This window comes from Rhinolophus sinicus, linkage group LG06, assembly GCF_036562045.2.
Source record: "Rhinolophus sinicus isolate RSC01 linkage group LG06, ASM3656204v1, whole genome shotgun sequence".
Lineage (NCBI taxonomy): Eukaryota > Metazoa > Chordata > Mammalia > Chiroptera > Rhinolophidae > Rhinolophus > Rhinolophus sinicus.
Genome location: NC_133756.1, coordinates 40,452,008 through 40,740,365, shown reverse-complemented (window position 1 = coordinate 40,740,365; position 288,358 = coordinate 40,452,008). Strand labels below are relative to the sequence as shown.

General features: G+C 36.5%; 6 protein-coding genes, 1 long non-coding RNA gene, 3 other non-coding genes and 2 pseudogenes across 14 annotated transcripts in view; 5 read left to right on the top strand and 7 right to left on the bottom strand.

Moving 5' to 3' along the window:
* Positions 1 to 32,105: 32,105 nt before the first annotated feature.
* Positions 32,106 to 47,678, top strand: ASB17 (ankyrin repeat and SOCS box containing 17). Its single transcript, XM_019743762.2, has 3 exons — positions 32,106 to 32,503; positions 45,120 to 45,399; positions 47,472 to 47,678. The coding sequence occupies exons 1-3, from the start codon at positions 32,106 to 32,108 to the stop codon at positions 47,676 to 47,678; spliced, it is 885 nt and encodes a 294-aa protein (XP_019599321.1).
* A 7,456-nt stretch (positions 47,679 to 55,134) lies between these two features.
* Positions 55,135 to 138,228, bottom strand: MSH4 (mutS homolog 4). Its single transcript, XM_019743771.2, has 20 exons — positions 136,387 to 138,228; positions 131,230 to 131,412; positions 122,863 to 123,023; positions 120,736 to 120,846; positions 117,922 to 118,037; positions 116,858 to 117,031; positions 112,752 to 112,924; positions 108,889 to 108,956; positions 84,598 to 84,672; positions 82,168 to 82,232; positions 80,862 to 81,031; positions 79,222 to 79,358; positions 78,144 to 78,247; positions 77,194 to 77,318; positions 75,106 to 75,306; positions 71,918 to 72,036; positions 70,465 to 70,593; positions 60,812 to 60,986; positions 59,352 to 59,440; positions 55,135 to 55,326 (listed from the first exon to the last, which is right to left on the bottom strand). The coding sequence occupies exons 1-20, from the start codon at positions 136,781 to 136,783 to the stop codon at positions 55,135 to 55,137; spliced, it is 2,964 nt and encodes a 987-aa protein (XP_019599330.2). The 5' UTR covers positions 136,784 to 138,228.
* On the top strand, positions 99,307 to 100,439 carry LOC109453757 (DENN domain-containing protein 10; annotated as a pseudogene).
* Positions 101,200 to 103,022, top strand: LOC109453745 (neo-calmodulin; annotated as a pseudogene).
* A 147-nt stretch (positions 138,229 to 138,375) lies between the features above and the next one.
* Positions 138,376 to 146,444, bottom strand: RABGGTB (Rab geranylgeranyltransferase subunit beta). Of its 2 annotated transcripts, none has more exons than XM_074334962.1 (9): positions 146,357 to 146,444; positions 145,058 to 145,165; positions 143,449 to 143,646; positions 142,795 to 142,900; positions 141,927 to 141,979; positions 141,735 to 141,845; positions 140,882 to 141,007; positions 139,063 to 139,216; positions 138,376 to 138,680 (listed from the first exon to the last, which is right to left on the bottom strand). In XM_074334962.1, exons 1-9 carry the CDS (start codon positions 146,357 to 146,359, stop codon positions 138,544 to 138,546), a joined length of 996 nt encoding a protein of 331 aa, XP_074191063.1. In that variant the 5' UTR covers positions 146,360 to 146,444; the 3' UTR covers positions 138,376 to 138,543. The 2 variants fall into 2 exon arrangements, with proteins under 2 accessions (XP_074191063.1, XP_074191064.1); XM_074334963.1 differs by lacking the exon at positions 146,357 to 146,444 and adding an exon at positions 145,779 to 146,350.
* On the bottom strand, positions 143,255 to 143,326 carry LOC141572555 (small nucleolar RNA SNORD45). Its single transcript, XR_012497880.1, has one exon. It is a non-coding gene; the product is annotated as a small nucleolar RNA SNORD45 (small nucleolar RNA).
* On the bottom strand, positions 144,652 to 144,733 carry LOC141572553 (small nucleolar RNA SNORD45). The gene has a single exon (XR_012497878.1). It is a non-coding gene; the product is annotated as a small nucleolar RNA SNORD45 (small nucleolar RNA).
* LOC141572554 (small nucleolar RNA SNORD45) lies at positions 145,356 to 145,434 on the bottom strand. Its single transcript, XR_012497879.1, has one exon. It is a non-coding gene; the product is annotated as a small nucleolar RNA SNORD45 (small nucleolar RNA).
* Positions 146,445 to 146,549: 105 nt separating the features above from the next.
* On the top strand, positions 146,550 to 147,237 carry LOC141572120 (uncharacterized). Its single transcript, XR_012497283.1, has 2 exons — positions 146,550 to 146,708; positions 146,815 to 147,237. It is a non-coding gene; the product is annotated as an uncharacterized LOC141572120 (long non-coding RNA).
* A 7,605-nt stretch (positions 147,238 to 154,842) lies between these two features.
* ACADM (acyl-CoA dehydrogenase medium chain) lies at positions 154,843 to 185,255 on the bottom strand. Its single transcript, XM_019743769.2, has 12 exons — positions 184,813 to 185,255; positions 183,366 to 183,453; positions 181,053 to 181,150; positions 180,872 to 180,941; positions 180,041 to 180,141; positions 179,335 to 179,415; positions 176,362 to 176,492; positions 173,913 to 174,021; positions 170,535 to 170,675; positions 169,877 to 169,972; positions 156,990 to 157,238; positions 154,843 to 155,674 (listed from the first exon to the last, which is right to left on the bottom strand). The coding sequence occupies exons 1-12, from the start codon at positions 184,840 to 184,842 to the stop codon at positions 155,603 to 155,605; spliced, it is 1,266 nt and encodes a 421-aa protein (XP_019599328.2). The 5' UTR covers positions 184,843 to 185,255; the 3' UTR covers positions 154,843 to 155,602.
* Positions 185,256 to 233,017: 47,762 nt separating this feature from the next.
* On the bottom strand, positions 233,018 to 234,567 carry LOC141572119 (uncharacterized). The gene is made up of 2 exons (XM_074334961.1): positions 233,452 to 234,567; positions 233,018 to 233,351 (listed from the first exon to the last, which is right to left on the bottom strand). The coding sequence occupies exon 1, from the start codon at positions 234,565 to 234,567 to the stop codon at positions 233,797 to 233,799; it is 771 nt and encodes a 256-aa protein (XP_074191062.1). The 3' UTR covers positions 233,018 to 233,351; positions 233,452 to 233,796.
* Positions 234,568 to 234,616: 49 nt separating this feature from the next.
* SLC44A5 (solute carrier family 44 member 5) overlaps positions 234,617 to 288,358 on the top strand; it is a 309,598-nt gene continuing 255,856 nt past the window's right edge. For 3 of the 4 annotated variants that reach the window (XM_074334959.1, XM_074334957.1, XM_074334960.1), the window contains exon 1: positions 234,617 to 234,735. In XM_074334959.1, the coding sequence (XP_074191060.1) occupies positions 234,702 to 234,735 (34 nt within the window). In that variant the 5' untranslated portion in view covers positions 234,617 to 234,701. Of the gene's footprint in view, positions 234,736 to 235,501; positions 235,745 to 288,358 lie in introns of those variants that run through there. The other variant, XM_074334958.1, reaches the window with a different exon arrangement.

Genomic DNA, 288,358 nt, shown 5'->3' with positions numbered 1-288,358 from the left:
AACGACGATTAAATAAAAATGAGCCAGAACTTTCTGGTTTTGAAAATTCCCAACCTTTCCAGATGGCAAACTATCTAAAATTAAGAAAGATCCCTAGGTAGAGAAATAGATCCAGAAGACTATTAGAAAAATCTATAAAGATGAAGCTGAGGGAGTAGTTGTAAAATCCTTTGACTAGACCTCAGAAAATGTGTGTGTGTGTTGGGGCGGGGGGTGGGTTGCCTCAGAGAACTTTTCGTTAAAAAATAAGGCATCTAAGAAGCTTAGGATCTCTTCTCCCAGCAGTCTCAGCAGAAGCCTAAGTAGAGAAGGGCATATCTCAAAAAATATTCATAGGTGTGGCTTTTGTCTCATGGCATGAGCCCTCAATAAGAGTCATAGGAGATGCAAGTTTTAAAGACAATTGCATCGCAGAAATATCACCAACTTGGACTGAAAGGAACAATATAGTACAAAACAAAAAAAGATGTCTGGGTTCCCAAACTTCTACAAGAAGAATGCAGGCTTATAAGACTACTCAACCACAAGCACTGGCTGCCCTTCACGAAAAGGGAAGGATGACTCAGAAGGTGAAACCAAGAGACCAGGGTTCAGAGCTAAGAGGTATGGAGAGTTATTCCGAGGCCTTGATTCCCAGTCAAGGAACTGCCAACCAGCGCTCTGCTATATTATGGAATTTCCATGGACCTGTGTCTCTTGTAAGCTCCTGTGTTTACCCTTTTTGAATGGTAGTATCTATAACACTTATCCTATGCCTGTGCTACTATTGTGTTATGTATTTGTGGGGCAGACGACTTGTCCCTTTGGTTTATAGGTCTTCAGGTTCCTACTTAAAGAACACCATAGGAGCCTCAGCCACATCATGGTTTAATATAGCTGATGTGATCCTGGACTTTAAGCTGATGCTGTAAAGGATGAGACTTTGGGGGAGGGCCTCGGGAGTGACGAAGTATATGTTGCATGTGAGATGAATGTAAATAAGGTTGGCGAAAGGCCAGACTATGAGGGTTTGACAAACATGTCTGCAAATTCTTTACTACTCTTCTCTTCAAAACATAGAGACTGATTTCCCTCCCTTTGTACGTGGGCTAGACTTAGCGACTCAGTTCTCATCAACAGAATATGGCAGAAGAGATAAAGTATAACTTCCACTACATACTGGGGTAATTTGCTACGTAGCAATAGATAACAAATCTCCTTCCTAAGTAGTATCCTAATACTATTCCTAAATATCCCCTAAATAAAAATCAGAATCTGGTATAATTGAAAGCACCACATTTTACAATGATAGTCTCTCCCTTCATTTGAGACAACTCACATATGATCCCCTCTCTGTAAATTCTTCATTTCTTCACTCCATACCCACAATTTTAGTATTCAGATTGTTTCTATGTCTGCCATCCAGAGTAATATGAAGACTTTTTGAACCATTTCTACATAACCATTGTACTTTGCGTATAGTTGGTGATTAAAATTGTTTATTAGCCAAGAAAAACAAAATCCAGGACTGATAATACACATTATTAAAATTTAAATAAATAACAGAAGAATGACTTTTATGTAGTAGGTATGCCATAAATATTGTGTGATTGATGAAACATGATTTCAGCAAAAATGTTAAAAAGAAAAAAGAGTGTAAGGATAGAGAAGTTTGTTTAACTGGGTAAAGATAGCCCTAACTCCAGGAGCTGGATCAATGAAAAAAAATTAGCACGATATTATTGAACATTTCCAAAAAACACAATACCATAATGTAGAAGCAATAAGAGAAAATGAGTGAAATATGTGGCTGGAAAGAAATTCAAAGAAAAATGATTTCTCTTTTTTCTCTTCGTTTCTAATCTTACTGCTTAAAAAAGAAAAAATAAACAATCACATCTTCCTTTCCAGTTTAAAGGAAAAAAAGATAAATATTATATAATGAGTTAGAAGATTGAAAATTTTCCCTAAAAGAGGCTATTTATGTCCTCAAGATGAAAAATATAAATAATAATCCCTTACTTTTGGATAGTGCTTTATAAGTCACATGGGATTTTTTCATATTATCTAATTTATCTTTTGCAACAACCCTATGAAGTAGGCACAGTAGGATTTTTTTTTCATTTGCAGATAAGGTAATTGAAGTTAAGAGAGGTTAAAGGATTTGTTCAAGGTCATACATAAGGTAAGTGACAGAGCCAATACCTAAATTCTCGTTTCCTGACTCCAAATCCAGCATTTTCTCACTATATCACAATGAAAAATTGAGTTAAACACATAGGAAAGTCAATTCAGTTTACCAGTGAATGAATGATCTGCAAGCACAGCAGTATTTCCTAGCAAACCATAGCCATAAAAGCTCCATCTGGAACAAACTGCCCAATTCCAGAAATATAGGCCACATAAAAAACATACCTTACCTGAAATTAGAAGGGAAAATTCACAACACTGCTAAATGATAGCCTCATATCACAAGGTGTCTTCCTTGATTTTATAAAGAACAATACTTTCATTCATCATTATTATGATGACTCATTTTCTCATCTAATAGATGTTGGCTGTGGACATAAAGAGAAAAAAGTTCAACATTAAACAAGTTTATCACATGTTTAAAACTTTTTTCAACTTTTTCAATGACTGTAATTTTGAATCAACATAATCCCTATGTTGAAAAGCTATTCCAGTTGGGGAAAAAAAAATAAAACATTGCATTGAAAATTACAAAAGTATATGCCATAAATCATGTATGTGATCACTAAGAAAAACTGAATGAAAATGATTCGTGTGGGGTTGGATAAATCAGTACAGGGTGATAAACATAAGCCAGGGGGGATCTAAAGAGGGATTCCAGAGGAAGGCAGTAGGATATTGAAGGCAAGAGAATGATAAGATCCCATATAGGAGATAAAAATCAAATGAATTTACTTGGAACAGAAAGCAGAAAGGGGTTGCTGGGAGACTGTAAAATAAAAGGTGTTTTGGTACTACCAGGTTAAAGGATTTTAGCTACTATTAAGCAACTGGGAGTACTTGATCCAAGGAAATAATGAACCTGATCAGAAGATTTCTTGGGCAGCTATTGATGAGATGAATGTACATTTAGAAAATTCAAGAGTATAGTAATAAAAAGTCCTGGTAAAGGCTTTGAAAGTCAAAGAAATATAAAATTTAAGAGCAGGAAGAATAAAATAGAGTGATATGGTAGCCACCATCTTAACCAAGGATCAAACTTTGCATCAGTAATAGCAGGTCAATTTGACATACTGGACCTTCTGGTATGATGGAAACATATTCAGTATCACCTATGAGGAAATTTTGTCAACAATGTTTATACTGAATCTAATGATGTTAGATGATAGAAAATTTAAGATGATGAAGAAGATAAAGAAGTACGAGCAAACAGTTAGACAAATCCATAACGTGGGATATTCTTTAATCATCATGGAAATATTAATAGCATGAAAAAAGGAGTTGGAGAACTGTTCCAAAGTACAAAGAAACAAAAAATTAAATGCAATGTATGAATTTTTGCTGGATTCATATTTTAAAAAATGCTGTAAAAACATATCTTAGGACTTGGAGAAATTTGCATGTGGACTAGATGTAACATGATTTGGAGATGAGCTGGAGAAGAACTTAGAAATTATGAAGTATAATATATTCACTTTACAGAAGAGGAAACTAAGTTCCAGAGAGTTTACAAGTGACTTGCCCAAAATTATACATTTAATTAACCAGAGGTCAAGCTTAAACCCAGGTTTTCTCTTTCCTAATACAATGCTCTTTCCACTAATAGAGGCAGACACTATTTATATAAATCATGCTTATTGTGTGAGAAAACAAAAATAACTAACCATGTGGGAAATAAGGAAAGAAATACTGCATCTTAGATATCTTTTACCAGTGGGGTTTTGTTAATTTGCTGGTTGGGTATGTGAGGGCTAACTAGTTCTCCCCTCAGCGAAAAGTGTCCCCAGCCCCAATCATTTTGCATCCATGTACTGCTCACTGCCTTTTCAGTCCTTCAGAATTAAATGAAAAGACTTTTTCCCTACTGGTCTAACAATTAAAACCACAACTGAGAAACCACAGCGGAAAGCACAAAGGATTCTATCTTGTCCTTCTTAATTATAGAATTGTATGCTGCCACCCAGAGAAAACAAATATAATGAAATGCTGGAACAAGAACAAAGAAGTACAATAACCACAGCCTAAACTTTTGTCTTTCTGTCCCTGCACAGCTGATATTTAATTCTTTTAAATACTGAGAGAATGGTTATTTGTACATGAATACATACCCACAGTACGATAAACTTACCCACACACAGGTAGGCCAAAAAAAAGAAGAAGAGAAACAAACACATTAGAGAGCTGAGTAGAGTTCTAGATATGCTTGTTTGTTAGTTACTGGCTTGTATTTTTGTTTACTTGCTTGCTTGTTTTGAAAGAGAGAGAAAGCTTTTGTTCCTCCATTTGTTTACAAGACAATTGTTAGAAATACATACATGTGATCAATTCTCATTTATGCACTGAAATGACCAGAATTAACAAAATGCAGCAGTGATATTCCACAACAAAAGAAGCTTTTCATTTCAATATATTTTTTGACCAAATATTTTATTTTTAAAACAAAATTAATTTTAAGAAAGTATCCAAACATACTGGTTTATGTTCTCTGGTATATACTGCCTAGATAGTCGATAAATATTGGTATTTCTAAAAGGTGACATGGAGAAATAAAAAAGAGAAAACAAGAAACCTAAATAATATACAGGCCTTATAATCAACTTGAGGAAGGGTTAGTCATGGATCTGCAAATATTTAAACTTCCAACTTATCTCAGAAATCTGTCCTCTTATTTAGCCTCTCATACTGTGATTGAGTCCCCAGAATACACTAATTGAAATGCCACGTCAAATCATAGTTGTCCTCAGCTTTATCATTGGGATGAAAACATGTCAATTATCAAAGAGCCATACAGAAACACTGGGTGATAGAACTAAAATACAAGAAAGTCTCATTGTTTGGGAAGAAGAGAAAGCTTAGGTATAAAGTTTAAAGTTGGGTAGAGGCAACTTATTTGCCCAAAACCAATTTTTCATGAAGCAATAATGAAAAGGCTGTGGTGGTTTACGATCTGCTAGAAGCCAAGAAGAACTTTCATAAGCAAAATGCAGATGGAGTCTTGAGGCACAATAACTGAAGTAGCAAGACTACTGTAAAATAATTAGACCCACTTCCATTTTGTGTCCCTGTACAAAATGGCATCTTAGATGATGTAAAAGAAGGACTCTTTCTGTTCATCTCTCTACTTCCCTTCCCCAGAGTGAAAATCCAAAAGAGACCATATCAGGTTTATTCATTTTATTCCCAAAGCCTGGTACCGTGACAAATAACTGGCACTCAATACTTACTGACTGAACAAAAAATGAAGTGAATGCCACACTTAAGAAGATTCTTAATATCTAGAACAAAAGAAAATTCTAGAAAAAAATGAGATGTGATAGAGATGTCATTGAGACCAGAAATAAATTCATAGAAAAGTAACAATAGAAGGCTTATTTTTCTTAATTGACATGTGTCAGCAGATCTAAAAAGTTTACCAGGTACCTGGTAAAATTATTTTAAAAAGAAACATTTTAAAATTTAAATGATAAATAAGAAGTCATATAAATATTTAGAAAACTAAAATACAAAACAAACAAAAATGTGATCTAAACTATTTCCCCAAAAGTAATGTCAGAAGACAACTGGGCAGCATTCACTAAACTTTCAGAGAAAGATTATGCAATAAACAATCAAATTGTTGCTGTGTTTGAAGAGAAAGACATTTTTAGTTATACAAAGATTTAGAATATGTACCCCTAAAGTTACCTTCCTAAAATTACTTACTTAAAAGTTTATTTGAGGGGCTAAGAGGAAAATTAACATAAAGAAATCAAGATTGAGAAAATATGAAAAGGTTGGTGGAGAGCACTGAAACCAATTAAACATATCTTTTCTAAATAGTTGTTGAAAATATGATGGTAAAGCATAAAAAAGTCTAAAGTAATAAGGTAATGATTTAGAGAACACATGTAAAAATAAAATTCTTACATAACATTGATAATACAGACTAGAAATAATAATAATATTAACCTAAAACAGTACATTATAGCACCCAAGTCCGGAAATGAGTCAGTAGAATATTGCTTATATTGGTCAATAAGAGAACCTAAATACATTTCAAAACGCAAAAACTGAGTGAATCACATTCTCAGACAAGTATACTATAAATCCAAGAATATTTTTTTTAATTCAAAACACCTAGAAATAGTAAATACATCGCAAAGCAAAGGTCGTTCAATCATTAGGGATTTACTCAAATAATTTCCATACTAATACATCAAAGAAGAAAAACCATATAGTTGACAATGGGTCTCAGATGCTTTCTTCCTGTTACAGACATGCAACTGTCTGGCCCAGAAGAGGTCAGCCATGAGATCATGTGAAGTTACCTCTCACAGCAGGAGTCACTCTCCATTTCTCAGATCTGCTTCTCGATTGCCTATCCTCGAAACTATTAATAAAGCTTGACAGTGGGCAAGATCTCTGATTCATGTAAATCTAATTTGGCAAGCTGATCGTTTGTTATATCAGATTGTAGATTAGGATGTGATGCGAGAATGGCTGCATTTACGTAAAGTGGTAAAAGCTTTGAGGCAAATTACAGATGATAAATCTTATTGGTCAATATGGAAGAATTCAGAATTTGTAGGAAATAGACTTAGACCTGGAGGAAATGGCTAAGTAGTTTGTCAGAGGGTGTCAGGCAGAAAGGAAAAAGTAGCCACCAGAGCCAGTTTAAACCTGTTCAGTGGATCAATGCCAATATGCCTCAGTGAACATGCTTTTGCAAACCAACCAATCAGTAGGAACGGCTTGCTTCTGAAAGTCATCTACTCAGGAACAGGGTCCAATAAACCTTCTCCAAATGCCAAGCAATTAATAATCTCACCCAAGTACACATGCTTCTACAGATTATGTCAGCTCATTTATACTTCTGAAAGAACATCAAATCCTGAATTCCAAGCTTCCCCAAAAGCTTGCTATATAAAATCAGCAGTCTGTTTTACACAGAGTGACTCATGTGCTCTACTCAGAGCATCTGACCAGTATAGCTGTCACATAGTAAGCAGGAAATTCAGCTTTCTCTCTTTTATTCAGACTTTATTCGTGGCTTTCTCATCATTTAACATTACTGGAGGTTTCCTCAGGATCATTTTGAAGACCTTTGAAGACCTCCAAGGGAACCCTTGGGCCAAGTGCAATGCTCACTGGGCCCGTTTTGACCAAACTGTTTTGCCATTTGCTGCCAGGTAAGTCAACAATGATCTGAACTCTAATTTCATTAATTCTTATTACTGAATTTGTTCATTTAATGATTTGTAACCAGATTTGAATAAGGGAATTATGACTATGCCTTTCTACAAGGTAATTAGAGCTTTTGTGTAAAGCTATGTTATTTGATAAATATTTTAGTCATTCACCTGTGTATTTTTCCACTGCTTGTTTTTGTTTTTCTGTTTTATTTGTTTGTCTTGGGGTTTTCTTTTTGTGTTTGTCTATATGTACAGGGGTCTTGTTTCACCCTAGATGTTCTTGCTTCTGATAAGCATGTAATGGAGTGTTCAACAGGGAATAAGTAATCAAGCTGGCTACTAATGGATGGAGATTCAGAACCAATTGAAAAAATTGTGAGCCAGAGAAAAAGTTTAAAAATTACTAAAAATTTCAAGATAGCAACAGCAGAAACTTAAAGCAAGTGTGAGGTCCCTCTAAGCATGGGGGTATGTGGGACTGCCCAGATCACACCCACACAAGGCTCGTCTGGTGGAGATCCTTCAGATTAGCAATAAATTTGTGAAAAGATGAACAGTCACTAATATATTCTTTGGGTTCCTTTCAAAACTTGTCTTGTTCATCTGTGAAAGATTACTTTGTTTAGTCCATATTCTGGGGTCAATGATAGTTGACTTGTCAGTAGTTCAGCCTCCTTCTCGGCTTGGTTGAGGAATTGGAGACAACGTTCAAAAGTATACAATTGGACCAATAATAGTACCTTTTGTTCTTGTTTGTAATGGGTGTATCTGCATCAGTAGTTCTCCTGGGGTGGTTTTGCCCCCCAGAGAACATCTAGCAATGTCTGGAGACATTCTGATTGTCACACTGGGGACTGTATAGGTTGAGGCCAGGGATGCTGCTAAACATTCTGCAATGTACCGAAGAGCCCCACACAACGACGGATTATCTGGAGAACCAACAACAGTGGTAAAGCTCTGGACAATCCTTGTTGGTCTCTCCCACAGCTTTGGCGGAATAAAGACCAAAAAGAGGGGATTGAGAATAAAAAAGTGCCCATGCTCTGAGGAAAAGATTGATTGTTCTGTAGCAATGGTGGTATGTTGCCAATCAGAATAGCCCCTTGTTTTTTTAATTCAGCCAATGAGAAATAGATTCATTCCAATAACTCACCTCTGGGTTCCATTCAGTAAACAATCTTATCGAAGTTCCCAGGCTTCTACAGATGATATCAGTGTATTTACTCCTGAAAAAAATTCAACAAACCCTGAATTCCATGCTTCAAAAAACCCTATATAAGATCAGCAGTCAGTTCTACTCAGAGAAACTGTGTCTGACCAGTAAAGCTTTATTGTAGTAAAGCATCGATTCAGTTTTGTCTTCTTATTCCACATCTTGAATAATGCTCTCACCATCCTTTGACAATATGTATGTCCTCGTGGCATGATCCTTACAACCATTTGACTGAGGAGGAAAAAATTCAAGTCTGATTTTCAGATGATTCTACAAAACATGTTGGCGCTGACAAAAGCTGGACTTTTGCAGCAATATAAGCCCAACTGAGAATGTTCTGGAAATACAGTGATGAAGGGCAATTCTCCCAGTGAGGAAAAGCTTTAAGGAATATGCTTATTATCTACTTCATCTTGAGTAAGAAATTGCCATACACACAGATCTATAGTGATTCATAGGCAATAGCTAATTGTTTGGTTTTATTGTCAGGGACTTGGAAAGAATAGGATTGGAAGATTAATCATAAGGAAATCTGGGAAAGAAGTAAATGAATGGACCTTCAGTAATAGGAGCAGTGTAAAGGTGTTTGTGTCCTATGTGAATTCAGACCAAAGGGCATACACTATAGAGAAGGCTCTCAATAAACAGGTTGACAAAATAGCGTATTCTGTGTTAGTCTTTTCCCCAACTACCTTTGTGCTTGCTCAATGGGCCCATGAGCAAGTGGCTATAGAGAAAGAGATGGAGCTCAAAAATATATATTTTCCCCTCATTGAGGCTGACTTGGTGTGGCAGATTTCATTTTCCTAAAGATGACCACAATAATATATCACATCCCACATGCTCTTCTTACAATGTGACATTAACATTTTTTCCATCAAGTGATGGATCTATGTCTCCTCCCCTGGAACTTGGGAAGAGCTCTGTGACTGTTTTGACTAGCTAAGTACAACAAAAGTGATACAATTTGACTTCACAAGTTAAATCATAAAAACGACATGCACTTCCAACTTGTCCTGTTAGAATGCTCACCTGTGGAGCCCTATGCGGCCATGTAAGAAGACTGAGGTCACCGTTATGTGAGAAAACCCTGGCCATAAGGAGAGACCATGTGTAGGTTTGCCGGCCAACAGCCAGCATCATATCCTGGGCATGTGACAGAAGACACTCCCAGATGACTCCATCCCCCAGCCATCAAGACACACACAGGCTATAAGTCTTTCCAGATAAAATCCTAGACATTGAGGAGCAGAGAGGCTACATCCGCTATCTAAATATCAGTGATCTATTTAAGTTAGTGATATCAATATTTATAATAGATTACGATCTATCTAAATTCCAGATCGCCAGCATCTGTGAGTATAATAAAATGGTTGTTTTATACCATTGAGCTTGAGGGTGGTTTGTTAGGCAGTAATAGGTAACTGGAACAAAATGTGAAGCCTGGAAATGGAGATTTCCATCACACAAACCTAAAACATGGCACTGACTTTGGGATCAGGCAAGAGCTGGATGGCTTTAGGAGTGTTCGTGGAAGTCTAACCGGCTTAAAAGAGGCTTTTAATGAGTGCTCAGAGGATAGTTACTGGAATCTGGAAGGAAGGGACATCTTTTTATGTAGTGTTGGAAAGTTTAGTAGCATAAGAAAGGAAATGTATATAAAGAATTTAATAATATAACAAAGGAGATTTCCAAGTAGAATATTAAAAGTTCCACCTGGCCTCTTCTCACTAAGATAAAATATTAGAGAGCAATAATAAGCTCTTAAAGATAAAGGATCTAGGACTCACTAGGTTTGAAAATAAAACTCTCATGCCTTGTTTCCAGGCTAAGGTCAAACCCAGAGTAGGGCTGTATGATGTTTAAGACCTCACAAAAGCGCAAGGCCCTATCTCAGAATCTTTCAGAGAAAAAGCTTTTGAGGATCTTAAGAGTTTCCAAGAATCTGGCTTTTCCCATAACAGTCAAGAGCCCAAAGTAGAGAAGGGCTTATCTCAAAATGATCTGTATTTGTGGCATTTATCTAAAGAAGCAGATTATAAATTGATGCATGAAACTCCCACAATGATTTTAAAAGAATTTACTAGCTTTGATTGAAAGGGAAAGAGATAATGAGAAATAAAAAGGGATATTGCACTGCCATAAACTATTTCTTCTACAGATAATGTCACAAGTGTCCATTTATACCTGTGAAAGTCCACCAATCCCTGAACTCCATGCTTAAAAAATCAAAACAAAACAAAAACAAAAACAAACTATAAGATCAGCAGGTTCAGGCTGTTTACTCCGTTGAAAACACAGACAACTTCTCATTGAAACAGAAGGATGATTCAAAAGGCAGAGGGCGTGGAGCCATGACTCCAGGGGCAGAGCTAACATGAAAAACAACTTCCAGGAAGGAAGACAGAGACCTATTCAAGGAAAGGGCAACATGTGCCTGGCTGCATTTCAGAACTATGGACCAGTGACTACTGTGTGTCTTCTGCTTCCTTCCTTTACCTGTAAAGGGTTCTCCTATGTCTACCCCACCAGTGTATGTTGAATATGTTGGGAAGACAAATAATCTCATTCATTTACAGGTCTTCAGAGGGAACAGTATTCAAGGAACCACACCCAAGAAGCCTCATCTACACCTGGACCTGATTAGGTGGCAAGATCAATAATTTCGAGCTGATGCTGGAATGAGATAATAGTTGGGAGGAATCCTACAAAGCAGGCATTGCATCAGAATTAGCTACTTTAAAAGAGAATTACTAGTTTGAAGACGGGTTGCATAGCATGAAATTAGAGCAAAGAAAGGACTTATGCAGGGGACACAGTCTGATGAAATCTAATGAAAAGTTCCTGCCCCATAACAGAGAAAGACTCTAGAGACGTTGATGTTCATGCAATTCAGATTTAACGATACACTAGAAAATGCTGGATGCATATTGCTAACATACATTTCTATAAAGCCTGTTTTTATCTTTCAATACTATATCCTTTTAGTACACGTTTTAAAATATGTATTAATATCACTGATTAAGCAACAATCAAGTAAAGTAATTTTTCTCCAAGGACCTAAGAAATATTTTGTAGTACTCATAATGTGTTGGTTTGATTAGTTTAACTAAAAAAGTCAGCCTTATTTTCCTTACAGTTTTGCACCAAGTACAATCCATATTGACACTTTGTATTTTATGATTAATATTTAAGTAAAACAAATAAGTGAAATGAGAGTTACTGATATATATACACACACACACACACACACATACACATACATATATATATATATATAAACATATATACACATATATAATGACAAATCACTTATCTAAAACTTAAGCAATTCCACCATAAGCTCTTCCCAGAGACATCATCTGCAGACTTCCTTATCACTCCCTCTTATTAATGAAGATTTTGGAATTTTATTCATGTTCTTTATCTGCCCTAACTTTGGAATCTTCATACCAACATCAGCATGGACAATTCATAACAATGCTGGACTCTTAAATTGCAATAAACTTAACTCCATTCCCAGGCTCTGGTGTGCATTTTGTCTTCAATAGCATTTTTCCACATCATCATTAAACTTTAATACTATTGCACTCTCTGACTATTGCACAACTTCTTATTCTGCCAGATCTCTCACACCTTCACTCCTTTCATCTAGTCTTTGGTCATGGAGAAATTTAGTCCCATTTTCTCTCAGCCCAAACCTTTCCTGACCTTTTTTCCTTTCTAATTTGGCATAGACATGACTGTTGATTGTTTCAACCACAACTCTGTTTATATACCACAATATGACCAAAAAGTTACAATACTGATTTCAAAAATAAAATTTATTTGGTTTTCTTTCCTGGTTACAAAATAAATACATGTGTAATTGGGCAAATATTTAGAAAACACAATGATAAAGAAAATTAAAATTACTATAACTACATTAGAAACAGTATTGTTTCCTTAAAATCACGTGGTATGATTTTTAAAAATTCAAATGCTCCTCAATAGGTAATCAAAATTAAATTTTTACAAAACATCGTTTTTGAAAATATAACATTACAAATGCCTTTAATATAGAGATTTAAGTTACAACTGTTGTATAATTTATGTCGCAGAAATCTTTTACAAATGTTAGGACCAAACGTAAATCTCACATTAGTTCCCGTCATCCTTTAAATTTCTAGTTGTGATTATATTTCTCTCTTGATCAAATATTTCTATATGTAGAGGTCATCTCTTATTTTAAACACTATTTGGTAGTCAGAATGTGACAGAACTATAAATATAAAAGGACTGTGTTCTTTCATTTCAGTATCGCTGCTTTCTTTAAATAGAATATATCACCATAAGACTCTGTATACTAATTTTCATGGGTATATATTTTCTTTTCATTGTCACTACATTCCTATTTTAAAATACACATTACTATTTAAAAAAGAAAAGTCTCCACCCTAATAATTTCAAAGCGATTTCCCCCCACCTCATTTAAGTATGTAAAAAAATAAATTAATAAAACTAATTCAGAATAAGGAGAGGAAGGGAGAAATAAAAAAAAAATCTTACTTTGCAAGAGTTGGAAGTATAAACGGTAGAACATTTTAAGACACTGTTTTGTTTTTTGCTTTAAAGTTCAAGAGAACACTGGACCAAATAGTTTTCAAATATTTTTTAGCAGCATTCATTTTACAAAAGGAAATGTCGATACAAAACCAACATGTAAAACACATAAAATGAGATGCTTCAGTTCAAATCTGAGGGGGTAGATCCCAGACACACCCTGGTTGGCATCTGCCTCTCCCTGCAGTAGCCCTTGAACCACAAGTATAGACCCTCAGGGTTCTGGGGAGCAGGAATTGAATAAAAATTTATGATTAAACACTTCTCAAGTGACATGGTATCAGCAACAGATAAGTGTCAGAAGCTACTGCAGAATATGAGCACGTTTCAAATATAATTGTTCCTCTTTTATTTCTCAATGTTCAAAAATCACTATAGGGTAGTTCTACTTTTAATTTTTGAGGACCCTCCATACTGTTTTCCACAGTGACTGTACCATTCAACATTCCAACCAACAGTGTATGAGGGTTCCAATTTCTCCACATTCTTGCCAACATTTTTAAAAAATAATAGCCATCCTAATAGGTATGAGGTGATAGCTCATTGCAATTTTAATCCAGCTATACCACTCTGGGTTTACATCCAAAAGACTTGAAACCAGGATCTTGAAGAGGAATCTCCACCCCCAGGTTCACAGCATTCAAGATACGGAAGCAACCAAAATGTCCATCAACAATGAATGGATAAAGAAAATGTGGTCTATACATACAATGGAATATTATTCAGCCTTAAAAAATAAGGCAACCCTGCCATTTGTGACAACATGGATGAACCTAGGGAATACTATACTAAGTGAAGTAAGCCAGTCAAACACTGTACGATCCTATTATACAGGGTATCTAAAATAATCAAACACATAGAAGGAGAAAATAGAATGACGCTTGTGGGGGACTTGGGGAGAAGGAAATGGGAATTGTTTTTCAATGAATATAAAGTTTCTGTTATGCAAGATGAGTAAGTTCTAGAAACCTGCTATACGACATAGTACCTATAGTTAACGATATGTTATTGTGCACTTTAAAATATATTAAGAGGGTAGATCTCACGTAGTGTTCTTACAAAAAAAAAAAAGGATATTTTTGGAGGTGATAGACATGTTTAGTACCTTGGTTGTGGTGATGGTATCACGGGTGTACACATATGTATGAACTTATCAGATGTATACATTAAATGTGTGAAATTTTGCTCATCAGTTATATCTCAGTAAAGTTAAAAAATCCATATTAAGGCCTTTTGCAATACAATTTTGTTTTCATGTACACAAACGTGTGTTATTTCTATATTTTAGAAAAACTTTAACTTTAGAAAAAAGTTTTTAGATAGAAACTTTTCAACAAATAAATAGCTCAAAATTTATATAACCGTTTAAGCATTTCCTTTCACTCTCAAATGTTTCCTGCTCTGGGAAATAAACTTGCATTTTATGGTTAAGAAATCTGAAGTGTTGATACTATCAATTGACTTTTTATATAAGTCAAAATATTATTAATTGAAAAAACACTCTCTTTAAGGGTGCTGAAGTACCTGATAAGCTCAGAGTAAAAGCAAATTATACTAAGTGGAGGATATTGCCAATTCTAATTCTTACAATAAAATGTTGTGTTAATCCCAGTTCTCTGAGACATAGGTGCTGATATGGGATTAAATATGGAAGGCTTTCATTAAGGGAATACAGTGAGAGAGAATGGAAAGAGATCTGGAGAAGGCTGGGAGAACTGTCAGACTGCAATGGAAGTCTAACACCGAGTGAAGAAAAGAGGCAGGCAGGTTGAGTGGTAGAGACTTAGGCTGAAGTTGGAGAGCAACCAAGCACATCTCATGGCCTCCACACGTGTATAAATATTTCAGCCCACACATTTCTATAAGCACGATCTTTCTGTCCTCATTCAGAGTACCCTTCTACTATAATTGTCAAATAAGTCACCTATGATTCTTTCAATGTTTCACCAAATTTAGATGCTGCAAAACTGCCTTCTAAATTTTAATCACTCCAGACATAATATAAATTTATCCAGGTAAACTTTCCTACTGGTTGAATTTCACAAAGTGGAATTAGAGAATTAGTAACATTCAAAATATTAGCTGTTTCACCTTTGACATAATACATTCCCAAAAATACTTTACTCTGATTCCATGAATGGGATGAAAAATGGAATCATCATTGAAATCAACTGATTTTATATTTGAATCGTTTAGTGACATTAATATAACATTGTAAACATTTGACTATTTGTGAAGTTCTGCTAATGAAGCCAATATGTTCACATTCTTTAATAGTTTCTTACTTATCTGTCTCTACTACTATTTACCATGTTTCCCTGAAAATAAGACCTCGCCGGACAATCAGCTGCAATGCGTCTTCTGGAGCAAAATTTAATATAAGACCTGGTATTATATTATATTATATTATATTATATTATATTATATTATATTATATTATATTATATCATATCATATCACCTGGTATTAGATTAGATTAGATTAGATTAGATTAGATTAGATTAGATTAGATTATATCGCCTGGTATTATATTATATTATATTATATTATATTATATTATATTATATTATACTATACTATACTATACTATACTAATTATATTATATTATATTATATTATATAAGACCCAGTCTTATAGTAAAATAGGATCAGGTCTTATATTAATTTTTACTCCAAAAGATGCATTAGAGCTGATTATCTGGCTAGGTCTTATTTTCAGGGAAACACAGTATTCACTGATAATGTGAATTATTACTTTACTTTTCATACCTACACATGAGAAGTTTGAATAAAAACTGAGCAAAAAATTATTTTAGAAAAATTATTTTTTGATACAGAAAAAAATCATGCTTTCCAGGGAGATGTATAAATGCATATTCTGAAAGTGCATTTATGAAATCAACTTTGGATACAGTCCTCTATTCTGTTTTCTCACTACTTTGACTTAACTACTAACTTTTGAAATAGATGATACTTCTTCTAGAGCAGATTTGTGTCCTTGGTTTTCAAGTGACCAGATATGGCCCCTATGTGGGTTGCAATACTGACAAACATTTTGTGCAAAATACATTCTGTTCATCATCAATTTCTTGGAGAAATGGAAAGACTGTACTTAATGTTTTTATTAAATAAAGCATGGACTTATTTAGATTATTACTGCTAAAAAAAAAGGCACTGGAAAACACAATACTGTTAATCAAACTATAAATTTCATTTTACAATAAATGACAAAACAGTTGTAAAAAGAGCTTTCAATACATCCTATGCACGCTAGGACTGTTCAGATCTATTTCCTGCACGTATTTCATGCACACCCAACTAGTGATTTTCCGTATTTCCCACTGACTGACTATTAATGATCTAGTAGCCTTGGATATCTTCCATGTTGTAGCATAAGCCACATAACATATGGCTGCAATACCAGGTGTTGTCAGGGACATCATCATTAAAATACTCCTATCACCACCTGCAGCCAGAAGGATTGACCTCTTTCTAGGCTACAGGTAAATAGATTTAACCTACATGTTGAAATGCTTCATTTTATCAGTGAGCACCATTATATTATCTCTGAAAGGGAGGTATTGGTTTTTGTACCTGGGAAGGGTCAAGACACAGATTCAGGTGATCTCTGGTCATTTTTCAGATTTTGCCAAGTGTCAAAGTGAGAAATCTGTTAATTGCACATACATCTTATATACTACTCGATGAGATCATGGCAATACTTAGAAGTGAAAAGTGGAGACCTACTGTCACAGATCAGTTTCCCATAAAGCAGACTCAGAGATCAAGATGGACACACAGGAAGTTTATGGGAGTGTGTTCTTGGGATCAAAACATGGTAGAGGTTTGAAAAAAAGAAAAAAAGCAGATTTAGGCAGAGGGAGAACCAAGCAGCCGTGCAGTCACAACAAAGGCCTGGTTGACCCCATTGGGAGTTCAGGAGCTGGGATGGCTCTTATGATTGTCCAAAATTGGGAAAGAACAAGCCTTTAGACCCCTGCATTTATCAGTCATTGGATGTAGTATACAATGTGGGTTAACATTTATCACTCATAGGATGAGACAAAGCAGCTCTGAAGACAAATCTTGGAATTAACAGATTTCGTATTTAAGCATTTAGAGAAGAATTCCATTGAGAGCTGTCAGCTGTCAACCACTTCCAGGAGCTGGAGGAGTGCTTTGGTCTTTAGAGAAAACAAGGCAACATACCTTGGCATCTACTACTTTTCTAACTACATCCCAGTTTATCTTAATGCAACTATTCATAACAATGCCTCATTAAAAATGAAAAACCTGAAACAATGCTAACTGGACAGGAGTCAGAGAGCAGGCATCATCCGGCACTGTCCTAGACAAACTGGCATGCACGCATGAGCAAGTTCACTCTCTCCTGGTTGTCCTCTCTCTGGAGAAACTTTGACCACCTAGTGGTCTCTATCATCCAGTCTCTTCCTCTGCCTACCATTTAAATGTTTGTCTTCCCTCAAGGATCCAAAATTTGTCACCTTCTCTTATGCCTCTATATTCATGTCAATGTTATCCATATCTATGACTTCATTCATTCAAAAAATTTTTGAGTGAATTTTATTTGACAAACACTAATTTATGGAGATATTTAAAAAGATAAGATCTCATCTATGATGATACATAGAGGTAAAGACATGATACTATGGAAGTATATAAAAGATTCATCAAGGGGCATCCAGTCTGAATTATATGAAGGAATTTTAGATTATGGAAGACTTTTTGCCTTAAGAGACGTTAAGAGAAGAATAGGAATTAGTAAGTGAAGAGTACAAGGGAAGATTTTCCATGTAGAAGAAGTAGCACATTCAAGCACGTGAAAATATTTCTGCATGAATGAGGTTTACAGGAATGAAATAGGAAAGATGAGACTAAAGAAGGGACATATAGGAGTTTGGGAATTTATCTTAAAAACTATGATTGAGGCTTTAAAAGATTTTCAGTGGCATAGCATCATCAGATTGCATTTTAAATACTCAAATTGCAACAATATGGAAAATGGTTTGGACTGGACAAGTTGCAATAACTGAAAAATCCAGGAAGAAAATATGGGGGCTTAATCTAAATCAGTTCAAGTTGCATTGGAGAAAAGAGGACTAATTTGGAAGACATTACAAAGAGACTTAATAGATAGGAAAACTGGATATAAACTAAGAAAACCAGAGGAGTTACAGATGACTCTAAGGTTTCTCACTGGGGCGACTGGCTAGGTCATTCCACTCATTAAAAACAAAAATAATACAGAACAAGGAATAAGTTCAGGAGTAAGAGCTGGTGAGTCCAATTTTAACTTGTTGCATCTGAGGTTCTTGGTAGACATCCAAGAAATGATGTAATAACAGCATATATATACTACTGGAATTCAGAGAAGAAATATGGGCTGGAGATATACATTCTGGGAGGTCAGTACTATATATGTGATATAGAAGACATGCAAGGAGATAAGACTAACCAAGAAAAGTCTAGAGTGAGAAGAAAAAGATAAATATTAGGTTGGTGCAAAAGTAACTGTGGTTTTTACAATTACATTTAAGCTTTTAAACCGCAATTACTTTTGCACCAACCTAATACATCAGAGGAGGGGCATCAAAATTGATAGAATGAGTAGAGGAAGAAAAGTCTTCCAAGAAGGCTAAACATTTAGAGAGCCAGGAAACATCTGGAAACTGAAATACCATGGAAATTAAGGGATTTGATTTGAAGGGGTTGGTTTGAAAAAGATGGGAGTGATAAAAAGAAAATCTAATGAGGCATTAAGTTTTATAGTAGGAGAATTAAGAAGTGTCCATTGATTTAACAACAAAGGGAGCATTAAAAATCTTTACAAGATCAGTCTCAGTGGTGGGACAGAAGCCAAATTGCAGTAGATGGAGAATTAGTCAAAGAGGAGACAGTGTAAACATGAATATAGGGCCTGCCCAGTAGCTCAGGTGGTGCTCCTAACGCCGAGGTCGCGGGTTCGATTCCCATGTGGGCCAGTGAACTGCACCCTCTACAGCCAAGATTGTGAACAACAGTTCTCCCTGGAGCTGGGCTGCCGTGAGCAGCCAGAGGTTGGCATGAGCTGCCACAGGCTGCTGTGTGCTGTGAGTTGCTGTGAGCAGCCAACCTACCACTGGCGACCACTGCCTCAGCCGGGGGAGGGGGGGAGGGAGAGGGGGGAGGGAGCAGCGGGGGGTGTAAGCGCAAGGCTCATAATACCAGCATGGGCCAGGGAGGAGCTGTGCCCTACACAACTAGACTGAGAAACAACAGCTTGAACTTGAGTGGGGCTGGGGGAAGGCAGAAGAAGGGGAAAAAACAAACATGAAATATAAGACACATTTTCAGGGATGCAGAAAGGAGAAGAGATTGAAATAGGTAGGATCTGTTGCTGTTTTTGTGATGAAGGAGACTTGAATATGTTTGTATGCTGAGAAACAGACAGAAAAGAGATAAAGTTTGAAGACACAGGACAGAAAAATGATACTTGGGGCAAAGTCACTAAGAAGAAAAAAAGAGGACAAATTTGGGAGGACTATCCTTAAACAGAAAGGTTTTTGAGGAGGTTAAAAAAACAAACAGTAAGGGTAAACACTACCATGGGTCAAGTTGGGTCTCTAAAATTATATGTTCAAGTTCTAAAATCTGGTACCTGTGAATGTGTCCCTATTTGCAAATAGGGTTTTTACAAATGTAATCAAGTTAAAATGAGGTTATAATGAATTTGGGGGTGGGAGGGCCCTAATCCAATCACTGAGGTCCTTATCAAGTAGTGAAAATTTATACACCTACCCACAGACATCAAGGGAAGAAAGTCACGTGAACATGGAGATTATTTTAACAAAATATGTTTTGGTTTGGAACTAAGCTTAATAAAGAATTTTTATATTTGGGTGAGGTTGTGTAACGTGCAATACTTGTTTTCAAGTCTCTGTTCAACCAGTGATGCTGACCAACAGGATGACTGCTTGAGACCAAATGGCCAGGACTCACTAGCCTTACTTCTTTTACTCCCTGGCCTGGAAAACAAGAAAGAATTGTCATTCATAATGTGATTTGGGCATCATGTAACTGGTACTTACTTCTCAGGTATTGATAGTGATGGAAAAGTTTGTTCTAGTGAATAGTTTGATCTCCCCTGTAAAATCTTTCTAATTATCATTATAAATTATTTTGTCCAATGCCTTTCATTCCCTTTGTTTAGATGACCATATTTTCAAAAATAGGAGAGTTCAAATCAGTAATGTTTTACTTTAGTCTTTCTTCAATATTTTTTAGCCAATTGCTTCATTCCCTTCACATAATTTGTAATGCAAATGAAAGAATCTCAGAAGTCACAAATTGGATTCTGACCTCTTAAATTAACTTTATTTAAATAGCTCCAACAACAGAAAAGAACAGACCTTCTTGCTTTTGGGGTGAAAATAATCACAATTTAAAATGTCAGTTGCCTCAGGCAGGCACATCACATTGAGTTGAATTTAAACATAGCTTAAAGCTAGCTTCACAATGAATTATAATAAAGTCACTAAAGTCACCTCTTTTCATCTATAGTAGGAAAAGGAATTAAATTTTAGTATTACTTAACACAGGACAAATAGTTAATGTACATAATATCCGGTAGGTTTACCTTTATATAATGACAGTTTTTCTATGAAAAATCTAAAAATTCATGAAGTTATGCAATAATTGATCTAATGTGGAATAATCTCTCTCTCTCTCTCTCTCTCTCTCTCTCTCTCTCTCTCTCTATATATATATATATATATATATATATATATATGAATCAATGTGATAAAATATAGAGATAAAAAATTAGTTCAGTAACTATTTTGTTTGGTACCAATGAACATTTGTAGTTAATGATTATCTAAGGGGCCAAGACAAAAGCTTTTTGAAGTCTAGAAGTATACATCTGTGAAAACAAGTAAAGCCATGTAAGACAAAATAGTTTTAAGAGGAGGATCTCTCCTATTTTAAGCAGATCCAGTTAAAAGTTCCACAAAACATTGTCATGTTAGGCCAGTAATATATTTTCACCATAAATTCTTTATAACACATATAGTACCTTGACTTATTTGCCAAATATTTCCTAATCCAAACAAGGAACTCAAGACTACAAAAATAGACATTTTTAGAAAATATCATGAGTGCATTATATTAAAAATTATGATTGCAACCTGAGTGACACTCAAAGGAAAATGTATAACTTTAAATATTTTTAGTAAACTGAACATATCAAACCTAGGAGGCAGTACAGATTAATAGTCATATCATCTTGAAAGATGTTGGGATAAATGCTCTAAACTTAAAACAGTGAAATGCTGAATAGAACACTGACAGACTATACTTTAGAACATTTAAACATTTTTATATATCTCAAAAGATTTTTTACGTTAAAGAAACAAATAAAATTTCACATTATATAACAAAAAGTAGACATTTTTAGAAATGAATTTGAAAAATAAAAAGACAAACACCCCAACAGAAAAGGGGAAGGGTATGAGTAGGCATTTCACAAGGCAATACATTCAAATAGTCAATAAGCACATGAAAAATATTCAGTCTTATTAGGACTCAAATTGATGTCAAAAAACAAAAAAGGAATTTCATAGATAATATTTAATTTGTGAAATTTAAAAAAAATTTAATGCCCAGAGTGGGTTCAATTTCAGTGTGACGGGCACCTTCATGCACTGCTGACAGGAATACTTATTAGTGAAACCTTTTTGAAGATGTTGATAGACAGAATAATGGCCCTCCAAAATATCCATGTCTTAATCCCCAGACCTGTGAAAGTTATTTTACATGTCAAAAAGGATTTTGCAGGTGTGATTAAATCAAGCATTTTGAGATGGGGAGATTATCATGGATTATCCACAGCTGGCTCAATGTAATCAGAGTTCTTATAAGGGAAAGGTGGAGGCAGGAAAGTCAGAATCAGAGGAGATAGAATGACAGAGAAAGCAAGTCAGGGACAGAGAGATTTGAAGATGCTACACTGCTAGCTTTGAAGATGGAGGAAGGGACCACAAGCCAAAGAATGAAGGTGGCTACTAGAAGGTAGAAAATGCAAATTAATGATTCTCTCCTCTGCCTCCACAGAAATGAAGCCCTGCTGACACCTTGAATTTAGGACTTCTGACCTCCAGAACTATAAGATAACACATTTTTGTTGTTTTAAACCAAGTTTGCGGTCATTTGTACAGCAACAATAAAAAACTCATACGCACACAAATATAGTTGGGTAACTTTAAAATTATACTCATTCAAAGACAGCAATTCCACTTCTAGGAATTGATCCTAAACAAGTTATCAGAGAGAATACAAATAGAGAACTAAAAGTACATTCACTGCAACACTGCTTATACTAATTAACAACTGGAAGCTACCTAAGTGTTAAACCATAGGGGATGCATTAAATAAATTATTGTATATCCTCAGTGAAAAATTCAACATGACAGCCACAAATGAGCTGCTAGAAAAATATCTAGATAAGCGGCAAAATTGTCATAAGTTCACTTACAAGTAGTTTGCAAAGCTACACTGTTGCATGTTGGTCTCAGCCTATCAATAGTGACACGCTTGGCTAGGAATGCCTGGGAGCACTCCCCTGGACCTGTACTACTTGTAGGAGTCCTCATGAAGATTCCCCCAATGGGAGCAAATACTGTGTGGCTGGACCCGCCTTGTAGTTTTTATTATGATTGCAAGACGCATCTCAGCAACAACCATCAGGGAGCATTGAAAAGACAAGGTTTATTACTCACTGATCTTGGAGGGTATATGGCCTGAAGTTGTGGGTAGAGAGGGAGAAAGTGCTGAGCTGGGGTTCTGCCTTAAGTGATCAGGGTCACCCAAACGGTCAGTTACCTACCTCAATTGGGAATTTCTAAGAGGGAAACTTCATGGGTAGGAGCAGCCTGGTTCCTTAGCTAGATATTTTGCTAGTAGCTGTATCATAAAGCTGGCAGTAAGTTTATTTGAGATGGATGTCTTTGAAATGGATGCCTCAGCAATCAAAAGCTTAATGTCAGGCACTTACATTACAATAAAAAAAGTTTATTGTCAGGCACTTATACTACACACATATAGTATAATACCAATTTAAAAAAGATATGTATCTGATTATATTGAAAATGTTTATGCTTATCTCTGGGTGATGGAATCACAGGTGATTTTCCTTTATAGTTTGAGAGAGACTAATTTTATAATCAACCAGAGTTATACGGGTATAAAGTAAATAATTATATACATTCCTACTTGCCAAAAATGTCTATGCAACATAATTATATTCATAAATATCAGTATCAATTATTATACAGTGTAAAATAGCCTCAAGGCATAAGGTAATTGTGTTTTCCTCCATGGTAAACAATCCAAGCCTCTCTAACAATTGGACACTTGTTTAGATCAGCTCTACCTGTGTAAGCAGAACCTTCCAGTGGCACTCGCCTGGCACCACCTACTACCCCTTTCATGATTGATATGTTTCCCCAAATTTGAAATTAAATTAATTGTGAAAGTTACCTGAGAACAGCAAATAATTAAGTTTGTTAAGTCACTAGTCTTAACATTATATATATTAAGTTATATCTGGCCTTTGACTATTTTAAAGTACATCAGCTTTGTAAATGGCTTTTTTTTTTTTTTTTTTTTTGATGCTCAAAGACCTTTTCTCACTTCATGACTTCATGTTTGTAATTTGGGTAGGTCAGACTATCATCACATAAATAAGAAATACAGTTAACCCTGAAACAACATGGGTTTAAACTGTACAGGTCCACTTATATATGAATATTTTTCTAATAAATACTGTAAATGAATTTTCTCTATATCATTAATTTTTCCCTTAGATTTTTATCTCTTTTAAATATGAGCTGTCACTCGACCATTGGTTAAGATCCCTATTAGGTCATGTCTGAATTTTCAGAAAAGGATGATTATGATAAATACTTGGTATAAGACATAGAAACAGAAGGTGATGACAGCAAGACGGTAGAATAGAAAGCACCAGACTCTCTCACCCACACTGAGAAACCAAATTAACAACAATGCACACAACAATTCCCTTTGTGAGAAATCCAGAAACCAGCTAAGGGGCTCCTGCACCACACGCAAGTATGAAATCAGCTGCATTGAAGCCAATAGGAAAATTCATGGTACTCACTCTCCAGCGCACCTCCCCCAGCACAGCATGCTCAAGAGGAAATTCCCAACTCTTATCTTCCCCTGAGGGAGAGAGAAGTTAGAGCGTGTGTCCAACATTTGGGCTTTTCAGGGAGCTGCCCAAGGCACTGGTTTCTGTCTGGTCTGTTTCAGAGGGCGCACTTCCAATCTAATTTATGAGGCCGGCATGACCCTGATACCAAAGCCAAACAAAGACAACAAAATAAAACTACAGGCCAATATCCCTGATGAATATAGATGCAAAAATCCCCCATAAAATCCTAGCAAACTGAATCTAATAGCACATTAAAAGGATTAAACACCATGACCACGCAGGATTTATCCCTGGGGTGCAAGGATAGTTCAACATTCAAAAATCAATCAATGTAATTCACCAGATTAACAGAACAAAGGGTGAAAAAATCACATGATCATCTCAATAGATAAAGTATTTGACAAAATTCAATACCTTTTCATGACCAAAAACAAAACAAAACACTAAATACACTAGGAAAAGAAGTCAATTACCTCCACATACTAAAAGCCACTTATGATAAGTCCACAGTTAGCATCATACTCAATGATAAAAAACTGAATGCATTTCCTCTAAGATCAGGAAGAAGGCAAGAATGCCTGCTCTTGCCATTACTATTCAGCATGGCGCTGTGGTCTTACCTGGAGCAATTAGGAAAGAAAAATAAATAAGAGACATCAAAATTGGAGAGAAAGAGTAAAATTATCTCTGTGTAGAGATGACATGATCTGAATATGTACAAAACCCTAAAGATTCCACACAAACAAACTGTTAGAAATAATAAATAAATTCAGTAAAGTTGCAGGATACAAAAATCAGTTTTGTTTCCATGTGTTAACAATGAATAATCTGAAAAGAAAATTAAAAATAAAATTTAAATAGCATTAAAAAATACTTAGAAATAAACAACCAAGGAGGTGAAAGATTTGTACATTGAAAACTATAAAACATTGCTGAAAGAAAATTAAAATAATATAAATAAATTAAAAGAAATCCTGTGTTCATAGCTTGGAAGACCTAATATTGTTTAAATTCCCATACTAACAGAAGGGATCTACAGATTCAATGCAATCCCTATGAAAATACCAATGCTATTTTTTTTTTTTTTTTTTTACAGAAATACAAAAATCAATCCTAAAATTCACATGGAATCACAAAGGACCTTGAATATCTAAAATATCTTAACAAAGAAGGACAAAGCGGTAGGCCTAACACTTCCTGGCTTCAAAACATATTATAATGCTACAGCAATAAAAACAGTATGGTACTGGCATAAAATACATACAGATCAATGAAACAAAATATAGAGTCTGGAAATAAATTTACTCATATATGGTCCAATGATCTTCAACAAGGCTGCCATGACTACACACTGGAGAAAAGATAGTCTCTTCAACAACTGATGTTAAGAAGCTGGATATCCATATGCAAAAAATAAATAAATAAATAAAATTGGGCACTTATCTTACATCATACACAAAAATAAACTCAAAATGGATCAAAGACTCAAATGTATGACCTGAAACTAAAACACTCCTAGAAAAAATATAGGGGAAAATCTTTAAAACATTGTTCTTGACAAAGATGTCTTGGATTTGACACTGAAAGCACAGGCAACAGAAGCAAAAATAGTCAAATGGTACTACATCAAAATGAAAGCTTCTGCACAGCAAAGGAAACAATCAACAGAGTAAAAAGGTAGCCAATGGAATGGAGAAAATATTTTCAAACTATATATCTGATAAGAAGTTAACATCCAAAATATATAAGGTACCCCTACCACACAATTAAAAAACTAAAATAAAATAAACCTGATTTTAAAATGGGGCAAAGGACTTGAACAGTTATTTCTCTGAAGAAGGCATACAAATGGACAACATGCATATTAAAAGATGTTCAGCATCACTAATTATCAGGGAAATACAAGAAAAAAACACAATGAGATATAATCTCACACCTGTTAATATAACCATTATTGGAACTCTTTTGAGGTGAAGTGAGTGTAAAAAGTCACAATGATTATGGAAAGCAGTATGGAGGTTCCTCAAAATATTAAAAATAGTACTATCGTGATCTAGTAATCTCACTTCTGGGTATTTATCCAAAAGAACTGAAAACAGGATCTTGAAGAGATATTTACACTCTTACATTCATTGCTGCATTACCTACAACAGCCAATAGGTGAAAACAATCTAATTGTCCATTGGTACAAGAATAGATGAAGAAATTGGGTGGAAGATACAAATAAATGGAAAGATATCCTGTGTTCATAGATTGGAAGAATTAGTATTGTTAAAATGTCCATATTATCCAAAACAATCTACAGATTCAGTGCAATTCCTATCAAAATTCCAATAGCATTTTTCATAAAAACAGATAGAACAAACAATCTGAAAATTTGTATGGGCCAAAAAAAGTCCATACAAATTTGTATGGACCAAAAAGGCTCCGAACAGCCAAAGCAATCTTGAGAAAGAAGAACAAATCTAGAGGCACCATGTTCCCTGATTTCAAACTATACTACAAGGCTATAGTAAACAAAACAGGATAATACTGGCATAGAAACAGACACACAGATCAACAGAACAGAATAGAGCCCAGAAATAATATTTTTAGTATAAATTGGATTAGTCATCAGACTTTTATTTTTAAAGTGCCAAAAATTTCATATATATGCTTATTTTTATTCTATAAGTAATTGTATTTCTAGTATGCTTAACGTAAACCATCTGTATATTTATTTAAAATTTTTCATTGTAATACAGTCATGAGCTGCCTAATGACATTTGGGTCAATGACAGACCGTACATACGATAGTGGTTCCATACGATTACAATGGAGCTAAAAATTTCCTATCACCTAGCGATGTTGTAGTCATCATAATGTCGTAGCACAAAGGTTACAAAAATCAACAAGGCTGTGGCTGAGATGGCAACAAATTTTACCAGGGTGTGGGTGAGGATGCCATTGAAAGGCACCCAGAGGTGGTTCCTGAGACGTTGTTGGAACTGGAACAGGAACACATAGCTGAAGGAGAGACTAGAGAGAAGGAAACTGGAGGAGAAGAAAAAGAAAAGAACCCCAAGACAATTTACAGTGAAGCTTTGGCAGACCTCAACAATTTCCTTTAAAATTTTGAAAACATGACCCCAACACTGAATGGTTTTTCATTCATAGAGAAATATTCACGGTGCATTATCTGCTTACAAGCAAATCACTGATGAAAAATAGAAACAAACCAAGCAAACCAGCCTGGACACATTTCTGAAAAGAGTCCTCAAGAAGAGCCTCAGCAGGTCCTTCAGGAGCTCTTCCAGGGGAAGGCACTGGTATCCTAGGAGACAACAGCTCCATATGAGTTACTGCTCCTGAAGACCTCCCCTTGGGACAAGGTGTGCAGGTGGACGACAGTGCTATTGGTGATGCTGACCCTGTGTAGGCCAGCTCATGTGTGTTTGTGTCTTAGTTTCTAATAAGATCATTTAAAAAGTTAAAAAAAAAAAATTTAAGTAGAAAAAAGCTTATAGAATAAGGATATAACAAAATATTTTTTTATATCTGTACAATGTGTTTGTGTTTCAAGTTAAGCTGTTATTAGAAGAGTCGAAAAGTTTACAAAGTTTATAAAGTGAAAAAGCTACAGTAAGCTAAGGTTAATTTATTATTAAAGAAACATAATATTTTTTATGAATTTAGTGTAGCCTAAATGCACTGTATTTTAAAAGTCCACAGCAGTGTACAGTCATGTCCTAGCCTTCACGTTCACTCCCCACTCACTCTGACTCACCCAGAGCAACTTCCAGTCCTGCAAACTCCATTCATGGGAAGTGCCCTATGCAAGTGTACCATTTTTTATTTTTTATATCATATTTTTACTGTACCCTTTCTATGTTTAGATGTTTAGATCACAAATACTTATTGTTGTGTCACAATTGCCTACAGTGTCCAGTACAGTAACATGCTGTACAGGTTTGTAGCCGGGGAGCAATAGGCTACACCATACAGCCTAGGGGTGTAGTGGGCTCTACCATCTAGGTTTGTGCATTCTGTGATGTTCTCACAACAGAATCACCTAATGATGCATTTTCCAGAACATATATCCCATATAAGCTATGCATGACTGTACTAGATATTTAGTGGTGTCTGCCTCGCCTACTTACAACTGACTAGCCTGAGTGGAAGACATCGTCCCGAGGACACTCACATAAAAGTTGGCCAAGGATCTATGACTTAAAATAGCTTAGCTCAAACATTTGAGTTATAAACTGTAATTAAAAGTTGAGTTAGCAACTTGAGTGGGTGCCATGAGGTAGTGACAAGTCTGACCAACTGTAGTTCTGTATAAGCCAAAGTTCTGAGAGAGTCAGCATTATGAGGTGAAGTGTTTCTGGAGACTTGCCTCAATTCATGAACAGAAGAGTAAAAATTCAGTTTGCCATGTATTCTAAGATACCATTTAAAACTGACACAGAGCTATGAAATATACACTTAAGGCATCATATAACAACATGTACACACCTTCTTTTCATTCTACTTGTGGAAATATACACTGTTCCTACTCATATTTAAAAACAGGAATTCCTTCTTCTCTCAATTCTGATTTTACTTTTACCATCTTTTAAATATATGAATCAATATTAGAGATGAATAGTATTGAAAATGATAAATCTTGGCAGAAAAGTTAGTATAAGCTTTATAGAATAGATAGAACTTTTACAAACAATAACTTCATATAATTATGTAGGAACTGTATTACTGAATCCATCAAAAGGCCACTCTTATCTCCTGACACTTGTTTTCCAGTTTGCTGAGATGATGCAGACAGTTCCTCACCGATGACGGACGTACCCATATAGCACTCAACTCTGGTGAAACTGCTTAGCAGGCCAAGTTCGTCCTTGGCGTCTCCCCTCAGTCACTCTCAGTTGTCCAGTACTATCGGGCTACATCCTTTGTACTTTCCTGATCCTTAAGCCATTGCTCTAGGATTTTCCTGACATGCTTCCGCCCTTAACAAAATGTAGCTGTGCTGAGCCCAGCCAGATTATAGGCTTAGGCATCTAATAAAAATGAATTTACTTAAAGGATTAATGAGTGATAATGGTTTCAAGTGTAAGCCTTCCAGATAACACCTAGTCCTGAAATGCCCTAACCAAAAGGAACAACTTAGCAGGAATTTCAAAGAGGTTTAGGACCTCTAAGCTTTTTGGCTTACCCACAACAAATAGAGATCAACATGCAATCTATGGCTAGGTTATTCAATCTTAAATTCTGAAACACATTAAGACATTTAAACTCACGATTTTTCAATTATTTGTGTATAATATGTGGAACATTTTTGCTTTAAACCAGGACATTTATTAAAGCTGTTGAAGATATTTTCAGTGTCATTAGACTTCTAATGATTTTTACTAAGGGCTTTCCATGAACATAAGATGTATAAGCTACACTCTGGAGCAGATGTTACAGTTTTACCAAAGTCAGAAGGCAGCCGAGCCCAGAGACAAAGGACCCGAACTGTGAACTCAGCCTTGGTCCATATCACTGCTACTCACTAGATGTACGACCTCTGGCAAGTGTCTTAACCAATCTAAATTTCAGGTTCCTCAACCATAAAACAGAGATAACAGTATAGAACTATGAGGATTAAATGAGAAAATGCATACAAAGAATTTGTCTAATACCACCTAAGTACATAAGAACTCAATATGTTAGCTATTATTTTTAATCAGTAGATTATCTACTAAATATGTCTTTGATGTTTACCATTAGTGACTATAATTTAAAAAAATTTTTTTAAACTAAAGCAGCACCAATTTTGCCTTAATGTGTTCTGGTTATTATATTCAACCTGAAAGTTACTTGACTGTTTTTTTCTGATTACAAAGATACACACTCACTGACATTCATCATAAAGAAAATTATAAAGAAAAAAGGGAAAGAAATCACTCAAATTTATACATGCAGAGATACACATTGTTATTACTTTAATAATAACACATTTTTACAAAAACAGGATTAACCTACCGCCTGCTGATTTCTGGTTTTGAAACATAATTATAGAGCTCTTGCTTCATGACCTCTGTTCATAAACTAGCCATAAAAATAGGAAGGTACCTCACTCTTTTTGGAGAAGCAGAGAGAGCAGAGGTGAAGCCTCTAGCACCATTCTGCCTGGGTTCAAATCCCAGCTTTACCACTTACTAGACATAGCATCTTGGGCAAGTCACTTAGGGTCTGCATCTCAGCTTCCATATATGTCTGAAGTGAAGTTGTAAGGATTAAAGGAGTTGATACATAAAGTACTTAAATAGTGCCCAGTACAGAGTAAGTAGTACATAAAAACGTATTAGTATATAGTTCATACAAAGGTACCTATGATATATTGTTATATAAATAAAAAGCAGCTCATAAAAAAGCAGTTCTGCATACTATTATTCCATCTGTATAAAAAGAACAAAGTATATAATAATATATCTGTATATATCAGCATAAAAATATTTGAAAGGCTATACATAAAACTGCTAACATGATTATCACAGGGAGGGACTTTCCCTGGATCTGTATTCCAATTATGTATGGTATGATTAAGAAATCAATAAAAATAGTTCAATTTAAAAATGTATTTTTTGAGGTAAATAAAAAGAGAAAGAAAGTAGAGGAAAACAACACAACTCTTGGTTTTCAGAAAGAGGACAATAGTTATTTTGTTTTCATGCTAACCCGGGAAAAGAGAGGTTAGGGTTTACAGAACTAAACGCAATATTAGTGGAAGTATATAGTATAGTAAACCTAAAGTTATAATCTCCCTTTACTAAAGAGACATCAATTATGTGATTTAAAGAAAAAATATGCAAAAGGAAAAAGAAAACATTTCAGTACCTTTTAAATTGCTAATAAATACAACCAAGGTGTTAAATTTCATAGAAAGGTGGCTGAAGCATAAACTACTAAATGAGGATAAAACCAGCATAACATATTTCCCCTTTACTTTACTGGAGCAAGGATACCATATCAAACTTGAAGTACCTTTAGAGCCCAAACTGTGTATCTTCTGCCTGATTTATAGAGGAATAATCTCTATAAAATTTAAAATTCTAAAACAAAGTTCTCAAATTTTGTTTCATGTTGTATGCCATCTTTTCTCTCTCAGAATTCGTACAGTGCCTATTGGCAGGTTACATTACCTAGCTAAGCCTCAGTTTCCTCCACTATAATATGGGAAATACCCTCTGAGTGTTAAGTGAGAACATGCAGTATTCACACAGACCATGAGAACGACAGTACCTGGACTGTCTCACTCCAGTTATCATTATCTCTGTGTACATTATAGCCTAAAGGAATACTGAGTCTGATTACTAATATTATTTTGTCTAATGTACAGACTGTGCTGACAGCACTTGATAAACATACATACTAGCTTGAGCTGAGATCTTACAAAGTTAAGAATATTATATCTTCGTTTTCACACATGCCATGTCTGTCCCATATATATCTCTCAAATGTCACCAGTTGCATATAATATCCCAGATTTGTGACCTATGCTGATGACAGATCTCCATGTATTGTGATGTCATCCAGTACTTTATAGTAAGATGTCATATGATGTTTTTTCTGGCCACAGTTTAAAGGGCACTTCCTGTTTGTGGAATAAAGCCTACCACATTATCAAAATATGTAACTGAAAGATCACAGTATGATTTCCTATGATTTTGGTTCTATAGCGTTACCTTAAGCAGCAATGAGTAAAGCTTCTAAACCACGTCGTGAGATTTGTCCGAGAAGCAATATATTCTGCAATCTTGTTGACAAAATTGTTAAAAGACCATCCTTGCAGTTTTTGGGTCAGTGGGGCTATCACTGTTATGAACCTAGGATTTACAGAACACTGGCAAAAATCCTGAGGTATGTCGACTTGGATGGGTTTGACATACTACTCACAGATTATATTGCATTTGTGGAAAAATCAGGATACCGTTTTGAGCTAAATTTTAATCTTGAATTTACTGACATATGTGTGAATACAATTCTGTACTGGGTGTTTGCCAGAAAAGGTAATCCTGACTTTGTGGAATTGCTTCTCAAGAAGACAAAAGACTACGTTCAAGACAGAAGTTGTAACCTGGCACTGATATGGAGGTAATAATCTCATATGTTTTTACCATAAAAGGAGAAAATATCTCTTTAGGAGATTATACTACTTCTTTTTTCTAAAATGAATATGTAAAATGTTATAGATGGGTAAGGAATCCTGACTTGAAAGCTCATTCATTTGTTCACTCCTTCATTATTTATTCAATAGTTTTTTTCACCTGTATGTACATTATTATGTACCAATAAATCACTAGTGGTGTTGCTCTATAAAGCTTATATGTTAGTGCTGAAGGTAATGCAATGTTATACAACTTAGATTTCTCTAAGTAGACAAATACATTGTTTTGTGCAATGCTGTGACCTCTTCTTTTTGAGAATACTGAGAATGTCTATCTATATGTGCATATAAATTTATTTTCAAAGAATATGCAATACTTATTAAACATAATCATTCCCTTTTCGTATGTTAAACAATGATACATTTGACTCCCAATTCCCCAGAATTGAGCACATTAAAAGTCAAATACCTGCTTCAGTCCGTAATAGAACCAAACTTTCACAGTCTGAACATGTCCATCTAGCTAATGAATATTACCCAAAGTCTTGTGAAAATAAAATCTCCAATGTGAGCTCTTTGTAGAGTCCATAATACAGATTCTAAAGTTACTTAGTTTGCACTAACACCAATTTACTCTTTAGTTTTAGGTATTAGTTTGGTTAGATGCACATTTGTTCATCCCTTCAACAAAGTATTTCTTTCTCCATCACCTTGCTATGTGTGACACACTACACTGGGCACAATGACAAAAGCATGTATGCAACGAAAAACAAGACAGATAAGATCAGTTAAAGGCTAAACCAATTTAGATTCTGTCTGAAGCAGAGCTGTTTTCTTGATCATCACTGTGATATTGGAGAACCACTGGGTTGCTTTCCTTAATGCTCACCCAAGTACAGGAACTGATAGCTGTGGTCTGGGATAGCAATAAATAAAAAACCCCAAATAGCACTTTTTAGTTGTTTTAAGGACCATGATATTTGTAACAAAAGCAGAGATCAGCAGCTTCTAACACGGAGTGTCACTGGCTGGGTTAAGTACTGTGCATGTGTATCCCTGGTAGTCCCACTAAAAAGAAAAATGGAGTAAAACAGGAGAAGAGAGGATCAAAAAATAAGTAAAATGGAGGGCAAAACTGAAAAGAAGAAAAATGAAAGAGAAACACGCAGTATGACGTGACAGAGTACCACTGACATCTGTCTTGAGTGACAGTTTTAAAGTTAACAAATTTGGACTTAGACGCATCCATGAGGTAAAACATATTACAGGCCAATTCTACATACTGCAACATCACTTGGGTCTTTCAGAATCATAGAATTTTAGCTTCAGGTGGAACCTAAGAATTCCTCAGCAAACTTGCCCCAGGCAGCAACCCCATGTAAAGCATCCCTGGTTGCGGCCCATCTGGTCTCTACTTGAACAACCTCAGTAGAAGTGAGTTAACTGTTTCCTGAGATAAACCATTCTGTTGCCCAAGGACCTAGCCCTACACTTCCCCTCAAAGAGTTTACTCAGTCTCATGACTTTAAATATTACACATATGCCAGACTCCCAAATCTTTATCTCCAGCCCTGACCTCTCCCGAGCTCCAGATGCTTCCTTTAATAGGCTGCCTGCCTGACATTTCTACAGTGCCTCTCGAACTTAAGACAAATGGACAACTTGCCTAGACAACTGCGATAGACTCCTTTAAGAGTATTCCAGCTTCCACTCTCCCCTCTGAACCTCTATAATCAGTACTCAGAAGCTTGAGCAGTGACCTTATAAAAATGGAAACTAGGTCATATTACTCATGCTTAAAATCCTCCATAATTTTCTGACGTAATTTTCAATACCCATCTTTTAGAAGTCCTACGTGATCTGGCCCCTCACTACATCCCCCCAATTCAATCTCATGTCACTCTCCCCCTTGAACACTATACTCCAACCACATAGACCTTTCTGTTTCTCGACTATCAAGTTACTTCCTGCCTGAAGGCCTTCTCTTTGACTGAAAATCTCTTCACTTAGTTCTTCCATGACTAACTCCTTTTTATCAGCTGGATCAGAGTATAAATGTCATTTCAGAGAAGCCATCCCTGGTCACACCATCTAAGAAAGTCACTCCGTCATTACTATAGCACTCTATTTTAAATCTCTGTGCAGCACTGATCACTGTCTGTTTATTTGCTGCTGTTCTTTTTTTTTTTTCATTGTTTGTTCTCAATCTACTCTTGCTAAAAGTAAGGTCCATGAGAGGAGGCACCTTTACTTCTTCAACATTGAATCCTCAGTTCCCAGAACTACACAGATTCATAGCAAGTGCTCAATCAAGACTGTGCTGAATGAAAAGGCAAAATTTTATATAACATCATTATAGTCTTCTTCCTCATAGTGAATTTTGTATCCATTTCTCCAACTCTGCCCCCAGAGCTATAGAAAACAAAGTCTACTTATTCTGTCTCCTACACAAAAACCTCACAAATATTTGAACACAGCTATTATTACCCCATAATGAATACCTTAAGTTTCCTACCATACATTGTTCTTTATTTCTATAGCAGCACTATTCTTTGGTCACCCTCCCCTCTACACACTCATTTGATAATTTCCCGTTTTAAAAATGAGGTGTCTAAATAGGTCCCTGGAGGAGACAGAATTAATGAGGGAAAGGAACTTAAGTTTGTTCATTTTTACAACAAACCTGCAATAAACATCTAAATGACAATGTATGACAGACTTTAAGTGGTTAAACAAAGATGATATCTTTCGGATAAAATAACAAACATTTAATAAACATCTTCTAAGTGCCAGGCACTGTGTTATTTTTTGGAAATATGGAAACAAAATAGACATGTTTCCTCATTTTGGAGAGCTTACAAACTAGTAAGTGAGCCATAAAAAAATTATAATCACACTATAAGTTCAAAAATAGAAGCAAGTCCAGGTAGAGAGAACAGAGGACATTGTCAACACTATTGAAAAGGAGCAGGTATTCAGGAAAGCTCTCTGAAAAATGCAATGCCTTAAATTGATTTTTAAAAGATGAAAGGAGTTTTCCCAGTCTATACCTTGAAGAAATGCAATCTAGGCAGAAGGAAGATGAGGAAAGCCAAGGGAAAAACACACATGTTGCATCCAGTGGCTACAGGCAGTTCAGCAATTGCTAGAGTGAGATGGGAATCAGGGAGTAGTGAGAGATGAAGCTAGAAGCCAAACCTTAAAGGACTTTGTAGACCAAATATACTAAGGAATTTGCAACCTACACCATGCGTGATACCCAACCAGTGAAGGTCAGACTTGTAGTACGAAAAGATTTATCAGCTCCCATTTGAAGACTGGATTAGGGAGGTTAGGCCAGAGGCAGGGTAATCAGTTAGTGGACTGCACAAACACTCCAGGTACAATGGCAACTCCAGAATTTCTATATAAGAAGAGTAGGGGAAAGCACAAGATTGAAAAGGGGGATGTGGTTAGAGGATGTGCTTGAAGCTGAATTTGCATAGCAGGCACAATGTACTAACTTAAATTATATGTGTAATTATAATAGTTTTGGGGGAAGAACTAATCCCACCCCATCACTATTTCCCCTGACCCAAACCTCTAGCCATACTTTGATATCACAACAATCCAGGTAAATTATAAAGAGGACTTCAAAACAATAGCAGTAGGGGAACAGAGAGCTATTATTACATAGAATAACATGACATAGCGAGTAATTAGAAGTAGAGAAGTGAAGAGAGAGAAGAGTTAATCTTCAGATTTTTTAATTTTGAGGCTGATTGGTGGTTGTATTAGTTTCCTGTTGCTGCTATAACAAATTATCAAAAACGTAGTGGCTTAAAACAACACAAATTTATTATGTTATAGTTCTGAAGGTCAGAAGTCTGAAATGAGGCTACAGGGCTAAAATCAAGGTGTCAGCAGGGCTGATTTCTTCTGGAAGCTCTAGGAGAGAATATGTTTCCATGCCTTTGTCAGTTTCTAGAGGCCACCTAAATCCTTGGTTCATGGTCTCTTCCTTCATCTTCAAAGCCAACACTGTAAAGTCACATCTCCTTCACTGGCTATACTTCCTCATTCTCTGACACTTATTATAAAGATTCCTGTGATTACCTTGGGCCCATCTGGATAGTCTCCCATTTCAAGATCTGCAAAGTCTCTTTTGCCTTACTGAGACAGCATTATCCAGCCGACCACAATGGTCATGCCACAAACCTATCAAGATTAGTACAATAAGCCAGTTTTGGGCATATGAGTTTGCATTACCTAATGGCTATCCAGGTAGAAATATGCAGTAAGTGGCTAGATATGTAGTGTTATCCTTGCTGTCTCTCTTTCTCTCACATTTCACAACATATCTATCAGGATATATTTGTTCTACCCTCAAACAATATACAGGATATGACCATCTCCATTGTTATCATCCTCTACCAAGCTAAGTTATTTCCCTCCTTCTATCCCATAACAAATTCTCAACAGAGGTAAGGTCATGTTGCTTTTCTACTCAAAATCTCCAATGGCTCCTCCATTCCATTTAGAATAAAAGATGAAGTTCTTACAGTGATCAGCAAGGCTCTATATGATATGACAATGCATTACCTCTGTCCTCATTTCATACTATTCTCATCCTTTTCACTCTTTGAGACACTGGCTCCATTACTCTTCCTTCACCACTCCAGATACAATCTCCTGCCTTAGGGTCCTTATATATACAAATAGCTAACTTCTTTGTCTCCTTCTTCTTTATCCAAATGACACCTTTCAGTTATGCCCTCTCCTATCACCCTACTTAAAATTGGAAAATGCCTTCACTGCACCCTTTACCACTTCCATATTTCTTATCCTGTTCTACTTGTTTTTTCCCACAGCACTTATCAAACCACCTAACATAGTATAAAATTTGTTTTTTGGCTATGTTCATTCTCTATTGCCTGTTACCCCTCACTACTGTGTTTCCCTGAAAATAAGACCGGGTCTTAAAATAATTTTTGCTCCAAAAGATGCATTAGGGCTTATGTTCAGGAGATGTCATCCTGAAAAATCATACTAGGGCTTATTTTCCGGTTAGGTCTTATTTTCAGCGAATCACAGTACAATAAAATCAAAACAGGAAAAATCCTGGTTTTGTTAACCCATCTATCCCAAGTATCCAAAACAGTGCTGGCATACAGTATGCATTCAATAAGTATTTGTTGATTAAATTAATAGACAGTTGTTGAAGTTATGGCATAGATGAAATTGCCTGGGAACAATTAGTCAAATGAAAATTAGTCAAAAGGCCACATCTACTTTATTAGATGTTGAGGGCAGAAAAGAGGAACCAGTGACAGAGAGTTTAGAAGGAATAGTCAAGGAGATAGATGCATAACTTAGGGAGAATAATCTCACTGAGTCAAAAGAAAACATGATTTCAAGAAAGTCAACTATGATTTTTTCCAGTCAAGATGGCAAAGTAGGTAAATGCTGTGCTTGCTTCCTCTCATGACCACATCAAAATTATAACTAAACTACAGAACAACCATCATTGAGGATCATCTGAAGCCTAGCTGAACAGAAGTCATACAACTAAAAACATAACGCAAGAAGCCACCACAAGACTGATATGAGGGGCAGAGGTGAGGAATGAGCTGGTCCTACACCTAAGTGTGGCAGCTAAAAATCAGGAGGAATATCTCAGCTGTGGAGGGCCTCCGTTGAGGAGAGAGGGGTCTCCGCCCTCAAGGCTCCCCTGCCCAGTGCTGGGAAGAGAGGTTCCCACAACTTCTGGCTGTGAAAACCAGTGGAGATTGTGACTGGGTGAGACGGAGGGTGGCTGGAGTCCCAGGTGCTTCTCTTAAACAAGGTTGCACTTGGATTTACTCACTGGCAGACTAACTTGCTCAGAGCTCCAGCACTAGGGTAGCAGATTGAAAGGCACCAGGGACATATGGGGAGGAAATGGCTTCAGGGTGAGGGGTGGAGGGGCAACCATCCCCAGACAGAAGTGCTGACAGAAGCTATTGTTCTTTTGTTGAGCCCTCTCCTCTCCCAACAAGCTGACTTAGATGGGCACTATACACGAGTCTCCATCAACCTGGCTAACAGCATTCGCCCTGCCATGATGAGACCCTGAGTCCCAGCCCCACCCAATTTGTGGGCCCACTGAAGCAGCTTCCAGTGCCTTTTCCATACAAACAGCATGTCTTGGCTCTTGTTGAGGACTTTTCTAAAATCTCTCAAAGGCTCACAAACCCCAAACAAACAACATCTGGTCTCGGCATGCCCTGTACACCTTGCTAAGCAGCCCCAAGCCTGGCAGTAGCAGCAGAGCAGTAGGCCTCAGTTCACAACTTAGCCTCTCTCAGACACCTCCAAGCCCAGCATGGGTGTCAGCCATCTGCATATTTTTTTGTGGCTCACTCCAGGTGGCCCTATGCAGGGCAAAGCCTGCAGCTGAACTTGGCCTGTGGCAGGGCCCCTCCAAGGAAGCCCTAGGCTGATACAACCAGTGGCCTGCTTTGGACCGAGCTGAAGCACCACCCAGCTGTCCTCAGGATGAAACACCCAAAGGGCAGACTGGACAGAAACCAGAGACCTGCTGAAGTGAATTCTGCTCCATAGGGTCAGCCCTTGCATAACAGCTTCTCCACTGTAGTCATAGCCAGTCCTCACAAACAATCATCCCAAAGTCAAACCCTTCCATTGACAGCAACCAAGTCTCAACTACAACAGGAGGGCACATACAACCCACACAAGGGACACATCTGCAGCACCTGGCTCAGGTGACAAGACAGAATGCATCACTGGGCCCCACAGGACACAGATTATATAAGGCCATTCTACTAAGACTGGGAGACATAGCAGCTCCACATAACACGTAGAAACAAACACAGGGAGGCAGTTCCAAAATAATAAAACAAAGAAACATGTCCCAAATGAAAAAAAAACAAAACAGTACAAAGCTCCAGAAAAAGAACTAAACAAAATAAAGGCAGGGAATATACCAGATGCAGGTTATAAGGATGCAGGTTATAATACACTGGTTATAAGGATGCTGAATGATCTCAGGGAGAACTTCAACAAAGTAATAGGAAACAAAAATGGAGACAGAAAACATAAAAAAGAACCAACCAGTCAGAAGTGAAGAATACAGTAACTGAAATAAAGACTACATTAGAGGGAATCAACAGATTAGATGAAGTAGATGATCAAATCAGAGATTTGGAAGATAAGGTAAGAGAAAACAATCAAAACAGAAAAAAAAAATGAAGATAGTTTAGGGGCCTCTGGGACAAAATTAAGTGCACCAACATTCATATGATTGGGGTACCAGAAGAAGAAGAGAGCAAGGAATTGAAAACCCATTTGAAGAAATAATGATGGAAAATTTCCCTAACCTGGTGAAGGAAAGAGACATACAAGCCCAGGAAGTGCAGAGAGTCCCAAACAAGATGAAACCACAGAGGCCCACACCAAGACATACTGTAATTAAAATTCCAAAGGTTAAAGACAAAACAAAAAATCTTAAAAACAGCAAGAAAAGGGCAATTAGTTATCTACAAGGGAGCTTCCATAGACTGTTAGCTGATTTCTCAACACAAACTTTGCAGGCCAGAAGGGACTGGCACAAAATATTCAAAGTGATGAAAAGCAAGGTTCTACAACCAAGACTACTCTACCCAACAAAGCAATCATTTAGAATTAAAGGACAGATATCTTTCCAGACAGGAAAAAACTAAAGGACTTCATCACCACCAAAACAGTATTACAAGACATGTTCAAGGGACTTCTTGAAGAAGAAAAAGGAAAAAAAAATCGAAAACATGAATAGTAAAATGGCAATAACTACATATCTATCAACAATTACTTTCAATGTAAATGATTTAAACACTCCAAGGAAAAGACACAGGAGGGCTGAAGAGATAAGAAAACAAGACCCGTACATATGCTGCCTACAAGAGATTCACTTCAGATTGAAAGACATCCACAGACTGAAAGTAACAGTATGGAAAAAGATATTTCATGAAAATAGAAACAAACAAACAAAAAAGTTATGGTAGCAATACTTAGACCAGACAAAATAGATTTTAAAACAAAGGCTATAACAAGAGACAAAGAAGGACCCAGGAATCCCACTTCTGGGTATTTATCTGAAGAAACACAAAGCACTACTTCAAAGGGACATGTGCATCCATATGTTCAGTGCAGCATTATTTACAATGGCCAAGATACGAAGGCAGCTTCGGTACCCACCAGTGAATGAATGGATAAAGAAGACGTAGTACATATAAACAATGAAATATTACTCAGCCATAAAAAGAACAAAATCTTTCCATCTGGAACAACATGGATGGACCTAGAGGTATTGTGCTGAATGGAGTAAGTCAGAGAAAGATAAATGCCATACGATTTCACCTATATTGTGGAATCTAAAGAACAAAATAAATGAACAAAATACAAACAGACTCATAGATACAGACAACAAATTGATGGTTACTAGATGAGAGGGGATTTGGGGGGCTCAGTGAGAAGGGTAGGGGGATTAAGAGGTACAAATTGGTAGTTTCAAAATAGTCATGGGGATGCAAGGTATAGCATAAGGAATATAGTCAATAATATTGTAATAACTACATATAGTGTCAGATGGGTACTAGATTTATCAAGTGATTACCTTGTAAGTTATATAAATGTTTAATCACTATGTCATACATCTGAAACTAATATAATATTGTATGTTAACTATAATTGAACAATTTTTTAAATATATGTTTTAAAAAAAGAAAGTCGACTATGTTAAATATCAAAGATAAACTTATTATGGAGAAACATCTATTGAATTTAGCAGCTAGAAACCAAAGGAAACATACTAGAAAAATTGAGAATTATTATAGCTACAAAACTAAATCATTCTCTGCATGTCTATATGGAAATATTATGTCCCATTTCATAAGCATAAATGACAGGTTTTCAGATACAGAGGGTTCAGTTCATTAACCTCACATTTAAAAACTGATTCCTGCTTTGCTTGCCTCACTCCATCCATATAAGTACTGCTATAATTAACTGTCAGTACAAATTAAGCAAATTTTGGTTTACAGTAACATGCTCTTTAAACATGAGGATTAATCATATGTCATTTGGTTACAGATTAGACTTCGAAATCTCATTTTATACCTATGTGAGTTTTAGTTACGTTTTCAACATTTTTGGTTCAAAATATCTTCTAAAAGTAATGCCAATCTTAAAATCAACTATCTCTATATCTTAACAAGGGCCACTTGTGGTATTTTTTGTCCCCTAAGTCCCCTGAATTCCCATACTTACAAGATTCTTAAATATCATCTTTTGAACTAGTAAGATGAATAGATTGCTTCTGAAAAATTTAAATGATTGTACTTCACTAAAAATCTTATTAGTCCTGAAAGCTACAGAATAATTTTCAGGAATATATATATATATATATATATATATATATATATATATATATATATTCAAAATAATGGTAAAAAATCAATTAACAAATATGTGTCTACTATGGAACAAGCATTGTTCTGGGCATTCAGGAATATAACAGTGGACTAAACAGACAAAAGTTATTGCTCTTTTGAAGTAATATATATATATATATATTTTCCATTGGGGAACAGTGTGTTTCTCTAGGGCCCATCAGCTCCAAGTTGTAGTCCTTCAATCCAGTTGTGGAGGGCGCAGCTCAGCTCCAAGTCCAGTCGCCATTTTCAATCTTTAGTTGCAGGGGGCACAGCCCACCATCCCATGCGGGAAATGAACCGGAAACCTTGTTGAGAGCTCGTGCTTCTAACCAACTGAGCCACCCGGCTGCCCCTGAAGCTTAAATTTTTATAGTTCATCTTGGTTGACCATGTATTTTGAAGATGAGAAAATGAAAGATTATGATAAGGGCTTAATGGAGGTATGCACAAAGTACCATGAGAAGTAAGAGGAAGGTCAGGTAATGAAAGAAGACTTCACAAAAGAGTTTGTTAGACAAGGTCTTATATGATGAACAAGACTTGCCCCAGGATTGAAAAGGAGGAAAACAACATACACAAATACATTAATTGTGAAAGAGTTGAGTGTAGTGGTGTTTTGAGAAAGTGAATACCAAGTAGCAGGATAGAGAATGCAGAAAAAAGTATTTAGGGGTTCAATTTTGGATATGTTGGAAGTATCTGTGACAAATATGAGATGTCCAGTATAAATGATCTGGAGAAGATTTTAGGAGAGAGTGTACACAAGGATATGTATAGTACCACAGGCAGAATTATGACAAAAACCCACTTCTTAATTTCTAAAATGCAGCTCTGCACTATACCATCCTGTTATTTTTTTTTAAAATCACAAAATCTTGTCATTTCAGAGCTTGATGAAGATTTTGAGACAAAGTAGTTGGTCTAGTGATTTTCAAACTGTACTTTTTGAGCTTCTGACAAGGCAATCACCACAAGGGAGGTCTCTAGAACCCCCAAACACACTTCAACCAAAGGGCTTATCTAATGCAAAACATTAATTTTATAAAGCTAGTTCAGGAATAACAATCCTTCAGTGTCAGTCTATGTTTGTAAATGGAGCATTATTCCCAACATTTTTATTGGCAAACACCTACAAATCTTTCAAATCTTAGCTCCAGATAATCTATAGCAATGATTAGTCTAATAGAATTAAGTACCCCTCCTCAGTGCTTTTGGTGTACCCCAACCATGCTTCTATCATAGCAATCATAACATTGCATTGTATTTATTGAATTACTTGTCTGTTTCCCTTACTAGACAATAATAAGCATCTTAACATCAAGAACTAGATCTTTCATCTCTGCTTCTGTGGTACTTAGTATAGTCTGGACAAACACGTGTTAAATAAATTAGTTAATCAATGAATGAACAAATGAACACCTAAATGCATGAGGACACTGACGCTCAAAGAGTCTGACTTACCCAACAGAATACCAACTAGTTAGGAGATCCAAAACCTAGAACCCAGAACCCTTAAATCTCCATTGTTTATAGCATTACACCATATTGTTTCCAATCTTAATTAAGTATACGGAGCCTTAAAGTTTCTCTTTTTGAATAATGCTTTCCTTACTTTGTTATCCAAAACCAGTATTTACAGTTTGTATGCTGTTATTCAGATATATTAGTTTTTTATTAGACCAATCAAGAGAATTCTGGAGATAAGAATTCTCTTTTAGTCCTAAAAGCCATATTTACTTGGCTAAATCAGGGTTTGATAATATAAACTCCTCTGTGGTGGGTTCTACCATGTCCTATCTACATATAGAGACCAATTCAACAGCAAACATAAATGTCTATTAAATGAAACTATTGCAAGGACTACATAAAATTAGAAAAATAAAATTTTCATTTCTGTCATAAGGGAAGATACATTTTCAAGTCCAGCGTCACATAGCACACCAGGAAAAAAAAAGATTTCAGAGAACTCTCAAAACCTTCCTGAAGGGCGGGCCCGGTGGCTCAGGCGGTTAGAGCTCCATGCTCCTAACTCCGAAGGCTGCCGGTTCGATTAGTCTAATAGAATTAAGTACCCCTCCTCAGTGCTTTTGGTGTACCCCAACCATGCTTCTATCATAGCAATCATAATATTGCATTGTATTTATTGAATTACTTGTCTGTTTCCCTTACTAGACTATAATAAGCATCTTAACATCAAGAACTAGATCTTTCATCTCTGCTTCTCTGGTACTTAGTATAGTACCCACATGGGCCAGTGGGCTCTCAACCTCAAGGTTGCTGGTTCAACTCCTCCAGTCCCACAAGGGATGGTGGGCTGTGCCCCCTGCAACTAGAAAAAAGGCAACTGGACCTGGAGCTGAGCTGTGTCCTCCACAACTAAGACTGAAAGGACAAAAACTTGTCTTGGGGAAAAAAAAAAAAAGGCCTGGAACACTGTTCCCCAATAAAGTCCTGTTCCCCTTCCCCAATAAAATCTTAAAAAAAAAAAAAAAAAAAACCTCCCTGAAGCAAGAAAATGAAATTCTGCCCTTGACGGGCCTGAAATGGCCCTCATCATAAGTTCAATTTCTTAAATCTACAAATATCAATTCTAATTTTATTAAAGTGGAAAAATAGAATTAAAGTAGTAGCACTTATTCCTTTTCATCCAATATTCAAACTCAATTCAAGCTCACCTCTGATATATGATCAAGAACGAAAACAAAGATATATCAAAATGGTCATACAATTCTGTTCCATTAATAAAGTGAAATAAAAAAAACCTTTCTTCCTTTTCCATTTTAGATTTTCCAGCGCTACATCAGTTTTATAATATTTGTTCTAATCAGAATGGATTTCTCAAGTGAGAAACAGAATTGCTATTACTAAAAGTAAACACTTTCCACACATTGAAAAATCTTTTTTGTTTGTTCTTATAAGTATAAAGGGGGTTTAAATGTGTAGTAGTTTTCTTATTTTTTTTTTACCCTTCAGTTTGGTCTAGATTCACAAAGTGAAAAACTCTTTTTAAGACATATTATATATATAAAGGTAAAGTTACATTAAAAATTAAGAGAATACCATTATTTTCCTATTACTGCTAAGACAAAGTGCTTAATGCATTTCTTAATTGTATATTCAATGATGATCTGTTTATTTGTTTGATTCACAGAACTTTCACACCAGTATATTGTCCAAGCTCACTAAGTGGAATCACACCTCTACTTTACGTAGCTCAGACAAGGCAATCCAACATCTTAAAAATAATCCTGCAATATGGAATCTTAGAAAGAGAAAGAAACCCTATCAACATTGTGTTAACAATATTACTCTACCCTTCAAGAGTGAGAATAATGGTTGATCATGAATTGGTAGACATCCAGGAAGACGCCAAAACATGTTTAGTACTATGTTCCAGAGTGCTTTCTGTCATTTCAATCAGGGAAATAGAGGTAAGCAAACTATTGTTCTTTGGGTTTGGGCTCAAATATTGATAAAATTTAAGATAAAATTGTGAGGCAAGAATAAAGTTAACTTTTAATCTATGGATTATATCCATTGAAAAATTAATAATTGAGTATATGCTTATAAATTAAAAATAGACAAAATCCAAATTATCTCAAACATTAGTCCTTATTTCAAAATTTTATGTGTTCTAAATAAGAGAGAATTACAAAAGCTAGATTTATAGTTTATTTTAGTAGTTACTAAGTAGATCAATGTTATTATTATGTTCTAATTACATAATAACCTGTATTTATTAGGATTTCTATGTCTCTTAAAAACACATTAAAATTTTTAACAGACCTCTTTTCCAATAGAATATTTTTAAATGAGAGTTGCATTTCTTCTCACAAATACAATCACGCACCAAGACACAGATTTTTCTTTTTAAAATCTCAAAATAATCTAAAGCATAAAAATATAAATAAAGGCTTATTTGTTCAGTTAAAAATAGCTATCCCTCAGAAATGTGGAGAGCTTCTGCTTGATAAGATTTTTGGAATATACCAAGTTTAGAGAAAAAAAATCAACCATATGAATGGCATGTTTACCCTGTCAAAATGAACTGCAAGTTTCAGCATCAAATTGTATCATGTCTCGTAGCGGTAAGAAATAAGTCTGCTTAAGGGAATGAAAGCTACTCTTATAAATTTAAACCAGTCAAATTACCAAGGGTTCTAGCAGTTTCCCTTATCTTTAAATGTGTGACTTCAGAAACAAATTCCTTAAAGATGTAACTCTGCTTTGTCTTTTTAATTTATTTAAGTCTCAACAGTGCATATCAACCAACCATGCCTGGGACAACTGTTAGGAGAGCAAATTGGTCAAATTTTGGCGATCAATTTTTTTAAATAATAATAATAAAAATGTCTGCATCTTCAGTAACTTGCTTGTTCCTGTCCAATGTTAATCTTGCACAATGATTACAGAACATATCATTTCTTGACCAGTTCCATGAATGTTATTCCTGAGGCACAATGAGAATAGAAAAGTACTAGGATAGTAAGTTGATCAAAATCACCTGCCTGAGGGGCAAAAACTTTACAGCTAGGTTCTAATCAATTGCAGTTTAATAATCTAAAGTAAAGAAGCATTGAGCAATGGTAAAAGAAGGCATAAAAACTGGCTTAAAGAACTTTAAATGTCCCTCCTTTGCATTTCCACAGTTCTTAGTAGTTTCCCCCATTGCAACATATATATTTAATTGTAAACACATATTTGGATATCTTTACCTCTTGACCACAGTTCTGTCATCACAGACTATGTCTATTTTGTGTACTTGAGCAATTATCCCAAGCAGAGTTCAGTCTGAGTACATACTAAATATTCTTTAAGTAGCTGATTATTAAATAAATGAAAAATTATATATCATTTAAGGGAAAGTGTCATATAGTTTGTAGAGTATAGGCTCCACTAGAGAAATGCCTTTGTAATACAGCACTGTCTTTTATCACTAAGTTAACCTAATAACATTTGGCTTCTAGAATTAAATTTTTAAAAGGGTACCTTAATTGAAACTTTAAGAGTTATCTTTTCATATGGGTAGGCCTCCTGTGAGGTCTTCTCATGGCTTAGCAGTATATATTAACTTGTACTCTATAATGATTGGAATCGCCTGAGGAACTTTGTGGCTTTATGTTTTCTGTGCCCAACCTCAGACCAACTAAATCAGAATTTCTGAAGTAGAACCACGCCACTGACATATTGTAAAGTCGCCTAGATAATTTCAGTGTATATCCATATTGACAACACTACTCTAGAAGAAGCTGATGCAACATAAGTACATGATCCATCTAAAATTAAAAACATATAGATTCACAGTTGTAAAAAAATGTTTGTGTCCTTAGACATACTAAACTTTGTATCATTGTGAGAATAAGATGGGAATAAAAAGCACTTCCATGTGAGTGAAAAGAATATTATAAGTTATATAAATTTAAGATCTATTTCATGCCTTTTTAATAACTTGAACTAATCCAATGATTAACATTACAAAATTAAAATATTTCCTTTTCCTCAGACGCAGCTAAGTTTAGGAAGACGCCCAATAATTTCAAATTGGTTGGACTACATTCCTTCAACAAGATACAAAGATCCATGTGAACTATTACATCTTTGCAGAATAACCATCAGAGCTCAATTACTGACCAACAATGTGCTCCCAAACGGAATATTTTCACTTCCAATTCCTGTTCGTCTACAGAACTACCTGAATTTAGAAAGTTAATACATGTTTTTCCTGAGTTCTTTAAGGATGCTCACCATTGTATGGCTTAGAAGTTAATAAACTAACTTCATGCAAATATTTATTGCATTAAATATTCCATTAACAAATATATTTTCACATGACATCCTAAATGAATCCATTTTAAATCAACATATGGCTCTGCCAATTACCTTTCGATACAGTGGAAAAAATATATGCATGTTGTTTTTTATATTTACCCATTTAGTACATTCTTTAGTACTTTTGCCTTAGAGTATTCTTGTTACTTGCAGATATTTTGGTCATATTAATGTTCTGCACTCTGAAGCTCTTATTATTAGTATATTGTAAGCTAGGTAAACATTATTTTATGTTAATGCAGATATATTAACAAATATTTATTTACTGAGTTATTTTGCAAATAAAATATTGGGCTTGGTAGTAGGGAATAATCAAGGAAATTAAGATGTGATCCCCTCCTTGAGAAGAACTTATAATTCTGTAGCAGCCATGGTCGCAAACAATACAAGATGAATAGTTAGTCAACAAAAGGGTAGGGGTCCAGAGTAGGAGGACAGAAATGGATTATATTTAAAAATAACTAGCCTAAAGTTACAATATGGAGCTTTGGTGTTTTGGTATGTGATACCTCTAAACACTAGCCCAGTAGTATTTTTCTCAGATATGATTGGCATACAACATTGTATTAGTTCCTGGTGTACAGCATAATTATTCGAAAGGTTTGTATATATTGCAAAATGATTACCACAAATTGTATACATTGCAAAATGATCACCACAAAATGAAAGATGTATATAATGCAAAATGATTTTTAAGATCTACTCTCTTAACAACTTTCAAGTATACAATACAGTATTAACTGTAGTCACCATGCTGTACATTACATCCCCAGGACTTATTTTACAACTGGAAGTTTGTATCTTTTGACCACTTTCACCGACCCCCAAATTATATGCATTTTGATGCAAAGAAAGAAAAGAGTAAGTTTGATCCAACATTACATCAAAATGGAAATATTATCAGATAAATCTGTATGTTCTTTTGTTACAAAGAAACTTACCTTTTAAAAAAATTAGAATTTGTTCTACTACAGTTTTTTAGCTCTTTTCGTTTTGAATATGTAGGGTACTACTTTTCTCTATATAATTATGTGGTCAAACTGTTGCAACACAAATAAGAGAATTGGGAGACACTTCTCCATGGATCTCTCATGTTTCTGCCTGTCCTAAAGCAGAGGCACTGCCTGCCTTATTCGTGATGCCCTTTTTAAGGATGTTTGTATAGTGAACAGCCTTGAAAGATACAGTGTCCTCCTCTGAACAGAGGGCAGGTTTGCTCAATGTCTAGTATAATAAAGGTAATGTCTTCTTCTGGGGAAAAGGTCGAGCAGGTTTGCTTGAAGCTCATCATAAAAGACTGGAGTTTCTCAACTTGGGGTTCCTCAGCTGTAACACAAATCCACTGTGCATACATGTTTATGCGCTGCTCCATGTCTTAGAGAATAGTGGTGCATGGAACCAACACAAACCTGATGCTCATGGTGCATGTTATGCCATTAGTAATCAAGTCTTTTCTTTTGTTTCTGACCCAGGAGACATTTGTCTTCTGACAGCAAACATCAAACTGTGGTAAGCTAACCTGCTAGTCTGCAATTAAGGTAAAAATCTCAGACCCTTCACAGTCCTTTTTTTTTTTTTTTAATTGAGGTACAATTGACATACAACATTACAGCAGTCCCCTTATCTGCAGTTTCACTTTCCATGATTTCAGTTACCCGCAATTGAGGACCAAAAATATTAAATGAAAAAGTCCAGAAAAAAACAATTCATAAGTTTCAAAATTACTTGCCATTCTGAGTACTATGATGAAATCTCATGCTATCCTGCTCCATCCATCATGGGATGTGAATCGTCCCTTTGTCCAGTGTATCCATGATGTACGTGCCACCTGCCTGTTAGTCACATGGTAGCCATCTTAGTTATCAGATTGACTGTTGTGGTATCTCAGTGCTGTGTTCAAGTAATATTTATTTTACTTAATAATGAACCAAAGTGCAAGAGTAGTGATGCTGGTAATCTGGATATGCCGAAGAGAAGCCATAAAATGCTTCCTTTATGTGAAAAGATATGTATGTATAGGAAAAAGCATAGTATATATAGGAATCAACACTATCTGCAGTTTCAGGCATCCACTGGGGTCTTGGAACTTAACCCCTGTAGATAAGGGGGATTACTGTGGATATTTGCATATATTGCAAAATGATCACAGTAAGTCTAGTTAACATTTGTCACCATATACAGCTATACCTTCACAGTTCTTGACACTGAGAATCTGTTCCCTACCTCACCACTGTGTATTTTAGGATCCATTTTAGCAGATTATATCAGATAGTAGCCATTTTTATCATCTACTTGCAATCTGAGGACTATCAAAATTTTGACAGTTCACAGGAAAGGAGTATTCATTCTGATCTTATAGTAAGATAAACAACTGTGTGATTTAAGTTTCTAATCTACAGAATGGAAGTAGCAAAATGGCAATATAACCTCATCACTTGCTTTGCTTTCCTCCCAATTTCATTTCTATGAGGTACAAATGCATTATAGGATTGAATTTATACACTTAATTAAACTATATTTAATTATAATTGAGCATATTTTAGCTCATAAATAAGTATAGAAGAGTTCATACTATACATATAGCTATGTTTATGCTAATATATTCAGTGTATTAACATTTGAATATATTTTTAATAGTAGCATAAACATAGCTATATGTTTTGGTTGAAAATATACATTAATATGAAGAAAGTACAAAAATATACCCTTAGTCTAGCTCATAAAGAAACACTAGACTGCTGCTTTCCGGTGAAATGATTTGTCTGGGAAAATATTTCAGCAAATCTTTTTACGCTTATTCTCTAATTTCCATCTGTTTTCCTTCCTCTTCTTCTTACATCTTCAACACTCAGAGAGCTTAATGCGTTTGGTCTGGTCATCACTGTTACTGAACATGGCTCATACCTATGCTAGAGAGTGAGCAAGGAGCAGCACCTAAATTTCCGGAACTTCTTCCTATCGGAATTCTTATTATTTTCCTCAGCATGGTTGATGGCATCAGCACCCAGAATCATAGCTAACTCTTCCCTTCTATATTAGTTTGCTAGGGCTGCCATAACAAATAACACAAACTGGATGGCTTAAAACAACAGAAATTTATTGTCTCACAGTTGTGGAAACTAGAAGTCCAAAATCAAGGTGTCAGCAGAGCTCTGCTTCTTCTGAAACCTGTAGGGGAATCCTTCCTTGCCTCTTCTTAGCTTCCAGTAGTTTTCTTTGGTATTCCTTAGCTTATAAATGTATCACTGAAATCCTGTCTTCACATGGAATTCTCCCTGTGTGTCTGTTTTTACACGGCAATCTTCTTATAAGGACACCAGTCATAATGGACTAGGGGACCACGGGACTAATATGAGATCATCTTAACAAATTACATTTAACATGATCCTATTTCCTAATCAGGTCACATTCTGAAGTTTAGGGGGTTAGGACTTCACCTATCTTTTGTTGGGAGGGGGGCAATTCAACCAATAACACCTTCCTCAGTAAAAGCTTTGGATGATTCACTAATCTGGTTAATCAGTCACTAAATCTCCTTAGCATCTTGCAAATCGGTATCTTCTCTCCACCACCAGCCACTCTACCCTCTCCATTCTCCTCCTCTCCGCCCCCGACCCCCATACATCTGTTCCATTTGAATTGTTTCCACCTTTAATCATCAACTCTCTACTAGACCACTGAAATAGTCTCTTAAACACTCTGCCCTCCCTGAATATGGTTTCAATCACTTTTCCCCAAATCATTCATGCTATCACCTGGATGCTCTTTCTAAAATGCAAATCTAATCTTGTTATCCCTCCACTGCCACCACTATCACCTTCTCACACCTTCCAAGGACAAACACACCTTTAAACTCTTCGGTGGTCTACTGGAAAAATTGATTAAAGCACCTAGAGTCATCTTTTTACCACTCTCTCACATGCACTCCGTCCCCCAGCTAAACTAAACTGCTTACTGTTTCATATCTCTCTGACTTTACATATGCCGATCCTTCTATCTAAAATGTATTCCCTTCCTGAATACCAATTTTACTAACCTTTAAACTCCCTTCACCCACAAAGAACTGTACTTTTTTTTGGTGCCACTACCCATCTTAATATGTTCCTGCATTATCATACTTATCACATGGTGTTCCAACTCTAACCTATGCAGCTTTTCTTCTCTTTACTACACCTGGGAAGTCTACCTCAAGGTCAGACATCTTTTGCACACCTAGCACTTAGTATGTTGCCTGTTCCATAGTAAATATTATTGAATTAATTTTTTTGTTGTTGTTTTTAATAGTAAGACCTATTCTAAAAATTTGCTTTTAGGAAAAGAGTTAAAAATGTGTTACCAGAGGGGTTAAGCTAAAAAGTAACTAAAAAATAATTTAGGAAAAGAGAAAAGAAAATTCACTACTTACTAAAGAATGATCAGAATAGCTTTACACTTTTAAAAATGCATTACTCACTACATACCTATTAGAATGGCTAAAATTAGGGGGAAAAAACTGACAATACCAAGTACTAGAGAACATGCAGGACAATTAGAAATCTCATACATGACTGATGATAATACAAAATGGCAAAGCCATTCTGGAAAATAGTTCGGCAGCTTCTAATGAAGTTAAAGATACACTTATAATATGACAGAGCCATTCCACTCCTATTTAACCTAGGTAAATTAAAACTTAACACTCACACAAAAGTCTGTACATGAATATTTATAACAGGTTCATTGAGAATCACCAAAAACTGGAAACCCTAATGTCCATAAATGAGTGAATGGATAAACTGTGGTACCTACAAACAATGGAATACTAGTCAGCAATAAAAGGCACAACAACATGGATAAACTCTAAAATGCATTATGCTGAGTAAAAGAAGCCAGTCTCAAAAGGTTACATGCTATATGATTCCATTTTTTTGGATATTCTGGGGGAAAAAATTACTATAGGGAAGAAGTGCTTAACCATTCTGGTGATTTCTGGATTAAAGTTAGGGGTCAGGAAAGGATTTGATTATAAAGGGACAGTAAGAGAATTAATTTGGGGTTGCTAGAACTGTTGTATGTCCTGATTATGGTACTAGTTCCATGAATCCATAAACGTGCACCATGTAACTGAAACTGTACACCAAAAAATTTATTTTACTGTATGTAAATTCTGAAACAAACAAATGTATTCCTTCCTAGGCATGAGGATAAACTGCCCTTTTCCTCTACTCCCACATACTCTACCCCTAGACTTGAAAAAGGACAACTTCATGTGAGGAGAAATGGGGAATAGACTAAATGAATGGCTTTGAGGTGGAAATTATAGGAGTTTGCTACAATGTTATGGACATTTACCTTAAAAGGCTGGATTATCAGATAATGATCTATAAATTTAGAGAAAGGCAAAGGCAACAATGAGGTACTGAAGAGTAGAGCAAATAGACTTAAAATGTAAAAATTGGGGTGTCTTCCTAGTATTTACCTCTTTCTATAGCATCAAGACATAATAATTATATTTTCATTTGCTGTGCTTTTTCATGTTTCTGCTACGCAAAAAAAAAGATTAAAGAAAAAGTGATTTAATTTTAAGGAAATATAAAACTATTTTGATTTCAGCATTCCAAATCTAAAATAAATTAATCAGTTGGCTGCAGTTTTTACATCAAAAGCTCTAAGTGATTAAAAATTTCTTAAAAGTCTGAAGGAATCTAATATTGGGGTTAAATCTAAAGGAAAGTTAATACATTTGAGGAAACAACATTCACCATAGTTAATACTTTGTACTCATCTCTACTTGCCTGTTTTTTCCCCCATTGCTTTCTCCCCGTCTGCCTTTTATTGCTGCCTCCCTTTTCTTTCCTGCCCTCCCAAACAATCTGTCATGCCCTCTTCCTCCCCAGTGCCTTTTAGAAATTTTCCTTAAGTTTAAATTATCTAAATTATCTAACTGCTTTTAGGAATGATCACATAAAAATACTTCATTCAAAGACTGTGTATTAAAAAATGGTTAATGGTCAAATTCAAATACTGTGGTACTCTCTTCCTAAAACAGGACAATGAAGAATTTAGTAGTCTAATAGCACATTTAATATATATCAAATGTACTAACAGCAATTTACTAACACTAAAATACTATCATTAATTTACATTTACTTTTCCAAAAGTGTACATATGTCATTCAAATTATAACTTTTTCAATATATCTGGCTACTAATATGTACTTAGAATACTGACAAAATTTAATAAAGTAAAAAATATTAGCAATAAATTTGTAAGATAAAATATAGGCTCTAACCAGTCTGTGAATAATTTTTTGAGGCCAAATTACTATGAATTCTGAAGCTTATTGAATGTGTATCCTAAATTCCAAATACTCAGTTGTCCAAGAAAAGAAAAACTTCTCTATCTTAGGTCTTTGGCTAGATTATGTGAATGACACATCCACTGTGTTTGAGAAGACAACAGGTCTTTACAGTTACTGAACAACTGATGGTCATCCATTTTCTTTTGTCCATTTATAAAACAAGAATGACCTTTGGGTAAAATCTGAAATGGTGATGTAAGTCACATGCCTTTCAAAAAACAGTTCTATAAAATGTTCCCTGTGCACCACCAGGCAACGAATCAGTATTATCTTTCTGCTGCCTTGGTTACTCAACTGAAAAGGATGACCAAAAATGACAACTTGGAAAAGAGGTTGGTGAGTAGAAAATGGAATGTCTGGCTAAAGGGTCCAGGATGGTAACTCCCCCTTCCAGAAAACACTCTCTGCATTACAAAATATCTATTTGTTTACTTTCACCCTTTAGAACTATACTGAATGTCAAAAAAGAATAGTTTAAAATTCCCAATATCATTCTAACTAACTTCAGAAGCATCCAGTGTTAGAATTTGGGGGTCAGAGGGTATTCTTTAAAAATTTATTGAGTCATAGAGTATTATTGCTTCAGAATAGAGTAAAAAACTCACATAAGTTTCCAGACCTAAAAAGAAAGTTGCTTTTTCTTAACTAAGCTATTGACAATAAAATTTTAAACCATAACTTTTAAGTATAAATAAATTTAAGAGTTAATAACATAAATTTTCATAAAGGAAAAAAAGTGCCATATTATACTGACTTATTTTTAAAAATCAGTCCTTTAAATAGTTTTCATTAAGTTATAATAACAAATATTTTCTTATACAGACTATATAGATGATAATTCTGAGGTTAATATAATACAATCGTCAACTAAAATATAAAATTTATCAAATAGTATTCTCTTTTGCTCTTGGAAGAAATGAATTATAGGTTCCTCATATTAAGATATATTATTTAAAAAAAGATATATTATTTCATTAGTATAAGATGTAAATTGTTATTATTCTTCAGTATTTCCTGAAACTTGTTCAGCCCTGGAAAGATCTGCTTCGTACTTCTTTTTGAGATTACTTAAATATGTTCGTAAACTATCTGGATCCAACCGAGAGTTTCGAGCAGTTTGAACAAGCCTAGTAGCTAGATGGTACACAGCTCTCTGTCTTTCCATCTCAGGGTTACTCCTTTGGTTTTGCTGTTATTGAAAAAATATAGATAAAAATTAAAATATGACCACTGTGATTTTTATATTAAAATTTTGGTAGTTTTCTCTTTTAATAGAAATATAGAACTCAAAGGTTAACTAATCTCTTCAGATAAGTCAGTTCCATCCAACCAGCAAAGACTATACCATAAGAAATAAAGAAATACTATTTTTGAGAATAAAAGTTCTCATGCGTATTTATGACTTTAAGACAGATCCCTATGTCCTTGAAAATCACCTTTCAGAGAAAAAAAATCTGCTAACTAGGTCAAATGCTTCAACACAATACCAAAAAGTAATAGAAAATCCACCAGAGTTATGTTCTACTTATGTTCACTTTCTCATTAAAAAGGTATGAGAAAACAGCACTGCTCATTGCTATGCAGTATTCATAATTTTAAATGTCACCCAAGAGTACCACTCTACTATCTCCTATTTTAATTCCCCAGCAGATAAACTGGTGGAAAGAATGGGACATCAATAAACTGCTTGTCCCTCAAGAGAAATCATACATAGAAACTGCTAGAGCCTAAGAGAGGAAATATTGCCTGAGGGGTAAATTACAATTTAAAAATAAGCAACATAAATAGCTACTTGAAGTTATGCCTCGATTCTTAACAAACTATACTTAAAGATACCCAAGAAATAATGTTTAAAATGGGCATCTTCTAGTATTTTGGAAGACCGTTAGATATTTAGTCCTTGAATAGTACTTCAGGGTTGGGAGTTCAGCTGGAAAATTCTTCATTCACTTCTTTGCCTGAGCTAGACAAGGGGATCAGCATTTTCAATGTTAGGTAGCTGTTCATGGACAGTATTAATGAGTTTCCCTTCACCAAAGGAAATACAATCCCTTCAACTCAATAGCAAAACAATTCCAGATATTTTTTCTACTTTCACTATAGGAAAAATGAATATGATTTTATGAGGTAGAATAAGATTATCATATATTCACTCATTTATCTATTTAATACATTGATCAACTATCAGATTATTACTTAAATAACAGTTATTAAATATCTATTATCATCCATATTCTAGGGCCCATACTTTGTGTTTATATCTATGGGAGATATAAAAATGTCTACATGACATGATAATGGAACTCAAGATCAGTCTTACAATGCAAAAGACATGTGTATAAGCAACTGATTAAGGTAATTATGATAAGTCCCATAAAAGAAATACAAAATGCTCGAAGGAAGAAGTGCTCACTTTCAGCTCAAGTCAAGAAAAGCTTACATAGGATGGAGTATTTAGAATGAATCTTGATAGACAGAAGAGCCAAGAAGGGAGGGCATTCTGCATGAAGGAAAAGGCTAGAGCAGACACATTAAAAAGCATGGCATACAATCAGGTCAAAATGATGAAATGACAAGTAACGCAGTGTGGCAGAAATGTAGGTTATATAGTTAAACTGGGTAATACGTAAGGTTGGGGTAGTAAACATAAGGAGATTATAAAGTAGTCGCAAACAAACTTCAGTGTGTTTAAGAATCATCTGAAAACAAACAAACAAACAAACAAATAAATTCATAGACACAGACAACAGAACGGTGGTTACTAGAGGGGAAAAGGGTTGAGGGGAGGATGAAGAGGGTAAAGGGGTCAAATATATGGTGATAGAGGAAGATTAGACTTTGGGTGGAGAGCACAGATGATTATAAAATTCTACACTTAAAACATATGTAATGTTATTAACCAATGTCGCCTCAGTAAATTTCGTTTTAAAAAAGAATTATCTGAAGACTGGTTAAAAATGTGAATTCCTGAGCTACAGGAGACTCTTGAAAATCTAGGATGATACCCAGTATTTCAGGTGATTCTAATGTAGGTAATCCTAAAACTATATTTTGAGAAATTATCATAGAAGGCTTTTAAGATGAGGCTAAGAACTTTGACTTTTATTTGGTATGAAACAACAGAAAGTGTCTGAGCAGGGAAACATGATAAGAAGTATACATTAGGAGATGATCTGGTAGAAGTGTCCCGGATGGACTGGAATAGAGAGAACCCACTGCATATCCCTAATGAGAGGTGATTAGAAGACAGATTTATAGATGACTCTGATGGGTGACTGGGAGATCTGAAAATGAAGAGATGAGAAGATTTTTCACAAGATGATAAATTTAATTTTGGACCTATTAACAAGTGAAAACATAAATTAATGTTTCAAGACATGGAGAAAATATAATATAGATTCAAAGTCAAAAATAAAAATGGAAGCTGAGGAAAGGATGAGATCATCAAGAACATATAGTTTTAAACAAACAAGGGCAAAATCTTAGGAACACTTCTATTTAGTAAATGGAATGAAAAATCACCGGTGAAAAAAAGAAAGAAGGAATAATCAAAGAGGTAGGACAATGAAAACATCCAGAGAGGTCAATTCAGCAATTGCCAAGACAGGGAACAATTATGAAAGGGAAGAAGGATAGTGTCAAATGTCACAGAGAGACCAGGGCAAAAAAGTGGGGAAAGGTCCTAAGACTTTATGATTGATTACTTGGTATTTAAGAGGAAACCTTAAACGGAGTAGAGCAATGACAAGAAGATCCAGTTTGCAAGAGGAAAATCAAAGAAGCAAGTACAGATTACTCTTGAGAAGTTGGCAGTAACAAGAAGAGAAATATAGTTTGAGAAGTTAAAAAAAAAAAAGCATTTCTTGGAGAGAAAATCTAAGCATATTCATAGAAAAAGAAAAGCCAGTGGGGAAAAAAATCCCACTAAGGATCCAAAGAGAAGAAAAGAAACTGATGAAATAATATCTTAATGGAGTTGGAAAGAAGGTAGGAAAGTTAAATTTAAATAGGTTGAAAAGTAATCTCTTCTCAGATAGGAGGGAAGATAAATAGGTGAAAAATAGAAATTCCAAAATAGAATTTTGAAGCAGGGAAGGTTCAAGGACTCATCAAGATGACCTCAAGTCTCTCAAAAAGTATACAAGGTGAATTTTCTGTAGAAAATGAGATTATTGAAGGGCTTAGGAAGAGGAGAAATGTTTTTAAAGAGTTACTACAAAGAAACCATAAAGATCAATTTAAGAGAAGGAAAAAAAATCCAGTAAAATATTCAACTAAAGTTAGAAGACATGAATTTGCAGTGGATAAAATTATACTGTCTTGAGTATATTTTGAGCATCATTGGGAAAGCCAAAGCTTAAAAGGCTATTGAAGAAGTTGTTCATAATTGGAATTTGGTAAGATAAAATCTGAACAACTAGGTAATGAGAGGTTCTTCAGAAGTAGAGAACTGCCAAAATTACTGATAAAGGGATATGAATGGAGTAATTAGACAAGTAAAGTCATAAAGACAGTTTAGGAGCTCAAAAGACTGAAGGAATGCAATAAAAAATAGAAGGTAGGTTAGAAAAGGGTGAAAGAAAGACATAGGAAACTTAAATACTGAAGAAAATTTCATACTGTACCTAGCTTAGTTTACTGAACACACTGGATTCTTAAAACAATATAAAGAAACAAACACATTTCCAAATTTTGAGTCAACAGATGTGAACTCAGGGTTGGAACTACTGCTTCCTAGCAAATTGCCTAACCTCTGACCTCAGCAAAAAACAATACCTTTATTTTTTATCTTTTATTAGACAGACCTAACTGCTTCATGAAGAGTTATGAGGCTTGTATATAATAGAAAAAAGAACTCTGAAAACTATAAAAAAGACATGAAAATATTGTGCATAGTGATTTTTATTTTTAATACTTACTTTATATAGATTTATTTTCTCATCATAGTTTGTGTAGGAATAAATATTGTAGGGACTGAACTGTTAATTTTTGTCTCATATTTTATTAGTTGATTTACTGGGAGAGGCTACAATAGACCAAACCAAAAAAGTTTTGAGAAATAAAGGGGGTTTTCTTTATTTAGGAATTGGGTTTCTAATTTTTATTATTATTATTAATATATTTAAATGCAAGGCCATAATAAATATGTACACTGAAAGCACTTTCTTGAATATGCAAAACAATAAACAATTCTTATTGCTAAAAGTTTCTCACCAAAATTTGTCCTGTAATTTGAGTTGTGATTTCCCTGGCATCCAAGACAATTGATAGTGGGAGTGATGACACCTCTGCAGCTTTTAATCCTAAAATTATAAACAATGGGGCTTCAATATTTTTATTGCTGGTATTGTTATGTTTCTTCTAACAATTATTAATATTTTCTTCACAGATTTAAAGTTCCTATCTCAGGTATTTCTGAACTACTTAATAATTCTCAAAATTAAGTTTTCCAAAGTTCAACTCACCGATTATTATATTTAATTACTTGTCCAAGATATATTAGACAAATTAGATCAATTACCTCTCAAAATACCTCTGAGATAGCAGGACAATATGTTAGGGAAAGAAAAAGAAGTAACTAGAAAGTGAATAATAATGATAACATTGAAATTCCACTATTGTTGGTTAATAGAAGGTCAAAGAATAGATTGGTTTTGCAGGGTAGGAAAATGTTTAGTCACAGAGATAAACCTACAGTTGAATATTCCTCTGTCTAACAGATCAATGAGGAAAGAATTTCTCAGAAGCCATAATGGTAGAGGATTACTCTTCATGAAAATTAAAAGTACTAATACTCTCATGTTCTCAGAGCTTTACTGTATAAATGCATTTAGGCTTTCTACTGTGTGCTAATAATTTATCATATTTATTGCTTTAGAGGCAATAGAAGTTCCCTAACATTTACTTAGAAGTTACTAATTGCTATGCACTATACTAGGCAGTTCATATTTGACAATTCATTTAATCTTCACAAGTACACATATATGGAAAATTATCCCCATTTAATAGATGAAATTGAGGCTTATAAAGATTAAACATCTGATATAAATTAAGCTATCCATTTGATTTCCTATTTCAAATAGCAAAAAAAAGAAGTGTTTTTTACCCTCTCACAAGCATTGCATTTATAGATAAAATACTTTTTGAAACTTTATATGTATAGATCAATTGAAAATTCTCTGGATCTGTGAAATTTCACATGTCATATAATGATTTAGATAGAAAATATCTAATCAAGTTTAGAATATCATATGGTTTGGTAATACACCCCATTTTAAGACTTTAGATTTAATTATTGCATTCCCAGAATCTGGAGAACACAGAGAAAGAACCCTGTTACTGACAGGGTGCATAAGAAATACATCATTTTCAATTCATTATATAACTTACAAATATAAACTAAATCATATTTTTCTAAGGATAGAAAGTAATAATTCTGGGGCCTTCATGTGTTGTAATTCTACATAGTTATTGGTTACTTAAGTTTAAAAATAAGCTTAATATACCTAAAATATGAGTTTAACATAGAAAATACAGTCTTAGAGCATATAAGCACTCAAAAGAATGAAATAAAAAGTTGCTTAGGTTGACAGCCAAGGAAAGGGGAAAATAAAGCGTGTCTTATGAGAATATATAGTATTTCAGTGTATAGATATCATTTCTATGTGTAATACCATAATTTTTTTCTTCTGTGAGTCCCTTAGAAAGTTTGTAGGTATACAAGATTGCTTCTTTATTTCTTGAGGTGTTCTTTACATGTTGAACTTCAAAATGCATGTTTTCTACATTAGGATACAGGACATCTATACGGCAGAGTTCCAGAAAATGTGTGGCAAACAATGTAAATGCCTGGAATACATAATAATGAATATCAATTCTTTTTAAATGAACTAGAAAATTCTATTTTAACTATTTAAAGATAAAATTTAGTTTAGTTTTTCAAGTAGCTTGGCAGAAATGTAGGAATGAAACTGGTAACTTAGAGGCTAACATGGTCAATTCATTTTAAAATGTTTTAAAATTTTATATTCAATGAAGGCCATGTTTATTATGTTTATACATACACATTTATGTTACATTATGGGAAAGAGAACAAATCCAAAAATGAACTCCACAAAAATGTCTGAAGATATTGAAAAGATAAAGTTTATCAGATATAAAGCTATTAACTGAGGTAATCGTTTATTAGAGAAGTAATCCACAAAATCATAACGTTTCCCTCAACTTTTAAAAAACTACTTTAAAAGTAGCTTCCCTCCACATAAGTAGTTTTTGAAAAATGGAATCAATGGATTGTCTTAGGTATCTGAACTTGCAGAGGTTTTAAATTTGCACTGCATTTGGATTAGTTACTTACAGGGAAAAAAAGATTGAAAATTGTTTAGGACAATGATTCTCAAACTTTAGTAATCTGCTGGGGAGCTTGTTAAAGATGCAAATTCTTGATGCTTATCCCCCACAAATTCTCAATCGGTAGCCATAATATGGGTCCCAGGAACCTGTATTTTCCCTCTGTCCTTTAGGTGATTTTGATGAAGGTTGTTCAAGTGACTTATGACTGGCATATGGTTTCCAGCCCAGAGTTACCAGAGCAGATGGAAATTTGAATAATTGATTATGTTTTAAGATATTACCAGTAAGAAACTAAATAGGTGATTAGTAAAAAATTAAAATAGTAAGATTAAAAAGAATATATTTGATTGGCAAATGTCTATCAACTATGGAAGAGGGGTTGGCAAGGGAAAGAATAGTTTTGTGTATGACAGAAAAATGAAAAATTTCAACCAACTACTCAACAAATTAAAAGGGAGTATCAAACAAACCAAATTTATACAGCAACAGGAAAATATTTAGAAACCTAATAAACTGTTTAGAAGCTAGGGACCATGTTCACAATAAAATAATGTAAATAAGGTCTTCAACATTTATATATCAAAAACCAATCTATTATGGTAAACTGTAAACTCTATTTCAGCTTAATTCAATATAACAAATAATTATTCAGGGCCTATATATTGCAAGGATTTGTGCTAGGCACTAAAGATACTAGGTTAGAAAAATAACTAACTTTAAAGTCCTTAAAAGTAAGCGGCAATAATTATATTTTTATTAACTGATTTATAGTAGAAAAGGATATTGTTATGGACTGAATGTTGGTTTATAACATTCACACCCACCCCCAAGTTCAAATGTTGAAATCATAGCCCCCATGGAATTAGGAGGTGAGACCTTTGGGACGTGGGAGGTGATTAGGTCATGAGGATGGAACCTTCATGAACGGGATTGGTACTCTTATAAAAGAGACCCCAGAGAGCTCTTTTGCCTTCTCTGCTTTGTGAGGACACAATGAGAAATCAGCAGACTGCAACCTGGAAGGGGGTCCTCACCTGAACTAAATCACACTGGAACCCTGATCTTGAACTTTCAACCTTCAGAATTGTAAGAAATAAATTTCTGTTGTTTAGAATCCAGTCTGTGGTAGTGTATTATAGCAATGCAAAGTAAGACAGATATTCAAAAGTATTATTAAAAGCATGATTTTCAGCTATTTATTACAGAATACCACAGAAATGGATACTGTATTAGTCAGGGTTCTCCCATGAATATCCTATTATATATGTGTATACATGTATAAGTATACTCATACATAAAGATATAGAGTTATTGATTTATTGATTGATTGATTTCAAAGAACTGGTTCATGCAATCATGGAGGTTCACAAATTCCAAGACCTACAGTCAGCAAGCTAGAGACCCAGGAGAGCTAATGGTGTAGTCCCTGTCTAAAGGCTGGCAGGCTCAAGACCCAGAAAGAGCTGACATTTCAGTGCAAGTCTGAAGGCAGGAAAGAACCAAGTCCCAGTTCAAAGGAACATAGGCAGGAGTAATTCTCTCTTAACTCCAGGAGGTCAGCCCTTTTGTTCTTTTCAGGCCTTCAACTGACACTCAAAATTGATTGAGTGGGGCCCACCCACATTAAGGAGGGCAATCTGCTTTACTCATTCTACCAATTCAAATACTAATCTCATCCAGAAACATCCTCACAGATATACCCAGAATAATGTTTGACCAAATGTCTGGGAACCCCATGGCACAGTCAAGTTGACACATAAAATTAACCATCACAATAATATTGTCTGTCAACTGTAATTGAAAAATAAATTTTTAAAAAGAGAGAGAGAAAAGCAGAGGGGGAAATCTTTCACTTAAAGGATACTTAAAAGTCATATTAACCAATCACAATGTGCGAGTCTTGTCTAGATCTGATTCAAACAAAAAAATTATTAAAAAAATTACTAAACAATTAAAATTTGAACACCATCTGTATAATTGATGATAGTAAGGAAATAGTACTAATCCCTTCTTAGAGTGAAAAAGATTAACCATCACAAGATCAACCCTTGTCAATTTGGCACCCATACACACCTCTTAAAACTATACTTAATCTCCAAAATAAAGACAAGGTCATAACTGTGCCTGACATGATACAACTATCCTATATATAACCAACAAAGTACTAGTCCCTTTCCCAGAAGAGGATGTAAAATCCTGAGTGATGTTTACTCTTTTCCTTGATATCTTACAACTTCAATACTATCATATAAAACTAACAATACTTAAACTATAATATAAAGTCAATGCATGTTATATTACATGATAAGGAAATGAGAGAGGGAAGAAAACAAAGATACACACACACGCACACACACACACACACACACACATTACTCATGACAATTACAATCTGCATCTGTAACTGATCACATGGTCATAGTTGGTATTTGTAACTTTCTTCTTCCACTATCCATTTCATATTCCCTTGACTTCAGCAAGCACCTCAACTGGTCATGGTTCTTTACTCAGTGGGGTAGCCCAAAATTTCATTACTGAAGGTTCTGAGCCGTTAGTAGTCATGCCTGGATTGGGTTACTGTAGATAATTTGCAATGATCACAAGGCATGATAATACTAAGAGATACCTAAGGAATCTCCTGTGTTCCAGACATCCTCCTCACCTCCACTGTGCAGTAGCAGTACAATTTCCCCATATCAGCATCAATCACCACAGCCACCACAGTAACTCTCCTTCTTACCTGTTAATTCAGAGGGATGAGAAACCCAAAGTGGCCAGCAGGCACTATTAACTTCCACTTGAAAGGAATCATTGTTGTGTCTCTTGGTGGAGGCATTTCTCCCTTTTGAACTAAGATCTCTAGGCCAGCAGAGCATCAAGTCACAAGAATAGGAAGCAAACATTTTGCTAGTGGGTCTCTTGGGGTAATAGTGAGTGGTGCTACTCCCATTTCCACTTCTTGATTTCTAGGCCTACGATTCCTGGCTAGGGCAGAAAGAGCACCATATATTGGACACTGACTCAGAGCATACTAGGGTTTCTGGAGCACCTTGCTGCAGGCCTGCAAGATATTGCCACTTAGCTGGCACTGTAACTAAGTCTTCAAAATCCCATTCCACTATTCTATCAAGCCAGCTGCCTCAGGATGGTGGGGAACGTGATCATTGATCAGACTGCTGAATTCCATGAGCCCGGGACCATGGAATTTTCAGTTGCTGTGAATTCCTTGAATCAGGGCAATTCTATTGGAATACCACAATGGTAGATAAAGCATTCTATTAGGTTGGTGCAAAATAATTGCAGTTTTTGCAATTATTTTTAACTTTTTAAACCACAATTACCTTTGCATCGACCTAATATTAAGTTCACAGGTGGTATCTTTGGTAGAAGCGATATGTGCAAGGACGGCAAATCTGTACCCAGAATATATATCTAGTCCAATAAGAATAAATCACTGCCCCATTCATGATGGAAGTGGTCCAATATAATCAACTTGCCACCAGGCAGCTGGCTGATCACCCTGGGGAATGGTTCCATCTCAGAGGCTCAGTGTTGGTCTCTGCTGCTGGCAGACTGGGCACTTAGCGATCGCTGTAGCCAAACTAGCTATGGTGAGTAGAAATCTATGTTGCTGAGCCCATATAGAACCTCCATCCATGCCTCCACGGCCACTTTGTTCATGAGTCCATTGAGCTATGGCAGGGATGGCTGGGGAAAGAGGCTGACTGATATCCACAGAACAGCTCATCCTATCCACTTGATTCTAAAATCCTTGTCTGCTGAAGCCACACTTTGGTTGAGTATTCATATGGAACACAAACATCTTCACATTTTTTTTGCCTATTCAGAGAGATTTATCCACACACTTCTTTCCCAAACTTCTTTGTCACCAATTTTCCAATCATGTTCCTTCCAAGTCCTATCTGAGCCTGACCATGGCCATCAACCCATAAACCAGTATATAATCACACATCTGGCCATTTCTTGTTCCAAACAACCAGATACACTGCTTGAAGTTCTGCCCACTCAGACAACTTTCCTTCACCACTGTCCTTCAGGGATGTCCCAGAAAGGAGCTGCAGTTCTGCCACTGTCTACTTGCCAGTGGCATCTGAATATTGTGCAAAACCATCTGTAAACCAGGCAAGTCTTCTCTTCCTCTGTCAACTGATCATAGGGGACTCTCCATGAGGCCACAGGTGCAGGCTGAGAAAGTCGTGTAGCAGGAGTGGGGACCATGAACATTTGGGCCATTTCTTCATGCAACCTACTTGTACCTTCAGGGCCTGCTCATGCCTGAGCATGTGTATACCACTTCCACTTGATGATGGAGTGCTGCTGCATACACCCAACTCTATGGCTGGCAGGTCAGAGAACACCTAGTTCATGATGGGCAGCTCAGGTTGCATGATAACTTGGTAGCCCATGGTTAACCGTTCAGTCTCTACAAAGGCACAGTAGCAGCCCAAGACCTGTTCCTCAAAAGGAGAGGTTATCCACAGAGGATGGCAGGGCTTTACTCTGAAATCCTAATGCCCTGTGCTCTAAATCACCTACCAGGGCCTGCGCAAGGTTCCCAACAGCATCTCTATCTGCCACTGACCCTATTGGATCTGCTTGATCATGTGGCCTAAGTAACAGAGCAGCTTGCATGGCTGAATCTGTTGTGGAACCTTCTCTTGTTCTGGGCTCCATTCAAGACTAGAAGTTTTCAGATCACTTGGTGAATGGGCCAGAGTAACACATCCAAATGAGGACTACGCTGCCTCTAAAATCTAGAGGACTTCTGTGCCTTTTACCTTTTGGTTTTAGGAGGGGCCAAATGTAACAACTTATGCTTCACTTCCACATTTGGATATCTCCACACACCTCACAACACTGGATTCCTAGAAATTTCACTGAGGCAGAGGACCCTGTACTTTTGTCAGGTTTATTAGCCCCATCTGACAAAAAGTATCTTACCAATAAGTCTATAGTAGTGCTACTTCTTGCTTACTAGATCCAGTCACCATAATGTTATCAACATAATGACCCAGAGCAATATCTTGTGGAAGGTAAACTGATCGAGATCCTTACAAACTAAATTATGCCATAGAATTAGAGAGCTGATATACTCCAGAAGTTGGAGGTATACTGCTGACACTGCCAGTCAAAAGCAAACTGCTTCTGGTGGTCTTTATTGACAAGTATAGAGAAAAAAGCATTGGCTAGATCAATTAGCTGCATACCAGGATGTGTTACTTTGCTCAAGAATTGAAACTTCGTCTGGTACAGCAGCTGCAATTGCAGTCATCACTTGGTTAAGGTTACGCTGATTCATTGTCATTCTCCAAGATCAATCTGTTTTCTGCACAGGCCAAATAGGTGAGTCAAATGGGATTTGGTGGAAATCACCACTCCTGAGTTTTTCAAGTCCTTGATGATGGATGACATTACTCTCTGCAATCCCTCCAGGAACGCAGTATTGCTTCCGGTTTACTACATTCCTGGGTAGAAGCAATTCTAGTGGCTTCCATTTGGTCTTTCCTACCATAATAGTCCTCATTCCACAGGTCAGGGAACCAATGTGGGGATTCTGCCAGCTGTTGAGTTGAATCATCCCAATTATGCATTCTAGAACTGGAGAAATAACCACAGGATAGGCTGGGAACCTACTGGGTCCACTGTGAGACAGACCTAGCCAAAACCCCATTGATCACCTGACTTCCATAAAACCCTACTCTGAACTAACGGGTGAACCACAGTGATGTTTTTGGTCTCCTGGAATTAGAGTCAGTTCAGAGCCGGTCCTTGAAATGCCTGATTATTTCCTTTATCCCAATACACAGTTACCCTGGTACAAGGGTGTAGGTCCCCTTAGAAAAGGCTGGGAGAAAGATTAAGAGAATAGATTTTTGGCAATGTACCAGAGTCCTTCCGCAAAGGGACCTGGCATCCTCTTCATTTAAGAAGTTCTAAGTCTGTAACTATAAACTCAAGTCTAGAAATTGGTTGAGGGGCTGTGCCTCTGTTTTTATGATTCAGGCTAGATTTTTATTCACTTGACCCAAAACTTTTGTGCTTATGCAGATCAAGTGAAAATTCAATAAGCTTCCTGTCTATTTCATTTCTAGAGACACCATGATCAACGAGTTAAAGCCATAGGTAGGCCCTAGTTAAGATTATTCTGATTGCTGTTCTGATTGCTGTCTCTTTTGGTAACCACGCCCACCTTACTTTTGATGGTTGAGTGCCACCAACTGGCTCCTGCCACCCAAGATCCAAGTATCCCCATTGTATTTAGGTTTCCCAATTAGTGACTGCAGTTTCCACTGGAAGGTCTGGCCTACAGAGAACAGCAACCACAGAGCTCTTCAAGGATGCTTGGGGCTCTCCTCATGAATTTCTGTCTCACAGTCATGGCGAAAGGTATGTCTTCTGGACCAATCCAGAGCACGTGGGTAGGTCCTAAATGACAAATCCACAATAACGTTCAATCTTTTTAAGCCTTTGAGTCCTTTCCTCTACATTAAACCAATGCAGGTCCAACACTTGCAACTCACTCACCATGGCCTTTAGTTCACATTTCAGCCAGCCAACCAAACATCTCAAGCTGCAACATTAAATGCAAAATCTCTGCTTAGCAAGTCCATATCAATAAATTTGGTCTGATCTAACTTCATGTTCCTTCTATCATTATCCCATTTCCTTACTATCCAGTTCCCCAAACTTTTATCTGTATAAATTAGAAAACTCAAGTTGATTTTTGGAAATGTAGTGTACCTCCTCATGGGCCATACTTTGTAACTCAACCTAGGGGCCTGCTGGGGCTGAAGTCTCATTACAAGCCTAGAAGCAAGGTTTGCAACCGGTAGATACTTACAAAAATCAGCCTGGTCTTACAGGGCAACTGCATCAGGGAGGCCATTACAGCTTCCTCAGGCAATGCAGAGCTAACCGGCTCAGATAGGGTAGAGAAGCCACTCCCACTGAGGGTAGAGAGGCCTCTTCCACTGGCAAAGAAGACTCATCAGAATTTAGAGGCTCAATGTTCCCAGCTTCATTAGGATTTTCCCACATGACCCCATTCTAACTCTCAGGTTCCTATTTCTTCCTAATCAATACTTTCACTTTAATAAAAGAATTGCTAGCATGTGGCTGAGAGTTCAAGTGCATTGTAATTCAGCCAGTCACAGGATGAGATTCTGGCTTTGAGTTTCAATTACAGGAGGTATGAGTCTCCTTGAGGGCACACATAGATGCTTTCACGTTATTTATGCAGGGATTTATGCAGGCAGTTGAGTTCCTGAGCTCTTCCTTCTCTTTCACCACCTTGTCCAGCAATGTTAGCAGAAACCAACCCATCTCATTATATTCATTAGTTTGCCAAAATGTTTGAAAGTATCATATATACAGTCACCCACCTACTTAGAAGTGGTGATTAAAAGTATCCAATGGTGATATTTTGCATATTTCTATTTCCAGGTCATTCTATGGACTACCAGTACTTTCTTTACTACTGGAAATAGTCATTAGTATCTTATCTAATCATATTAGACAATCAATTCCAAAAGCCCTAGAACAAATTCAAAACACTCATCCTTAAATATCTGTTCCTCTAGAACTACTCTCAATACCAAAATCTGTATTAGACTTTTGGTAAATCTGAGAAATAGAATTAATAGGGTGTGTGTGTGTGTGTGTGTGTGTGTGTGTGTGTGTGTGTGTGGAGAGAGAGAGAGGGAGAGAGAGAGAGAGAGAGAAATTTATTATAACGAATTGGCTCACATGATTATGGGGACTGACAAGTCCCCAGCTCCGCAGTCAGCGAGATGGAGACCCAGGAGAGCTGATGGTGCAGCTCCAGTCTAAGTCCAGTGGCCAGAGAACCAGGAGAGCCAATGGTGTGGTTCCAGGCCATATGCTGGCAGGCTCAAGGCAGAAAGAGCTAATATTTCAGTTTGAGTCTGAAGACAGGAAAGAACTGATGTCCCAGATAAAAGGCAGGCAGGAAGAAGGAGTGTCCTCTTACTCCCAGGCCTATTCAGGCTTTCACTGGGCCCCACTCACTGACTGAATAGGGCCCACCCACAAGAGGGAGGGCAATCTGCTATACCCATTCTACCAATTCAAATATTAACCTCTTCCAGAAACACCCAGAATATTATTTGACCGAATGTCTGGATACTCCATAGCCTAGTTAACATAAAGTTAGCCATTACAGATACTAATTAGCTTTCAATCCTGTAATACATGCATTTTATATGAGAAATTCTGATCAACTGATACAGACTCAGAGTTACAAAAACTAATGTTATCCATTTATGTTACCTTTGATTCATCAGATACCTTTCTTTAAGTATAAAATAAGATTTTTCTCATTCTATATAATGAATCATTATGGACTCTCACTTAAGGTAACTAATCTCATCTTAGGGATATTTTAAAGTACTCTAAATATGGGAAAATATTTTTATTTGACTTTTTCATATCTGTATATATTTTGCCTGATGATCTAAAAGATATTTCACAAATTAATAATACAGCAAAAAATCATTGTTTTACATCATTTATGTGAAAAAAAAGTTTTCCTTAAAGGAATCAAATCTTAGGTAAGTAAAATAGACTTTCCATAAAGTGACTTCAGATGCCTAGTTTCACTTCATGTTGTGACACCCCAATCACTGTCATTATACATGAAGACTATTATGGAAATGTTTTCATGTTTTGCTATTTTATTTGGCTAAATTAAAGCTAACTGACTAGTTTCAATATTATTTGTATTTCTTGATTTCCTCCTTTCCTTGTCTATATCATAACTACCATATTAACCATTCCTACTTTCAATAGAAATGAAGTAACAAAAATATGAATGATAGTGTATGTTTTTATTACCTAAAATTGTTTAAAGAGCTATTTGTAGGTGCTTGGGAAATCCAATCATGATAAATATAAAAGATTTGAAATTAAGATGCTTAAAATAAATAGAGAATACCTTTAAGCTCAGCAGATATTCACAAACAGCATAACAAATGCCAATGCCTTCTTCTGTATTAGTACCTCTGCCAAGTTCATCAATTAATATAAGTGACTTGTCATTAGCATTATGAAGAATATATGCTATCTGAAAAATATAATTTTATTATTCATTATAACCAAACAGCTGTCACTATCATAGAAAAATGAGAAAATAAATCTAGTCTCTTTATTAGTTTATTTGAAATATATTTTTATAGAGAAATCCAGCTGAGCAGAAACTACCACATTATTTACCTTTCTAAAAATCTCATGACATAATTCCAATAGAATAGCTGATGTGTGCATAAAATAGACATAAGCACAAAAGAGTAAATAACCGTTATCTAAAATATTGATGCTTTCAATACAGTGAAACAAAGCAATGAATTAATGTTTAAAGAAAACATAAAGATGGTTATTTTCTTCTCCAGAAATGACTAATCAATTGTTGTCATAAAATACTCAAAACTATCCCTCATATTTATTTTAACTTCTCTATATCCAATAGCGATGGAAAGAAAAAAATAGGAAATATCATCCAAGTCCACTGATTCCTGATTAAACAAATAAACTTAAATCCACTCCGAACAAAGACCAAGAATTTAATTAACAGATATGCACTTCTCCACTGAAGACTATTAACCTCTTTCTCAAAAAATAGAATTCTACCTTTATTACGACACGATAGTAACTTCCATGGTTATTTTACCTTCTTATGGGACGAAGCTTCTTGAGAGCAAGGATTATTTAAAAATATTACTCAAGCACCTAGTATATTGCTATATTCTCCCATAGATATTTAATACATATTATATAATTATAAAAATGTCATATACCATGGGCAAATGATAACCTTGTTCTCCCTCTATCCACAGAAAATTGGCCAATTGTATAGTGATCCAATAATTCCTACTTATTAAAGATAGGCCAAGAGCTATACTGAATCCCTTTAGCCATTCAAGCCTACCTGACATTTGCTCAGATAAGAAATAGGTGATGATACATACTTTGTTACAGGAAGTGAAAACTCTATAACAGCACAGAATAGGATGATTTTTAAAAGCCTCTAACAGTAATCTTTTATTTTAAAACCAAGCTTAACAGGAACAATAGATACTATACAAAATGGTCCTGAACAGGTCTTTTTCTGACAAGTCCTTCATATATCCCATACAAAAACATGAAAGCATGTTTTTATCATTCAATAACACTAGCTTTTTCTTTGAAACTGTATTTTTCAATGAAACATTTGCTTCCATTTCCCCATAAGACAGAAAGTAGGAACCTGTCTTTGACTGCCCTCTGGCTCTTGCAGAGGAGTATAAGCACATCTGCATGCTTTAGTCTAAGAATACTTTCTTACATGATCATTGACCACTAGTGGGAGAATTTAATATGTTTTTAACATAAGAAAAGTTTAGTTTGGGCACCTCTTTCATTTCTTTCATAAATGTTGATGAATTTGTTTCAATATCATCATCAGTGCTGATTCTTGTAAAAATCTGTTCAGCAATTCTAAATGAAGAATATTCTGCTGGAACATATGATCCTGTAAAATATAAGATCAAAGTAAACTGAAATACTTTTATAAAATATAAGTAGTAATATTTTGCACTTTCCACCAACTCAGATTATTTACTAGCCTATCTAACAATTATGTGGTAGAAAGATCACTGGAATGGAGCTAGAAGACATGGCCCCAGCTATGTCATTTATTGTATCACCTTGGACAGCACTTCAATTCTCCCAGTCTCATCTTTCTCATAGATGACATGGAACACATGCCCTACCTATTGTACAAAGTTATTTGGAAGTTCAAATAAGATAGTATATACTCAAGCACATTAGAAAGATTTGTTATAAACTTGATAAAAATTTTGATAATACTTTAACCAGAAAAAAAACTAAAGATTAGTGCATGTTTAAAAAAGTTTTGTAATAATATAGATGATAAATAACATTTAAAGTGTGAAAATTTGAGAAAAATGCTTATGAAGCTAAAGTTGATAAAAATCACTATAGAAAAATATATTAGAAAAATCTGTTAATAGAAATGTACAGAAATAACAATCAAATGAAAGCAAGACATTTAATTTAAAAATGTGAATTTTCATCCATGAGACTGTTTCTGCCTGAGAAGTTATCAGGCTAACTAACCTAAAATATTCATCTTTTGAAAACAAATCTATCTGATTAATACAACTACCTCTATATAGAATGGCATATAAAAGACATTCTGAAATCATAAGAAAATAAAAATACACAAATAGTTGAATGGGAAAGTAGCAAGTATACAGAACTCTATATAGACAAATGGTGAAATAATGAGAGTAAAGAAACAAAGCCAAATTATTTCAGGATTTAAAATAAAGGTAAGGATGAAGAATAGGATCTACTTCCAAGGAATAAGGACTAACAGGAAAAGAAAGCAAAAGTCAGGACAACACTAATAAAAGTAAGAGTAATACTAGTAATAGTAATTATAATGATCCCACCTTAGAGAGCAGATTTCTTTAATATAATTTACAGGATTAGCAGAAGAATTAAATGGGAAAATAAATGTAAAAATATGAAGTAAAGAATATAGCATATATGATGTATGTTTATATTTTTTCCTGTCTTTTAACCACCAAAAATGCTCTCAACATTTTTTATCTAAATTATTACAAAAGCCTCCTGGTTGGTGTTTTGCTTCTGGTCTGGTTCTCATCTAACCATACATCAACCAGAGTGATCTATATCTAAAAGTCAAATCCAATCATGCTATTCTCTTGCTTAAATTTCAATAGCTCCAGAATATATTTCAATCCAGAAATATATATTTCTGGATGAAATTCAATCTCCTTCATTAAGTTACTAAGGCCCTTCATGATGTGACTCCTGCCCATCTCTCCAGTTCTATGACCTGCCACCACTCCCAGGCACTCTTTGTTCTACAAAGCAAAGGAACTGCAAAGTCTCTGGACTACTTATAGTTCCTTGGGAATACCATACTATTTTTTTGCTTCTGTGCTTTAGAAAATGTTCTTACCTCTGCCTGAAAAGTCTCCTTCTTTCTCACACCCTCCCCTTAAGTCCATATTATTTTATACACGTTATCTCATTTAATCTTTACAACTATTCTTAGAAGTAGGTACTATTGTAATTTTCACTTACAGATAGGAAAACAAAGGAGGTTAAATAATTTGCCGAAGATCGCATAGTTAGTAACTAGAGAAACTAAGCCTAGTTCCAAAGCTTATGTTCTTGACTTCCATGCCTTTAAAGTCCTACTGTTCCCTTTATGATCAGATCATATGAAATATTATAGAAAGAGGTTTAAGATGAACAGTGACAAGAGAAGTAGAATAATTTTCTTCAAATATTTGAAAGGCTATTATGAAAGACTAGGTCAATCTGTGATGTATAGAAAATAAGAATTGGACTAATGAGTAGAAGTTATAGAAAGTCAAATTTCAATTCTGTATAATGAATGCTCAAACAATTTGTGCTACCCAACAATTGGATAGCCTGTTTTTTAAAGGACAGAGCTCCTTATAACTATTCAAACAGAAGTAGGATTATGCATATGTCACATGTGAAGCTGTATACTTATAAGGAAAGGGAAGTTCACTAAGATGCTCCTTTAAATCCAATAAAACTATAAACTCAATAAACTATTTACCATTCATTCACTCTGGTTTTCTTTCGCAGTAGTGCCAATATCGTTACTGCTGTATTCCCTTTATAATCATTACATCACACCAGGATTTCTCAACCATAGCACTTACTAACATCTTGGGCTGGATACATCCTTCTTGTGTTTGTGTGGGGGTGGGAGGAGGGGAGCTGTCCTGTGCATTGTAGGATGTTTAGAGCATCCCCTCTGAGGGGACTCTACACTCCCCTCAGTGTGACTACCAAAAATGTCTTCAGCTATTGCCAAATTCCAGGGGGAAGGGGGCACCAAAATCATCCCTGGTTCAGAACTACTGCATTAGGACCAATCATCTCATCTCTGATTCATATAGTCCTCAAAGAAACCTAGTTTTCAGAGACAAGAGGTAAGTTGCCTCTACACTAAGAAATATGTGACAATGTTGGGCCATTGACAGCCATTTATATGCGTGTATATGCACATGTGTGTGTAATCTATCAATTGCTGGGCAAAAGTTATTGGTACCCCTTAAATTAAGTAAGGGAAATGTTTATCTACCCAATGTTGTAATTTTAGAAAAATCTTAGTATGGGTTATTAAATGCAGCAGCTTATCCTACTTATTTCACATTTTCTCACAACCAATTTTGCTTTTGATAATTAGATAATTCAGTTTAGTAATAATTGATACAACATTAATAATGATAGGAAGGAAGTCTCTAATTCTGCTATATTCTACAAAATTTTTAGTACAATCAGACCAAAATCAGAAGGAGCTAAATAAATACCAAATCGTAAAAGTTATGGTCTGCATACTAGACACTACTAAGTATCTAGTACTAAAAGTATAGTACACTACTATACTTTAAGGTAAGAAAATCTACTCCAAACGGTTCTTAATTAACCTGGATCTAAAAGATCAGGCACACAACATTTCAAACAGGGAGCAGAATTGGTAACTACTAAGTAAGCCATAACTTACCAATCTGGGCCATAATCTGACAAAGTGCAATCTGTTTTAAATATGTGGATTTCCCACTCATATTAGGTCCAGTTATGATCAAAAAATTACTCCCTTCTGTAATATAGGTATTGTTGGCAACAGGTTTTTCCACAGATATTTTTTCAAGAATGGGATGCCATCCCTGTTTGATTGCTAAAGTATCAGTAAACTCTGGCCGAACTAAAGGGAAAAAACAGAATGGTTTTGAAAGGTTAATATATTTATATTTAAAGATTTTTGTGGTGTGTACATACTATGTATACCTTAGTGATTTTACTAGGATCAATTTTGAACAACATTAAGGTATTATTTCATCCCTTATCCCTGCCTAAATACTTCTATATTATAATTGGCACACTCTGAATACCATCACTTTTATTCATTTCCAGGGAATGTCTAGGATTTAGTTCCCTGTCGTCTTAGGCTACAAAACAGTTCATAACATTTTCAGATTTGTATAGATTAAGAAGAATCAACTAGCCATTGATGATAGTTTTAAAATAACAATCAATTACAGATACCACAAAATTGCACATTACTTAATCCCCAACTTAAGCATTATTTCAAATTTAGCATACTTAGTTGTTCAAATGAGGTATGCATATAGAAAATCAAATATAAAAATAATTTTATATCCAAACCCTTATAGAACTTTTGTCTAAAATGAAATCTCAGAGAATAGAGAAAACAGACAAAAATTATATTGTTAATTTATAGAAATAAATGATGACCAGGTCTTTAGCATTATTCTTGAAGTGAAGGGAGAAGGAAGAGGGTGGGAGGACAAGTAAAAACGAAAATGCTGCATTCCTCTAGATCAGGGGTGTCCAAACTGCGGCCCGCGGGCCAACGATCCATTGTTAATTGGACTGCAGTAAATTCCAAAAATATATTTAGTTTATTTAAATAAACCAGGTGAGGCAATACGTACTTCACCTCGAGTGAGTGGCCCGGCTGTTTGTGTATTTTACTGCATATGGCCCTTGGTGAAAAACGTTGAAAAAAGTTTGTACACCCCTGCTATAGAGGAAACACGTTGATAAACTGGAAAGCGTTTGTTATAAAAGTAATATTGGTTAGAAAATAAATTTTTAATTATTTTAAAATCCTTTTTAACATCAAAAATTCATTATTTGTAGGTTGGGAGTTTCAGGATGGTCCCTCTCAAATTTAAATGGAGCAACATCAAATACTTAATAGTTAAGAAAACTGTTAAAATTAGCTGGACCCTAAGCTAAATTTTTGACCCCCAAAGGAAATGTAAAAGATTGGAAAGTTTGTACCTATAAAACACCAATTGAAAAAGTTGACATTTCCATAAGAAATGAGAAAATACGAAATATGAAAAAATCTTTATATTTATTTCCCATTGTAAAACTAAATTAACATAATATTTTGGAAATCTTACTGCTGGTTTTAACTAGAAACTTTAATGTTATTACGTCCACAATTATTCAACCTTAATTATCACATACTAGTTCTGAAATTTGCATACTAAAGTATGGTTATTACTGATAAGTCGAATAAGAAATTATAAGGGGCAAATTTGAAGTATCCATTTAACATTAGAAAATTACTTAACATTTATATTCAAGGCCTGTACAGTTGAGATACAAAAATAAATGATATAATTCCTGATCTTGGGATGCTCACATCTAAGGAGCTAGTTTAGCAAATGCTCACTTTGGGGATTCATTTCTCTCATGTCTATTAGTATTAGTCACACTGCTTCTAATGGGTCTTCAGATTGGAACTTTATAAATTTGCATCATTGTCATTTTCACCAAGGAGATAGCTCTGCAGTCTTTTTTATTTTGGAAACCTTTAAAATTTCTTGCAGTTTCTACTTTCTGATTTGTCAATTTCTCAGTAAATAATTTTCTGACTTTTAAAAGAAATTTCAGGGACAATTTCACTTTCTCTATTTTGAGTGTTAGTCTAGGACAATAGGCAAGAGACTATATTTCAGGTAAAAAATGTAAAACATTCATAATTGTTATATAACATTGCTTGAACAGAATACAAATTTCACTATGCAACATATTTATCCCAAAGAAAGTCACTTACCATAGTCAGAAAGAGTGCAGGCATGAGCGAACGACAGGAGCATATCCAGCATTGACACCGTGTCAGACAGTTTATATAAACAATGAATATGTTCATAAATTTCACTAAGCAGTTTGCACACTATCCTGAAAGTACATGTTTGGTAAGACAAGTAATTCTTTTTAAACAGGGACAGACAATGCAATTGTAAAACAGTATTAAATTCATTGCCTGAGGTAAAATAACATTCACATTTGAGTTGTATACTACAGGTAAAGTCTATTGTTCTATGCCTCATTGCAGAGATGAAACTGATGCTCATACTCAACGTCACAGCTACTTAGTAGCAAAGAATCCATCTTCTGCTGTGTTAGTACCATGTTTTAAAATGGCTGCTTTTATTAAATAGCAATGAAATACATTTTTATTAATAAAAATATTTTATATGTTAAAGCTCTCCCTATACTTCAAGAGATCCCTTCTGTTAATAATTTTATTTTTGCATATGTTAAATTCGACACAAAAGCTATCATGTATTTTCTCTCTCACCCATATACTCTCTCTCTTATCTCTCTGTCTCTCACACCCACACCCACACTTTAACAACATAATTATTTAAGCTTTTATGTGGCAGTTATCATCATTGTAACAATATAAAAGTTTTTCCCTTACAAGGAATATGTTGCCAGAATTTCCTGTGTCTTAATAATCTCTGTCGTCTATGCTCTCTCAATTGTTTTGAAAGCCCAACATTTTCCTTTTTCATCTCAGCTCACCAATTCTGAATGTTCTACTTCTTATTTCTAGCTGTATTGCTACAGTTTTAAGAATAGCAAATGTTCTTTCTTTGCTAAAATTCTTAATTTTACAATTTTCTGTAATCAGACAGAAAAGTCAATTAATGAAATGTATTATAGTGTCTCAAATTAAACCAATTTAATTCAATATTCAAAAACTTCAAATGTTCTTACATATAGGTCATGTGATAGATTTCTCTCAAAGACTCTTGGCATCTTTCATTCATTTTAATTAAATCTGTCGATGTAAAGCTATAAGAATTTTTCACTTTAGAAATCTGCAAGGAAATTAAAGAACAAATGTCAAGATACATGTACACTCCTATGAAATAAAACATACAGATTTTAAACAATATAGGTATTTGGATTAATCACTTCAATTTTTCATATATAGTTTCACAGAAAAAGTCCCAAATAATGTTTGTGAATGAGAAAAGGAAGATCACTTCGAAAGCTAAAGCAGGAGTTTTTAACTTAGTCTATCTAACATGAGTATTTTTACAGGTCTTAAAACAGCCGTACAGAAATGCTAAAACATTGCACCTTATTACCAAGTAATATATGCTGGATACAGATCAGTAATCCTCACTCCATCTCCGACAGGTTCTAGCCCTTGCCTCATATCTGAACTTCACTCATTCTCTAACTCTATTACTAAGTCTCAACCCACCCTTTACTTCATCCATCCCACATTAGTTGGGGATACAGTATATATTTTAAAACCCTGAAATTTGAATGGTTTGTTTTTGTCAAAAGGAACCCCATGGGAGCAGAGAAACCATGATTAAAGTGGGTTTCCCAAACTGGCATATTGTGGAGGAGTTAATATGCATATAGGAAAAAATATTTCCCTGGTCCAAAAGTTTGGCAATATTGGATAAAAAAAAGTTAAGTAGATGTCTCAACTTCAGGACTTTTAAACCTTTAATAGGCAAGTATGCATTGGAGAACTGCCGAAAATGAGATGTTACTGTCTTTTCCAAATTTCTTTGATTAAAAAATACCCTTTTGGACGGTGTTTCTTCACTTTCCTTTTTTACTCATACCACGCTCCCAGAATTGTGGGAAGCACGTGTTTGGTATTTCTCTTGGGGGAAAAAAAAAAAAAAGCTTCTAGGTGGGTAGGTAGGATATACAATATACAGAATATTCAGAAATTTGGCATGTAAAACTCAAGGAGTACCTGAAGATACGTAACTGTAATCCTATAAAATTAGAAACGATAATTGCCTAACCACACTCTAGCATGTACCTTAATAAACTCTGAAGGAAGCTGATCATTGGGGAGGGCTGTACAATCTATAGTCATCTGGATGAAAAATCCTCGAGCAGAGCTAAAACTTGTCCTTAAAGGAAGACTGTATTTTTCTGCAAGCTGTGATATCATTCCTAGTGACCACAAACAAGAAAAACAAAAACAAGACAAAGAAAATTTAATGAGAAAATTACTTATTCTGTTTAAAAATATTCCATGATTGTTTCTTTTTTGAAAAGGAATAGACACATACATTATTGCAATCATTAATTCACAGTAAGAAATTCCCTCTATAAAACATAGTTTACAAAACAAAATACTCCAAAAAAGAAATTGGTGATTCATCAAATAAAATTTCTAAAAAATCCAAATCTCCCTATCAACTTCAAACTCATCAGAGTTCTAAATTTATATTTTTAACATGATGACAATTAATGCTTTGAACACTACTTGAGAAAACTAACATCTTTATTGTAAAACAGTTACTCCAACAATTTTCTTGCTTTTCTCAGTGGCACCACCATTCTCAGGCAAGAAATCTCCACTGGAACCAATGGTTATATTTCCCTTTGCCATGGTCACACCTACTCAATTATTAACTCATCCAATTTTCCTTCAACCTTTGCATTTCTCTCCTCTCTTACATAGTTCTCATCCTAAATAATGCTTTGTTAATTTGTAATAGTTTAAAATGGTCTCCCTGTTTCCATTGTTCCACTCAAATTCATTCAACATATCGTCTTGATCAATGTCACTCCACAGAGCAAAAGTATGTCACTGTCTCTTCATTCTTGTTGGGGGGAAAATCCAAACTCTTGGCCTTCAAAGACTAAATTCTGGTCATCAGTCTACATTTCTGATCTTCTCTCTTACTAGTTCTATAAGAGAATACCCTATTCGACCCTAACAAATATCCTCACCATCCTTTCCAGATGCCTTTGTGCTTCAGTTTGTACCACTGCCAGTGAGCGGAATTCCTTTCTAGGCTACTCTGTGTACTAAAAACATTCCATTCTCTCTGCCTCCACACCCAGTCTCTCTCAGAACCCTCTAACCTGCTGCATTTTTCTTCATGTTGTATAGTCATACAAAATATGTAATATACTCGTATCAATACTGATACACACACACACACGTGTGTGTCTATTTTCTTTGTTGTCTGTCTCCCCTACTAGAACAGAAGCTCCATGAGGACAAGCACTTTGTCGTCTTCACTACATATTCCCAGACCCAGAACAGTGTCTACATTTCCTAGGAGCTCAATAACTATTTGTTAAATTAATTACTATACTGGTTCAAATGTTATCTCTTCTAGAAAAAATGGTATCTCTCCATTCACTGAAATGCTTTAGTACTGACAGCCTGCATTTTGTATGGTTTATACACAACGTTGTACGAAAGTAATTCTATATTTAACATTAGAGGAAAAAAATAGGCTTATCTTAACACTTTGAGATCTTTATTTTTAAAAAGTTTTCTTAAATGAGAATGTGTTAACTTTATTTGTTTTGATAACAAAAAAAATAAATTAAAAATATGCATGGCAGGTTATTACCAGCAAAAAAGCATAGCATGTCTTTAAAAAGTTTGTTTTATTTCTAAAAACACAGAAAAATATGCTCACATAATTAAATTACCTGCTATATCATCTACAATCTCTGTATATGTCCTTCTAGCTATGTCAAGAAATTCATTTATGTTACACCTCACTGCATAACACTTTTGAGTCCTCATGTTCAGGCATCCTTTCATATATCTTGCATCATCATTAATTACTGTTTTAATCTTTTCAAGTATGATACCAAACCTAAACAAGAGCATTATAGGCAAAGTCAAATAGTTATTTTAATTTATAATTTGAGTCACAGTTAATGATAGCAAATACAACCTTTTCTTAAATTATTGTTGAAAATTATTTTGAAAATAAATAATTAAGCAATACATATAGATTTAAATTTACATAAGTTAGAACTACCCTGTTTCCCCAAAAATAAGACCTAGCCAGACCATCAGCTCTAATGTGTCTTTTGGAGCAAAAATTAATATAAGACCGGGTATTATATTATAGTATATTAGACTCAGTCTCATGGTAAAATAAGACCGGGTCTTATATTAATGACCATTCCAGAAAAAGAGTTCCAAAATTGCTTTGAAGGGTGGATTAAGCACTGGCCTCGGTGCATAGCTTCCCAAAGGGAATACTTCAAAGGTGACTGTAGTGATAGTCAGTAATGAATTATGTAGCACTTTTTCTAGGATGAGTTCGCAAACTTAATTGTTAGATCTCTATGGTCCTTGCATTCAATTGAGGCAAGGGAGACTAAACATCTGGGAGTATTGTGAGACAATGTAGCAGTGACTAAGTGCAGTGATAATGTAATACCTGTTTTCCTAATCTTTTGCTTTAATCTGTTCTGTATTTTATTTGTAATTAATTCAGTTTTATTATTAACCTCAATTTGTGGCCTCACACAAGATGTAAATCATGAATCAATGAAATAACAGCTCTTAAGTATCACGAGTCTTTTTGGTCAAGAACAATGATGCTAAAAACTGTTTACATCTTATTCAGTATTCATGTCTACTGTTTTTGTTTGTTTGTTTGTTTTTTGGTTACACTAGGTCCTTCATGACATAACAAAAGACAAAAATGTTTTTTTTTTAAAAAATATTTGCAAGTCTTTCCATAGAGAATGGCTAAACAGTATTAAAATTGTATATGACTTCAATTTTTAATGCTTTTTGAATTGTCCACTAAGACAAATACTCAACACTATTCATTGTTATTTATAAGCTGAAATGTCTAGTTTTGATGAATAGTTTAAAGGTTCTATTAACCAAAGCTCAAGTAACTGTTCTACAGAATATAGAGTCCTTAAAATCAGTTACAATCAGAAAGTAAGGAAACATCTGATAGTTTATTAACAGTTGAGTGACCAAGACCTCTTATCTTCCAAGCAACCATAGTAAGCTCTTAGCAAAGGTGTGTTACAGTTCTTCAGAGCGATCTAGTAAAGAATAAAATAAAGATAGTTAAGAATAATAAGTTATGACATTATTCAAACATAGCATTTTACATTTGTTTAATACTTTACAGCTTGCAAAGTGCTTTTTTGTTTCATTTTCGTATTTATGTATTCATAAAATATATTTGAGGTAAGTAGGTGAGGACAGATGGTATCTTTCCTGTTTTCCAGACAAACAGCACAGGGCTAATAAGCGGCCTCCACTGCTTCACTATTATGACTTATTTTTCTTGTCTTCCAACTAATTGTTAACATCCAACTACTTAGAGGTACTTACAGAGATATCATTGTATATTTGGAGTACTCTACGTATAATTCCAAAATTTGGGTTAAATTTACATTAAACTGAAAAAATGTTTTTTATATTAAAAAATAGAGCAATTTCTCCCATCTCATATGGTAAAAGTAGGGATTTTAATTTGCTGAATGGGAACTATAAATGGTCACTGTTCAAATAAACAGAAAAGAGGAGGAGAAAACATAAACTGATTTTTTAGTTTGCTGTGATACAATGGTGGTAACATTTTTTGCTTATGAATAAAAAATAATATTTACATACTAGTAAAATCTAGAAAATTCATGAAAGCATAAAAACATTTAAATTACTCATAATTCTAACACCCTTTCAAAGACAAATACTCTAAATATTATGGTATATTTCCTGTCACTTATGTAAATCAAAAATTTTATATCACTGCATGTTCCTTTTCTCCCCCACCTAATACTATATCATGGGCATTAGAAACTTTTTATAGAAAACTTTTAAAATAATTCCAAATATATATTCCACCCTGAGGCAAGCAGATAGTCTCTTCTTCTAATTATTGGAGTTCTATGCTACTTATAATTTCTCACTAATATAAATAATGCTGCAATGACCATCACTGGGCATAAATCTTTGTCAACATTTCTTAATAGATCTTCCAGACAGATTTCTACAAGTAGCATTATAAAATCAAGATATATGTTTCGAAACTGTCCTGTGAAGTATGTACAATTTGTACTCAATTTGTACCAGCGATCTAAGAAGTTACCTGTCTCATATTATCTCATCAGCAGGAAGTTGTATCCAGTAAGAAAAAAAGAATCTTTGTTTCTTTGATAGATTAAAAACCATGGTATTAATTTTCATTTCTTTGACTAATAGTGAAATTAAACCTTTCTGGTACCAAATAGTACTTTGATTTCCTTTTTGGGGTCATTTTCCTTATTTCCACTGGCATTCTAGTATTTTCTTATGAAATTACATGAGTTTTATGATGACAGAAATTAACATTTTTGTCTGTAATTTGCTACAAATTTTTCCTAAATTTATTTGGCTTTTACTTTGCCTTTGACATAACAAAGTTTGAAACGTGTGTTTCATCAATTTGGCTGTGGGGGAATTTATTACTATACTTATTTCATTCTAAGAAAGATGACACTACTTTTGAAATCAATTATTCCATATTTTTCATTATTTTTTTCTTTTAGAAAGCAGATGTTATTGCCCTTTAATTTTAAAAATGTTTTGCACAGGATAGTATTCAAAAATTGATGAGAAAAATTGCCATTTTGTGACTATCAGAGTAACAATTACTTCAGGTAAGAGTTGTCAATAAACACTAAATCAATGAAAGTTTAATGAGAAACAGGATACTTATACTTACAGTCTCAAAGCATTTCTCCATAGATTACTTATAACTTTAAAGAGAGGAACCTGATCAGAGTTAATATCACCAAGCATAAAAAAATGACATCCTGAGAAAGATACAACATTGCTCATAGAATATTACTGCCAAATATGCATAAGCTGAATTTAACCACAAGGAAGCGATCACACAAATTGAAGACTATCCTATAAAAAACACTGACCATTATTCTTCAAAATGTCAATACAATGACAGACAAAAGCTGAGATACTTTTCAGTTTAAAAAAGTATAGAGAAACATGACAATCCATCATGCTGGACTAGACCCTGTGGAGGCGGGGGGAGAATCCAGAAAGAATATTATTAGGACAGTAAGAAGAATGTGAATATGGGCCACACATGATATAACAATATTGTATCAATGCTAAGTAGCCTGAATTTTATAATGATATTGTGGTTATGTAAGAGAACACCCTTGTTTGTAGGAGATATACACTTTGGTATTTAGGTACTACGACTTAGTCTCAAATGGTTCAATAAGAATAATAGTAAGGGTAATAATATGTCTGTGTGTGCTGTGCATGTAAAGAGAGAGAATATGGGAAATAATTATACAATTCTTGTAAATGTCTCTAAGTTTGAATTTTTTTCAAAACAAAAAATTAAAAAAACTGATGCTAGTCCTGTTTTGTACAATATGCACACATATAAATTACCTTTAAAGGATCCACAAGTTCCAAGGTATGTTTTAGGTATATCAAATTTGTTATCTTTGATTCAGCTGCATTAACCTATTAACATAAAAATCCAAATATGGATACCATAAATATTTAATACAAAAATGGGTTTTCCTCTTAAACATTCTACACTTATCATATTCCATACATTTTTATGTATCAACCTAGCCAGGATGCCAGTCTATAAACATTGTTTAGAAATTACTGACCCATCATAATAAGACTAGCACACTAGTCTCCTGAAAGTCTGACAATCAAAAGAGTTCACCGCATTATACCCAACTTGCATTTCTGTTTCAGCCTCTTGGGTCCACCTTAACCCACAGTAGCAATAGAAGATACAGTTCAATCCTGAGCAGCACTAAGAGACTAGGGTTAATTGGAAAAGGCACAAAGGGTATTTGTGGATAGATGATATTTGAAAAGCTGAATCCAAACCCCCCAGATAATTATATAACAACACAAATGTCCCTCATTAGGTCCTCTTTGTGCAAGTAAAACAATTTTGATAATTTCAGTTGTCCAAATCAATGATATTTTTTTCAAAATAAAGCAACACCAGCATTCTAAATTTTATAAATAAACTTTTTATCAATTAAATTGTAGTACTGTCTTTAAGCCGAGCAATGCTACTAAACCTGGGAAAATGAAGATGTTCTTGTAGATGGACTAATTTATCAATATTGACAATAAGTGTTAGGATATTTCTGTTAAGACATAATAGTAATTGATGTGGCACTCTTTTTTTTTTTTTTTTTTTGAAGCCTCTTGACCTTTATCCCCATTGCACATACAATACCTGAACTCTTCTGTGACTATATGGGTCAATTTAGAAGCAATACCAAAATGAATGTTTTTAGCCCTAAAACAAGTTATCTCATGCTCTCTTACAATGGATCTCTGAAACTAACTGGAAAATTTCAAAATAAATAAAATTCACCAAACAGAAGACAACTATCACTAATTACCAAAGGAGAACAGCTTCCAAAAATAGCCAAGATACTCTTGTATAAGAACAAGGTGGAAGGACTAACTCCAACAAATGTCAATTTATAATAAAGTTAGAGTAACTAAGAAACTGTGGTATCAGCACAAGGATAGATAGAAAGATCAATGGAATAGAGTAAAGAATCTAGAAACAGACCCAATTATATGAGTACTTGATTTATGACAAAGGTTGACTGCAGAACTTGAGAAAAGCACAGTCTTTTCCATAAATGGTGCCAATTATGAGAGAGAAAAAAAAAAAGAAACGTGGTCCCTTCCTCACACCACATACAAAAATCAATTCCAGGCGGACTGTAGATCTAAATGTAAAAATTGAAACAGTAAAACATCTGGAATATCTTCAGTACCTTGGGTGCTCTAACTAGTTTTTATAAATTTCATAATTAATGACTTGGCATCCATTAATCATAGGACCAAACTAATGGCTAAAGTTGTTTACATCTCTCACATGGTCTGGCTTTTGTGGGTGCACAAAAAACATGTTACAAGCCCTCCAACCACAAACGCCAACATCTGTGCTGTGCTTCCTACCCATAGGGGACATTTCCATCTAACAACTTTGTTCTGCCTTAATAATAAAGGCTTTTGCAATGTTCTCCCTTCATTCCTTTTGACTCCTGACCACTCCTAGTACTTTCCCATGTGACCCTGTGTGGCATGCTCCCTCCTCTCAGGAATTGCAAGTAATAAAAATCTTTGAATGGTATTAGCCTCTCTATGTCATCACTCAGTCACCTCCACAAATTAAAATTCCATGGGTACAATAGAGACATTGGGGTAGATAAAGACTTCTTAACAGGATACAACAAACACTAACTACAAAGGAAAAATCATAAACTAGATTACACTGAAATTATTAGGTTGGTGCAAAAGCAATTGCGGTTTTTGCAATTATTTTTAAACTTTTAAACTGCAATTACTTTTGCACCAATCTAATAAGACGTGCCATTCGTCAAAAGACACCACTGATCCAGGAGCAGTTCTCCAAAAGCAAACTTTGAGAAACTATAATTTAAGGGCAAATAATTTATTTGAAAAATAATTCCAGTAAGTATAGGCAAGGGAGTGGGGAAGTAAGAAGGGAAAGAAAGGACAGTAATACAGGATGCATTAAGGATCTGCACTGGATACCACTGCATGTCATTATGGCTTAGTCCTGCTGGAGACCTGTCAGAGATGGTGTAGAGTAAGCGTCAGAAGCTATCACCATAGGTTAAAAAAAAAATGGGGTACTTATTCATCTACTTCTATTCGGTATTGGCGGAGCAACAACTCTAGTCTCTCCTGCGGCCAGAGAAAGTCCTCAGGCAGTGAGTTTCAGCTGCTTACAGTAAGAAGCCCTCCTTGTATAAAAGTGAATGCCAAGGGGATGTGGGTAGTACCCAACAGCATCTACTCCACAATACTGAGCAAAAAACACACCAAAAAGTGGGAAAAGCTATTTGCAACACATAGAACCAATGAAGGGCTCCTATCTAAAATATAAAAAGAAGCTCTACAAATCACAAAAGAAGATAAACAACCCAACAGAAAAATGATCAAGAGACTTGAACAAGACTTTCACAAACGAAGGTATTCAAATGGTCTATGTACATATGAAAGGGTGTTCATCCTCATTAAAATGAAAATGGAAATTAAAACCACAACGAAATACTACAATTATTTATCAACCACAATGGTTAAAATTTTAAAACTGATAATATCAGGTTTGGGGAAGAACAATGGGAATTCTCATACACTGTCGATGAGAATGTAAATTGGTTCAATGATTGTGAAAACATTTTGTCATTATCTACTAAAGTTGAAGATATGCATACTCCATGACCCAGAAATTCCACTCCTAACCATGTATCCAATAACAAATGTGTACACAATCATATTAAGAAAGAGGTACAAGGGGCCTGCCCGGTGGCTCAGGCGGTTAGAGCTCCATGCTCCTAACTCCGAAGGCTGCCGGTTCGATTTCCACATGGGCCAGTGGGCTCTCAACCACAAGGTTGCCGGTTCTAAGTCCCGCAAGGGATGGTGGTCTCTGCCCCCTGCAACTAAGATTGAACATGGCACCTTGAACTGAGCTGCCTCCTAGATGGCTCAGTTGGTTGGAGTGCTGGCTCTCAACCACAAGGTTGCCGGTTTGACTCCTGCACCGTTGCCCTCTGCAACTAGAAACGGCAACTGGACCTGGAGCTGAGCTGCGCCCTCCACAACTAAGACTGAAAGGACAACAACTTGAAGCTGAACAGCACCCTCCACAACTAAGATTGAAAGGACAACTTGACTTGGAAAAAAGGCCTGGAAGTACACACTGTTCCCCAATAAAGTCCTGTTGCCCTTCCCTCCCCCCCAAAAAAAGAAAGAGGTACAAGACTTGTTTACCAGCATTATTTCTAATTGCCAAAAACTGTCAACAACTCAAAAGTCAAATGACAGGGAAATGAATAATAGCATATTCATACAGTGCTGTATTATATAGCAATGGAAATAAATGAGCTATATACAACAACATGATGAAATCCGACAAACATAATATTGACTAAAAGAATCCAGATATAAAAAATATAAACTGAATAATTCTTTGTATGTAAAGATTTAAAAAGAACATGTAAAATTAAATTACAAAGAAAAAACAAGAACATGATGAGCAAAAAGTGGGGGTTTTTTTGGAGGGTGGTAGAGAATGACGACAGGAGGAACAGAAGGGGAGTTTCTGAAGCAATGGCAATCCCAATTTCTTTACCTGAGTGGTTGTTACATAGATGGTCACTATATAATAAATCAGTGAGCACTACATTTTTGTTTTGTGCAGTTTTCTGGGTTTTTATTTCTCATGACTTTTTAAAGAGGTCTAAAAGATGGTAACACATAGAAAGATAAAAAGAAAACAAGGAAAGAGTACTCTTCTGGAAGGCAAATGAAGAAAACATTTCAAGGAAAAAAATGTGTTCCACTGTGTCCAATTTTGCTGCTACGTCAAATATACTGGGCACTGCACTGCTAGTAACCATTGGCTTTAGAAATGCAGAGACATCCGGGGCCTTGACAAGAGCAGTTTTAGTAAAGAAGTGAGGGTCAAAACCAGATTGCAATGGGTTCAGGAGAGAAAAAGAGAGTTAACTAGAGATATCAATTACAGATAATTCTTTCAAGGAATTTTGCTGTAAAGAGAAAGAGAAATAGGAAGAAAGTAAGAAGGGGAAGTAAAATAATGCAATTTTTTATTTTATTTTAATGAGTGGTAATAGCATGTTTGTATGCTGATGGAAAAAAATAGTAAAAAGGGGTAAATTGACAGATGCAAGACAGGGAAAATTCTGAAGTACTGTCCCATGAAGAGGTAAAAAGTCATGGAATTTAAGGCACAAGTAAAAGGGCTGGCGTATGGACAGGCAGTTTATCCATAGTAATGACAGATGACACAATGTACATTGGTAAGTGGAGATCAATGCAGTCATCTGAGCTTAGGGCAGTTCTCTTCTTCACTTTGCTTAGTGAAGAAGGAAGCAAGATCATTATCAGCTAAGAATAGGGTGGGGAAAGGGACTGATAGTAAGGCAAATAACACCAACTCCAATAACATACTCCCCCAATCTGAAAGACTTAATATAACAATATCTTTTTTATCAATAAAAAATATTTTAACAATATTTTTTATTCCGCATCCAATGTGGCTCCGATGTAGGTAGAAGGGCAACCTTTCACATTGTCATTTAAAGACCCAGGTTCCTTCTATCTTGTAGTTTCACCACTCCTCTGCTGGATCCTTTGCAGCTATCTAGAAGAGGCAGAAAGAGCAAATTCTCTGTGGATAAGGCCTAAGGTGACCTTTATCACGTCTACTCACATTCCATTCGATGAAACTCAGTCACTTCTTCTGGAAGGGAGTCTGAGAAACATAGTCTAGCTGTATACCCAAAAGGTAAAGGAAGCAGATATTGCAGTCACTTTCAGAGAGATGCTGAAGATTGAAGGAGAAGATGGATTGAAATAGTTTCTCTGTACATGCAAAAGCAAGTGGACAAGGAAAATACAGAATGACTGCTGGGCAGCCTTAAGGGCCATCTGACTGTATGAAAATCAACACTGGTGATTATTAGGGTGGATAATCTGAGTGGCAGTAAGGAGCATACAACCGCTAAACTCCTCAGTAGGAGGAATGTGAAGAGTACAACCACCACTTAGGAGGTCTGCAAAACAGCAGTCATGACAGAAGATACAGGTTTCAGTCTGAAGGAGAAGGTAAACAATAAAGGAGATTTTGCCCGTAACTGACCTTGTGGGTCAGAGGGGAAAATGAAAGGGTGTCATAGGATGGATAAGGGTAAAATAAAGACAGAAAATCTAATGTGCAGAGACATTTGGGAACTAGAGTCCTAAATAGGGAATAATTTAAGAGAACTAGGCTTCTTGTGGTGATTTACATGAATAGGAATAGGGTTGAGATATTACTTCTGATGGTTCAAAAGCAAATAATGAACAAGTGTTCATACAAAAGTTGGTTCACACAAACATTGAAAGTAAAAGTTGGTGGGAGAATGGTCTTTATAGAAGCAGAGAAAATCCCAAGGCTCCAACGGACTCTTACTGATAGAAATATGGAGTTTTGGAAAGAAATGGTCTTACTCTGAGGACACATGAACAATCACTTGACCTCCATCCATTAAAGTCTGTATAGCAATGGTTCTCCACTGAAGGAAATTTCCCTATCAGGGGATATCTGGCAATGCCTGAAGACATTTTTGGTTGTTACAACTGGGGAGATGCTACTGGCATCTAGTGGGTAGAACCCAATGATGTTGCAAAACATCCTCCAATGCCCAGGACAGCAAAAGAATTTTCTAGCGCAAAATGTCAACTGTGCCAAGGTTGAGAAATCCGGCTGTAGAGAAATTGTCTTAGCACACAGGCACTTTCTTAAACTCTTATAGCGCTGGTGATTTCCTCCCCATTGTTCTTTCTCTGTCTCCCTCTCCAACCGTTCCCTACCTTGCTAGCTTTGAAGAAGAAATAAGCTGCTATGAATCCTACAGCTGCAAGGAACTAAATGTTGCCACCACCGCATGAGCGGTGCTGAGCGCTCCAGGTGGGTATCCAACCCTGATTAACACCTTCACTGCAGCTGCTGAGATCCTTAGCAGAGGACCAAGCTATGATGTGCATAGACTCCAGAACTGACAGAAACTATGAGATAATAAATATGCGTAGTTTTAAGCTGCTATGGTCGTGGGTAATTTGTTACACAGCAGTGAAAAAAGAAAAATGAAAAAAAACACACCAAAAAAAACCAAATAGAGTCTATTTGCAGCTTGCTTCTTCAAAGCCCATAGAGAGAGGTTCTCTCCATGAAGAACAGGGAGACAATTCTTTACTGGCCTTTTGCATTTCCGCATATCTTGTGAGCAGAGGTACTGATTGCTTTTGTTCCGGACAGTCTTTTCAAGGACATTTGTGTAATGAATAGCCTTGAAAAATACCTCCTTCTAGAGCAAAGGGTAGGTTTGTTTATAGTCTTGGAAGATAAAAATAGTCTTCCTTCAGAATAGCAGCAAGTATGCTTACTTCCCATTAGACACGATTCTGTTCCCTAAGCTCAGCAGTTCTCCTTGCAACATACTCCATGAGCAAATGTCAGTCATCAGGCCCTCTTCACATTGCTCTGTGGAAAATGGAGTTTGGGGAACCAGGCAGGAAAATGCTGATACTCTGGCTACTACTATTGCTATGAGGACGTACTAAAGTCCATTCTCTCTGATCCAGGAGACTCATATCTTCTTAGCATCTATGAAACTGTGTCAGGCTAACTTGTTCATTTGAAAGTAGGGTAGAATATCAGATCTCTGATAGTTCTTGAAAATACTATGCTGTAACTGCTTTTTTTTTTTTAAATCTAAATCTCCCATTGGTTTATAAATTCCTTTGGCTTAGAGATTTACTTCTTATAATATCCCTAGCACTTATGATGCTTGGTAAAATAAATCATTTGTTGAATGAATAAAAAAAAAAAAGCCACGTATTACAAATATTCTACATGGCAGTCTGAAATCAATTGAAAAAAGTTAAGTTATTCAAAATGAAGCAAAGAAATGTGGGTAAAAACTTGAAAAACTTTGTTTAATATCGACATTTTCAAATGTCAGAGGAAAAATTTTGTACATTTATAATGAAAAACACACACATTCTTATTACAATACATTAAATAGTAAGGTCATAAGTATTGTATAGAAAGAAAAGACATTTGGGCTAATTTAAACAAGAAATTTAAGCATTAGTCTTAGCAAATATTTATTATCAGAAAACTGTACTTTCTAAAATCAATATTCTTAAAGGGGAATAAAACCCTCATCTTAGGCAAGCAATTCCATACTGGAAATTTTCAGACAACATTTAGTTATTTCAGAAGTTTAAGATAATCATATAATTCAGCCAACAGAACATTTAGTTCATTAAGGAGTTTTAGTAAATCATGCAATTTAATCAGCACAGGTCTGAACTAATTTAGTAAATATTGTGTTTAATTAAAATATATATGCTTATATTAAATGAAGAAAAGAGCCTCATTTAAAATATACCTCCAGGGGGCCGGCCCGGTGGCTCAGGCGGTTAGAGCTCCGTGTTCCTAACTCGGAAGGCTGCTGGTTCGATTCCCACATGGGCCAGTGGGCTCTCAACCACAAGGTTGCCAGTTCAATTCCTCGACTCCCGCAAGGGATGGTGCGCTCCACCCCCTGCAGCTAAGATTGAAGATGGCACCTTGAGCTGAGCTGCGCGGAGCGTGTCCTCTCAAACACAAGGTTGCCAGTTCGACTCCCGCAAGGGACGGTGGGCTGTGCCCTGTGCAACTAGCAATGGCAACTGGACCTGGAGCTGAGCTGCGCCCTCCACAACTAAGACTGAAAGAACAACAACTTGAAGCTGAACAGAACCCTCCACAACTAAGATTGAAAGGACAACAACTTGACTTGGAAAAAAGTCATATATATATATATATATATAAAGTCCTGTTCCCCTTCCCCAATAAAATCTTATTTAAAAAAAAAAAAAAAAATATATATATATATATATATATATATATATATATATATATATATATCTCCAGATGATTAAAAAAAACTGACTTTTTTTTTTTACCCTCATCTACCATTCCCGCCCTCCCTAATGGTGATGGAAGGAAAACTGACTCTGGGTGGTGAACACACAATGCAATAAATAGATGATGTATTATAGAATTGTACACTTGAAACTTATATAATTTTACTAACCAATGTCACCCCAATAAATTTAATTTAAAAAATAAAAATAGAAGAACAGAAGTGATTAGGAAAAAACTTACAACTATGACTGATCCTGCCCAAACTAAAAAGGATGGAACATAACACTGACCCTTAAAAACCTTATGGAGCTAGTTATAGATTGCCTTTTCTGAACAGGAAAGATTCTAGATTCTCAGTTTATAGAATTACCTTTCAGCTAGCCTAGAGGACTTTTCTAAAATCTGACAGTCAAATTAATTATAGAAGCTGGCTAGCTAAACACATATATTTCTCTAAGAGCTAGTTGGCCAAATGGATATTCCTTTAATATAACTGGAAATGGTTTAATGCAAAAATATGTATATTACTAATTCCTATACCTAGTACACTAAAATACAAAGCTGTATGACCGTATAATACTACATATTACATAAGTTGACAACAAAGAGACTGTTCTCAGGTATAATTTGATTAATTCTTCCCTGTAATAAAATTGAAACAAAGTTTTTGCTTACATACTGTTAAGGATTGATATGTGTTTCCCCAAAAAGATATGTGTAAGTCTATAAACACTCAGTCCCTCAAAATGTGATATTTGGAAACAGGGCCATTGCAAAGGGAATTGGTTAAGATGATGTCATACTGTCGTAGAGTGGGGTCCTAATTCAATATGACTAGTGTTATATAAAAGACAGCCATGTGAAGACACAGACGCACAGGGAGATTACCATGTGACAAGGAAGGCATAGACTGAAGTTATGCAGCTGCAAGCCAAGGAACACCAAAAATTGTCAACAAACCACCAAAAGCTAGGAATGGACAAAAAGGATTCCCCTACAGGTTTCGAGGGAGCATGGCCCTGTCAGTATCTTGATTTCTGACTTCTAGCCTCTAAAATGAAATAACACATTTCTGTTGTTTTAAGCCCTGTAGTAGGTAGCATTTTGTCTCAGCAGCCCTTAGGGAACTAATAAACATACTAACTACCAGAGTAGCCATTTCCTGCTCCTAGACTGCACTGCATTTTTCTGTGTAAAACATTTGATTCATGAGTAAAACTGTTCCTTAAATTATTTATTTCTCATTTGAAAATATCATTCAAAGCAGTGGCATTTGGCAAAAGGTCATAAAGACTAGCAGTAGTGCTTTGTGTGCTTATATTCATAACTGATCCAAGTCTCTGAAAGTCCTAAAACATTTCATGGCTCTAAAAACACTGCTAAACAAATACAAAGTGAAAAAAAGGTCAATAACACATGCTAGCAAGAGCATATCCAAAAGTAAAGAACCCTTCATATATATTAAGAAATAATTTTAATATAAACCGTGATTTACTATTAGCTGTCAGGGTCCAAAGAGGAAAATGAGTGCATCCCTGGTGTAGGGGAAGCACAGCCAGAAGAGGGAGAGGACGGAGAGGTGCACAGCACAGGTGGACATGGAGGGACCCATACTGGAGGACTGCCCAGCACAGAGTGCATGGGCCTGGATAGGGTCAGGAGGGCAGCCAGGCAAGGAGGGGACAGGGGCAGCCTGGCATAGGCTTTGGATCCCAAGTAGGCTGAGGAAAGTCTCTGCATAGAAGGGCAGCTTAATGCAGGGTTATCAGTGCAGGGTCATCTGAGCCTGAGAGAGCTGAGAAAGATGTCTGCATAGGAGGGTGGTTTGGAAGGGAGTACTGGAGCACAGGCAGAGTGAGGATGGCATCTGCACAAGGGAAGGAGTGGCAGTAGTCAGAGATGGGTCACACACAGGGGGATGGGTCAAATATGTTAGTATATTAAGGATAATGGGATTCAAGTTTGTCATTGTCAGAGAAGGGAGTTATAATGATAGAAAGGGGAAAAACTAGTATAAACCCTGGGATACTGGATTGAAATTGGAGGTATTGGTGTAAACTCATAGTTTTCAATTGAATAGACAGATATAGAAATATAGAGGTAAATGTGTGTATTTATGCATTCAAGCCCTCAGAGGGTTTGAGAACAGTGATAGCCCAATAGCAAAGAGTAAACCTAGTACCCAGATCTTGATTTCTAGATACCATACCCCACTAAAACAAAACAGGACTTTTGGGTGAAATAGCTAATTCAAAGGCTGGAGGAGAGAATGTATTAGTTTGGTGCAAAAGTAATTGCAGTTTAAAAGGTTAAAAATAATTGCAAAAACCACAATTACTTTGCACCGAACTAATAAAAGCCTGGTTCATTTTCTTGAACCAGAAAATGATAAAGTGCTCAAAGAATGATGGGTGCCTTTCCAAAGGAAATAGAGACCAAATTAAATGGGGCTTGCACTACCCAAATCTAAGAGAATTTGAGAATAAAAATAAATATTGACAGTAAAGGATTATAACCAATTGAATAAAATATGAAATCATGAGTCTACAGAGATTAAATAAATTGAAAGTTTGATAAGGAACAGGGTATTTACATGGTTTCAAAGTACTTCCACACAGAATACTTATTAATTACATAGACAAAAATATTAATAGTAATTTTACAGTGGGGAAGCCTGGTGGACACCACCTCCTCAAGGACACAAAGTTAACATCATTATAATGAGATATTCAAAATCATGTGCCATCTGATAAGGTGCAATGGAAAGAACACACCCTCACTTTTATGATATTCCTGCCAAAGTTACCTGAATCTAATGATGAGGAAACATCAGACAAACACAAACTGCAGGAAAATAACAGACCCATAATTTTCAAGTGTCAAGGTCACTGAAGACTAAATAGATACAAAAACTGAAGGCAATGACTGACTCTTAACAGAATCTTTTTTCAATAAAAGACATTATCGGCACAATTAGAAAAACTTGAATAAGGTCTGAGGATTAAATGATATTAATCTATCACTGGTAGTTTCCTTCTTTTGAAGGTTGATTGAGAACATCCTTGTTTGTAAGACATACTAAAGTATTTGGGAGTGATAGAGCACCTTTTCAACAATATAGTCCTTATAATTTCAGGAAAATAGGTTATTTGTAATGCACTTACAAATTTTCTGAAGCCTTGAGAGTTTATTTAACTTTTATTTTCACATTTTTAAAATGTTCAAGCCAAAAGTCTTACATGCTTCCAGAGAATGGAGGGGGGAAAAGTATGTCATATCCAAAATTCAAGAATCGCAATGTTTTCAACTTCTCAGTAGGAACACTAGGAGCTACAAGATGGTGGAGAAATGCCTGCCAAATTCTGAAGAAAAACTATTTCCTGACTAGAATTCTATTTTTCAACTAAACTATCAATCAATTATGGGGGAATAAGAAAACATTTCAGACATGCAAAGTATCACTTTTTCTCAGAAATGCACTGCAGAAAGTGCTCCATGACAAGGAGAAAGTAAGCCAAAACAGAGGAACACTTGGAACACAAAAAACAAGAGATCCAAAATAGGACAGACAGAGAGAATGATGCTGAAAAAAGAACCTGGGATCACAGCTACATAGAGAAAGGTGAAACCAGTCCACATTGGAACAGGTCAAAAGTCTATGGAAGAGACAACTTCAAGAGGTTGAAATTGATTATCAAATGTAAATGAATATAACTGACAGGATAGTTAAAATATATTGAGAGGATATTTAAATAATTGGTGGAAATATCTATGCCTGAATTAATGAAAGTATACTGTAAACCAAACAAAACGTTTTTAATTCTGAGGGGAAAACACACAAAAAGTGGGGGAACAGAGTTGGGAGTAATGGGAAGTGATTGCTAATGGGTACAGGAGTGCTTTTGGGGTAATGAACATGCGCTACAATTAACTGTAGTAATTGTTATACAAGTCTGTGAATATACTAAAAAACGACTGGAGTTTATACTTTAAATAGGTGAACTGTATGCTTTGTGAATTCTATCTTGATAAAGCTATTATATTAAAAAGCAATAAACCATGGGATATATGTACTCACATACAAGCAAAATGGATGACAACAATAGCAGAATGGAAGGGTAGGAGGAAAAGCAGCATACTACTGGAAAGATCTTTTAATTTCAGTTTTATAATTGACATAAAATTGTAATATATTTAAAGTGCAAATATTTATCTTTTGGTGAGAATATTTAAGTTCTACTCTCAGCAAATTTGAATTATACAATACAGTGTTATCAACTATAGTCACCATGTTTTACATTAGATCCTCAAATCTTATTCATCTTATAGTTGAAAGGTCATACCCTTTTACCAACCTCTCCCTATTTCCCCCACACCCCCCATCCCCTAGCAACCACTTTTCTACTGTTTCTACGAATTTGCTTTTTTTTTTTTTTTTTTAACATTTCACACATAAGTGATACCATGCAGTGAACATGGAAGTGCAGCTATCTCTTCGAGATTTTGTTTGCATTAAATTGGATACATACCCAGAAATTGGACTGCTAGATCATGTGATTGTCCTATTTTTAGTTTTTTGAGGAATCTCCATACTGTTTTCCATAGTGACTGCATCAATTTACATTCTCACTAACAATTCACAAGGGTCCCCTTTTCTCCACATTCTCACTGACACTTATCTCTGGCCTTTCTGGTAGACTAGAGCCATCCTAACAGATATGAAGCGCTATCTCATTGTGGTTATGGTTTGCATTTCCCTGATGGTTAATGATGTTGAGCATCTTTTTATGTACTGTTGTCCATCTTTATGTCTTCTTTGGAAAAATATCTATTCAGTTTATCTGTCCATTTTTTAATTGGATTGTTTGTTTTTTTGCTATTGAGTTGTATGATTCTTCATATATTTTAGTAATATATTAATAAATATAGATTATTTATTAGGATATCTTATATCAGATATAGGATATTAATTCCTTATCAGATATATGACTTGAAAACATTTCCTCCAATTCCATAGTTGCCTTTTCATTTTGGTGATTATTTCTTTTGCTATGCAGGAGCGTTTTAGCTCGGTGTAGCCCCACTAACTATTTTTTCTTTTGGTGCCACTACTATAAGGTTCTTATACCATATGTGAAGTGATGTAATATTATATGAAGGTGGGCAGAATTTAAAGATGCAACCATTAAAAATAAAGCAACCATTAAAATAACAAAACAATGGGATCATAAAAATATACTCAGTCTAAAAGAAGGCAGAAAGAAGAGGGGGAAAAGATGAGATCAATAGAAAAAAAAAGTACCATGACAGATTTAAATGGAAACATATCAATATCATTAAGTGTAAATGGAATAAACCCTCTAATTAAAAGTAAGATATTCTCTGATTACATGCAAAACAGCAAGATCCAAATATATGTTGTGTATAAGAAACCCACATTAAATATAAAAACACAAATAAGTTAAAAGCATAAGGATGGTAAAGATATACCACGCTAACACTTATCAAAAGAAAGTTGGAGTGGCTACATTAATATTAAATACAACAGATTTTAGAGAAAAAAAATATTACTAGGGAAAAAGAGAGTGATTTATAATGATAAAGGATTATAAATCATCAATTCATCAAGAACACATAATAATCTTAAATAACAACAGAGCTCCAAAATACATTAGATAAAAACTGACAGAACTTCAAAGAAAAATAGACAAAACCACAATTATAGCTGAAGATAACAACATTCCTCTCACAATAACTGATATAACAAATAGACCAAGAAAATCAATAAGGATATGGAAAACTCCAAGAACACTATCAATCAACTTGAACCAACTGACATTTATGGAACACGCTACCCAACAACAACAAAAAACACATTGTTTTTAAATACACGTGGAACATTTACCAAGACAGATCATATTCTGGGCCATAAAAACAAGCATCAATAAAGTTAAAAGGATCCATATTATACAACATATTTTCTCTGATCATTATGGAATCAAATTGGAAATAAATAATAAAAAGATCTCAAATGTTGCAAATAATTGAAAGTTCTCAAATGTTGCAAACTAAATAACACAGCTCTAAACAATCCATATGTCAAAGAAGACATCAAAAAAAATTAGCCAAGTATGTTTTTAACTTTTTTGAACAAAAAATACAACATATCAAAAATTGTGAAATATAGGAGCTGGCCCAGTGACTCGGGTGGTTAGAGATCCATGCTCCTAACTCCGAAGGCTGCCAGTTCGATTCCCACATGGGCCAGTGGGCTCTCAACTACAAGGTTGCCAGTTCAATTCCTCGAGTCCCACAATGGATGGTGGGCTACGCCCCCTGCAAATAGCAACGGCAACTGGACCTGGAGCTGAGCTGCGCCCTCCACAACTAAGATTGGAAGGACAACAACTTGACTTGGGAAAAAAAAAAGTCCTGGAAGTACACACTGTTCCCCAATAAAGTCCTGTACCCCTTCCCCAATAAAAGCTTTTTTAAAAAATTGTGAAATATAGCTAAAGCATTACTCAGAGAGAAATTTATAGTATGAAATGCCTATATTAAACAAGAAAAGGCGAGCTGCGGCTGCGGCGGAAGATGGCTGCGGATGAGGCGGCAGACACTCAGCTGATGCTCGGAGTAGGGCTGATCGAAAAGGACACAAATGGAGAAGTTCTGGGGGTGTGGTGTTATCCTTTCACAACAGCTACTTTAAGGAATCTGCTGCTGAGAAAATGCTGCCTTACAGATGAAAACAAACTTCTCCATCCCTTCGTCTTTGGTCAGTACAGAAGAACGTGGTTTTATATCACAACAGTTGAAGTGTCAGATTCTTCCGTTTTGAAAAAGGTGACTCATATTGTTCTGACTGCCAAAGATTTTAATTCAGAGAAATATGCTGCCTTCACTAGGATATTGTGTAGAATGTACCTGAAACATGGGAGCCCAGTTAAGATGATGGAGAGTTATATTGCAGTTCTCACGAAGGGGATATGCCAGAGTGAAGAAAATGGCTCTTTCCTTAGCAAGGACTTTGATGTCTGAAAGGCATACCTTGCAGGCTCTGTCAAAGACATTGGATCTCAATTTGGAATGGAAACTGTTATCTTACACACAGCATTGGTGCTAAAGAAAAGAATTGTCATCTATCACCCCAAAACAGAAGCTGTCCAGGAGTTTACCAGGACTCTGCCTTCCCTGGTGTGGCATTGACAGGACTGGACCATACTTCACTCATACTTGCATCTCAGTGCCGATGAGCTGGAAGCCCTGCAGATGTGCCCAGGTTACGTCACCAGATTTATAGACTTGGAGGTAAGCAATAGGTCAGACCTTTACAACGTCTTTGTGAATCTGGCAGACACTGAGATTACCATTGCTCCACTCGCAAAAGAGGCCATGACAATGGGCAAACTGCACAAAGAACTTGGTCAGCTAATTGTTCAGTCTGCAGAAGATCCAGAGAAATCAGACAGCCAAGTTATCCAGGATATTTCCCTAAAAACAAAATAAATCTTCACCAACCTGGCACCATTTTCAGAAGTTTCAGGTGATGGAGGAAAGCTAGTTCTCAATTTTGAGGCACTAAAGCAAAGACGATTTCCACCAGCAACAGAAAACTTCCTTTACCATCTAGCAGCTGCTGAACAAATGCTGAAAATCTGAACATGTGATCGAGTGTATCACTGATGACTGATATAAAGCTCTTTGACCATGATTATCCATTAACTATGTAAAATACTGAAAATAACAAAGAAAATGCTGTTTTAATGATTTGGAAGTATTAAGATTTGATCTGAAAAGCACTGAAACACATATGAAAACACTTCTGACTTTCTCCTATCTGATTAGTTTTATGACTACTATCGATGTTGGACAAAGTGCTGTAACTACCATAGATAACGTTATAAAATGGCCCGATGTCCTGGCGTTAGAGAAAAAAGCTGTCAAGTTCTCTGTCAAGTTCTTGTGCAAATCACAGCAAATCCGAAAGCCTTCATTATTATAAGTTCCAGTTTGTCTCAGTATGTAGCCACAAATTAATGGTTTATTTTCAGAAAGCTGCCTGAAATCTTGCTTTGTATTCTTCCAGGAAGAACTTTAATTCCTCATGAGTTCTACTTTCTGAGCTACAAAGTTTTCTGCAGAACTGTCTCGAAGGTCATTTAAAAGACCCTGCAGTCGCACTTTCTTGTAAAAGAAATTTTTTTCTTGGCCTTTGAACATTTTGCCTATATGAGGGTTTTGCATAAATTTTGTACTTGAGTAGACAACTTTAATAATCCATATTTATACTTGGCAAACTTAAGTCACCAGTACTCTTCAATTAACCCTGTTGCTAGCAATATTACTTTGAAAAAGATGCCAGTGCTTATATGGCAGAGTAAAATAAGCAGCCCACTTTGAATATAAATGTGACTGAAACAGCAACTTTATATAATTGGTAAGGAGTGTGAGAATTAACTTCTTGCAAGGGCCAAAACCAGAGAATGTCTTCCAACAGCTTAAGTAAAAGTAACCTGGCCACATATGAAGGTAACTGTTCCTGTTTAGTTATGTATCTTTCCCATAATTGGAGACCTAAAACTTGCAAAATAAGCATGGAGGTCTAAATTACATACTTGTTATTTTATATATATTCATGTTAATTATGAAAGATTATTTTATACTCAGTACTGTTGTCCTTAGAAATCTTACCCAGAAAAAGGTGTGCAGAAAAATCTTGGCTTTATTGGATCTTTCATTTATTCTTGTAAAAATTAAAAATAGCCTTTTCCTTCCCTCCTTGGGGAGGGGTGCATCTGAAATGAGAGCTTTACTAAGACAAACAACTTAAAATTAAATCTGCACTTTATGAAAATGAATACTAACATCTTTTTTCCCTTGTTTTTGTATTACTACTATATTAGCTAATGATCAAAGTTGTTAAAATTACAAATTTATGATGCAGAAATAAAATGGAAATATTTTGATACTCAAAAAAAAAGGTCTCAAATCAATGACCTCAGCTTTTACCTTCATAATCTCAAGAAAGAAGAGTAAACCAAGCATACAGCAAACAGAGGAAAGAAAAAACTGATAATGAAATGGAGAACAGGAAAAAAAGAGAGCGAGAACTCAATAAGATCAAAAGCTGGTTTCTTAAGTAGACCAATAAAATTAATAACCCCTCGCTAGACTAAGAAAAAAGAAAGAGAATACTCCAGTTACCAACATCAAAAATGAGAGAAGCACATCACTGCAAACTTTACAAATTTAAAAAGGATAATAAGGAGGTCATTATGAACAATACCATGCCAATAAATTCAACAGGTTGGGTAAAATGACAAATTCTTTGAAAAACACAATCTATCAAAGCTCATTCAGAACAAACAGGTAACCTGAATAGCATCAATTGAAGAAGGTGAACTTTAGTCAAAAAGCTTCCTACAAAGGAAATTCGAGGTTCTAATGGCTTCATTTGTTAATTCTATTAAAATAATACCAGATCTATACAAAATCTACTAGAAAATTAAAGAGAAGGAAATAATTCCAAACTCATTCTTTGAAACCAACTAATTTTATTTCAGACATTAGTTGTTTTAGGTTACCTCCCATTTGTATATATTGAATTATAAGGTGTTTCAATAATTTAAAGCAACTTCCAGTTCTCTGCCTGCCCAACAGGCAAACTTTTTCTATCTAACGTTTTTATTATAAATGAACCTTAAGAATGTTATCACTGCATTTGGGCGGTGGTGCAAGTGCGGTGGAGGCGGCAAAGCGCTCAGCGCACACGGCACCTTGGCGTCGGTGGGGGCCCCTACAGTCACAGCCCCCGAGTTGGTGAGGTCACTGTCGAGACCTCTGCTCTTCCACCTTTTGCTCGCACCAGGGGTGATCAGCTGACCAATGAACCGACTGCTGAACTCAAAGAAGTTTCTCTCTATTTGACAAAGATGGCAATGGCACTATCACAACAAAGGACACTGACAGTGTCGTGAGGTAACGGGGTCAGAACCCAGCAGAAGCTGAATTGCAAGATATGATCAAGGAAGTGGATTCTGACGGCAATGGCACCAATGACTTCCCAGAATTTTTCACTATGATGGCTAGAAAAATGAAAGATACAGACAGTGAAGAAGAAATGCCAAGTCTTTGACAAGGCTAGCAATGGTCCCAGCAGTGCAGCAGAACCATGCCACAGTCATCACAAACTTAAGAGGAAAAACTAATAGATGAAGAAGGAGATGAAATCATCAGAGAAGCAGATATTAATGGAGCTGGACAAGTCAACTATGAAGAATTTGTACCGATGATGACTGCAAAATGAAGACCTACTTTCAACTCTTTCCCTGCTAGAAGAATCAAATTGAATCTTTTATTCTCTTCTTGCAAAAAAAAAAAAAAATCATTTACTCATTGTTTCTTTATAGCAACACTGAATGTCAAAAGCAACTTCTGCATTTGCAACAACATGGATGGACCTAGAGAACATTATGTTAAGTGAAATAAGTCAGACAGAGAAAGACAAATACCATATGATCTCACTTATAGGTGGAATCTAAAGAAAAGAGTAAGTGAATGAACTAATCAGAAACAGTTTTGGAGACATAGAGGAAAAACTGAGGGTTGCTACATGGGTGGGGATAAGGGGGAAGGTGAGGGGATTAGAAAACAGTCAGTAACCACAAGATGGCCACCGGGTTTTGAAAATTAATTTGGGGAATGTGATCAATAATGTTGTAAAGATTTTGTAGTGTATCCGATGGACACTTGTCTCATTAGGGAGACCACCTCAGGGATGATGTAGATGCCTGATCACTGCATTGTACACCTGAAGCTGAAGCTGAACAATAATGAATGTCAACTACAGGTGTGTGTGTGTGTGTGTATATATATACACATATATATACATATATACATATATATACATATATATACATATATATACATATATACATATATATACACATATATATACACATATATATACACATATATACATATATATATATATATATACATATATATACATATATATATATATATATGCCAAAGGCGGTCTGCAGCGGAGTTACCCTGGTCATCTAGTTGTAGAAAATTGAGGACGAACAGGGCGTGATTTAGAATATTACGAGGAGAACCTTTAGTGGGGTAGGAAGTGGATGTTTTGAGTTTATTTAAGGTGTTTTTTAAGGTTTGATGAGCTCGTTCAACAATTCCTTGTCCCTGGGGATTGTACGGGATACCAGTGATGCCCGCACACTCCGCCTCATGTTCAAAATCACTAGGGATCAGGCCAGAGAAATAGTCAAGAGCTGCCCTGGATGTGTTACTCTTCTCCCAACACCCCACTTTGGGGTCAACCCTCGGGGAATTCTCGCCAATGAAATCTGGCAAATGGATGTTACCCATATCCCAGAGTTCGGGTCCCTCAAATATGCTCATGTCACCATCGATACTTACAGTGGGTTTATCTTCTCCAGCCTCCATACAGGAGAAGCTACAAAAAATGTTATTGCCCATGTCCTCCAGTGTCTAACTGTACTCGGAAAGCCCCAAAAGATAAAAACTGATAATGGCCCTGGGTACACTTCCCAGGCCTTTAAACAGTTTTGCAGCCAATTTCAGATTCAACATGTCACTGGTATCCCGTACAATCCCCAGGGACAAGGAATTGTTGAACGAGCTCATCAAACCTTAAAAAACACCTTAAATAAACTCAAAACATCCACTTCCTACCCCACTAAAGGTTCTCCTCGTAATATTCTAAATCACGCCCTGTTCGTCCTCAATTTTCTACAACTAGATGACCAGGGTAACTCCGCTGCAGACCGCCTTTGGCGTCAAAAAACAAAACATCAATACGCCAAGGTCATGTGGAGAGATCCCCTCACGGCAAAATGGAACGGGCCTGACCCAGTTCTCATCTGGGCGCGAGGATCTGCCTGCGTATATGATACTCAAGAAAACAATCCCCGTTGGTTACCCGCTCGTCTGGTCAAACCCATTAACCCCCCTATCACTAATCCACCACCACCAGGGACTTAATCCCTGAGATATTTCCTTTTTTTTCTTTTCTCCACAGATGTTACACCCAACCATTCTCGTTGGATATCTACTCCTGGTGACTTCTTGCGTTTTGGCTGGCTTCGGACCTCCTCCCCCCAAAGATCAACTTTACCTGACCCTATATGGCAAACCGTGCGTTTGTCCAGGCGGCTCCACACCCCATCTGTCCTCTTCCGACAGGAGCCTCTCCACGGTAGACTGTGGTACACAAACGGCCCACTTGGTCAATTCTAAGTCCTCAATAGGGGGCTCTCAAGGAAAACCCAAGTGGCTATGTATTACAAAACCCACCCATATCCCCACTGTTAACAGCCGCCCTGGCCCCTGCCCAGCAGCCTGTAATAAGTCTACCTACCAAATCATTCACAGCTCCTGTTATGAAAATTCACAGTCTTGCCTTCTCGGCGACTTCCCCTATTTTACAGCCATTACAACCCGGAGCTGGGCAGGCTCCTTTGGGGGAGAAAGTGACCTCAGTTATTCTACTGGGGTCCTCAAGATCGGCCAAGCCGGCTGCGGTTCAGCCAAAATAGGGACCGCGGTCTGCTGGCCTCAAACTCCCCCTATACACCTTTCTGACGGAGGAGGCCCCTCTGACCAGATAAAACAAAGACAGGTCAGACAACGCTTAGAGGTCCTTGCTGCTGCCCAAAACACATTCCTCTCCCATCACCCTTTAATTCGCCAAAAACATAAACCCACTGATCTAGACCATAACACCATGTCCCTCATGGAGTCCACGCTAAAGACCTTAAACATCACCAATCCTGCCTTGGCCAAGGATTGCTGGCTCTGCATGGCTCTAGGTAAGCCCATGCCCCTTGCCCTCCCCGCTAACCTATCTCAACCCTTATACAACTCCTCCAATTGTTCTATTGCACCCCCTTTTTATACCCAGCCTATGGGTTATACCTACAGTTACTGCTTATTCTCCAACATTACAAGCCCCCCCCCCAATGCCCTTGATGTAGGCTTCTTCCCCTTAAACTGCACCGCTATTGTTAATTCCACTGCTCCTGCCTGCCCCGCTCCTAATCATGTTTTCATCTGCGGCAGCGGCCTGGCCTTCACGGCCCTCCCCACCAACTGGACTGGCCTCTGTGCACTGGCTTTCCTCTTATCAGATATAGATATTCTACCCGGAGATCAGTCACTTCCTATACCAGCCCTTGATCTTTTCCCTGGGTGACAAAAACGGGCCCTCGCGTTCATTCCCCTTATGGCAGGATTAGGCATAACCACAGCCATGGCCACGGGCGCTGCCGTAAATACTTATCATCAGCTCTCTCTCCAGCTTATTGATGATGTTACCACACTGTCAGACACTATTAATGACCTTCAAGACCAGGTTGATTCCCTAGCAGAAGTAGTGCTCCAAAATAGGCGAGGGCTTGATCTTCTAACAGCGGAACAAGGGGGAGTCTGTTTAGCTTTACAGGAACGATGCTGCTTCTATGCCAACAAATCCGGCATAGTGTGAGACAAGGTCAAAAGGCTCCAAGAAGACCTTCTTCAATGCAAAAAACAACTCCTTGACAACCCCTTTCTAACCAGTTTTCATGGTCTTCTGCCTGTCCTCCTCCCCATCCTTGGTCCCATTCTAGGGTTACTCCTACTTGTCTCCCTCGGACCTTGGGCATTTAATAAACTGACAGGGTTTATCAAACAACAAATAGACAATATTCTAGCCAAACCCATCCATATCCATTACCACCGATTAGCAATGACAGATACTGAAGAACAAGGCTTACCCAAGCCGGGTCCCCGATATATAGATATATGACGGGCATGTAGGCTGAAGACATGCCGACCTTAAGGTCTGGGCACCGAAGCGGCTGCAGCTATAAAGTACTGCAAGGGAGGGTCCCTTTTGACCCCTCTTCAGGCCTCCCTGAAAACATACCTAGTTTGCATGGAGGTTGGTATCTACCAAAAATCTCTGCCCTGCCTCTCCTCCCACAAAAGATACCAAGGGCATCAAAGGTCTCTGACCCTACTGAACCCCTGGGAGGAACCAGGCCACTGTTTTCCCGCTCGGTAAAGGCCCACCCTCTAAAACACAGAGGGAGGAGATGCTAGGACCCAGGCAAAGGAACCTTGCCTTCACAGAAGAATCCTGCATAGCAGGAAGTCAGACCGTTGGTCTGAAGCCAAAAATAGATCCTGGTGGTAACAATTCTGGTTTGCCTAGCCATATAAGGTCATAACTCACAGCACCTCCTCGTGACGTGTACCACTTCCCCTTTCTACACTCACATATATCTATCCCCATTACAATAAAAATTTGAGGCTTGATCGGAATTCTGTCTTGCCTCCATTTCTTCGCGCCTCCTATTTTCTCTTTTCAGGGTGTCTCACTTCGGTCCCTGTTGAATGGCCCGTTGGTCGGGGCATATATGTATATATGTGTATATATATATATATATATATATGTATGTATGTATGTATGTATGTATGTATATATATATGTATATGTATATACTTACAAGAAGTGGAGTATAGCATTAGGAATAGAGACAGTGGAAATGTAAGGGCTCTGTGCAACGTCAGAGGGATAGTGGATGGAGGGAGGGGGATTCACACAGTGTGAGGGATATAAATGATAAACGTCTAAGTATTACTTTGTCTTGTGCACCTGAAACTAATAAAAAAATAAAAAAGGTAACTTCTGTTCACACACAAAAAAAATCTGCATGTATTGGTTGGTGGTCCTGTCCCCTAAAGATCAAGCTACACATCAGTTTTACAATATAAGTATTTGTACTGCCTTAATGATAAGGAAGCACTTAGTAGGCTCTTCGCAGTTCCATTTGCTAATGATTAATACGCTATTGGGGCTGGCCACTTTTTCATGTATGCAGCTTGACAACTGAACATAGTCAGGCATTTATATTAAAATGAAAATACAAATTCAAAACCTATTCAAATGGGTTCTATTGGGTTGGTACAAAAGTAATTGTGGTTTAAAAGGTTAAAAATAATTGCAAAAACTGCAATTATTTTCACACCAATCTAATAATTCAGTTTGTTAGTATATGTGTAAATCATCATAACTGGTTTACTGAAAGCAAACATTTAAAATTGGTTTACGTGAGGATGTGTGTAGGAAAATGGATGAAGGATAATCTGTCCAGACATAGCCCCACTAACAGGATGGGTCCCCTATACTCCCATGGGCCCTGACCATGGTGACGGTGACACCCTGGTGGCATGCCCACATGTGTTGGTTTAGCGTTGTCTGCATTGTACTAGAGGGAAATGGGTGTCAGGCTGTCACCGGTCACACAAATTTTTAAAGAAACTTTTACCAAGGGAGCATCATTGGACTCTCTGTTTTGAAAACCTTCTGACCCATGACTTGGAGCCAGCAGAGGTAGGCTGTGGCTGTGGACTTCAGCACAACCACCAATATTGCTGTTCAAGAAATTACAATTTACATCCATCCCAGGTTGTAAATGCTAGTCTTTTTGTTTTTTTCCCAATAAAAAGACCATTGGCTTAAAAAAAAAAAAGGAGTGGAGGTGTTATCACTACAATATGGAAAGACTTCCAAAACATAGATCAGCCTTCAATGGCTTTGCAAAGTAATCAAATTTTAAATCACATTTTATTGATGTACAAGACTTCTTTCCTTTTTAAGCTTATGAGCAAAAATATACGTCTTTCATTAAAGTATTTTTCGATTAAGTGGAAGAATTAAAACCATCTATTACTTTCTTTAAAAGATGTGCCTGTAAGCACTAAATATTTAAATTAGAAAAATATCCAAAGATGTTTCATTCTTAAAGGTTAAACATATTTAAACACTAATCACACATCACATAATGCTCACTTTTAAGAAGCACCTATAACCTTTGGATCTATCATAATTTTTATCTAATTATATATTAAGCAAATGTTACTGCAGTCTAAGTTTTTTGAAAATTATTTATATATAAACTCTTTAAATAAATATTTGGTTAATGAAAATATGCCAATTCCTCAACTGAGAAAATTTTAACTTAGATATTAATAATGAAGTACTTTTCCAAAACATTTTGATATTTTCCAATTGTTACATCACATTAAGACAAGTTATATCACATAATGTACAATAATATAACATAATGTATACATAAACATACCGTGTCTTGCTTTGGAATTTGGACTAAAACAGAAAGAAGCTGCTCTGTATCAAGAAATCTTGATATAACTAAAACAAACAAAAAATATGAGCATTTAAACTTTGTTACAGTTAAAATACAGATTATGCAAAATATCCTCAAATAATAAAACAGAACAGTTCCACCTGCAAATACTACTTGTTTTCATTGTCTTTATCTGTCTTACATGTGCCAGGAATAAAACAATATAGCCTATTGGTCTTTTCTTAATTTTGACTATTCACAATATGCATTCAAAATTTAACACTGTTAATTACCCCTTCCTTCTTGAAAGTCTACTTCTCTGGCTTTCAGATATTGCTTACCATAATTTCCTTCCCACTTTTTTGATCTCTAACTTTTCTTCCTGATTCTTAAAAAAGATTAGCTTAAGAGCATAGTTCAACCACTAACCATGTAACCTTCTAACAGTTATGTAACTTCTCTGAACTTTAGCTGTTCTTATCTTTTAAATGCAGATAATGACATCTATCTCCTAGGGTTGTTGTTGTGAGAATTAAGTGAGATAATATGTGTAAAGTAACTTGCACATAGCAGAACTCAAAACTGTTATTTTATTCTTCTTAACTCATTTTCCACCTTAGTCTATAAAAGTAAATTTACAGATAATTATAATCTATCCCTTTTAAATATCCCTAGGCTGTTTTTTTTTTTTTTTACCTTAACCATTTCATATGCATGTCTTTTAAGAACGCACTCTCTTCAAATGGCTATCATCAAGACAAATAATAACAAGTGTTGGAGAGGCTGTGGAGAAAAAGGAACCCTCATACACTGTTGGTGGGAATGCAGATTGGTGCAGCTGCTATGGAAGGGAGGTTCCTCAAAAAATTAAGAATAGAATTACCATATGACCCAGCAATCCCTCTCCTGGTTATCTACTGAAAAAATCTGAAAACATTTATCCATAAAGATATATGTGCTCCGATGTTCATTGCTTTATTTACGGTGACTAAGACATGGAAAATGTCCCATCGATAAGTGACTCGATAAAGATGAAAACAATGGAATACTATTCTGCCATAAGAAAAGATGAAATAGTGCCATTTGTGACAACATGGATGGAGCTTGCGGTTATTATGCTAAGCGAAATAAGTCAGAGAGAAAAAGTCAAGAACTGTATGATATCACTGATATGTAGGATATAAAACTGAAAACAAAAAAAAGAACAAGACAAACAAATGAAGAAACAAAAACCCAGAGACACAGACAATAGTTTAGTGGTTACCAGAGGGTAATGGGGGAGGAGGGTGGTAGATGAGGGTAAAAGGGATCAAATATATGGTGATGGAAGGAGAACTGACTCTGGGTGGTGAACACACAATGTGATATATAGATGATGTATTACAGAATTGTACACCTAAAATCTATGTAACTTTACTAACAATTATCACCCCAATAAACTTTAATTTAAAAAAAAGAATGTACTCTTTTCCCCATACTTAAAATATACAGATAACTATTTTTTAATGACTCATGGCTATTATCATCATTATAACGTGTGACCTCAAAAGTTTCTGTGTAGACATTGATACTTTACAAAGTGGTCCCAACCTGTTATCCTTTAAAAAAATTTTTATGTCACTTGCTTCCTGTTCAAACTGCTCAATATTTTTTGCTAGCTTTCAGTTTGCCTACCTCTGGAACTGTGCCCTTTTATAATTTGCTGCTTCTGTGGTAAATTATGTTAAAACAGTTTTAACAATTAGAGTAAATAGGCTGAGTATACTACTATTATACTATTCAATATGACATAACACTAATATGACATTTTACATGTGATTCCACTAGTCAGAATATCTTAAAGCCCTCACTTAGATTGACCTTTCTCTTTTTCAGTCTCTTCCTTCTTCCTTTCTCCAAATCTCTCATAACAACTAGAATGTTTTTAAAATAAGAATTTCATCATATTACTCACTTGGTTTAGAATTGTCAGGTCCCTATTTCCTATTGGATAAAATCCAAATTACTTAGTATTACATAAAGGCCCTTCAAAAGCTAGCCCCACTCAAATAAACTCCTATAAACTTGGAAAAAAAAAAAAAAAAAAAAAAGAATGCTCCAACATGGATGAACTATGAAAATACTATGCTGAGTGAAAGCCTGTCACAGAAGGCCATATACATATGACTTGAGTTATATGTAATGTCCAAAATAGGCATCCACAGACAGAATCTATAGGGACAGAAAGCAGATTCGTGGATGTCTTAAGGCTATGAGGTTGGTGAGAATGGGGGGAGTGACTGCTAATAGGTATGGGTTTCTTTTGGGAGATTAAACCGTTCTAAAATTGAAAAAATAAAAAAAGCTAGCCTCAATGTTCATTTCCTGTCATTCCCCAAGGCTTCCATCATAAATAACTACTGGTCATGCCTTAAATGCAGCAAGCTCTATTATAACAACATAAGTATAACTGCAGAAGCTTATGTTAACTCTACCTTTCCCAACATCCCAGAAAAACAAGTGTACCCTAAAAAGTGATGATTGTTCAACCTCACAGCCAACAGCACTTACAGCTGATCTTTATTACAGCCACCACAACTAAAAAATATTTTTGTTATCAGTGTGCATCAACATACCTTGCACAGGTATGTTCCCTTTGTCTTGAATATCACTTCTAGGATTATTCTCGTTGTCAAAATCCTACTCATTCCCTTAAGAAAGACTGCAATATTGTCTTCGTGAATACCACGTGGATTATATCTTTATCCCAGCTCCCATCTCTGCGTTTCCATAAATACTCAATTATTAAAGCATTTACCACACTGTTTCGTATATTTAGAGTTCTGTTTCTCTAACATGAATGTAAGATCCTTGAGGACAGAAACTTATAGCTTCATCTTCCTTATCTTTTTATCCCTAATACCTGTAACATGCCGACTACAATAAAGAAATTACTGGGCTTTTTTTTTTTTTTTTTTAAAAAGGTTCAGATTCTCATATTTTAATAAATTATAAAAATTACCCTCCCACCCTGTTCTATGCTCATACTCCCCTACTTTTTACATGCTAAGATAAATTACAAACTTATCTATGTTTTCAACATATAGAAAACATAGAAATGGCTGGTGCTTGACTAACATTATATGATGAAATAACTTTTAATATACCTGGCACTTATGTATTACACAGAATGCCAGGTAAAGGTAGACCAACAAGATATTGCTGTGAACAAGAAAAGGGTTACCAGTCAAAAATGGCCTCCTTGTGCCTTTCCAAAAGTCTCATTAAATACACTGGAATATATAGAAAAAAGTGAATATATTAAAAACATTGGAAATGCAGAGTCACAGTCAATATAATGCCAGAATTCAACAGGAATTATACTAGTTAAAAGGTATTTGGAATTGGACTGAGGAAAAACTGTTCAGGCTGTAAATGCCTTCCAGACTGTCGTGTACCACTTCAGTTTACACTACCGGAACACCAGGAGGGGTGGTTGGCGGATGGGGGTATGGAAGACAGAAAAAACTGCTAGAAACCAGGAAATGGACTAAGAACAATGCATATAAATTGTCTTTCCACCTGTAGGTTTAAGAAGAAAATTGCACTGCCATGCCAGTGAAGAAATAGAAAGGTGCCAAGGGCAATCTTCTTACCTCATGTTATGGGTTGGACTACATCCTCCAATAAGATATTTTGAAGTCCTAAACTGCGGTACCTGTGAATGTGACCTTATTTGGAAATTGGACCTTTGCAGATATAATCAAGTTAAGATGTAACATTGGGGTAGGCCTTAATCTAATATGACTGGTGTTCTTAAAAGAAGACAACGTATTTTTTCTAATTGTTTGTATATACTAAATTAGATGATATTCATTTACCTGACTGAAGTCCGAAAAAGAGTTCCTCATCTTGAAGTAGTTCTTGAACACAATCTAATCTCATGTTAATGGTTTCAATATCAACTAGAGGCTCTAATATATTAGAACGAAGTCTTCTGCTCCCTCCAGGTGTCTTAGTATAATTTAGAACACCAAAGAGAGTGTGATTATTCCTTTGGAAACACAAGTAAGAAAAATTGCACTAAATATACAAAGGAAAAATTCAAGATAATTGCAATTTAACGTCATAATTAAATAATCCTACAATCTACAGTAGTGATTCTCAAACTTTAATGTGCATACAAACTACATGGATATTCTGATTCGGTAGGTTTAGGATGAGGCCTGAGATTCTACACTTTAAATAAGCTCCCAAGCATGCTGTCAGTCAATGAATCACACTTTGATTAACAAGGATCAACACTATCTTCTTATACTTACCAATTTTTTTCATAGATCATTTACAATATTCAAACAAATACAAAATGTTCTAGTTCATGCTATTCTACCAATAACAGCAAAATATCAATAATTGATATAATATGGATATAATTTTTCCTGTGTGAAAAAATATGAAAACATAATAATAATAAATTTATCCTAAAGGGGAAAAGAACTTCTATTTGACAAAAATGAGTATTTAATGTAACCACTTTGTTCTAATTTAAGAAGTTAGAGAATTGTAAGTGAAAGAGAAAGGAAGAAAATAATTTCAGGCACAGAAACTGTTAAAAAAACAAACAAACTGGAATGTATAGAGAATGACCAAGTGGATTGCTTATGTTAGATTGGTTGATAAAGACCAGTCTGTCTTTTTGGCAGTTAAGAAGACCCATGCAAAGATGATGAAGAGATGGGGATGATGACAATGATGATGGTGAGAATAGCTAACATATATTGAACACTTAGTACGTACCACACATTGTTCTAATCACTTTACATATATTAACTTATTTAATTCCAACACCCATGATATGAGGTGGATACTATTATTAAGCACGTTACAATGGAAGGAACTGAAGCACAAATAAGTTAAATAACTTGCCCAAGGTTTCCAAATAAGTAGCAAAGTAGCAATTTCTGGCTCCAGAATGAGAAAGAAGATCAAGATTGGTGGAACTTTACAAGTAAGGGTGAAAATGGAGGGAGATGAATGAGAAGTTGATAGAGGCCAGGACACAGAAGTCCCTGTAGACCACAGTAAAGAGTCTGGATTCTATTCTACAAGTGATGGGAGCCATTGAAAGGTTGTCAGCTGGAGTGTTGCAAGATCTGGTTTCTGGTTTAAAAGGATCAAACTCTAGTCAGTAGGTCGATAATAGACTAATTTTAGGAGGGTAAGAAGAATGCAGACAGACAAGTTAGGGGCTACTACAGTAGTCCAGGCTAAAATGATGAAAGTATGGATTAGGGTTGTAGCCTTGGAAACGGTAAGAAGTGATCCAGAATTGGTAGGTACTCTGAAGGTTGAGTCAAAATGATTTTCTGATTTTTGAATCTGGATTGAGAAAAGAGAGGAGACAAGAAATACTCTTAAGTTTTAGTCATCAGAGATCCAGAATTTTGCTATATTGATTTAAACAAATTTTTAGGGAACTACGCAAATCAAGTCCTGGCTCGGCAGTCTGTCACGGCCCGCGTGACCAGGAGGGCTCTGCCTGAGGGGAAAGGGTGAGGAGATTGAGAAAAGACACAGAGACAGGAAAGCTGGGATCCGGAGGTCCACCATCCACAGATGGTGGAACAGTGACACAGTTTTTATTATTTACACAGCTTTATACTGTCTTAGAACAATAGTCTACGCAAGTAAGTATTAGCAGAACAAGTATCAGTAGAACATTCCATTGTGTACATTGGTGAGTTTGTATGTCTGTGACTGCATTAGTGTTATCTTATTCTTCTTAGGAAGATTGCTGAGGCAAGGCTTCCCACGAGAATGACCTTGCAGATGCAAGGCCCTTGTCAGCTCATAGCCGCTCCCCACATATGCCCCTTCTCTTTTTGCTTTCAACAGTGGCCTATGAGTCTCATATATATAACCAGAAAAATAGAATTAAACCAAATCACCCTAGTCTGATAAAAGAGTCATGAATGTAATAGTAATTGTTGTATGTACCTCTCCAGGGGACAGAACCTTATGTTGAAACTTATAATAGATGGAGAACTGATGTTAAACTCAAATCCCTGAATACAGCCAATTAGATGACCCCTATGCGACTGTGTCTGTCTTAGGTTGTTCCTTCCTTGAGGAATCTTACCCGTCATTGACTAACCAGCCATCTCTTTGGGGTCAAGTTCTCCAGACGGCCCCTATGCGGCTGTGTCTGGCTTAGGTTATTTTTACCCGTCATTGACTAACCAGCCATCTTTTTGGGGTCAAGTTCTCCAAATGGCCCCTATGTGGCTGTGTCTGGCTTAGGTTGTTCCTCCCTTGAGGAATCTTACCCGTCATTGACTAGCCAGCCATCTTTTGGGGCCAAACAGGGAGACACCAGGTGTAAGCACAAAGGTGAGGTAAAGTCCCTGAAAGGATCAGTCTCTCAGACTCTTTTGTTATCTAAATTTTTTCTGGGGTGAGATGTTGGGCGAGGCTTCAGTCCTGAGGCCTCAGGCACCTGTCAGCCTACAACCTGCTCTCTACATCTTCCCTTACTCTTTTTGCTTTAAGCTGTAGCTGGTGTTGATTAAGAAGGAGGTCTACAAGTCGGTGTTGAATGACTCGATAGCCGACTGAAAAGATACAAAGCAGAGTAAATACCAGAACAAAGATACTACATAAAAACCAGAATGAATGTTAAATGGGTTAAACCCCTTGAGCAGGGAAGGTTAAATGGGTTAAACACCTTGAGCTGGGTAAGCAATTGTTGAGCTAAATTGGCTGGGTTGAGAATGGGATTGTGTGCATGTTGAATGTTAAAAATAGTGCCTGTGATGAGAGGCTGCTGTGGGGAGCGGGCTGTGAGCTCCCCACAGCAGCCTCTCATCACAGGCACTATTTATTCATTCATTCATTCATTCATTTTTTACTTTTTGAGAATTTGGCTTCTGCAGGAACAAAGGAAGTGAGGAGCATACCCAACCTGCCATTTGCTATAGAAATTAACATGTGAAACAAGGAACTGAACAGGTGACAAGTCTTCAGAAGCATTAGAGCTAGTCCGATAGTTCAGTGAGTAGAATATCCATCTTTTAACCTAATATTCTTTAAGTCTGTAAAGACTTCTCAATTTCTCCTTTGCAACTGTAATACAACCTCCTGAAAGTCAGATATCCTATCCTTTATTTATAGCAGGGACTCAAGCAATGTTTGACAATAATAACGATAAACAATGATGACCCATGAAATGTGACAAACTAAAACTAAGTACAAAATATTTTGTAGTAATCATCAGGCTTTGTCGTTGACTTTCTAGGTTGCCCTATGTTATTATAAGTCAAAAACTGTAAGAAACAATAAAAAATGCAGTAAAGATGCAAGATACAGAATCAATGTACAAAAATTCGTTGCACTCCTATATGCTAACAATGAAATTTCAGAAAAATAAATTAAAAAAACAATTCCTTTTGCAGTCACAACAAGAAGAATAAAATACCTAGGAATAAACTTAACAAAAGATGGGAAGGACCTATACACTGAAAACTAAGACTTCAAAAGAAATTGAAGAAGACACAAAAGAAATTGAAGAAGACACAAAGAAATGGAAAGAATCATGGATTTTTTCATGGATTGGAAGAATCAACATAGTTGAAATGGTCATATTACCCAAAGCAACATACAGATTTAGTGCAATCTCCATCAAAATCCTAATGGCATTTTTTTAAAGAAATAGAAAAAAAATCATCAGATTTGTATGGAATCACAAAAGACCCCAAATAGCCAAAGCAATCCTGAGAAAAAAGAACAAGGCCAGAGGTATCACACTCCCTGACTTCAAATTATACTACAAAGCAGCTGAACAGTTCAGCAACAATGATACAGTGATTAGAAATACATATTTATTCACGCATTCCCTATCAAACAATTTAAAGAAGTGTAAAGTAACTACTCATAAAAATAATAAAATACACTTGTATATTTTGTAAGGGAAAAAAATGGATGATCTTACCTACAGTCTTGATTATTAATTAGTAATTCAAGGTTTTGGGCTGATGATGAATCTATCATGGCTGTCTGTTCACTACCCTGGAAACAAATCTTCAGCGATTTTGGTGCATAAACTGAATTTTGAATAAATTCAACATATTTTAATAAAGCTGCAACAGCTGCAAGGCAGTAATACCTACAAGGTGACCAATGATGTATCACTATGAATCTTTAGAATAAAGAAATTATTACTATAAAAAGAAACATGTATTTCACCTTAATATTAGGAAAATTATAAATGTTTGCATAGCAGTCCTTAAATTCAAAGAAAAAAAGTATACCGAGTATTCCTGATTTTTGAAAATGATGTAAATTACCTCTAAAACATAAAAGTTGATGAAAATAGACAATTTTCTGAAGTATGATGCTTAAGGGATAGTAGATTCCAATAAATCAAGTGTTAGAAGTCAACATTTAATGCTAATTTGTGTCAATTTTTGATGTACCAGTCTAAGTACTCAAATATTGTTGAAAGAGTGTGAGCTTTCAGGGAGGAGTCGGGAGGTCTCAGTATATAGGCAAGTCCGTTACGATTGCCATCAGGGTGGTCATTATGATGAACTGAGTAAACAAGGGACCCAACCTGGCTCAAAGAAAGCATCTATTTAGCCCGTTCTAAGAAATATCCGTTTCAAAAATATCCTTCCCTGTCTCATGCCCAATCTTTTAGAAGTAAAAGTATGAAGTAACAGGAACACAACTTAAACTGTTTCACATCTGTGTCCCCACATTTCTAGCTTACTGTGGCTACTTGAGCTTTTCTCTCCAAAGTAAACTGAGCAGCAATCACCAGGGCAGTAGATTATGACTAATTTGGAGAAATTCTATATAAATTAAGTTAGCAAGATACACCTCACATGTGAATTTTAGTTAACTATATTACTATTTCAATAATTACTCTGTTGTATCGTGAGCCAGGCACTTTTCTAGGAGGTAGGAATATAGCAAACAACAAAATAGAGAAAAGACCTGGCCCTTGTAGAATTCACACTAAACATTTATTACTTCTCTTAAGTCATAACTTACTTTGACTGAACCTCCATTAGTACAGTGCTGAATTCTGCTATGCATAACTGTTCAATGTACTCTAATCCTTTTGTTTCATTGAAGTATTTCCTCTGGACAGTAGTGAAATTAACGGACTGAAAAAAAGTTTAAATTTCAAAATAAATTTTAAGTTCCATGCACTTGCCCAAAACTACTTTCTTAAACACATGTCTGTAGATGGGACTTAAATATTACATAAAGTTAAATATTACATAGTTTATTTTTTAATGTTTCCCAGAATTTAATAAAAAGTTTTCATAGTTATTTAGAAAAAAAGAATGATTGTCTTGTTAAGTGAATTATAGGACAGTCTGTAGTTCTTATGAGAGCATGCCCACATAAAATTTAATTGAATATGTTAGAAACAATAAAAAAAAAATAAACATAAGAGTCTCTGCCTTCTAGTAATTTTATTCTACAGCAACAACAACACACAGGTTTTACAATCAGCCTTACATACTCTTATCGTAATTGAGAAAGAGTAGATCTTTATAATGTGTTAGTTGGGGAAGATGAAAACATCAATTCTACCTCTGAAATCTATGAAGTGATATCTACATGAAGTGAATTTATTTAAAATAAAGGCAATAATGGAATTTTTTTAAAAGAGAGAAAAGCACGAAGTTATAGAATAAAAGGTATAACTACTTTGAATAAAAGTAATAGGTAAGAAAGGTAATATAATAACACTGGACTGTGATAAAGCTGTTAAGATTGAAAAAATCATAAACAGGCAGATAATTTGTTATAAGCCAAGACTGTTTTTAACAGTTATGTCACTTAATCTTCACAATAACCCTGTGATGTAAATCTTATTAACTACAATTTCCCTATAAGTAAAATTCTGAGAAGTCAAGTTACCTTTATAATATCATACAGTTGATACGTGCCAGAGCTAAGACTTGAATTTAGAATCTTTGACTTACAAAGTCCATGTTCCTTTCACTTCATATTGCTTCTGATTTAATGATGGTCTTTTTATGTTAAGTGTGGTAATAATGACAATAATAATATTGATTTTTTTCCCCCTCTGCTTATAATATTTTTACCCCAAATACTTCCATGGCTTGCTCTTCACTCTGTTCAGGATCTTGCCTACATGTAACCTTTCTGATGAGGTCATTTATGATTGCCCTCCATAAAATATCAATTCCCTATGAGATAGATGCTATTAAGGTCCCTATTTTACCGATGAAAAAAATAAGCTCAAAGAGGTTAAGTAAGGTAACTTGCACAAGGTCACTGAGAATCAAGATTTACAACCAGAACAGTCCAACTCCTCTATTCATAAGCATTATACTAATACTGCCTTACGTCTCAAGTGTAGTGAATATATTGTTTTCGCTTTTGGAGGACGCATCTATCCCACATTCTACATGGTTCTGTTAAGACTGTCAATTACAGTACTCTGTACCCCACAGCCAAAACCACATGATCTGGAGTTAATCAATCACAGTGTCTCTATCCACAGAAATAGTGATTAATTAGCCTAACATGTGGGAACATGAACAAAGCAGAACTAGTCAGGGTCCTTCCCTGGAATTCATATATGAACACTAGAAGAAAGCAGATCTGTTTTCTCTGAGTTGGGTTAGCTGAGATGACATTAGCCTGGAGCCATCAGCAATCATCTTCTTAAACCTCACAAAGGTAACATACTGGCAGTAGGAAAAAAAGATGGTGGTGGGGATGAGAGTAGGGATAGCATCTATCCAACCATTTACATAAGCAAATAAATTTCCTTTTTCACTTAAGCTAGTTTCATTTGAATTTCTGTTATTTGCTACCAAAAACTTAGAATGTTTAATCAGAACGAAATAACAGAAGTTAGAGAGGTATACATCAATAAGGGTGATGAAACAAGTTAGAAATAACGTAGGAAAGAAACAACAGATAAAGAGACTTGTCTAATAGAGACAACAGCTTTACAAGAGGGACTATTTTCTGGCAATGAGTCAAAGACAGCCGAGCTACACAGGATCTCTCAGAGCACCACAACAAATTTTACATGACTGTAGATGCTGTATATTAAGAACAATAAAGAACTCATTGGACCCTAAACCTCAACTTGGTTGCAAAAGTGTTATAAAGTCTGCAAACAACAAAATACAGTATATTGTGAAAATAATTTGCCCCCATCAGGAATTATTCCAACCACAATGCTGCCCACTTGGTTTAGAACAACAGCCCCCATCTCACCAAACAGAGTAATTTGCTAGAGGGAAGAGATGAACTACATGGTGAAAAGGCCCTTACTGAGGTGAAGTACATAAGGTTCCAGAACACTAACTACCTGTCAGAGTCCCACAGATGGAGGCTAAAGTAGTAGTAATTATGAGGTAGTACATACTACCAGAGGAAGCAGAAACAATTGGTAATGTAGATCAAATTCTCTAAAGGAAATGTACTTGTGGATAGCGGCTATCACCTTAGAAGAATAAGAACTTCAACTTCAGCTAGTCTGCCAGCATAATAACTAGTTTCCAGAAAGCTACACCTAAGGAAATCCATGCTTTCTCTGAGGGGCTGCCTCCTATACACTCGAAGAAACCTCCTATTACATAAAACATTTTTCCTCTTATTTAAAGTAAATCAAGGGTGCCAAATCAAATAACTGGATTCCCTGTCATTTTGATTATATGTATTAATAGTCCTTTAGATTATAACTTGTATTAAGTGTGTATTTTAGGGTACTGCATATATAAAGTTCCTCAAAGTATTATTCTTTAGAATATTACAAAATGGATTTTAAAGAAAATCTAAAATGTTACTGTTGAGAATAAAATCACTTACCTTGAAATTTTCTGTGATCAGAGTAAACAACTTGGTTGAATTCCCCACAACACAAGCAGTATTTGACATTATTATTTCCAAAGGTGACAAAATTTTGAGTTTTGTGATCACCTAAAATCATTTGAATAATCAATTTCCTAAATGTAAGCTTAGGAGTTTCTAAAACAAAAGTTTCATATTTTTCTGAGAGAAGTACTTAAAATTAATTCATAGATATACAAAATTACAACTGTCCTAATTATATATTTCAATTAAAATATATTTATAATGGTTGTATATCAAACATATATATTTTATATTTGTAATCACAAATATAAAATATTTCATAAACAGAGGCTATATTTTATTCACAATAGTTTGTAACAGCTCTAAGCCCAAAAGATTAATTTGAATTTATCAAATATGTATTCCTAAATTAAGATTTAAAAAAAAAAAAAATTCTTCTATTCAATATTTTGTCCATCGCTATGAAAAAAATTCACCCTTTTTGAGTAAAGCATCTTAGTAACTGGTTTGGAAAACAAAGATTTTTGAGTAGTGTACTAACCATTTGACTTCCCAGGCCACTCTTCTAGATCCCGAACTTTCTAGCCTCCCGCCAGCCCTGCTCCCTTCAGACTGGCTAGCCCCCACCATCCAGATTGGCATATGCCAATAACTCAGTTTATCCTGTTACTACTGTTTCTCCTCACAGGGATTTTGTACAATTGGTTTTTGTATACTGACAAAGACTTAAAGTTTGAAAGCCAAGGGACATTCTATTAGCAACCAAGGACCTCAGTTCACTCCTCAAGTGATTTTTCCTCCAATTGCAAGTTTTACACGTCTTCCTGTCCCTAGTTGTGCCACTAAATGTGTAGACAGTTACCACCCTAAGGTTCTCTTAATTCAATATACTCTGCAATATGTATAAGAAAAAAAATGTAAAATAAAATAAAAATTACCCAAACCAAAAAAAAAGTCAACAAAAAAAGAAATAGAAAGAGAAATAATAAAGGGGGAAAAAGAAACAAACATTTAGTAGCATAATTATGGTGATAAAATCAATATGACCACACTGATACAGCTTAGCAGTTGAAAAGTAAAAAAAAAAAATCAAAGATGAGAAACATTTTTTCTGACTTATTCTTTTCATAATATAAGGTATATTTCTTAGAATTACTCTAGACACAGAAACTCTTAATCAGTTTGTCTAACATTCCTGCATACTCCTGTATACTCTAAGAAACCTCCTTATTACTTAAAGCATTTTTTCCTTTTTTTAAAGTAGATCAAGGGTACCAAATCAAATAAGTGGATTCCCTGTCATTTTGATTATATGTATTAATAGTCCTTTAGATTAAAACTTGTATTTAGAACGTACTTTAGGGTACTAAATATTCCTGTTTTACAAAAACTTTTTTCCTATTCTTCTTCAATTGTATAAAAATGTGAAATGCTCAAGAGATGAAGGTGGTATACAGTATTAGTATCATTTAGATTGTTAGGTATATTAAAATTTTAATTATTAGGTGGGGAAGGAAGCTTATATACTGGGGAACCATAAAGGAGAATCAGAGAAAGAAATTTGAAAACACTAAAAATATATCATCTTTTATTTAATAATAGTAATTGAGTCAAATTACTTTTTAGAATATATAGAGTAGGAGTAGACTACTTCTACCTGTTAAGTCAAACAAATTCCTGTGACATTAGATCAGTGGTCCAAATTAGTGAGTAATAGGAAGTAAAGGCAAGAAGAGACTAAATTATGACTGAGCTAAGAGACCAGTTTCCCTTAACTCTCAAAAATAAAATTCAAATACAATTCAGTAGAAATAACACTTTGAAGACAGCATTATTACACATATTATCTTTGGAATGAGTCCAGAATTTATTAAGATATTAATTTTAGAAACATATTAATTTGGAATGTTTAGATAACAGCAAAATACTAATTTTAGAACTAAATATACTCAAAAAATTAATATCAGATGTAAAACAATTTTATCTTAATTCAGACTAACATTAGTACAATATTAGGTAACCTGTATTCTACCAAAAAGTAAACTAATTCGGAAAGAACTATCTTGAAAATCTGAATACTGCCCACTCGATCAACCATTATCTAGGATTATAAATACCTACCTTTGCATATGTTGTGTTGTCTGCAAACTGAGATAATATAATTTGTGGGCTTTTTAAATCAATACTTGCCATTCCTATTTCCCCTCTGGCAAGTCCTCTCCCTTCTACAACAGCTACAATAGCTGATGGGGAGTGTATAGAAACTGCAGATGAGGATGTAGCTGATAAAAAAACAAAAAATGCATAAGCATTGATCATTTCTAATTTTTTTCTTATAAGATCTCAAGACATCATGTCTAGGATGTGGCTACTAATACCCAAAGAAATAACTTTCTTTTACTCATCAAAAAATAACTTTTCATACCCAGACAAAATGAAAATGTTAATTCTCAAAGTATTTTGTCAAAACTTCACTTCTAGAAATAATAAATTTATACACTGCCTTATTTTGTATTTTATTGAAATGCAGCCATAAAAGAAACACTGAATTTAGGATCAGAAAAACCTATTCATTTTACTCTGTCATTTAAAAGCTATATGAATTTGAGCAAATTATTTCATAATCATTAGTCGCAAAACATAATATAGTAACTGCCCTGTAATAACTCAAGAGCTAGCTGAAAGGATCAAATGCAATTACATATATGAATGCATTTTATAAAACATTATATTATTTAAAAACTCCAATTATGAAATATCTGTTCAATGTTAGATATTTTATTGATGTGCCAAGAATGTTTTAAGTTCTTTATTTCGATTAACTCACTAATTGTCACAACAATTCGATCAAATAGACATACTTATTTTATCCATTTACTTATAAGGACACTAAGGCATAGATGAAACTGGTAGAGTCAGAATTTGTACCCAGGCAATCTGGCTCCCGAACTGGTGCTCTTAACCACTACACACATATATATGACTGATTTTGATACCTGTGCCTTATAAACCATGGATATTCAGGTTAAGTTGTTTAACCTTTCTAAAGCTACCACTTCTTATCTATAAAGTGGGTATACAAAACCTTTTACACCAAGTTGTTATAAGAATTAAATGCAGAGGAACACTTGAGATCTTTCTCCTAGGTATATGTCATCAGTTTGGTTCAAATAAACTTTTGTAAAAATTCAAAACAAGAAAAAAGAATTGAATGCAGTAATACAGAAGTGTTTGTAAAGTACAAGAGTTTATTTAAATATAGAGCATTATTCATGGATTAAAAAAGCAGACTAAAAATATCTAAAATTTTATTTTCGAAGAAATAAAATTATTTTTTAGTTCCTTGTCAACATTTCAATATACCCCTTTTCTTCCCTCCTTTCCCACGCTGACCTAGATTCCTTCTTTCTTTTCTATTCTTCTATTAGTATGTCTACAAAATTATACATTTATGCTTAGTCAGTAGCCAACTTAATTTAAAAAGTTCATTTAAAAATCTACTGTCTTAATCTCAGAACCTTTTGAGCAAGTTCCAGTAGAAATTCAGTACACTCAGAAGACATTTCCTTTAAACTTCTAAAAGAACATTTAGCTATTCTCTGTTATAAATAATAGTATAATGACCTCCTTGTGCATGAAACTTTTTTCTGTCTCTTATTATTTCCTTAAAGTGGATCCGTTGAAATCAAATAACGGTAAACAACTATTTTTGTTTTTTATGGATCTTACATACATTGCTAAATTTCTTTTTACAATTGCACCAATTTTTAATACTTACTGTATTCTTACCCAAACTGATTTCTGAAATGCATTATTATTATGGCTAATTTAATAGATTGGTGCTTAAATTTGTGTGGCTTTTTTTTAGTTATAAAAATTGAACATAATTTTAACACACCCATTTGTTTTCTATATTTTCTTTTGAGATGTTTACACCCTTTTAATATAATTTTCACAAGGTCTTAATGTTTTCAGTCTGTTTTTATGAGAATTTTTTAAGTCAATGACAATAATTTATAGTTGCTACTAATCTTGATTTTTTTTTGATATCTCAAAGATTTCTACTTTTGTAGAGATAGTATTTTCCTTTATAAATTTTCCCATTGCTTTTCTGCTAAGAAACTCCTCCTTTATTGAGATATTTGGTATACATTACTGTTTTCTTCTAAGTTTTTGAATTGTTTTATTCATTTTGATCTTTCATCTGGGCAGAACTTTGAGCAGTACATTTGGTTGTTCACATGTCTGGAATGCAGATGACCAGAAGTACAGATTTAGACTCATTCAAAAGCAGTTTCTAATGGTCTAGCTGGATGATCAGGGACTTGGAAAGAAAAGGATTGGAAGATGGTGAGAAGAAAAGCTGGTGAAGAAGTATGTGGATGGATCTCTTAGAATGGGCATAAACTTTGAAAATATTTTTTATTTCATGTGAATACTCTCTAAGGAGACTCTTAATAACCAGGTGGACAAAATTATACACTCTGTGGAGGTCAAGTAGCCTCTATTCCCAGCCACCCCAGTGCTTTTGCAATAGACCCATGAATCAAGTGGTCACGTTGGCAACTTCCTCTTACCAAAGCTGACCTGGTTAACCACACTGCTGAGTGCCTAATCAGCCAATAGCAGAGATCAACATTAAATGCCCCAGAAAGCAACACCCCAGGGAAGACAGCCCTCCACGTTAGGTTCATTACACTGGATTTCTTCTATCACGGATGGAGAAAATATTTGTCCTCACTGGAACAAATACACATTCTAGATACGATTTGCCCACAATGCTTAAAACAGCATCACCATCTGTGAACTCTTAGAATGACGTATCCACCATCACGGCATTCCACATAGCATTGTATCTGATCAAGGAACTCATTTCACAGCAAAGGAAGCACATCAATGGGCTCATGCCTATTGAATTAACTGGTCTTACCATATATCCCATCACCTAGAAATGTCTAGCTTAATAGAAAGGCAGAACTGCTTACTGAAGACTCAGTTATGGTGCCAATTGGAAGAGAACACCCTGAAAGAATGGGGTTCTTTCTTAGAGAATGAAACACATATTCTGAATCAGAGATCATTATACAATGCCGTATTCCTCATAGCCAGAATACACAGATCCAGGAATCAAGGGTGGAAGTGGGAGTGGCTATTCTCACTATCATACCTACTAATCCACCTTAAGAATTTTTGTTTCCCATACTGGAAACTTTGAGCTTTGCTGGCTTGGAGATCTTAGTCTCCACAAGGTTATTAGTTCCACCAGGTGACAAAACAATGCTTTCACTGATTTGGAAGATGACATTGCCACCTGGCCATTTTGAGCTCCTTATTTACACTACTGAACCAATAGGCAAAAAAAAAAACAAAAAAAAACACGAGGGGGGTGGTATCTATGAATGGAGTGGTCAATCCTGATTACCAAGGGAAAATCATGTTGCTATACACAAAGGAAGTAAAGTGGACTATGTACGGAAGGCAGGGCATTCTCTGAGGCACCTCTTAGTATTTCCGATAATAAAGGTTAATGCAAAACCACAGCAACCTAAAAAAGGCAGGATGACTAAGGACTGAGACCCTTCAGGAAGGAAGGTTTAGGTCATCCCTCCTTTACTGCTGAGGATAACGGAATTATGAAATGAGTAGTATAAGAAAGAAGATATCAACTACAACCTCATGACCAATTACAAATATAAAACCAAAACTTCAGTAGCTTTGGATATTTTCTCTATGCTTTATTACATCCATGTGCTTATTTGTATAAAGTAAGCATTTTCTTCCCTCTCTTTTCAACTTTAAAAAAAATTTGTACAAAAGTTATTGGATGGTAACTTTACAATTTAGTTTTTAGATAACAGAATATTCAGTGGGACCGTGACTGAATCTGGGATAAATGATATACAATAACTATTGGGAATATAAGTCTTCTAATTTGGGGACACAGTGAGAATTTCCTTACTCATAAGGATAGATGTTAGGCAGAAATATAGTCATTTTGTTGTAAAGGAGTCCAAATGTGTGTAAAAGGATACATATGGAAGTTGAGTGGTCACAGGAATTATGCCAGTTATGAATTTGTCACTCAGCTCCAAATTCCCCCTTCCATATAAGCTCAGCAATAAGGGACTATAAGCATTCTGCTTTCAAGTGTGCATAATGATAACCTTTCTCAGTGGAGAGCACCAGGGGGACTTTGCAGGATGAAGGGCTCTCTTGCACTTTCCACTGCAGCGTGGTAGGTCAGCAGTGTAGGTATGAGGACATCTGGTGGTGATACGTCCAAGCCACACACCCAGAATGTGCTGTCCCTTGGTGATCTCACAACCTCAGTGTGACGTGGTAACCCTCCCACAGCCCTCTCGATACAGATATCCTGCACTCCAGCCCACTCTTTCTATTCGTTCACCCTCTCCTCAAGTTTGTTTCCCATAGTCCTCTTGATGCCACCACCTTCCCAACAGGGAGACTGTACTCCTGGCCTCCCGCCCATACCGGAGCCCATTTCCACTGTACATCCACATGCCATCCACCAGCTATAGTTCACCTACGCTGCCTGCTTCCTGTTTGCCCTGTACAGTGAACCAGCTCTGCCCTGGCAAATCTGCAGACTCTGCCATTCAGTAGGTTCACCTTCACTTTCTCCAATGAGATCTGTACCCCAGTCTTGGAGATGGGTCCTGGAGGGGCCTATGTTCAAGTATGATATCTTGGGACTCCCCTCAGCCCTCAAGTGCCTTATAGTTTTCTTATATCCTATAGTAACTTTTTTATCATAATTTAATAATTCTTTATATTAAATCCCCCGTTTAAGTCACTGTATGATTCTACCTTCAGATTGGATCCAGAACGCTAGTCTCTACCTTCATGGAGTGTATAGTCCAGCAGAGAAGACAGACAATTAAAATAGCAATAGTATTAGTAAAATACAAATTGAAATGGGACCATATAGCAAGGAGACTTAATCCAGACTTACAGAATCACAGAGGCTTTCTGAAAGGAGTAACACCTAAGCTTAAACTTGAGAAATAAGTAAGAGTTGACTATATGAAAAGGGGAAGAGTTTTCTAAGCAAAGGGAATAGCATATACAAAAGAGAGAACACCATGTTTAAGGTATAGAAAAAAAGTTCATAATGCTTAAAACATAAAATACAAGTGAGAAAAAAGTATGAGGTGATGCTGGAAAGGCTGACTAGAACTATATCATGCAGTCCCTCATAAACTATGTCAAGCTATTTAAACTTGATCTTAACATCAATGGGGAGCTAAAGATTATCAGAAATAAGACTACAGCAAGATGGCTATTATGGGCTAAATTGTGCCCCTCCCCCCGCCCCAAATTAGTATGTTGAAGTCCTAACCTTTAGGTTCAGTGGGACCATGACTGAGTTCAGAATGGGACTATATTTGGAGATAGGGCCTTTAGAGGGGTAAATAAGGTTAAATGAGGTCATTAGATTGGGCCCTAATCAAATATGACTGGTGTCCTTAAAAGAAAAGGAGATTAGGACACACAAAAGCACAGAGGCACCATGTGAAGAGACCGGAAGAAGACAGCCATCTGCAAGCCAAAGAGAGAGGCCTCAGAATGAAAGCAATCTGCTGATATCTTGATCTTGGACTTCTAGCCCCCAGAATTGTGAGAAAGTAAATTTCTGTTGATTAAGGCACAAAGTCTATAATATTTTGTTATGGCAGCCCTGGCAAAATAATACACTGGTTGACTATAAAAATCAATTTTATGTTATATATCACCATAAATACTTAGAAAATGTGATTTTTAAGATGAAAATCGCCACAAAAATTATAAGATACGTAGCAATAAATCTAACAAAGATATATAAAATCTGTGTATAAAAAATTATAAAACTTTTTGGAAAAACATTATATAACACCTAAGTAGAGAGGTATCCCATGCTCATGGATAAAAAACTCAATATTTCAATTCTCCCTAAAAGGATCTATTGATTCAGTACAAACGCAATGTCAATCAATTTTTCAATGTGCTGTCAGTGACACTTGATAAATTGGCTTAAAATTTATATGAAAGAGCAAAGGGCCAAGAGGAGTGAAGATTCTTCTGAAGAAGAAAGAGATAGTCAGTGAAGGATAGGGTGGGAGGGCTGCCCTCATAAACATCAAGATATAATATAAAGCTAAAGACAGTGTGGTATTGGCAGATATAATGACTCATGGAAGTTAAAAGGGAGGTAGAAACAGAACCATATATATGTGGGTCTATGATATATGACAAAGGTAGCATTCCAAGTCAGTGGAGGAAGGCTATTCAAGAAATAGAAATTATCTCTATGTTAAAAACTTAAATGTGTAATGCAAAACTCCAAAACTCTTGGAAGAAAATATAGGAGACTATTTTTCTGACGCAGGACAGGGATGAAGTTCCTAGACAATACAGACAAAGCAGTAATCATAAAAGAAAATATTGATAAATTTGATTCCATTAAAATGAAGAATTCTGACTTCTGGTAATGGTGGACAAAGTTAATTGAATCAATCCTCTTGGTGAAAACAACAAACTCCTAGATGAAATATAAATATAAAAACATACATGCAAAAATCATATAAACATAACAAAAATACATACAAACATACAAAAAAGTTCTTAAAAGAATTCAAGACAAATACATGTGTTTAAGTGTCAGGATATGTTGAATTATAAACTTTAAATGTCAGTTTATTGTATGCTAACTATATCTTAATAAAGCTCTTAAAAAATACACTATGAGGTCACTTTGATACTTCCAATTTACCTTTAAAAAAGAATTAAAAAGCAGATAGATACTCAGGAATATCTGGTCACACATCCAAAAAAAACAATACAAAAATGCAGAAAGGTAAGCCCAGCAAAAAGTAGCTAATTTTTCTTTGAGGCCATTTGTCTATATAAAAGTTTGGAAGTAAAATAAATAAATAAATAAAAAGAAAATATATACTATATAAAAACTAACCAACAGAAAAGAAGTTGCTATATTAATAACAAACAAAATATACCTTAAGGCAAAAAGCATATCTAGAGATGAAAGTCATTTTATAACAAGATATAAAAATGCTAAATTTTTATGCTCCTACTAAAATAGCTTCAAAATATATAAAACAAAAAAATTAAAAGAACCAGAAGAGAAATAAATAAGTCCACAATCATAATGGGAGATTTTAACATCTCTACAGAAAAGTCAGTAGTGATACAGACTTAAAGAAATTGCTATATAGTATATACACACACACACACACACACACACACACGCACGCACGCACGCACACACAGGCACAGGGTGCCAAAAAAATATATACACATTTTCAAAAGGAAAAAACTGTATTAAAATTGTAATTCTCAATATATACCAATAACAAAAGATGAATACGAGTCCTGTTTGACTTCTGCAATTACAAGAGGTGCTCAAAGTGGTTCTCAAAGTGGTTACCATCAGCTTAATTTTAATACAGTTTTTTCCTTTCTTAAAATGTGTATACATTTTTTAGCTCCCTCTGTTTGTGTGTGTTTGTATAAAATATATATATAATCGTAAAAAAGTTATTTTTAAGCAGATGCAAAATATGTACTAAAAAGATATTTTAAATTAAGAATTTCTATTCATCAAAGGACATCAAAAAGAAAGGAAGACAAGCTACAAACCTAGAGAAGCTATATACAATACATATAATCATCAATAGGTATAGTATTCAGAATATATAAATAATTTCTACAAATCCAGAAAAAATAAACCTAAAGAAAAATGGGCAAAAGACATAAATAGTCATTTTACAAAAAATGAAAGCTATATGGCCCAAAAGTATACAAAAAGATAATCAACCTCATTAATAACCAGGAAAATGCAAACTCAGACTACCAGTAGTATTTTACAAATGTTAGACTGGTAAATATTATGAAATCTGACAATATCAAATGTTGGAAAGGATGCAGATCAACAAGCATTGTCATACACTGCTAGTAAGAATGCAGTTGGTAGAACCACTTAGAAAAACAATTTGTCATTATCTTGTAATGTATACATTCACATATTCTGTAACAAGGAAATTCCACTGTATGTACCTTAGAGAATGCTTACACATGAAGACCTATTTCACTCATTTTCCCCTCAAGAAAATCTAGTAGATTTAGATAAAAGCAAAAATTTAAGTATTATTTAAAAAACTACTCAATAGCATTATCAGGATCAACTTTTAGATTTAAATAAACATGTATAAAAGGAAAAGCTTTTTCTTTCTTAAGCTTTTTTGGCAAAATGGTTAAAATAATGTAAACTTTCATTTATTAACAAACTACCAGAAACTACGTAGCCTTATTAACCATGTCTCAAATTTTGGATATGGATAAATTGATGTATTTATCTTTCAGTCATTCATCTCAATTACAAATCACTTCAGATTAAACTTAACCACCCTAATTTATAATTTACAAAACTTTTAAAGTTTTAAGTCATCTAGGTCAACATTCCACTCATTTTACCTGAATATCCCATTTGTGGTGTCCAACTTTTACAACCTAATCTCTGAGGATTTCCAGCAGACAATGGAGTTTTTAGTGTTTGAGGATGATTATTATCTCGTGCAGAAGATGAGCTTGTACCAAAAGTCAAATTGGATGCAAATGTGTTTCCTGCATAAGATCTTTTGTTCCCAAAGTATGAACCTAATTCAAAAAATTAAATATCTGTTATTAAAGATTCAGAATTATGCAATGATGAATCAATCCCTATAATCTATACCATGTTCACTTTCTATAAAATTTAATCTGCTAATGATTTTTAAAAATATAACAAATTATGAAAAATGACATTATTGATAATGTTGTACTAAAACATAAGGAAAAGTTTGCTAATATGGCTTTTGTTTCTAAAGGTTCACTAAGGCTACTCTTGCTAAAATTGTAAACTACCTTCTAATCTTCAAATATACAAAATGTTTACTTTGTAATTAGGGGGCCACTTTTCCTCTGTTGACTTCATCTAAATTCTCTTCTCCCATGTAAATGGTACAAAGGAAGTTTTAGACTCACTTGAATTCAGTTCCTTATTTAGGTACTTACCTATTGCTACGAGATATTACCTATTTTATAGGATTGTCATAAAACTTGAAAGTACAAAAACATCTTTGCAGAGTGTCTTGTCACACAGAAGCTCTTTAAAAAAATAATAGGGTTCTTTACTCCTATTTCCCTTGATTTCCATACAACTCTACCTTGGTTCTCCTTAGACCACTTGCTTTGTTTCCTTTGCTAAATACTTTTTCCTCTGCCTGCCTCTTAACTGTTGACTTCCCAGAGTCCTGTACTTTTTGCACCATCTATCACAAATCAACATTATACATTTTATCTGGGCATCTCATCTATTAACTTGATTTCTATTAATATTTACTTCCTGAAAACTCTCATCTTCATATATAGCCCTAACTCCTCTCTTACACTGTAAACCACAGGCTATCAAACATTTTAATAAGGGGTCAGATGGTAAATGTTTTAGGCTTTGTGGGTCATAGGGTCTACCGCAGTTACTCAATTCTGACCCTATAGCAAGGAAGCAGCCATAGACAATATGTAAACGAATGAGCATGGCTGTATGTCAATAAAACTTTATTTATCGATACTGAAATCTGAATTTCATATAATTTTCACATTACAAAATATTATTCTTCTTTTACTTTTCATCCCTTTAAAAATGCAAAAAACCTACCATTTGCAACAATATGGATGGACCTAGAGAATATTATGTTAAGTGAAATAAGTCAGACAAAGACAAACACCATATGATCTCACTTATATGTGGAATCTAAAGAATAGAATAAATGAGCAAACTAATCAGAATCAGTCTCAGAGACACAGAGAAAAAACTGAGGGTTGCTAGGTGGGAGGGCGGTGGGGATGAGGGAGGTGAGGGGATTAGAAAGCACAAATTGGTACCACAATATTGCCACAGGGATATGAAAGAGTTTGGGGAATGAAATCAATGATGTAAAGATTTTATAGGGTGTCAGACGGGCACTTGTCTTATTAGTGAGACCACTTCATGGATGGTGTAGATGCCTGACCCACTGCACTGTACACCTAAAGCTGAATAATGCTGAATACCAACTATAATTTTATATATATATATATATATATATATATATACACACACACACACACACACACACACACACACACACACACACGATGTAGAGTACAGCATAGGGAATAGAACCAATGGAATTGTAACAGCTATATATGATATCAGAGGGGTAGGAGATTTGGGGAGAGGGGTTATCACTTCGTGAGGGAGGTAAATGTCTATTACTTTGTTTTGTACACCTGAAACTAATAAAAAGAAAAAAATTCCAAAAAATCTTTCCTAGGTCTATACATGCGTTATTCAATATAGTAGGTAATTGCCACATTAAATCAGAAATGAAATTAAAAATTCAGTTCCTTAGTCACATTAGCCACATTTCAAATATTCAAAAGCCACATGTCGCTAATGGCTACCATATCAAACAGCATTGACATAGAATATGTCTAGCACCACAGAAAGTTCTATCACACAGCGTGGCTCTAGGTCCCTATGTCTAACTACTTTTTGTATGTAAACCATTAAATACTGTCCCAAAAATTTTAAATGTCCAAAAGCGAACTCATTATCTTTCCCTCAAAATTTTTCTTTACTACCAGTTGTGGTCAACTGTACCATCTTGTACCCTTTCACACAAGTCATAAACTTAGGAATCATTCTTAACTCCTCTTTCATCAATCCTAACAGCCAATCCGTGACCAAGTCTTGCAATTCTCTTTTTTAATATCACTAAAATTCCTTTCTACCTCCACTCCTACTAGCCCATTTTAAACTCATATCTTCTTCAGGACTTTTGCAAGTTTCCTAATTGTCCTCCTTGCCTCCAGTATTATGCCTCTCTAATACAGTATTCATATCATAACCAGTGATTTCTGAAAAAGGAATTTCAGTATGTCTCCCTTTCTTAAAATCCCTGTGTCCCCATAGCCACCATATGATAAAATCTAACTCCTTTGTACGGGTACCAGCAAGAATCAGATGACATATTCAAAATAGTTTTTGGGTTTTTTTGGGGGGTGGGGGTTGCACCATCTCTGCCACCAATGGTATGTATACAAACCTACAAGACTAGATGAGATCCTCAAGGGAGTGGATGTAGTAGATAAAGAGAAAACATCTTAGAATTGAGCACTGAGGCACTTCCATGTTAAGAGAAGAGGAGCAGGTTATCAGAAAAGTAGCTGGTATGGTACGGAGAGAAGCAACATAGAGAGGGGACCTAGAAGGCAAGTGAAGAATATATTTAAAGGAGTGTTGTAAAGTGCTAAATTGTTGATAATTCAAATAAGATGAGGTATGAGAACATACCAATGGATTTCCCAATGTGGTGATCTGAACCCAAGCAATTTCAGGAAGAACTAGGGAAATGTGGTAGGACTACAAGGAAGCTCCAAGGGCTTACTTGAGGCTGGTGGTCAAAGACTTAAAGGAACACCTGTTATCAACATTGTGATTTTCTTTAGCCTGCTCAGCTGTGTGCGTATAGATGCACATCAGTGCAAGGGTTGGATTTAATCAGGGTTGAGTTCTACTAGGTGAGAATAAAGGGATTCAAAGGTATATGGAAAAAAGTAATTGTAATGATGGACCATAGAATTTAGGATTCCTGAAGAGGGAAGTGAGCACAGGCAGTGGGGGTAACGGGCAGTAAAAAGGTAGTAGTCAATGGATGATTGATGCTGGTGAAGTTGAAGAAATATGTGGGTTTTAGAATTGTGACCAGTTCTTAGAAGAGATGGTAAAGAGGATAGGGCCTGTAAACACTCGCCATTGTGTAAAACAAGGCAGCCCTTGGAAAGTAAGTACTTCTTGAATTACTTCGGTAAATGATTGTTGAAATGGCCACTCATTCCTCATTTCATACATTACAAAACTATTGTTTTAATATCAGGTTTCTTTAAAACACCTTTCACCCCAAATCTCATTTTCTTTTTTTTTTCAATTACAGTTGACAGTCAATATTATTAGTTTCAGGTGTACAGCATAGTGGTTAGATCTTTATGTAATTTACAAAGTGATCCCCGATTCATACAGTACCCACCTGGCACTGCACATAGTGATTACAATATTGTTGACTGTATTCCCTATACTGTACTTTTTCCATATGACTCTGGTGACACTAAACTTGGACGAAGGAATGCTTAGGAATTTGGTACAATTCAGACAAAATAATATGGGCCTGTAATGGCACAGAGTTAGAAAGGTGTACAGAATTATTTAAAACATAAAGATACATATAGGACTACATTTGGATGTTATGTGAGGGAATACTTGAATTGTTGAAGTCTTCTATGTTTAAAATTTAGGCAACCCAATGACTGCGATAAATAAGAGAAGCAGGTTGTTGAGCAGCTGCAGAGATATGAATTCAACTAATTATATACTGAGGCCGAGGTGTCCATTGGTCCTTCACTAGAAACTTCAGAAGACAGTCTGAAATAGGAATCTGGAGCACAGATGAAATCTAGTTGTGGTGATAATCACAGCCAAGTGAAAGACGCATAGAAAAAAACCTCTAAGGAGAAACCAATCATTTGCAAACTAACAAAGGTGAGCATAGCAGTTCTCTGGAAGATAGGAGATAATCAGGAGTGAAATCAAGAAAACTAAATTAAGAGAATTCAAGAAGACTGGTCAAGAATATTAAAGACAGTGAAAAGGTTACATGAGATGAACTGATAAGGGACCATTGGATTTGCTGTGTTATCTTACTATTAAGTTGCAATAGTATTTGAAAAACGGTGATGGTTTTGCCATGAATGAAGTGACCAAATATAAAATAAGTTGAACTCACCTGGAAGGGCACACATTTTAAAATATTAAATATACTATTAACCTGAGTTAGATAAAATTTAATCTATTTTCATCATTCCTAGGCTTGATGATTTATGTTCAGGAATCAAGAGGTTCACCACTCCTGTCAAACTCGTGCACAAATTCTATCATTTGTCAATACAGTTGACCCTTGAACACAGGTTTGAACTATGTGGGTCCACTTACGTTTTTTTTTTTTTTTTTCAGTAAGTACTATAAATGTATTTTCCTTATAATTTTCTTAATAACATTTTCTTTTCTCTAGCTTACTTTATCCTAATACAGTATACAACATATATATAACATACAACTTACGTGTTAATCAACTGTTTTATGGGTAAGGCTGCCAGTCAACAGTAGGCTATTAGTGAAGTTTTGGAAAGTCAAAAGTTATACAGGGATTTTCAGTTGGGCAGGGTTAGTGACCCTAACACCCCCCACCCCATTGTTCAAGGGTCAACTGTACTTTTTTTTGAGGGGGAGTATTAGGGGATGGAGGGACATTATACCAGATATTTCAGCTTTCCTCAGAACTGAGTCTTCCACCATCACAGCCTTGTAATAAAATCAATTTGAATAGTCCAGACTTTTAATCTTACCCAGGCCATCAATTGTCAGAGTACCCCATTCTCATCCTCCAACCAAACCACAACTGAAACTTCTCTGTGCTAAGCATCAATCACTGCTCCCTGAACGTCCAGGAGCTGCAGGCCTCTAGGCCACAGGGAATTCACCCAACCACTCCTTGCCTTGAGCTGGCCAGGCGCTGGGCGCATGGCAAGGGAGACTGCTGCTGCTGCTGCGGTCGCCTGCGGCTCCAGACGTGCCCGGAGGGGTGGAGGCCGAGGCCTTGGCTGAAGGGCGGCTCTGAGGAGTCTCCTGGAGTCCAAAATTGTAGCGGGGCCCTTGTGACCGAGCCTCTATCGATGAGACGGAAGCCGCAGGGACTGAAGTAGAGGTTGAGGAAACCTCAGGCCTCAGCATCTTCACAAACCACAGGCCCAAGTATGAGTTTCTCAGCGCCCCCTCACGGAGCCCAAGGACAGAAGCGACGGGGAAAGGGCGGGAGGATGCGCAGAACCACGGAGCCACAAAGCGCAGGCGCAGAGCCACTGAGCGCAAGCGCACAGGGCCCCAGCTTCCCATACCAACACATTTCACCCATCCACACCTGAAAACGCCCCAGCAGTTAATCCCATCCCTCCCACACGACTTGGTTTAGCTTAATCTGAGGTAGACCTCAAACTGTAATCACCTGAAACTATTCTTCATGGCCCACCAATGACCATCTGATTTGCAGGCCCCGATTCACAGCCTTATTTCCTTTATCCCAAGGCATCTGATGCTTATTTCCCACACCCCCAAATACGCTAGTATCACTGTGAACCTCACGCTTACGATAGCAGAAACAAATTTAATGCTCTCACTTTAGCACAACCCATCTGACATCGGTCTTGTAGCTCAACACAGGATAAATGCCATTCACCATACAGCATAAACCAACCACAAGGCTGTATTAAATGCTGCAAAACTGCCCCTCAACCTGTGTGCATAGCACAGGAGGAACCATGGAGTGGATTTTCTTGGGACAGCTTTAAAAACAATTCCCAATCTCAATTTATTGTACTGTGGTTTCACACAGGTTTTAATTAGGAACAGACTACACAAACTCAAAATCCAGCTTCACAATAAATGACCTTTAGGAAATTAAGTTCTGTACCTGTTTACTTTCCTTGAAAATGAAAATAGTACCAACTTCATAGAGATGGCACGATTTAGAAAATAATCTGGCTACTATCAGAAGACATTTCATTTAAAACTTACTACATGCAATATCACAATAAATCAGGTATTCACAGCCTAGTTCACCCACATGCAATGATTGCAGTCCTCAAAACTTCAAATACTTCCAATGACAGCATTTAAATGTTTCATCCAATTCCAAACTCAGAAACAAAATACTGCAATTTAGCCAACTATTTAGTGAATGGTCAAAATAATGCTAGGTATTGCAAGAACCTATTTAAGAACCTGTACTCTCCAGGTCATTAACCAAGTTACTGGTCAAATGGTGCGTTAAATGAACCATCATTACTCACCCGTAAACCTATTCCTAAAATGACTATTACACAAGTATTTCAAATATGCATGCTTGAGAGAAATTTCAACCTCCACCTCAAAAAAAAAAAAAAAGTTCATTAAAATACTTTATTTTCATTGTAAAGACTTATTGGAGAATAGCTGTGCTCATTTTAGTCTGAAAACACAGGTACAAAAAATATTGTGGGAACTATCACCTTCAGTTTTCTTACTGGGAGAGGAGAATAAAGGCCAAAAATCCCTTGGGTACTGGCATTCTGACATAAAACGTTAAACTGAGAATACAGTATAGTACAATTCCAATCCTGGTCTAAAATGGTGAAATGTCATTTACCTAAGTTACTTTGTAACTACCTCAGAGTAACCACAATTTATAAAATATTCCCAAATTTCAAGTCATTTATTTTTGTGAATCTTTTAATTCATATTTTAAATAGGGTTTATCCATTTTTATCATTGACACAGACCAATAACATGAAGGGAGCATAGGGAAAAATCAAACAGAGCACAAGACTTCTTCAACTAAACAAACAGTTCTTAAACTAAAGACTACTGTTACAGAGAATATAAATACACTGAAGCATAAAATATTGTACTCAAAAGAGTGACAGCATTCTAGAAGAAAATCTGAAGCTGAAGACACATGCAATAAATCTTTATTTTACAGTATGTATAACTTCTTAAAAATTAACACAATTCATATACAAAATATTAACACAGTAGTGATTTTTAAGTTTGATAAGCACTTCAAATAAAGAAATGTTAAGATTGCAAAACTATACTAAGGAATTTTTGCATCAGTGAATCTAGCTCACTAGTTCAGGCTGAATATTCACTCTCCGCAGTACCTCCTCAGGCATACAAAACACAGGACTAACAGGTTTAATCTCTTCTTCTCCCAAAAGTGACAAGCCAGCAATTCCAAATAAAGTATGAAAAGGATCTACCTATTAAAAAAATAAGAATTTAGTGTTACAAAATGAAAACTTCTAAAATCCTGCTTCTGGATCATGTTACACTGTAGCCCATTATATTTCCTTTACTTGAATGTATGCTTCAAATTTTTGGAATAAAAACGATGGCTTTACATTGTGGTTTTTAACACAAGATCTTTACCATAGACTAATGTTTTGGCAGTAATTGATGAAAAATATCTGTAAACTTTATATCCTTCATATAATCTCAAAAATTACCCCAAAAAGCATCCTACTTGGAAAGCAACTCTTGGAAATACCCATTTCTAAGTCTGGAACAGCTTAAAACCATAAAAGTAATGCAAAGCTACAACATTGGAATGTAATGGTTACATGAACATGTCAGAATACTTGCCATATCTCCTGGCCTGTCTGCAAATCCTCCTGTTTCTTCATCTTGACACGCTAAAATGAAACTACGCAGTTTCTCTCTATCAATCCAATGAAGTCTTCCAATTATCTTTAGAGAAGCCAACACCCACCAGGAGTAGCATACATCTGGTAACTAGGAAGGGGAAAAAATGCCAAAATTGCCTTTATTCTCTAGTCCACACATGGGGGATGGGAAGAAATCAAGGGATATACTGACATGCAGTGTTTGAAATGAGGAAATCTATAAATCCAACTGCTTAGTATTAAAGATAATCACTAGAAAAGAGACCAAACAGTCCAATCTACAGAAACCCATGCTGTATGTTTCAGTTTGAATACTTCATGTATTAGTTTTATTTCCATCTGCAATGAATGCCTAACTCAGCTCCTTACCCAAGAAGCTGGAGGTGAGGCTCATGAAATCAATGGTGATGTATATTCCATTTCCCCAGGTAGAGCATTTCTAACAAGTGTTGTCCAGGTAGGCAGACACCTGCTTAAAAATTACCTAAAGCTTGTTTCCTCAAAAAAGGGTCAACCCGAGTTTAAGAAATACAGGTCTCACCTTAGACTAAGTTAAGAATCTTCATTTCAACAAGATCCTTGGATAATTCATAGGCATATTAACAGCTGTCCTAGATTATAAATGCAAGTTCCTGGCAATCCCCAACCCATCCATTTTCTAATAGTTGAAATTGCCCAGGTTTTCCATTGAACCTTAACTCTAACCCACATGTGGTTATTTCCCTACCCCTTCACTTATTCAGAAATATCAAGCAAGCAAAATTAAACAAAGGTGATGAAAGAACCACCACACCCTATCATTTTTTTAGGTCAGAGCCCAGCAAGCTCCAGCTCAAGCCAAATCTACACTATAAAGGACAGGAAAATCATGAAATATAAGTGTGTCCATAGTTATTTTATTGGAACACAGCCATGCCCACACATTTCATTGCCTGTGGCAGCATTTGCCCTTCAGAGTGGTTATTTAGCTGCAACAAGACCATGTCCTACAAAGCTGAAAAGATTTACTATCTGACCCTCACAGACCCAATTGAGAACTTAATGTGTGAGCTAAACTGGACTTAAAGGAAAATTTAATTCCTTTCTTCCAAATCCAAATGCCAAAAATTACTTTATTCTTAAAATAATTAATAAACATTTTAAATGAAAACTGTAGCAATTTTTTTTTTAAATCTCTTTGACAAATCTGTTGTCCTTTCACATGTTTAAGTCAACACGGAAATTTCTGTATAAGATGCATGTGTTCACATGAAAGTACTCTGGCTCCCAGATATAAAGCTTCTAATGCATGACTGATTCCCCCTGGTATAGGTCCAGAACTCTAAGTTTGTCCGAATAGCTTCATTTCAACGCTTGAAAACACAAGGACTTCAGAAAGATAGGAGAAAAAATAAACTTAAAAGATTAATACTATGTATGAATACAAATATATTTTAAAGCTAAGTTTATCTGCCATTTTTGTATTTTCCTTCAGACAACTCAACAGTCTATTTCAGGATAGGGAAGACCAAGACAAATTTGTAAAAAGAACATCAGTATGCACCACGCATATCTTTTCATCAAAAGGGTCTTTTAAATGGACACCAGGATAAATAAGGATTTCAACCAGATGTTTTACTTCTGAGAAGGGCATTTCTTTGGAGGCACAACAAAGACGGTAATAGAGGGAATACAAAATGCTCAATATTAAGAGCACTACTGAAAAAAATCTAAGATAAATAAGTGGTACACAAGGTTATAAAGCTATTAGAACAGTTATCTTATGAAACAATACCTTCTCTGGCCTTCCATTGAGTCCACCTGAAGGTAACTGTCGTTCACAAAGCCACCAACCGAGTAAATCAGAATTTACTTGATGCAACTGATTAGTAATAGCCAGGAATCCTGTGCAACAATAGATCTAAAATTACAGACATAAAAATACAGGTGTATAACTTTCCAATAGTAATAGTGATAAAAACTCAAAATTATTCAAATTCCATTTTACGTCTATAAATTTCCTGACAAATGAACAGTTTAGAGTGCAAACATGTAAATATAGTTATTTGAACAAATCCAAGCATACTATTACTAGGATCCAATTCTTCAAGGAAATACTACTGTCAAAATTTCTTCATGGTCAAAAGCATTTTATCTGACAACTATTTGTGTATACAATGTTCTCTGGCACAAGCAAATAGGTGTGTTCAGGACAGGAACAGACAATGTTTTCAACTGCTTAGTTGTTTGCCTGGGTCAGAGGGCTTCACCAACGAGAATATACCGTGTTTCCCCGAAAATAAGACCTAGCCAGACAATCAGCTCTAATGCGTCTTTTGGAGCAAAAATTAATATAAGACCTGGCCTATTTTACTATAATGTAAGACTGGGTCTTATCTAACATAATACGAGACCGAGTCTTATATTAATTTTTGCCCCAATAGACGCATTAGAGCTGATTGTCTGGCTAGGTCTTATTTTCGGAGAAACACAGTATATAAAGCAAACTATTGTAAAAATATTTTCCTTAATCAGCAATTAAACAACTCTTATATAACATTCCACATTATATTACATTCAGTTACTTCATTCATATTTAAGACACTAAAATTACTATTAACATATTTTAACCTGCATTAATACATTACCTGCCCAGCATGGGATTCAGAACCTGGCCTACAACCAAATCCACCATCAAAGTTCATACACGATAAAACAAATTCGATTGCCTTTTCCACATTAATAGCATCCAGCTTTCCCTACAAACAAAAAAATGCACCTGTTAAATTCCAGAGTAACCATGCACACTATTTCATTCCAATACAATATTCCAAACTTACCAATAGAGCCAAAGTTGCCACTGCACAGAAAGAGAATCTTGTATCAATTTCTCCTAAAAATAAAAGGGATCAAACAAAAGCATAAGTGTTATCAGAGGCTTCTGATCATAATATACAGTGTAAGTTAACTAAAAAAACTGCACAACTACCACAGTTAAACATCCAATAGCTCAAGCTTAAAATTTAATTTTAGGTCGCCAATAGGAAAGCTAAATCTCAAGTGCAATCACTTTACTTCTAAGAAAACTAAGAACTAGAAAAATACAGCGTATTATCTTAAATTGCACATACAGTGCCCAGAAGGGGGTGGGGGAGAGGCAACTAACAAGAAGCTAAAAACTACACAATTTCTAATAAACTTACCCTATTATATAAAAGCAGATTTTCACATCCCATGAAGCAGCTGGTCTCTTCGGCCTGCACTGTATTCAGCCCTAAAGTAGAGATTATCTATATTTATCAAGTAAAATACTATCCTCTCCCTCCACTCAAACGTTCAGTAAGCTTGTAAAGTTTGAATTTTTTCCACCTTGCCAGTAAGTAGTTTATAAAACTTTACAAAGCCACCAAATATTGGGGGGAAAAATTTCACCTACCTTATCTTTTAGACTGGCCCCCTCTGTTCCAGTGCTCCTGTGTGCTGATATAACTAGCACAGTGCATGCTGGAACTTCCAGCAGACTAACTCCAGTTAGACCAGCTGCTTAGTGGGACCTGAAAAGATGAAAAACTTAAAAATCTCCTTTATAAATTAGCAAAGCCTCCAACTTATTGTAATTAAAACTTTGCAACAAAGTTTATTACTACAATAAACACCAAAACATTTTAATATTGGTATTTTGGGTAGCATGAATGAAAATAACATTACCCCAAATATCACCAGCAAAAGAACCATCTTCTTTCTGTAGACTCTGAACATATTCAACAACTTTATTTACGTCAATAACGTTAATACTATCATAAAGAGTAAGAATCTGTAAGAAAAAAAACCATGTTAAATACATCTTCAAAAAGTTTGTTTCAATTTCAATGTTCTTCAAGTACCTTTAAGTTGTAAATCAAGTATGTCCTTTGTCTATGTATATTGTGAACTGTTCTCAAACACACAGACCACGTTCTATGCAATTATAGGTATTAGCAACAAACCCAAACCTTTTTATATACAGGAAAATATGTAAGTTGTTAACTTAGCATTTCAAGACTTTGAACCTAACTTATACTTTAAACCCTTATTTGTAGATCTTCACTATTATCAAAATTAAAATAGTGAACTCCATCTAGTGATTTTCAAATATTTACATATATTAAAAATAAACATTTTACCACCCAAGGTCTCAGTGTCATTTCAGAATTTTCATCAACTTTGGACTCAGCTAATACATGCCATCACATCACTGACCTTGTAGAACAGACTTCATTTGCAAAGATTAGGGTGACCACTTTTGTCACCTTCCTAGTAACTCATTTCAACTTTCCCACTCAGGTAAGAGTATACACAACACCAAGAGTAAATTTAATTTACCTGGACAGCACTCAGAGTATATAAAAGATGAGGATCATGTCCGATACTAGCACTTATTCCACCACACTCGTGTTGACATGACTTAATAAATGTGAGAATTTCTTCTCTATTCATGCGATGTAGTTGTCCCATGAGATCCATTACAGTCAGACCCCAATAGACGCCACTCATTCTCAAATACTCAGACATACAGTATTCCTAAAATACAATTAAAAGTGCCAGTTTGAAATGATGCCAGGTTAGAGACTGAACACATAAATCTAACTAGCCAGTTATTTTTTACTTCATTTAATCCTATCAGTAGTAATGAGTTTAAATTTGTGGCTCTCAAATTTGGAGGATTGAGGGCCAATATCTGAGAAGCATGATAAACTCACCTTTGACTGACAAATAGGGCTTTAATCACTCCCAAGAGCCAACCATAAGTATAAAAGACCTATCTTTTTCAAGTTCAGGGAAAGCATTTCATAGATTAGACATTTATTCTTTTTAACATATGGGCTCTGTACAAAACCCATTTATTACCTATTAGTAAATGAGTTAATGACTCGAAAACCAAAATGGCCAAAGCACGCAGAAGAAAAACAGTTAGATATAAAAACTGCTATGATTCCAGAAACAAATTTTTGCTAGTCAGCAATGCTTTGTTTACCTTTTAAGAGGTTTGAAACTGGTGAGTAGTCTTAGTGGTTTGCTATGAACACAAATTTAGGGTTTAAAGACATCAATAGGTGAGCAGTAGATAAAGTCAGGAATAAGTCAAGCCCTAATCCTTTAGTCATCCAGCGAAAAAATAAACATTGCCCTAAGAACTCCACAACTACAAGGTTATGGGAACCTATAACTTAATTGATCAATACTAGGTATTTTCCAAGATGGTAAATAATGCAGCTATTTGGATACAATAGAGAAACACAGAGGGTGGCAAAGAAAATGTATATTTTTAAAAAACTGGATTAAAATTGTAATACTCAATATATACTGGTAACAAAAGATGAATACAAGTCACATTTGACTTCTTCAATTACAAGAGGTGCTCAAAATGGTTACCATCATGGTCCTGACACTTCTGATTATGGCGAACTACTGCTTGAGCAATGTTGACCAGTGCCCACTTGTATACATCTCTTTGGAATCCTCGGTATTTACTTTCAGTTGAGTTGTTCACTACTTCTAAGATTGTTCCAGAGAGGAAAACTATTCAAGGTCTCAGTGTAATTCTAGAGCTAGTGTTATTACACATCAGCCATAAATTCAGGTAATACATGCCATCACATCATTGACCTTGAAATTTAACGTATTCTTACCTCAACTACAAAAGTGAAAATCTATTCTGTACCTCAAACCTCCTACAAATCTGGGCAGATGCGCAATCTACTTTGTTTGCCAACACCTCTAAGTATTGATAAGAACCATGGTTAATTCTGATGTGCTCTCAACTTCAGATTATCCAAAGATTTACCTCCCTGCATTTCAAGGCGGTATCTTCAGTGCTTGGCATAAATAAGTTGGATACCATTTTTAAGAAATATGGGCCACAAATACTGGCTGCTTATGCAGAATGGTCTGACTCCTTTAAAATAAACTTTCAACCTAAGATTATACATACATAATCATCTTTCTTTGAGCCATAGGACGCAATATAATCCGCATGCTTCTCCAATAAGAGGGTGTCAGGTGCATCTGACTTGATAACAACGTCCTTCTGTGGTGTGCCCTTTCAAAATAAAAGTAGTGATTTCATAAATGTTTATTTTTTGTTTGACCCCAGAGCATATTCATTACACATTTGAACTTTTTACTTCAATTTCATCTTGCCAAAAAACCCTTTCATTTTAAAAACTGCCAAGTATCTGACCAAAAAGAACTAAGCACTTAAATCCTCATAAAGATATAAGGTTATTTTTCAGGTCTCAGAGTAATTCTAGAGCTAAAGTTGTCGTAATCAACTTCAGATTCAGAATACATGCCAGCTCATCATAGACCAAAAAAATTACCTTCATCTGTTGTTGCTTATCTTTCCCTTAAAGAGCAAATGGTATAAGAGGGGAAGGGGGTCAAATACACAGTGATTATAGAAATGTACACTTGAAACCAATCAATTTTACTAACGAATGTCACCTCAATAAATTTAAGGAAAAAAAGTAAAACAAACACTACAAAATATCAAAGCTTGTCAATTCAGGGCAACTTATGTTTTGTTTACATGTGGTAGAAAGCCAGCTGAAGCATTAAAATAAAAATCCAGCTAGCCCGAAATTTGCAGTTAATTCCGTTAATGAAATTTTATTAATCCTAGAAATTCAAGTCTCAAAGCACTTTCCACGCACCCCAAGCAAGCACTCCCTTTAGTCTCATCTTCTCCAGCTTTAGTCTTAGTTTCTGCGTCTGCAACAAGCCCCTGGTGATGAGGACGCAGCTCTGGTTCTCCGCACTCATCTTCGTGGTTGAGACTGCACTGTATTCACAAGCAGTTCATGACGCGTACCAAAAAGAATTAAGTAGTAAAATTTCATTTAGATCCCATTTAAAACTTACTAGATCTTCAACGAGACCACACCAGCCACGATTCTAAAGATTTTGAGCCATAAAAATACACAATACGTATACGGAAAGAAAGAAGTACCGCCGACAGGCCTGCCTGCTTTTCAGAGATTAAGAAATCGGGCCTTTGACTCCTGAGGCCTCCCGAACAAATTAGAAGCGGCGACCGCGACCGCGAGGTCTGCAAAATGCGCTGAGTAACACTTCACCCACTCTGAGTCCTCAAGAAACCTTCCAAGGCTCGCGTCTTAACCATTCTCAATACATGCTAAACAATCCTATGGTCAATGAGCTGCTCAATATTTCCCTACCCGGCCTACTCCAGAACCACCTAGACAGTAGCGCAAAACACACCCGCACTCACCATATCTGAAAGCGAAAAGAGACCGAGATCAATTCTTGGGGCTATTTAGGCGGCATGCGCCTGCGCAGAAGCGCCTCTCAGGCCCCCTCTGCGGCCCGATATAGCTGACCAAACTCCCGCCTGTCCCGTGGCTGCCCTAGGACCCCACCAACTGCTTATAGCTGTCGTCGCTGCCTGTCCCCGAAGTCTCCGGCGCCCACTTTCTCGTCTCATAATCACATCTGTTGATCTAAAACAGTTTTAAGTAATATTTAAATATGTCAATTACTTTTAGGAAATCATTTGTTCTTGAAGCTCTTTGAACTCTGTCAAGATACGAAGTGCCTGGTAACCAGTAAAGTTTTTGCACGTAGTAAGTGTTCAATAAATATTTTGTTCTTTTTGTTTTGCTTTTTTTTATTCTTTTATTTTTTTTTTTAATTTATTTATTTTTTTTATTTTATTTTTATTTTTTTTAGTGAATGTTAAGGAAATGTTCATATTCCCCTCCAGTTTGCCTTGTCCATTCCGGGTCCGGCTCCCCACTTTTTCAGGAAGTGCTAATAGCGGAAATATTTGGAAATTACTTTCGAAAAAGAAACACCGTGTGCCTTTGACGAGCTGTCCACAGAATTCCCATTTGCTAGGTGTATTATTACAGTTATTTTCGTTTGTGCTTTCTTACGTCTTTCATACTTAATCATTTGAGCACCTATTAGAAAATATGGGCACTCTATTCCCTTTAAATGTACTGAATTCAGTAACGAATTCAGTGATATATGTGGGCTATCAATACTTGAGAGCTAAATCTACGATAAGATTTCATTATTTCTCCCTGTGATTTTGTTTATTTCCCAGTTATAATTTGAGACTGCTATTAAATGCATGTAAGTTTAGAATTATCTATTTCTGGTGAGTTGGGCCTTTTATCATTCAGTGATGACCACCTCTAACTAATACTTCATGTGAAAATGTCTGCCTTGTTAAATATTAATTTTCTCAGCGTTTACCTCTAAATCAGATGGAGAAGGAGTGTGGTGGAGTGAGGGAAACCATGGGATAGAGAGAGTGGTCAGCTCTCCTGGGAAAAGCAGTGCTCAAAATAATAATATAAGCATAAGATCCAAAAAGTAACATTAAGATTGAGTCAATAACTGCTGAAGAAATGAAAATAAGCCTCACTTCCTACTTTATCAATTCATTCAGCAAATATATATTGAATGCCTAGAATGTGCCAAATATTAAAGTTCTGGAAGTACAGTGGTGAGCAAATGGAAGTATGTATAAGGAACATAAGTTCTAGCAATTCTTGTAATTATATTGAACAGTTCTATTTCTAGGTATTTCCCCTACAAATATACACACTTAGGTATGAAGTGACTTATGTGCAAGAATATTCATTGCTGCAGTCTTCATAATAGCAAAAGATTACAAATACTTTAATTAACCATCAAAAGATTAAATAAACTATGATATATTCATTATGGAGCCATTAAATGAATGAGAAAGTTCTGCATACATCGCTATGGGAAGATCTCCAAAATATGTCAAGTGAAAACAAAAACAAAGTGCAAAACTATGTATAGTATGCCACTATTTGTGTGGGAAACAAAGGGAAAAAAATCAATGGATGTATTTGTGAATGCACAGAATTACTGGAAGCAGTAGCCTACAGGAGAAACGGGTGGCTGGGGACAGGATTTAAGGAAGGCTTTCTTTTCACTCAATACTATGGTACTTCTGAATCATTGGTTACTGAGCATAATTTTAAGATTATATACTTTTGCTTCTTTTTATATGCTATGGAGTAATATCTTTGTGTCAGATTAATGTTTCTTTTTGCCACTAAGGTGTAAAGGGATGTGGATAGCTGTATAAAGTTGTGTTAATATTTATGAGCTTTGCTGGTCTGCTAAAATGTTTGTGTGTGACAAACACTTCTCAATGACCTGCCCACCAGTTTTCTCTGTGAAATAGAAGTTAGTGTCTTTGACTGTCATAATAATGATGATGATTATAGAACTATAATAGGAGCAATAGTGACAGAAATGCAGTTATTATGGGTTTTTGTTTTTTGAGAGAAAAAGAGTAGTTTTGTTCCAAAGTACCATTTTTTTTCTAGGATATAAAAAAGCACAGTGAAGGACAAAACTTTAGGAGAGTGAATTTTATTTGCCTTGATGTGTAACATCTGAGTCTGAAAAGAAAATGGAATGTACTATAGTTATGACAATTTTCATTGTTTTAAGGGGCTTCCTTCCTTGGTTTACAGATTTACTCCTTCACCAACAATGTAAAAGGTTAATCTTTACGTTCTGCTTTAGACAGCAAAGCTGTTGTCTTACCAGAATGAATTTTTTGAGCTCTCATTGTTTACTTTTTTATATTGTTTTATAAAGGGAACAAAATGTCCTCATTTGAGAAACATCTAAAGTTACTTATAATCATGTTACATTCTTCTGTTTTATTTGTTTTCCCTTTAAATAGGCAACAGAGTATCCTTTCTCAGGCACCTATAATCCTTTCTTAATCAAGATAATAGATCATCTTTGATACCTCTTGATTTTGCCTTCCCAAGGTCAGATCTTGAATTTAGAAAAATAAACATTTCAGGATACATTTTACTCCTAAATGTATCTTTGAAATCTCCTGGGATATCCTGGAAAATCACAAAAACTCTTCTTTCACCTTATAAAAAGAAAGATAATAGAAAAATTAAGTTTATTTCATGTGCTCCATCTGCATATTTTTAAATTATCAACACTATTGTGGGAGCTTCATAGGAAAAGTTGGTAAATAAATCAGGTCGACTTAGCCTTCCTTAGCTTAAGTTTGTATAGTTGAGATGTAATTAACATAAATATGTCCAAAATTATATACTTTATAACAAGGCCCTGGAGATTTGTCAGTGTTACTTCCTTTAAGGGAAATAATGGTAAAATTCTTGTGAAATACTTACATTCTATGCTGCAATAGAAATTTTTACTCAATTCCAATCTGATATTATTGGGTACAGTAATTAACTACAACCTTCACTTTAGATCATTGCAGTGAACTGAATGTTTCTGTCCTCCCAAAATTCATATACTGAAATCCTGCACCCGGATGTGATGGTATTAGGAAGTGGGGCCTTTGGGAGGTAATTAGGTCATAAGGGTGAAGTCCTCATGAACGGGATTAGTGCCCTTATAAAAGGGACCTAAGAGAGTCATCTCACCTTTTTTCGGCCATGTGAGAACACAAGCATTTGGCAGTCTGCAATACAGAAGAGGGCTGGTACCTCGATCGTGGACTTCCTAACCTCTACAACTGTGAGAAATAAATGTTTGTTCAAGCCACTCAGTCTATGATGTTGTTACAGCACCTGAACCTTGTAAGACAGTCATCTACAGATAGTTTCTGTTTTACTCCGATGCTAGTTGGAAGGCTCTGCTGTAAGTTACAGGCCAAAGTTAGTGCATTCAGGAAGGGACAGTCTCGGAGATTCATGGAAAGGAGCATGGTGTTTTGAACTATTGATAGATATTTCAATGAAGTCCCTTGGGTACAGACTTCCAAGCTGACAGGTTAGACAAATTTCACACCACACCAGTGGACTGAGTCAGGATTTCTAGGACTCTTTAGTCTGAAAGCAGATGGCTTCTTGAAAGCAGTTCATTGACCCAAGATGCACCATACCAATTACAGAGAACTCAGAGAACTTAGGGGGAAATTTAATCTTGGTTAGTTGTTTAGAATATTGTTTATGCAGTTGTAATATAATATTTTTATGGCTATATGATTAAACCTTTTTTAATTCTTAGGCTGTCTTTAGCCTTCAATTTGCTGGACTCTCTTTTTGTAAAACTGGAATTTTAAAATGGTATCTGATTCTCACTCAGTCTTCAGAATTAAGAACATATACTGGCTCTTCTTACATTTCATGACAATAATCAAAAAGACTCTGTACCACTGTTTACTAGGCTATAATTAAACGAATTGATTGTGTACAAAGACCATATGTGGTATGTAGTATTTGACAATACTCATTTAACCAGGTATGACAAGCCCACTATTAATAAACAAGTTGACTTTATACAGACTTTATACAGAGGTGCCAAAAAAAGGACATATGTGACAATTAAGTTTGTAAACTCATCCTAGAAAAAGTGCTACATACCTCACTGCTGAGTATCACTATGGTCACCTTTGAAGTACTCCCCTTGGGAAGCTATGCACTGATGCTAGTGCCTACTCCACCCTTCAAAGCAATTTCGGAGCTGTTTTTCTGGAATGGCCATCAGAGCTGTCGTCGTATTACCTTTGATGTCCCGAATGTCATCAAAATGTCTTCCTTTCAATATTTCCTTTATCTTCGAGTAAAGAAAGAAGTCATTGGGGGCCAGATCAGGTGAGTAGGAAAGGTGTATCAATACAGTTGTTTGTTTAGTGGCTAAAACTCCCTCAGAGGCAGTGCTGTGTGAGCTGGTGCATTGTTGTGATGCAAGAGCCATGAATTGTTGGTGAACAGGTTTTCATCTTTTCACGCAATCTTTTTAGCACTTCCAAGTAGTAAACTTGGTTAACTGTCTAGTTGGTACAAATTTATAATGAATCATCCCTCTGATAGCAAAAAAAGGTTAGCAACATCATTTTGACTCTTGATTTGGATTCACAACTTTTTTGGTCGTGGAGAATTGGCTGACTTCCATTGTGCACTTTGACGCTTTGTTTCAGAGTCGTCTTAGTACACCCATGTTTCATCACCAGTGAATAACATGGCCTAAAACATGGTCTTGCCTCTCCAAAAGGTCTTGGCAACTTTTGACTCTCCTTTCCTTTTGTTCATCGGTGAGTTCCTTTGGAACCATTTTTGCACACACCTTTCTCATGCCAAGATTTTCAGTTAAGATTTTCCAAACAGTTTCTCTATCGATGTTTACTTGGTCTGCTGTGCTTCTCACAGTCACCTGACGATTTTTGACACACAATTCGATGAATTTCTGAAATGTTTTCTTTCAGTTCTGCTCGTTACTGGCCTCCCAGACCTCTCTTCATCAGTGATGCGTTCTCCCCCCTCAGAAAAACATTTAATCCATTTGTATACTGCTGTCTTCTTTGTGTCACTATCCCCATAAACTTGGACTAATATGTCCTCACTTCCACTCTTGACAACTTTAACAAGAATTTAATGTTTGTTCATTGCTCTAATCCAAGCTCATTCTTGCGACAGCACACTAAAACACGCAATAATGAACACCACTCAGCAAGACACTGCCACACGTCGACACTAACACAGCTGTGAGACACTGATATACCAAGGTTATGAAACCTTACTGAGCTGTTTGTACAGTGCTGCCAATGTAAGTACACGGCAAGTTCGTGAACTTAAGTGTCATACCTCATATCCACATATTAAGAAAGAAAAAACTATTAAAATTACGCAGATGTTAACCACTTTGAGCACCTCTTGTAATTGCAGAAGTCAAACTTGACTTGTATTCATCTTTTGTTATCGGTATATATTGAGTGTTACAATTTTAATAGTTTTTCCCTTTCTTAAATGTGTATACATTTTTTTGGCACCCTCTGTAGTTAGCTCAATGCATACAAAGCTACTACAGGTCCCTTCTTGGCAATCCAGTAACCTTGGCAATCCAGTAAGTTTTGAAGAAGAGAAATTGTCCCAAAATCTTACGTACTACTGGAGAAATCGGGTAGAAGATTTCTTGGGCTTGGTTCCCTAGCATTTAGAGCAAACTACGGAGGCTTTGAAGAGTCCAATTTGAGTGTCTTTGTGAAAAGTTTCAGACAAAAGTTAATCCTGTCTGTATTTGCAAAGTAAATTCAAGAGGCCTGCCTTTTTGTAATCAATAATCTTGGCAGATTATTTATGATCACAAGGAAGAGCCTGTCAGCAAACATTGTGAAAGACTTGGAAATGGATGAAAGAAAATACTGAGTATCTTCTTAGTGAAGTGCTAGGTATTGTCTAATGGATCCTCGGGGTATTTTCTGAAGCGGTTACTGTTACTGTCTTTCTGTTGGCTAGGCTATCTTACAACTCTAAAGTTAGAAGTTAAATTGTAGAAAATGGACATTAATACAAATGAACTATAAACTAGAACTGATTTGTTCTGTAGAAAAGATCCCTTTCGATTTTATTGTCCCATAGGTTATTAACCAATTTTATATCCATTAATACTTTTAAGCATTTCTAACTGCCTATATGTCTGTTTTTCAAATTCTTCCTTATACCAGTTTTAACATTTTATTAGTTCCCTCATTCATTGAGTTCAATGAAATGTTTGATGTGTGTAATCAACAATGGAAACAACACTGTTGCCTGTAGAATTTAATCTACAAAGATCTTTTGTACTAATTGATTATGGGTAATGTATTCAATTTAATGGATGTCATTCTGGAAGCCATGTAAATAGCAACTTTTTTTTTTTTTTTTAATTCAGGATAGTCTTGGGATAATTTCTTCTCCCTTTATGCAAATTGATGACTATGGTGGATTCCTTAAACATTCATTAGACTTGCCATAAGCACATCACATCTTTTATAAAACAATGGCTTCTCTAGGAACCATCAATTCACAGACGTAGGCAACTAAGAGTCATGTTTATAGTCTCTGACTCTACTTACCCTCCTGGCTGTAATAGCCCTAGACAATCAGCTTATGTAAGTGGTAGGATATCTGATACATAAATATTAGATCTTATTCTATCATGAGATCAAAGAAGCAGAGAAAACTACACTACAGAACAAGAAAGAATGAAACCTGACAGGGAGAAATGGAGTTGAGAGGCAGAAAAGTACTATTTCATGGATTGCTAAAGACTATTTGGGTTCTAGTCCTTTCCTAACACTGACTCCATGCCTGCCCTTCAGATCCAGGAGGCACTTCAATATACAGTTGACCTTTAAACAAACTGGGTTTGAACATCACGGGTCCACTTACACATGGACTTTTTCAATAAATACTTGTAGTACTATAAATGTATTTTCCTTATGATTTTAATAACATTTTCTTTTCCTTAGCTTACTTTATTGTAATAATACAGTATATAATCCATATAACATACAGAGTGTCTGTTAATCGATTTTATGTTCTCAGTAAGGATGCCTGTCAACAGTGGGCTATTAGTTACATTTTGGTGGGAGTCAAAAGTTATACACTATTTTTATCTGCATGAGGCAGTTAGGGGTCTCAGTGCCCCTAACTCTTCAGTTGTTCCTGGGTCAACTGTACTTAAAATATATTTGTTCACGTTTCTACTTAAAGTAGCTTAAGTTCATTTGTGTTAACTTGTGACTAAAGTCATAATTGGTACAGTTATATAATTGCTTAATACTTATTATCAAGGGTGCTTTAATAGTCTCATCATATGGCTGTGGAATACATTTTTGTCTATAGGCTTTGTTTAGAATTGGTAGGTAAATTTTGGACTGTGTATTGTAACTTCAAATCTTCATTTGCGTTACCATGGACTAAAGGGGTCCGCTGGCCTGCACACACTAAAACTAAATAAGATACGAGCAGGAGACTGCAGCTCTAATCTATTAGAGACACCAGAGCGCTCTCTCTGTGCATGTCCAGAGACAAGACATCGTGTGCAAAAACACTACACACTGAGAAGGCAGCAGTCTACAAGCCAGGAGAGGCCTCACCAGAAACCAACCCAGATAGCACTTTGATCTTGGATTTCTAGCCTCTAGAACTGTGAAAAAATACATTTCTGTAGTTTAAGACACCCAATCTGGCAGCCCTAGCTAATACAGGTGGAACTGTTAGCCCCACCCTTGACCTCTGGGGCTGAAGATTCTTTATATATAAAAACTCTTGAACAATGAGATTCAGGGGCTTCCAGGTTGGTTAATACATTTCTGTGCTGGGAGAGTGGTGCATGGGCAGAAGGTATGAAAGCGCCCTGTGCTCTCTCCCATTTGGCTGTTCCTTAGTTATATCCTTTATACAAACCAATAAATGTTAAGTAAAGTGTTTTCCTGAGTTCTGGGAGCCATTCAAATGATCAAACCTGAGGGTGGGGTCTTGGAAATACCAGAATTTGCCGCAAAATTGGATAGATACATAGGTAGCCTGGGGACCTAGGACTTGTGACTAGTGTCTGAAATGAGGGTACTTTATGGGACTGAGCCCTTAAACCTGTGAAGTTTGATGCTAACCATTCTGAGTTAGTGTCAGAATAGGATTGAACTGTAGAACACCCACTTGATGTCAGAACTGGAAATCAGAAGTGATGTCAGAAACACCCATTTAGTATAATGTACTTTAGCAGTTATTTGATGTTTAGAAGTAAAAAGAAATTAAATTCACAAACTTTGGTTCTTACATTATCTTGTATTTTCTGAGGTATCTTACAATACAATCTAATAAAAAATGGGCAGGTAACTTTAAGCAGTTCAAAATAAAAACATGACTTTTTTTCCATCATAGTAAATTAAGTGTCCAGTATTACATGAAGTAATAAAATTTCTCAGAAAGAATACAGGCACACTAATAAGCATTGAACAATTTTATTAAGTTTCTTTTCAGAACGTATGCACATGAAATGAAATTGTGTACAATAGACCAAAGGCTACCCAGAGACCAACAGAATCATATAAAAATCATTTAAGGCAAAATTCATTTATTTTAAGTAAGGTAAGTAAACAGAATTAAACAAGATTTTCAAGTAACTTCTGGTTGTTGTATAATGGCAAAATATGAACATCAAATTTTTTACTATCACAAAATTGAAAACAAATGCTTTCCAAATTGTAGCAAAATGAACTCCTCTAATACAGTATCAAGTTTACAAAGTCACTGGCAAGTTATTTGATGGCACCCAAATCTTACAATATGTTCTCACAATGTAAATTTTAGAATATCCTGAATACTTTTTTATAAGCTCACTTTTCTGTCATTGGAAAAATATTGAATTTCCAAGTGATTTCTGTTAATTTTAAGAGGTCAAAATAACAAAACATATGTATTTTTCTAGGTTAATATAATTGAAGTACAGTGGTACTGAAGACAACACATAATTTTAATGAAACCAAATCTACTTGAGAAAAGGCAAGTCAAAGTTAAACAAAAGTAGAAAACTACTATTAGAATTAGTTGCAGATGTTTAGTGTAACAGTACTTATTTTAAAGTTTTCATTGGAAAAAATCTTAAAGCCCTTACTCTTTTCTGCTTAAAATGGATCATGTTCAGCTTAAATAGTGGACAAAGTTCTATTTACTCAAAAATTAATCATGTTTCTACAGCAATCTTGTTAATTTTTATACCTACCAATGTGTTCACGGGCTATAATAAGCCTTTGAATTTGTGCTGTGCCTTCATAAATCTGCAAGAAAAATATACATGTAGGTAAAATATCCTCAGTACAAAAATACTCCAATTTACTTAGTATTTTGGAAAGTAGTGTAAGTTCTACTGTAATACTCAATTCAATCAAACCATATATAGGTTCTGTAGAGTGATTCTGAAACCTCATTTTATGAAACCTATGAAAATATATAATTCTGTAAACATTAGTAAAAATTATTTAAAAAGTCATTTACCACAATTTTGGTAGTCTTTAAAAAAAAGATCAAAGAATATTAACATTTCAAAAGTTTGGGAAATCTAAAGTTTGCTGTTGCTAAAATATTTCTCCAACTATTCTAAACTGTTTTTAAATAGCTGTCACTTTCAGTCATTTTCTATTTTTACTCTTAAAATCTGAGTTTTTTTCTCTTGCTGCCTAAGGAACAGAGTTGCTAAATAAAACGATGCTAGATTTGGTTTTGTTCCGTTAGATATTCCTATTAGCCAACCTTCACTTCCAGTTTGAACTTTCTAATCATAGCGATTTGTTAGTTCATCTCAGATGGCAGAGAAAAGTTAAATGGTTGCTAATAGTAATAATTATATTAATTACAGGCTCCAGGAGAGGGAGAATATCACCAGATAAACCTGTAACTCTGAATAAGGCACAAATTCTGGTCCTCAGTTTTTTCATTTCTAAATTGACAGGCTGCACTGTGTCTAAATTTCTTTCTCACACTAGCATTCTACAATTCTACCTCTAGATTTCAAATGACTGGATTTGTCAAATAATTTCCTGGGAGTAGAAAGAAGCAAGGGAGGAGATACTGCGGAGTATGAGTTATAATTATTAATACTTAAGCTACATGTACAGAACATGTGCATTTATATCCAATTTACTAAATTACTCTTTTAAGTTTTTCTAACCACCGATTTAATTTAGAAGACAGAATCATCTATATCTGTCTCCTCATGTTGGCTTTTCACTCTGTTTCAGTCAATTCAATAGTTGTCATCCAAGATTCAAAATGAAATAATTTTAAATGACATGCATACTTTTAGGAGGGCAAAGGGTTGGTTACAGTTAGCTAGGATGTCAATGCTAAGACTCATAGAAGGCTGATCCAGACCCGTGTACATGCCTGTACCATTTACTTTGTTAGCCTACTCTCTATTAAGGCATATAAAAGGTAACATTCTTGTTTGTATTAATTAGTTCTAAAAACTTCAGCTTATAACCATCTAGGATGTCATTTATTATTATTAGTGGCATAAAATCCCTAAATGATCAGAAATCTGCCATTTACAAATATTATTTCCTAAAAAGCAATAAAAATAATTTTTAAACTTACCTGATAGATCTTGGCATCCCTCATTAGTTTTTCTACAGGGTATTCTGTATTAAATCCATTGCCTCCGAAAATCTGCACAGCATCACTAGCTAACTGATTTGCAATATCTCCAGCAAATGCCTTTGCAATGGAGGCATAATAGGTATTTCGACGACCAGAATCAACCTCCCAAGCTGCTCTCTGGTAACCTAATCTAGCTAATTCAACTTTCATCGCCATTTCAGCCAACAAAAATGATACTCCTTGGTGCTAGAATTAAAAAGAAAAAGTTTAAGAATATATATTGACTAACTTAAAAGTTTTTCTCCTGGAATTTTTAAAAAAACTTTTAAAACTAATCTTAGACTTAAGAAGTTACACTGTTTCCTCGAATGTTAACATAATACAAAACCAATAGTATACTGATCAAAGATAGTGTATTAACATTGGTACAATATTATCAACTTAATTGTAAACTTTATTCAAATTTGGCCAAGTTTTCCACTAATGTCCTTTTCCTGTTCAAGGATCCCATCCAGAATTCCAATTAAATTTAGTTATTTCTTCTTAGTCTTTCCTAGTCTGCTACTATCCCTCAGTCTTTCCTTGTCTTTCATGCTGTTGGCACTTCTGAATATTACTAATTGGTCATTTTTTGTAGAATGTCCCTGAATTTGGGTTTGTCTGATATTTTCTTAGAACTGGAATGAGGTTATGCATTTTTTTATGAAAATACCACAAAAATTGTATGTATCCTGAGTGTCTCTTAAAATGTGGAATCAATGTGTACAGTCTCTGTGGGTCAGGAAACTCCAAGTGGAGAAATTAATGCAAAAAAAAAAAACCAAAAAGAAACCTTTTTATGAATGAAATCTTGCCATTTGTGACAACATACATGGAACTAGAGGGTATTATGCTAAGTGAAATACGTCAGACTGAGAAGACAAATACCATATGATATCACTTATATGTGGAATTTAAAGAACAAAATAAACAAATAAAACAGAAGCAGACTCAGATACAGAGAACAAACTGATGGTTGCCAGATGGGAGGGAGATTGGGGAGCTGGGTGAAAAGGTGAAGGTTTTAAGAAATACGAATTGGGGGCCAGTACAGTGTGGCTCAGGTGGTTGGAGCGCCATGCTCCTAATGCCGAGGTCACAGGTTCAATTCCCACATGGGCCAGTGAGCTGCACCCTCTACAGCTAAGATTGTGACTAACAGCCCTCCCTGCAGCTGGGCTGCCGTGAGCAGCTGGAGGTTGGTGTGGGCTGCCAAGTGCTGCACAGGCTGCTGTGTGCTGCCACGGGCTACTGTGTGCTGCTATGAGCAGCCGGCGGCCAACATGAGTGGCCCGCAGCTAGTGGGCTGCTGTGTGCTGCCATGAGCAGCTGGCAGCCAGCGAGAGCTGCCCTGAGCTGCTGACACAACTGGACCACAACTGGAGACCAACTGCTTCAGCCTGGGGTAGCGCAAGGATCATAACACCAGCGTGGGCCAGGGAGCTGTGTCCTACACAGCCAGACTGAGAAACAATGGCTTGAACCGGAGTGCGGGGGTGGGGGGCGGGGGGGAAGAAGGGGGGAAAGAAAAAAAAAGAAATACAAATTGGTAGTTACAGAATATAGTGAATAATGTTGCAACAACTATGTATAGTGCCAGGTGGGTACTAGACTAATAAGGGGATCACTATGTAAATTATACAAATGTTAAACCACTATGCTGTACACCTGCAACTAACATAAAATAATATTGAATGTGGACTGTAACTGAAAAAAATACTTTAAAAAGGGAGGAGGAAAAAAAGGAAATAGAAATTCAAACTGGCTTCAGACTTCTCCATACAAAACACCAATGCCAGAATACACTTAATTATCAGAGTTTTAAGAATATTTTACAATTCAAAATTCTATACCCAGTTAGGTTATTCCTGTTATAAATATATTTACAAAATTAAATGAAAATGTTTAAAGAAACAGCTCTTAGAATGGTGAAATCTGGGATGCCTGATAAAAGTAAAGTCATTTTCTAGGATGCTTCCACAATGCATTGAAGAAAAATAATACTTGCTGCAGATAAACTGACAAGCAAAAATTGAGAGGAAATAATTGGCCATAACAGAGATAGAAGATACAACAGACGAAAAGATTTACACCCTAAGAACTTGAGGTAACAGAAAAAAATCTGAAAGTTACCATAAATAAAGTATTTTTGTAACAGTGACCCTCTACTAGTTTTGAAATTTAAACCTCTGATGTAATTCGATTTGACAGTGGTTTGGCTTGGGACTTTTTGCAAGTTTGTTTTCCTTTCTTTGCTTCCCTCTCCTCCCCCAAACCTTGATGACTGTTTACTGTACATTTACTATTCATACCAGTTCCAATGGTTCTGTTTACTTTGGACCAGTGTGCACACCTGGCCTGGTAACTTGGGATGGGTTTTTGCCTCTGTATAGGATTCACTCCTGACCCTGGGGCAGACTAGCCTCTGGGAAGTACGTTTTCTGGAAGTTGTCTGTCCAACATCTCCTTCCTCTGTTCTGTCCTCCCTTGTGAGTCTATAAAACCTTTGGTGGTATTCAGAGCAGGAGGGCAGTCTTTGTGACAAGGAGTCCACTGTCTTCCCCCTTAATGCTGGCATTTTGGAATAAAACCTGCTTTTCTGTCCACCAGCCTCACCTCTTGAATTTTGGCTTTCGTGCTACAACTGGACCTTTTGCACGGTAACAAATTGGCACCCAAAGTGGGCCTGAGATCAGACCAGACCCAGAGCTGGTGTGTTCACCACCCCCCAGGGAGGGAGCGGGGATGGAGCACCACAGCTGCTCTGATGCTTGCGGCAGGCTGGCCCCAGGGGAGACGATTGCAGGAATGTCCCAGCAGCTGCCAAGACCTGGTTCTTGTTGGGGATTTTCCCCAACTCTCCCCTTACCAGTGTTGACCACCTATAAACACCTAAGCTGGTAGAAAAAAAAAAAAAAACAGTTGTCAGTTCTGGAAACCACAGATTAGGGCCGGCCTCATTTGAGATCCACTTGCAATGCCGGTTTTGGGCTTTCATGTCATCTGAGCTTCTATGCCATTTGGGGTTTTATGCCATTTGAGCTTTGTGCCATCTGGGCTTCAAATGAGACCCATTTGAAGTCTGGGCCTCGTAAGACCTGGAGAGTGCACTGGAAATCCTGTCTCTTGTTTGGGCATCAATGCCACTTGGGGGCCTCATTTGAGGCCCATCTCTGGTACTGGTTTGGCCTTTTATGCCATTTGAGGTCTCTCAAGACCCATTTGCAGTATCAGTTTTGGTGGGAGACCAGGTTCTGAGCCCCAGCTCCTCTTTGTTGAGCATCAGGTGTGAGTACTCACGTTTGGCTTTGTTTTGTCTATATGTAATTTGTTTTGCATTTGTCTGTGCTATTTTACCCTCCTTCTCGTTTGTGTCTTAAGCAAAAATGGGAGGCTCTCTGTCTATACCATCTGAGAGTCCTCTGCGTCATATGTTGGTTGATTGGTCAACTTATAAACCAATGACAAGAAAGAAAATGGTGTTTTACTGGAATAGTTTGGTCTATGCATACCTTAAGAGTTTGAAGAGAAATGGCCCCTTAATGGGTCTTTGAACTATTATATTATCTTGAAGTTAGAATTGTTTTGTCAAAGGTCAAGAAAGTGTGCAAGCTTTTAGGATGTCATAAACTCAGTCTTGCCCCAGAGTTATATAAACTCTCCCAGCCTGACATCACGACCACCAGAACGTAGTGAAAGACATCATATGGGTCCTCTTTACTGTTGGTATGCTAATGAGACTGGATGAGCAGGAAGAAGCTAGCACACTGAAGGTGCTGGTAGGACAATGTGCCTCTCGGAATGAACCATTTAGATCCAAGGGCTTCCTATATCAGTAAAATTTTATAAACCCAGTGGTCAAGGGTGTGTTGGGATAGTCCATGTAAAGTAAAACATAAATGACTGCACCTTCTACCACGAAAAAGAAAGCATAACACCTCGTGGCCTGTGTAGGTTTACCGTGTTTCCCCGAAAATAAGACCTAGCCGGACCATCAGCTCTAATGTGTCTTTTGGAGCAAAAGCAAATTCATGTTACCTCTGTTACAAAATTTGTCAAGAAAATACCTTGAGTGATAATTAACTTTGAAATCTCATAGAGTTAAGAATAGAACTAAAATAAAAGGTTGTTACAAAGCTTTTCAGTAATGATGTTATATATATATATGATATATATATCATACATATATCATATGTATATATATACATATCTATGATATATATGTGTGTGTGTGTGTGTGTGTGTGTGTGTATATATATATGAATGATATATATGCTTAAACATGGTTTCCAAAATTCTCTTGGTAACTCGAAACCTTGGGATTTTGCTAGGTTGGGTTAAATGATAAAAATTATTAAATGTCTAGATATTCCAAAATAACAAAGTTACTGAAATATTAATTGTTGGATGGGTCTGAGTTCAACTTTTGGTTTCTTGTTACAGAAAAGCTAAAGGATAAATTAAGATCTATTAATAAATGTGTTCTGGGCTTTAATGAAAATGATTGTAAAAAAAATTAATTTCGTAGATCCTGGAATCACTTATTCAGTATTAAACACTAAGCTGACTAACAAAAGCTCAGCAACACCTTTGGCAACAGGATTAACTGGTCAACTACAGCAAAAGGCTTTTCTCCAACCTTTAGAATGTAAAATGGGATATTTAAAATGTCTTATATGATAAGGCAAAAAAGAATAAAAGTGAGCCTGAAAGGAGACTGCCAAGGCCTGTATCTCCTCCCCAGGAATAACCCAGGCTCTTCCCCTAGAAATAAATCGAAGTGTCCAAACACCTGAAAAGAGGAAACAAGACCCAAATAGTCTTGGCTGGTTCTTCACACATGCGCATCCTGAAACAAGTCTGTTACTTGAACTCTAGCCTCATTATAATCTTAAAATAAAATGAACATTGAGGCTTGCCACCCCCCCAATCCCCACTGTGGGTTTTTCTGTATGCATTATGGGTAAGAGCATGCACAGAAAGAAACTAGTTATGTAAACAACATATGTCAATCAAATGACCTCAGTCTGTACATCACAGCTCCCGCTATAAGGAAATTTACCTACCCTTTCTTACATAAGAAAAAAACTAACCTAAAGTTAGGTGTAGTTGTCTGCCCTGGCAACTTCTATGCCAGCGTCTTTCTTCTTGAACAAATGTCCTTGCCCTCATTATTTCAGACTGATCCTGTGAATTCTTCACCTTTTGCGAACAACCAGGGGTTAATTCCAATGACACAACATTGTAATTTTCTCTATGTACCAGAGTGCCCGATCCCCCTTAGGTCAGGATCTTCTGTGTAAGCTCAATGCCCAAATAACCTCTTACCCCAGAAGCAAGAGCTTCACCTACAGGTTCTACCAGAACATGCCTTGCAGCTTCAAATGCTACATGTCTGCCCAAAGGACAGGAAGAGAAACTGGGCCTCCAGAGATCTATGAAGCAGTGAGTACAGCCGTTTGGGCAGATGGAACACCTGGAAAAGCTATTAACACACAACCAATAAAAATAAAGCTAAAGGAGGGGGCTATAAGGCCACATCAAAAATAATACCCCCATTTTGCCAATTAAGCTGCACATGAATCAATACAGATTTGTACAGGACCTCAGAGCTATCAATGATATAGTTCAAGACATCCCCCAATCCATACACCTTGGTAACTGCAGTGCCAGGAAACTTTGGAAGGTTTTCAGTATTAGATCTCCAGGACGCCTTCTTTTGCATCCCTGCTGATGAACAGGCACAATCATTATTTGCCTTTGAAAGGCAGGACCCTAAAACAAGGGCTACCTTCCAATATTGTTGGGCTGTGCTGCCCCAGGGATTTAAAAACTCTCGGGCCATTTTTAATGATATCTTGGCAAGGGCCTTGCATGCTCTTCAGCTAACGGAGTGAGTCCTATTACAATATGTGGACGACTTGCTGATAGCAAGCCCAGCCTTCGAAGTCTGCCAGTCCAATACTATCTTAGTTCTAATTCATCTGGTACGTTGTGGATACAAAGTGTCCCTTCAAAAGGCCCAAGTCTGCAAACAGAAAGTAACTTATTGTTGTCACACAGCAGCATGCCCGTCTGTCCCCTCGTGTCTACCCCTAAAAAGAAAGAAGAGTCTGTGAGACTATTCCTTTCAGGGACATTGCGTCACCTTTATGCCATCTCCTTGTTTGGCCCCAAAGGATGGCTGGCTAGCCAAGGACGGGTAAGATTCCTCAAGAAAGGAACAACCTAAGACAGGCACAGTCATGTGGGGACCACCAGGAGAATTCACGGGGTTGATAGAGGTGGGCATAGACCCCCACCTTTCCCCACAGAGGAGAGCTTCTGCCTCTGTGGCTGTATTCCTTCCCACAACCTGCTTGGGAAGTGGTAACATCAGTTCTCCATGCCAGTAAGTTTTCAACATAAAGGTTTTGTTTCCTAGGGAGGTACAAACAATAATTATTTATACATCATGGGACTTTTGACAGACAAGGGTGATTGGTTTGAACCAGTTTTCTGGTATGGTGTATGAGACTCACAGACCATAAAAAAAACAATGCTACTTCCTTGTATGTGCATCAATAAAAGCCACAAGGTGGCCCGATTCGGGGCTCTCAGTCCTTTGAGGCTGAGACCCTTGGCCCGTTTCAAAACTTTGATTTGTTTCTTTCTTAACCCTTCGCCGCCCCTTCTCGTTTTCTCACTGCCCGTGTTGCGCTGGACACGACAACTTATCTCAGTTTTCAGCTAAGACAAGGTACCAGGAGCCCAAAAACAAGCAATAGCACCTATGCAAGTCCCTAAAAATAGGAAGACAACCGTGGGGATTCTTAGGTACGGCAGGATATTGTAGCATACGGATCCCAAACCTAGGCCTCATAGCTAGGCCCCTTTATGAATCCTTAAAGGGACTGGATTCTGAACCCCTAGACCAGATGGTCAAATGCCAACAGACTTGACACAATCAAAGAGAAATTATTGTCAGCCCCAGCTCTAGGTTTCCCCAACCCCCAGAAGCCATCAAGTTATACGTGCATGGAAAACGGGATAGGGTTAGGAGTCCTTGTCCAGATGCTGGGAGACTTGGCACAACCAATAGCCTACTTCTCCAAAAGGCTTGAACAACACAAAATGTGGCCACCTTGTCGGCAGGCAGTTACAGCTACTTGTGTCATTCTACAAGAAGCAGGAAAATTAACTCTAGGACAGTGAGTGACGGTGTTTATACTACACGAAGTCCTGGCCTTATTAGAACAAAAGTGAGGGTACTAACTAATGGCTGGGCGAATGGGCCAATACGAAGCCGTTCTGCTAGACAATCTTAACGTGGCCCTGTGAACTACTGTGACATTGAACCCAGCCACCCTGCTACCAGCCTCTAGCTCAGACTCTAGCCTAACACATGACTGTCTGGAAATTCTTGACTCAGTCTATGCCAGCCGACCAGACCTATGTGACCTGCCATTGACAGAACCTGAATGGGAATTTTACACTGACAGAGCAGCTTCATGAATAAAAGACAACAAAAAGCCGTGTATGCTGTGGTGACACTGGACAAGGTAACAAAATCTCATGCCCTCTGTGGGCACCGCTGTACAAAAGGCTGAGCTAATTTCTCTCACCAGGACCATGGAATTGTCCCAGGACAAGCAGGAAAATACATACACTGCCTCAAAGTGTGCCTTCAGTGGTTGCCCATGCCCACGGTGCTATATGGAAAGGAGATCTCTTGACCTCAGGAAACAAAGAGGTTCAATACCCACCAGAAATATTAGCCTTGCTGGAAGCTATAAACCTGCCTGACCAAATTGCTATCATGCATTGTTCAGGACATTAGAAGGGTGTCACTCAGGTCACCCAGGGAAACAGGGCAGCCGATAAAGCAACAAAAGCAGCAGCTCAAGACACCCTACTCTTAGGGGTACTAATACCTCACATAAATTTATCAGAATTCAAGCCTCAAAATTCAGAAAAAGATGAGGAACATACTAAAGAATGGGAGTTTACAAACGATGACCCCCCAACTCCACATGGAAAATTAATGCCCATGACATATTACTTGCTGAGGCCCTAGTGTTTCCCATTTAAAGACACCTACAAGAAGGGACTCACTATGGCAGAGATGCATTAATGGGGGTCAGTTAAAGGGACCACATTTGTTTAACAGTGTTCAGCGGATCACTCAAGGATGCCAATTGTGTGCTAAAAACAATCCAAAAAGGTAAACATAATCCTCCTGAAAAGGGTACAATATCTTGGGGTATGCCCTAATGAAGACTGGCAGGTTGGTTTTACTCAAAGCTTTGAACCCAGGGAAATTTTAAGTTCTTTCTAGCTTTTGTAGATACTTTCTTAGGGTGGGTAGAAGCACACCCCACTTGGACTGAACAGGCTGTTGATGTGGCCTGATGCTCGTTCAAGGAAATTATACCAAGGTTTGGCCTTCCAAGCTCCATCTAAAATGACAATGGGCCACCGTTTATGTCTGAAGTCACCCAAAGGGTTGCAACACCCACCGGAGGAACCACTGCACCCATTCCACCCGGAGGACAGAGTGCTGCTTAAGACGTGGAAAGAACAGGGACCTGAAAACCAGCTTGCTGAAAAATGGACCGGCCCCTATGATGTGTTGCTGATTACACACACAGCTCTAAAGCTTCCCAGAATGACGCCCTGGATTCACCACACTCCAGCGAAGCAAGCTCCTTTAGAGAAAACACCCAAGTCCATCGAGTCTGTATGGACTTGCGCACTCACTGAAAACTTAAAACTATTCTTTAAAAAACAACTAAGACGTACTGGGAAAGTTGTAAAAGGTTTGTGATGGAAAAAAAAATCTTAAGAAAATTTATGTATGGTTAAGCTAAATGATTAAATTTGAATATCAAAAGTAAGCTGGTACAAAACTAGAGTTAAAGCTCTCTCTGCTAATAAGTAAGACAAAGTTCATTAGACTTGGTCTGCCACTGATTCTATGAAAAAGTTTACTGCCTAAAGATTGTGTGTCATATCAATAATTTCCTGCTTAATATTATTAGGTCCTTGGTTTCTCCACAACAGTAAGGACTACGTTTTACTAATAATTATATATGAGTTCTGACAATTAAGTTCGCGAACTCATCCTAGAAAAAGTGCTACGTATTTCATTGCTGAATATCACTACGGTCACCTCTGAAGTACTCCCCTTGGGAAGCTATGCACCGACACCAGAGTGCAGTCCACCCTTCAAAGCAATTTTGGAACTCTTTCTGGAATGGCCATCAGAGCTGTCCTTGTGTCACCCTTGATGTCCCGAATGTCATCAAAATGTCTTCCTTTCAATATTTCCTTTATCTTCAGGTAAAGAATGATGTCATTGGGGGCTAGATCAGGTGAGTAGGGAGGGTGTTCCAATACAGTTATTTGTTTACTGGCTAAAAACTCCCTCACAGACAGTGCCGTGTGAGCTGGTGCATTGTCGTGATGCAAGAGCCATGAAATGTTGGTGAAAAGTTCAGGTCATTTTCATCTAACTTTTTCGTGCAGCCTTTTCAGCACTTCCAAATAGTAGACTTGGTTACCTTTTGTCTAGTTAGTACAAATTCATAATGAATAATCCCTCTGATATAAAAAAAAAGTTAACATCATTGCAACAAGTTCGCAAACTTAGTTGTCAGACCTCGCAAGCATCTGTACTCTAGGCCTGCTCGAGTTCATGCGCCCTCCTCGGTATCAGAGTACAGGCCAGTGTAAGGAGGCTTAGCCCAATGTTTTCCTTAACCTGACAAGATACTATCATGGTTCTGGCCCACTGTTACATCCCTGATAAAGTTTCAGATCCTAAAAGAAGGCCAGGGAATTTGTTTGTATGTCTTTAACAACCGAGACAGGGAAAACGAGGGAAGAAAGGAACAGTGAGACCGGAGGATGAGGTCAGAGACAGGACAGATTTTTGGCTGCAGCCACCTCAGGGCATCCCAGAAACCTGAGAGACACATCACGTAAAGAAACCTGCTTTGGATATAGAAGCCCAGACCGCTGGAGTAAGGAGTATCCTAATCCTGCAAAGCAGCCATGCACCCATGTGCAAACTAAAAGGACAATGGAAGAGGGATTGTCCCGTTGTGAAGGGAGTGGGGCTCCACTCCTTCCTCACAAATGGCTGTGGTTGACTGGTGGGCCTGGGGCTCCCAGCGGCTCCCCAGAGGAAAGAGGCTCCACTACAAGGGTGGAGGTGTGGGTGATCCTTGACGTGTAATGTAAGTCTGTTAATTTCCTGATTAATATGGGAACCACTTAACTCTGTCTTAACTGCTCACTCGACCTATTTCCTCTAAAACCTGCTCAGCTGTGAAGATAAACAGAGCGCCAGATTTGGGCTCATTTTACTCAGCCTGTACCTTACCATTGGTCTATACCTTAGAGGAAATGAAAAATCAGCCAATCAGACTCTAAAAAGACTCTGGAAAAGTTCTGTCAGGAGATCTCCAAGCTCTGGCTCTAACTGCTGCCCATTGCTTTTGATTCTGACCTTAATTTTGTTATTTTTTTTTTATGCTATTAACTTGGGAGAGGTTCAGTAGACACTCAGGAAATACGGGGACCGGCACATGCCCCAGACCAACCACTCTACACATTGTAGGGGACCAAGTTCTGTTAGAAGCCTAGAGGGGAAGAGATCCTTTGCAGTTCTCGTGAGCACCGCAACTGTTGGGCTTCATAGAGTTAGCAGCTGGGTCCACTTCCCTAGAATCAAAGCTGTTTCATTTAAGTCTCCACAGGACTTCCCCAGAAGGAAGACTGTCACTCCTGTTCCCGTGAGCCAACTGAAGACCTTAATCTCTGCTTCAAACAATCAAGTGGATTTCCCAAGGATGGTTAAGTACTGATGGTAACTGCTGGAGCTGCACATTATGCCTTTTTCTTGGGCCTTATTTTGGGTCTAGTTTTCCTCTTTTATCTGTGCCCCACCTGGGATGCCCACTGAACGCATCACCATGATTTTTAGTCTCTTTGACTCTCTTCTTCCCCAGGCTCTTGGGGGTCAGGTGGGGGGGAGGGAGTGGGAAAGTAACTGTTGTCAATTCTTCTCACACTGCATATCTTTGGCCTTTGTCTTTTGGTCTCATTGTCAGGTTTGTGTCATCCACAACACAGCTGCTTTATCTCCAGGTGGTCATCCGACAGGGTCCCAACCCAGCTCATCCCTCCTGAGGATGACAAGCTATGCCAGCAGCAGCTTGACCAAGAGGCCTGGGGTTTTTTTCTTTCGCAGTTCCTCCATAGCCCCCTCGCCACTGTAACAGGATAGCAAAGAAGTCTGATGACCACTGGCAGCGACCACACCCACTCTCAGCAGGAAGTAGCAAGAACCAACCTCACCTTTCGAGTTTTGGCTAAAGTGAGGCGAGCAGCTGGACCTTTTGCATGGTAACATGTTTATATAATTAAAGAGATAAAAAGGAGACAGAGAAGTTATGTTGAAAAACCAGGATACCATCAAAGAAAGGGTGGAACTGAAAAAGAACCAAATATAAATTCTAGAAATAAAAAAGTCATTAAAATATTCTACAGATGGATTAAGTAGCAGATTAGGCACAAGATCAAAGAACTGGAAAGCTGTCTGAGAAAATTATCTAGAATACAGCATAGAGAGATAAATAATGAAACTGGGGTTAAGGGACAGAGCAGTAATTCACATTTGATCTGTCGCCTAGTGCCAGCCCACAAACTGTTACTGGTTCATGGTACAGAAAGTGAGAGTAAGTATGTAGAAATTTTTAAACAATTGTTACCGTGCACAGACGAGGCTGGTGAAGAAAAGCAGATTTTATTCCAAATTCCAGCATTAGGGAAGACAGTGGACTCCCTGTCACAAAGACTGCCTTCCTCTCTCAATATAGCCAAAAGGCTTTACAGACAACTTCAGGAAAAGGCGCTTCCTAGAGACTATTCTGCCCCAGGGTCAGGAGTGAACCCCAAGGGATGCGAGAAACCCCTGCCAAATTACAGGGCCAGGCATGCACACTGGTCCAAAGTAAACAGAACCATTGGAACTGGTTTGTGTAGTTAATGCACAGTAAACAGAATCATCAAGGTTTGCGGCAGGAAAGGGAAGCAAAGAAAGAAAAAAAACTTTCAAAAAGTCCCAAGCCAAACCACAGTCAAATCAAATTACATCACAGGTTTAAATTTCAAAAATATAAGATATAGGGTCACCATTACACAATTTGATATTGTTGTGACATTCTTATATTTAACAAAAATAATGATCCAATATTGATTGGAAATTAAAAACAAACTGATCTTTCACCACAGATAGTTTGAGAACCACTGACAAATGGGAATAAAAATAGGTTTTCACTGTACAACCTATAATTACAGAAGAAAAGAGATAATATATCTCTTCAATATTTGATGAGCTATAAGTTAAAAATTTCCTTGGAAACTCATGAAAGACATGACTCTTTAGTACTAAAATTTGATACTGAGGAAGACATGGAAAGTAATGTGGATTAAGACATGAAATGAAGTCTTTGATCTGTGATTTATAAACTGGGTGACCTTGGACAAGTTATTTAATCTCTCAGCCTCAGTTTCCTGGTCTTAAATGGAGATTATACTACTACCAAAACAAGGGTAGCACAGTATCAGGGACACAACAGGGATTCAGTTCTTTAATTAATGTTCTTTTAATTCCCTGAGTGGACAATAGTTAGTGGCAGAGTCTAAAGAAAATCTCTTCTTGAAGCTCATCCTGATAGATCACATTATCTTGTTACCAAACAAGAAATAAATTAGTTCATACTTAAAAGATAATTTTGAAATATTTAGATGAAATGATTTTTTACATGTGAACAAAGCAAGTACAATATTAAAATTACCTCTACAAGCAGCTTTCCAAAAGTTTTCCTCTCCAGGGCATACTTGGTAGCTTCATCCAAAGCTCTCTGTGCTAGTCCCACAGCACCAGCTGCTACCTAGTATTTTAACATTTTACAAAGCAAAAGTTCATGTTGTCTTTAAAACATATATATAACGGCTATTTGCCTAAGATTCTAAGTTAAGATTTATACAGAGAGATGACCTATAGCTTAAGGCAACAAGGCAACAAGAAAAAGGGGGCTGGGGTAGAGAAATACAATCATTTAAATTTATATTATTTAGGCATTAAAGGTTAACGGAAAGCATTGTGAAGCACAGGATCACAGACTATAGACAAATCATTCCTTCTGTTTAACAAAGGAAAGTTTCTTAGAGGAAATATTCCCACTAAGAAAAGAGGAAATGAGTACGTATCAGCAGGAATGACGTAATTACGTGTGAACTGCCTCTAAATTTAACAGCAACTACAGTAATTTTGTATTTGCTAAAATAATTTCTATAACAGGTAGCAAGAGAGTTGAAAAATTCTGAAAAATAAAAACAGAATCTCTCCATCCTTAATAAACACAAGTATTAAAAAATATACACCAAGCCTACAATGTTAAAATAAAACTACTCAGTGTGATAAATAAGAGATTATCAAGTCATATTACTTACTGGAGGTCTGGTTTTATCAAAAGCTCCCATTGCAATTTTGAAACCAGCTCCCTCACCAATTAAAACATTTTCTTTAGGCACTTTCACATCTTCAAAGACAATTCCTCTTGTATCTGAACATCGCTGGCCCATATTTAATTCCTAATTAAGGAAAATGATATATATTAAGGAACATTTTTTTGAGCTAGCATAAATTTTGGCTTAAACCATTGCTTTATGACTTTCTATAATTGTCTTAAACAGTGGTCAACAAACTATGGCTTGCAATGCCTGTTTTGTAAAGAAAACACTGGAACACAATCACACGTATTTGCTTACATATTGTCTGTGGCTACTTTCTTGCTACCATAGCAGAATTGAGTAGTTGTGACAGAGACCATACAGCCCTCCATGTCTAAAATATTTACAACCCAGATCTTGACCAAAAAAGAGTATCCACCCCGAGTCTAAAACAATGTTTCACAAACTATGAAACCAATACTTGTCTAAATTACCTATAAAGGCAAATTTAATTATATGATTGAAGGCTATCCTTTCTTTTTTACTATGAATGTCTGGAAAAGCATTTAGGAAACAATCAGATTTGGGATGTTTAATTTTAGATTAACATACAGTTAGCTAGTAAAGTTATGTACTAGGTAAAAGTTGAATTTATTTTCTCTCAACTCTTAAAATTAGGTTAACTGAGGTAGAATTTACATATAGAAAAATTCACCCTTTTACATATACATTTCTAATATTTTTAACAAATGTTTATGTGTAACCACCACCAGTCAAGATACAGAATATTTTAGCACCCTAAAAAGTTCTCTTGTACTCATTTTTAATTAATTCCCTTACTCCCAACTCCAAGCAACCACTTATCTAATTTCTGTCCATATAATTTTTCCTTTTCCAGAATGTCATATAAGTGGAATAAGATCAGCCTCTGTGTCTCACGTTTACTGCTGAGTATCCATATCCATTTACCAGTTGATGGGCCTCCCACCCCTAAGTTCTTAGCAATTATAAAGCAGCTATAAGCATTCATGTACAGGTTTTTTTTTCATTTTTCTTGGATAAATACCCAAAAGTGCTAGGTATGGTGTAAATGTTTAACTTTATAAGAAACTGCCCAAGTACCTACATTCCCTTGAAAATATTCAAACCAACAGGAAGCGTTGAAGTAGTAATAATGAGTACCTACATATATCCTTCACTCATTGTCAACATTTTGCTTTATTTCTGTCTTGTGTTATGTATATAACTATTAGCATTATTTGCTGAATTATTTGAGAGGAAGTTGCAGACATCGTGACCCTTCTCCTTAAGGGAAAAAAAAAAAAAATGTTTATCTCGTTTTTAATAAGGAGTGTGAGAAGCAAGGGGCTATGAAAACATAGAGCTGTAAACCAATTCTTTAATTTGGATGCTTTAATATTAACTATCTGCTTCCAGGCTTGAAGACAAGGTGACAATACTGTATAGTTTGACACAAAAAGAAACCAACATCTCTTTATTTTGTCTTTATAAGTCAATAAATTCTGGTACTTTAGACCCTCACTCAGATACAGTGAGAAAACTGTTTATGAAAACACTGTTTATCCTGTTTCTCAGACTCACCCCAAACATCTGAACATTTAAAACTTAAACACTTCCTGGACTCTTAAGCCATATAATTTCTAAACCACAAACATTTGAAAAACATCGAATTTCACAAATTTGTAAAGGTGTCTGAAATTTTAAAAAAAGATTTAAGGAAGTTTATATACAATATAATTATCAGTCTCTCACTAGAAAGTCAGTTCCCCAAGCGTAGAGATTTAATGTCTGTTTTGATACATTCACTTTCCCCAATACCTAGAATAGTATGTAGCATGTAATATGAACTTAATAATAAATATTTACTGAATTACAGATTTTTTTCATTAAGTGAGAAAATTGGGAAAAAAAGAAAATGAGACTAGTAGATACAGCAAGATAAAATCAGAAGTGGGTTTACTACTGAAAAAAGTATAAGCTGTTAGGTCCTTTACATTTTCTAGAAATGGCCATAAATTTGGCCCTGAGTTTTCTAATGATCATCTTTAAAAAAGAAACATGGATAAAATATAAATGAAAATAAACCAATTACTTAGAAGAAGCACAACCATTCTTAGTATTTATATGTTTCCATATACAACAATCTCATTACAGTTTTACTTGTAAAATGCAGTCTACCTTTAATATCTACTCTTAAAAGAAAATATAGACTAATACAGTGTCAGAAACCTCATTGGGCAAGTTCCTAGGACACCTTAGTACTGATTTCAATTATGCCTCTAAGTATGTAACCTTGAATAAATCATTTCACTTGGATCTCAATTTCAATATTCAGTAAACAGACTGAAGTAAATAATGTGTAGGTTATATTCCACCTTTAATATTCTATGACCTAAAAGAGAAGTTAGCCCTCTCACATACTCTAGCAACATGCTTCCATTTTACAGAGGCTTGGTTACAGCACAGAGATTCTAATGGCTTTAAACAAGGACCAAGTTTGCATAACTTGATCAATTCAAATTCCAGTTCAGGTTGTGTCATTGTTAGTTTATCTAATATCTGACCAGATAATATCTGAACGTTCCTGATATGGGAGGTAGTAAATACACTCATGTAACCTTTAGTAACTCTCAATTAAATTCCATAATTCGGCCTTTGCCTTAGATATAGGAATCACTTAGTCATTAAGTTTTCTTTTTTACAAATTCATTTTGCAAAAAGAGTTTTACAGTTGTAAAATGGACTCTCCTCTTCCTATTGTTATAATCTTAAATCATGCTTCCTTAGCTCTCACTAAGACTGCTTTATGACTTCATTTCTCTCCCTTTTTTATTTGTTAAATTTTAGTCTTTTTTTTCAGTTTACTTTAAATGCTACTGCTGAATTATTTCTACACATTCAGATCACAAAACTTTTCAAATACGTAAAATTACCTTTTCTTATTTAAATAAAATATTTCTTGCCTTCCCACATTCAAGGTACTTCTCAGGCACAGATTTTTAGTGTTGTATGATCTTGGGTAATCAATTTATATCACATTGTTTGAATACATCAATGAGCATAATGCCACTTGTCCTACCTGAAAGGTTACTACTGTAAGAAAGGAAAAGGAGTGGGAAAGTCTTTTAAAATATCTAACATGAATGGGCACTCTTTCAAATAATGATTTGAAATGATTCTCAACTTGAAGTCTCCAGCAATATGCAGACTCAACCAATAACATCAAATCACAGCTCTACTTTATTCCAACTTAATACAAACAAAATATTTTCAATAAAGGAAACTGAAATAGTTATTTTGAAATTTATAGTTAAAATAATATTTGAGGCCTTAATCACTGATAAATATACACTTTACCTTTCTTCCAGGCTGCACTCCTGGGGTATCTGCTTCCACAATAAATCCAGTAAAGGCTTTACTAGCAGGAGCCTTAGGATCCGGATCAGAACGAGCCAATAAAAAATACCTAATAAATATACATACGTGATGATAAAGATTATGATACTAGCAGACAACATATGGTGACTGCTATCTCAGCTAATCATCCCAACAATCCCAATTATTATTACCCCCTTTTTCAGATGAGGAAATGAAGAATCAGAGAAATTTAAAAGCTTGCCTAAGTCATATATTTATGATGTGGCAGAGCTAGTATTTCAACCCCAATCTACTTTTTATTTTTTTATTTTATTGGGGATTATTGGGGAACAGTGTGTTTCTCCAGGGCTCATCAGCTCCAAGTCACTGTCCTGCAATCTACTTGTGGCGGGCACAGCTCCAAGTCCAGTCGGGGCGCAGACCACCATCCCAGGTGGGAATTGAGCCAGCAACCGTGCTGTTGAGAGCTCGCACTCTAACCAGCTGAGCCATCCAGCCGCCCAACCCCGGACTACTTAATATGGTATTCAACTTCTTTTGGTATTATGAGTTACAAGTTTAAATTCCTTGTATAAAGATACTATAATATTTTTTTTAAAGTATGTGCATGTTGGAACTGGCACTTCTCCTTTCCCAAAACTAGTTTGATTCTTTAAGGGACAGCTATCTGGAAAAGGAGGGCAAATAGGGTTACTGTCTAATTGTAAAGGAATAATGTGAGATAGAGACCCCTATGTTCTGACTACCATCCTCTTTGTGAAGTAAAATCAGTGTTTTTGTTATAGCTGAATGATTATGAATATTTGTTAGGTTTTTCCTCCAAAAGAATTATGCAGAAAGATTTTTAAATGAAACATGAGGAAAAAGGCAAAATATCCACATACCTATATAACCCTTATTCTAAATACCCTGGGATATAGGAAAATTTTCTAAAAATTCCTTAAATTTATTTTCTGTGTTTAAAACTAATAAATTATTCACTCTCCAGTTTTACTTAGTAATAGCAAAAAAATAGTAAACATTGTTTTCTGGTTTCATATATTACTGAATTTGTCTTTTTACACAAAGATTAATACTTAATAATTTCTTAAAATTATAAAAACTTCTAATTGCATTGTTAGATTTCCTTCAAATTTAAATTTTAATCATTTCTTCATTTTTTTAAATTATTTGCTCATATTATGATGTCTCACTGAAAGATAATGATATCCATGATCCTGGACACTCATAAAAGGATTGATAGATATGTTTAAAACAAAACAAATGTGGATGCATTCTCAGGAATAATGCATTACTTGTCAGAAAATGGGACTGCAAAGCACACAAATATATTGAATTGGAATTTTTGCAGATGAGGAAAGACAGCCCACTTAGTTCCTTATTCCAATCACCAGAAAGTCCTTCTATAGTGACTTCTAGACTTCTTTTAGAAGTCCACCGATAGTGATGGGTAAATAAGTTATTTTCCATGACAACTTAACAGGCACTGGACAGCACTACTGGAAAGCCTGTCCTTATGTTGAGCTACAGCTTACATTTTTCTAAGTTTCACCCATTAACTCTAAACTGGCTTCCTGAAGCAAATATGCAAGCTTACTCTTCTTCCTGACGTTGCTTCAAAAATTTCAAAATTCTTCCAAAATAACCAAACCTAATTCCTTTACTCTTCACAGGACATGTTTTCTAGGCTCCTCCTCATGCAGAACACTTACGTGCTTCTGAATTTATTCATTTTGCCAATGCATGTCTTACAATGTGTTGCCCAGAACTGTTACCATCCCCCCCCATTGAGTTTATACTTCTATCACTTCAGCAAGATATCACATTAACCTGTTAAAGGCAGATACATCACACTGTTGATTCCTATTGAACCTATAGTTACTTACTAAATAAACTTTCTTCATCTTTCTCCTCCTCCCTCAAACAATGCTATCAAATATGTTTTTCTTCAGTATTTTAGATTCATACAAGCAATTTTATGATCCTTTGTTGAACTTCTTGTCATTATTTTTGGACACATAAATTTGGAACTTTTAGATATTAAAGTAAAATTCTGTCTTCTCTACAAGATAATCTGAGTCTTAAGACAAACACTGCTTATTGCTTAAAGGAATGGTTCCAAAGAGTTGCTGGTGTAGGGTGTGGAGAGAGGAGACAGTAAGCCAAGTAGCTTTCCTAATCAGATTCAACCACAGCAGATGTTTTTGTTGTATTTTGCATATTTAACTTCTGAAAGCTAATCTGAAGAAATACTTCAGGACTAAAAAATAGTTTTGTAAATCACTGAACTATTTATAATCTTTTATGGACCTTCTATGAATAAAACTTCATTATGGCGGTTTCATACTAAAGGAAAGGATAGAGGGGAGGCTCTGAATATAAATTAAGAAGTACTATACAAACATTTTTTTTTTAAAAAACAACATACCAATTAGCTTTTCCTCCATTGGTTATCCACATCTTCTGACCATTAATAATATACTCATCTCCTTTTTTTACTGCTTTGGTCTTTATACCAGCTACATCAGAGCCTGCTCCAGGTTCTGTTACACAGTAGGCCTGGAATATATGAAAACAAGAGAAAAAAAAATGTTAAGTATTAAATTATGAACATAGAATCAGGAGTATATTTTATTTTTTAAGCCAGTATTTTATATATTTTAAAATACCTAAAAAAATGTTCTTGGAGAATCAAATAAACTGCTCAAATGTAAAAACATTTAATTTATAATTTAAATTAGATGTAGGATACCAACAAGCCGTATCAAAAATTATAACGTTAGATATCTTCAACCAAGTTAAATTCAATTTCACATGTACTCACTCATTCAAACATTTACTGAGTAGTAGCTACTATGTACCAGGTTATGAACCAGACGATGGAAAAACCAGAGATGAAAGACTGTCTGCAAGACTTTCACAATGTAACAATGGAAATGAGTATTATATTGTAGTTACATATCTAAATATTAAAGTCATACACAACGAGCTCGAGAAACTAGCTTAGCTTTAGGGTGTCAGGAAAAGCTTCAGAAGTGATGCTTAAATTAAGTCTCTAAAAGGAAAAGGAGTTCTTTGGGGGTAGGGAAAAGAAGAAATGTATATTCCAGGCAGAAGTAATAACATATGCAATGATACCGAAATAACAAGCCGGGTTATCCAGTGTTTGTAATATAAAAGTGCCGGGGTTCTATTAATATGCAAACCCTCTGCATGTAAGGGAATGGTAGGAAATGATTCTGGAAAGAAAGGAAGGAAATAGATGACAAAGAACCCGTTGTATCACACAAAGAAGTTAAAATTTTATCTGGTGGAAAGAGGGGAGACTTTTTCGCTCTTAAACATTAGTGCCAAGATGTAAGCAGATGGATAAAGGAGGTGGTAGAAGGTAAGCATTAGGTAAAGTTCATTCACATTTATTGAGTGACAGGTATTGTGGATACAAGGCCCAAAGACACAAGTCCTTGCCCATCAGGTACTTACAGTTCAAAGAAGAGAGAAACCTTACAGTTAATTTTTATTCAAAAGTAATAGTGTACACAGGGACATTAGAAATGATTATTTAGACTTGTAGGAGGGTGGGAGGTAATGAATGGTAAAGAGGGTGAAATGAATAGTAATAAGTAAAACTTAGAAATGTACACTTGAAACCTATGTAATTCTGCTAACCATTGTCACCTTAATAAACTTAATGTAAAAAAAAGTCAAATAATAAAATATAGAAGAATCTTGAAAAAAAATTTTTTTTACCATGACATTGTTTTTAAAAGAAAAAAATCTAAAGAATTTAAATATTCAACAATGGGGAATAGTGAAATAATTTATGGTACATCAGTTAGCATATTATACAGTAATAAATATCACAGTATTTAAAAAGAAATAGGACATAGGAAAATGTTCATGTTAAAAAGGATATAAAACTGCATATATAATATGATCCCAATTGTTAAAAACACATTTGTATATATTAAAAATCTGCTAGAGAATACAATAAAGCAGTAATACCAGTTAGCTTCTTATCTGAAGGATTACAGATGTTTTTGTTCTTCATACCTTTCTAAATCTTCTATACTATTTTTACAGTCAGAAAAGTTTAAACATGTTATTTTTTTTTAAAGTTTAAATAAAACAATATTATATGTAATATAATTTCTTAAATATTTATTGGGAGTTAAACAATTAACTGAATCCCAGTGTAAGTTAATCAAAACTTATAATATACCTTTTGACAATTTTCATTTTAAGGTAGAAAGTGTACATTAAACCTTTATTAATTCAGAAGTTAGAATAACTTAGGGACTATAATGAATGTATTTTTACATATACTGAGGTATTAATATCAAACAAATGAGGTATTAATATCAAACAAAACTGCCAAGGAAATGTTTAAAATACCTGAACTTCTTTTAGAGACTAATACTTTAGAAATATCTATTTATAACTAATAAGATAATTACAAATATTCTTTATCAGTGCATTAAGGCAGGTTTTCCTAAGTATCTCTATGCTACAATTTTTTAGCCTATTTCTAATATTATATATGTTACAGGAAAAGAATCTAGATGTTTCACACAATTTTTAGACAATACTGAGAATTAGTCTAATAAACTCTCATTTGCTGAAAAAAATTGCCAATTAACTAGGAAATATGTATAAATGTCTTTATTAAGCAGTTTGCCCAAAATTTAGGTAACTTAAACAAAAACGTTTATTTTGAAGCATTACTTTCTACTTTTTCAGACCAATTCTCACGATTAGCTCAAAACTAGTAATTTACTCTACTTTGGCATCACAGTCAGTCACACCCTAGATTAAAATCTGTTTTACTAATAAAAAACAAGTAAAAATCCTTAAGTAAAAATACTTTCAGAGTATAATCTCAATATGTGTGTGTATGTATGTATAAATATATCTTTTTTTACATATCCAATTTAAAAATTTGTTAAGTAGCTCTCAGGGAATTAAATAAAATCTACAAATATTCTCCCTAAGTCATTCATTGAACAAATAAATTGCTATCTTTTTAGTCACATTAATTTATTAGTTCAAAAGACCACTAGTTCAAACACCCACTGTCATACATTCAATCTGAACCTCTGATACAACCACTCAATTCCTGAACTGCAGAATGCTCCATGAAGTAGATATTTCTCTCCTGAAATAAGTTAGGGGATTATTATGACACTTTTCTGGCACCACAGAAAAATCATAAGTAGACACACGCACGAGGATTATTATGACACTTTCTTGGCATCCCAGAAACATTACTATACCCAAATATGTTGCTAACGTTTGTCTTAATGTGCTCTTGTCCAATCTATACATATATTGAAAAGGGAGAAACAGCACCCTTGGTTCCCTTCTTTAAATTTGGAATAAAGTAGCAGCTGCACATACTCACACACATCAATGGCTCCTCGGTCATCCTCCCCAAATACTTCTTCTGCTGTTGATCATTTCCAGCAATAATAACAGGCATTTGCTACCAAAGAATAGCGACATTACAAACAAGAAATTTTTACTAGGTATGTAAACTCAAAGATACTGTAATTTTTAAAGAGAGAACTGTTTTCCCCCAAACGGTGAGTCTAAGCAAATGGTCTTTATTCTAACTTTAAGTTAGAGAGCTAAAGCAGTGAGGAAATAAATCTGTAAATCCAAGTAGTTTCATAAAATTAAGTTATATGGGACTTGGTCTATAATACGTAAAACTCTACTGTAGTAAAATGCACAAATAAAGAGTTAAATTTGAGATAAATAACGTATGTACTATCAGGCTACCTAAAAATTGCTCACTAAATTTCAACACTGCCAGTAGTGGCAGCAAGCCATCCAGATCCTTCTCCTGAATGCTCGTTTTTGGCCTTGCTCTTACCTAATAATTGCCACTGAAGCAGCAGCCAAAGTATTACAGTTTCCCCACAAGGACAAGTAAGACTCCAAGTACTGGACGTAAGGTCAGAACAATCAGCTCTTGGAATAAGAAATCCAGGCTTCACTGTAGAATCCTGTGTTCCTTTTTAAAGAAAACTGTGTTCCACCAACTAACCTAGAAGTAGTGTCTCATGAACAGCTCAGTTAGGCACTTAATTTTTTAAGTAACTTACCCCCAAAGAATTTGCTTCAATAGCCGTCTGAACTCCTGTACACCCATAAGCCAATTCTTCAGTAATTAAACAGGAATCAAAAGTTCCAAGTCCAAGACCTCCTACAATGTCAAAATGTTTTAAGAACATAATGCATAATACATTTCAATTGAAATAAAAGTGAACTATTTTAATTATTTCCAGTATCTATAACCCAAGAAACCAAAAATGTATTTTGGCTAGCACAATAACAAATTATACTTCTCTAATGTAAGTTTTAAAAATTTCAAAAAATTATCTTGCTATTTGTAATCTGGACCTGTGTTACCGTTTCAACTTGATTTTGCAAAAACTTGACTGAACTCTAGAACTTGACCCTTTGACCTGAGGAGAGGAATGAAAACCTCACAGAGAGGAAAAAATGTCTTAACAAAATGTAAAATCAAAGGACAATTAAAATGCAAAAAACTGACCAACCCTAGAAAGAGAGTACCAAGATTTAGGATTGAGTTAAAATTGGAACCTGTTATAAAGAAGAAAAAATGCCTCTAAGTGTTGACTACAAGGCTTCTAAATACAGCAAATACTGAAGTCTGAACAGAGAGACAAAGGTGAAAGCCATTATTTATTTTTTATTATTACTATTTTTAAGGAGGGCGCAGCTCACGGTGGCCCATACAGGGAATGAACCGACAACTATGGTGTTATCAGCACCATGCTCTAACCAACTGAGCTAACCGGCTACCCCGAAAGCCATTATTTAATGGCCACAAATATTTTAAAGAATGACTGAGTTGCACAGTTTTTCTTGTTCATATGCATTCTAGGATTTAAAATGTGAAGAAAGCTTACCACAATGCTCTGGAATGTGTGTATTCATTAAACCAAGTTCCCAGGCTCTTTTAATTAGGGGAACAGGGTACTAAAAAAAATTAAAGAAAAAAACCAGTTATATTTAAAATCTAGATACTTTGATTATATAGTCTTGTAAAACATGTAGAAGTTTTTTTCTCATTAAAATGTGGATACCTACCTCGCCAGTTTTATCATATTCTGCAGCAACTGGGATTATTTCTTCCCTGGCAAATTTACGAGCAGTAGCTTGAAATTCTTTCTGCTGTTCAGTGATTTCTAAGGGAAAGTTATTTTGAAAACATTAAAATACGACAGTGACTTGAGGGAAAAAATCCTATGGGATCAGTATGTAGAGATTTATAGTGGAGATTTTAACTCTCAATAAACCAGAAAGTCAAAGACTACCACACGCTTTCGAAATAAGCAAGATTTCACCATATAATATACATAAATCTACAACAAAGGAACTAGGTAAGATTTCTAGCTTTTACAAATAATAGATACAAACTTGAGCTTTTCTCTTCCACTTGGTGAGATCAAAAAATTTTTTGAACTTATAACTTGTTCCTAAGCAGATTTATCAAATGTTTACTAACACTGAAATGAAACTAAGACATGTCCTGATCTCAAAAATCAATCTAACTAGGAAGATGGGCTATGCTCAGTGCCCATGAACCAATAAAACTTATTGCAAAATATCACATAAGAAATCAATACCATAATTTCAATTTCACTCCTACTATAAACTCACAATTTTTAGTTTATAAATTAGCAAAAAGCAACTGGTAAAAGTAGTGGGAAGGTTTCTCTGTTAAAAGGCTATAATAAGTGGTGTCCGAACAATTCAATTACATAAAATATGGTGTTGTGTTATTATAAAATTAATGAAATAAATATGATGGCTGGACTGAGGACAGGAGCCAATGACCACTGCATTTTTCCACACTATTGCGTCCAACCTCAAAGGACAAGTAAAATTTAAAAGAGGTATAGGGTATTTTGGGCAAGAAAAATGAGAGCAAAAGCACAGAAGTAGGAATGAGCAAGAATGTTTAAAGACTATAGCAATAATTTTTATAGGGATGTGAGATATAAAATGTAAGACATTAGAATGTTGATGTTGAGTTGAATAGCCTAAAATCAAATTTCATTTGATAGATAAGGAAACAAAAGCCCCAATTGAGGAAATGATAGTCCCACAGACTTACAATGAATTAGCAGTAGAAATACTATACTTAGCTTCAGTTGTGTTCTCTGCTTTACTTTTAAAACTGGGGCCATTCCATATCAAGGTCATGGGTGGGGAAAGGGTAAGGAAGGCAGGGATCTATTATGTATTATTTATTGAGGACCTACGTAGGTCCAAACACTATGCGCTATGAACGTTACATATATAATTTAATCTTCAAATAAATCCTCTGAAACTGGTCATAGGCGTTACCACTATTCCTTTACTTGAGTTTCACAATCTCCCTCCTAAATACTTGTATCTATCTAATCCTCTATCACTCAGCAACCCACCATAGATTTCTCCTTCCAGTCTCTTACAATTGAGTATGAATCAGTATGTGACAAACTGAAACAAGATAGTAATCACACTAAATCTATGCTAATCTGAATAAGGAATTAAGAAGATCCAGTGCCCCAAACTGCTGTATTCATATTTCTTGAAAATTTTCATTTAATTCTATTAAAAAATCTTTATAAAGAAGCTAACAATCCCAAAATAACATAAAAAAACAGTAACTCTGGAGAGCTCTGAGGTTGTCATTTGTACCTGGGTCTGAGTTAATGATCTCAGTTGCCTTTTAATTATTTTCTGAAACCAAGTGAACTGGCAAAAGGGGTTTTTAACTAGAGAAAAGGTAATACTTTTGAAGCAGGAAGTATTTTAGGAGGCAAAGGATGCTAAAATAGAGATTTTAGCATCCTTATCCTCCTAAAATTTCTTATTTCATTCATGAAATTAATATTTCAAATTTCTTGCCCAGGGTCTTCATTTTAAAGAGAGGAGAAGGAAAATCATATTCCTCTCCCCTCCAACACCACATGGCTCCCTGATGTGAGAACATCTACTTGCACCAAAACTGCAGTTCTGATGTGTTATGACCAAAACAGTCCTCAGATTATTAGCAGGCACCTGGTATTGTTTACCTAATAAGTATGTAAGAAGTATCTGTTGCATTCAAATTTCTAAGTTGAAGACTATTCATATGTATCAATAAATCAGTTGTTTATTTTGGGATACATACTTAGAAAGAAGAGTAGGAATGTATATGTATGCTGCTAATACAGAGATACCTGTAAGGTAATCATGCTGAAGGAAAAAATGAGATCAGAAAGAACAGGGGTGACTGAGACAAATCTGTGTGGATGGTGATTGAGTCTGTTCACTGACAAATTACTGTTTGTTTGTTGGTAAACATATTCCAGACAAACACATACACAGAGCTACATATATACAAAGTCAAAAGACAGACAAAATATATACCAAAACTAAATCCCAATCGTGGATCATGTTGTAGTGCAGCTTTTGTATGTTGTGATCTCCAGTCAAAACGAGAAAGACTTCTCAGGACCTGTAAAAAACAGTATTAATAAAATAAATTTCATTAAGTTAAACATTAAATAAAGGAATACTGACAATTACGAGTACAGCAACTTGTCTGACCTTATTCAAGAGCTTATTTTTTAAGTTATTACTTAAATGCCTTTAACTCTAATTTAATTTCTATATTGAATAAGCCAATTACCAGATATTTAAACACCTATCATAAAGATATATATACTTTTAAAGCAATGAAAATAAAACTAATCAGTAGTATCTGCACTACAAAAGTGACTTGTTTCCAAGGCAAACAATAGTAAGAGATAGCAGTAGACTTAGGACCACTGCTCTGGAAATCTGACCTACAGGCTCTGAAGCATTTGTGAGTGAGGATTTGAGGTGTGGGGCAAAGACAGGATGGTACTGTGCTTTGTGCACAAACTGCATTGTCCACACCAACTTTGATACCTGTCTCTGTGAGCCTCACAGTTATGTCTCCCATTATCTCTCACGAGGAAGATCTCATTTTCTAAAATACCTCACTGTATTTACAGAACAAATTAGCCTAAAACCATGTTCTATTTTCCATTTTTCATATGCCATTTTCTTATAAGCGTTCTTTCAAATTTCTGCCTTCAGAGACCATTAACTTATACAGCAATGACAAAACATGGGGCAACAATCCATTAGAATTACTCTCAATTCTAAAACTGCTACTTTTTTGGTCAAGGACATAACTCAGTTATAAATGACATTTAAATGGAGGTCTTGTGACAATGTATCAATATTTAAGACAATTTAGAATCTGTGCGACACAACACTAGAATATATAGACAAACTTTTTTTTAAAAAACGTATGTAACGGTAAGGAGCCTCCATCTTGCAAAACCAAAAGCGCAATACACATACGGTATTAAGTATCCCAAGGAGCAGCGGCTCCATTTTCCTTTTCTAGTAGTGACTTCGCAGGCACCCAACGTAAGGTTCTCTAAATTCTGCACTTTCTAGTATACATCAATTGCAGAAAGACATTTACTTTAAGATTTCCTTCTTGGGCTAGGTTTAAAAAGCGGATAGAAGACGTTCTCTCGGAGAGATATTACGCCTGTTCAGCAAAAACACGGCCGTGGTTCTGAGACTCCGCCCAATTCAGAGACCGGTCTCACCGAGAGATGGGAGGGGGCGAGTGGAAGCCAGACCAAGGTCTGTAATTCCCCGCCCGCAGCCACCCGCAGGGTTCAGAGGGCCAAGGCACCTCGAGATAGGCCCCTGCGTCATCACGGCTTCCCACGGGTTGCGACCATCCCCGCTGCCTGCTTTCCGCTCCTGCCCCACTCCGTAAACATCCCCAGCCCCCCCCAGCCCCCCCCAGCCCTGCTTGCCCACTCACCCCGCAGCTGCGCCTACACAACGCTGCCATGTTGACTCGTGGTCGTGGGCTACTCACGCTCCCGTACAGCGCCGAACAGAAACTGCACGGCTCCCCGGGGCGCGAGAGGGTCTGCCCCCGTCTGGCCCCGCCCACCGAGATGGACGTGGGCGGGGCCAGGAAAGGGCAGAGGAGCCAAAAGAGAAGGTGTAAAGGAACGAGGGTGAAAAGGGATGAGTGTGCTGCTTAGCCGAATGCACGTTCGCTTGGTGACCTCGCCTGCGCTGTCCTCGCGACCTTGGGAAGGGGTGTAACGCACGCCTGGGGCCTGACATGTCCCGAGGGGCAGTCCCCGAAAAGACTTCGCTTCCATCCGGTTCTGAGTTGGGAAGTAGCACCGTCCTGGGAGAAGCTGAGGCTGGCCGCGGCTTGGAGAAGGAAGCCGCCTGGCCGCCGGGCAGCGACACGCAGGGGCGGGGAAGGGGGAGCGGGCGGGACAGGCCGGGAATCTGGGTGAAAGGGCAAGGCCTCTGGAGGTTTAGAGCAAAGAATTCCCCGAGCTTCCAACTTGACCTTCACACGGACAAATCTCAAACACAAACCGTTTCTGCCATAAGGATTCAAAGTACACTTAACTCTCAAACGCAGGACATAAAGTGAAAGGATGTTTTGTGCTTCAGAAAATTGAAACGGGAATTTAATCACTTAGGTAAATACAACCTTTCCAAGTATTACCAAGGCTATTTACTATTACCAAGGCCATTTATTACTGCCCAAGTGCGGATGTGGACAGTGTCCTTGTAAACAAGGGTGCGAAATGAGCCTATCTGTAATAAATCTCCTAGCTCAGCGAATGAATGTTGAAGTGAATGTATGCCTGAAGAATTCTGCTTAAAGCCACTCTCTCTTCCAATTAGACCGAGTTCTGAGATGATAACTGTGATGTTAAAAAGCTCGGGGATTTGTAAAGCTGTCCAGGCTTGGATAGCTCTTCGTGAAAGCTAATAAAAGCAGGAGTGTAAATGTTGCCAATAATCACCAGGACTTTTCATTTTTCTTGCTGCCATCCTAGTTTGGGCACTCATCACTCACCCCTAAATCTTGTTACTAGTTTAACAATCTTTTTTGCCCAGTAAAGGCAAAAAAGATCTAGTTCTAATTTAGCTGTTTAATTCCTATGTCCTGTTGTACTCCCTTACAAGAACCTTCCATTTTGTCCTCTGGCAATTCGTAAAGTATTTATTCACACCAGGTAAAAGGCAGAATGTTAAGTGCTAAATTCATAGTAAAAGTACCAGGGAAATTAGGAAAAGAGAACTCTACCCTGCAATCAGCAAGAAAGCCTTCAAACAGGTACGTAAAACACAAAATGAACTATTAAAGGGTAGGGTTTGGCTGTGCATGGCTTCTTTTTACCAATTTCTTATTCTGAACATTTTAAACAGAAAAGATGAACAAAAAGTACAGAATCACTCATATGCACATCACCTGGATTTTAACAATGTTATTTGTCATATTTGTTTTATTTATATGTTTGTGTGTATGGTTGTTTTTGTCAGAACCGTAAGTTGTGGACATTAAGACACTTCACCTTTACTTTAGTTGTATACATCGTCTGTGAAGACATTGTCCTACATAACCACAAAGCCTTTATCATACCTAAGAAAAATTAACAAATATTCTCTAATATGATGTAATATACAGTCAATATTTATATTTCCTCGGTTGTCCCCAAAATGTCTTTTGTATGTACATCAGTGTCCTCAAATAATGTACTTTTGTTATAACATTGATGATAAGATGCCATAGGAACTTAACTCTTTTTTATATCAGTTGACCAGTGGCAAAATTGGTTTTGTTATACATCATTTCAATTAAAGTTGCAGAGCCTATCAACAATGTTAAGCAAAGACTTACTGTAGTTTGTTTTTGAACCAGGATCCTATCAATGATTGCCTATTGCAGTTGGATTTTTCTTTAGTCTCTTTTAACCTACAATTTTTAATCTAATCCCTTTACTCTCCCCACTCCGTCTACCCCAGTAATTTTGATTTTTTTGTAAAGAAACCAAGCCAGTTGTCCTAATGACTACCCTAATTCTGAGTTTGATGATTTTATTTATTTTTTCTACTAGAACTTGTATTTTCCATAAACTGCAAGTAACTACATGCTTGAGTAGTTGAGATTAAATATATTTGGCAAGGATCCTTCTTAAGTCATATTGTATAATTTATGTTATATCAGATTAGGAAGTGTTTAATGTCAGGAGATGTTTAATGTTAATTGTACCAACATTAGTGATGATAAATTTGATCATTTGATTATGGTGCTGACAGGCAGTTTTTTCCATGGTAAAGGTATATTTTTGCCTTTGTAAGAAGTAATTTATAGGATGATTGATATTTAACATCATGCCAAACAATCTTTCTCCTAAATTTTGCCCAGTGGTAGACATAGAATTAGCTCTCAATAAAGACCTTTTTTTTTTTTTTTAAGATTTTTTTTTTAATTGGGGAAGGGGTACAGGACTTTATTGGGGAACAGTGTGTACTTCCAGGACTTTTTTCTAAGTCAAGTTGTTGTCCTTTCAGTCTTAGTTGTGGAGGGCGCAGCTCAGCTCCAGGTCCAGTTGCCATTGCTAGTTGCAGGGGGCGCAGCCCACCATCCCTTGTGGGAGTCGAACCGGCAACCTTGTGGTTGAGAGGATGCACTCCAACCAACTGAGCCATCTGGGAGCTCAGCGGCAGTTCAGCTCAAGGTGCCATGTTCAATCTTAGTTGCAGGGGGCGCTGCCCACCATCCCTTGCAGGACTCGAGGAGTTGAACTGGCAACCTTGTGGTTGAGAGCCCACTGGCCCATGTGGGAATCGAACTGGCAGCCTTCGGAGTTAGGAACATGGAGCTCTAACCACCTGAGCCACCGGGTCGGCCCAAATAAATACCTTTTTAATTGAGCACTGTTCCATAAAATATCCCATTTTTAGGTGAAATAAATTAAATATCTCCCCAGTGTTCCTTTGCCTCTTACCACTTCCCTTTAACTCATGGGAATATGACATAAAGACAGGCCATTCTTTTGGTTAGTGGTTCTTAACCTGGGCCCTCGAATAAACTTAAGGTAGATCTGAGAATCCTTTAGAGTTAAAAGAAAAAAAAAAAAAATATGTATGCTTACATTCCTGAGGAGAAGACTGTTGCATGTAGCATGTAGGAGAAGATTGTAGCATGTACCTGATTTTTTTCTCTTCCATTCCTTTTCAAATAGTACTCTTGTTCTGTTTTCCCTAGAAAAATAGTAATACAGCCAAGCACACTACATTGTTATTATGAAAAATGATTTAATGGGAATTTATGATTATATCTCTGCCACGCCTCAAGGAGTTAGTTACTTAAGGCTTTGTGAACCCTGGCATGAAAAAATGAGTAATGGATAAGAGTTTATGAGTTCAGATGACAGTTGTTTGATAGATGTGATGAGGGAGTACTTAAAGATTTTCTTCTGATTTCTGTTTCTCAATAAAATAGGAAGTAAGGTTATTAGCAAAGAGTGAAAAATGTTGGAAATTTGAGGAAAGAGGAAAGAGTGAGAAATCATGTGAGTATAGACTATTTCCTCTTTCCTCAACCTTTCTGGGAGTGAGGATATGAAAGGATGAGGGACAGTGCAGGGGTGGTAGGTTCAATGCATTGACATGCCCAGTGAGTTTGAAAAATTAATGGAACTCCACTATCGGAGAGAATGAGCTGAAAAGAGAGTAGCAGTCAGGTGGAGGAGTGCAGTTATAGTAAAGATGAGGTCTGGACTCTAGACTCTAGAGTATCATCATGGGAGTAAGTAGTTAAAGTAGAGCAGAGAACAAGTTTATTATAGGAAAGGGAGTCAAAGAACTGAGAGGCTAGCTTAATGGTAGGATCATCTCTGTGGATATTGAAATTATTAAATATAGTAACTGTAGTTTGAAATAAAGTGACTTTAAGCTAAATACAAAACTCTTGGTAGCATCCATATTTTTTCTGTCAGTTAAATGGGAAAAATGATGATAAAATTGTATTTATAAGCTGACATATTTTATACAAAACAACGTTGACATCTTTGGTACCTGATATTTTTCTCTTCCATTCCTTTTCAAATAGTACTCTTGTTCTCTTTTCCCTAGACATAGTAATACAGCCAGGCACACTACATTGTTATTATGAAAAATGATTTCATAGGAGAGGAATTTATGGTTATACCTCTGCCACACCTCTGGGAGTTAGTTACGTGAGGCTTTGTGAACCCTGGCATGAAAAATGAGTTTCTCTTTCAGTGACTCTTCTATTTTTAGAACAAAGGTCATACTCAATAAATGTTGACCCCACTTTAAGCACTAGATATAGCTATTTGGCTTAGATTCCAGCAACTAATCCTTCTGTCTTCAAGACCTCTTTTATACGTGAAGGATTTGTCTGTATAATCATTTTTAGGTGAACCTCATGAAATGTGGTCACACTGGATCTTTTCTTAAACTTGCAGGCTCAGAAATTTGAAGTGGTCAGTTTCTCCCAAATAAGATCAAAGTATAAAATCAGATTCTAGTTTGGATCACCACAGGTAAAGGAGCTGAGATTCACCAAAGGATAAGACCAGTCTTCACTGTCTAGTATACATTCATCTAGCCAGAAAAGAGAGAAACTAGTTAAGGACAAGGGCAGAATTTCCTGGAAACTGATAGAAGGATGATGAGTATGCTTCCGGTCATGGATAGTGCTTAGTAACTGTTACCTCTACAGGAAATGTCCTTTCGGATCCAAAGAGTGGAGCACAATCCAGAGCTAGAGGGATGGAACTATACTGGGAAGATTCTAAAAGAAATTGAAAATATCTCACTCCAAGCAGCAATAGAAATAGAATTCTTACTTTGACCCAAAGTCTGCATACCCTGGTCACGTAAGGTGATGACGGGCTACCTCCGGGTACCTGATTCATGACTTAATTTCAGCATGAACTTAATCTACTAGAGATGTCAAGCCCTGGCTGCTCTCCTCGTACCTCCTGTGGGAATCTGCCCTGCATGGAGTTTGTGCTCTCCAAAGCATTTGTGTTCTGAATTAGGTGTGAACCTTCTTGCCTCTTGCCCACAGCTTTTTGGACCAAGGGATGGGCACTGTGACCTAAGGGAAATCAGTTCATGAGCTGATCAGCACATTTTTACTAATAACATGGCACAGAAAGATTAATTTAGGCAATCAGGTTGCCTGTGTTGGGAATCTGAATTGAAGAAACAGAGAAAGAGTTATTTGTTGGTGGTGGGTAACTGGCAGCCCACCAATTAGTGCATGATGGTCATGTGGTAGTTAAAAGTTATAGAGGAACAGAAACTATGAACATTTAAAGCTCACGCGTAGAGAAGAACAGAGAAAACGAGTAGAGAAAAACAAAATCACCAGGAAAGAGGAAAATAAAAACCTTACTTCTTCAAACAGCAATAGTTTAGTTATTTCCAAGACCTGCCTTCAGTTCCAATTCTCATTAGGCCCTGTTGTGCTTAGGTACTTTGTCCTTGGAATTCTCGTAAGAGTCCAGTTGTATCTTTATACAAAAACTCCTCGAAAGAGGTTGAACAGGTCTTTGTTCCATGTAACCAGGAAAACCAGAAACTCATTTCTTTTTCCAGGGAGCTGTACTAATCAAGCTAAATTGTGCCTAGTTACATTCTCATTCTGTAAACTCATCTGTTTCTATGTTTTTGGTTTTTATTTAATAGCTTTATTAAGGTATACTTGATATGCACAACTGCACATATTTAAATTGTACAATTTGATCATTTTTGACATATGTATACACCTATGAAACCGTCACCACAATAAAGATAACAAAAATTTCTGTCAATCCAGAGTTTCCTCAGGCCCCTTTGTAATCCATCCTTCTTTTCATTGCTGTTCTCAGACAACCACTCATCTTTTACCTGTGATTGTAGATCAATTTGTATTTACTAGAATTTTGTATACACAGAATCATGCAGTATGTACTCTCTCTTGACTGGCTTGTTTCTTTTATCACAATTTGAGATTCATTCATATTTAGAGTATCACTATTTTGTCTCTTTTTGCTGAATAGCTTCCATTGGATATACCACAGTTTGTTGATGGAAATTTAAGTTGTTTCCAGTTTGGGACTATTACAAATAAAGCTGCTATAAACTTTTGTGTCCAGGAGCAGACATTAACGTAGTAGATAATGAGCAAGGGAATCAATAAAATCAAAAGCTGATTCTTGAGAAAAGTGAGTAATAAAATCAGCCTCTAACAAGACTGATAGAAAATAAGACTGATAGAGATAAGAAATTGTAAGACATATAACTACAGATTTAGTGTAGATTTAAAAATATTGTATGAAAATGCTATGAAAAGTATGCCAATAAATTTAGAAGCAGACAAAACATACTTTTCTAGAACTATATGAAAATCCCCAAAATTATATCAAAATGAAAGAAAAACTGGAATAAACCATTAACCACCCTCCCAATTATCCTACCTCCAGATGGTTTGTAATATGTAATTCTTTGAGGGATGTAATAACCATCTTTAAACTTGCATCACTATGTACTTGTCAATTATTTCTGTGGTACATATTCCTAAAATTCATGTACTTTGTGGGTCTAAGGGAATAACATTTTAAAGAATTTTAATATAATCTCTAGTAATGTTTTACCAGTTCTACATTCCCTAGCCTTGTCAAATAACAAAAATCATTCACAGTAATAATAGCAAACAATAGCAAACATCTATTAAATAATTACTATGTACCAACCACATGTCAAATACTCTACAATTTACCAAATTTAATCAATACCAATTTCTTCCCAACCTCACTTATGTTTAGTCTTTGACAAGTTAATAGGTGAAAATTTTGGCTTGTTTTAATTTGCTTGTTTTTATTAATGGTCATGTTGGACTTTTGTGTGTGTTAATCTATCTAACCTTTTGATATTTTTCCATTACAGTAATGTCTTTCTCTTGATATTTCTGTTATCCAGATCATATAGTTGGAAATCCTTTACATGGTGTACTATTCAGGTTTCAAATCAATTTTAAAATGATAGGGTTTTCATGATGAAATTGTAGGACATAAGATTGTCAAGTTAAAAGCAAAAGGACCTTGTATTAGTTTGTTGTTGTTAACTACGTTTAAAATAGTTCCATTATTGTTTACATTATTTTCTATATAGACATACTAAAAATGTGGTCAGTTTTCTGTTACTGTATCATGTGAAAAAGACTGGAGAGATTCTCTACAAAATTTGAAATTATGGCTGGAATAGTCTGCCTGAACATATAGAATTGGTAGCAAACATGCAATTTACTTTAAGGGATCTCAGGAGGTAACATAAAGATATAAGCAGTCATTTTCCAGAAAGTTGGAACTGAGATATAACAAGAGGCTTATATGTTTGCCAATCACGAGATTTGGGTAGTATGGACTCAAATGACTTGTCAGTTAAAGAAGAAATCAAGACAAAGTACCTGAACTCTTTAACAACAGACCACATATTAAAATCTGTTGGCAAAATTCAGAGGAAATTTACTACTTTAAAAACATTTTGTACAGACCAAAAATAAGTGAAGCATTCAATTCAAAAAGCTAAAAAAAAAAAAAAAAAAAAGAACAAAGTAAACCCAAATAAAGTAAAAAGATCCTATAGAGATAACAGCAAAAATTAATGTAGAAGTAAACAATAGAATCAACAAAATCAAAAGCTGATTCTTTTTTAAATTAGTTGTTTTCGGTTACAATGGACATTCAGTATTATTTTATATTAGTTTTAAGTGTACAGCATAGTGCTTAGACATGTACCTACATAATTGATGCAGCAATCAACTTGATTAGTCCAGTACCCACCTGGCACTATACATAGTTGTTGCAACATTATCGACTATATTCTCTGTGCTGTACTTTATCCCCATGACTATTCTGTAACTACCAATTTGTATTTCTTAATCCCTACACCTTTTCACCCAGTGCACCAATCCCTGTCCCTTCTGGCAACCATCAGTTTGTTCTCTGTATCTATGAGTCTGTCTCTGTTTAGTTTGTTCGTTTATTTTGTTCTTTGGATTCCACATATAAGTAAGATCATATGGTATTTTTCTTTTTCAATTTGACTTACTTCACTTAGCACAATACCCTCTAGGTCCATCCACGATGTTGCAAATGGTAAGATTTCATTCTTTTTTTATGGTAGAGTAATATTACATTGTATTAACATATATGTACCACATCTTTCTTATCCAGCCATCTACTGATGGACACTTGGGTTGCTTCCATATGTCGGCTATTGTAAATAGTGCTGCAATGAACATAAGGGTGCATATATCTTTTCAAATTAGTGGTTTTGGATTTCTTCGGATGAATACCCAGAAGTGGAATTGCTGAGTCATAAGGTAGTTCTATTTTTAATTTTTCAGGAACCTCCAAACCATTTTCCATAAGTGGTCGCACCAATTTGCAATCCCACTAACAGTGTCCAAGTTCCCTTTTCTCCACATCCTCACCAACACGTGTTTGTTGATTTAATGATGATAGCAATCCTGACAGGTGTGAGGTGATATCTCACCTTGGGTTTTTTTTGCATTTCTCTGAGGATTAGTGCCTTTGAGCATCTTTTCATATGTCTATTGGCCATCTCTATGTCCTCTTTGGAGAAATGTCTATTCAGTTTCTCTGCGCATTTTTCAATTTGATTGTTTGGGGTGTTTTTTTTTTGGTGTTGAGTTGTATGAGTTGCTTATAAATTTTGGATATTAACCCCTTATCAGATGTATCATTGGCAAAATCTTCTCCCATTCAGTAGTCTGTCTTTTCCTTTTGTTGATGATTTTCTTTGCTGTTCAAAACCTTTTTAATTTGATACAGTCCCATTTGTTTATTTTCTCTTTTGTTTCCCTTGTCCCAGGAGATAGGTCAGAAAAATATATGACTAAGAGCAATGTCAGAGAGTTTACTGCCTATGTTTTCCTCAGGGAGTTTTATGGTTTCAGGTCTTACATTTAAGTCTTTAATCCATTTTGAGTTTACTCTCGTATATGGTGTCAGAAGGTGCTCCAATTTTGGTGGGTTTTTTGTTCTTTGCATATATCTGTCCAGTTTTCTCAGCACCATTTATTGAATAGACTGTCTTTACCCCACTGTATGTTCTTGCCTCCTATGTTATAGATTAAGTGACCATAAAGGCCTGGGTTTATTTCTGGGCTGTTTATTCTGTTCCATTGATCTATGTGTCTGTTTTTATGCCAGTACCATGCTATTTTGATTATTATAGCCTTGTAGTATAGCTTGATATCAGGTAGTGTGATAACTAATTTTGTTCTTCTTTCTCAAGATTGCTGTGGCTATTCAGGATCTTTTATGGTTTCATATAAATTTTAAGATTATTGGTTCTACTTCTGTAAAAAAAAAAACCATGCCATTGGTATTTTGATAAGGGTTGCATTAGATCTGTAGATGGCTTTGGGTAGTATGGACATTTTAACGATGTTAATTCTTCCTATCCATAAGCACGTATATGCTTCCATTTATTTGTATCTTCTTCAATTTCTTTCTTCTGTGTCTTATAGTTTTTTTGAGTATAAGTCTTTTACCTCCTTGGTTAAATTTATTCCTAGGTATTTTTTTTTTATGCAATTGTAAATGGAATTGTTTTCTTAATTTCTCTGACAGTTCATTATTGGTATATAAAAATACAACCTATTTCTGAATATTAACTTTGTATCCTATTACTTTACTGAATTCATTTATCAGTTCTTATAGTTTTTTGGTGGCATCTTTTGGTGGCATCTATATATATGCATAGTATCATGTCATCTGCAAATAATGACAGTTTTACTTTTTTCTTTCTAATTTGGATGCTTTGTTTTTCTTTTTTTCTTGTCTGATTGCTGTGGCTAGGACTTCCAATACTACGTTGAGTAAAAGTGGTGAAAGTAGGCACTCTTGTCTTGTTCTTGATCTTAAATAGAATGCTTTTAGCTTTTTCCCATTGAGTATGATGTTAGCTGTGGGTTTGTCATATGTGGCCTTTATTATCTTGAGGTATTTTCTTTCTGTTCCCACTTTGTTGAGAGTTTTTATCATAAATGGATGCCGGATTTTGTCAAATGTTTTTTCTGCAGCTATTGATGTGATCATATGATTCTTATCTTTCATTTTCTTTATGTGATGTATCATGTTGATTGATTTGCGGATATTGAATCACAGAAATAAATCCCATTTGATCTTGGAGTATGATTTTTTTAATGTATTGCTGAATTCAGTTTGCTAATATTTTATTGAGGATTTTTGCATCTATGGTCATCAGGAATATTGGTCTATAATTTTCTTTTATATAATATATTTGTCTGGTTTTAGAATCAGGGTGATAGTGGCCTCATAAAATCAGCGTGGTAGCCTTCCCTCCTCTTGAGTTTTTGGAATAGTTTGAGGAGAGTAAGTGTTAATTCTTCTTTGAATGTTTGGTAAAATTCACCGGTGAAGCCATCCAATCCAGAACTTTTGTTTGTTGGGAGTTTTTTGATTACCGATTCGATTTTATTAGTATTAATCCATTATTTCAGATTTTCTGTTTCTTCTTGATTAAGTTTTGGAAGAATGTATGTTTCTAGGAATTTATCCTTTTCTTCCAGATTGTCCAATTTGTTGGCATATGATTGTTCATAATATTTTCTCATAATCCTTTGTATTTCTGTGGTGTCAGTTGTTACTTCTCTTTTGTTTCTGATTTTATTTATTTGGGTCCTCTCTCTTTTTCTTGATGTGTCTGGTTAAAGGTTTGTCAATTTTGTTTGTCTTTTCAAAGAAACAGCTCTTGGTTTTATTCCTCTTTTGTATTGGTTTCTAGCCTCTATTAAGTTTATTTCCACTCTGATCTTTATTATTTCCTTCCTTCTACTACTCACTTTGGCCTTTGTTTGCTGTTTTTTTCCCCCTAGTTCCTTTAAGTGTAAGGTTAGATTTTTATTTGCGATTTTTCTTGTTTCTAGAGGTAGGCCTGTATTGCTTTGAATTTTCCTCTTAGGACGGCTTTTGCTGTGTCCCATAGATTTGGGGTCATTGTATTTTCATTTTCATTTGTCTCAAGGTATCTTTTGATTTATTCCTTGATCTCATTGTTGATCCATTCATTATTTAGTAGCATGTTATTTAGCTTCTATGTTTGTGTGTTTTTCAGGTTTTTTTCTTGTAACTGATTTCTAGTTTCATACTATCATGGTCAGAGAAGATGCTTGATATGATTTCAGTGTTCTTAAAGTTACTGAGACTTGTTTTGTGGCCTACCATGTGGACTCTTTGGAAAATGTTCCATGTGCACTTAAAAAGAATGTATATTCTGCTGATTTTGGGTGAAATATTCTAAAAATATCAATTAAATCCATGTGGTCTAGTGTGTCATTTAATGCCATTGTTTTCTTGTTGATTTTCTGTCTGCAGGATCTGTCCATGGTGTCAATGGGGTGTTAAAGTCTCTACTATGAGTGTATTACTGTTGATTTCTCCCTCTATGTCAGTCAATATTTATTTTATATATTTAGGTGTCTCTGTGTTGGGCGCATAGATGTTTACAAGGGTTATATCCTCTTGTTGGACTGATCCCTTTATCCTAATGTAATGTCCCTCTTTGTTGTCTCTTATTATAGCCTTTGTTTTAACATTTATTTTGTCTAAGTATTGCTACCCCAGCTTTTTTGTTTGTTTGTTTCCAGTTGCTTGAAATATCTTTTTTAATCCCTTTACTTTCATTCTGTGTGTGTTTTTCGATCTGAAGTGGGTCTCTGGCAAACAGCCTATGTATGGGTCTTATTTTCTTATCTATTCAGCTACCCTTTGGTTTTTGATTGGAGCATTTGATCCACTTACATTTAAAGTCATTATGGATAGATACATAGTTATTGGTTTTTTATTATTCAACTTTATGTTTCTTTCCCCCTTATTCTTAAAGAAGTCCCTTTAACATTTTTTGTAATACTGTTTTGGTGGTGATGAACTTCTTTAGTTTTTTTTGTTTTGTTTTGTTTTGTTTTTGTCTGGGAAGCTCTTTATCTGTCCTTCAATTTTAAATGAGAGCCTTGCTGAGTAGAGTAGTCTTGGTTGTTGGTCCTGGCTTTTCAGCACTTTGAATATTTCATGCCAATCCCTTCTTGCCTGCAAAGTTTCTGTTGAGAAATCAGCTGACAATCTTATGGGAGCTCCCTTGTAAGTAACTAGTTGCCTTTCTCTTGCTGCTTCAAAAGCTGATTCTTTATTAAATATATATACCTATAGTAAGATTGAGAAAAAATTAGAAAATATGTAAATAGTGTTAGAAATAATAAAAAATAAGTATAGATTTAGATTTTAAAGAATCAGAGAATGCATGAAAAGTTTTATAAGTTTAGAAACAGATAAAACACATACTTTTATAGAAATATATAAATCACCAAAATTGTATTGAGAAGAAAGAGTAAACCTGAATAAGCTGTTAAGCGCCCTCCCAACCACATTGCTTTAAGACACAAGCTCCAGGTACAGGTACATTCTTTCAAAATAGTTAATTCCTCTCATACACAAACTACAGAGGGTGCCAAAAAAAATGTATACACATTTTAAGAAAAGCAAAAACTATTAAAATTGTAATACTCAATATATACCAATAATAAAAGATGAATATAAGTCACATTTGACTTCTGCAATTACAAGAGGTTCTCAGAGGGGTTACCATCAGCATCCAGACACTTCTGATTACAGCAAACGACTGCTTGAGCAAGTTGACCAAAACTTGTATATGTTTTTTTGGCACCCTGGTATTTCAGAGAATGGAAAAAGAGCTATTCAACTCATTTTTATTAAGACAATATTATCTTGCTCAAACTAGACAAGGATAATATAAGAAAGGGATTATCATTATTATGAATGTACAAGCAAACTAAATTCAGCAGCATATAAAAAATATATCATGACTATGTTTTGTCTCAATAATAAAATGATGATTCAGCATCCAAAAATTCACTAATGTTATAATACACTATATTATAGACTGAAGGAGGAAGAACCATATGATCATCTCAATTGATTCAGAAAAATCACATTATTAAATTCACTCTTCATTTATGCATGATAAAAACTTAGCAAACTAGGAAAACAAGCACATGTGCTTGTTAAAGAAAACCAAATACCAAACAATGCTGAAACATTAGAAGCATTTCCCTTTAAGACAGAAATAAGATAACATTACCTGCTGTTAATTCTTTTTCTTTTTTTCCCAAGCAAATGTGCTTGTTAAAGAAAACCAAATACCAAACAATGCTGAAACATTAGAAGCATTTCCATTTAAGACAGAAATAAGATAACGTTACCTACTGTTAATTCTTTTTCTTTTTTTCCCTTCTTCTGCCTCCTCCCAACCCCCGCCCCACTCCAGTTCAAGCCATTGTTTCTCAGTCTAATTGTGTAGGACAAAGCTCCCTGGCCTATGCTGCTATTATGAGCCTTGCACTCCCCCTGGCTGAGGCAGTCGGTCGCCGGTCGTCGGTCAGCCCCTCACAGCAGCTTATGGCAGCTCTTGCCAACTGTTGGCCACTCACTCTGGCCGCCAGCAGCTCCTGGCAGCACACGGTAGCCCATGGCAGCACAGCAGCCCACGGCAGCTCACAGCAGCCCACCCTGACCTCTGGCTGCTCATGGCAGCCCAGCTTCAGGGAGAGTCATTGTTCACAATCTCAGCTGTTGACGACGCAGCTCACTGGCCCATGTAGGAATCGAACCGGCGACCTTGGCGTTAAGAGCACGGTGGTACAAACACCTGAGCCACCGGGCCGCCCATCTACTATTAATTCTAATATTCAGTACTGGTGATCCAAGGTTATATAATATAGGAAGAAAAAGAAATAAATGTAGGCATTGGAAAGAAAAGATAACACTTTCATTATTTGCAGATGATGTCATTGTCATTATTTCCATTTTCATGAAATATATTTTTCCATCCCTTTCCTCTCCGTCTGTGTGTGTCCTTCAATCTGAAGTGAGTCTCTTATAGGCAGTATATATAAGGGTTTTGTTTTCTTATTCATTCAGCTCTCCTATGTTTTTTGAGTGGAACACTTAATCCATTTACATTGAAAGTGATTGTTAATAGATATTTAGCTATTGTCATTTTATTATTCATAATTTTTATTTTTCCTTTTTCTTTCTTTTTTTTTTACCTTAAAGAAGTCCCTCTAATATTCCTTGTAATACTGGTTTGCTGAACTCCTTTAGCTTTTTTCTTTTCTGGGAAGCTCTTTATCTGTCCTTCAATTCTAAATGATAACTTTGCTGGGTAGAGTAATCTTGGTTGTAGGTCCTTCCTTTTCATCACAATGAATATTTTGTGCCAATCCCTTCTGGCCTGCAAAGTTTCTGTTGAGAAATCAGTTCACAATCTTATGGGAGTTCCCTTGTAAGTTACTAGTTGCCTTTCTTTTTCTGTTTTTAGGATTCTCTATTCGTCTTTAAACTTTCCAACCCTAATTATAATGTGTCTTGGTGTGGACCTGTTTGAGTTAATCTTGTTTGGGACTCTCTGCAGTTCCTGGACTTGTATGTCTATTTCCTTCACCAGGTTAAGAAAGTTTTCAGTCATTTTTTTCTTCAAATAGGTTCTCAATCCTTTGCTTTCTCTCTTCTCCTTCTGAAACCCCTATGATGTGAATATTGTTACATTTGATGTTGTCCCAGAGGTCTCTTAAACTATCCTCATTTTTTCGTTTGTTTGTTTGGATTCACTTTTCTTTTTGCTGTTCTGATTGGGTGTTTTCTGCTATCTTGTCTTCCACATTGCTGATTCAATTGTCTGCTTCATTTAGTCTGCTGGTGATTCCTTCTAGTGCATTCTTCATTTCAGTTATTCTTCACTTTTTACTGTTGTTTTTTTTTTTTATGTTTTTTATGTTATTTTTTATGTTTGCTATCTCTTTGTTGAAGTTCTCACTAAGTCATTTGATCAGCCTTATAACCATTGTTTTGAACTCTGTGTCTAGAAGGTTGCTTGCCTCCATTTTGTTTAGTTCTTTTTCTGGAGTTTTCTCCTGTCTTTCATCTTGGATGTATTTCTTTGTTCTCTCATTCTGGCTGCCTCTTTGTTTGTTTCTATGTATTAGGTAGATTTGCTACATCCCTCAGTTTTTGCCCAATGGCCTTATTTAGAAGGTGCCCTGTGGAGCCAAGTGACACAGTCTCCCTGGTCATGTGTACCAGGTGATCTTAGAGCGTCCCTTTGTGCATTGTGTGTGCCCTCCTGTTGTAGTTGAGCCTTGGTTGCTATTTGCATATTGGTGGGTGGGATTGACCCTCAGGCTGATTCGCTGTGGGGTTTGGCTATGTCCACAGCTTACAAAGTGCTGTGTGTGGGGCTTACCCCACTGAGTGGGATTCACCCCAGTAGGCTCTGGTGCCTGTTGAGACGGACCTTTGGGTATGCCGCTTGTTGGCTAATTGGGTGGTGGTCTGTTGTAGTCTGAAACCAACCTCCAAGTATGTTGGTTCTTGGGCCTCTTGCGAGGGGATCCAGAGCAGGCCCAGGTCAGCCACTGTCTGTGACTGGCCAGGGACTACCTGGTAAGGGCTACAAAATGATCCATGGTTGCTTGCTGGCTCTCCTAACTCTGAATATGCATGGGAGAGGCCACGCTGCGAAACAAGGACACCTGCCACAGTAGAGTAGCTCCACAAAATTCCAGGTCTGCTGCTATCTGCTGACTCCCTTAAGTTTCAGCCACTGATAAAGCCTTATGCAGCTCAGGGAGAATGTACTGCTGGCACTGGGGGAGTTAGATGGGGTGGGGTCCCAGTGAGTCAGCAGCGTGGAGAAATGGATCTCACTAGACCAATCAGATTCACATTTCACCGTAAGCATAAAGGGAGGGCTCAACACAGGAAAGATGGCTTCATCCTGGTGGTTGCCCAGGAAGAGGACCCTTCACAGGGAAAATATTGACTGTCCTCCAGTCCTTGCACCGAAGGCTCACATTTCAACCTGCCCTCCATATGCCTTTGATCCCCCCTGAGTCACCATCCCTCCGTTGGAACCCAAGGTAAGTGCCTATGAGTGAGTCTGTGCGTGGGCCATTTAAGAGGACATTTGGGTTTCCCACATTCTTTTATCCCAACCAGATGGTCAGAGAATCCCCACTGTTTTTCATGGGGGCTTCTCTTCCTGGAACCAGTACTTTGGGCTGGGGTGCTTGTGGAGCCTATGGGAACCTCCGTGGCCGAGATATCACTCCTGATTCTCATCTGCCACACACAGGTGTGGGGCCGATTTCGCGTCTCCATCCCTCCTACCAGTCTCATTGTGGCTTCCCTTTTATATTTTTAGTTATAAGATTTCTGTTCAGCTAAAGTTCAAATGGTTCTCCAGGTTGATTGTTCTATAATTTAGTTGTAATTTTAATGTGTTCACGGAAGCACGCACAGTGTTTTTCTACTCTGCTATCTTGGATCTCTTTTCACTTACGCTTTGGATGTCATGTAATAAACATTCAAATGTGTAGTCAATAAACACCAACTTTGTCTTAGGCACTGTACAAGTGCTTGGATCTCTAGTATCTGACCATCCCCTCAGTGTTTGAGTTTCTCAACAAGACTATAGACCAGCCCTAATCCCCAACTAGATATCTGTGAGTTATGAAACCGCTACTGTTTTAGCTGGGACACTATAACAAAGTACCACTGACCGAGTGGCTGAAACAACAGTCATTAATTTTCTCAAAGTTCTGGAAGCTGGGAAGCCTGAGATCAGAGTGCAAGCATGGTTGGGTTCTGGTGAGGCTTCCTGGCTTACAGATGACCACATTCTTATTATGTCATCAAATGACCTTTTCTCAATGCGTCGAGAGAGAGGGAGGGAGGGAGGGTGGACGGGAGAGGGAGAGAGGCAGAGAGGGAAAGAAGGAGAGGGAGAGAAGGAGAGAGAGGGAGAGGGAGAGGGAGAGGGAAAGAGAGAGGTCTTCTTCTTATAAGGACACTTGCCATATGGGGCTCTCATGACCCCATCTAAATCTAATTGTCTCCCAAAGGCCCTACCTCCAAATAGGTTGGGCTTCAACATATGAATTTTGAGGGGACACAAACATTTAATCCATAACACCTATCCAGTTTCTAATAGTCCCTTCCCCCTAAAAGTTAATTTTGCTTCTTTTCTCTTTACCCTTGTACATTTTATAAATGCCAAGAATGTCTATCAAATTGAAGATTGACTAAGGGGTCTTTAATTTTCCCATTGATTCCACATTTTTGGCCACTGACTTCAGGCCAACTAAACGAGTTTGCCATACTAATTTGAAGTTGGTTTTAGATTGCTGATCCTGTCTTGGGGGTGGGAAGGAGATGGATCTAAATTGTAACTCCCATATGGCCTGTTGCCAACTGAAAGCAACACAAGTATTATTTGATGTTTTAGAAAAAAAACAAATCACCAGACTTATAACTTAGTTTAAGCAGAAAAAATTCTTTTTGATGGTTTGAAATAATTTACCATACATAGAACCTCCATGACTAACACTAGTTCATTCAGAATTAGAGTTAATACACTGATTTGATTATCTTTTAGTCCATGGATTCCTCTATAATTGGCCTTTAGGGGTTTATGAACTGCTGAAATTATGGGCAGATTTATGTGTACACATGTGCATTTTCTGGTTGCTTGGTCCCTGTCTTTCAGGAGATTCTCAAAGGGGTCTGTCTCTAAGGACCACTCCTCTATTTTATTTGCCTCCTGCACACAAAAGCATAAGCACCAGAAGCTAAACATTCTTTTGCTGTTAGGTTATACTTATTTTACCGAACCAACTCCCAAGGATATAGTCTCAAACCAATTAACTTTTTGTATCCTGGATCCTTGTGGCTTTTCTATTTTCTTTGAATAACTTTGATTAACTTAGGAATCAATCATACCTGTGCTGATATCCTGGTTCTTATACCTTCTAATCATGTATTCTTGGACAAGTTACTCAACCCTTCTGAGCCTTATCCTATAAAGGTGTTGGATTCTATGGGCTTTAATTGAGATATAGATATTTAAGTGTCTAGAGTAGCCTTCAACACAAAAAACGATTTTCAACAAATTTAACTTGCCTAACTCCTTTAAAAAAATCAACTCTTTTGAGATGTAATTTATATTCAGCAAAGTTCATCATTTCAATGTGATTTGACAATTGCATATATCATAATTATAAAGATATAGAACATTTCCATCACTCCAAAAGTCCTAAGTACTATTTTATCTCTGATATTCCGAATCCTGGCCACTCTTGACCACAATGAAACACTAGAACTTGTTGACTCTGATAATCGCCTTCTGAGTCTAAGAGAGTTGACGTTTCTCCAACCTCTTGGTCTACTGGGTTCTTGCCACTTGGCTTGATCACACTAACCTTAGATATCTGTCTAATTTTTTTCCCCCAAGGTCCAGTTCCTGTATCAGTAGCCATTTCTTATTCCAGCTTATGTCGTGATGTAACATTTCTTATCCTTTATGAATCCTCCCCCTTTTTTTTCTATTACAACATCCATAAGGTCTTTCCACAAATATTCTAGTTCTCTTCTTTTGGGCACATGGTAAAATTGTACTTTCTTACCCCTTTCAAGATTGGCCATGTAACATGTGGCCAGAGAAGTGACAAATGTCACTTTGGGACAGAGGCCTTTAAGTCTCAGTGTACCACACCACCCTGCCACAGCTACAAGCAATGTTCCTGATTGTGGAGGCTCCATTAGCCTCAGTCCTGGAGTAGGGAGATGTGAAGCAGAGTCCCTCACATGAGTGTCCTGAGTGAGAAATTAATCTTTATTATTATCTAAAGTCATTAGCACTTTGGAATTGCAGTGTAATCTAGCATATCTTAACTGAGACAAATATGAGTGTAGAATATGTGCAACATTTAAGTGGCTTTTCAGCCACATTTATTTATAACATTAAAAACATATTGCTGGTTTCCCATTAGTGTAGAGCTTCCTAGGATTCACTCAGTAGTAGTCTCAGTTCTCTGTAAGGAAAATTACTTTGAATTCTTCAGAAACAGGATTTTAAAATATACACATAGATGTCATTATACAGTATTCATAAATTCATCTGCTGGCAATATACCCCTTATTTTCTATTTTTTTTTTATAAATTTAGTTCACTAACAAGTTTTTTTTTGTTGTTATTTGTTTTTTTCCTGCTTAAATGCTGTGCCAGGAATTGAGGACATGTACTCCATAAGGCATTTATGTTCTAGATAAGTAAATAGGTGCTAAATACCAGAGGCTACCACAAGTGGAACCGCCTTTTGTAAAGCCACTGTTATGTAACAATTGAACTTCCTGGGTGGTAGATCTAGTTGTGCTGTCACATTACACAACTCCAGGGCTACCTTTCACAAACACAACAAATCCATCTGGAGTTGTCCAATGCACTTAGTTTTACAGATTCAGAAACTTGATTTACCTAGGGGTAGTCAGATTATAGAGCCCTGATCCTCATTAAACAAACTCAAAGGAAATTTGTTTATAAACTTACATAAAATAGGAACTATAATGTATATAAATTATAAAGTGTCAAATCATATATTTCAATAGGTACTATGTCTGATATTGTAAGTTCTACTGGTCATCTACACAAGACCGTGGTTAGATCCAGTCAAGAAATTAAATTTGGTGGCATAGATTAAGTGTGAAAAGGGGTTGATCTCCAAAGGAAAGGTAGCCTAATGAATTGCCTTTTCCACTCTTGGGATAGTTCTGTCTGATTAATCAGAAGCAGGTGTGCCACTCTCCCAGCACCTCCACTTATACACTAACCTGGAAGCTCTCTGAACCCCATCCTTATGAGTTTTTATGGAGGCTTCATTGCGTAGACATGATTGCACTAGCCATTCGTAATTGAATCAGTCTCCAGCCCCTCTCCCCTCCCTGGAGGTCAGAAGGTGGGATTGAAAGTTTCAACCCTCTAATCACATGATTGGCTCCACTGGCAACCAGCCCCCAACCTTAAGTCACCTCATTAACACAACAAAAGACACCTTTATCATTCTCTACATTTGTGAAATTCCCCTTGTTTTGGGAGCTGTGAGCTAGAAACCATGGACTAAGACCAAATATGTATGAGAAATATATTTTGGTCATCTGAATGACCAAATATGTATTCCTTATAAATCACAATATTACACTTCACTTTTCTTTCTCTCATATCCCAATCCATACAACGGCAAATCCTATTTATTTCTATTTCCCAAAGACATCCACTTCCAGAAAATCCAGCTGTCTCTACCACCCAAATACATTTCACATCTGTTCACATGTCCAAGGCAACTTCTCCAAGCAACAATTATCTCTCATTTGGTAGAGATGTATTTAACAGCCTCCTAACCCATCTTCCTGCTTTCCCACAACACCAGAGTTGTCCTTTTTAAAAGCAAATCACACATGTCACTCCTCTCCTGAAAACTCTCTCGTGACTTCCCGCATCAGTGACTTTCCAGCGCTGCTGAAAGCAAAAGCCAAAGTCCTTTCAGTACCTTCCGAGCTTCTACAAGATCTGGCCTCTTTCCACCTCTCTGACCTCATTTCTCACCATTCTCACCCTCATTTTTGACCTCCTTATTGTTTCTCAAAATGCCAAACACACTCCTGCTGTAGAGCTTCTGTACTTACTGTCCTTTGCCAGAAGGTTCTAGCCCCACATGTTGAAATTATTCTCTCACTTCCTCTAGGTCCCTGTTAAAAATCTCATCAGAAGGACTTTCCATGACTACCTTTTCTAACAGCCTTCCCTTCTCCCACGTTCTCTATCTTCTCAACTTATTTTTGTAGCATTTATTACCCTCTGACATATTATACACACACATGCAGCGGCATTATTTTGTTCTTCTCTGTATAAAGGAATTTATTTTTATAGTACCTTAAGAAGAAAATCATTGTAGATCCATTTCCTAACAAAAATAATTGCAGAAATCCTAAGTGAAATGTTTAAAAACAACATGTTCTGATCAAATAGGGTTTATACCAGGGCTGTCGAAGGTTTAATACCGTAAAATGTATCAATATAACTTAGCACATTAAGGGGTTGAAAAAGTATTTTCAGTAGATGCAACAAAGGCATTTAGTAAAGACCAACACCCACTTAAAGTTATACATACTCAGAAAAGTTGGACTAGAAGGGATCTTTCTCAGCCCGGTAAAAAGCTATACACCAAATCTATCAACATTATCCTTAATGGAGGAACTTTAGATACCATCGGAAAAGACACTATTCTTACTGTGTGATACTGTGTTGGCCCCATTCTCTAACCCTTTCTCTTGGCCTGCCTCTAGTGTAGAGTCTGGAAAACTTGAATACGCGTTTTCCAGCCTCCTCCACTCCATGTGATGCAGTTCTTGTCAATGAGACTTAAGCAGGATTCCACAGGAGGATTGTTGGAAAGCTTTTACTCTCCTGGTAAAAGGGACATACGAGTACAGTGGTGCCACCTTTGCCCCTACCTATCTCAAAGTCACCTCTCCAGTCCATCTGTTTGCTACCACTTTGAATCCACCACCCATTCCCCTGCTTTCCTGCCCATAATTCACCTCTTTCAGTTCTCTGGATGCAGTGTGATTCTTCTTGCCCCAGGGTGCACACACTGCTCCTTAGGCCTGGCACACCATCAGTCTCCAGCCCATTTTACCTCAGTTAATTTCCAGCCTTCGTTTGTTATCAATTTAGGTAGTACTTCACTCAAGTTTTCCTTGGTCATTCCTCCATATCTGAGAAAGTTTTCTCACCTATGTGATCACATAGCACCCTGAATGTCCCCTGTCAAAGCACTTCTTCATTGTATTGTAATTGTCTGTTTAATTGTCCATTGTCCTCACCACATTTTAGTTTCCATTAATGTAGGGCTTGTATTTATCTTATTCAACATTGTGTCCTTATACCTTGCACAGAAACTGGCACTCAATTGGGTGCTCAATAAGTATTAGTGGAAGGTAGGAATATTTTTTATAACATTTCTTTTGATTTATTTTGCTCTTTTATTGAATGAAATTTTAGTTTAAGTAATTTCACCCTTTAAAATGAAAGAATTTTAGACTTTGAACTTTTTGTATGATGTGAGGTTATGCTTAGTCTTATATCAATTTATGTTAGGTACTGTAATGAGCATTTATTTTAAGAATACATGTGAAAATGGGAAGGAGGGAAAATGGTTTTAGTCTCTCCACAGCCATCTCACAGAGAATTGCAACCTGAATCAAATACAGCGTGGTGCTAAAGACCCGCCTTTCCTGTTTGTTCAGTAGGAGGTGTCTGTTTCTACTTCAGGACTTTATCCTTTTGTGGCTTAACTATTATCTGTCTTTACTTCTACTGTCCTCATATGTATCAACTCTTTGCTCTTGTTTTCTCTATTGATTGATAGAGTGATAGAGCAAGTGATCCATTGATTCATTCATATACCTATGTCAATACAATATCAAAGTTACTCAGAACAAGATATACCCAATCCCTACTCTCAGATTTATAGTGTCATAGCTTTCTGCTGCGTCGTGGTTCTATTTCCTCATTGCTTTATGAATGCTGCTTACTGACTTCTCTCAGTGAGTCTCTCTGCTTCTATAACTCTCCTACATACATTTCGTATTAACCATGTTTTTTATTTTCTGTATTTTTCATTTTGACATCTTAGGGCCTTGCTCTTCCTGGAGAGATTGTCCTCCCAGGGTAGCTAATTCCTGGGTAGAGCAAATGACTCCCCTGTGAGCACACCTTCCTTGTGCAAACCAATCAATCCAGACCCCATACTCACCAACTACCTCCTTAATGAGCTGTTGCAGGGTGAACCACCATGCTCCTGCCCTACCATCACCACAGGACCGGGTACTAGGCAGCTAGGGGCAGTCCATACACCTCAGAGCCCACTGAAACTATTCAAACCAGCCAATCCTAAATCTTCCTACACTGCCTCACACATACCTTCCCACAGAAAGCACAATGACACTTTTGTCCATGTTTTCCCCTGTTCCCTCTGCCTCCTGACCAACCCTGGTGCTTGTCCGTGTGGCTGCATGCGTTGTTGTGTGTCCTATTTCTAGGGATCTGGGACTACAACCCTCTTCTTTCACAGCAGTCATTTCCATGTCTGTGTGTCTCATCATACCTGGTTAAAACATATCCTGGGTACAGTTTAACATAATTCCTTACCATCTGTCTGACATTTAAAAACTCAACAACCATCTCTATTATTGGCATAATTAGGTCATGAATTACAAAGCATAATCACAAGAACCTCTCCAGAGCGGTCTGTGGGCGTGGCTTGTATCCTAAAGATTGTCACAAAGAGGCAGTGCGATTGGTATTGGTATCATCTGGCTTCTTCAATACCCACTCCCTCCTTCCCACCCCTGTATAATTTTCCCTGCTATGAAGACTGGTTTACCTGCCATTATCTTCTGCAGTGATTTGGAAGTTAAGCCATTTTATTTTAAATTCTACTTCAGGTCAGTAAAAAATTTCAAGGCATCATTAAACATATATAATTGTCAAACATAACAAATTAACTTTAGATTAACCTTTACAGAAGATTTAAGCCTAGTTTTCATTCTATTTTCTTCTGTATTTAGAATCACAAAGGATTTAGAATTACAAAATCCACTTTCATTCTGTTTTAGGTAATTTAATTTTTCTCTTTGGAGCTTTTTAAAAGTCTTTTTACTTTTGCGCTCTAAAAAGTCACCATGATATATTTATTATTTTTTCCTGGATCTTAGGTAACACTCAATTCTAGGATCAAATCATTTTTTTAGATTCAGAAATTTTTCTTTTAGTGTAGCATTGATTATTCCCTTTGCTGTACTTTTTTTTTGTACTTGAATTTTTCTATTATTCACAGATTAGAAATATGGCTTTCCTCTGTATTCATTATCGTATCTCCTGCTATTTTAATCTCTTTATCTCTTTTCTTTGTATTTTAGTCTAGTATTTTGCATCATTAATTTGGTTTGCTAATTTTGAGCTCCTTCAGGCTGGGGACTATGTCTAATTTGTCTTTTTGTAATAATGTCTTAATACAGTGTTTGGCACATGATAATAAATGTCTCTAATATGAATATACTTTACCTGTTGTATTTTTGGTTTTCTTTGTGTTTCTTGTCTTGGTCTGATCGTTGTCATCCCAGTGTACAAATTTTTATTCGCAAAAGAGCCCCTAGCTAAAGGTAGGTCTAGAGCAGGGGTGTCCAAACTTTTTTCAACGTTTTTTACCAAGGGCCATATGCGGTAACATACACAAACAGCCGGGCCACTCACTCGAGGTGAAGTACGTATTGCCTCACCTGGTTTATTTAAGTAAACTAAATATATTTTTGGAATTTGCTGCGGGCTAGTTAACAATGGATTGTGGACCGCAGTTGGCCCGCCCGCGGGCCACAGTTTTGACACCCTGGTCTAGAGGCTAAAATTCAGTCTGAGCTCCCAAGTTAAGATCTGCAACCTGGTGCGAGGAAGGAAGGGACATTGGTTTTTCTAATTTGCACAAATGTGCTCTATGGGCTAATAGCAACCTTGATTGGCTTGGTTTCTCCTTATCAGAATTTATTGTTTAATTAAACCAGTGTCCTCCTAAGAGACACATTCCTTGAGCGCATAAAGTAATTATTTTCTAAGATTTTTTTTTGTTTTCAGCAGAAGATTAGATATGTAAAATTTCATCCTTTACCTTCGTAGTCTTCAGAACATGGCTTTCCTTCTCCTGTGCTGTACATTTTTATATAAGTTCCATGTTGATTTTTCTCCTGATAAGTCAACCTTCAACAAAGAGATATCTAGCTTTTATTATTTACTGAAGTGCTGGCAGAAACCCTTTTGCTCATCTATGAAGGTGAGGGGTAAGGTGCTATGCTGAGAATTTAAGAAAATTCTTGGTATGTTTGAGATTCTATTTCTGTCCTAAAGGCAATGGAGAAACTGCCCAAGCAGTTTAAAGCTGAGTGTCAGAATGTGTGTGTATATGTGTGTGTGTGTATTAGGTGTGTGGGGAATGTAGAGGGGGGACTTTCAGTGGCATCAGGATTCTGAGAACAAGAGAGTTAGAGGAACATTCATGATTCAAATTGACAGAATTTCCCTACTGTTGGTTCCCAGGGTATAAAGGACTCCTTTTTGATTTCTGCCACTACCTCCTAAATTGGAGCAGTAGCGATGGTTTGACATGGGACCTCATTTTTGTCCTGCATTGGATGAGATTATCTGGTTAAAGGTGATACACCCTAGAGGGTATCCCAGGAGGCAGGTAGAGTAGTAGGTCTTTGTCCAAACTTTGTTGGAATGTGTCAGGCAAGATGGGAGATGAGATGCAGAGGGAGCAGACCATAAGCAGGTAACCAGGACAGTGCCTTTAGGGACAGGGAATCCAAGTACCAGGTTTGGGATTCAAGAAAGAAACTGGGTCAAGCTTAATGACTGGGACATCAGCAGAAATGAGATTTAAGGATGTATCACCTGATTGACAGAGTGCTTTATCTGATTGTATAAAGTACTCGAGAAAATTAGCTGAGGACCAAATTGGGTAGGAATTTAATTTAAAAGATTATGTTTAAGACTCTGTTTATTAGTCAGTTTTCTTCATAGAGAGTCAAATTTTCTTTCACCAATGGAAAAGTAAACAAAAAGTTTGGGAAAAGTATATCAAAAGGCTCCCAGGATTCAGGAGATTATTACTAAGTAAGTCTCCCCATAGACTATAACTAAAGAGTTAATAGTTATCTACCTCTTTTTCACTTCCCTTTCACTTCCCCAACATAGCTTATTATCTCTTACCTGGACTGATAAAATAACTTGCTTAAACATGATTTGTAATCTCCATTAGGTAATTCCATTGTTATCTTACCCCCTCTTGGCAACCAGTAATCCTTCTGTTTCTATAGATTTACCTAATCTGCACATTTCATATAAATGCAATCATAGATTATATGGTCTTTTGCAACTGGTTTCTTGCACTTAGCCTCATGTTTTAAGGTTTATCCATGTTGTTGCATGTATCAGTGTTTCATTCCTTTTTATGGCTGAATAACAGTCCATTATATGGACATGTACCACATTTTATTTATGTACTCATCAGTTTATGGACATTTAGGTTGTTTCCACTTTCTGGCTATTAGGAATAAAGCTGCTATGAACATTATGTTTACATTTATATGTGGATGTATGTGTTCATTTCTCTTGGGTATATACCTAGGAGTGGAATTGCTGGATCATATGGGAACTATGTTTAACATCCGAGGAGCTGTCAAACTATTTGCCAAAAAAGCTGCATCATTTTACATTTTCACCAGCAATGTATGAAGAGTCCAATTTCTCCACATCTTCTCTAACGCTTATTATCTGTTCTTTGGATTATTGCCATCCTAGGAAACGTAAAATGGTGTTTCACTGTGGTTTTCATTTGCATTTCCCTGGTTACTAAAGATGTCAAGCATCTTTTCATGTGCTTATTGATCATTTGTAAATCTTTGGAGAAATGGCCACTCAGATTTGTTGCCCTTTTAAAAATTTGGCTATTTATCTTTTTATTATTGCATTGTATATTATAGATATAAGTTCCTCATTAGATACATTATTTGCAAATATTTTCTTCCATTCTGTGGGTTATTTTTCTCTCTGTCTCTCTCTTTTTTTTTTTAATGTGTCTTTTGAAGCAGAAAAGTTTTTAATTTTCATGAAGTCCAATTTATTTATTTTTCTTTTGTTGCTTATGTTTTGTTATATCTAAGAAGGCCTTGCCTAACTGAAGGTCATGAAAATTTACTCTTATGTTTTCTCCTAAGAAAACATAGTTTCACTATAACTTGTGCAGACAGCATAAAATATTTAAATAACACATTACAATGTTACATTGACACCTAGAAAAAATTCACTGGAACAAAATCAATCCGATGATACTAACTAGATTGGTATTAATCAAGGTTCTTCAGAGAAACAGAACCAAATATATATACATATATATGTATATGTGTGTATGTGTGTGTGTGTGTGTGTGTGTGTATGGACATTTAGGTTGAATATATAGGACATATATATTCATTATAAGGAATTGGCTTATGTGATTATGGAGGCTGAGAAGTCTCAAAATCTATATCAGCAATCTGGAGACTCGGGAGAACTGGTATTGTAGTCCCAGTGGGAGTTTGAAGGCTTGAGAACCAGGAGAGCTGATGGTGTAAGTTTCAGTTCAAATCTAAAGGCCAATGTCCCAACTTAAACAGTCAGGCAGGAGTTCCCTGTTACCCTTTTTGTTCTAGTCTTCCATGGGTTGGATGAGGCCTGCCTACACTAGGGAAGGCAATCTGCTTTACCAATTCAAATGTTAATTTCACCCAGAAACAACCTCATAGACATACCCAACATAATGGGGGACCAAATGTCTGGGTACCCCACGGCCCAGTCGAGACATAAAATTAGCCATCACAATTGGTGATGTATTTATGTGTAATACTATAAATTATACATGTGCCTGATACATACACTATTATAAAACAATAACATCTTATGCAATGTAACAATTAAAGTACAATCTAGAGCTACCAAAAGAGTACCTTATGTTTAACAGAAAAATATTTTACACTTCTTAGTTTTTTAATGTAATAATATATATAACATGAAATTTATTATTTTAGACATTTTAAGTGTAGAGTTCAGTGACATTAATTACATTCACAATGTTATACAACCATATCACTATTTCTAAAAGTTGTGTTTTTTTTTTATCACCCAAACAGAAACTGTACTCATTAAGCACTAACTCTTCATTCCCCACTCCCTCTAGTTCCTGGCAACCTTTAACTACTCTCTAATTCTATGAATTTGTCTAGTTTTGGTATTTCATATACGTGGAATCCCAAAATATTTGTCCTTTGGTGTCTGGCTTATTTTACTTAGCCTAACGTTTTCAAGGTTCATTCCATACTGTATCAAAACCATTTCTTTTTTATAGCTGTATTATATTTAATTGTATGTATATACCACATTTTGTTTATTCATTTTTTGGTGGACACTTGGATTGCTTTCACCTTTCAGCTGTTGAGAATAATGCTATAATGAACATTTGCATACAAATATGTATTCAAATCCTTGTTTTCAATCATTTTGGGTACATATCTAGGAGTGGAATTGCTGGCTTATGTAGAATGCTTCAGTTTTTAATTTTAAATTAATTAAATTAAATTAAATTAAAAATTGTGTTCCTCAGTTACACTAACCACATTTCAAGAACTCAGTAGCCACATAACATATGGCTAGTAACTACGATGTTGGACAATGCAAGTCTAGATTAAAATTTTACACTTAAGAATTTGATGAATGACTTAATAAAATCCACCAACTTTTCCCGTCTTTCTCTACTGCTCCAATAAGCTTTGTGCCCCCTGCTTTTGTGTTTTTGTTCTCATTTCCTTGTGTCGTAATTCTTTTTGCCTGGGATATCCACCTAGTTCCTGTTTTCCCCTATGGAAATTTGATCTCTTTCTGGAAATATTATCACTGCCGCCAGCATTGATTTCTTCTACTCATAAATTATCAAAGCATTTAACTTTAAATTTCTATGACATGTATGTTGCATTATAGTTATTTATATATATTTCTTAGTTTCTTACCTAGATGTTAAATTCCTTTCTTGCAAATATATTAACAATAAAAACAAGAACTATATCAGCAAAACACAGCTAGCCACTGATTAAATTATTACAATGCCTCAGGCACAGTCTATATCATTTTACACACTCCACTCCATTCAATCCTTACAACAGACCTAGGAAAAGCAGTAGTTTTATCTGACTTCTAGATCAAGACTTAGGGCTTAGAGGATAAGGAACATGTTTAAGGCCATATTTCTAATGAACGGTAGCATCAGGATTCAAACATTAGAGCTGGTGGTGCGGCTAGGTCTTATTTTCAGGGGAACACGGTATTTTCGGGGAAACACTGTATTATACTGGAATGAACAAATAAGAAACTTTTGTCATTGGCTTGAAAGTTATTAAACACAACAACATCACCACAAAACAATAAGGATAATGAAGGCTTGCAGTTTCCCAGGTACTATTCTAAGTGTTTTCCCTGCATTAATTCACTTAGGCTCACAACAACCTTGCAAGGTCATGATCTTACTATTCCCATTTTCAGATCAGGAAACTGGGTGGCAGAGATATTGGCTAAGCTATGAAGTGGAAGAACTAGCTTATGAACACAGGCAATCTGGCTCCAGCACCCAAGTACCTAAATGGATATTACTTATAGGTAACAGAATTTCAATTTTCCTAGAGTGTGAACAAGTAGTATTATAAATAGCACATTCGAAAACTGGTTTTAGCCATATTCAGCTACTCGGAGAAATGACAGTAATTCCGAAATGAAATTCAAGAAGGTGCAGTTACTAGAATGGTCAGCAGAGGGTGAAGGGAGGCAGCATGTAATGCACTAGTACATTAAATGGGAAAAACTGAGGAATTGATCATCTCTGAAGTCCCCTCTCGCTCTAACATTCAGTGATTATCCTTGTCTGAATTTCATTAGTTCAATGCATTATAAAGGAGTGGTTCCTTCTCAAATATACTCGTATGTATAGATAAGATGTTTTTTTATTTCATTTAACATGGTATTTGTTTCACTATTTATTGAATGCTTGTTAAGATCTTCTCGAAAGAAATAAGTGTAAGATGATCCACAGCATTAAAGAGCTCGGGCTCTCAATAAAGTAGCAGGATAGATAAATAAAAATTTAAATGGTAAAAAGAAAAATTTCAATGGTGGTATAAAACATCGTATTAACAAGGTTTGGGAGGAGTTCAGAGACAAGGAGAAATTAATGGGGCTGAAATGGAACAGAACTCCTTCGTGGAAAAATTAGCTTTGTGTCAATACTGAAGGGTGTGTAGTATGTGCCTAGGTAGAAAGGAAGGAGAAGGTTGGTCTTTCTTTAAAATTAAATTCAATTTCCCAAGCATTTATGAGCTGTTTTCAGGAAGCAGGGTACCGTCCCAGGCACTGCAGGGCACATTAGGATGGGCGATACTTTCTCTGCCTGAAGTTACAAATACCCAGCAGTAATAGTATAAGTCAGGATATGGTTGACGAATAACAGTATATGGTAGACAAATATCAGAATGCTCTATTGGAAGCCCTATAAGCTGACAACAAAATGATATGTGCCTATTATTCTAAAGAGAGGCACCAGATCATTTATGTAGAACCTTTGAAGTTCACAGTCCTAAACTAGTTCTGCCAGCTTTAGCTGTTCACTCATTTCTTACATACGAAGCTGAGGTTGAAGAGAGAGAGTTCTTTGGAGAGAAGGTGACTGAATACTTTGCATTGCACCCACCTTGCTACACCTCTCCGATGGGGAAGGAGAAGGATGTGTTCCTCTATGGTAGAAATCCCCTAGATAGACACAAATGGAAACTCATAGGCTTCTGCAGAGCTTCCTCAGTGAAGAGAAGATTGCCCCAATACCTGCACAGCAAGAATTGCAGAGCCTGGAGGATATGGCCGCTCTGCATAGTAGAGTCATTGCCTTTTGTTGGTGTTTTGTTTCTGGGTATTGATATAGCTGGGAACATGAAAGATAAGTGAGTCCATATCCTCTGACCTGGAATATTGGCAGGCTGCCAATTGCACTGAACTTCAGATGAGTTTCTGTGAAATATACATAAAGTATGGGGAGCTGCATCTACTAAGCTCTTCTTATTTTATCAACAGCAGTTTATTTACTGCTTAGGGAGTAAGTAGAAGTAAAAACAATCTTGTATAGAGGCCACGCTGTCTTTTTGCCTGTCCTTGAACTTGGACCAGACAAATATCCCAATGATGATGATTATGATGATGAGGAGGAGGAGGATGATGATGGTGATGATGATGATGATGATGATACAGAATATAGTAGATGCCCCCTCTCCTCAAGTCAAAGAGAGGCTTTTCCAGGGGGCACTTGGAGAGCTTTATGCATCTCTAGGAACTTGGGGGTCTTACCAGTGAATAATTTAAAGGTGAGATGCTGTGACTGGAACTGTCCTGTCTGGTGGCAGAACATAGAGGTGGCTGCTACAGGACTGAGCTGTACTTCCTCCTAGGGCAGGGACTTAATAAGGACCCTGTGGAAATGATCCTAATCAGCTGCGCTGCCTGAGGACATGAATAGAGGGTGGATCCTACAAATCCAGTAGTCAGAAAAGAGGAACACCAGATAACCACAGAGGAAGACCAGGCAATCACAAGGATTCACAAGGAACCCACAAAGGTACCCCATAGAGTCAGCAACTGGATATTGCATTCTAGAGGGTCCTGCAGATGGCATACAACTGTACCTACAACAAAAACTGTGCCCCATTTCCCCAACACCTACCTTGCTACGTCCCAGATATCGGAAACAGTGACTAGCAAATTTGGGAGCTAGGGCCAAGAAGGGAAAAGAAGCTAATTTTGACCCCCTTAGCCCACATAGGTTAGGGAATAGAAGGAATTTAAATTTGAATGCTTTTGGAATTGGGTTCCACGGAGCTGCTTCGGTGCTTTCTAATTTTTTAGTTCTGTGATAGTGCTGTATGTTTCTCAGTTCTCTTTGCTTTGCATTTTCCATTTTTATCTTTAATATCACTTAACACCTTATTTTTTAAAATTAGTTTTATGTTCTCATTAATGCTTGTATTATGAAGTACTTGCAGGAAATTTTTTCTCTGCGGGGTTGTTAACCTCCAGAACAGTTTCTTCATCTGTATTCTCCTTTCTCATATTTATTTATATATTTTTGCTAATATGTGTTTGCAAAGTTCTTGTGCCCTTTCTTTTTATCTTTTTTATATTGCCTCTGAGCAGCTTTGTCTAGACCTTCTATTTGCTCTACTATAATGTGGGTGAATTCCTCTGGCTTTTCTATTACCTTAGGTTCAGGGAGAAAAAAATTGCTCAACTGTTGCGGTGTAAGGCCTTACCTGGAAGACCTGTACTCTGCTCTCCTGGGAATTTATTAAAGAAATGTTTCGTGTGCTAAACTCCATCCACTTATTGGGATTATCTTTATCACACTAAGAATATCACTGGGATTTGGATTATTCCTTCTAATCATCCTGGAGTCCTGAGTTCTTTGTTTCCTTTAGAGAAAGTAATCTGAAATTTTGTTTTCTTTTGTTTATTGGGTGATCTACTTCAGTTCACAAATTTTCCCTTTCCACACTCACCCATTTCTTCCCAGCAGCAGTTTCTCCTCTCTCAACCCCCACTCTCTTTTTCCTCTGCAGAAAAGATACTTACATGGAGAGCTTTGCCCCTGTATCAGTAATTCGTGTGTAGGTGACTTCCCTTCAGGCATTAAGCGCGCCTCCTCTCCTTTTTCCCTCCAGAGACTCTTGTTCTAATTATTTTCTCTTTCACTTCCTTTCTGCTAAATCACCACTTATTGTTGGAGATAATTAATGCTGGGTGTCAATGCTTGTTCTGCTTCTTCATTTTCCTCCCAGCTGGATGATACCAAAATAGAGAATCCCAATAGTTCCCTTTTCTGGCAGGACAAGAAGGTAGTTGTGATGGGATATTTCCTCCCTTGCAAAATTCTTTATTTCCTCCAAGGACTACCCCTATCTCTCTGAATCTCTTTGCCATCTTTCAGTGTAGCCTTGGGGAGTGGTTAGATTTTTCAGGATTTTTTTCTCTCATCTTCCCCATATAGTGCTTGTTTGGAGGATGACGGTAAGAAGCTTGCCATACCACTCTGAGCTTTGTTCTGTAAATTCTTGGAAACTTCTGTATCTTTGATAGCCACTAATTTTTGAAGGTTATGATGTGACCCTTCTTGTTTGATTGCTATTGATATGTTTTTGCTGCTTTAAAATTTTTTCCCATTTGCTATTTATGTAGTTAAATTACGTGGAATGGAGATTTTTAGATTGAACTGAACCTTAATATCTAAACCTTGAGTTCTCTTATTCTCATTTGCCAGTTGTAGAAATTAAAGGACATAATGTTTAAGTGATTTGCTTGAAATCCAGCTTATCGACAAAAGTGGCAGGGAAGAGCCATATGTTGAATCTAGATCTGTCCTTTATCCTATAATCAATAGGCTATTGTATAATTAATGGAGAGTTACCAGGATTGTCAAAAAGGTGACTAATGAAATGAAACATTCATTTTAAGTTTGGGAGCTGGCATGCGGTCTGCTAGAGATTTATGAGATGAATTTGTGGATGGGAACTATGAGAGCAATGAAACAAGTTAAGAATGTTTCATAAATTCAAATATAAAGCAATACTGGCCTGAGGTAATGAGGAGCCTCTTTTATATCTTAGAGTTTTGGATTTGGTAATCAGGGTATTTTCCCTCATAGATTTGTACTATGCCATTAGTTAGGCTATCACATACTCAAATGAGGAAGAATTTTGTATTAAAATTGGGAAGCTTTGGGTTGGAAGACAATGCAAGCATTAGCTTATAGTGATTTTGTTGCCATATTCTTGTGATACCTGCACCAAATCATTTCAATTTGCTGGGCCTCAGTTTCCTTATATTTCAACTAGGGAAGTTTAATTAGATGGACTATAAGTTCCCTTTCAGTTTATAGTAAACACTTATAATCAGGGGAGTGGCATCAGCATCATAAGACATCTCTCCTTTTGTCCTCCTTTTTAAACAACTAATTAGACATCCACCCATGATCAAAAGTACCTGGGGCAGTTGTGGGTTCCAACACCATACACCAAGGAACCCAGGGCCAGTCTTGCCCACCTGTGTATCAGGCAGTACGCAGACAGACCTTGGTAAGGGCTGTAGAACTAGCAGGAGCTTGCAAACTGGCCATAACCCCTTTCAACCTTGGTTGGGGAAAACCAGGAGAGTGCTGACTTGGGAAGACACCCATGGGCATTCAGCTTTCCTAAGGATAGTATCTAGTACTTCATTCAAAACAAAAAAGAATACAAGTTTGGATACGTTGAAAGGAACGTTGCCAGCACCGCCCTTCCCCCAAGACAGCACAGCATGGGGCTGACCTAGGCATTGGAGGCCTATCCCAAGAGGGGAAAGGGACAACAGGGAAAGAGTGCACAGCTACACCAGTTGTTCATGAGACTGCTGGAGAAACCTGTTTCTCTCCTGCCGCACCCAGAGTATTGAGGTATTGAGGCGGGCCCTCCAAGACATGAAGGAGGGAAGAGATCAGGAAAGAGGCAGTTAAGAATATCAAAGGGCGTTAAAGGAATGTGGTTCCTGCTGACTGCTTTCAGGACTCCAGCAGGAAGCCCACACATGAGTCACTGGTAGAACCTCACCCAAGAATCCCTCCACCTGCCTTATAGGTACCCAAAGTACCCTGAGTGCCAAACCCACACCTCTCCTGACTCTGCAGCTGGCTTTTTTTGCCTCCTCCCAAGTGTAGCAACAAGAGCAAGCTGCTGGAAACAGGGAGTCCACTCAGAAAACAGGCCAAGATCTGTGGGCAAGAAAGAAACCACAAACTTGAACTGTAGCACCACCTTCTGGAAAACAAAAGAGGTTTCCAGTAGACAGTCTGGTAAGACTCAGAGGACATATAATCTTATGAAATATGCCACAAGAGGGAGCAAGAAGCATGGAGCAAGTGTATCCGTACAGGGCTGGAGAAAGTACCACATATAAGCTGGACCAACACAAAATACCTGCCACAAGAAGGCAATAAGTAAAGATTTGAGGAGATGTCTGCTACTTTAAATGCTAAACAGCAATACAAAACTCCAAGGAACATGAAGAATCAAGGAACATGTCATCACCAAAAGATAATAATACCACTGTATCCAATATTACCATGAAATTTTGTGATTTAGCTGATAAAGAATTCAAAATAACTGTTTTGAGCAACTCAATGAGCTACAAGAAAACACAAAGAAAGTTCAATGAAATCAAGACAACAGTGCCTGAACAAAATGATAAAGTTAACAGAGATAAAAATTATAAAAGAGAACCAAACAAATTCTGGAGATGAAGAATTCAGTGAGCAAAATGAAAAATGTAATAATGAGCACCCACAGCAGAATAGATCAAACAAACGATAGTATCAGTGATATAGAAGATAGGAACTTTGAAATAATCTAGTCAGAGGAGAACAAAGAACAAAGAATGAAAAAGAATGAAGAAAGCCTATATGATCTGTGGGACACCATTACACATACAAACAGTAGACTAATTGAAGTTCTAGAATTAGATGAGTGGAAAAGGGGGAAGAAAGTCTACTTGAAGAAATAATAGCTGAGAGTTTGCCAAACTTGGAAACATTTGGGGATTGATTTGGATATCCAAGTTCACTAACCTAATAGATCACTCCATTATCTCAATGCAAAACAATCTTCTCCAAGATACATTTTAATGAAACTGTCAAAAATCAAAGACAAAGAGAGAATCCTAAAAGCAACAAGAGAACAAATGACTGTAACCTACAAAGAAGTCTCCATTAGGTTATGAGCATATTTCTCAGACGAAGCCCTACTGGCCAATTGAGAGTGCAATGATATATTCAAAGTTTTAAAAGGGAAAAAAAATGACAGCCAAGAATACTCTATTCAGCAAAATTATCCTTTAGATATGGAGAAATACTTTTCCAAATCAAAAAAAAAAAAAAAAATCATCACCACTAGATCCACCTTGCAAGAAATGATGAAAGGAGTTCTTCAAACAGGAATGTAAATATGCTAATTAGTAAAAGGAAAATATACAACACACTGGTAAAGATAAATATAATGTCAGATTTAGAAAACTAATTCTGCAATATGAAGGTGTGCAATCATTTATAGTATAAAGGTTAAACATGAGCATTAAAAATAAATATAGTCACTAGAGTTTGACAAATACATTATATAAAAAGAGGTAAATTGTGACATCAGAAACGTAAAAGGAGGGGAGCAAAGGGATGGAGCTTTTGTGTGTGATTAAAGTTGTTTTCAGCTTAAAATGGACAGTTTTATCTGTAAGATGTTATGTGAGAGCCTTATAACCACAGAGCAAAAACCTATAGTAGGTTCACAAAAGTTAGATAGATGGGAATTAGAGCATACCACCATGGAGAATTACCAATTCAAAGGTAGGAAGAAAGAGAGGAAACAGAAACAATGAATATACCAAACAGCCAGAAAGGAATTAATAAGATGGCATTAGTAACTCCTTACATATCAATAATTACTCAAAATGTAAATGGATTGAATTCACTAATCAAAAGGCACAGAGTGGCTGGATGGATAAAAAACAAACAAACAAACAAAAAACAAGACCCAACTATATGCTGCCTGCAAGAGACTCACATTAGATTTAAGGACACACATAAGTTCAAAGTAAAGGGATGGAAAAAGATATTCCAGGCAGGTGGAAAGCAAAAGAAACTGGGAATAGCTATACTTATATTAGGTAAAATAGACTTAAATTAAAAAATGATAAGAGACAAAGAAGATCATTATATAATGATGAATGGTTCAATATAACAAAAAGATATAATGATCATAAACATATATACACCCGACATTGGAGCACCTAGATATATTAAGCAAATACTAAGACATCTGAAGGGAGAAATAGACAACAATACAATAATAATAGGGGAATTTAGTACCCCACTTTCAGCAATGGACAGATAATCCAGAAAGAAAATCAAAAAGGAAACATTGATTTGAACTATATGTTAGATTTTCTCCAGGATAGGTCATATGACAGGGCACAAAACAAATTTTAGAAAATTTAAGAAGATTGAAATCCTACTAAATATCTTTTTCGACCACAGTGACATGAAATTAGAAATCAATAACAGAAGAAAGCTGGAAAACCTATAAGCACGTGGAAACTAAACAATATACTCCTAAACAACAAATGGGTCAAAGAAGAAATCAAAAGGGAAATTTTTAAAAAATCTTGAAACAAATGAAAATGGAAACACTGTAGTGTAGTATAGATGCTGTAAAAGCAGTTTTGTGAGGAAAGTGCATAACTATAAGTGCACATGTTAACAAAATAGATCTCAAAGGAACCATATAATTTTATACTTTAAGGAACTAGAAATAAAAGAACAAACCAAGCCTAAAGTTAGACAAAGGAAGAAGATCAAAGCAGAAATAAACGAAATCGACACCAGAAAAACAACAGGAAAAAAAATCAATGATATTAAGGATAAACAGAATTGACAAACCTTTAGCTAGACTAAGGGAAAAAAAGAGAAGACTCAAATAAATAAAACCAGAAATGAAAGAAGAAACATAATAGCTGATACCACAGAATTACACAGACTCATAAGCAAGAATATGAATATTTATATGTCAATCAATTGGACAACCTAGAAGAAATGGACAAATTCCTAGAAACATACAACCAACTGAAACTGAATTATGAAGAAATAGAAAATCTGAACAGGCCAATAACAAGTAAAGAGATTGAATCAGTAATAAAACCCCTCCCAAACAGACAAGTTTAGGGCCAGGCAGCTTTTTTGGTGAGTTCTACCAAACATTCAAAGAAGATTTATGCCAATCCTTCTTGAACTCTTCCCAAAAAAGGAAGAATAGGGAACACTCACAAACTCATTTTATGAGGCCAGAATTACTGTGATACCAAAGCCACACAAAAAAGGAAAATTATAGACTAATATCTCTGGTGAAATTCTCAACAAAATATTGACAAACCAAAACAATACTTTAAAATGATCATATGCCACAATCAATGCAAGGATGGTTCAACAATATAAATCAATAAATGTGATATACCACATTAATGCAATGAAAGATAAAAACCATATGATTTTCTCTATATATGCTGAAAAAGTATTTGACAAAACACAACATTGTGTTTTTTTTTGAGGTTTTTATTAAAATATAGATAACATACACTGTTATATTAATTTCTGGTGTACACAATAGTTATTCAATATTTATATAACTAAAGTAATCACCATGATAAATCCAGCAATCATCTGACACTGTCTCATGCTATTGTGATATTATTGACTATATTCCATATGCTGTACATTATATCCCCATGACTTATTTGTTTTATACGTGGAAATTTGAATCTCTTATTCCCCTTCGCCTTCTTATCCCCATTGTTTTAAATTTTTCAATTACAGTTGATATTCAGTATTATTTTATATTAATATCAGATGTACAGAATGGTGGTTAGACATTTATATAATGTAAGAAGTGATCCCCATGACTAGTCTAGTACCCATCTGGTACTATACATAGTTATTACCATACTATTGACTATATTCCCTATGCTTTACTTTACATCCCCATGACTATTTTGTAACTACCAATTTGTACTTCTTAGTCCCTACCCCTTTTGCACCCTGCCCCCCAACTACCTTCCCATCTATCACCCATATAAATCTAGTACTCATCTGACACTATACATAGTTATTACAATATTATTGACTATATTCCTTATACTATACATCCCCATGACTATTTTGTAACTACCAATTTGTACTTTTCACATTCCTTCCCCTTTTTCACCTATCCTTCATCTGGCAACCATCAATTTGTTCTCTGTATCTATGAGTTTGTTTCTCTGTTGTTTATGTTGTTCTTTAGATTCCACATATAGTGAAATTACATTGCATCTGTCTTTCTCTGTCTGACATATTCCACTCAGCACAATATCCTCCAGGTCCACCCATGCCACTGCAAATGCAAGAATCCATTCCCTTCCATGGCTAAGAAATATTCCGTTGTATATATGTACCACTTATTTTTATCCATTCACCCATCAACAGATACCCAGGCTGCCTCCACATCTTGGCCATTGTAAACAATGCTGCAGTGAACATATGGATACACATATCACCTTAAAGTAGCATTTTAGGTTTCTTCTGATATATACCCAGAAGTGGGATTACTGGGTCCTTCTTTGTCTCTTGTTATAGCCTTTGTTTTAAGGTCTATTATGTCTAGTATAAGTATTGCTACCTCAGCTTTTTTGTTTGTTTGTTTGTTTCCATTTTCATGAAATATCTTTTTCCCATCCCTTTCTTCCAGTCTATGTGTCTTTCGATCTGAAATGAGTCTTTTGTAGGCATCATATGTAAGGATCTTGTTTTCTTATCCATTCAGCCACCCTATCTTTTAATTGGAGTATTTAATCCATTTACATTGAAATTAATTATTGATATGTAGTTATTCCTATTTTATTATTCATATTTTTTACTCGTTTTGTTTTGTTTTGTTTTGTTTTCTTGTCTTGTCTTAAAGACATCCCTCTAGGATTCCTCGTAATTCTTGTTTGGTATTGGTGAACTCCTTTAGCTTTTGTTTTTTGTCTGGGAAGCTCTTTATGTCTTTTGAGTCTAAATGATAGCTTTACTGGGTAAAGTAATCTTGGTCGTAGGTCCTTGTTTCCATCACTTTGAATATTTCATGCCAATCCCTTTTGGCCTGCAAAGTTTCTGTTGAAAAATCTGACATCTTATGGGAGTAGTTTCCTTGTAGGAAACTACTTAACTGCTTTTCTCTTGCTGGTTTTAAGATTCTCTTTGTCTTTCACCTTTGGCATTTTAATTATGATGTGTCTTGGTATGGGCCTCTTTGGGTTCATCTTGTTTGGGACTCTTTGCTCCTCCTGGGCTTGTATATTTATTTCTTTTGCCAGGTTAGGGAAACCTATTCCTTCAAATAGGTTTTCAATTTCTTGCTCTCTCTTTTCTCCTTCTGCCCCCCATGATACAAATGTTGGTACGCTTGATGTTGATCCAGAAGGCCCTTAAAGTGTCCTAACGTTTTGGATTCTTTTTTTCTTTTCACTGTTATATTTGGGTGTTTTTTATGCTACCTTATTTTCTAAATTGCTGATTCGATCCTCTATCTAATCTACTGTTGATACTCTCTAATGCATTCTTCATTTCCGTTATTGTAGTTTTTATTTCTGACTGGTTCTTTTTTATGTTTTCTATCTCCACTTTTATATTTCCTATCTCTTTGCTGACGTTCTCTCTGAGTTCATTGAGTATCCTTATAACCAGTGTTTTGAACTCTGAGTCTGGTAGATTGCTTGTCTCCATTTTGTTTAGTTCTTTTTCTGGAGCTTTGTTCTGTTCTTTTATTTGGGACATGTTTTTTTATCTCCCAAATTTGGCTGCCTCTCTGTGTTTCTTTCTATGTATTAGTTAGGTCTTCTATGTCTCCTGGTCTTAGTAGAGTGGTCTTATGTAGTAGGTGTGCTGTGAGGCTCAGTGGTGCAGTCTCCCTGGTCACCTGAGCTGGGTACTCCAGGTGTGTTCCTTGTGTGGGTTGTGTGTGCTCTCCTCTTATAGTTGAGCCTTGGTTGCTGTTGCACATCAATGAGAGGGATTGATCTTTGGGATGATTGGTTGGGGGGGACTGACCATGACTACAGTGGAGGAGCAGTTGTGCAGGGTCTGACCTTATAGAGCATGATTCACTTCACTGTGGCTCTGGTGCCTGCCCAATGTGCCCTTGGGGTGTGTTGTCCCTGTAGGTGGCCAGGCAATGCTCCTGCAAGGTCTGAAACTGGCCCTGGGTGTGGAAGCTTCAGGGCCTCCTGGCAGGGGCCCCACCACAGGCCAAGTTTTGCTGCAGCCTGTGGCCTACCTGGGGCCACCTTGCATGAGCCACAAAGCAATCTGCAGATGGCTGCTGCCATGCTGGGCTTGGAGGTGCCTCAAGAGTCCAAGCTGTGAACTGAGGCTGTCACTCACTAGTGCTGGGCTTAGGGCTGCTCAACCAGAGGTACAGGACATGCTGAAACCAGTTGCAGCTTTCCTGGGTTTTGTGAACCTTTGAGAGGTTTAAAGAATGTCTGCAGCATGAGCCAAGGTAAGCTATTTATAAGGAGAAGCCACTGGATTAGGCATAGGTGGGCCTCAAAGTTGGGTTGGATGGGTCTCAGGGAATCAGGGCAAATGAACATTGTCAGTCAGGTTGATGGAGATTAAGATATAGTCTGCATGCCAAGAGTGGGGAGGGCTCAACAAAGAAACAATGATTCCCACCAGCTCTTCCATCCGGGAGAAAGCTGCCCCTCCAGGCCTTGCCCTGGAGCCTGACAATTCAGTTCTTCCCCATATGTCCCAGTGCCTTTTGATCTGCTGCCTAAGCTCTGCAGCTCAGAGCAAGTGAGTCCATCAGTGAGCAAATCTGTGCATGGGCCCTTAAAGAGGAGTACCTGGGAGTGCAGCCATCCTCGTCTCACTCAGCCATAATTTCTGCTGGTTTTCACAAAAGTTATGAGGACTTCTCTCCCTGACATTGGAACCCTGGGCTGGGGAGCCCAGTGTGGGGCTGGGATACCTCGCTCCTCTGGGGGTTGACTTTGGTAGCCAAGCTATCCCTCCCTATTTCTAATGGTCACACTAAGAATAGTGTGGGACCTGCCTGTTCAGTTTCTCTACCCCTCCTACTAGTCTCAAGGTGGCTTCTTCTGTATGTCCTTACTTGTAAGGCTTCAGTTCAGCTAGACTTCAGGCGATTCTCAATGATGGTTGTTCTGTGGTTTAGTTGTAATTTTTGTGTGGTCATGACAGGATGTAAGCACAGCGAGCGTTTACCTACTCCATCACCTTGACTGGATCTTCCAACATAGTTTCATGATAAAAACTTTCCACAAATTTGGTATAGAAGAAATATACTCTGGGACCAGGCTGTTCTTTGGAATGGTGCTGTTCAGCCTTCAGCCTGACTCAGGATCAGACTGCTCCCATTAGAACTGGCTGGTATTTGGTCTGCAGGCTGTATGGACCTTTGCTCTAACCAAAAACCTCTGAAAGATAGGATCCCAGTTATCTAAAGGCAACTCCCCCTCCCCCTTACAGGGATCCTGGCCAATTTTATGTTTAAAAACTATGACTAGAACTTAGATTTCCTGATTCAACATACTTTGGTGACTCTAATGAGGATAATCTTTTTTGACCTAGGAAACCAATGAATATTTAATTCCTCATAAACTATTTGCTCTTGGCTTCTTGCACATTGAATCAGTGACATTTATTGCATCTGAGAAGTCTGAATCCACCTAAGGAAAAGGGACCTTTACTTAGTTTTGAATCTCAAACTTGACTTTTTCGAGTCCCTTGTGAGACAATTGTCTTGAAATCCAGGCTTTTTGAAAGGGAAAAGAAGCATCTAAAGTCCAAAAAATAAAAATAAAAAAAGCCATCCCTTTACAAACCAAGAGGAAAGTTCAGTTATTTGAAAATAGAGTTTTACAATGAGCCATAATGAAGAAAGAATGAAGGATAGGTATGATCCAAGAGAAGTCCTACCATGTGAAAAGTAGAAAGCATTAGGGAAAGAGTTAAGATGTATGTGTGAGAGAGAAGTGTGCAAGAGACAAGCTAGCATCCTTACTCAGAGTGTAACTCAGTGGATTGATAGTTTTGTGTTAATTTAAGGATATCACTGGCTCAGAGGTTGGAAGCCTCTGAGAGAAGGCCTGTGCTAACATGGGGTGGCCATAACAGGGTAAAAATGGTGGTATGGTGTGTTAGGCAGAACAATAACTAGTTTCCCATGGCTGATGCATATTGCAGAAAAGATCTAAAGGTTCCTGAGTGACTCTGAGGAGACATAAAGGACAACTTAGAAATAAGCATTAATATACTTGCCTGAAAGTCACAGCAGAGGAGGAAGTCTCAGTAGAGATCTCTTCAAAGAAACATCAGTATGGTCACTGTGAGTGTGCAACTTCAAGACGAGGTCCAGATGGAGGATATTGGTAAGTCCCAGAAGATCAGCAGCATCAATGAAAATCAGTGTAGACAGCCTGCTTAGCAGAAGGCAATGGCTGAGTTTCTTGAGAACAATCACCATGCATTGCCTATGCCAGAATTAGACTCCTTGACACTGGTTTTAGCAGTAGTAACAGTAAGCATATAGTCCAATGCTCAGAGCCCACGTGAGGCAAGCTGTGCATCAACCATACATCATATTGGTGCCAGGAGGGATGGACAACATGCAGACGAGACAACATCCCCACTGTGCTATTGCTAAAATATATAAAGTTTTTCTGTGCCCAGATCTCAGAAGATGGGAGGGGAAAGCAAATGAAGAAGAGGGGGAAAAAAACCTTGAAAATTTGAACATTAATCTCCTAAGAGACCAAGTTTATCCTAAATAAACTGTTTTACCTTTAATTGGGAAAGCCTGAGTTTTTCACTTTTCCCCCCATTTTTTTATCTTTGCATTTTGAGAACTTTCAAACCAACAAAAAAGTTGAAAGATTTTTACAATGAACATTTTTGTTTCTTCACCAACATTTAACAACAATTTTTAACATTTTGTCTTATTTGATCTATCACTTTATCTACCCACCTACTTTTCTATCATCTATTAATTTCTTGCCTAACCATTTGAGCGTAAGTTGCAGACGCCATAGCATTCATGTGTAAATATTAGGTGAACCTTAAGAAATTGCTGATATTGAGTCATTTTTGTCTGTTCAACTTAATACTTTGGGATGCATCTTGTAAAACTGAGGACATTCTCCCACACAACCACAATACTGCCAACACAGTTAAGAAAATTTACATTAATTAAGTAATATCTAATATAAAGTACATATTTAATATTTTCCAAAAATGTCTTTTACAGGTGATTCACCTTTCACACCCTGGTCCAGGATCCAGTTGAGGTTTATGCATTGCATTTGGTATTTATGCCTTTTTAGTCTTTAGAAGAATCCCATTGTCTGTTTTCATGACATTGACTTTTTTTTAATAGAATTGTACATTTTGGATTTATATGACTTTTTCCCTTATGATTAGATTTAGGTTAGACATTTTTGAGAGAAATACACATAGGTGAGATTGTGTACTTCTTATTGAGTCCCATAAGGGAGCACGTGACACATTGTTCAACTTTGGTGATGCTAAATTTAGCTTAGTTAATTAAAGTGGTGATCACACAAACTCTAGATTATAAAGATACATTTTTCCCTTTTGTCAATCAATAACTAACATACAGGATCATATTTTGAGATCATATAAATATCATGTTCCCAATAACGTTTTATCCAATGTTTTAGCATTCATTGATGGTCCTTAGTAATTAAATCAGAGATTACCGAATGATGATTTTTCTAATTCTATCATTTCTTTTAAGACACTAGAGCAATTCTTCTTAAAAAAAATTTCTCTCTCTCTTATGAATATCACTATGGATTCATAAGCGTTATTTTATTTTATTAAGTGTAATCCATTATCATCATTATTCTTTTTGAGGCTCAAATTTCCATGTATTTGATCAGTAGGACCACTTCACCCTGGCTCCTCTGTCCTTCTACCATGACCTCATTAGTCTTTGAGTACTTCCTTTGCTATCTGTTACATCAAAATAGTCTCGATTCACTTAGTACTTTGGCTGCTACAGAGTTGGAGTCATTTCTCCAAGGACCCCTGTCTGTTTTTAGTGGACAGTGCTGTTTTGAAACCAAGATCTAGCTTCCAGTTGTGCTCATTGCTAGAGTGCGTTGCTTGGCTCCAGAGCACATCTGAGTCTTAGCGTGAAAATTTAACTCTCACCCAACCCCATAACTATTTATTAGACTTATTCCAATTACTCATACAGAAATCAGAGTGGTATTTTTAAAACATAAATTAGATCATATAACTTTCCCCTGATTAAAATCATCATAATAAACTCCAGCTATACTGGTCTTCGGTCAGTTCTTCTAATGCAATAGTGTCTGGGGGTGTCCAAGATAGTCCATTTTAAAAAACCCAATCCTTTAAAACTTTCAAATTTTTGTATATACTTTGTAATGTATACAATATATTAGTACAATAGCACACACAATATAAAAATAACCAAATAAATATAGTTGGAGTTGTTTAACCAAAAACAATTAATTGATGAGATGTCTGATAAATTGGGAAACTACTGCTCTAATCTTGAATTTCCTACTGGGGGCCTTTGAACATGCTACTTCCTCTGACTGGAGCAGTCTTCACCTCACTTTTTGCCTGGATCATTTCCTAGTTAACTTTTATTTATTTGTGTAACTATCACTTCCTCAGAGGAGTCTTTTTTGACATGCTCAATCTAAATTATATTCTGTGTTTCTCTCTCCCACAGCACTATGTTCCTTATCTTCCTATGGGACTTATAACAGTAACAATAAATAATTATCTATTTATTTGGTTAATTCTGTCTCCCCTGTAAAACTAAATACCAGGAGTGCATGGACCATTTTGTTTTATTTCTCCATTGTATAACCAATCACCTAGAAGAGTGACTGTCACATAGTATTACTTTATATATATTTGTTGAATAAATGTTGACTAGCATAAACATAAATAGAAAAGAGAAAAGAATGGAAAATACAATTTGGTCCATTGTCAGAATATCTCACATACATTTAATTATTTTGTGTGCCATTTACTTTGCATGCAAATTGTTCACTAATATATGAAGGAATTTGTTTGTAGACTGATAGACTGAGTAAAGGACCAAAGCTACAAACTAGAATTATAACGGGGAGTGTTACTGCAGAAAGCTTGAGAACAACTGGGGGGCAAACTGATTAATTGTAAGCCTGAAGAGGTCAGTTTGAACATTCTGTCTTTGAACAGGCCAACGGGAGTATCAAAGACAACAATTTTAGTTGTTTCTATATATTCCAGAAAATCTTGAGAGTTTAGCTGTAATCGTACACAGCAGATGATCTCTGTGTAATGGCTGACTATCCTTCCATCCATATTCTGCTTTATTCAGGCCAGGTCTGTACCACTTCGCTGAAGGGGATATCTGGGTGATTTGATTAGAGACCTAGCTTTTGGGTTTCCTGGCCCTCCCAATGCATTCTTTTGTTTCTCTTGGGTGTCTATGGGGTTGAACTGCAATAAAGATACACACATAAGTGATATTACATTTCTTGAGGTCAGGGTCCTCAATGGGAGAATTAGAATGGGATAAAGACAAAAAGATTCTGCAAGCTCTCACTCTAGGACCCTTCATTTAAATTCAGGTGAAATTTTATTATAATGAATATCTGGCCACCAGAAAGAAAAGGAAGTGTTATTGAAGGCCTCATGCATGCATAGTGGTGTGTGTAGGATGGGGTAGGAAGCCATCCCCCCTTTCCCCACTCCTTCACATGTTGATTTTGAATATGTCGATTTCAAATATGCTGCAGGAAGTTTTTTTTTTAGTGCACTAATTGGACTATCCCACTCTCTTCCGAGCATCATTTCCCTTTTATCTTTCTTTAGCTCTAGTTACCTAAGTGTAGGTTCTCATAAAACCTCAGCTGAGGTGAGAGTTATGATTTTTTTTGTATGTAAAATTTAAAAACACTAGGTGTTTTTCAACAGTGGGACAAGCTTGGATTCTTTTGACATCCTTTGGTATTGACATGATTAAAATCAGTGGGGCTTTTGTTTTTCCTTTTCCTTTTCCCTACACTACGATAGTTGATTTATGGATAGGCATTCAATATAGAATATTTCAGCCCAAAAGACTCTTCTAAGAGTTATATTTTTCAACCTTTTTACTGCAAGTACAATAACATACAATTAATGACCATCATGCTTTATGTAGTATAAATTATATCTTCCTTTTGGTCTTTAGTATAATTTGTGTGACAAGTTCATTTTCCCTGTTGAGCTCATTTGATACTTCTACAAGAGGAACATGTATTCGTTACCTCCATTCTTATTATCTGTTACTCATAGTCTTGATAGGGCTAGAATATCTATGAAGAATGATTATACTACATGTAACTAAACTTAGCATTTTAGTACTGAGACTATTTTCTAAAAGGATTCATTGAGAATCTTCCTATAAGGAAAACAGATTAGGCCAACGTTGTCCTTGTCATGGTCGTTGTCACCCTCCTCCTCATCATTATCAAATAAAGTATGGAAGTTTCCTTGTGTTCAGCAAAATCACATGTGACTTAAGCATTATTTGATTCCCTGGGGTCATTTTTCATTCGTGGCTCTAAGAATAGCCAGAAATTTAGAAATACCCATTTCTGGAAATCTGTCTTTAGAAGTCATGATTAAGTGAATCCAAAGACTTGATCATCTTTAATTCTGAGAGCATGGAGACACCATCAAAATCAGAACTGTAACGAAGGATATTTTACCTGGAAATATTGATTCCTGACTCCATTTGAAAAATCAGAGTTCTTATACTCCAAGGATTCCTTGCCGACAAAGCAACCTGTGTGTGCACAGTAGCGCATGTGCTCTTTGTTCTCCTCGTTCAAATACAGCCTACATATTCACATTGCTTGTGTCATGTATTTTGCCTTACTTATCCCTACAGGCACTCTATTTGCAACCCTTAAACAAAAACATGCACTATGGGCTCCATGGGCTACTATGGAAACACTTGGCCTGGAAACCCAGGGCCTGGGTAGCTGTGACCTTCATGTCTCTGGGTCTGTTTCTTCATCTGTTCGGTTGGCCTGAATAAACCTCTTTTGATGATCTCCTGTGATAGTTGTGACCATCAAATGAGAAAAGGCATGTAAAAACACTTTGAAGTGCTACAAGTGTAAAAACACATTAATGATATCCAGGTACAAACAAATAGACATACTTTGACAACTAAAGTTTTGAGTTCCCGCTGCTGAGAATAGTTTTCGCACTGTGGAATGTATAAATAGAAAAAAGGAAACTGCCCCTGGTCTAAAACCTAAATATTCTATTCGATAGGCAGCTGGCATCATGGGAAGAGCCTGGTATTGAGTTAGAAGAGGTGCACAGAAGTCCTGGAAGCTGTGCACAAATCATTGCACCTCCATGAACCTCATTCCTGATGGAAGACAGGACCTGCCCTCTAAACTCACAGGTTTGTGGTTGGGATTAAATGAAATAAAGTGTGTGAAAGTAATGAATAAACTATAAGACATTATTCTAATATAGGCAACAACTTGTACTTAGTGATAAAATATGAACACATAGACTAAGCATATTTACAAGTCTAATATTTACACACCTTAAGAGTTTGAAGAGATGGCAGAGTAGTTTTGAATTAAATCAGAGACAGCTTTTTGGAAGAGGAAAAATTTGAGTCTCATTTATGGCCATAAGTCTGAGAATGGGCCTATTGTGCTAATTAGAATAGCTTGTTATTAGCATTTTATTTTTGATGTACACTTTTTTGTGTGTGACAGGAATTGGGTATCATATGTTCTTCAGATTACTTCAATATAATACATTATATAAAGTTAAATTTAGAAAGAGTGCAAAAAATAACGTGATGATTTTATGACAAAATTCTCAGGACATTTATTAGAGCTGGAAGGAATTGTTGAGATGCTATTTTACAAACCATAAAACAGAAGAACAGAGGACTTCAATCACTCGTGCAAATTATCAGAGCTATGACGTTGCAGGGCCAATCCTCAAAACCAGGGGTTTGGACTCCAGTGTTCTTTCTGCTGCACCACAAGTTGTCTGCTGGGCAACTTCTGGCTGATGGTACTGAATTGAATCATTGGATGTTTAGATAATCAGATTAGGTTGAGAAGGTACAGGAGGAAAGGAGAAATGTTAATAAGATCGCTGCGAATTAGGAAGTGAGGAAGTGAGTTTTGCGGAAACCTCAGCTCCTATAAAGAAAAAAAGAAAAGATTTTGCATCCTTCTTCCACACTGGTGACCCCCTCCAAACCTGACCCCTTCTGCCATGCTTTTAAAACCCCATTACTACCTTTGCATTCTCAGACGTGTCTTAAACTTTTGCATGCTTGCAGTCCTGGGACACTAGTGAGATTCCTTATCTGATCAGCACGCTAGAGGAGGACAGCTCCTCCAGGAAAACGAGAACTGTCCCAACCCCCAATCAGAGCGAGAAAGAACGCGGCCACTGGAACAGTTCCTCCTGGAGGCCAAGAAACCACTCCTCCCCTCCCGATCGTCCAACATCTGAGAGTGTGAACTTTCTTTCTTCTTTTCCCACAGCCTCCAGGGAACTGTCCTGAGTCTCCTTATTAAGAGGTTTAGGGCCTGAACGAGATCGTTCTTCCAGGTGTCTGGCGGTGGCTGCCTCTGGAATTTAATTTCTCTCCTCTCCACCAGTTTCGTTTCCCTCGTCCCTCTTCCCTTTCTGGGTTCGGGAGGAGCAGAGGCATCCGCGTGCCCCGGGCCTCATCGCCCCCTCGGAATTCGGATTCCATACTCCGGAGGAGGCTCTTAGGGGAGGACGGAGGCCGGGTCGGATCGCAAGCTGAGGTCCCTGTTCTCTTGCATTTGGCGGGAGTTCTTCTTGTTGGCCTTTGGAGACCGGTGCCTTTTGTGGACCCACCCCACCTCCTACAGCGAGTCCCGCTGCCTGGGAAGGGGCTTCGGAGGCCCGGAGGCCGGCTGGCAAGCAAAAGACTGGTTCCAGCGAAGTCCGGCTGCCTGGCTTTCTCCTCCCCGGCCACAGATGACCGTGGGCTCCCCGCTTCCCCCTGCAGCCCACCGCCGCCTTCCCCAGCAGCGACTGCTGGATGACGGCGCCGTCACTGGTTGGATTGGAGCTGGCGTCTCCGACGGGACACCGGGGGTGGAGGAGTGGGGGAGGGAGGGTGTAGGAAAGGGAAAGGTCAGCGCTGGGCGGGCGCTCGGGGGACCCAGCGCTGCCCCCTCCAGCAGCGGGAGCAGCACAGCAGCAGCAACAGCCTCGGTCCGCCGCAGCCACAGCGGCCACAGCAGCGCGAGCGCGAAGCTCGCTGCGCCGCGCGGCCGAGAGCAGAGGGGCGGCGGCGCCCGCCTCAGCCGAGCCGAGTGGAGCCGAGCGGAGCGTGCAGCCAGGCGGCCGCCACCGCCGCCTCGCAGATGCCATCACAGCAACAAAGAGCTCGCTGAGCGCTGAGAGCCGCGGCGAAAGCTCGCCTGGAAGGCAAGGAGCCCGCTCCCGGAGCTGGGCGGCAGCCGCAGGAAGCGCGTGGGGGTCTGGGGGAGGGCAGGGGGCAGAAGATGGCCAAGAAGAGAAAGCCCCCCAACATCAAGGGTGAGTTCCGCTCCATTCCCACCTCGCTCCATCCCATCTCCCACCTGCGTCCGCCCCTCGGGCTGGCCTGTTTACATCCAGATTCGACCCAATGGAAGGCTGCCTGCCAGGGAAGAGTTTACCTTCTTTGGGAGGTGGGGGGACCTCAGTATTGCTGCACCCTCTTTGCCTCCGGAAAGACTCTAACTGGAGTTTGTCCCCCCCCCCTTTTTTTTGTAACCTGGATAAACCTGGAGACTTTCTCTCACCCTTGCTGCTCCACGAGCTTGGATATCTGTTGCTCCTTCCCCACTCAGGGTAGTGGGAAGAGAAGCGACTCTTGACTCCTAGAGTCTTACCCTTTTCGGAATCAGGCCGTTTGTGTGTGTGTGTGTGTGTGTGTGTGTGTGTGTGTGTTAGAGAGTGTGTTTTTCATGGTCTTTTCTATTCCCTTCTCCCAACCTCCTCCTCCCTTTTCCCCTCCATCCCTTGGGTAACTAGTTCTGCATCCATTTCCCCCACCTCCATCCTCAAGAGGAGATAGGAGCTGTCTGGCTCTCCTTTTTCCCCCACGGTCAAGGGGATTTGCTACCAACGGGGACCCTGCAGGCTATTTCCCTTTATCAGACTGCTGAGGTGGGCAGTGACTATGGCAGAGCAATCCCCCTGTTGCTCCTTTGGAACCAAGGCTTCCAAAGTTGGAAAGTTCGGGGGGGGGGGGCGGGGAAGGGATGATCGGGAGGAATCGGAAGAGCTCGTTGTTGGGGTGACTTGAGGCATCGCGGCGTGATCCAGGCTGGACTCCGCAGAGAGCCTCCTGGGAGAAGTCCGGCGTGGGGGCGTCCCCAGGACTCGCAGAGCTGGAAGCTCGGAGAACGGGTGCATCGGTCGCTGGCACCCTCAGCGCGGACTCTCAGAGGTCGCGACTCACCCGCTTCCTCGCGCTCCCGTGCTGTCGCTGGGGAACAAGCAGTGGCCGCGAGGTGTCTGCAGCACTGCGGAGAGGGAAGCTAGCTCCATACCATGCGCGGTGAGGAAGGCTGCGCTGGGGGTACTGGACCTGAGCATCGTGGGGAGGTAGAAGCGGATGCGTTTGAAGTTGGATTTCGACCCAATGGGCCTAATGGCCCAGGAGGCGGAGACTTACTGCGCCAGGGGGTTATATAAACTAGGATCTGGACTCTGAGATGGGAGGTGGTGTTATTGAATATAACAGCTTCGTTTATAGCAGCGCGCTTGGCTTTGGTGTGCTTCTTGCTTTTCCCCTAAGTCTTGCTTGTGGGAGCTTAGCTCCACTCTAGAGGTCACTAGGGGGGCACAACTTTATCTTGGTGCTTCAGCTTGCTTTATAATTGCCCTGAAGCGCTCCAATCACTTCCCGGAAAGGGTTTAAAACCATGATCCTTAATCTTTTGGAAGACGTTACTACAAAACACCCGGATCTAATGCTTGAAACTGTAATATATATATAATAATTTTATTGCAGTGCATTTCCTTAAAAATGTTACAGCTTCTGTAAAATAGAAGAAGCCTTAAACCTGATGTTTTTTCTCTCAGTGAATTAGCACACGTCTATAGTGGTAGATGACTAAATAATGAGAATATTTTCATCTACAGTTTCCTTACCATAATATCAAAAAATTAGTCTAAACCCAGATTGACATGCTGCAGTAGCTGCACTTTTGTTTCACTCTTTTTTTTTTTTTTTCTTTTTTTTTATGGAACCATATGGCAATATAAAACAAACAGAAGGATTGGTTTTCAGCACTGCTGATGTGGCTAACCGTTGGCAGGAATACACTTCATACCCACCCCAAACCTTGCAGACTGTAAATGGTCCATGAAGAGTGGGAAACATTTTACAGTACATGCCAGTGAGAGACAACCTTACCCTTGAAATTAATCTTGGCATAAGGACAAAAAGATATAAGCGAGGTCAAATTAATGAAACTTGATGAAAAGACACCCCCTCTTTACTAACCCCCAAAAACACCAAGAAATTTTTTTTTTTGAATGCCAAGATAGAACTGTATTTTTTTAAGTTGGATAGTGAAATAATTGAAGAATAGTGGTTAGTAAAGTTTTGTCATTTGTGTTAATAGTTCCTTTGGAAGAGTTATGATCAAGATTTCCTAGGACATGGGGTCTCAAGAAATTTTATTGTGGTTTTTTAAAAAGAGTGTTTTCTCATGCTACATGTTTTTCTTAAAGAGAAAGTTTAGCTTTTATAGATTTGTGTTTTGTTCTCTCTCTCTTTACTAATATTACATTTCTTTTTTTCAGTCGCCAGTTTATTTAATCTTTCTTAGAAGGAGTGATGCTTTATTTTCAATCCTTGGGGTTTCACTTTAGCAAAGCAGGATTAGTTGTGATATTTTATAGATAACAAAAGCAAACCCAGGAAGTTGTAATCCATTGACTTGCCTCAATTTTGTCTTTTGAGAGGAGAGAGATTTACAAAAGCATCTGACTGCAGGCTTGCAGCAACTAAACTGGGACTGCCTAGTAGAAAACCAAATGGCAAAAATTGATAGGCTTTGTTTTTTTTTCTTTTTCTTTTTGCAGGGTGCTAGGGTGAACTTTTCTGGATAATAAGCTATAGATTTAGCAATACATTCCATGCTGTGTTGGTTGTCCTCTTTCAGAAGCTTCTTCTCTGCTTAGCTACACTGCATGTGGGGAGATATCATTCGTTGGGTCATGTGACAGGCAATTTTTTTCATTGGCTTCTGAAATCCTAGCAGTAGAGACTGCATATCTAGAACAACTGAAAATTGGCCAAAGGAAAATGCAGTTTCTTAACATCGACAGAAAAGAATAAGATGAGTTGGCAGTATTTTTCAAAGGATACTAACATTTATTTTTGATAACCTCATCAAAGGACAGCTTTTCAAAAAGATAAATGAAATATTTATCAATTCAAAATTTATAATGTTTTCATGAAAAAATGCTGTAGTCCCTGATGAATAAAAGTCCTATAAACTTGTCAGTTACATCCGGTATAGTGATAGTAACACCCCCCACCCCAGCTTTTCCAATGTTAGTACGAGAATTTCTTACTCAATTACTTACATTTAAAGGTTAAGTTATACTTGGATAATCTATTTATGCATTCATTTAGCACATTTTTATTGGGCATTGAATATATACCAGGTTCTGTGCAAAACACTAGATGCAGTGAATGAAGAGTACATTAGGAGGGGGCCTGGGAGGAGAAGGTTAGCGAAAACATAAGTTAAAAAAATTCACAGTGATTAATGCCAGGAATAAAATAAGATGCTGTGCTAGAAAGTGATTGTGGGGTTACTTTAGATTGCCTGAAGAGATGACATTTGATCTGGGAACCAAATGATGAAGAGTAATTTGCATGCCCCAAACTGGAACACAGCACCACAGACATTAAGGCAGGAATAAGGTTGCAGCTTGGCATATTCAAGTACAGAAGGAAGAAGAGTTTGGCTGAAGTGTAGTGTGTGAGGTAGAGAGAGGCTGGCAGAGGTCAGATCTTTTTGACACTCGGCAGGAGTGTAGATATTATTTCAAGTGGAGTGGGAAGTCAATCAAATACTTGTTAGGTATTCGGGGTTACATTCCTATCTTTGAGGATGACTTCAGGGAGACAGCTTTCCTATATTAGCTCCCTAGGCTAGGTAAAGTGACCCGATGGACTTCCCTTTTCTAAAAGGTCCAGTCATACTCAAGTATCCCCTCTTATGTTTACCAAAATAACCTACAATATTTTGGGCTGCGGTGTTGCTAGCATTTCTAGGAATCTGCTTGAAAAACAATTCTAAAAAGAATGACGAACGAATTCAACATTTTCGTAAAGATTATCCAGTTAGTCACCCACCTAGCAAGCAAGTCTTAGGAAAAACATTGTAATGTTAAAAGGGAGGATTATAAAGAGTCTGAAACATGACTGCAGTAGGTAGAATGCAGAAGGCAGCATGAGGGGTTCCCAGGTAATAAAAAGGGGTCCGTGAAAGAAGAGTGATGTCGGGAAAGGAGACATGGGAAAGCCTTTGAGACAACATCAGCCAATTCATGATTTTGCCAAGAGAAGCAGAGCCTGATGTGAGTGTTCCAAGAGAAACGGTCTAATTCAAGCACAAAGGAAGTTCAAATCAGGGTACCTTTATGCTTTTCACTGATCTTTTACTTGTGAAGTATAACAATAAAAGCATCCAGGCTTTTAGAAGATCTCTTTGATTTTACTTAATCATGATTAGGTTGTTCTTATGGATTACAAACCTCACAGATGAAAATAACATGAAACAATTTAATGATGAAAACTGCCATTTGTTGGAGGTAGCTCCTTGACAGCTAGTTAACAGGGAAATTATGCTCTTGGCTCTCTGACCTTACTGTGAGATGTTGGTGGGGAGTGGGGGGAAACGGGGTCTCTTGGATGATTTTCTGCTTTCCGAACATTTGTGACTAGAAGGTGCCATGATATTTAGAGAAGATATAAATAATAACTATTTAAAACCTCTCCACTGCCTTCTCCCACCTCCAAACTGTTTCTTTGCCAAGGATAAATAATGAAAAACATAATGAAAAAATTTTTGTGGCTCCAGGGCTTTGCTCAGTCCCCTCCCCCTCTTTCTTAGTACCTCAAGTCTCTCTCTTGAGGCTAGCAAGGCTGGTGGTATCTCAGGGATTATGTAACTAAGAATGCATCTGGCCCTTAGTGATACTGTAACACAATGTGTTTATGACATCAGCTTTTTTTTCCACAGCATTGAGAGTCACAGTATGTTAGAGTAGGAGGGAAGGCTCAGTGTTTAGAATTATTGGAGGAATGATACAATAAGAGGTGAGTGATTTGCTGAATATGAATAGTCTATATAAGGAATTTGGTCAAGTTTATTATTTGTAAATACATATTCTATATAAGTCAAGATATATATATACATATATATATATACATATATGTATATATATATATATACACACACACACATATATATATATATATATACATACATATATACATATAGATCGGTTCCCAATTTATATTCGAACTTTACTGTTTATACATGTGAGTGTGGTAATAATCTGTATTTTACTTATTAGGAAATTGAGATACAAAGACATTAGGTGTTTTTGAGGTCTTAGAATAAATTATGTACTGTAGATAGAGGCATAACCAAGCCCTGTGACTCTTTCTCCTTTGTGTACATCCAGTATTTTAATATCTGTTCACTTTCCTCCAGGTTTTTTATCAAGTCTAATATAAAAAGGTTAGTCTTTTTTTCCCCAGCTGAATCAAGAGGATGATATATCTTCTTACGCCTTGCTCAGAAGTGTCACAACTTTACTGTTTGTGATCCACTTTTAAAATTAGAAATATGTTGCTAACAAAAAGTAGGCTAACTGCTCACAGATGCTAAGGTGATATTGTATAGAGGTTTCAGAGCTCTCTAGAGATGGGAAGGCAAGTGAATAAATGTTCTCACTTTTTGATGTGGTGTAAGCAGGAAAAGATGCATCTGGGTCAACTCTGAGGTGGATTGAGATTATTTTGCTATTCATGTGGTTAAGCCATTTGACTGCTGTGATAGCCAGCCTTCAGGATGGCCTCGATATTCTTCACCTACTGGTATTCACACCCTTACATAGGGGTATTCACACCCCTCCCACATTGAATCTAGGGCTGACCTGTGTGACCAGTAGAGTATAGTAGAAGATTACATTGTACAGGAAGGAATTGAAGCTTCTGCTTTGCTCTTGTATATCCTTTGCTCTTTTATATTGCTTACTTTGGGGAGCATGAGCTGCCATGTTGTGAGAACACTCAAGCATCCCTGTGGAGAGACTTCTGTGGGAAGGAACTGAGGCATCCTTCTAACAGCCAACGCCAACTTGCTAACCATGGGCATGATCTACCTTGGGAACATATCCTCCAGCCCAGTTAAGCCCTGAGATGTGTGTAGCCTCAGCTAACATCGGACTGAATCTCATGAGAAACCCTGACCCAGAACTGCCCAACCAAGCTGCTTCTGGATTCCTTTATCACAGGAACTTTGAGAGATAATAAATGCTTACTATTGTGTTAAGCTGCTAAATTTTGGGGTAATATGATATATACAGCATTAGATAATGAATACATCTGTTCATTATTTTTGCACCTCTATTTTGAGATGTAGGGACCCTCTCATTAATGTATAAATATTAGGGGAGATGTGTGAGTGCAAGAAAAGTTAAAAAACAACAACAAATCTTTCACTATAATGGGATTAATTTATTTATTTATACAATTACTCTACTTTCCTCTGTATCCCATTGGCCACTTTCAGACTCCTGAGAGTAAAAGATCACTGTAATTCACTTAAAAATTCTTATCTTCATTACCATTCTCAGCATTGGCCTTGAATTGCAACCCTCTTCACTACTTTATTGAATTGGGCTGACAACCTGAAGCTCTCTTTGCTGTTTTCCTTGAGTTCCTTTTAGCATGTTGTTTCCTCCTCCACTTATTTTAGTTCTCATTGCTAGCTCCTTTGGTCCATTTAGTTTAGAAGGTAACTTCCCTCTCAACAAAATAAAAATAAAAGAGTGATAAAGAAAACGCAAAAGTCTTAAAATCCCCCAACCACCCAAGACTTCACAGTCTTCCAAACTGAAAAGACAAAAATCCCTTAACACCTATAATCTTCCAGTAGAAACCTCTTGTACTATATTTATCTACTCTTCCCTACCAAAGAATTCTCCCTCCCAGCCCAACTAGTCCTCTGATGTGCATAATCAGGAGAGTGAGAAAGAAGATAAATTAAAAAAGGAGAAGGCTGCCATCCCTTCTGCTTTATGGCGGGGTATTAGTCCACTTTATTTTACGTGTTTATGTTTTCATTCATGTGACCAGTATTAATTGAACATGTACTGTGTTAACGCACTAATTTAAGGGTACTTGGGATACATCAGAGAGCAAAATGGCACCTTTGTGAAGTTTACATTCTAGGTAGGGAAGACAGACAATGAATAATAAACACAATAAATTAATTGAAGAGTGCTGTGAGGAAAAGAAAAAAAAAATAGAGCATAGCAAGGGGAATTTGAAGTGCTGGAAATGGGATGTGGAGGAGCGTTAGCCGTTAAGTATCAGTCGGTTGATTAGTGATTAGTGTAGACCTAATTGAAAAGATAATTTTGAAAGAGGTGACATATTTGTCCACAAAAGAGGAAGAATCTTCCAGAAAAGCTAGTGCAGAGACCCTAAGGTGAGAGTATACCTGCCATGTTTGATGGACATAAATGAGGCTGAGTAGGATTAGTAAGGGGAATAAGGATAGGAAGGGGGCTTAGAAAGATGAGGGAGGACCAGATCAGGTGCCCTTTAGACAATTGTAAGGCTGTTGGCTTTAATCCTGAGTGAAATGGGCACCACTGCATGTTTTGAACAGAAGAGTAATATGACCTGACATTTGGTAAGAATTGTTGTGGCTACTATGTCGAGAGTATCCTATAGGGGCAAGAAGAGAAGTGAAGGAATATTTTGCAATATTTCAGTTGACAGATGATGGTGGCATCTATTAGGGTAGTAGCGGTGGAAGATATGAGAAATAGAAGAATACTGAATATATTTTGAAGGTGGAGCTAATAATACAGTTTCTTGAACTAACAGGATGCAGAGTGTGAGAGAAAGATAGGAGTCATGGATGGGGGGACAGAGCCAGGAGTGCAGCTTCCAGGCTCTCGGCCTCACGTGGAAAGGTACTGGCTCAGGTAGTAAACTGCATCAACTGTGATTGGATGGCCATCAGCTGTGGCTAGTTGGCCATCAGCTGTAAACAGTGAGCCGTTGGCTACTAATATAACTGCTGTGGCTATGCTAGCAGAAATGGGGGCTAGCAAGAAGTTGGCTGAGCTAGCAAGAGCGGTTTGCAGGTAGCATGCGAGGTTGGTTGGCAGAGAAGCAGACGGCAGGTTGCGGATAGTGTGGCTTCTGCTTCCTGTGTCTCCAACCCAGCCGTCAGCAATAATATAGTGGTATGACTCCCCTAGCTATTGCTCCATTGGTGTTCCTTTTTGGCCTCACCATGCCCTGCCTTCTGATGTGGGGAGCGGGACTAGAGACCCCAGAAGATGTCCTGCATGACGACAGCTCAGGAAGAATTAAAGAAAAACTTAAAAAGTATTTTGTAAGGTAGGTGCTAGCCTGGTGGTTCACCAGAGGCAATTTTGCGGAGTCTGGAGAGAGTTTTATTGTTATGATTGAGATTGCCCTATGGGCCTCTAGTGGGTATAGACCAGGGATGCTCCTAAAGTTTCTGTAATGCCCAGGACAGCCCCCCATTCCAAAGAATATCTGGTTCCAATCGTCAGTAGTGCCAAGGTTGAGAAATTCTGGGCTAGCCCCATCATTTTTCCATTCTTCCAGAGAGACGCTAGGAAGCTACTTCTGAGACAGGAATCCAAAAGAGTCTGCTTTACCTATCTCATTGTTCTATGTGTGTTTAGACAAGGCACAGTTTTTAAACCGATAATTCAGGTTGAAAATTTCTTTTTCTTTTGCCTTGCTTTCTCTTTGTCCCTCTCCCTCCTTCCTTTTTTTGGATTCCATTATATATTACTGTTTTTATAAACTTGGGTAGTTTTCCTCGAGGGTCCAAGACATTAGAAAAACAGTAAAGCCAAGACTAAAAAATAAAAAACAAAACAAAAACCTAGTTCAATTGAGGAACCACAATTTCACTTTGTTGATTTCTATTCTGCATCTGCTTGGTAATTGTGAAAGAAGGATCAAGAACAGGATGATTTGTTAAGCTCTGGCTTTGTAGCTCTTTAATTGTGAAAAGAGGTGCGGTCTTCCAGCCATCTTTTATGTGGCTTCTTTTGACCATTAGAAGGACTTTAGAAGAGAGCTGCCCTCTTAATTACCCTTTCCTTCATCTGATAAGGAGAACTGAGCAAAGTCAGGACTGGTCCTAAATGCTTGTTGAATGAAAATGTTCCTGTAAGATAAAAAAATTAAAATCAAGTTTTATAAGAAGCTCTTTAAAATGTGCACATTTTAAAAACTCGAAGGACAGGTTCTTGTTGTAAATTTTGTAGTTCATTGGATTGTTTTTCAGTGTTCACATTCAAAGACAAAAATAAGGTTTTGAAATTGACATTAAAATTTTATTAAAAGCTTATTATCACTCCAGGTTTCCCTTTACAAAAAATTCAAAAGTCGTTTTAAAGTTGGCCTATAATTATATACATTTTGTAAGCTATTAGTTTAAAAATATCACAAGTCATAAAATGAAAAAAAGCTGTGAAAGCTACTAAAGGGACATGCATACTTCACAAATTCTAGTATTCACAATATCTTTTATTTTTAATTGAGCTCTTTTTTCTTCTTATTCACCGTGTCCATTCTCTTATTCTTCTTTTGTTTGGCTGCACAAGAATGTCATCACACTCTTCCCATGGCAATGGCATTCATTCTGCTGATTTATTATAAAACCTTTACGGTACTGAGAATATCTGTGACTAAAGGAGGACCATTATGTTGTTAAAAAAAACAAAACACAAACTTTAGTCATAAATAAATATATTCAGGAATCTGTTAGCTGTATGAGGCTTGAAGTTATAGAGTGAGTTTGGAACCCACCTCTTCCCCGATCCTTGTCAACCACTAAGAAAGTCTTACATTAAAATGTGTACTTTGTAAAACTTTATGGAAACTCTGCATTGAATAATTATCACGCTTCTCACACATAAACTTTAGTAATCTATAGAATTAACACAAAGTCGAAAGAAGGACATATGCTTCACATGCCTAATTCTTATGTTTTAATCTCTGTAAGCTCTCACTAGCTGATTCTGAATTAATGCCTTAAGTGTGATGAACAGTAAACAAATCAATAGAATATACATGAGTTTGTATGGGTCAAGAGAGGCATATAACGTATTTAACTTATTTGGGAAACAAACCATTTTCAAGTTTTGGGCAGCAATAAATGGTAGGAAAGTATATGACTTAGCAATAATTTACGAACAAGTCTTTGAGGAATTCTCATAGGCAATATTTTTAGCTAATTGCTTATATTATATTAGAAGAATGGAGTATCTCTTTAATATTAAAATTTTCATGAGCCTAGACTTCCCTTCCTTCAGTTGGCCCTACTTAATGAGGTTTTATGCTGCATCTTATTTCTGGAAACTGGGTTTTTGTGTATAATGAGGCTGAAGAATCTTGAGAACTGCCATTGTCAGACCAGTGGCTCTGTCATCATCTAGAAGTCCACTGGGGGTGGGTAGGTGGTTAGATTGTGTTTCTGAGTAACTTTATGGGAGGGCTCTTTTTGAGGGATTTACTGAATAAATGTGTCGTCTTTTCATTCCTTTAGGTATGCTAAAACTTTTTCTCAGAATCAGCCAGACTCTGAGATAGCTCTTCGCCCAGCTTGTGTTATTTTGGCTCCTGTAGAGTGCTTTTGCTGATTTGTGCTCAGCGGTGCAAGTGTCTCTTATTGAGAAACTTGATATTGTACAGAGTTCAAGGATGTTATTTCTTGTGCTGATCACTCTTTTATGATGTGTCTGCTTTGAGTACCTGAGAGAGAACTTTCTCTGAACTGTCACTAGCTGGCTAACAACAGGTAAAGTGAGTCCTGGAACTCACTGTATTTCCCACTGTGGGTAGACAGCTAGGAAGCTTAGAACTAACTCCGAGTCAACTCCTTGCACAAGACTGGGATCATAAATCACACACTTGGGAATTAATTTGTATTGCTTATATCCTTATTCTTATTTCCCCTCATTATCTATACAGTCTTTTCTGAAACAAGATGAATTGTAAACAAATTAATATTGTCTGAGGCTAAATTCATAGAGATTTAAATAATCTACTCAAAACTAGTAATTTTTAGTGTCTGTATTTAAATCTAAATGTAACCCCAAACAATTTTTTTTACAAACAATAGAACATTGGCTATCCTCACCCAACTTTTAATTTTATTTTCAAGTTACCATCTATTCTTTGTTTTCATATATAATTTTCCTTAGTGGTGATTTTATTTATGACTTCTTTATCTACCTAGTTGGCAATCCAGAGTTATCCTTGATTCTCTTTTTGAGACCTCAGCTCAAATCTGGTCAGTCACTACTGTTGATCTACAGTGTCTGCTTTTCTTTACCTCCTCACACACGTATATTTCAACGCTTATTCTTTCTATTAGGTTGGTGCAAAAGTAATTGTGGTTTAAAAGGTTAAAAATAATTGTAAAATCCGCAATTACTTTTGCACCAACCTAATAGTATGGATTAGAACCACCCATAGTCTGACCAGTCTCCTTGCATAGGCTTAAATCACCTCCAATTTATTTTTTACACTATTGAGAATATGATACTCTTAAAAGGCAAATCTGATCATTTCACAACCCTAAAATCCAATAATGGCTCTCCATTACCTACCCATGACAAAAATCAAAATTCCATTGCAAGGTATACAAGGCTTTCTAGGATCTGACCCATGATTACCTTTTCTGGTTTATCTCCCACTATTTCCCACACCCATCCTAGCCTTAGTAATCTCCTCATTCTAATACTGGGAACCACACACATTATTTTGTGATTCTCTGCCTTTGTGGTGCTGGTGTTTTCTGTTTGTTTTTCGTAATGCTGAAAATTTTTTTCTATTCTTCAAGCCTCAGCATAAATGTCCATACTGTTTCTGGAACTTTTGCCATCATCCCTTCTGACACTCCCAACACTGCCCCCATCCTGGTGGGCAGTTAAAGGAGTTCTCTTTGCTGTTCCCGTTACGTCTCGCACATACCTCTATTAGTGCTCCTATATTGACTTAAAATGTTGCATTTACTTATCCATCTCTCAGTCATCCTGTGGAGTCTTCAGTCCTACCACTGCCCTGAAGCCCAAGGAAACAAAACCTGATAGGAAATCAATCATTGGCCTAATGCCCCCAGGGTCACAGTGTCACTGAAGTTTATCCCCCCTCCCCCAACACACACACACACACACACACACCATTGTTCTGGTGACACTACTCGGCAGTGTCAGGCCAGCCACTCTTGTTGAAGCACGAGAGAACATTGCTCAGTTCCCCAGTTAGAAACTTGCCACTGTTTTCTAGGGTTGCTTCCCATCTTTCTGCATAATTTTCCTGGATCAAAACTGGCACTGCGTAGGTTGTCATGTGCCTGGAAGTGGACCTGAGTTTTATGGGATTTACAGCAACAGACTGGTCCCTGGCAGTGTCTGGGGTTTTCCATGTGCCTATTTCCTCTTCACTTCCTTAGGTCCCTCCATCGATGCTCACCACTGGGCTATGAGTTCCTTGTCAGGCCTGATTATGTTTTATTTATCCTTTAATCCAAAATGTCTAATATAATTTTGGGCATCTCACAGATACTGAATGAATACATTATTGAATGAATCAAGCATATATTTTTCTCTATATTTTTAAGTATTCTTCATAATTTTAATTTTAATGGTTTGATAATATTCAGTTGCATTGGTTTACTATAATTAGCACAATTAACTGAATTTTCTAAGCATTCTCTGCAAATATAATGGTCTACTGAGCGTGTGTGTGTGTGTGTGTGTGTGTGTGTGCATCTGTGTGTACAATTGTGTGTGTTTACTATGTTGAGCTATTTCTTTAGGTTAAAGAGATGTCTGAGTCAAAAAGTTAAGTCTGGCCCGTAAAAGGAAAAGTGAATTTGTTAATACACCTAGGGAGTTGCATTGATTGGATATTAGAAGATTTGATACTGGCTCTAAGTCATAGTAGTATTATCTTATACTAATGTTAGGAATTCTCAGAAAGTTAGCTAGAAAATTAGTCTATGGGTCAGATTATGTAATAGCTTGAGTTCTAAGAAAAAAGGTACAGGAGAAAGTGATGCTAAATTATCTTTCTTTAATTGGAACGCCTGTGTTTGTATTTTAAGTATCATTCATTTTTCTTTGTTCTGTTAAAGAATACTAGATTGATGGTAGGTTTTCACATGAATATGAAACTAAGCTGTAAATGTCTTGAAAATAGAGACTACTGAATCTTTTCCTTGATGCCTAGCACTTAGTAAGTGTTCAATAATAATTTGTTGAATGAATATATGAATGAATTTTAAGACACACTTCTTTCGAAATCATGTTAGCGAGTGGAATACAGTATCCTGGTGCCAGCCACTGAACTAAAACTCATAGGTACAGCTCAGAGCGGGTATCACTTCTTCCTGCAGTACAAGGAGTTCCAACCAGGGCTAAACTGAACAATCCAGAATGTGAATCTATTTCTAGATAATCAGGAAGTGATTTACTCTTTTTATTTCTTCAAGATTCAAATAGGGAACTGTTCAACTCATGAAAAGTTTTTTATCTTACAAAAAACTTAGTTCTGTGAGCCACAGGGAATAAGTATCTTCTGGATCAGGGCCTTAGAGATGTTTTTGAAACACTGAAATCTCTTATACTTGGACAAGAAAATTGTGACTTAAAAATATAAAGAATGGGATCGGGTTTGGTGAATAAAGTATGAAAGGCTGCCCTTAAGCAATTTCTTTTCCAGAGGATACATCACTGTCACCTAGAGATAGTTTTCAGTTAGTTCCTAATAAATGATTTTTCCACATTCAGAATCTTTAAATCTCATTACTGTAGAGTTGTTTCTGAGATTCTGAAGAGATATTTTCTCTTCCCTCCCTACCTCCCTTCGTATTTTGGGTTAGTCTTGGTTAACAGAAAGTAATTTACTGAAAATAGTTTCATTGAAAACTGCAATATATAATAACAAGTATAATTTTAAGGACTGTCAAATGAATTTATATATTTGTGTTCAACCTTATATGTTTCACTGAAATCTGGGGTAAAATAATATATCTTGAAAAATCAACTTGATCTTCAGGTTGTTATTATTTAACATTGTGAGTTTAATAATTTTTTTTTTTTTTTTAACTAAAGTGATTTAAAAGGAAAAGGTGCCATGTTCCCTCTGCCTGTTTCTAGATTATTAGCTTTCTTCCAGGGTATAAAACCTTTATGATTGTTATCTCACTAATCTTCAAGAGGCCAGAAAATCTGCAGATGTTATTTTTCCCATTTCTAAAGACGAGGAAGCATAGAATCTTTGTTGCTTATTATCAATTTGTCTATCACCTGATGATTTCATTATAATTTTAAATGTCATTTTACATTTGACATATGGATACTTTTTTAAATGGTTAACCTATGATGAAATATTATTAAGACTGAAATTTAGCTTTCCTAACTTTTAGTCTTATTACTGTTCTATTCTGTAAGCAGTCAAGTATTGTGATACAAGATGAGGAAAATTCTATCTTTTAACATTTTTATTTTCATTTGGAAACACTAGTGACATTTGGATCTGGCTTAGGAGATGCTCATGCTATATTTAAACTTTTATTTTTTCCTTTTAGAAGTTCATTTTTTTCATTTTAATTTTTCAAAAGTGAATGTATTTCCATTTATGATGTCAGTTTTTCTTACCTCTCTTAATATTGATTGTGAAATTCATGTGACTGAAGTTCAGTATAATTTTTAAGAACTGTAACTTGAAATAATCATCAATATAAAAGTCTAAAGTTCTGAGATAGTTTGTAGCCAATTTATGGTTAGCAATCTGTGATATGTAGTTAGAAGTCACAGGTAAAGTTCCCGTGTGTTAAAAGTGGGAGAGACTTTACCAAAGGTTTAGCTTAACTTCTTTTGCCGATGAATAAACTTTGGCTTAGAGAGGTTAAAATTACTTTTCCAAAGTCACACAGCCAGAACTTGGACAGGCCTAGATTAAAATGCAAATCTGACTTTTAGTCCAATGTTGCTTTTCACAACATGCTCTGGGATTGGCTCTATTGTCTATGGATAACAGGACAGATGGAGCAATAGAGGTCTCCCATGTATGGCCTGGAATTAGAGTACTGGTGTGTGTGTGTGTGTGTGTGTGTGTGTGTGTGTGTGTGTGTACTGGCATGTATGTGCAATTCCTCTGACCTTAAGGTTAATAGCAGAAGAAAAGTGCTTTAACTTTGCTTACTCATGCATTTAGTCTCATCTTGAAATTTTGAGATTCCTCCTTGTCAATACTTACATGTCCCCGTACACCTGTGGGGTGTCACTTACAGCATTTATTAAACTGTATTTTAATTGCACCTATACTTGTCTCTCTTTTGTACTAAACCATAAATTCCATGCCTTGTTCATGGGCATACCTTTGATGGCTTCTAGCACAGTGACTTACTTACACTTAGTGCTCCACAATTGTCTGTGGAGGAAATAAATGAATAAATATTCTCTTCTTTAAAAAAGGAAAACATCGTGAAGCAGTTATAGGGATCAGATATCCTGTTTTAGGAAGAACAATGCCATATCAAATTCAGTTTCTTATCATGCCTCATCACACTTACCCAAAATGATTTTTCTTAACATTTTTAACAACAACTTCCCAGAGCCTATGCCCTTCCACTGCCCCCCTCCCTCCCCCACCCTGGATGTACTTTCCTTATCTGAAAAATGGAGATAATAATACCTGCCTGATAGAACTTTTGTGAGGATTAAAGCACATAATAAATGGCATAGTACATAGCATCTTGTATAGTAGGTATTCAATACATGCTCATTCCATTCCCCTTTCTGCTTTCCTTTTCCCCTTTCTCTCTGGCTGCCTTCCTCCCTCCCTTTCTCCCTTTCTTTCTCCCACCTCCCACTTCTTTTCTGGTAATGAGAGAACTACAGAAAACTAGAAGCACAGTCAAAGCTAGCTTTTTCTTACAGCAAAGGTGTTCTACAGAGTAAATTACCTTCAGCCTCAGCTTGCCTTCAGGTCAGCCTCTGTTTTTTCACACTTCTTTTTTTCTCTGCCCTATTTGTACCTACAACTGACCATGTTTACCTTCTGTTTCCAATGTTGGATTGCCTGAAATCCAATTATCCTGCCGTATGCCTGATGGACTGTATGTATTTTGTAGCAAGGTAGCAGGAAAGGGAGTGGATGAGAACTTCGGTAACAAAAAGTAATTTATTGAAAACGGTTTCCTTAAAATCTAGGAGTGCCATAGGCAGTAAAAACTCCAAGAGGTATTGATTGCAGAAAGTTTTTTCAGGAGCTGAGTGTTTGGAATGACAGTCAAGAGCTGGTCTAAAAAGGAAAAGGGGAAGGTCACAGCTGTTTTTCTTTTCTTTTCTTTTTTTTTTTTCTGTTCTTCACTATTAAGGATGCTGTTTCATTATTTTTCAATGAGGCAATGTTATAAAACGTTGCTAACCAAGATTAGACTTAGTATTTAAAACTATATAGAACAGAAAGAGTTCATGCACCCGTACTCACAGAGCCAAACACTAAACACTGAGAGTTACACTGGAGAGATATTGTCTATTTTATTGATGAATGGTGCCATCCACGAGAAAGGGGAAGCTAATGCTCACAACCCAAACTCCCCAATGGTGTGTAGGTTACAGATAATATAGGGCAAGATCACAAGTCACCATGGGTTAGGGGTTCAGGTTCATGCTGGGAGCTGATTGGTTGGAGGTGAGGTAGGGATAATAAATTATTTCTTCAGATTTTGAGGACATCTCTGAGGTCTTTTCCAGCATCCTTCTGTCCAGTCTCATGGGAAAGTAGCCAGGTTGTCATTCCACCTTAGGGCTCAGGAGCTGAAGCATAACTTAGGTCAAGATATTATCTTCAGCCTGCCAGAGGCCTGGACCCCTGGCTACTGTCTTCTGCTGCTTCAGGGGTTGCTGATTATCAGAGGAAGGCTGGACCTCTGAGGGGTCTATAGAGAGGGATATGATTTCTAGAGCTAGGATTTAAAAGTAAATTTAACCAAAGTTGTAAGGACCCTTGGTTTCAAAAAAGGCCTAGTCTGAAAAAGAAGAGCTGGGCCACATAACTGAATGAAAGAAAAATCATAAAAATAAGTTAAATGATCAAAGCAATAAGTGAAGGAAAGAGCTATTTTGACACAGGTAATCTCGCCAAGGCACAGAAAGTGAGCTCTGGTGAGCAATCCAGGGGTGGGGCAGCTACTGGTGAGGTTTGGATTAGATCATGGATCTAATCCAAAAGTTAAGAATTAAATTTTTAAGGGTTTGGCTTCAAGTGAGTATTTTATTTCTAATCTACCACTAACTAGCTGTGTGGTTTTGAGCCCTCAGGTTGCAATATACTATCTGTAAAACAAACTGTTTAATACCTGTAAATTGTTGCTATTGATAGTTTTTCTTTGGTTTAAGGCCAACCTTTTTTTTTTGGAGGACTGTTGGGCGGAGAGTGTAATTAGCTCAGTTGGATTCTTCTCATATTGAATTTTTCAACCTTGGTGCTTTTGACATTTTGGGCTGGATAATTGTTTGTTTTGGATGGAGGCTGTCCTGGGCATTGTAGAATGTTTAGCAGCATCCCTGAACTATACCCACTAAATGCTAGTAGAACCCTGTCTTCGGGTACCCCCTCCCCCTTTTTGAGAACCACTGCTCTAATGAAAGAGATGAAAAGAAAGTCGTTGTCTATATACCTCTAGATCTTCCCGTGGAGTTACCATGACACTTAGATTTTTAAAAATCATAACATTTATTGCAGATTGAGTTTCATTAAGCACTTTCATTCACTAAGCATTTTGTTGAATGTTTGCAGGTACTGTGCTAGGCTATAGGAGTACATGGATAGGTATGACTTGACCTCTACCTTCAAGGAGCTTGCCTTCTACTAACGTGAGGAAGTAATGTTTTACTAGTTCATTTCCATACAAAGCTGTTAAGTGCAATGATCCATTGCCAGTCAGTATAAGGTACAATGGGACTGCAAAGGTGTGACCTTCCCATTCACCCTGGGGAAAGGTGTCAGTTAAAGCTTCATTGAGAAAATAGTAACCATATGAGACTCTATTTCAAATCCTCAAACAAAATCAACCTCGCTTATATTTAAACTATGTAATGTTGATACCGCATTGTCTACCTTTTCCTTGTTTTTATTTTATATGTCCTTCAATTTTTAGATATGACCAATGTTTCTATAAGGCAGTGGTTCTCAAAGTGTCATCCTTGGACCGTCAGCATCAGCATCAGCATCATCTGGGAATTTGTTAGAAATACAAATTCTTGGGCTCCAACTCAGACCTGCTGACTTAGAAACTCTGGGGGTAGGGCCCAGCAATCTGTGTTTACAAGCTCCTCCACCTCCATTAGATCATGTTGAAGTTTGAGAACCACTGCTTCAATAATTCACTGATTTTTCTTAAAAGTGTTATATGAAATAACTTTTATAAATAAGTATTATAAAATATTTTTAAAAGCAGGATAGAAGCTATATAACTTATATGAATCAAACATGTGCTCAGTGTCTTCATACATTATCTCATTTAATCCCCACAACAGCCCAAAGAAGGAGTGTAGTGGTTCTCTGCTCTGGGTTAGCGTCCACATACCTGTGAAGCTTAAATGCATTTGTCCAGGCCTTGCCTCAGACCTATGGAATCAAACACTGCAGGGTTTCTAATAATGTACCATGACTGAGATTCACTGAAATGCCTTCTTATTTTTATATTTTACATATGTGACAATTGAGGTTTCAAGAGCATATGTAATTTGACTAGGAGTTCTGACAGGCTAAAGCTAAACAAGTATTTCATTATTAGTCCAGCAAGTACTTATTGACATTGAATGATTACTGAGACTGTCTGACTTCAAGGACGATGCTCCTAGTCATTGAGGTAAATTCTATTTATGTGATCTATCAGAAAAATAATGCTTTCTTAAAGAGAGAGGAAGCTAATATTTGCAAAGTGATTTAGAGTTCCTTTACAAAGCATAACAACTATGCAAGACGATTATCATTGTTATTTTACAAATTGGGAAACCAAGGACTAGTGAGATTAAGTGATTTGCCTAAAATTACGAAGCCGTAAATCCTGGGGCCAACAGTGTGAATGTGGATTTTCTGACTCTGGATTTCAATTCTTCCCCACTTATACCTAATTGCGTATTTATAAATAAAATTAGAATAAGGAAGCTAGTTCTGTGACATTTGCAGGAGTAATTACCTCCCAGATCATTAAATTTACTTAGCATTGTAAAAAAACTAAATATAACAAAACTAGCGTAGTATCTAAGGTTGGATTTTATTTTCCTAAAACTTAAAGGAAGTATCAGTGAATTATCCATCTTCCAAATATGAGGACTCTAGCTTTCTTAAATAGCTAATGGATATACTGGCAGTGCTCGAATTCACTGCTAATTTAGAATGCATTTACCAATTTTACTATGATATGGGTTTTATATTCTTGTGTGATATGGTACCTGGACTGGTTTGCTAGTGTGGCAACTAAAGCAGATGAATTTCTTTACACCAGGAAAAATGTAATTAGGATAGTGTTGTGCTGCTCTTTCTGTCACGATCCTTTTAATTACCTTTGCCTTATGTCCTTTCCACCTGGGCTGGAAGACAGGAGCAGCTCAATAAAAGGACAGTTTCATCCTAAAGGGACAGGGCCATTTGGGGTGAGGGCCTTCAGCCCTTTCTTTTGGATTTCTCCTTTTGGGGTAGTTTGGTGGCCATTCAGAAAGAAAAGTTTTCATGAAAGGAGTTTTATTCTAAAGTCACTTTACTTCTATAACAACGTATGAAATGGGATGTCCTGGACGTTGTCTGAAAATTTGAGAGCGTAAAGCTTAGGACATTGGGTGACAATCACCTTCACACTTCACAGAGAGGTGTTGGACACAGCCTCACAGGATTCCTAAAAGTTGGACAGATCACCAATTCTGTTATCTGCCTCTGGTCTACTTAGAAGAGAGATTTGTTTAAGATTCTTTGAAAGGAATTCATAAGAATAGAAATTAAGGTGGCCTTTCTTTCTCCTCTTTAAAGAGAAGCTTCTCTTGCCTCCGAGTCCCCAAGGTTTGGGGAGCCCAAGAGTACTGCTTATAAAAGTTAGAGTTGCCTACAACATGGTGTATTGGGATCTCAGGCCCTGGCTGGATATTTGCAACATTGCGGAAACTAGCAGGATTTTCCCACACCTCAACCTGAGCAGAGTGCGAGCATTTGCTTGAGAGAACTGACATGTGGCTCCACATAATTTGGAGCAAAGTGTAATAATAACATGTTTCCTCTGAGGAAGATTAAGGATAGGAAACTAAGCAGAGCTGCCCTTGCCTGCAGGACAAGGAGGAAGGGGTCAGCAATTTGTCAAGCTGCACTTCCATGGTAATTCTTGTAAGCTGCAGGGACACTCTCTGAGAGGGCTGCTTACCGGGTCAAAGCGGAGAGGGTGTGGTGCTGATTTCCACACACCAGTTTAAGAGTTCATTGTCCATTGCAGGAAACATGTAGGCCATAGGAGCTTGCTGAGGGTCTCCCAAGAATCCACAGATGTGTCTTGTGGGATTCAATTTTTGGACGCTCAGCATGATAGAGGGCATTTAATACTAAAATGAAAATTATAAACAGGACCTTTGTTTTTGATCTAAGCTATCTTCCAGGATCCAGAAATACAAAGGGAAAGGAAGGGGGCAGGGTGGGGTGATGTAGGGAGCGAAGAAAGGAGTATAAAATAACAGAACAGAGACCTCCTCCATGCCTTCCTACTGCTTCTCCTATTCCCACACACCAGGAGTCATTCCTGAGCTGGTGGGAGTACAGGAGAAGCTCCAAATTGAATATGTGATTAAATGCTTTGATTTAGGCAAGACTGAAATTTTTAATATCTGATGGCGAAACAGTTATGAAAAGAAATCTGAAAGAGGTGTTTTAAGGGTAGAGGAGGAGATACCTGACAGAGAACTGGATGCAGTGATGGGAGAATAATGAAGCTCTTTCCTGATTGCTACTGAGTCCAGTTCATGCAGTTATGAATAAGGAAGGGCCCAGTTTCTTTAACATACAATTTATAAGGAAAAGATGGAAGAGGGTTCTGCTTTCTGAATCATAAACAATTTAGTAAACTACATTATAGGAATGCTTCATTTAAATGAGATACTAAACTAGATCATTTCCATGATACCTTCAACCTTCAAAAATCTACACCTTTGAAGGGGGAAGTCTGTGTAACTTTTTAATAGGTTGTGGCCAAGAATAATTTGTCAGCTCTCAATATGCTTTTGTACATAACTGGGGCTCAAATATTATTTTCGGAATATTGTCCACATTTCCCACATCATCGTATTCCATATACATAACTCACATGGGCTATTATCGGAAAATTCCCATTATAGTTCCGAAATTACATTCTTTGCTGCTGAAAACACAGCTTTTAAATTGTTGGTCCTAATAGTGGTATTAACTAGTACCACTAATACCCTAATAGTGGTATTAACTTGGCGTTTTTATTATTTTATGCCAGTGGACCAAAATGACTCAAACATTTTGAATATAGGCTAGTTCATTTAGCTAGTTGCATCATTTCTTTGAAGCCAAGATGCATCATTGAACACTTTTAACAAATTCTGTGATCAATTTTTAGGCATGAGCTTTGATTTTTGAAAAAGCTTGATCATATATAGTATAAGTGTTAGATCCCCCTCCAGTTTCTTTTTTAAGCCTCTGTCTGCTAACGCTATGGTCCTTGACTTTCTTTGAAAGAATTAAGTCATTGGAGTCATTATATGTTGAATTTGGCTGTTTCTTATCAGCCTTTGTGGTCTGACCTAATTTAAATGGGCAAAATTGAAGAATGCCATTTGTTTTTAAAACTTTCATTGTCTTTGGATACTTCTAACTTTTTGACATGTACTTATAGCTAGGCGTCATGGATAGTAGGTATGTGAGAAAGATTATTTTCTCTCATAGGCACTAATCCTATCTTTTTTTTTAATTAAAGTTTATTGGGGGGACAAGTGTTAGTAAAGCTACATAGGTTTCAGGTGTACAATTCTGTAATTCATCATCTATATATCACATTGTGTGCTCACCACCCAGAGTCAGTTCTCCATCCATCACCATGTATTTGATCCCCTTTACCCTCATCTACCAGTCCCTCCCCCCTTACCCTCTGGTAACCAGTAAACTGTTGTCTGTGTCTATGAGTTTTTATTTCTTCATTTGTTTGTCTTGTTCCTTTGTTGTTTTCAGTTTTATATCCCACATATATAAAACTCATATGGTTCTCAACTTTTTCTTTCTGACTTATTTCACTTAGCATTATAATCTCAAGATCCGTCCATGCTGTTGCAAATGGCACTATTTCATCTTTTCTTATGGCAGAAGAGTATTCCATTGTGCATATATACCACAACTTCTTTATCCAATCATCTATTGAAAGACACTTTGATTGTTTCTATGTCTTGGACACCATCTTGAGTATCTACCCAAAAAATCTGAAAACATTTATCCGTAAGGACATATGTGTTCCAATGTTCTTTGCAGGTTTATTTACTAATCGTATCTTGTAGGCTTTGATTAAAAAAAAATATTCTTGTGCAATATTCTAAGTGTACTGGTCCTAGCCCATTATTCTTTCTAGGCCCTACAAATCCTTTAGCAGAACTAACCTTAGAGTGTCGTGGCCCTTTCTTCTAATAAGCCCAGTTATTTAATGCTTAATCTGTTTCCTTTCCATGAACAAAGAACTATGGAGTGTGTGATTGAAACAACATAAGAAAACACAAATATTTACATATGACTCTCAAACCACAAGTTTTAGAGCCAGTCATATGAGACGCTCACCCTCTGTGTTTTAGAGGGTGGTATTTCATTGTTCGGGGTACTGCAAGTTTTGCTTCCTATTGGTTAGGCTCATAGATCTTACAACTGTACATAAATATTCTTTAACTAAAATAACAACAAAAATAACTTACACTAGGATTTTTCCTTTTTATTTTACCTTTTGTTTCTTATAATCCTAGTATTTTAGTTGGGACCTTTATTTTCATCTTTTGACCCTAGAAATATTATCTTTTTACTCTATTATGTAGGTAGTTGTTTATTGTTTTGGGAAGTGCCTGAATAAGAGTCTCTCTGCTTTTAATGTTTTATCAATAGATGCTTATGTAATGTGAGTACAACCATAGAGATGTGCTCATTAGATTGTTTTCAATTTTCAGACAGTAAAAATATACATGCAAAATTCCCCCCTTACAAGCTGAAATATTAAAAAGTACAAAAACTCGACTCAAGATCTTAAAAGTTAGCCTTTTGCATTCCCCCCGGAACCTCTCTCTCTCTCTCTCTCTCTCTCTCTCTCTCTGTCTCTCTCTTCTTTCCTCGTTGGCAGATTGAGATAGGTCAACTACTTTTAAAGTGTAGGTAATTAAATTTTGGCTTCTCAACATTTTTCTCTTTGTTAAAGTATATACAGTCATTTCAGATTTGTTCTCACATATTCTCTCCTCCAAACTCTATCAATAAGAAAACTATTTTTATCTTTTGTCATTTTGAAAGCATTCCTAGGTCTTAACCCACTATATATGACTCTTGATAAGAGGTGTGATTAGTAGGAAAGACATCTCTTAAATGCATTGGGTCTGTGAAAAAAGGGTATCCATTTAGAACTCATGATGAGGAATATATTAGTGTAGGGAAGTGAGTGAAGGATGGATCCTTTTAAGAGATTTTGCTTAGGGGCCTAGAATTTATTCTTAGCCTATAGCCTCTAACTTAAATGTATATATTCTTATTAAATCTGGCTGATTACTTAAGACATTTCCCCTTAATTCTGAATTGACTTCCGTAGTCATCCAAACAGTACACTTTACTCATTACAACCAACTCTTTTTCCTGGTAAATTAATGGTCATAATTCAGAGTCCGTTTTATTTCCTGACTGAAACCCCTACCTTCAGGAATTTAAACTGTGGATTTTAATTCTTTGGTTTATAATGAGTATTTAAAGCTCAAATAACCCAGTTTTTAATCACTATTGCTATTATTGATTAGAATATTTATAATAACATATACCATTTTTGCTCATATGATAAATTTTGTATGTTAATATTTTTATATTTTAAATGCTGAAAGTGGCAACATAAATGATTTTTTCCATAAAAACTTGAAGTACTGTGTAAAAACATATATATATATTATATATATATAATGTATATATATAAAACAATATACTTATATTCTTGGTTAGGTAGGAGAATAAGGCATTTGGTCAATGAAATATTTGTGTTAATTGAAGAGTATTATATGTATGTTATAAATTAATAACTGATTTGACAAATATTATAATACAATAAAAAGCCTACACCACTAAAACTATGCAAAACAAGACTCTTTAATAGCAAATCAGAATAACTACTACGAACTTTTGCTATCATTGTGCTATAGATATAGAGAGTTGCCATGGAATTTTTAAAGAGGTAAAGAGAATGATAGAGGAACACAATGGTATGATAGATTTTCTTTCTCTGGTATTTCAGTAATTTATTACAGAGCTTGAGTAAAATTTATTTAACTATAAGGTGTGATCAAACAATATGGTGAATGTTTAAATAAAAAGAAATTATTACAGTAAAAGACACATTGCCATTAATCCCCCTCAAAATACTCCCCCCTCACTTCCCCACACTAACCCCATTGTTCTTGCCACTTTGTGAAGCGGTTCTGGAACTCCTCTTTTGTGAGTGTCTTTAGTTGTGCTGTTGTGGCTGCCTCAATGTCCTGAATTGTTTTGACTTTGGGGAAGAGCCAGAAGTCGCACGGTGCCTGATCCAGTGAATAAGGTGGATAAGGACACATCATAATGTTTTTATTTGACAGAATTTTCCATATACCAGAAAGGATGTGTGACACAGAGCATTGTCATGATGGAGGGCGATTTAAGGGACACTTTAAAACACACATTCTTTCAACTGTACCTCACACCCAACTGACTGCACTGAACAAGTTGAAACTTGTTGCACACTGTTACTAAGGTTCAATGTGCCACTTCCTGTATTAAAGATCCCTGCCTTTCTGTTGGATGACACTTGGCAGACATTCACAATAGTTTCTAATCACAATGAAAATGGTCCGTGTCACATATCTCTTCTGGTTACAGCAATTCCTGTCAAATAAAAGCATTACGGTGTGTCCTTATCCACTTTATTCCCCAGATCTGGTGCTATGTGACTTCTTGCTCTTCCCCAAAGTCAAAATGTTTTGAATAGATTCAGGATGTCGAGGCAGCTATGACAGCGCAACTAAAGACGCTCACAAAAGAGGACTTCCAGAACTGCTTCAGAAAGAGGCAAGAAAGATGGGATGAGTATGTTCAAGGCGAGGGGGAGAATTTTAGGAGGGATTAATGGCAATGTGTCTTTTACTGTAATAATTTTTTTTATTTAAACATGTACCGTATTGTTTGATCACATCTCTTAATTGTTTAAACATTTTAGTTCATAACCTTTAGCAAATTACAAAAAACAAATGAATAGAGAAATACATACAAAGTATATACCACTAGGACTTTTTATAATTCTCCTAATTTAAAATGTGTTTAGGAAAAATGCAGTTAGGGACTGTTTAAAGAGTATAAAAATAGATATTTAAAGGCTATTAAAAACTAGTTTTTAACAGATCCTTTTAGGGAATGTCTTTGGAGCTTTATGATCATTAGTTTTTAATGTTAGATTAATTACATATTGAAGACATAACAAAAGCAAAACATTAAGAAACAATAAACTAATATGATCTAATATATAATGCAATCTATGAAGCTAATATAATCTATGATCAAAGTACATTGAAAAGACTTAAAACACTAGGAGTGATTACATAAACAAATCTAAGTGAACACTAGCTAACAGTGATTTTATGCTTAGTATGTGTCAGACATATTTTAAAGTATTTTGTATTTATTAACTTATTGAATTCAATTATTTAATAAATATTTGTGTACCTACTTTCTGATGGATATTAGTTTAGGACTTGGGGGATATGTACTGTATAATAAAAAGAAAAAAAATCCTTTGCCATCAGGGAATTTATATTCTAGTGAGAAAAGATATACAATAATCAAAATTAATAAGTAAAACATAGTGTATTATATGGTGGTAAATTTTAGGTGAAGAATAAAGTATAAGGAAAAAAGGGTGTATGAGTGAATGTGGGGGTTCAATAATTTAAAAAAAAAAGATTAGTCATGGGGTGGCCGGTTAGCTTAGTTGGTTGGAGTGTGGTGCTAGTAGAACCAAGTTTGCCAAGTTTGCCAGTTCGATCCCCACATGGGCCACTATAAGCTGCGCCCTCCTTCAAGAATAAAATAAAATATAAAAAATAAAAAAAATGAAAAAAAAAAAATAGTCAGAGAAGCCCTCATTAAGACTGACATTTGAGCAAAGATCTGAAGTAAGTGCTAAAGACATGAGGACATCTGGAAGAAGAAAGGGCCAGAAAGAGAAACACGTGCAAAGGCCCTGAGGTGGGAGCAGCTTTGCACATTCATTCCAGGTATAGCAGAAAAGCACTTGTGGCAGGAACAGAGCAAGCAAGTAGGAGAGTAACAGGAGATGAGGTCAAGGAGATAATGAAGGACCTGATCATGTAGACTTGGGCTTTTATTCTGAGGGCAATGCAAAGCCAATGAAGGATTTGAGCAGAGAATTGACACAATCTGACTTACATTCTAACAGGATTCCTAACTGCTATGTTGAGAATAGGCCGTGAGGAAAGCAAGGATGGGAAGAGGAGGTCAATTAGGAAGCTGTTGGAATAGTCTGATCAGAGATTATGGTCCTTGGAACAGAGTTGCGTAGTGCTGGAGTGTCATGAGAAAGCGGTCGGATTCTGGATGTGGTGTCTGAAAGGAAGAGAAGAATCAGTTATGACTTGAGGCTTTTGCCCTGAACAAGGGAAAGAGGGAATTACTATGGAGATGCAAAGATTGGAAGGAGCAGGCTTGGAAAAGGAAGATAGGAATTCAGTTTTGGACCTTTTGAATTTGACATGCCTGTTGGACATCCAAGTAGAGATGAACCTTCATTACAACTCTATGAGGTGTTACTATTACTGTCCCTCTTGTATCAGTATAGAAAGGTTAGCTTCTCTTTATTCACCCAGGAAGTAACAGGCAGTATTCAAACCCAGGCCGTCTGACATTGTAGCTTCTGATTTTAAACACTGAGGGCTCTAGCTAAGGAACTTTGAAATGAGTATGGTCATGTTGAGTGATATAAAGTTATAGCATGGAAAAAACCCCACCACCCCTCAGATCTAGGGCATTTGGCAGGTTACATTCAAGTGGCTCTTTTTAAAAGACCATTTATACAAACAAGTGGTTTGCATTATATCTACAAGTATGTCTATTTCTCTCCCTCTTCACCTTTATCCTAGAGAGCTACTTCTCTATACTGGTCCAGCTGGAGGGGGGTACTACATAACTCTAAACAGTTTTGACAACAGTTCCTATTTTGATCACTATGACATTTCTAGCACTGTTTGTGTTTATGCCTCTTAGTCTCAATCTGTCTAGTATCTTAGCTTCAAAGAAGCTCCAGGACTTTCTGAATGTTGGTTGACCCAACATTCTGGTTTCCTAGGAATCCATTGCAGATGGCAATGTTCAGGGTTAGTTTATCCTTGCAGTTCCATTTGGCCCAATATAGTTACAATTGTTTCATTTACCACATGGAAGCTGTTTAGGTATCCTTTGGTGAATTAATCTCGTAGTAAAAGTTCAACCCACATAACTTGTGTTGGGTTGTGCACTATATACAACTCATCAAAACAGACGATTACAATTTAAATATATATCCTCTACGAGTATATTAAGTAGGATAGCATTAATGTGGATTGTTCTATATAATTTGTCCAAACAATTGTGGAATTTAAAAATTTAGTTTTTAAAGAATTACTGATGATCTGGGCTGAGTTTCCTATAGCTCATTGGAAATGTTTTGTATCTTGGCATGACATCCCTGGAAATATGTATTTGTAAATGAACGGCTGCCATACCACTAACTGTTCAGCAATACCTTCATTAAATCAGTGCATAGTCAATAATGTGATTCATTTGTCACTTAATGGTTAGTACCATCAGAATAAATACAATATTAGAAAAAGCTAAATGTTTTCCTTCCTTCATTGTATGCTGTGTTACTGCATGACTAAACCACGGTGTTAACGTCTGAACTCATTATATTTCATACTTACAAATTATAATGCATGTGGCTGGAAGCATTTAGGGAAACTATAATTTGTGGAGGGAATTTAATCTTACTCTGCATTTAAGCAATGTATGACTTGGAGTTAAGAAGCTTGATTAACTATGACAAATGTGGAGGGTGTAGAAATTAAGTAGTTTTAGGGAAAAAATGATTTTCAGATTTTCTACTTGTGTAAACTTTAATAATCTATTTACTATGTTATAAGTTTTCTCTAGAAAATAGGAGTGATAGCACCCCTGTTCCCTGGACTGTGCTTTTCAGAGTTCCCCTCCTGAAGCCTTCCCTCATTCTTCATTGAATGTGTTGTACTACCATTCACTTACAGACCCAGAAGACTCTTTTGTGCTTAATTCCCATTAGTTTTCAAGCATGTTGCATATAAATATTCATAAATGCATAATCAGTCTTTCTCCTTCTGTACCTTGTATTGTTTAAATAATTTGCTTTTGTTACTTAGAGTCCCGCAATCTGGGCTTAATGCTTCTGCCAATGACTGGACCTAGCACAGAACAGAGCCACATGTAGGAGAGATGTGTTTTGTAAGGTTGTAATAGCATTGGGCTGATTTTGAAAGGTGCAGGTGTTGGATAATGGGGTGCATGTAGGAGTGAGGCTCCACTACAGGTGGTTCACTGAAGGTTACTTACTCCACAGTTTTGCCTAGGAGCCAGATCTGTTTCTGCTCTTGCATTATTAAGCAGTTTGCTTTATCAGCATGGCTGGGTTATAGTTTAGTATCAGCAATATTTATTATTTTCAGTATTTCATCCAGATTGATGTGTTATTTAAAACTGCATAACTTTCAGGTGACACCGAAGAAGCAACAGTCTCAAGTTTAGTGACAGATAAGTCACTATTAGGACATTCTTACTTACTAGTAAGTCAGGTAGACCAAAGGCAGGTGGCATTATTTAGATCATTTACATAAACAATATTAATGTATAGTTTCTGTCCAGGCTTCCTTGAGATTGGATTGCTGCCATGCAGTCTACCTGGAACAACTTTTGAAAATGGAACTCAGAAAATGAGAGAGGCCTGATTTCTTAATAGGATAAGCCACAGGGAGAGCATTATCCTTGTCCTCTGGTTCCCCAGATTACTCCTAGGTGCAATTCAAGGTGTTGGCTTGGATGTGTTCTGCTTTCTTCGCTTGTTATGTTTTTCCAGATGCTACCTCATGAAGCTTATTCAGCTGAGACTGAAATGAATTGAGACTTACTGAAAGTCTCTAATTTTGCAGTATTTGCTGGTGCATTGGGTGTAACAGTACATGGGTGCATAATTATCTTTACCGTAAATATTATACCAATGTAGAAGTGTAAGCACTATATTTGAACCTAAATATGGTGAAAACATTGCACATAGTTCTCAAAGTAGCAAACTCTCTTATAGGAAGAGGAAGGAGCCTTTTTTCTGTCTTCATTACTTGAATTATACTCCTTTTTACTTTATTTTCCTGCTCATTTACATGCTATTTATTGGAATGGCTTCTATTTGTTTAATAAAATGAACCTGTATCATTTTGGGGCAGAAGGGCTTATTTGAGATGGGAGGAGGTCACTCCTTTTATGTATAATCTCTGTCACCGTTGGTAGTCAGCAACATTTAAGCGTGTTCGTTTTACATTACTTGTGAGAGGGACACTCTAAGGAATATTTTCATTTTCCATACATTGACAGACATTATGTTTTATTGAAATAATAAATTAATGTGTTTAAAAAAGTCCAAGAATTCAGAAGACTATGATAAAAAGCCATAATATCTTAGAATATCTTAGAGATACAGCAGTAACTACTAGAATAATCAAAACAGAAATCGTTGAAAGTTGGTCAAGTCTGGGGACAGGGAAGGGTGTGGCTGGATATTGTGGAGATATCTATCTATCTATCTATCTATCTATCTATCTATCTATCTATATATGTATCTCAAGGGTGCCAAAAAATGTATACACATGACTTGTATCCATTATTTGTTATTGGTATATATTATTATAATTTTAATATAGTTTTTTTCCTTTCTTTAAATGTGTATACATATTTTTGGCTCTCTCTCTCTCTCTGTGTGTGTGTGTGTGTATATACACATATATATGTGTGTATATATATACATATATATGTATATATACCACTATTTCTTGGTTTATTACTTTTAATTTCCTTCTTGATATACTACATTGTGACTAAGTTCATTTATACTACTCTTCACCTCCCCATTTCCCTTTATCTATGTATAATTATATGAATAGTTTGTTGGAACTTCTCTGCCATTCAGAGGAGAATGTTTCTAGCTTCAAATCCCAATGAATTATGTATTTAAACATCCCACCACTTGACTTTATCGTATTTTTACCTTTTTCAGAATTCTCAATCCATTCGGTTACCTTTCTACACTGGGGATCTTCTGCCTGGGACACTGCATCCCCTGGGTGCATTCTCTTCTGGCTCCTTTTAGGGCATTTCCAAAGCTGTTGTCCTGGGACTTAATTTCACTCTCCCTTGAACTGCACTGTCTCTTTCGTGGATCTTATATTTTCTTTCAGGCTTACGTCTTCAAGCTAACTTTCTAAGGAAGAGTACACAGGAGGTAAAATGAATGAGGTATTGTAAATCAAAAATGTCTTTATTCTACCTTCATGCTTAATTGACCCAATCATTTGACTGAAAATAGAATTCTTGGTTGAAAATAATTTGCTTTCAGAATTTTGAAGACATTGCTTCATTGTTTTCTAGCACTTAGTTTTGTTAATTTAAAAAATCTGATGTCAAACTAATTTAATTCATTGATTACCTGTTTCTTTCTCTGTCTGGAATCTTTTAGGATCTTTTCTTTATCCTTTGTGTTTCGTTTGAACAATGTATGTATGCACGAGGTGTGATAAAAGAAATACGGTGAATGTTTAAATTAAAGAAAGTTTATTACAGTAAAAGACATTCTGCCATGAATCTCCCTCAAAATACTCCCCCTCACTTCGAACACACTTATCCCATCATTCTTGCCACTTTCTGAAGCAGTTCTGCAAGACCTGTTTTGTGAGTGTCTCAGTTGCACTGTTGTGGCTGCCTCGATGTCCTGAATTGATTCAAAATGTTTACCTTTCGTGGTCATTTTGACTTTGGGAAAGAGCCAGAAGTCGCATGGTGCGAGATCCGGTGAATAAGGTGGATGAGGACACACCGTTATGTTTTTATTTGACAGAAATTGCCATACCAGAAGTGACATGTGACAAGGAGCGTTGTCACGATGGAGGATGAAGCCATTTGCCCATTTCTCAGGCTGTTTTCTATGCACATCATTTCTTAAATGCTCTAATAAGCCCTTATAATATTCAGAATTCACTGTAGTGTTCCTGGGTCCAAACTCAGCTCACATAATTCCATCAAGGTCAAAAAACACAATTAATATCACCTGGATGGCACACGGCAGCAGCATTCACTGTATTTTTTTATCACACTGTGTGCATGTGTACTCATATGTGTATATGTATATGTGTACTTACTTTTAGCTCTAAGATATCCTCTTATATTGTTTCTTTGATAATCTATTCCTTTCTATGCATTCCCTTCTGTCTTTCTCCAAAATTTATTAGTAGATAGGGAGCATTCTAGATTTATCCTCTTTGTTTCCTTATTCCATATATTCTGTTACCTTGTGCTACTGTTATATGTCCCCGGAGAGTTCCCTGGTTTTATTTTCTAATACTTCTCTTGAATTATATTTTTTATCTAAGAGCACTTTCTTGTTTACTGGTTTTTGTTTTTCATTGTATCTTATTCCTGTTTACAGATTGAAAGTTGTCTGGAATCTCTCTGAGAATAATACTTTGAGGATTTTAAAAAGTTTTCTAAATCCCCTGGATTATCATTGTTTCTTGTGTGGTTATTTTTCCTGCTAGTTCATCTATATCTTTCTTCTTTAATATTTCAGGCTTTACTCAAATGTCTGGTGATTTTGGTGGTCTGACTGGCCAAGAAGTTTTCCTGACTGGTATCCTCTGCTTTTCAGTTTGGGCTGGGTTATTGGCCATTTTAGGAATTTCTAATCACCAGACTGAGGAAGGCTTTAATCAGCCCTTACACTTGTGACCTTACTTTCTCCACGTATGATCAACGAAGATAGCTCAGTTGTGTCTGGGGGTGAGGGTAGGGTGAGAGGTAGGGGGGTGGGGGAGTGTTGCATGCCTGGTTTCAATCAGTCTTACTTCCTGGGATGGGGGATGGGCTTGTATGTCTGTTGACTATTCTAGAAACCCGGGGTCAGTACATGTTTTCTGTAAAGTCCCCATAATAATAATGTTTAGGTTTTGTAGACCACATACAGTTTCTGTCACATGTCTTTTTTCTTTCTTTTAAACAACACTTTAAAAATGTAAAAAACCATTCTTAGTTCACTGGCAGTACAAAAACAGGTGATAGGCTGTAGTTTGCCAAGCCCTGCAAAACAGACCTGCAATTAATCCCTCTGTTTTCAGCCCTATGTTTCACTCTCAACTTTTGCGTCTAAATACTATCTGGGATTGGGATTCCTTAAAGTGGTTTAGGCCAACCTGCATCGACTACTTGCCACCCTTCTTTCCTCTGTGTATTCTGGGCTGATTTCTGTCACTAGCCTCTTATCTGCTGATTTCTGTCACTAGCCTCATATCTGCTTTCTGACTTGCAAAAATCTGTTGAAAATTCATGTCCATTTATGGCTCCCTCCCCATTCTTGTTATTGTGTGTAGTAGATGCTGTTAGCAACTATATCCTCTCATCACTTCCAATTTCCCAGTATCCATCCCATTATTCAACCGCAAGCACCTGTAACTCTTAGCTTGAGCGTTCTATCTGTAGGAGCTTACTGTGTCTGCCCATAGGGCAGGGTGGAGGTGCCAGAGAATATCCCCTCCCACCAGCCCTCAACCAATGGCTAGCAGGAATTGGTGAGGAAATACCCCAGCTCTCTTGCCCCTCTGTTGGGATACTCTGAGGTGCATCGTCTACACTGGCTCCAGAGTTTCCTGGCAGGGTTGAGCCCCAGGTGATAATAATACCCTGTACAATAATGAATCCTTGTTGGCTCTCATCTATGCTACAACTCACTTTTCCTCTCTCCTACTAAAGTTTCCTGGGAGTACCTCTCACTGAAATTGCTCATATTCAAATCCTTATCTAGAGTCTGTTTCTCAAGAACCCAAATGGAGATATTATGGGTTAATTTTTTTCCCTTTATTGTAATTTTAATGAAATCTCAGAAGAGCTGATAACTTATTTATATATAAAGAAGTATATATTGTACCCTCTTTTATTATATTGAATCGGATTAATCAATATTATATTGAGTATTTATTATGAGCTAGGCATTATTCCTAGGGGATAGAATAATGAATTAGACATGAGTTGTACCTGTAAGAAGCTTGTGTTCTACAGAGCAGATAATCCACACAGCAGAATGTTTTAAGTGATGTTAAAAGTGATTGAGATGTATGCGGCATAGGGCTTAGCAGGCATGAGGTGTTATTTGCAGAGGGGTGATCAGGGATGATTTCAGGGGCTGGTGAGATCTGAGTTGGGTGAAGGGGAAACCTGTTTGAAAATGGAATGATGGCGCTGGACACTTTAGCGGGGAAAACAGAATGAACACAAATCTTCTTCAAGAGGCACGTGACAAGGAATGGTTGACTAAACAGAAACCTTGAATTTCTGAGAGGACAAAATCATGTAAAACAAGCATGAGTACTTAAAACAATAGATAGATAGATGATAGATAGAGGAATTAATTAAAATTATAGGGAGGTGTTCATATGAATCTTGGTAGAGATTGGTAATAAATGATTCGTATAATTAGGAGTTTGGACTTGATATGGAAAACAAATGAGAACCACCAGATTCCTCTTTGAAGGGAAATTAAAAACATCTTTCAGGGAAAATGTTATTTAGGATGTTTTATTCTGAGGAATAGCTTGAATGGAGATGAGGGAGAGGTTAGTGCAGCGGGGTGGTGATTTTTCAGTCTGCATCATTGTGGGGACCATGGGATTAGGACTCTAAGGAGTAATTTGTGAAAGATGGAAGTAAAAGCTGAATTGCCAAAGGGAGAAAAAGCAGATAGAAGTATGGAGAATAAAAAAACAAGGAAAAATTCAAAGGAAGACGTTAAGCTCTTAGCAATCGCTCCAAGTGGGAAGGATACTAGAGAGGATAAAAAAGAGAAAGGCCTATATCTGGACTGGGTAGAGTTGAGAAGGTGAACTGGGTAACTTATTGGCAAGAACTCTGTTTCATCTTCTATTCTAACCATTTGTGTCCTCCAGAAGAGTTGGTGAGGAATTTATAAACCTACTGAAGGTTTAGTTTTTGTTTCTTTTGGAAAAAAACCCAACTTTTTTTGGTATTAGTCCCCTAAAGGCGTTTCAATGGGAACAATTTTTAAAAATAGAAAGTAATACATTCTTCTTTAATAATAACGTCCTGAAATCAAGTGAGGAACTCTTAACAGCCTTCAAATTATACGTTAGAGTTTCTATTTAAAACTGATTTCTTGCTGTAGTCACAATTATTTTGCTGATTCCATGTGAACACTTCCTGTATGGAGAGAAATTACAAAACAGAATCTGCTGCTTCCCCACAATGTCAATTTCTTAGGCACCAATCTATAAATTAGCATTAATTAGTGTGGAAGGACACTGAGTCTAGCTACAGGTATTTAACTTACATGCTGGGAAGATTGCTCATTACTGTGGCTATAAGGTAGCTGTAGCTACACATTAATAAGTTATGAGCTACTATTTCAGAGAAATTGCACTACCTATGTAGCCTGTGTTCTATTTTTCTTCCCCTTTAGATATCTGCATGGAATAAAATTCATTAAGAAAACAACAATCTCAGAGAAGTGGGAAAGCTTAAACCGGGTATCTCATAACTGACCTTTACTTCCCTTCCTAAACCTTATTAAACAGCATTTAGAATTATTCTAGCATATTGGTTGCTCTTTGAGACCCTAAAAGCGTTTGTTTTATTTCACAAGGTCACCTCCCACTGTCTTTTCTGTTAGCAACCAGTGTACGTGATAGCATACTCTTCTAGTTTTCTGCATTTTTACCTATTAGTAATTTACTCTGAAAATTATTTTCCTTTCTTTTGTCATCCAATAACATGGAAGCAGGCTACCCTACAGGAATTGTGTTGTCTTAGGATTTTGGAACCAGCAATTCCTCAAAAGTCCCTGGGTCCTCTATGAATACCTTTCTTCCAATCTCACCTATTCTTTTAACAAATATATCATTGTTTCCAATCTACAGTAATATAATTAGAATATTGCTGCTTGGTTACTGTTAGATATTTCTGCTTAGCAAATTGTGCAAAAGGTTCTCATGCCAGGGCAGGCAGTATATCTTCCGGAGAACTTCTGAGGTTGTCATACATGGTGGAACTGTACTGAACAAGGTAGCACCTTTTCTGTTCCACATTTAGCTTTGGAAACAAGTGCTACACCCTGAAGAAACCTGGCATACCTTAGTACCTGCAGAAGCTATATGACTAAACTTGTCCACTTCCAAGATCATATACTCATTAGGCTAAAGAGCCCCAAAGAGACCATGCAGATTGAGTACCCACCTTTGCTTTCACTCAACATTCCTGTCGCGTATTTGACCAGTGAAAATATGAGGTAGATATGGAGCAACATAATGTAACAGCTAAAAATATGGGCTCTGAAGTCAGGCATTGAAATTTAGATCTTCTGCTTAGAATTATGTAATTTTGGACAGGTAAATTAACCTCTTTTTTGCCTTAATCCTTTTAGCAGTAAACTAGGGATATTAATAAACCTACACCACAGAATTATTGACATTTAAGTGAGGGGCATGGAATATCTTAACTATTAAATAAATGCAAGCTGTTGTCATTTGTTACTTTTAGAACATGTAGGGACCATTCTTTAAGGTTGTGCTAAAATCTTTTATTGGCTCTAGTCAAAGAAATGCATTGTCAGTACAGCTTTTGAATGAAATCTTTCCTGCTGTGTTCTGCACTGTATCAAACTAACTTAGTAACATAATTTACACATCATTCACATGTATATACATGTTTGAGTTATTTTTTTTAATCTAGCTATATTTTCACAAAGGCTTTAATAAAAAGGTTGTTAGAGATGATAAAAATATTTACCTTTTACCAGCATGATTTATTTTCACGCTGGTATTGGAACTTTGGGCCAATGTTATTTTACGTCACTGCTTAAAATTACAGTAAGAGAAACAACACACATTTACTTTTAACTGTAGCTGGAATTGACCTTTTTTCTTAGACTCAGTCTCAGAACTTTGAGAAATAAAGATATTTTTATTGATACTTTGAGTCTCTCAAAATAATTTCTGAATCTCATAGAAGAATTGTAGTTACAAGTAGACTCGAGGTGACCATCACACGTATGTTTATCATAACATAACCAGTACTGGGATAAATCCTACCCCCTTTTCATTTTGTATGAGCTGGTGCTCTAATCTTCAGGCACTGAACCTTAATAACTAGTGATGCTATGGCACTCTGTTTTTCTCCCAGTTCTCATAGGCCCCAAACACTGATTTCAGAAGTGCCTCATTACTGCATACGTGATATTCCTGGTTCACTGTCACGAACAGAGAACGTGAAATGGAAGATATGCTATTTAAACACAGTGATGTTTTTCCTTTCCCCTTTTTTTTTTACATTTGAATAATGCATCAGTGTGAAAAATAGCTCCTTCAATATTAAGTTTTGGAAGCCAAATTGAATTGCACAAAATTTCAAAAGTTCGTGTCTCAAATGCTACTTAATTACTTATAAAGCTCTACCTACACACCGGTTAGAGAAAGCATCTGATATTTATTTAATTGCTTTCCAGTGCCAGGTGCTTTGGATAAATTGTATCATTTAATTCTCATAATAGCTCCTGGAGGTAGGAATTATTACCCTTGTTTTATAGAGGAGGAAACTGAGAGGAGGAAAAGAGGTAAAATTATTTGTAAAACTATTAAGTTCAAAGTTAGGACTTGAACCTGGATCTGACAACCAAAGACTGTCCACCTTTCCATTGTACTGCCTGCAGTGCAGGAGAAAGAAATGTGTTTGTGAAAAATGGAAATGGCTGTGACCATCTAGAAGGATAGTTCTGCCAAGTTCAAGTATGAAAAGTGCTGGACCTTGTTATGTCAAACAGCAACATAAATTTGAACCAACTTTTATAGAATGATTCCACTCCTATAGACTACTCGGATATAGATAAATTTTAGTTCTGTTTTTTGTTCTCATACATCCATTGGCCATAATTACTGCTTTTGTAACTTTGTACATTAATGGCAATTTTGTGAAGCTAGGTGAATTTTCCTGTTTGGCAAGAGCTTGATTGTTCTCTCTAGAATTCCCTTTAATCTCCTGCTGAGATCTTGTTAAACATTTTGAAGATGAACTAATCAGTGTTTTGCATCCTTTCAATAATATGAATGCTTCCCCTGCCCCCCTTCCACATACTTTAATGTGAGACTATTAAGATGGAAATAGAAAGACTCTCTCACTTGTCATCGTCTGGGAAAATGGGCTGGCTTAGTGATGCTGATGGGTAGGCAACCTCATTAAGGTTTAACCTGAGGCAGAGACTTCAGATAAACATTAGTGATGGGCAACGATTTACAAATAATAAATAATCATTTATTCTCTCATTCTCAAAGTTGAAATTCCTTCTGGGAAGTATTATGAGAGGAAGGTGACCCATTCACAAAATCCTCTCAGCCAATTGATAAGCTTTTGATAGTGCCTACTGATGCTTGAAAATCAAATTTGCTCTAACCTCACCCCAGTGGATCACTTCAGCATAAAAATTAGAGTGCTTAATTTGAAGCTAATTCTCCCAAAAAGAGAAATAGCTCTAATTTTCCTGCAGAGGCCATCAGTATTGCTTTATTGAGTTTAGTATTAGTAGGTTATGGTACTTTTCATGTTGTTCCTGGGTTAAGATTGTCAATCGGCGGATTACAACTTGTAACAAGGGGCCAGAGTCTATTTGGATAGTATTCTGATGTATGAGGTGAAAATATGTTTTGATATCTTTGATGGCTAGAATGTTTTAATATAATTTCACACCATTTAAATATGTAGAGATATGGGTAATAAACCAGCTGTTTTTCCCTAAATGTTACAGGGAACAGATTTTAAATTTCACCAATATAATTCAGATTTTTGTCTTTATGCTGTTTTACTAATGTGAATATTTTTCCATCAAACTTTTGAAGATAGTTCTTATGATTTGGTGGTTTGAGACAGAGTTGGAAATCATAAGCTGTTTGCGTGATTTTTCAGACACTTATATGAAAACTGAAATAGTCAAATGACTCGATAATCTAATGGAACAATTGTTATTTTTAGTTATTATATGGTTTAGGATGATGAGTTCACATACATGCAACCATTTCTCTTATGTTTCGTACCAAGATCATGACTGTGGCTTGTCTTATAGAGACTTTAAATTTCTTTGAGCCCCCTATATAAAATCATACTCTAAGTTATTTGTTTAGCACTATTGTATACATATATATATCTTATTATATAGTTTTTCTTATAGTATTGGTTCAATTATTCTATAAAAATAATTCTTCCAAATATTATTAAGGATGGTATCTGAACTGGGATGATACAGTAGAACATTTCATTCAAGATTTTGAAGTTCAGAGTAGGTAGAACAGATAAACTACTTCTTTTATAGAATGGTTTCTGATTAAGGGCTCTTCTTGTTCAGGTGTGCCGTATTTACTTATTTAAAAAATACTCATCTACACTTATCATCATCATCTTATACTTCCGTTCAGTGTTAATGAGTTGTTAAGGCAATTGGTCCTAAACTGTTAAGCTCTGCTACTGCTTAACTTAGTTTTACATTTCCCACAAAAACAATCCATGAGATTTTAATGTGAAATTGTTTACATCCCACATTATTTTCTTTTCTTACCAAAGCAAGGATTCCTTTACTTGCACACTTTTGTGAAATATTCTTGTATTAAAACCATGCTATGCTAACCCAAACTGTACTATCTTAATTATATTAAGATATATGTAATCTATATTTTACATTCCACGGAATCTAATTATTGCATATTAAAGAGAAAATATAACACATAGAAATTTCAGTAGTTGAAAGGAACCCAAACTAAACAGTCTCAAAACATAAGAGTTTTGAAATATAATGCAAAAGTGTATTTGGAAAATTTCACAGTGTTTTCCCATGAACTGTTTCTTGAGTTGTTTCACGTATGGAAGATTAATGTGATGTTGTGATGGCTAGAACAAAGTGCAGGAGCAAGAACTCATAGATTACTAAGAAAAGTGGGTGGTGTCACTCACTTGATAGAGAAATACACTGTGGGAAGATGCAGATCCTGAGTTGGTAGAAAGTAAAGATTAAAGGAAACTTTCATAAAGGTTAGAAAGGCAAAAATTACAATATTTTCTTAGCATTTACTTTAAAATTATGTCTTATAAAAATAATAAAATAACAAAATTATGCAAAAATGGTGATATAATTTTGGGGTTTATTTCTAAATAAATAAAAGGTGCTTAAGAATTAAAAACATTTTTTGTAGAGCCATGATAATGGGGTGGGGCAAGGAAGAAAGAAAATATGAATTATAAAAAATGGGAAATAAAGTCTCATGTGCTATCTACAAGGAGGGTATCTACTATCAAAAAAAAATTTTTTTTAAAGATTTTATTGGGGGAGGGGAACAGGATTTTATTTGGGGAACAGTGTGTACTTCCAGGACTTTTTTTTTTCCCCAAGTCAAGTTGTTCTCTTTTCAATCTTAGTGGTGGAGGGTGCCGTTCAGCTTCAAGTTGTTGTCCTTTCAGTCTTAGTTGTGGAGGGCACAGCTCAGGTCCAAGTCCAGTTGCCGTTGCTAGTTGCAGGGGGTCTAGCCCACCATCCCTTGCGGGACTCGAGGAATTGAACTGGCAACCTTGTGGTTGAGAGCCCCCTGCTCCAACCAACTGAGCCATCTGCTCCAACCAACAGAGCCATCTGGGAGGCAGCTCAGCTCAAGGTGCCGTGTTCAATCTTAGTTGCACGGGGCGGAGCCCACAATCCCTTGCAGGACTCGAGGAGTTGAACTGGCAACCTTGTGGTTGAGAGCCCACTGGCCCATGTGGGAATCGAACCGGCAGCCTTCAGAGTTAGGAGCACGGAGCTCCAACCGCCTGAGCCACTGGGATAGCCCTACAATCAAAATTTTATTGAAAGATTCTTAAATTCTGTTTGTTATAATAAAAAACATTATATCAATTTGGCTCTTGATAAGAAGTAACCTGTATCTCCAAATAAAATTTTCTCATTTCTCTTATTCCAATGCAAATCAGATTATAACCATCACTTCATGGCAAATTACAACAATAATAAACAATAAATTTAAAATAACCATAGTATGACATTAAATGATAACCTCAAACATTTTTGTTCATTGTGTTTGTTGAGAATGCCAAATCTTATTCTCCACACAGTAGAGATGGGGTCCTTGGGAGACTGGAGGAATTTCGTGATATAAAATAGTTAACATTTAAAAGCATTTGATTTTCTGTTTTTAATTTTATTCAGCCAAGGGTCATAGGTTGCTTCCATTGCTCTTTCATTGCTTCCTAAATGACAAATGCATTAAGTATTTATTGATCACCTGCAATATTGGAACATTGAGTCCTAGTATTGGATGTTATAGGTGCTGTAGATATAGTAGTGAAAAATACCAAAGTCACGGTTTTCATAGTATTTACATTCTTCTGGGAGAAGAAAGACAATTTAAAAAAGTGATAAATGCATGTAAAGTATGCCAATTTGCATTAAATACTACTGAGAAAAAAATTAAGCAGGGTCCAAGTAATTTTTTTGGTGGTGGGGGGGTTAAAGTAATTTGAACAAATTACCCTAGTGTTTCTTCATTGTAATAAAATATTTCTATTCTTACCTTTTGTATTGTCAAGAAATTTACTATAATAAACTCAGATAGTATACTGTGACACTCCATGTCTAATTACACATAATCCATTTATCCACTTTTTCACATATTACAAAGAGCAGATTATGATTCTAGTAAGTTTGGATCGTGCAGAGAAAAGATTTCAGATAAAAATGATCCATGGAAATAGACAGTGACATCTTGTTTGCTGCCAGAAGCCACAACTAAATAGCTACTAGCAGAGTGTTGAATTAGCCCATACACAGACGTGTGGGAATCTTGGAACAAAGTAGTTTTAATCAGAGGTGGTTTTTAACCCTATTAAAATTTTTATATCAGTTGTAGCTAAATAGTATGGAGTACATAATTTACTATCAACCTGGTTTTGGTTTTGGTCATTGCAAACATACATCTAAAATGTAACTATATTAGAAATCTGAGTAAGATGTAGACCCATTTGTCAATATAGTAGGTGATAAATAAATAATTTTTTTGGAGGGCCTAGTCTGTTTAAGTCCACAGAAACTAGAGTTACTTCCACTCCTGGAGACATTTACTGATTCTGGGGGCACAGGAAATTAGACCAAATCCACTATAGACAAAACTTTGTTGGGACAAATAGAAACCAACAAAATTTAAAAAACTTAATTTTTATAAAACCTTTTTTTTTTTCAAGATTTAATCCACATACGACCCTATTCACCCATTTAAAATGTTGAATTCAAGTTTTGTTTTTAGCATATTCACAGGATTGTGCAACCATTATCACAATCTAATTTTAGAATATTTGACTCCCATTAAAGAAATCCCAATTCCATTATCAGTTACTTCCCATTCCTTCAAACTCCCCAAATCCTAGGCAATTACTTATATACTTTCTATCTCTATAGTGTTGCCTGTTCTGGACATTTCATTCAGATATTTTATGGCCAAATAATATTCCACTGTATGGAAATATGACACATTTTGTTTATCCATTCATCGGGTGATGGACATTTGGGTTATCTCCACTTTTTCACTTGGCTATTATGAATAATGCTTCTACAAACACATGTGTACTGTTTTCCTATGGACATATATTTTCATTTTTGGGGGACGTATACCTAGGAATGGAATGCTGGGTCATATGGTAACTCTACCTTTTTAAAGAAGTGTGGAACTGTTTTCCAAGATGGCTGCATGGTTTTACATTCTTGTCAGCAATGTATGAGGGTTCCAATTTCTCCATATCCTCACCAACATTTGTTTCTGTCTTTATTATAGGCATCTCTGTGGATGTGAAGTGTTATCTCATTGTGGTTTTGACTTGCATTTCCCTAATGACTAGTGATGTTGAAAATCTTTTCATGTGTTTATTGGCCATATGTGTATCTTCTTTGGAGAAATATCTCTTCAGATTTTTGTCCATTTTTAAATTGGGCTATTTGTCTTTTCATTGTAGAGTTGTGAATTTCTTTTTATGTTCGGGATACAAGTTGTTTATCAGATATGTGATTTGCTAATATTTTATATGGGTTGTCTTTTTGTTTTTTTTATTGTATCATTTGTAGCACAAAATTTTTAAAATGTTGAGGAAATCCAGTTTATCTAGTTTTTCTTTGTTCACTTATGCTTTTTTATTTTGCAGCAGTTTTTTTATATTCAATATTACTTTATATTAATTTCAGGTGTATAGTGGTTAGACATTTATATAATTTAAAAAGTAATCCCTGACTAGTCCAGTACCCACCTGGCACTATACATAGTTATTACCATATTATTGACGATATTCCCTATGCTTTACTTTACATCCCTGTGACTATTTTGTAACTACCAACTTGGACTTCTTAATCCCTTCACATTTTTCACCCAACCCCCAACCCCCTCCCATATATCACCTCAACAAATCTAGTACCCATCTGACCATATATAGTTATTACAATATTATTGACTATATTCTTTATGCTGTACTCTACATCCCCATGACTACTTTTAACAACCAATTGGTATTTCATAATCCCTTCCCCTTTTTTCACTCACGCCTCCAATCTCACTCCCATCTGGCAACCATCAAACTGTTTTCTGTTTATCTCTGAGTTTGTTTCTTTTTTTTGTTTTGTTTTGTTTATTTTGTTCTCTAGATTCCATATTTAAGCAAAATCACATTGCACCTGTCTTCTCTGTCTGACATTCTACTTAGCACAGGTCCATCCGTGCCACCACCTTAGATAACAAGAACCCATTCCCATCCATGGCTGAGCAATATGCCATTGTATATATGTACTACTTCCTCTTTATCCATTCTTCTATTGCCAGACACCCAGGCTGGCACATTTTGGCCATTGTAAACAGTGCTGCAATCAATGTATGGGTGCACATGTCCCCGCAAGTAGTGTCTTGGGTTTAATCGGATAAATAACCAAAAGCGGGATTATTGGGTCCTTCTTTGTCTCTTCTTATAGCCTTTGTTTTCAAGTCTATTTTGTCTGGTATAAGTATTGGTACCCCAGCTTTTTTTTTTATTATTGTTTGTTTGTTTCCACTTTCATGATATAACTTTTTCCATCCCTTTACTTTCCATCTGTGTATCTCTTTCAATATGAAGTGAGTCTCTCGTAGGCAGCATATGTAAGCATTTTGTTCTTATCCATTCAGCCCTCCTATGTCTTTTGATTGGAGCATTTTATCCATTTATATTGAGAGTAATTTTTGATAGATATGCCGATGTTGCCGTTTTATTATTCACAATATTTATTTATTTTTCTCTGTTAAAGAAGTCCCTCTAACATTCCTTGTAATACTGGTTTGGTGGTGATGAACTTCTTTAGTTTTTTCTTTTCTGGGAAGCTCTTTATCTGTCCTTTGATTTTAAATGATAGCCTTGCTGGGTAGAGTAATCTTTGTTGTAGTTCCTTGCTTTTCATCACATTGAATATTTTGTGCCAGTATCTTTTGGCGTGCAAAGTTTCTGTTGCGAAATCAGCTGACACTCTTATGGGGGCTCCCTTATAAGTTACTAGTTGCCTTTCTCATGCTGCTTTTAGGATTCTCTTTGTTTTTAACCTTTGCCATTTTAATTATAATGTGTCTTGGTGTGGGCTGTTTGGGTTCATCTTGTTTGGGACTCTGCAGTTTCTGGACTTGAAGGTCTATTTCCTTCTGCAGGTCAGGAAAGTTTTCAGTAATTATTTCTTCAAATAGGTTCTCAGTCTCTTGCATTCTCTCTTCTCCTTTTGGCACCCCTGTGATATGCGAATGTTGTTATGCTTGATGTGGTCCTGAAGGTCTCTTAAACTATCCTCATTTTTTTTTTTGGATTCCTTTTTCTTTTTGCTGTTCTGATTGGATGTTTTCTGCTACCCTGTCTTCCAAATTGCTGATTCAATCCTCTGCTTTATCTAGTTTGCTGGTGATTCCTTCTATTGCATTCTTCATTTGTTATTGTATTCTTCACTTCTGACTGGTTCTTTTTTATGGTTTCTATGTCCTTTTTTATGATTGCTATCTCTTTGTTGAAGTTCTCACTAAGTTCCTTGAGCATCCTTATAACCATTGTTTTGAACTCTGTATCTGGTAGGTTGGTTGCCTCCATTTTGTTTAGTTCTTTTTCTGGAATTTTCTCCTATTCTTTCATTTGGGATGTTTTTCTTTGTTTCTTCATTTTGGCTACATCTCTATGTTTGTTTCTATGTATTAGGTAGATCTACTGTGTCTCCCAGTTTTGGCTGAGTAGCCTTAAGTAGTAGGTGCCCTGTGGGGCACTGGCACAGTCTCCCTGGTTACCTAAGCCAGGTGCTCCATGAGTGTCCCTTGTGTGGGTTTTGTGTGTCCTCCTGTTATAGTTGAGCCTTTATTGCTCTTGGCACATCAGTGGGAGGAATTAACCCTCAGGCTGATTGGCTGTGGGGTTTGGCCACATCCACAGCTTATGGGATGCTGTGTGGGAGGCTTAAACCACTGAGTGGGATTTACCCCAGTAGGCTCTGGTGCCTGTTGAGACTACCCTTTGTGTGTGCCACTTGTGGGGCTAATTGGGCAGGACTTTGCTGTGGTCTGAAGCCTAACTCCAAGTATGTTATTTCTGGGGCCTTTTGGGAGGGGCTCTGGTGCAGATCCAGGTCACCCAATGCCTGTGACTGGCTGGGGACTACATGGTAAGAGCTACAAAGTGATCTGTAGTTGTTCACTGCCTGTGCTAAAGTTGGAGGCATGTGGGAAAGGCCATGCTGTGAACCAAGGATGTCTGCCACCAGTACCAGGCCTGGGGTACCTCTGCAAAAAGCCAGCGCACCCCGAGGCCTGCTGCTACCTGCCAGCTCCCTAAGGGTTTAGCCGCTGATAAAGCCTCATGTAGTATGCAAGTTGGGTGAGTCAGAGTTTAAGGAAGTCACTAGAGTGGGAAGAGTTGTGGTCACTAGGTTAATGTAGATTCTGGTTTGGTGCCAGTTCTGAGCCCGGAGCTACTCAGCAAAAGTCTCAGAGCACACTGAGGCCAGCTGCTGCCTGCCTGGGGCCCAGACTCCGATAGTTTTCCAAGAAAGAATGCAATGAGGGTGAGGCTGGCTGCTCACAATAAAGTGCCTCTGGCATTGGGGAAGCTAAGGCTCTGGGGTCCAGTGAGTCTAGCAGGGAGGATCAGCAGAGCTCACCAGACCAATCAGATTCAGATTTGGCTGGAGGGGGTGGGCTCAACACCAAAAAGATGACTCCTGCTTGCTAGCTGTATGGTAGGAAGCCCCATCACAGGGAAAATGGTGACTGTCTTCCAGCCCTGCCCCAAAGCCTCACACCTCAGTCTGTCCCCCTATGCCTCTGATGTCCCCTGAGTCACCATCTGTGGGGACAGAGTCCCAGAGAGCAGTTTCCAGGCTCTCAGCCTCACGTGGAAAGGTGCTGGCTCAGGTAGTAGATGGCCATCAGCTGTAACCAGTTAGCCGTTAGCAACTAATATAACTGCCGTGGCTATGCTAGCGGGTTGGTTGTTGGATGGTTGGCAGAGAAGTAGATGGCGGATTGCAGTTAGCAAGGGGTTGGTTGGTTGGCAGAAAAGCGGATGGCAGGTTGCGGATCATGTGGCTCCTGCTTCCCATGTCTCCAACCCAGCCGACAGCAAGAATATAGTGGTATGACTCTCCTACCTATGGCTCCATTAGTGTTCCTTTTTGGCCTCACCATATCCTGTGTTCTTGTGTGGGGAATGGGAGCTGAGACGCTGCATGACACTATCCTTCTGCCAGAGCCCAGGGTAAGTGCCTGCGTGGGCCTTTTAAGAGGGTGTCTGGGTTTCCCACAGCCTTCCATCGCACCCAGATGGTCAGAATCCCCACTGTTTTTCACAACCAGATGTTGTGGGGGCTCCCCTTACTGGCACCAGTACTCCAGGCTAGGGAGCCTGGTGTGTGCGGGGGTTGGGGCCCTCACTCTTCTGGGGGAAACTCTGCAGCTGAGATATCCCTCCTGATTCTCAACTGCCACACGGAGGTTTGGGGCCTGTTCCGCATCTCTGCCCCTCCTACCAGTTTCGACGTGGCTTCTTTATATTTTTAGTAATAAAACTGTTGAGCCAGACTTCAGATGGTTCTCCAGGTTGATTGTTCTATAATTTAGTTGTAATTTTAACGTGTTCACAGAAGGAAGCACGCAGTTTTTCTACTCTGCCATCTTGGCTCTCTTTTCACTTATGCTTTTGATGTCATGTAATAAACGTTTAGACTTGTAGTCAATAAACACCTACTTTGTCTTAGGCACTGTACAAGTGCTAAGGATGAGTGATTCCAGGGATTGGCAACTTTTTTGAAGTTACATCATAAGTCGTTGTGGATAATATTATATTTAAGAGAATGTTTAGCGATAAGGGCTAAATGTTCATGAAACTTCTGGGATTTGAAATGGCCTGATCAAACTACTCAGTAGACGTATGGATGGAAATGCAGTGAAGTAGTGGTATTTTTAGGAGGATTAGAAAGATTTCCTTCCCCTTCCAAGCACCTTTTAAACTCTTAAGGAGTTTCCTTCCTTCCTTCCTTCCTTCCTTCCTTCCTTCCTTCCTTCCTTCCTTCCTTCCTTCCTTCCTTCCTTCCTTTCTTTCTTTTCTTTCTCCCTTTTCTTTCTCTCTTTTCTTTCTTTCTTGAGAACGTTCCTGTAAGGGTGTGGTGGTGATGTTTAACACTGACCCTGAATGTGCCATTTAATTCCTTATATGTCGTACACTTTACATAAATTACTTCACTTAATTTTCCTAAGATCCCACAACCAACTCCTCCATCTCACTCCATACAATGTTTCCTCTACCTGCTTCCCTGCTGTTTTAGAAACCTGATTCTTCCAAAAGGACACTTTCCCTGGAGCTTCCTGGAGTGGGTGCTACTCATTCTGTAATGCTCCAAATTTCATGTGAGTTGTATACTATATCTGGCAATCACTCCCTGTCCTTTCTGTTTACTATAACTTACTGGCATTTTGGTTTCTCTCTCATGCCCAGCAAGGCTTGAGCTTCTTGCTCGCAGCTTTCCTCTCAAACTTGAGCATTTTCTGTTCTTCTAGGTGTCTTCATCTGTATATTGACCTATTTGACTGACTTCTTTACTAAATGACTGATTTCTTTACTATTTCCAAGGGTTCACTATTATCCACTATATCAGATTCAAACTTCTCAAACTTAAGTGTCTAAAATTATTATGCCCAGTGCTTGGTGTTAAACTGATCGCGAAAGCCAGAGCTGTTCTTTTTGTGACCCCGCTAACTTCCACAACCCTTGTGCATTTGTAGCTCTGTGCTTTTGCTTGTGTGGTTCTTAACATTTAGAGAGTTCTGCTCTTCTCTTATTCATATTCTGTCCACCATTTAACACACTATTCTAGTTCTGCTTCCTATTCGTTGACTGCTCATCATCATTTCCCATTATACTTATCTGAGCCAGGTAATTAATGCTTATCACGAACTGTTTATTTATTATAGTTTCTAATACTCTATACAGTTCAATTTAACACTGTGATAATGTACACTCTTATTTTCTCATGGTTTTATGTTTGTAAGAGTTTTCTTCTCAGTAGATAATAGGCTTCTTGTAAGTCAATGTATGCACATCAATAAACAGTGTTTCGATACTGACTTCCTTTGGGAATCTTGAATCTCTACCAGTGAGATTTGGAGTTTATTTAATCATCATCATCATCTATTTTATCTTTTGTTGATATTGGGAGAAAATGTGTGACAGAGATCACTCTATGCATTCCTTCTCTTTGGATGGCTTTTCTCTGTGTTTTTCTCAGATTAAACAGTGTTGATTTTATGACAGTGACCCAATATTCAAGTGTGAAAACCTACATGAAAATATCACAAAATCGATACTAATAGAAAATTATATATAGCTCATGTCCTATAGTTCTATATGAAAGTTTGGGGATTCTCTGAATATTGTCTTTAATTTTTTTTCTTTTTAAAATGCAGCTAACCAACCATCGGTATTAAGGCAGTATTCAGATATGAGTATTTCTTTTACCCCGTGTGAAATGGCAAATCAGCATTATGCACCTGCTGTGCTCCTAGATGACAAAGGACAGTGAACTGTGCTTGTCTTGAATACCCACTTCTGTTGGTTTTAGTACAATGCAATATCTGTGCTAGTTTTCAGTCTGAAATCTCCAAAGAAAATAACTGTTATGTCTCTGAAACCAACATACTTGATCTTTGGCAAAGTAATTTGAAAATGTGTGCTACATTTTATCAAGTGACAAAAATTTTAGATGGTATGTTTCTAAAATCTCTCAGGTGTAAACTCTGCAGTGCTTTTGCTATACTTGAGCATCTTGCTCAACTATATTGCTGCTACTTCTTAAGCAATAATAACAATAAAAATGTGAAGGAAACAAACCAGAATTAGAAGGACATTTGCTGTGCCAATTACATACATCTGCTATAGCACTTACCAAATTGTCATCATTAGATTGTGAATTTTTTTTTTTTTTAAGTGCAGGCACTATGCTTTATTTCATTTCTGAATCTAGCCCAATGCATGACTCATAGAAGGTGTTCAATAAATTATTGCTGAATTTATCCATATATTTTTGGAGTGGACTAATATATTATGAAACTTCAATAATGTAGACTAAAAATGAATTCTTAATGTTTGATTCATTGACTAAAAATTGTATATTAATAGGTTCATAAGTAACAAAACTCATATCATATTTTATGCTTGAGAAAATGTGTTTCACATGTACTGAATTCTTCAGCAAGTGAATGACAGTCATTCCAATTGACCAGAATACTGGGCACTTGCTAAGTACGTAGTAAATGTGTATGGGCTTGATACACATAGCTCGGGATAAATCGAGTGTGGTTTAGATTTCAGTTATTTTGGAAACATTTAAGTCGTCTAAATATCAACCATGTTCTTTTCCTTTCCTCATTTTAAAAATTCATTTTCCTACATATGATATTCTGCCTGTCTTGCCTGATCTTCACACCCAGGTAACACTTGTAGAATGTGAAAATTACCCTGACATAACACCAGAGAACTTTCTAGATATGAAATATTCAGGAACTGTTACTAAATCTCAAAGGGCAATGTAAGAGGCAAAGCTATTGCATAGAAAATATGAGAAGTTTAGCTGTAGGTCACCATATCCCACCCTTTCCTTCCCCATACTCCTTCCACTTTAAGGAAAAGTAGAACTTTTCCCTTAATTATGCTTGCTCTCACAAAAGATAAGAAACAAATGTGTCACTTAACAAATCCCTATGTGTTTCCTGTGGCAATCATATTATATCAAGTCCATGTTTCTCAAAATGAAAATTTCCCCCCTCGCTTGGCATATTAAGATGGATTTTGGAATAATTTATGGAAAACTTTATTCATATAGCATCATAGTTACTGGCTTGGGAAATAATCTAGATCAAATCCTGGCTCCACCTGTTAGGAGCTGTGGTGGAAATTGCTGGTTTGCTCCTCTGGCCTCCATCTACTATCCCCTTCTTCCTAGCCGTCTTTTAGTTAAGTGTAACTATGGGAGGATCCTGGCCAATGATAAATAAGCAGAAGCTTGTTGGGTGGGGCCCCTGGGGGAGCTAGCAGTTTCAGCTATGATGACCCTTTTGTCTTCATGCTTTTTCTGTTTTTCCTGCCTGCACTCCTGTGATGCTTGAAGGTGCAGCAGCTACCTTGTAACTATGAGGCCATAAGCACAGCGCATGGTGAAGCAGAAAGAAAAGAACCTCCTGTCCTTACTCACACTGCTTAGCAGCTAAAACATAACTGAACTGCCTAACTCCCGCCTTCTTTTTTGTTTGTTTGTTTTTAATAACAACAACCATTTATTGTTTAAACCATTGAAGTTGATTATTCTGTTACTTACAGTTGAGCACATTTCTAACTCTGTTATCAGTTTCCTCATCATTAACTTGGGGATAGTTATACCACCTACATCATAGGATTGATGTGAGGATGAAATGATGTGATGTGAGAGGCATAGCAGAGTGCCTGGCTCATGGTAAACACTCAGTAAGGGTTAGCCAAGATTAGTATTCCAACTTGAATATTTTCTTCATTATAATTAATGTTAGAAATTTATGTTGTAATGCAGACCATAAGCTACTCATGCAGCTATAACATGATATCTAATCTCCCAAACATTTTTTTAGTACAATTTTGTTAAGATATAATAGACTACAGAAACTGCACATATTTAAAGTGATCACTTTGTTAAATTTTGACATATGTATTACCTATGAAACCAACATAAGGCCCTGACGTAGAATGGAATTGAATATGACTAATTCTGCTTGGAGGGAGAAAGGTCAAAAAAAGTTTCAGAACAGCACCACAATCTGATAACACGAGTCTATCCACCACCCCAAATAACTTCTTCATGTCGCTTTGTAACTCTCCATTCCATGACTTCCCACCTCCCTCTCCCCCCAGACCACCACTCATCTGTGTTCTATCACTATAGATTAGTTTTCATTTTCTAGAATTTTACATAAATGGAATCATACAGTATGTATTCTTTTTTGAAGAGGATGGGTCTGGCTTCTTTCACTCCACATTATTTTGAGATTCATCTACATTTTTACATGTTAAATAATTGTTTTATTATGTTTAATAGTATGCTATTGTGTGGCTACACAAACATTTGTTTTCACCTGTTGGTGGAGAATTTTTAGTATTTCAAATTATTTTAATGCAGTAAGCATCTCTCTCTGACAACATTTTGTTCATAACTCTAATGGAACATTTATTATAATACATTAAACTATGTATGTTGTTTTCATATATCCTCCAGTAGACTGTACTTACCCTTCAAGATGGGGGAACTGTCTGATTCATCCTTTCTCTTCCATCCCTAGCATAGAAACATAGCTTCAAATTGGCACTCCATGTAAACAACCCTCTTAGGTGAGGCCAAGACTTCCTCCTGTATTATCTCCATCATAACTACTTATTGATTCATTCAAGTCAAAACTTGAGAGATGTTTGTTTACTGTTTTTTAAAAATCTGCTTTGGTTAAGTATAATTTATGTATAATAAAACTCACAATTCTAAGTGTACAATGAATGACTGAAAAACGTATAGACCTGTATAACCACCAAACAAATTAAGATATAGAACATTTTCATCTCCCTAAAAAGTTTACTCTTGTACCTTTGACTGTTTGAGACTGACTCAAACTGTCAGTCTTGTGCTCTAATTCTTTGTCCCAGGCAACCACTGATTTGATTTCTATCAATATAAAGTGGTTTGTCTCATTTAAACTTGCATATAAATTAAATTATTCAGTATGTATTCTTTTGTGTCCATTTTCAGCTGGCATTTTCAGAGGTTCAACCATATTGCATTGATTTGTCCTTTCAGTTGTGGGTGTTTAGTCCATTTATATTTAGTGTAATTATTATTATTTTTTTTTATTAGTTTCAGGTGCACAAGACAAAGCAAAAGTTAGACGTTTATCATTTATATCCCTCACACTGTGTGAGCCCTCCTCCCCCCATCCACTATCCCTCTGTACGTTCCCCAAATTAATTTTCAAAACCCTGTGGCCATCTTGTGGTTACCGACTATTTTCTAAACCTCTCACCTTCCCCTTATCCCCACCCCCCCGCCCCTCTAGCAACCCTCAGTTTTTCCTCCATGTTTCCTTAGTGTAATTATTAAAATGTTTGGGTTTAAGTACACTATCTTGCTATTTTTTTCCCAGTCTGTTCCTTATATTTTTTCCTTTGTTGCTCTTTTCTCCTGACTTTTGGGTTGATTGAATATTTTTTGTGTTCTATTTTCATTTCCTCTATTTGCTTCTTGGCTATACCTTTTATTATTATATTTTTAGTGGTAGATCTAGAGCCTACAATATGTGTCCTTAACATAGCATAATCTATCTAAAGATAGTATTCTACCTTTTTGTATTTCCTATTTCCTTTTCACACATCCCACTTCTCACTTCACAAATATAATAATGTTACTCAGTATTATTCTATTTATACTCTCTCCCAAATTCACTTTTTTGTTTAAAACCACTCAAATGACTGTCCATTTTTTTCTGGTACTAAATTTAAACTCCCAACATGGCTTATCAAGTTCATTATGTTTTGGGCCTTGTCCAAATCTCTAACCTCATCTACTGCCACTTCAACTCCAGGGATACTGATTGTCGTACAATTCTTCAAATATATCTTGGCATTTCAAATCTCTATATCATATATATATATACCCTTCTGTCTGGAACACCCATCCCTGTTTGCTGTTTTTTTTTTCTGTTTTTTTTTTTTTTTCTTTTTATCATTTGTTTCCCCTTTAAATTTTTTTTTTTTTATTAAATTTATTGGGGTGACAACTGTTAGTAAAGTTACATAGATTTCAGGTGTACAATTCTGTATTACTGTTTGCTGTTTTTAAGAATTTTTTTCTGAGAAATTGTATGTCTGTGAAACTTTTCCTGACTCCTCTCCTCTGAGCAGAATTAATCATTTTTCACTCTGTTCCGTTTCTGTGCCTTATATACTCATATACTTGTATCAGTTGCTTCTTGTGCACCACTTAAATATTCTTGGGCTTACCAACCACAACTGCAATGTCCATCTCTGTGAAGATGCTGTCCATCTTTTTGCAGGCACAACCTGACAGTGCCCTGCCTTCAGGCCTGGGCAGTTTACCTGTCACTCCCCCACTCCACCCACTGTGGATTCTTCACTTGGTGGTGAAGTAGCATGGGACACTCCTGGGATTTTTCTCAGCACTCAAGCATGTGAAACTCAGAAGTGATGGAGAGTTAATGCCCTGGGGGGATGCCCTTGACCAGTGAAGAGCAGAGTAATGGATAAATGCTTCCTGCTTTCTTTCCCTTGGAGATTATCATGGTGGTCCTATAAGACTGAATATCCAGCTATCTGTATGGGTGGCCAGTCAATTCAATAATAGTTTTTTTTTTTGTTTTGTTTTGTTTTTTACTCTCCTTCTTTCCCTGCTTCTCTAACTCTTATTCTCTGAATCATACTTCCTTATCTTAGGCTCTGTATTCTGGGGAACCCAGGCTGAGAAAGTACGTTTATTACCTCTATAACATGTATTATAATTACTTAAATGTTGGTTGCTTCCTCCAGACCAGTGATTTTTAAAACATCTTAGAGCAGTGATATCTTATATCAAACCCCAAAATATAAAATCTGTAAAAG

Excerpts from the sequence above, each read along its gene's own strand:
- ASB17 (XM_019743762.2), top strand. The coding sequence starts at position 32,106 with ATGAGTAAAGCTTCTAAACCACGTCGTGAGATTTGTCCGAGAAGCAAT. Across the intron at positions 32,504-45,119 it reads AACCTGGCACTGATATGGAG|AACTTTCACACCAGTATATT; the intron begins GTAATAATCTCA and ends TTTGATTCACAG. Across the intron at positions 45,400-47,471 it reads TTTCAATCAGGGAAATAGAG|ACGCAGCTAAGTTTAGGAAG; the intron begins GTAAGCAAACTA and ends CCTTTTCCTCAG.
- MSH4 (XM_019743771.2), bottom strand. The coding sequence starts at position 136,783 with ATGGGAAGCTGGGGCCCTGTGCGCTTGCGCTCAGTGGCTCTGCGCCTG. Across the intron at positions 84,673-108,888 it reads AAATTCCAAAGCAAGACACG|GTTAATGCAGCTGAATCAAA; the intron begins GTATGTTTATGT and ends TTATGTTAATAG. Across the intron at positions 81,032-82,167 it reads GGTTGCTTGGAAGATAAGAG|GTTTGGTATCATACTTGAAA; the intron begins GTCTTGGTCACT and ends GCTCTTGTTTAG.
- RABGGTB (XM_074334962.1), bottom strand. Across the intron at positions 143,647-145,057 it reads GCTCAAAGAAAGATGATTAT|GAATACTGTATGTCTGAGTA; the intron begins GTATGTATAATC and ends ATTGTATTTTAG. Across the intron at positions 141,846-141,926 it reads TGGCAACTTTGGCTCTATTG|GGAAAGCTGGATGCTATTAA; the intron begins GTAAGTTTGGAA and ends TTTTGTTTGTAG.
- ACADM (XM_019743769.2), bottom strand. The coding sequence starts at position 184,842 with ATGGCAGCGTTGTGTAGGCGCAGCTGCGGG. Across the intron at positions 169,973-170,534 it reads TTGATAAAACCAGACCTCCA|GTAGCAGCTGGTGCTGTGGG; the intron begins GTAAGTAATATG and ends TTAAAATACTAG. Across the intron at positions 157,239-169,876 it reads TTGGAAAGCTGCTTGTAGAG|CACCAAGGAGTATCATTTTT; the intron begins GTAATTTTAATA and ends TTTTAATTCTAG.
- LOC141572119 (XM_074334961.1), bottom strand. The coding sequence starts at position 234,567 with ATGGCATCTGCGAGGCGGCGGTGGCGGCCGCCTGGCTGCACGCTCCGC.